Consider the following 245913-nt stretch of genomic DNA (forward strand, 5'->3'; position numbering starts at 1 on the left):
ACCTGATCGCAGCAAATCCACAACTGTACGTTATACAGAAGATATAAGAGAATGAACATTTTGGAATAGCCACAGCAACCTCCAGACCCCAACCCTACTAATATGTGAGGTGGGACCTTAGCCCAAGAACCTCACACCTCACAGGACAGAGGCAGCGCTGTAAGGACATGAACAGTTACTGTGTAATACTGTGTATAACATGAATGTCTGCGGGAAGGTGCCAGAGGAATAAAGAGCTCAGCGCTTGTCAGCAAATGTCCTCTTATAAACCTGTCATTTATGAGTGAGAGCAGATAACTTGTATATTACATTTTATGGCTCATTTACAGGATTTCTGTGTCACAAAATGTGAGACTCCGATCACACAATCTTTTCAAAGCTTCCAGAAACGTAATGTTTGGTCTTTGCCGTCAGTGTTGTTCTGGACAGATTACAAGCTTTGGTGCCGTTCTCCTGTCTCCCGGGATAGTGGCCAACCCTCCCCTATCCTGCCCACGTCCCCTATTCTGCCCATATCCCTATCCTGCCCACATCCGCTATGAAAGATAGCACAAATGAGAGAATGAATACGATTTATGGCGCCACACCCCTGCCCATCCTACCTGGACCTTCCCAGAATGCCTGGAGGCCAAGTGGAAATGTATGCACTCATCTCCTGATATACTCTGTGCTGCTGGGGACCCTGCTCCTCCCACTATATAACTGTCAGTCTGTGACTTCCTGCTGTCCCCATTCCCCTCCTCACATCATGTCACTGCCCCTGTCACATGCAGCCCTGTCCTCACTGACACATCACTCATCTCCTGATATACTCTGTGCTGCTGGGGACCCTGCTCCTCCCACTATATAACTCTCAGTCTGTGGCTTCCTGCTGCCTCCATTCCCCTCCTCACATCATGTCACTGCCCCTGCCACATGCAGCCCTGTCCTCACTGACACATCACTCATCTCCTGATATACTCTGTGCTGCTGGGGACCCTGCTCCTCCCACTATATAACTCTCAGTCTGTGGCTTCCTGCTGCCTCCATTCCCCTTCTCACTGTTACGCACACCAGTGCTAACAGGAGTATACCGGTGTATGAACAGAGAGGGAAGCGAAGCAAACGAACTCACAGACAGTATAACATAACATACACAGGAGGTGATGGAATAACTAATAAACACAAAGTGAACGGAGAAGCCCAAAGGCTCAGGAATTGGGTGTCTCCCTAGTGTCAGGAATGCTCAGATGGAATAGAGCGGACAATGAAGCGATGTGTAGTGATTTAACATGTGGAGCACCTGAAATGATGTTGCTAAGAGCAACAGAAAAAACCCCAAAGGGTTACCAACGGGTGTGGGAATAAACTCCTTGGTCAGAGATAGAAATATAGACACAAGGAGAGTATCCACAATCCTAACCCCCACTTGCAGGGCACAGGTTCAGCTTACTGCCACTAAACTGACACCTGGACGCCCTGCACAGTGAGGAAGGATTAAGCAAGCAGGTCTGAGAGTACAGCCGCAAACCTGCTGGGTTCACAGAATAGCAAAAGAACCCCAGCAGGTCAAACACTGACTCCAGTCTTACTGCTAGGTCCGGATTGGCAGAATGAAGTACCGAATCCCAAGGCCTATTCGCAGTAAGCAACAAGTAAATACAAAGTCACAGAGTACTAGCTAACTCTCTGGAACTGACTAACAAACAAAGATTCAGCAGCATTTGCCTAGCCTGAGAGGATGGTTTATATAGCAGGTGCTGTCCACGCCCCACTCAGACCTCACAGACTGTGAGCACAAAACCAGCGCCGGATTCCCTGCCGTGCACAGAGCCTGTAACCACTACACAGTAAAAACCCGGACCGGAGTATCAGCTGCGCTCAGGTTACTTCGCTAACACTTGCCTCCCGGTTGCCATGGCGACGTGGCAGCACAGAGCAGGAGATCCTAACAGTACCCCCCCTCTGACGAGGGGTCAAAGAACCCTACCTCCGGGTTTATCGGGGAACTGCGAGAAGAAAGAGCGTATCAGTCTGGGGGCATGAAGATCACAACTGCGCACCCACGACCGCTCCTCCGGGCCATACCCCTTCCAGTGCACCAAAAATGACAGCCGACCCGAACCATCTTGGAGTCAAGAACCCTTTCAACCACAAACTCCCTCTGACCCCGTATCAGAAGAGGAGAAGGTCTTCCACTGGTAGAAGGATTACTAACCGCCAGTTTTAAAAGGGAACAATGAAATGTTTTATTGATACCCAATGAACGGGGCAGATCTAACTGAAATGCCACCGGATTGATAACCCTGGTGATCTTATAAGGGCCGATGAACCGGGGGCCAAACTTATGAGATGGCTGTCTCAACTTTAAATTCTTGGTGGACAACCAGACGAAGTCTCCTAATTTGAAGCTGCAGGGTCTTCTCCGCTTATCAAAAACCCTTTTGGTCACTAATGACACAGGCACAAGGGCTTTCTTCACTTTCCTCCAAATACCCCTAAGGACCGAAACAACAGAGGAACCACCAGAGGTGGAATCCAGGGGGTCAAAAGAATTGGCCTTAGGATGATGCCCATACACACAAAGGAAGGGAGAGATCCCTGTAGCAGAGTGAGCCGCGTTGTTGTTATAGGCAAACTCCGCCATGGACAGATGAGCAACCCAGTCAGTATGACACTTGGAGACATAACAACTGAGGAACTGCTCCAAGGACTGGTTCACCCTCTCAGTCTGCACATTAGACTGTGGATGGTAGCCTGACGACAAGCTCACAGAAATCTGGAGATCAGAACAAAATGCCCTCCAGAATTTGGCCACAAACTGGGATCCACGGTCAGAGACCACATCAAGTGGCAACCCGTGGAGGCGCACAACATGCTGCATAAATAACTCAGACAGGCGTCTGGCCGATGGCAACCCAACCAGTGGAACGAAATGCGCCATCTTCGAAAACCTGTCAACGACAACCCAAATGGCTGTCATCCCCGAGGATTTGGGCAAGTCCACCACAAAATCCATGGAAATGTGGGTCCATGGCTTAGACGGAATAGAGAGTAGATGTAATGGGCCGACAGGAACCCCTCTAGGAGTTTTATTTCGGGCACAAACGTCACATGCCCGAACCCACTGATCCACATCCCTAGCCACCGAGGGCCACCACACCGCCCTAGACAGCAACTCCCGAGTTCTGGCAATACCCGGATGCCCTGCCGACCTCTTGGCATGGAATTCCATTAATTCGCTGTCTTAACCTAGGAGGCACAAACAAGAGACCTACCGGAAGGTCTGGAGGAGCCTGCTCCTGTGCTCTAAAGGACTAATGATAAGAGGTCCTGGGTAATGCCCACTTTAATACATGATGGGGACACAATGGGCAATGGCTCCTCGGTGGTCTCTTGAACTGGAACAAAACTCCGCGAGAGCGCATCAGCCTTGATGTTTTTTGACCCAGGGCGATATGTTATCAAAAAATTAAAGCGAGCATAAAACAAAGCCCATCGTGCCTGCCTGGCATTGACCTGCTTCGTTGACTCTCAGAGCCGGATTAAGGGGGGGTCCCGGGGATACGTACCCCGGGCCCCCCTTTCCAAAAGGGCCCCCTGCCACACCACAGATCAGATCTTTCTTCAATCCGATCTGCGGTGCAGCGCTCACGAGCCCCGGCTCCCCGCTGCCCTGTCCCTCCTCCTCCTTCAGTACAGCGTGCGGCGCACCAATGACGGAGCCGCATGCTTGCTGAGCCGGACAGCAATTGGACAACTGAGCCGTCGCTCAGCTGCGCTGACTACAGCTCTAAGAAGAGTGCTCTAACAGCTGTAGTCAGGGCAGCTGAGCGACGGCTCAGCTGTCCAATTGCTGTCCGGCTCAGCAAGCCTGCGGCTCAGTCATTGGCGCGCCGCACGCTGAACTGAAGGAGGAGGGATTCTTAGATAAATATATATATCCCATCTGGATACTTGCGTTATATGGTTCGAGACGCCTGGCTCAGCTTCGACGTTCCGCTACAGGTAGCAATTCCTGTGCTTGCATATGTTTTCCTGAATTATATGACTTGCATACACATTCACTTATAAGGGCAGATTCAATTAGCCACCATCTTGCATTGCACTTTTTTTTTTTTAATGAAATATGGTAGGCAGAGTGTTGGCTGATCTACAGGCTGCGTGCAGGATCTGCCTTTCGGAGTTAACATGCATAAACCACCAGGACCTCTTCTCCATTTAGGATTAGTAGTTTTGTCACAAAGGAACTTGCATAAATCGCAAGTTAAGATGCATATTTTAAGAAAAAGGTATATAAAATTGAAGCTTAAGCATAACGATGTCTGACGCCACAGTATTGGATACACTGTGCGCCACATGTTACAGGATTTTTGTAATATGCAAGTTCCCTCAAAAAATGTTGGGTTCTCTATTTGAAATATTCAAGGAAATAGTACTTTCAATTGTGCAAAATTCGCACAAATATTTGCATAAAAGAAGCATAACACTAGCAAAAAAGTAGCATAATATTAGTGGAAAAGTAGCAAAGAGCATGCAGACCAGGGCCGGATTAACACATACTATATATATATATATATATATATATATATATATATATATATATATATAAAAGAATCCCTCCTCCTTCAGTGGACTAAAAAACTAATAAAAAATAAATATATATATATATATATATATATATATATATATATATATTATTTATTTTTTTATATTTTTTTATTAGTTGTTTAGTCCATGGGGGCCCCCTGCACTTTAGTACCCCAGGCCTCCCGGGGCCTTAATCCGGCTCTGCTGACTCTAAATATGCCAGATTCTTATGGTCGTGAGAATTGAGACCACAAACTTAGCCCCCTCAAGCCAGTGTCTCCACTCCCCGAGTGCATCCTTTATAGCCAACAATTCCCGGTTACCCACATCATAATTCATCTCGGCAGACGAAAATTTACGGGAAAAGTAAGCACAGGGATGAAGGCGATTATCAGACACCCCCATCTGAGAGAGCACTGCCCCAATACCTATCTCAGAGGCATCCACTTCTACCACAAAAGGACGCTCTGGATCTGGGTGTCGCAGCACCTTTGCCGAGACAAATGCCCTTTTGAGACGGGCAAAGGCCGCTTTGGCCTCACAAGACCAGGGAGCAACATCCGCCCCTTTCTTAGTGAGTGCCACCAAGGGGGCCACTATAGACGAAAATCCAGCGATAAACCGTCTATAAAAATTCGCAAAGCCCAGAAAACGCTGAAGCGCCTTCAAACTAGTGGGCTGCACCCAATCCAGGACTGCCTGTACCTTAGAACCCTCCATTTGGAAACCTTCTGAGGAGATAATATACCCTAGAAATGCGATTTGCTGGACTTCAAACTCTCACTTCTCCAGCTTCGCCCCAAGCTGGTGGTCTCTGAGTTTCTGGGGGACTAAGCGTACATGCTTTCGATGTTCCTCCAGGGAATGAGAGAAGATTAGGATGTCATCTAGATAAACAACTAAGAATCTATCCAAATATTCCCTGAGCACATCGTTCATGACTTCCTGGAAGACTGCCGGGGCATTAGAGAGCCCAAAAGACATCACCAAATATTCATAATGCCCTGAGTGGGTATTAAAGGCAGTCTTCCATTCATCCCCCTCTCTTATTCGGATTAGATTGTAAGCACCGCGTAGGTCAATCTTAGAAAAAATGGTGGCAGTACGAAGCTGGTCAAACAAAACCGAAATGAGAGGCTGTGGGTACGAGTTTTTAATCGTGATACGGTTCAATTCCCTGAAGTCGATGCAGGGTCACAACGAACCGTCCTTTTTACCCACGAAAAAGAACCCCGACCCAACTGGGGACTGTGAGGGTCTGATAAATCCCTTAGCCAAGTTCTCCTGAATGTACTCTGCCATAGCCTGAGTCTCAGGACGTGACAGGGAGTACAACCTGCTCTTGGGAAGCTTAGCATCCGGCAACAAATCAATGGCACAGTCATAGGGGCGATGGGGAGGTAGTACCTCCGCAACTTTTTTGGAGAACACATCCGCAAAATCTGCATAACATCCTGGCAAACCTGGCAAACTTAGCTGCGAGAGCCTGACTGGAAGGCTCAAGCAACTCCTGAAACAATCACTACCCCAACTAAGAATCTCCCCAGAGACCCAGTCAAATTGAGGGTTATGGGCCCTTAACCAGGGTAACCCCAAAACCAATGGGGCAAAAGAACAGACAGTCACATAAAAAGACAATTTTTCAGAGTGTGTGGCTCCAATAAACAAAGGAATTTGGCTGGTGCAGGAGGTAATTTTACCCTGGGACAATGGTTCCCCGTTTAACCCACAGATCTCAATCTCTGATGCCAAAGGTACTGAGGGAACAGAGTGTTCCAGGGCGAATTGACGGTTCATGAAAACCCCATCGGCCCCACTGTCAACAAAGGCCTCAGTCTTGACAGTTTGACCGAGGATCTCCAAAGTCACCGGAATGAGAAAAGTATTTTTAGGAAATTCTGACTTCTGGCCTGACAGGATATTTCCCATCACCCTCAGGCCCTGAAGTTTTCCGTTTTTTTCTGGGCATGATACTACAACATGACCTTTATTCCCACAGTACAAACACAAACCCTGCTGTCTCCTCCGCGTCTTCTCACGCGAGGAGAGGCGGGTAGCCCCAATCTGCATAGGCTCCTCGGAATATTCCTCAGAGTCTGAGGTTCCCTTGGGAAAAAAGGAAACTGCGGTCTCCCTTTCAAGCCTACGCTCTCAGCCGTCTATCCACCCGGATGGATAACTGCATGAGCTGATCTAAGCTATCAGGCGAGGGATATTGTACCAGTTGGTCCTTTATCTGGTCAGAAAGGCCCCTTCGGTACTGGTTTCTCAGGGCTGGGTCATTCCACTGGGTATCATGAGCCAACCTCCAAAACTCCGTACTATAAACCTCAGCTGGCCGTCGCCCTAGCTTAAGAACCGTAATCTGAGCCTCGGCTGAAGCCATCTTGTCAGGGTCATCATACAAAATGCCCAGTGCCGTAAAAAAAGCATCAACACTTTTAAGCGACGGACAGTCAGGCTGTAACCCATATGCCCAGACCTGTGGGTCTCCTTGTAGCAAGGAAATCACCATGCCCACCCGCTGAATCTCCGACCCAGAAGACTGGGGCCTAAGCCTGAAATATAGCTTACAGCTCTCCTTGAAACAAAAGAACTGCGAGCGATCTCCAGAAAAACGATCCGTGAGATTTACTTTCGGCTCCTTAACCCCTGAACTTGCCGCTGCTGCTGCGGGAGCTCCGCTAGCGGCCTGCGGGGTGTTCATTTTAATGGACATCTCATTAAATTGTCGAGTCAGGACCTGCACCTGATCGACCACCTGTTGCAAAGTATTTTGAGGGGTATGCTCCATATTCCCACAAAATTTCAACAGGAGTAGCGCTGCTGAATATGTTACGCACACCAGTGCTAACAGGAGTATACCGGTGTATGAACAGAGAGGGAAGCTAAGCAAATGAACTCACAGACAGTATAACATAACATACACAGGAGGTGATGGAATAACTAATAAACACAAAGTGAACGGAGAAGCCCAAAGGCTCAGGAATTGGGTGTCTCCCTAGTGTCAGGAATGCTCAGATGGAATAGAGCGGACAATGAAGCGATGTGTAGTGATTTAACATGTGGAGCACCTGAAATTATGTTGCTAAGAGCAACAGAAAAAACCCCAAAGGGTTACCAACGGGTGTGGGAATAAACTCCTTGGTCAGAGATAGAAATATAGACACAAGGAGAGTATCCACAATCCTAACCCTCACTTGCAGGGCACAGGTTCAGCTTACTGCCACTAAACTGACACCTGGACGCCCTGCACAGTGAGGGAGGATTAAGCAAGCAGGTCTGAGAGTACAGCCGCAAACCTGCTGGGTTCACAGAATAGCAAAAGAACCCCAGCAGGTCAAACAACTGACTCCAGTCTTACTGCCAGGTCCGGATTGGCAGAATGAAGTACCGAATCCCAAGGCCTATTCGCAGTAAGCAACAAGTAAATACAAAGTCACACAGTACTAGCTAACTCTCTGGAACTGACTAACAAACAAAGATTCAGCAGCATTTGCCTAGCCTGAGAGGATGGTTTATATAGCAGGTGCTGTCCACGCGCCACTCAGACCTCACAGACTGTGAGCACAAAACCAGCGCCGGATTCCCTGCCGTGCACAGAGCCTGTAACCACTACACAGTAAAAACCTGGACCGGAGTATCAGCTGCGCTCAGGTTACTTCGCTAACACTTGCCTCCCGGTTGCCATGGCGACGTGGCAGCACAGAGCAGGAGATCCTAACACTCACATCATGTCACTGCCCCTGTCACATGCAGCCCTGTCCTCACTGACACATCACTCCTCTCCTGATATACTCTGTGCTGCTGGAGACCCTGCTCCTCCCACTATATAACTCTCAGGCTGTGACTTCCTGCTGCCTCCATTCCCCTCCTCACATCATGTCACTGCCCCTGTCACATGCAGCCCTGTCCTCACTGACACACAACTCACCTCCTGATATACTCTGTGCTGCTGGGGACACCGCTCCTTCCACTATATAACTCTGTCTGTGGCTCCCTGCTGCCTCCATTCCCCTCCTCACATCATGTCACTGCCCCTGTCACATGCAGCCCTGTCCTCACTGACACACAACTCACCTCCTGATATACTCTGTGCTGCTGGGGACCCTGCTCCTCCCACTATATAACTCTCAGTCTGTGGCTTCCTGCTGCCTCCATTCTCCTCCTCACATCGTGTCACATGCACCCTGTCCACACTAGTGGACAGATCCCTGCACTAAACAGAGAGAGATCCTAAACAAGCATTATGTAACGGTTAGTCAGATGTTATATCTTTGCACTATACCTGGGTGCTGATTGCATCATATTAGACGTGTCAGCACCATGTTCTGGGTAATGTGGGCACCTCACAATACCCAATTACTTACATACTGTAAGTATGCATCACTTACCTGCCGGGAGTCAGAGTGAGTGCGCAGGAAGAAGCCACACGCAGCGCTATAACAGGAGACATTGTAACACAGCCTCAGGCCTGGTACAGAACGTCACTGTCCCTCCTCCCTAATTAATAATTCATTGTATAATTGAACTTTACTTAACGCCTCTCAACTCTGCTGAAGCTAGTGCTCTAGTAGAGATCAATACTCTGCTGTTCCTTGAATTTAGCGCCGAGTATCAGACTTACCGCATGTGTCACATGACTGGAACACAGTAATAATCAGAGAAGGGGATAATAAATGACTTCACCTCTTTTCGCAAATCAGGTCACCTCCCAGTCTCCGCCCATTAATTGTAGACGCTGTGTCAACTAATAGAGATTTTGAACACAATTGAGCATGCCATCGCACGCTGTCATGCAGTAAGGATTTATTCGGGCGCAAGTTATCGCTAAGACAATTCTAAAATGGACATACGCTTGCGGGCAGGGCCCTCCTACCTCTATGACTGTTTGTTATTACCCAATTTTGTTATATCATTATCTCCAATTGTAAAGCGCAACGGAATTTGCTGCGCTGTATAAGAAACTGTTAATAAATAAATGATACAGTATCAAGTGTCTCTAGGAGGAACTTTCCGCATCACGGCCCTCATTCCGAGTTGTTCGCTCGCAAGCTGCTTTTAGCAGCATTGCACACGCTAAGCCGCCGCCTACTGGGAGTGAATCTTAGCATAGTAAAATTGCGAACGAAAGATTAGCAGAATTGCGAATAGAAATTTCTTAGCAGTTTCTGAGTAGCTCCAGACTTACTCCTACACTGCGATCAGTTCAGTCAGTTTCGTTCCTGGTTTGACGTCACAAACACACCCAGCGTTCGCCCAGACACTCCTCCGTTTCTCCAGCCACTCCCACGTTTTTCCCAGAAACGGCAGCGTTTTTTCACACACACCCATAAAACGGCCAGTTTCCGCCCAGAAACACCCACTTCCTGTCAATCACATTACGATCACCAAAACGAAGAAAAAACCTCGTAATGCCGTGAGTAAAATACCTAACTGCATAGCAAATTTACTTGGCGCAGTCGCAGTGCGAACATTGCGCATGCGCAATTAGCGGAAAATCGCTGCAATGCGAAGAAAATTACAGAGCGAACAACTCGGAATGACCACCCACATTGCTTATAGGGATTCCCAGGGAGATTTCCACGATTGATACATAACAGCAGAGACAATTATCTTCTCCCCAAATAACATGGGAGGGGAAACGGCTCTCTCCAAAGACTATATAACAATAGCATGTACTTCTAGGGGGCAGACAGCTTTCATTACAAGAATAATACATCAATCCTCCACAAAGCTACAGGGAAATCACACACTTAGGGGGTCATTCCGAGTTGTTCGCTCGTTATTTTTTTCTCGCAATGGAGCGATTAGTCGCTAATGCGCATGCGCAATGTCCGCAGTGCGACTGCGCCAAGTAAATTTGCTATGCAGTTAGGAATTTTACTCACGGCATTACGAGGTTTTTTCTTCGTTCTGGTGATCGTAGTGTGATTGACAGGAAGTGGGTGTTTCTGGGTGGAAACTGGCCGTTTTATGGGTGTGTGTGAAAAAACGCTACCGTTTCTGGGAAAAACGCGGGAGTGGCTGGAGAAACGGAGGAGTGTCTGGGCGAACGCTGGGTGTGTTTGTGACGTCAAACCAGGAACGACAAGCACTGAACTGATCGCACTGGAAGAGTAAGTCTCGAGCTACTCAGAAACTGCACAGAGATGTCTTTTCGCAATATTACTATGCTAAGATACACTCCCAGTAGGCGGCGGCTTAGCGCGTGCAAAGCTGCTAAAAGCAGCTTGCGAGCGAACAACTCGGAATGACCCCCTTAATTCGGGAGTGTAGATATTGAAAGTAATTCAACTACAATATATCTATGGGAAATCACTGAGTGTCCTATTACAATTGTGGGTCTGAACACAACACATCCTAATACATTACTAAATACAAATATAAAAAAACACCTAATTGCACACTGTCAAAGTCAGAAAAATATCTCTATGCACACTACCATATTTGCACCTCATACAGGTCCGTGCTGCGCATGCGTACACTCTCCCGTGCGTGCGCATACTCGCTGTCGCGGGCACCCGCAGGCGCACGATGTGCGCATTTACGGTAGAGTTTATGTGATCGTAGCGTGCGACTCAATCGTTACATATTTTCACTATATAATGTATTTTGTAGATTATGGTCCCTTTGATAGATTCTGAAAGTTTAGTTAATGTAGCATGTTCATGGACAGAGAGATCCCTCTTTGTATTGTACGAAGGGTCTAACAGGGGTCATACAGTGATGTTTAGTATCCATCGGAAGAGTATTTAATTAGCAATATTCCGGTGTTGGTTTGGAGCGGATTAATCGCTCGTGCGAATAGTTATGGACATAAGAAGTTTATGTCCATTTACTATTATTTGCACTTATCCATGCGGCGGGAAACCCAGTTTCCCACCCACCTGAGCAGTTGGAAATTGTCACAGCCCACCTGTATGAATCAACCTATGACCTTTTGTTATAATGCGAGGAGGAATTCCTGTGTCCAATGAACAATGAGATTGTAGGGACCATTGAATTGTATTGTGTGTGGGGCATAAATAGACAAGCCGATCACATCCAGCTCTCACTCTTCAACGGTTCTCAGCTTTTAAGTTAATAAGGTTATACTGTGCTGCATTTACACTCTATCACTACACTAAGGTCTTACTGCATAATACACTGTTTATGGTTTAGATATAAAGGTTTAACATTGTGAGCGTCAGCGCCGCTGGTGATCTCCTCGTGGTCCCGAGCGTCCGCTACGCTATAGCGAATCATTACGTTAGTCGGCAGCCAATAGCGTGCCTGCCTGTGATCTCTTGGCCGTGAGCGAACGTGACGCTTGAGCGTCTCGACTACGGCTAAGCGATTGTTACGCAACGTGCGTACCCTTACGGTACTCCATACGTAAATAGCGTACAGTGTTCTTAGACCTCATAAAGGGTTTTATATAAGATAAATATTTAGCTTTATCAATTGGCTGCTCGTCCAGTCCTTCACATATCTCTGCTAGGTAATTTCAGCAGACATTATCCATCAGCAAAGGGCGGGAGATCATATTCTTCGCAATGCTGACGGGATAAGCGTCTGCTTCGCTTAGTAAAGGGTGCTGAAGGAATCCGGGAACCGGAGGTAAGAACAACACGCTAGTGTCTTTTAAAACTGTTTATTTCTGTTTTGTATACACACGCATATATCTGCATTCCTTTTCGTGTATATTCATATCACTCTCCTGTTTGCCATTGTATAATTGATAAACGTGCTAAGAGAGATTTGTCGCTATTTAAATAGTTAAAGTGTAAAAGTTATACACTAAGGGGTAATTTGTAAAACACACGCACAGCTTCGCCTGAGATACAAGGAAAGACCTGTGTGGGGCTTGGTAGATGATTACAGTTAAAAGAATCATCTACATTAATAAACGTGCTAATTGTATTTTGTGGCCAGCGTACACGTGTCTCTAACAAAAGGCTGAGACTCGCGAACACAACCTAAAGGCCGACGCACGCAGCGTATATTACGCAACGGAGCGTCTGGGTACGCCCACCGAAACTCAAATCGCACAATAGCATTGTTTTAGTGGGGGCGGTATAGCATAGCCACGTGATAATAGCACAAATTGATTTCAGTTTTTCCAAAACTTAGTTTAAATACCTTACTTTACTGCAATGCCTCTGGGGACAGCTATCAGACTACGGGAAATGATTTTTCTGATCAGAAAACTATAAGAATGATAGTGGGTTGAAAACGGTATGAGTGTATTGAATCCCGCTTTGTGAACTGAGTGATCTGGGTGATCTTTGGTGGAACGTGATGAGCACGGTCTGAGTGAAAACGTGCAACAGAGTGTGATAAAGTTTTCGTTGTATTACGCTCTGGCTGTTTTGGAGCACAGTAGGGAGACTCCAATGATCCTACCATTTATGGGCAACAAGTGTTTATAAGTGGTACGATTGGACCGCACGGTTGTAGGTGTGACCAATAACGCAACGTGATACGAGGTAAATTGCCCTCATACGTGTTGTGGGAAGCACATGCAAGCGTGATTTGTGTAAAGAAAAAGGAAGGGAATTTTCACTGGTCACAGGAAAATCTCTAGAGATAGGGCCTGCAACGGTTACACGTGTCTGCTAGAAGGCGGACCGGAGATACCCGGAGCAGAAGAAGCTGGTGGAAGAGCTTGGAAAACTCCCACCGTAGACTGTGTTTGGTGCATTTTAGGAAGTTTTTCTGTGTAAGGTCCACAATGGAAGCCAAGTGCACAACACAGGGACGTTCAGCAGTCAGGGTTCAGACTGCAGAGGCTTGCAGACCCCGAGGGTCTGCTCGGTTAGTAATGTGGAGGAGGTATGGTCCCCACACTGAGACCTTTTGTGATGAATGGACACGAATGACTGCGGGGGATAAGGCACCATTTCCCGGGATAGGTAGTTTTGACTTAGAGGTATTGCATAATTTAAGGCAAAGGATCTGTCTCATAAAATCCTGGAAACAACGAGTTAAACATGATGATTGTTTGCAGATATGGCTACAGGAAAGTGACATGCAAAGAAATGTAACTTACATACCTAACTTTCATCTTGAGAGGAGAGACATGGCAATGGAGAGGATTATGGTTGCGGAGAAAGGCACGATGGGGTGCGATAAAAGTGCACTTAGTAACTATATTAAGAATGAATGTAACAAACGTAATAAGGTTTATAAAAATTAAAGTGTTAAATGTACAACTATTAACCCATGCAAGTCGCACAAGAAAGTGAGCCCAGCACAATGTCGGAGCCTTTTCCAGCAGCCATCACACAAGACATCCAGGTGGACGCGACCAAATCGGTAAAGACTGTAATCAAACCCCCTAACGGAGGGTCAGGTGAGGTCGTGTCCACAGGTACGTATGGTATTATACATCACGCACAAACAAATGTACCTCATATCGTGGAATCAATTCAGAATGATGTTACTGGACTTAATCCTGTCAGGGTAATTGCAGTACCAAATGGGAAAACTGACTCTTCAGGAGTCACTCCTGTCAGGAACATCGCCATGTACTGCCCCTTTTCCCGAACAGAATTAAGAACAATTCTGTCTGAATTTCCTGATCCCAGGAAAGACTTAGTTGCTTGTCAAAAATACATTAGAGTGCTAGGAAACACTGCAGAGCCAAATAACAAAGATTGGAGGACAGTTTTGAGGGCATGTTTACCCCCCGATGTTGATTCATTGAAATTTATCGCTGATTGTAAGCTAGATGAGGAAGTACCACTAACAGACAAGTATAACCAAGATAATGTAAAAAGAATCAATCTACAGTTGAAAGAATATTTTCCTGCAGTAGTAAAGTGGAATAAAATCTTTACAATAAAACAAAAAGAAGGTGAATCCGCATCAGAGTATTTTCACCGGGCTCTGCAGGATATGGCTAGGTACACTGGTATAGATGACATTGAAACTAACGTACACCACAGAGAGGTAGCTGTGTCTGTATTAATGGACAGCTTAAAAGACACACTAAAAATTAGGGTACAAACCTCTATACCTCATTGGAGAGGTATCTCGGTGGCTGCATTAAGAGAGTCCGCTATCGAGCATGACCAAAATATCCAAAGAACCAGGGAAGCACAGGGAGAGCGGTTGATGGTACTGAGCATCCAAGCACTAGAGGAGGCATCAAGTCGACCGGAACCCCAGGCCCCTAGCACATGGAGAAAGCCAAGGATTTGTTATCATTGTAGAAGAGAAGGGCATTATGCCAGCAACTGTAATAACCCACATAAAGTCAGACCCCCTAGACCAAGAAATGAGCAAAATTATAACACACACAATTATAATCAGGGATCTTATAGGAAGAATTTTGGGCCACACCCATGATATGTAGTCAGGAAAGGTGATCATTAGGACTGATGGTAAGCCTGAGGTAACGGTTAATAAATTGGGAGGTCATTCACTGAAGACACAGGAATGACAAGGTGAAACGTTGTAAATGTATTTGTGAAAAATGTTTTTTTTCTCTCTCTCTCCCCATCTCTGACGATTATTAGTAAGGACTCAAACATTGCATATCCACTTGGTCTTTGCAGAAGTCTACCAAACCCCAGCATGACCTATCCGCATCAATGTATCCTGGCCAGATACAGACAGTGGAGTAATGCAGGTGCTGGTGGGGAGGGACTGCGCAAGGAAACCATTGGACATGTAGATATGACAGCCTGATGATCTGACAATGTTTAAAAAAAATGTTCGAAAAATGTTTTTTTTCTCTTTTCCTATTGCTGGTTATTGTTGATTTATGTAATATGAATATGATTTATGTAATATGCATATGAATTGTTCTCTCTCTCTTTTGTTTTTTTATTTTCCTCTTCTCACTCATGTTTTCATGGTTTAAAGATGGTATGTCATACATCAGCTAGACAAATGGTAATGCAAGATTTTTGCTCCTTACAGAAAGATCGCTGGTTTGGAAGAAATATTGCATCACCGGAATGTTCGTTTGGAAGACTGAGAGACAGCACCTTTGAGATGACAGCAGAAAAAGAAGAACAACAAGACTAGAGAACTTAATTATCGTAACAAGTTTCTCTCCCCCCTCAAACTGTTTTTCTGTACCCCATTACAAATTTCTTCTTTTCTCCTCCTGTAAGGGACTGTGATATGGATTTTCCTGTTGACCTTGATGTTGACCAGAGCAGTCTGTTTCGGTGAGAGTACCAGTGAGGTCGAGAAAGAAGTTTTGACACCAGAAAGGTTCCAATGACTAAGACGGAGGTGTAAATTTCCTATAGCAACACAAGCACCGAACAAAGGCGAGTACCGGAAACAATCTAACAGCCATGTTATTTGTAAACATTTTTTTTTGGATTGTTAGCTGAAGAAAACTGTATCTGTAGGCTCTGTGACAACGTAGTTGAGGATGGGTGCATTAAGAAATGCCAATCCAGTTTTAATATCCACATGGACCGGCATCCATTGAGTGACTATCACTCCTTAGTGGGTAGTGTGTTAAATCAAACAGATTGTTGGGTATGCTCTCAAGTACCTCAAGGTCATAGCAAATCAGGACTAGTACCATTTCCTTTAACGATAGGGGAGGTACTTGAGCTAAAGGGTGGGAGACCGGTGGACAGGAGGTTTAATATCTCCAGTCCTCCTAGTTTGAAGCTCCACCAATATCATGTGGATAGATCCCTAATATGTTTTAACATTACCAATCCCCGAAAGCCGGGAAGTTGGGAAGTGTCATGGAGCAACCAAACCATGACCTTTTCATATAGAGCAGATAGAATGCCTACAGATACAGAGCTTATACGCCACATAGCCAGTAGAGGAAAATCTTTCCGGTATAGGTATACCCTAGGAAATAGGATTACGAGAGTTGGAGCGGTATCACCAGGATACTGTGCACATATCGTACAAACTGATAGGTGTACTAAACAGATGGGAGAATTAGGGTTAGGAGATTTCACATGGAAGATGTGTAATATGGTTATGTCCTACTCCGTCCCATATGTTCTCCCCGATGATGCATATTTCATATGCGGGAGGAAGGCGTATAAGTGGCTTGCCCCAAACTCTGAAGGATTGTGTTATATTGGAAAAGTACTGCCTGAGGTAATGACTGTATCACATGCCAAAATGAAAGATATACACCGTGTTGCCCAAGCTCCTTATACTCACACCCATTACGAGCACATAGTTAAACGGCACCTGATAGAAAGAACAGAGCATCCGGCCTCTGACCTGATCCATGAATCCACCGGGATTCAGTTTCTAATCGCGTTAGATTTCACTCGCACCGCCAGAGGAGTGTTGAATTATAAATACATATCCGCACTTGCAAATTTGTTAGATAATATCACTGAAATGTATGATGACACGTTTAGGTATACTGGAAGAGAACTTCAAGCTTATAAAACAGAACTGGTACAGCATAGAATGGTTCTTAATTACCTCACAGTAGTGACAGGCGGATATTGTGTCACACTGGCAACACAATACGGCGTGAAATGTTGCACATATATTACAAATAGCACCGAGGACCCGGTCGAGGTCATAGACCAAAAGATGGACGATATTCTCCAACTGAAGTGGGAATTTCGCAGGAGACACAATCTCACTCTTGCTGCTGTAGGTAATGAGCTGACTGGTTGGGTGTCATGGTTGAACCCGCGAAATTGGTTCTCTGGTTTAGGAGAATGGGCTCAAGGAGTCATAATGGATGTTGGGAAGTTTCTCCTATGTATCTTAGGTGTTGTTATATCGATTGGTTTGATATTTAGATGCGGTCAGGCTTTAATGAAGTGCAAAAGTAGTACAAGGGTAATGAGTCTGAGGAGTGAGGAAACTGTAATTCCAATGGATTTGATTTATGACCCGACGGTAGAAACAATGATGTAATGAAAATGCGATTATACGGTCCGTTTCTTTCACCTGTTTTTCCGTTTTCCTCCAAGGTAAAAAGACCCACTTGGACGAGGAATTTGATGAGCCGATATACAGACAACAGATGGATTAAAGAAGAAGTTTTGACAACCTTATACACAGATTTTTGATGAACTATGCCATAGATCCCCAGTTTCCCTAGAAATTTTAAAATTACGCTAGCCCAACACTTTTGTAAATCTATGGACATTGACAAAGTTTTTGCTCGCACCTTATGGGCAAAAGCACAAAGAAGACTGCAATCAACAGACACCGAACAAGACCTCAACCGACAAATGTACATTAACCTGACATAGAATACCACTGCATTTACCGTAATTATGTCTTTTCTTCATCTCTACAACCTTCAGGTAATTACACACATAGTCGATAGGGAATACAGGCACAGATATCAGCAATCACATATTCCCCCATTCATGTATCGTCAACTAAAATGTGCTCCCCATTTTGTTACAACCACAGCCGAAAAGAGCTCGGTAAAGTTTGACAGCCCATCCACAGACCCGTACCACGGGATAAGAAGGAATTCAAATGTATACTTCGCAATACCTCGAAGCTTGATGTACAACACGTACGGCACGATGATAAACGACCCCCCCAAACATGAATTCATACACACATGCTTCCGCTATCTCACTAGGTCATACCCTCTTCACACCTTCTCCTCTCTCCTCCCTTACCCAACCATGGAAATGTATTAACCCCTGACATATATTTTTCTCTTTTTGAAATGTTTTAGAAGGTGGCAGTTATTGTTGACTGCCAAAGGGTGGACTGTCAAAGTCAGAAAAATATCTCTATGCACACTACCATATTTGCACCTCATACAGGTCCGTGCTGCGCATGCGTACACTCTCCCGTGCGTGCGCATACTCGCTGTCGCGTGCACCCGCAGGCGCACGATGTGCGCATTTACGGTAGAGTTTATGTGATCGTAGCGTGCGACTCAATCGTTACATATTTTCACTATATAATGTATTTTGTAGATCATGGTCCCTTTGATAGATTCTGAAAGTTTAGTTAATGTAGCATGTTCCTGGACAGAGAGATCCCTCTTTGTATTGTACGAAGAGTCCAACAGGGGTCATACAGTGATGTTTAGTATCCATCGGAAGAGTATTTAATTAGCAATATTCCGGTGTTGGTTTGGAGCGGATTAATCGCTTGTGCGAATAGTTATGGACATAAGAAGTTTATGTCCATTTACTATTATTTGCACTTACTTATCCATGCGGCGGGAAACCTAGTTTCCCACCCACCTGAGCAGTTGGAAATTGTCACAGCCCACCTGTATGAATCAACCTATGACCTTTTGTTATAATGCGAGGAGGAATTCCTGTGTCCAATGAACAATGAGATTGTAGGGACCATTGAATTGTATTGTGTGTGGGGCATAAATAGACAAGCCGATCACATCCAGCTCACTCTTCAACGGTTCTCATTGCTGATAATCGGGAGCTGGATGTCCAGAGGCGCATGCGATCGTTCCCCTTTGTGCGTAAGTTTTCTCCGCAATCATATTGATCTTACTGTTATTGTGAGCCATTTCTCTCTCTCTTCTCCTTTTTCTCTCATTTTCCCTTAAAACGTAATTGTATTGTATTGTATTTTACTGTGTAGTTATCTGGTTAGTTAGTCTATGTTATATTGTAGTGTATGACTTGTATTGTATTAATTCTTTTGCAAGTATAACATTCATAATATATATATATAAGGCGTTGGACCCTAAGCACGGTATCTGTGTATTTCTTATAGTGTTAAGTATTCTCAGAGCGTCGGTGACGCTCGAACAGCTTTTAAGTTAATAAGGTTATACTGTGCTGCATTTACACTCTATCACTACACTAAGGTCTTACTGCATAATACACTGTTTATGGTTTAGATATAAAGGTTTAACATTGTGAGCGTCAGCGCCGCTGGTGATCTCCTCGTGGTCCCGAGCGTCCGCTACGCTATAGCGAATCATTACGTTAGTCGGCAGCCAATAGCGTGCCTGCCTGTGATCTCTTGGCCGTGAGCGAACGTGACGCTTGAGCGTCTCGACTACGGCTAAGCGATTGTTACGCAACGTGCGTACCCTTACGGTACTCCATACGCAAATAGCGTACAGTGTTCTTAGACCTCATAAAGGGTATTATATAAGATAAATATTTAGCTTTATCAACACAGACACCCTCACAGCGCACCATTTGCTTTCATCACTTTTGCACATACTATTTCTGTATTTGTAACCTCTATATTCTGCTATGTGTCAATGTATTGGTTAACATAGCATTTTACTAGATAATTATATATTAATTCTAGGAGGTTTTTTACTGTGAGACCTATTTTGACAGAAGGGCTGAATGTAAAAATATGGTTGATGTATCAAAATAAAGGTTTTACCGCGTAGATGTGCCAGTCGTAGAGACCAATGAGATTGGAGCAAAGGTTCGGGCGTTGCAGAGCGGCAAAGTTCCCATGTAAAGTCTATGGGAAAAGCATTTGTATAAATATCCACCTCTGTATCAGGCGTACAGTAACTACATCGCCTAGCCTCACGCCTCATGCCTCTGTATCAGGCACACAGTAACTACATCACCTAGCCTCACACCTCTGTATCAGGCACACAGTAACTACATCACCTAGCCTCACGCCTCTGTATCAGGCCCACAGTAACTACATCACCTAGCCTCACACCTCTGTATCAGGCACACAGTAACTACATCACCTAGCCTCACACCTCTGTATCAGGCATACAGTAACTACATCACCTAGCCTCACACCTCTGTATCAGGCACACAGTAACTACATCACCTAGCCTCCCGCCTCTGTATCAGGCACACAGTAACTACATCGCCTAGCCTCACACCTCTGTATCAGGCCCACAGTAACTACATCACCTAGCCTCACACCTCTGTATCAGGCACACAGTAACTACATCACCTAGCCTCACGCCTCTGTATGAGGCACACAGTAACTACATCACCTAGCCTCACGCCTCTGTATCAGGCCCACAGTAACTACATCACCTAGCCTCACACCTCTGTATCAGGCATACAGTAACTACATCACCTAGCCTCAGGCCTCTGTATCAGGCACACAGTAACTACATCACCTAGCCTCAGGCCTCTGTATCAGGCCCACAGTAACTACATCACCTAGCCTCACGCCTCTGTATCAGGCACACAGTAACTACATCACCTAGCCTCAGGCCTCTGTATCAGGCACACAGTAACTACATCACCTAGCCTCACGCCTCTGTATCAGGCACACAGTAACTACATCACCTAGCCTCACGCCTCTGTATCAGGCCCACAGTAACTACATCACCTAGCCTCACACCTCTGTATCAGGCCCACAGTAACTACATCACCTAGCCTCACACCTCTGTATCAGGCCCACAGTAACTACATCACCTAGCCTCAGGCCTCTGTATCAGGCACACAGTAACTACATCACCTAGCCTCAGGCCTCTGTATCAGGCACACAGTAACTACATCGCCTAGCCTCACGCCTCTGTATCAGGCACACAGTAACTACATCACCTAGCCTCACACCTCTGTATCAGGCATACAGTAACTACATCACCTAGCCTCACACCTCTGTATCAGGCATACAGTAACTACATCACCTAGCCTCACACCTCTGTATCAGGCATACAGTAACTACATCACCTAGCCTCACACCTCTGTATCAGGCACACAGTAACTACATCACCTAGCCTCACACCTCTGTATCAGGCACACAGTAACTATATCGCCTAGCCTCACGCCTCTGTATCAGGCACACAATAACTACATCACCTAGCCTCACACCTCTGTATCAGGCACACAGTAACTACAACACCTAGCCTCACACCTCTGTATCAGGCACACAATAACTACATCACCTAGCCTCACACCTCTGTATCAGGCACACAGTAACTACAACACCTAGCCTCACACCTCTGTATCAGGCACACAGTAACTACATCACCTAGCCTCACACCTCTGGATCAGGCGTACAGTAACTACATCACCTAGCCTCAGGCCTCTGTATCAGACCCACAATAACTACATCACCTAGCCTCACACCTCTGTATCAGGCACACAGTAACTACATCACCTAGCCTCACGCCTCTGTATCAGGCACACAGTAACTACATCACCTAGCCTCACACCTCTGTATCAGGCACACAGTAACTACATCACCTAGCCTCACGCCTCCGTATCAGGCACACAGTAACTACATCACCTAGCCTCACACCTCTGTATCACGCCCACAGTAACTACATCACCTAGCCTCACACCTCTGTATCAGGCACACAGTAACTACATCACCTAGCCTCACACCTCTGTATCAGGCACACAGTAACTACATCACCTAGCCTCACACCTCTGTATCAGGCACACAGTAACTACATCACCTAGCCTCCCGCCTCTGTATCAGGCACACAGTAACTACATCGCCTAGCCTCACACCTCTGTATCACGCCCACAGTAACTACATCACCTAGCCTCACACCTCTGTATCAGGCACACAGTAACTACATCACCTAGCCTCACGCCTCTGTATCAGGCACACAGTAACTACATCACCTAGCCTCACGCCTCTGTATCAGGCCCACAGTAACTACATCACCTAGCCTCACGCCTCTGTATCAGGCCCACAGTAACTACATCACCTAGCCTCACGCCTCTGTATCAGGCACACAGTAACTACATCACCTAGCCTCACGCCTCTGTATCAGGCACACAGTAACTACATCACCTAGCCTCAGGCCTCTGTATCAGGCCCACAGTAACTACATCACCTAGCCTCACGCCTCTGTATCAGGCCCACAGTAACTACATCACCTAGCCTCACACCTCTGTATCAGGCACACAGTAACTACATCACCTAGCCTCAGGCCTCTGTATCAGGCCCACAGTAACTACATCACCTAGCCTCACGCCTCTGTATCAGGCACACAGTAACTACATCACCTAGCCTCACACCTCTGTATCAGGCCCACAGTAACTACATCACCTAGCCTCACACCTCTGTATCAGGCACACAGTAACTACATCACCTAGCCTCACGCCTCTGTATCAGGCACACAGTAACTACATCACCTAGCCTCAGGCCTCTGTATCAGGCACACAGTAACTACATCACCTAGCCTCACGCCTCTGTATCAGGCACACAGTAACTACATCACCTAGCCTCACGCCTCTGTATCAGGCACACAGTAACTACATCACCTAGCCTCACGCCTCAGTATCAGGCCCACAGTAACTACATCACCTAGCCTCACACCTCTGTATCAGGCACACAGTAACTACATCACCTAGCCTCACGCCTCTGTATCAGGCACACAGTAACTACATCACCTAGCCTCACACCTCTGTATCAGGCACACAGTAACTACATCACCTAGCCTCACACCTCTGTATCAGGCACACAGTAACTACATCACCTAGCCTCACACCTCTGTATCAGGCGTACAGTAACTACATTGCCAAGCCTCACACCTCTGCAGCGGAGATTATACTGCACTGACCCAGCACACAAGGGCTGTCAGTATGCAGAGGGATTATAGCATGGGTCACGGCCAAATCCCAGCCACGCTGTAAGACAACCACGCCTCAGACTGGGGATTTCTCTTTGAGAATAAAAAATAAAACAAAACACGGTTTTTGCCGGAGTCATTTCTACATATTGTAGATATAGTTACATGGAAGTGATGACTGTGTGATTTGTGAGAATATGCCCCCTGGGTAGGTAAAACTTATGATAATGGCGGCACGGCCAGCTGGCCAAGTCCACATCCCCACCTTCAGAGTTCCCTGTGCACGTAAATCGTACGCGTTCTCCCTGCATTCCTGCACCGCAGCCAGAGTAAACGAGTGCGCATTATCCCGGATGGCTGAGCTGAGCAACGCGGCCAGGTTCCATACTCTCGGAATTCTGACGGTATAAGAACAGCGGAGGGTCAGGGCGTGGCCAGGCTTGGTCTGGGCTCAAGAGAGATGGCGAGTATAATAAGCACGTATCTTTTACACCCAATCCCTACACAAAATGCGTGGGTGCGCAGTGCGGAGGGAGAGTTCTGAAGGCGGTTTCTGCCCGCTGTCTAAGGTTCTGCAGGAAGGGATGAACTTGGAATGCAACCATCTTCGTGTTCTGGACACACTGCAGTATACTCCTTACTTCCATCCTCAGGACACCAGGATGTGGTGGAGCTGTCCTAAGCTTTTGGCAAGAAGGCTGCAGCCTCCTCACACCAGCACGGAGTCCGTGGAGAGGCTCATAATAAATCGTAAGGGCCCCGACTCATGTTTGTATGGAATTGTACAGCTGCGAGGAAGTAGCCGTGCAATTCCATCTCATTAAAAATAAGAATTTACTCACCGGTAAATCTATTTCTCGTAGTCCGTAGTGGATGCTGGGACTCCTTAAGGACCATGGGGAATAGCGGCTCCGCAGGAGACTGGGCACAACTAAAGAAAGCTTTAGGACTACCTGGTGTGCACTGGCTCCTCCCACTATGACCCTCCTCCAGACCTCAGTTAGGATACTGTGCCCGGAAGAGCTGACACAATAAGGAAGGATTTTGAATCCCGGGTAAGACTCATACCGGCCACACCAATCACACCGTATAACTCGTGATACTATACCCAGTTAACAGTATGAAATATAACTGAGCCTCTCAACAGATGGCTCAACAATAACCCTTTAGTTAGGCAATAACTATAAACAAGTATTGCAGACAATCCGCACTTGGGATGGGCGCCCAGCATCCACTACGGACTACGAGAAATAGAATTACCGGTGAGTAAATTCTTATTTTCTCTGACGTCCTAAGTGGATGCTGGGGACTCCGTAAGGACCATGGGGATTATACCAAAGCTCCCAAATGGGCGGGAGAGTGCGGATGACTCTGCAGCACCGAATGAGCAAACTCTAGGTCCTCCTCAGCCAGGGTATCAAACTTGTAGACTCTTGCAAAAGTGTTTGAACCCGACCAAGTAACAGCTCGGCAAATTTGTAAAGCCGAGACCCCTCGGGCAGCCGCCCAAGTAGAGCCCACTTTCCTCGTGGAATGGGCTTTTACAGATTTAGGGTGCGGCAGTCCAGCCGCAGAATGTGCAAGTTGAATCGTGCTACAGATCCAGCGAGCAATAGTCTGCTTAGAAGCAGGAGCACCCGGCTTGTTGGGTGCATGCAGGATAAATAGCGAGTCAGTTTTCCTGACTCCAGCCGTCCTGGAAACATATATTTTTCAGGGCCCTGACTACGTCCAGTAACTTGGAATCCTCCAAGTCCCAAGTAGCCGCAGGCACCACAATAGGTTGGTTCACATGAAAAACTGATACCACCTTAGGAAGGAATTGGGAACGAGTCCTCAATTCCGCCCTATCCATATAAAAAAATTAGATAAGGGCTTTTGCATGATAAAGCCGCTAATTCTGATACACGCCTGGCCGACGCCAAGGCCAACAGCATGACCACTTTCCACGTGAGGTATTTTAGCTCCACGGATTTAAGTGGCTCAACCCAATGCGACTTCAGGAAATCCAACACCACGTTGAGATCCCACGGTGCCACTGGAGGCACACACGGGGGCTGACTATGCAGCACTCCCTTAACAAAAGTCTGAACTTCAGGCAGTGAAGTCAGTTCTATTTTGGAAGAAAATCGATAGAGCCGAAATCTGGACCTTAATGGAACCCAATTTTAGGCCCATAGTCACCCCTGACTGTAGTAAGTGCAGAAATCGACCTAGCTGAAATTCCTCTGTTGGGGCCTTCCTGGCCTCACAGCACGCAACATATTTCCGCCATATGCGGTGATAATGGTTTGCGTTCACTTCTTTCCTAGCTTAAATTAGCGTAGGAATAACTTCCTCCGGAATGCCCTTTTCCTTCAGGATCCGGCGTTCAACCGCCATGCCGTCAAACGCAGCCGCGGTACGTCTTGGAACAGACAGGCCCCCTGCTGCAGCAGGTCCTGTCTGAGCGGCAGAGGCCATGGGTCCTCTGAGATCATTTCTTGGAGTTCTGGGTACCAAGCTCTTCTTGGCCAATCCGGAACAATGAGTATAGTTCTTACTCCTCTCCTTCTTATTATTCTCATTACCCTGGGTATGAGAGGCAGAGAAGGGAACACATACACCGACTGGTACACCCACGGTGTTACCAGAGCGTCCACAGCTATCGCCTGAGGGTCCCTTGACCTGGCGCAATATCTTTTTAGCTTTTTGTTGAGGCGGGACGCCATCATGTCCACCTGTGGCCTTTCCCAACGGTGTACAATCATTTGGAAGACTTCTGGATGAATTCCCCACTCTCCCGGGTGGAGGTCGTGTCTGCTGAGAAAGTCTGCTTCCCAGTTATCCACTCCGGGAATGAACACTGCTGACAGTGCTAACACATGATTTTCCGCCCATCGGAGAATCCTTGTGGCTTCTGCCATCGCCATCCTGCTTCTTGTGCCGCTGTCGGTTTACATGAGCGACCGCCGTGATGTTGTCTGACTGGATCAGCACCGGCTGTGTTGAAGCAGGGGTTCCAGAATATTTATGTGTAGGGAAGTCTCCTGACTTGTCCATAGTCCTTGGAAGTTTCTTCCCTGTGTGACTGCCCCCCAGCCTCGAAGGCTGGCATCCGTGGTCACCAGGACCCAGTCCTGTATGCCGAATCTGCGGCCCTCTAGAAGATGAGCACTCTGCAGCCACCACAACAGCAACACCCTGGCCCTTGGAGACAGGGTTATCCGCCGATGCATCTGAAGATGCGACCCGGACCACTTGTCCAACAGATCCCACTGGAAGATCCTTGCATGGGACCTGGCGAATGGAATTTCTTCGTAAGAAGCTACCATCTTTCCCAGGGCTCGCGTGCATTGATGCACCGACACCTGTATTTGTATTAGGAGGTCTCTGTCTAGAGACGACAACTCCTTGGACTTCTCCTCCGGGAGAAACCCTTTTTTCTTGTTCTGTGTCCAGAACCATACCCAGGAACAGTAGACGCGTCGTAGGAACCAGCTGCGACTTTGGAATATTCAGAATCCAGCCGCGCTGTTGTAGCACTTCCCGAGATAGTGCTACTCCGACTAACAACTGCTCCCTGGACCTCGCCTTTATAAGGAGATCGTCCAAGTACGGGATCATTATTTCGGCCATTACCTTGGTAAATACCCTCGGTGCCGGGGACAGACCAACGGCAACGGCTGGAATTGGTAATGACAATCCTGGTGAGGAGGGTAAATAGGGACATGCAGGTAAGCATCCTTGATGTCCAGTGATACCATGAAATTCTCCAGGCTTGCAATAATCGCCCTGAGCGATTCCATTTTGAACTTGAACCTTCGTATATAAGTGTTCAAGGATTTCAATTTTAGAATGGGTCTCACCGAACCGTCTGGTTTCGGTACCACAAACATTTTGGAATAGTAACCCCGGCCTTGTTGAAGGAGGGGTACCTTGATTTCACCTGCTGGAAGTACAGCTTGTGAATTGCCGCCAGTACTACCTCCCTTTCTCCGAGGGCAGCAGGCAAGGCTGATGTGAGGTAACGGCGAGGGGGAGTCGCCTCGAACACCAGCTTGTATCCCTGTGATACTACTTGCAGAACCTAGGGATCCACCTGTGGGCAAGCCCACTGGTCCCTGAAGTTCCCGAGACGCGCCCCCACCGCACCTGTCTCCACCTGTGGAGCCCCAGCGTCATGCGGTGGACTCAGAGGAAGCGGGGGAAGATTTTTGATCCTGGGAACTGGCTGTCTGGTGCAGCTTTTTCCTTCTTCCCTTGTCTCTGTGCAGAAAGGAAGCGCCTTTGACCCGCTTGCTTTTCTGAAGCCGAAAGGACTGTACCTGAAAATACGGTGCTTTCTTAGGCTGTGAGGAAACCTGAGGTAAAAAATTTTCTTCCCAGCTGTTGCTGTGGATACGAGGTCCCAGAGACCATCCCCAAACCATTCCTCACCCTTATAAGGCAGAATCTCCATGTGCCTTTTAAAGTCAGCATCACCTGTCCACTGCCGGGTCTCTAATACCCTCCTGGCAGAATGGACATTGCATTAATTCTGGATGCCAGCCGGCAAATATCCCTCTGTGCATCCCTCATATATAAGACGACGTCTTTAAAATGCTCTATGTTAGCAAAATATTATCCCTGTCTAGGGTATTAATATTATCTGACAGGGTATCAGACCACGCTGCAGCAGCACTATTCATGCTGAGGCAGTTGCAGGTCTCAGTATAGTACCTGAGTGTGTATATACAGACTTCAGGATAGCCTCCTGCTTTTTATCAGCAGGCTCCTTCAAAGTGGCCGTATCCTAAGACGGCAGTGCCACCTTTTTTGACAAACGTGTGAGCGCCTTATCCACCCTAGGGGATATCTCCCAACGTGACCTATCCTCTGGCGGGAAAGGGTACGCCAGCAGTAACTTTTTAGAAATTACCAGTTTCTTATCAGGGGAACCCCACGCTTCTTTACACACTTCATTCACTCATCTGATGGGGGAACAAAACACTGGCTGCTTTTTCTCCCCAAACATAAAACCCCTTTTATGTAGTACTTGGGTTAATGTCAGAAATGTGCAACACATTTTTCATTGCCGAGATCATGCAACGGATGTTCCTAGTGGATTGTGTATATGTCTCAACCTCGTCGACACTGGAGTCAGACTCCGTGTCGACATCTGTGTCTGCCATCTGAGGTAACGGGCGTTTTTTTTTTTTGAGCCCCTGATGGCCTTTGAGACGCCTGGGCAGGCGCGGGCTGAGAAGCCGGCTGTCCCACAGCTGTTACGTCATCCAGCCTTTTATGTAAGGAGTTGACATTGTCGGTTAATACCTTCCACCTATCCATCCACTCTGGTGTCGGCCCCACAGGGGGTGACATCCCATTTATCGGCCTCTGCTCCGCCTCCACGTAACCTTCCTCATCCAACATGTCGACACAGCCGTACCGACACACCGCACACACACAGGGAATGCTTTGACTGAGGACAGGACCCCACAAAGTCCTTTAGGGAGACAGAGAGAGAGTATGCCAGCACACACCAGAGCGCTATATAATGCAGGGATTAACACTATAACTGAGTGATTTTTCCCCCAATAGCTGCTTGTATACACATATTGCGCCTAAATTTGGTGCCCCCCCTCTCTTTTTAACCCTTTGAGCCTGAAAACTACAGGGGAGAGCCAGGGGAGCTGTCATCCAGCTGCACTGTGAAGAAAAAATGGCACCAGTGTGCTGAGGGAGATAGCCCCGCCCCTTTTTCGGCGGACTTTTCTCCCGCTTTTTTCATGGATTCTGGCAGGGGTAATTTATCACATATATAGCCCTGGGACTATATATTGTGATGATTTGCCAGCCAAGGTGTTTATATTGCCCTCAGGGCGCCCCCCCCCAGTGCCCTGCACCCATCAGTGACCGGGGTGTGAGGTGTGCATGAGGAGCAATGGCGCACAGCTGCAGTGCTGTGCGCTACCTTGTTGAAGACAGAAGTCTTCTGCCGCCGATTTTCCGGAACACTTCTTGCTTCTGGCTCTGTAAGGGGGTCGGCGGCGCGGCTCCGGGACCGAACATCGAGGTCGGGTCCTGTGGTCGATCCCTCTGGAGCTAATGGTGTCCAGTAGCCTAAGAAGCCCAAGCTACCACCAGTTAGGTAGGTTCGCTTCTTCTCCCCTTAGTCCCTCGCTGCAGTGAGTCTGTTGCCAGCAGATCTCACTGTAAAATAAAAAACCTAAAATATACTTTCTTTCTAGGAGCTCAGGAGAGCCCCTAGTGTGCATCCAGCTCAGCCGGGCACAAGATTCTAACTGAGGTCTGGAGGAGGGTCATAGTGGGAGGAGCCAGTGCACACCAGGTAGTCCTAAAGCTTTCTTTAGTTGTGCCGAGTCTCCTGCGGAGCCGCTATTCCCCATGGTCCTTACGGAGTCCCAGCATCCACTTAGGACGTCAGAGAAACTCCAATATAGCAGGAGATAGACGCCTCCTGTTTGCATTAGCGAGGGTCTGGGTGCCGCGTCTGAGGATCAGCCATTGGCGATGGTTACAGGCTTCGGCCAGTCTGCATAAGCTGAAGCTTACTCAGGCTGGCCGTCAGATCCAGACACTGGGGTCTAGGAAGTCTGAGTCCCTGAACTAGTGTTCTTTCTAGCACCCTGCACCTTTCAAAACCCATGCAGTTCCTCTTTCCTGCCTGGGGTGTCGCTCTCTAATGTGGTGCTTCTCAGCACACTCTGATCTGTTACTTAGTGCGGTGATACAGACCTGTGTGTGCTGAGAAGCACCAGAGTAGAGAGCGACAACCCAGGCAGGAAAGAGGAACTGCACAGGATTTGAAAGGTACAGGGTGCTAGAATGAACACTGCTGAACCAATCACGGGTGCTGCTCCCGCTCTGCCCCCAAATGTCTCAGCAAGCGTCATCGCAAGATCCGTTCTAAACCTGCACATAACCCCAACATTGTATTTGTACTCAACCGAGCAGCCAATCATTTGCATTTGTTATCATAGCATTAATAAAGTACTCCCACAAGGGTATTGTTACAAACATAGATTTTATTATTAAAATAAAGGAGTACCGGTACCAGAATGCACAATACAAACATAAGCTCAGTACCTAATTTCCAAAGTACAGGAGTAAAAAGTCACCCGGAAACAGAAAGAGGAGTTTCCTGTCCTGCGGCATTACCGGGCTCGCAGAGGCTTGGCATAGACAGGCTCCAGGGCGTAGTACACCAGGGCCAGGAACAGGCTCCCCAGGAAGATCAGACTCATAACGGATATCAGGACATAGCGGCCAATGAAGAACGTGTCCACGATCTGCAGCACACAAAGAACACAGCAGCGTTATTATACCATAGGGTAACAGTGTACTCTACACAGAACACAGCAGCGTTATTATACCATAGGGTAACAGTGTACGCTACGCAGAGCACAACAGCGTTATTATACCGTAGGGTAACAGTGTACTCTACACAGAACACAGCAGTGTTATTATACCATAGGGTAACAGTGTACTCTACACAGAACACAGCAGCGTTATTATACCATAGGGTAACAGTGTACTCTACACAGAGCACAGCAGCGTTATTATACCATAGGGTAACAGTGTACGCTACACAGAGCACAGCAGTGTTATTATACCATAGGGTAACAGTGTACTCTACACAGAACACGGCAGCATTATTATACCGTAGGGTAACAGTGTACTCTACACAGAACACAGCAGTCTTATTATACCATAGGGTAACAGTGTACTCTACACAGAACACAGCAGTGTTATTATACCGTAGGGTAACAGTGTACTTTACACAGAACACAGCAGTGTTATTATACCATAGGGTAACAGTGTACGCTACACAGAACACAGCAGTGTTATTATACCATAGGGTAACAGTGTACTCTACACAGAACACAGCAGTGTTATTATACCGTAGGGTAACAGTGTACTTTACACAGAGCACAGCAGTGTTATTATACCATAGGGTAACAGTGTACTCTACACAGAACACAGCAGTGTTATTATACCATAGGGTAACAGTGTACGCTACACAGAACACAGCAGTGTTATTATACCATAGGGTAACAGTGTACTCTACACAGAACACAGCAGTGTTATTATACCGTAGGGTAACAGTGTACTTTACACAGAACACAGCAGTGTTATTATACCATAGGGTAACAGTGTACTCTACACAGAACACAGCAGTGTTATTATACCGTAGGGTAACAGTGTACTTTACACAGAGCACAGCAGTGTTATTATACCATAGGGTAACAGTGTACTCTACACAGAACACAGCAGTGTTATTATACCATAGGGTAACAGTGTACGCTACACAGAACACAGCAGTGTTATTATACCATAGGGTAACAGTGTACTCTACACAGAACACAGCAGTGTTATTATACCGTAGGGTAACAGTGTACTTTACACAGAACACAGCAGTGTTATTATACCATAGGGTAACAGTGTACTCTACACAGAGCACAGCAGTGTTATTATACCATAGGGTAACAGTGTACTCTACACAGAACACGGCAGCATTATTATACCGTAGGGTAACAGTGTACTTTACACAGAACACAGCAGTGTTATTATACCATAGGGTAACAGTGTACTCTACACAGAACACAGCAGTCTTATTATACCATAGGGTAACAGTGTACTCTACACAGAACACAGCAGTGTTATTATACCGTAGGGTAACAGTGTACTTTACACAGAACACAGCAGTGTTATTATACCATAGGGTAACAGTGTACTCTACACAGAACACAGCAGTGTTATTATACCGTAGGGTAACAGTGTACTTTACACAGAACACAGCAGCGTTATTATACCATAGGGTAACAGTGTACGCTACACAGAGCACAGCAGTGTTATTATACCATAGGGTAACAGTGTACTCTACACAGAACACGGCAGCATTATTATACCGTAGGGTAACAGTGTACTTTACACAGAACACAGCAGTGTTATTATTATACCATAGGGTAACAGTGTACGCTACACAGAACACAGCAGTGTTATTATACCATAGGGTAACAGTGTACTCTACACAGAACACAGCAGTGTTATTATACCGTAGGGTAACAGTGTACTTTACACAGAACACAGCAGTGTTATTATACCATAGGGTAACAGTGTACTCTACACAGAGCACAGCAGTGTTATTATACCATAGGGTAACAGTGTACTCTACACAGAACACAGCAGTGTTATTATACCATAGGGTAACAGTGTACGCTACACAGAACACAGCAGTGTTATTATACCATAGGGTAACAGTGTACTCTACACAGAACACAGCAGTGTTATTATACCGTAGGGTAACAGTGTACTTTACACAGAACACAGCAGTGTTATTATACCATAGGGTAACAGTGTACTCTACACAGAGCACAGCAGTGTTATTATACCATAGGGTAACAGTGTACTCTACACAGAACACGGCAGCATTATTATACCGTAGGGTAACAGTGTACTTTACACAGAACACAGCAGTGTTATTATACCATAGGGTAACAGTGTACTCTACACAGAACACAGCAGCGTTATTATACCGTAGGGTAACAGTGTACTCTACACAGAACACAGCAGTGGTATTATACCGTAGGGTAACAGTGTACTTTACACAGAACACAGCAGTGTTATTATACCATAGGGTAACAGTGTACTTTACACAGAACACAGCAGCGTTATTATACCATAGGGTAACAGTGTACTCTACACAGAACACAGCAGCGTTATTATACCGTAGGGTAACAGTGTACTCTACACAGAACACAGCAGCGTTATTATACCATAGGGTAACAGTGTACTTTACACAGAACACGGCAGCGTTATTATACCGTAGGGTAAGTGTACTCTACACAGAGCACAGCAGCGTTATTATACTGTAGGGTAACAGTGTACTTTACACAGAACATAGCAGCGTTATTATACCGTAGGGTAACAGTGTACTCTACACAGAACACAGCAGCGTTATTATACCGTAGGGTAACAGTGTACTCTACACAGAGCACAGCAGCGTTATTATACTGTAGGGTAAGTGTACTCTACACAGAGCACAGCAGTGTTATTATACTGTAGGGTAACAGTGTACTTTACACAGAACATAGCACCATTATTATACTGCAGGGTAACAGTGTACGCTACACAGAACACGGCAGCGTTATTATACCGCAGGGTAACAGTGTACTCGACACAGAGCACAGCAGTGTTATTATACCGTAGGGTAACAGTGTACTTTACACAGAACACGGCAGCGTTATTATACCGTAGGGTAACAGTGTACTCTACACAGAACATAGCAGCGTTATTATACCGTAGGGTAACAGTGTACTCTACACAGAACACAGCAGCGTTATAATACCGCAGGGTAACAGTGTACTCTACACAGAACATAGCAGCGTTATTTATTATACCGTAGGGTAACATTATAATGTATACACATACAGTCCCGTCTACAGTCTACACACATCCATCATTATTACACTGTATATAGAGCAGAGGGAAGACACAAGCAATGCGTATATTATACAGTATTTACATATACTGCATATACCATGCTGCTAATAATAATAATAATATATGGTATGACAGTACACAGGACAGTATACACAGCACTGGTGTATTATACAGTATCTACATATATAGTATATACCATGCTGCTAATAATATATGGTATGAGAGCCAAGATACTGGCGTATATTATACAGTACCTAAATATACAGTATACACCATGCTGGTAATAATATATGGTATGACAGTACACAGGATAGTATACACAGCACTGGCGAATATTAAACAGTACATCATTATACAGTATATACCATGCTGGTAATAATATATGGTATGACAGTACAGAGGACAGTATACACAGCACTGGCGTATTATACAGTACATCATTATACAGTATACCCCATGCTGGTAATAATATATGGTATGACAGTACACAGGATAGTATACACAGCACTGGCGTATTATACAGTACATCATTATACAGTATACCCCATGCTGGTAATAATATATGGTATGACAGTACACAAGATAGTATACACAGCACTGGCGTATTATACAGTACATCATTATACACTATATACCATGCTGGTAATAATCTATGGTATGACAGTATACACAGCACTGGCGTATTATACAGTACATCAGTATACCCCATGCTGGTAATAATATATGGTATGACAGTACAGAGGACAGTATACACAGCACTGGCGATTATACAGTACATCATTATACAGTATACACCATGCTGGTAATAATATATGGTATGACAGTACACAGGACAGTATACAAAGCACTGGCGTATTATACAGTACATCATTATACACTATATACCATGCTGGTAATAATCTATGGTATGACAGTATACACAGCACTGGCGTATTATACAGTACATCATTATACAGTATACCCCATGCTGGTAATAATATATGGTATGACAGTACAGAGGATAGTATACACAGCAGTACAGTTGTAGGAGTACATAGCTTTAGTGTGAATGTTTTATGACAGTATACTCCTTCCTGAGCGTTACAGGTGAAAGAAGAACACACCGCCCATTGCAGACAACAGTCCTGTTTAATCTGCTAGACATGAAAGCATTGTGATCAGAGGCGATCAGAGCGGTCGTCCGCTGCGGGCCGCCTCTGGGGGACAGACCCACACGCTGCTATAACAAGGCAGGTCAGCCTGAGAAGTCCACAGTAAAGCCTGACCTTGGCTTGAGCACAGAACAAGCCCCTAGTGGCTGACCTGTTTATCCGGACAACACGCTCCGCTTCCTAATTAGCCAATTAGTGTCCCTTCAGTGCGCGAGGCTATGTATTATTGATAGGCGAGAGAGCGGCGTGTGGTAGGGGAGGCTAGCACAGATCTCCTAATGAGCGCTCAGACAAGGGCAGCCGGCGTGAGAGAACTCAGATGTGTTCTTAGCTATTTCTTACACCTCTCGGCCGCCTCCGACGCAGAGCGTTATCACAGCAATCTCACGCACCGGCCAAAGCGCGTCCCCTGTGTGCAGCAGATAGACACATATAGGACTGGCGCTAACACAGACATAAGTACAACCTCTATTATCAATGACTATCAGCTCACTATCATTTATCTGGTACATCGTATCAAATGACAGCTAGAATCCGACCGGTAGTCCACTTGTCCTGTTTATGTGGTTTGAGGAATCTCCCCTCAAATATCAAAGAAATTCCAACATCAAATAAATATTAATAGAAAACAAAACCACGTAATAACATGAAATACCTGAACCTCTGTTACTGTTGAGGGAGTCTGGCTGTCTCGTGGAAAATACACCAGAATAAGGGTGAGGATCACGGCCAGGAAGAGGAGCAAAATGCTGAAGAATCTGGAAGAAAAACAAAATATAGGATTCGTACCCTGACTGTGGACAAGTGGAATACCTGGGGGGAAATGGAGACTGGACCGCTGCGGCGGCAGCGATCACAGTCTGAAGCCCTTTGTGGAGTGCGCTTGTGAGGCCCAGGAGATGCTAACAGCATCTAGGGCTGCGATCGCGGGGTGGGAGCGGGCGTGCCAACGGCGGTAGAACGCTGTTGGTGGGGCGCGCTCCGGACAACGCAGGCATGTCCGGATCGTTGCGGGGGGCGGGCCGCGTTGGCTGCGTGACGTCACACGCAGCTGCTGCAGCACGGGTTCTGAATCGCCCCTTAGGTCCATTTCCACTATCACGTCGGTGATCTTGCAGGAATAGTTCTGCTAAGCTCCTATTTACCCTCACTGAGCCCAGTATACAGGGAGATGGCTATTAGAAACAGTGCCAGCTCTTAGCCGCATTGTCCATTGAATATGAGGATATCATGGCTCTTGCAGTTTCTGAGACTTTTGTAATGGAGACCCCCTGCAGTGTCCTTTTCTTGCCCCATCCTGACTCTCTCTCTCTCTCCCAGTACACTGGACTTTCGTCCTGACCTGATTAGCTGCTGGAGTGCTAGGTTGTTACGCCTGTGCCGGTGACCGTATCGGCACAGCTAGAAGTTGAACCCATGTCCTGATTCTCATTGTCAATTTGATTTCGTTTTGAATCTTGCGGTGCTTTCCACTCCTGAGCCGGTTTCAGGCTACATTTCTGATCTGCCGCCAGCCATGACCATAGAATGTTCCACTGTTCAAGCCTGATGGCTGCCAGCCCTGACCATGTATGCCTGCCAGCCCTGACCATAGAATGTTGAACTGTTCAGGCTTGATGGCTGCCAGCCCTGACCATGTATGCCTGCCTGCTGCCAGCCCTGACCATAGAATGTTCAACTATTCAAGCTTGGTGGCTGCCAGCCCTGACCATGTATGCCTGCCTGCTGCCAGCCCTGACCATAGAATGTTCAACTATTCAAGCGTGATGGTTGCCAGCTCTGACCATGTATGCCTGCCTGCTGCCAGCCCTGACCATAAAATGTTCAACTGTTCAAGCTTGATGGCTGCCAGCCCTGACCATGTATGCCTGCCTGCTGCCAGCCCTGACCATAGAATGTTCCACTGTTCAAGCTTGATGGCTGCCAGCCCTGACCATGAATAGTGTATTCGTTATAGCCTGCCTGCCGCCAGCCCTGATCTCAGACAGTTGCCCAGTCACTGGACAGTGTACATGTGCTGTCTGCCCACAATTCCAACACTCGAGTGCAGATATTATAGTATACCCATTCTGTTTCGGCTATACCGCTATCTGCATTGTTCCGGGAGTCAGATTTGTAAAACTTCTCTTACCGTGCTGCACCAGACGCTCGAGCAAGGATGATGCAGAGCAGCAGCGTTATCACCCAAATAACAGCTAGCACGAACACTCCGGTGCCCACTCCCAGCACTGTGGTAGCCATCCTACGGGGTAGAGATGAACAAGATTTATTTCCCATGCACTACATACATCCATCATTATGTACTATCTGGACGTCTTACCGTTCTCATTAGGGTGAATATTCATATCTACTGAGTTTTATATTTTGCAGCTGAAAATGTTTCACAGAATCACGGTGGGTAAGTGAGCGGGACCTCTTACAGACAGACCGTAAAGACAGACCGTATAAGCGCAGCTTTCAGACCAGCACCGCTCAACGCAAAAGCGTGTGATAAGTGTTTACCACGTAGGTTACAGTGTCAGTACACAAATCACATATACTTATCTCAGGGCTGACCGTTCCGTTAGCTGCTCCACTAGTATGAACAGCCACATATATTGTGTACAATGGGCGGTATTCAAATGTTTCCACCCGCTCCCGCTGGCAGCTATTCAATTATTTCTGCCGATGGGTGCAATATCATAATTGCAGCTCGCTACCCCCAGAGGTGGGGAGCTGAAATGCGTGAAAAAAAGCGACCCCTTTGGGCGCCCAAATGGGACTTTTCGCGATTGCTCCCGTTATTTTATTCGGGTTTAGCCACTTTATTCGGCTAAACCCAATTGCCATGGGCGCAAAAACGGGGGTCAATTGAATATCTCCCATCACTTCAATGGAATACCGCCCAATGTGTCTTTCACCAGGTCCTTTACTGAAAAATCTCAGCATTAATTAATCTGTGAGCACATTTCCTGAAGGACATTGAAACAATTACATATGTCACCATTAGACGGCATATGCAGTAGTAGAAAATACTAGTGGGTCATGTACGAGGGTCCGAGTTTTCAGAAATAACTCGTTTCCGGCAATCTCAGCTGCCGATTTAAAGGGGCAATACTTTTAATGGCAAAACCAGACCGGTTTTTACTTTTTAAATCATTGCAGCTTTAAAATCTGCATCCAAGATGGCCGGAACTGTTCTGCTGCTGAAAACAACCCTCGTTACATGTCGTGCAGACAGGGGTCTATGGGCCTAATTCAGACCTGATCGCTCGCCAGCATTTTTTGCAGCACTGCGATCAGGTCAGAACTGCGCATGCATATGCACCGCAATGCGCACACGCGTCGTACGGGTACAAAGCGGATCGTTGCTGTGCGATGGGTTTTATGAAGAATCCATTCGCACAGCCGATCGCAAGGAGAGTGACAGGAAGAGGGCGTTTGTGGGTGGCAACTGACCGTTTTCTGGGAGTGGTTGGAAAAACGCAGGCGTGTCCAAGCGTTTGCAGGGTGGGTGTCTGACGTCAATTCCGGTCCCGGACAGGCTGAAGTGATCGCAGCGGCTGAGTAAGTTCTGGGCAACTCAGAAACTGCACAAAGTTTTTTTGTTCCGCTCGGCTGCACATGCGATCGCACACTTGCACAGATAAAATACACTCCCCTATGGACGGCGACTATCTGATCACAGTGCTGCAAAAAATAGCTAGCAAGCGACCAACTCTGAATGAGGGCCTATAGGCCAGCATATATGGGTATCAAATTCCCTAGCAATAACTTACTCATGTAGCCACTTACTAAGAGCCCTCACTGACTCGCACCCGGCAAGTGCTAGTTGGGAACACACCTCAGCCTTCAGCGATGGATCTGAAACAAGCGGCATGCTGGCAAAGTGAGAGAGAAAACACCTACATCTATTAATAGTGCTTATCAATGAGACGCAGACAATGCAAGCAGACACCCGGCATACAAGGCCGGGTATGACGCGTGCCTGCCGTACTGTACATCTCTCTTGATAATACGGTCATTCCACATCAACCGAACCAGTTTTTAAAATACTTTTGCCCTTATTTATCAATGAGTGATAAATTCCACTGTGAGTGATAAATTGCACCAGCCAATCAGCTTCCTAACTTCCATGTCACAGGCTGTGTTTGAAAAATGACAGGAGCGGATTGGCTGGTGCAATTTATCACTCACAGTGCAATTTATCACTCATTGATAAATAAAGGCATTTTTACCTTACGTTTCCTGATCTTTATTGCACTCTAAATGGGGAATTGCAGCCGACTACAAATGGTGAATTTTACCCTTTATTTCATGTCGTTTTTGGGTCATAAGGGATTAATAATGTCAGAATTGTTGTGGGAATACAGTATAGCAGGTGTAGATATTTGGTGTGCCACATGGCTGGGTGTGAGGAAGTCAAGTTTCAAGTTGTCGTGTGGTACAGCAGGTCAGCCCGAGCTCTACCATGAACCTGGATGTTCGACAGCCCAGTCCGTACCATGCTAAGTTAGGGTAAAGAAATAAGTATAAATAGCCATGTACATTGCACTTGAGTGTTAGAGGTGTAGATCTCCTTTTATAGTTCATCTTATATCGCCTGCGGGCAACAGATGTAACACACCCCCATCCTCCCACTTTTTGGGCAATGTCCCACAGTCCCACCAAGGACCTCCAGATTCTGCAGAGGGGGAGAAAGGCTGCGGTGACCTGAGCTTGGGAGCAGCAACTCGGGGAGCAGTAGGTAGGCCCTCACAACCCTTTTTTGGCCACACGTTGGACTGTCCCTGCTCCAAGTTCACATATGTTGAGGGTTATGGGGTATATTCAATTGCAATCGAAAGCGGTCTTCTGTTGGAAAGACGTCAGTTTTTTACTTTTTTTTTTAGGTCGGAAGGGGTTCTGACCTATTCAGTACACCCCAAAATTATCCGACAAGTCGATCCGCTTGATTCTGTCAGAAACGGGGCCAAATCCGACAGAGCCGCTGCTCTCCCCCGTCTCCCCCTCTCAACTCCCTCGTCTGACTCTCAATCCGACTTTTTTTAAAGTCTGATTGAGATGGTCAGGAACTGCCAAATCTCATAGAATAACCCTTGTCAGATCCATTCCAACAAATGCATGTCGGAATAGATCCGACTTTATGGCTGCAATAGGTAAACTTGCACCTCTGGAGAATAAAACCATTTTTCTAGGTTACACACCCCACTGTTACTGACACAACACTGCCCCTCTTACCTCTTAGACCGACCATTGGATACACAGGTGCCTCAAAAATATGGTATCAATTCTGAAAGAAGAGGAAGAAGAATTAGAGCGATGATACACAGCTGCTCTAGTAACTGCAATACATAAGAGCTGATTTATCAATATAAAGGAGATAACCTGGAGGTAAAACATAACCCTGCTAATAAAGTAATGGAACACCTGGCTCTACGCAATCATTCAACCAATCAGATTCTACTTTATTCAGCACCTTCTAAATCTAGAAGATAACAGCTAGAATCTGACAGGTTGCTAAGGGAAACATCTCCATGTCTGTAAACCCGCACTTTAGTAAATACAGTATATTCCTTTGTCTGTCTGTTAATGCCCAATCTCATTTTATTACGATGTTCCCAATTGTAAAGCACAATGGAATATGCTGACACTATATGACTAAGGGGGCGAATCAATTCATTTGGACGTCACAATAATGGGCGCCTGTCCCTGTGAATCCCCCAATATACCTGGCCCCCATGTCTCCTCTCCCTGTGACTCCCCCATTCTGCCCAGCCCCCATGCCCCCTCTCACCGTGACTCCCACATTATACAGAACCTGTGCCGCTGCCTGTAGTCAGCAAGCAAAAGTGCATAAAATTGTACATCGCAGAGCGGCCTATAAACATGAATCTAACATTGCCGCCTCAACAGCTGCACCAATCACATTTCATGTCTCACCAGTCACTCGTGCATTTATTGGCAGATCCACGTCTCCTAGCAACACAACGGCTTGGCGTTACTTAGGAACAGGCCCCGGCCCAGAGAGCCATCACAAGCAACTGATGAATGAAAAACAAGCGCAGCACCAGCGTCCTCACTCCTGCTGTCTCTCCACACACTCGTCCTCACTCCTGCTGTCTCTCCACACACTCGTCCTCACTCCTGCTGTCTCTCCACACACTCGTCCTCACTCCTGCTGTCTCTCCACACACTCGTCCTCACTCCTGCTGTCTCTCCACACACTCGTCCTCACTCCTGCTGTCTCTCCACACACTTGTCCTCACTCCTGCTGGTCTGCTGTCTCTCCACACACTCGTCCTCACTCCTGCTGTCTCTCCACACACTCGTCCTCACTCCTGCTGTCTCTCCACACACTCGTCCTCACTCCTGCTGTCTCTCCACACACTCGTCCTCACTCCTGCTGTCTCTCCACACACTCGTCCTCACTCCTGCTGTTTCTCCACACACTCGTCCTCACTCCTGCTGTCTCTCCACACACTCGTCCTCACTCCTGCTGTCTCTCCACACACTTGTCCTCACTCCTGCTGGTCTGCTGTCTCTCCACACACTCGTCCTCACTCCTGCTGTCTCTCCACACACTCGTCCTCACTCCTGCTGTCTCTCCACACACTCGTCCTCACTCCTGCTGTCTCTCCACACACTCGTCCTCACTCCTGCTGTCTCTCCACACACTCGTCCTCACTCCTGCTGTTTCTCCACACACTCGTCCTCACTCCTGCTGCCTCTCCACACACTCGTCCTCACTCCTGCTGTTTCTCCACACACTCGTCCTCACTCCTGCTGTCTCTCCACACCGGCCTCGGCCTCGCTCCTGCTGTCTCTCCACACACTCGGCCTCACTCCTGCTGGTCTGCTGTCTCTCCACACACACAGGCTGGTTCCCCACCCCCCTCCTTTCACCTTCTGGCTCTACACTATCCAATCCATGTCCTCCACTATGAGTTTAGGCAGAGCCTCACCCTCCCTTCCCATTTGCAGTAACTCCTTCAGGCCCTGAAACCCATTCTAGTGCAGTTGTTACAGCTCCATAGTAACGCAGGACAATGCAATGTATTACAGGACTAGTAACGCAGGACAATGCAATGTATTACAGGACTAGTAACGCAGAACAATGCAATGTATTACAGGACTAGTAACGCAGGACAATGCAATGTATTACAGGACTAGTAACGCAGAACAATGCAATGTATTACAGGACTAGTAACGCAGGACAATGCAATGTATTACAGGACTAGTAACACAGGACAGTGCAACATATTACAGGAAGAGTAACGCAGGACAATGCAATGTATTACAGGACTAGTAACACAGTACAGTGCAACGTATTACAGGAAGAGTAACGCAGGACAATGCAATGTATTACAGGACTAGTACCGCAGGACAGTGCAATGTATTACAGGACTAGTAACGCAGGACAATGCAATGTATTACAGGAAGAGTAACGCAGGACAATGCAATGTATTACAGGACAATGCAGTGTATTACAGGACTAGTAACGCAGGACAGTGCAATGTATTACAGGACTAGTAACGCAGGACAATGCAATGTATTACAGGGAGAGTAACAGAGGACAATGCAATGTATTACAGGACTAGTAACGCAGGACAATGCAATGTATTACAGGAAGAGTAACGCAGGACAATGCAATGTATTACAGGACAGTGCAATGTATTACAGGACTAGTAACGCAGGACAGTGCAATGTATTACAGGACTAGTAACGCAGGACAGTGCAACGTATTACAGGACTAGTAACGCAGGACAGTGCAATGAATTACAGGATTAGTAACACAGGACAGTGCAACGTATAACAGGACTAGTAACGCAGGACAGTGCAACGTATTACAGGACTAGTAATGCAGGACAATGCAACTTATTACAGGACTAGTAACGCAGGACAGTGCAACGTATTACAGGACTAGTAACGCAGAACAATGCAATGTATTACAGGATTAGTAACGCAGGACAGTGCAACGTATTACAGGACTAGTAACGCAGGACAGTGCAACGTGTTACAGGACTAGTAACGCAGGACAGTGGAACGTATTACAGGACTAGTAACGCAGGACAGTGGAACGTATTACAGGACTAGTAACGCAGGACAATGCAATGTATTACAGGACTAGTAACGCAGGACAATGCAATGTATTACAGGAAGAGTAACGCAGGACAATGCAATGTATTACAGGACAATGCAGTGTATTACAGGACTAGTAACGCAGGACAGTGCAATGTATTACAGGACTAGTAACGCAGGACAATGCAATGTATTACAGGAAGAGTAATGCAGGACAATGCAATGTATTACAGGACAATGCAGTGTATTACAGGACTAGTAATGCAGGACAGTGCAATGTATTACAGGACTAGTAACGCAGGACAATGCAGTGTATTACAGGACTAGTAACGCAGGACAATGCAATGTATTACAGGACTAGTAACGCAGGACAATGCAATGTATTACAGGACTAGTAACGCAGGACAGTGCAACGTATTACAGGACTAGTAACGCAGAACAGTGCAACGTATTACAGGACTAGTAACGCAGGACAGTGCAATGTATTACAGGACTAGTAACGCAGGACAGTGCAACGTATTACAGGACTAGTAACGCAGAACAGTGCAACGTATTACAGGACTAGTAACGCAGGACAGTACAATGTATTACAGGACTAGTAACGCAGGACAGTGCAACGTATTACAGGACTAGTAACGCAGAACAGTGCAACGTATTACAGGACTAGTAATGCAGTACAATGCAACGTATTACAGGACTAGTAACGCAGGACAGTGCAACGTGTTACAGGACTAGTAAGGCAGAACAATGCAACGTATTACAGGATTAGTAACGCAGGACAGTGCAACGTATTACAGGACTAGTAACGCAGGACAGTGCAACGTATTACAGGACTAGTAACGCAGAACAATGCAACGTATTACAGGATTAGTAACGCAGGACAGTGCAACGTATTACAGGACTAGTAATGCAGGACAGTGCAACGTGTTACAGGACTAGTAACGCAGGACAGTACAACGTATTACAGGACTAGTAACGCAGGACAGTGGAACGTATTACAGGACTAGTAACGCAGGACAGTGGAACGTATTACAGGACTAGTAACGCAGGACAGTGGAACGTATTACAGGACTAGTAACGCAGGACAATGCAATGTATTACAGGACTAGTAACGCAGGACAGTGCAACGTGTTACAGGACTAGTAACGCAGGACAGTGCAATGTATTACAGGACTAGTAACGCAGGACAGTGCAATGTATTACAGGACTAGTAACGCAGGACAACGCAATGTATTACAGGGCTAGTAACGCAGGACAGTGCAACGTATTACAGGACTAGTAAAGCAGGACAATGCAATGTATTACAGGACTAGTAACGCAGGACAATGCAATGTATTACAGGACTAGTAACGCAGGACAATGCAATGTATTACAGGACTAGTAACGCAGGACAATGCAACTTATTACAGGACTAGTAACGCAGGACAGTGCAACGTATTACAGGATTAGTAACGCAGGACAATGCAATGTATTACAGGACTAGTAACGCAGGACAGTGCAATGTATTACAGGACTAGTAACGCAGGACAATGCAATGTATTACAGGAAGAGTAACGCAGGACAATGCAATGTATTACAGGACAATGCAGTGTATTACAGGACTAGTAACGCAGGACAGTGCAATGTATTACAGGACTAGTAACGCAGGACAATGCAATGTATTACAGGAAGAGTAATGCAGGACAATGCAATGTATTACAGGACAATGCAGTGTATTACAGGACTAGTAACGCAGGACAGTGCAATGTATTACAGGACTAGTAACGCAGGACAATGCAATGTATTACAGGAAGAGTAACAGAGGACAATGCAGTGTATTACAGGACTAGTAACGCAGGACAATGCAATGTATTACAGGAAGAGTAACAGAGGACAATGCAATGTATTACAGGACTAGTAACGCAGGACAGTGCAACGTATTACAGGACTAGTAATGCAGGACAATGCAACTTATTACAGGACTAGTAACGCAGGACAGTGCAACGTATTACAGGACTAGTAACGCAGAACAATGCAATGTATTACAGGATTAGTAACGCAGGACAGTGCAACGTATTACAGGACTAGTAACGCAGGACAGTGCAACGTGTTACAGGACTAGTAACGCAGGACAGTGGAACGTATTACAGGACTAGTAACGCAGGACAGTGGAACGTATTACAGGACTAGTAACGCAGGACAATGCAATGTATTACAGGACTAGTAACGCAGGACAATGCAATGTATTACAGGAAGAGTAACGCAGGACAATGCAATGTATTACAGGACAATGCAGTGTATTACAGGACTAGTAACGCAGGACAGTGCAATGTATTACAGGACTAGTAACGCAGGACAATGCAATGTATTACAGGAAGAGTAATGCAGGACAATGCAATGTATTACAGGACAATGCAGTGTATTACAGGACTAGTAATGCAGGACAGTGCAATGTATTACAGGACTAGTAACGCAGGACAATGCAGTGTATTACAGGACTAGTAACGCAGGACAATGCAATGTATTACAGGACTAGTAACGCAGGACAATGCAATGTATTACAGGACTAGTAACGCAGGACAGTGCAACGTATTACAGGACTAGTAACGCAGAACAGTGCAACGTATTACAGGACTAGTAACGCAGGACAGTGCAATGTATTACAGGACTAGTAACGCAGGACAGTGCAACGTATTACAGGACTAGTAACGCAGAACAGTGCAACGTATTACAGGACTAGTAACGCAGGACAGTACAATGTATTACAGGACTAGTAACGCAGGACAGTGCAACGTATTACAGGACTAGTAACGCAGAACAGTGCAACGTATTACAGGACTAGTAATGCAGTACAATGCAACGTATTACAGGACTAGTAACGCAGGACAGTGCAACGTGTTACAGGACTAGTAAGGCAGAACAATGCAACGTATTACAGGATTAGTAACGCAGGACAGTGCAACGTATTACAGGACTAGTAACGCAGGACAGTGCAACGTATTACAGGACTAGTAACGCAGAACAATGCAACGTATTACAGGATTAGTAACGCAGGACAGTGCAACGTATTACAGGACTAGTAATGCAGGACAGTGCAACGTGTTACAGGACTAGTAACGCAGGACAGTACAACGTATTACAGGACTAGTAACGCAGGACAGTGGAACGTATTACAGGACTAGTAACGCAGGACAGTGGAACGTATTACAGGACTAGTAACGCAGGACAGTGGAACGTATTACAGGACTAGTAACGCAGGACAATGCAATGTATTACAGGACTAGTAACGCAGGACAGTGCAACGTGTTACAGGACTAGTAACGCAGGACAGTGCAATGTATTACAGGACTAGTAACGCAGGACAGTGCAATGTATTACAGGACTAGTAACGCAGGACAACGCAATGTATTACAGGGCTAGTAACGCAGGACAGTGCAACGTATTACAGGACTAGTAAAGCAGGACAATGCAATGTATTACAGGACTAGTAACGCAGGACAATGCAATGTATTACAGGACTAGTAACGCAGGACAATGCAATGTATTACAGGACTAGTAACGCAGGACAATGCAACTTATTACAGGACTAGTAACGCAGGACAGTGCAACGTATTACAGGATTAGTAACGCAGGACAATGCAATGTATTACAGGACTAGTAACGCAGGACAGTGCAATGTATTACAGGACTAGTAACGCAGGACAATGCAATGTATTACAGGAAGAGTAACGCAGGACAATGCAATGTATTACAGGACAATGCAGTGTATTACAGGACTAGTAACGCAGGACAGTGCAATGTATTACAGGACTAGTAACGCAGGACAATGCAATGTATTACAGGAAGAGTAATGCAGGACAATGCAATGTATTACAGGACAATGCAGTGTATTACAGGACTAGTAACGCAGGACAGTGCAATGTATTACAGGACTAGTAACGCAGGACAATGCAATGTATTACAGGAAGAGTAACAGAGGACAATGCAGTGTATTACAGGACTAGTAACGCAGGACAATGCAATGTATTACAGGAAGAGTAACAGAGGACAATGCAATGTATTACAGGACTAGTAACGCAGGACAATGCAATGTATTACAGGACAGTGCAATGTATTACAGGACTAGTAACGCAGGACAATGCAATGTATTAAAGGAGTAGTAACGCAGGACAATGCAGCGTATTACAGGACTAGTAACGCAGGACAGTGCAATGTATTACAGGACTAGTAACGCAGGACAGTGCAACGTATTACAGGACTAGTAACGCAGAACAGTGCAACGTATTACAGGACTAGTAACGCAGGACAGTGCAATGTATTACAGGACTAGTAACGCAGGACAGTGGAACGTATTACAGGACTAGTAACGCAGGACAATGCAATGTATTACAGGACTAGTAACGCAGGACAGTGCAACGTATTACAGGACTAGTAACGCAGGACAGTGCAATGTATTACAGGACTAGTAACGCAGGACAGTGCAACGTATTACAGGACTAGTAACGCAGAACAGTGCAACGTATTACAGGACTAGTAACGCAGGACAGTGCAATGTATTACAGGACTAGTAACGCAGGACAGTGCAATGTATTACAGGACTAGTAACGCAGGACAGTGCAACGTATTACAGGACTAGTAACGCAGAACAGTGCAACGTATTACAGGACTAGTAACGCAGGACAGTGCAATGTATTACAGGACTAGTAACGCAGAACAGTGCAACGTATTACAGGACTAGTAATGCAGGACAATGCAATGTATTACAGGACTAGTAACGCAGGACAGTGCAACGTGTTACAGGACTAGTAAGGCAGAACAATGCAATGTATTACAGGATTAGTAACGCAGGACAGTGCAACATATTACAGGACTAGTAACGCAGGACAGTGCAACGTATTACAGGACTAGTAATGCAGGACAATGCAACTTATTACAGGACTAGTAACGCAGGACAGTGCAACGTATTACAGGACTAGTAACGCAGAACAATGCAATGTATTACAGGATTAGTAACGCAGGACAGTGCAACGTATTACAGGACTAGTAACGCAGGACAGTGCAACGTGTTACAGGACTAGTAACGCAGGACAGTGCAAAGTATTACAGGACTAGTAACGCAGGACAATGCAATGTATTACAGGACTAGTAACGCAGGACAGTGGAACGTATTACAGGACTAGTAACGCAGGACAATGCAATGTATTACAGGACTAGTAACGCAGGACAGTGCAACGTGTTACAGGACTAGTAACGCAGGACAGTGCAAAGTATTACAGGACTAGTAATGCAGGACAGTGGAACGTATTACAGGACTAGTAACGCAGGACAATGCAATGTATTACAGGACTAGTAACGCAGGACAGTGCAACGTATTACAGGACTAGTAACGCAGGACAATGCAATGTATTACAGGACTAGTAACGCAGGACAATGCAATGTATTACAGGACTAGTAATGCAGGACAGTGCAACGTGTTACAGGACTAGTAATGCAGGACAGTGCAACGTGTTACAGGGCTAGTAACGCAGGACAATGCAATGTATTACAGGACTAGTAACGCAGGACAATGCAATGTATTAAAGGACTAGTAACGCAGGACAATGCAATGTATTACAGGACTAGTAACGCAGGACAATGCAACTTATTACAGGACTAGTAACGCAGGACAGTGCAACGTATTACAGGACTAGTAACGCAGAACAATGCAATGTATTACAGGATTAGTAACGCAGGACAGTGCAACGTATTACAGGACTAGTAACGCAGGACAGTGCAACGTGTTACAGGACTAGTAACGCAGGATAGTGCAACGTATTACAGGACTAGTAACGCAGGACAGTGGAACGTATTACAGGACTAGTAACGCAGGACAATGCAATGTATTACAGGACTAGTAACGCAGGACAGTGCAACGTGTTACAGGACTAGTAACGCAGGACAGTGCAAAGTATTACAGGACTAGTAACGCAGGACAGTGCAATGTATTACAGGACTAGTAACGCAGGACAACGCAATGTATTACAGGGCTAGTAGCGCAGGACAGTGCAACGTATTACAGGACTAGTAACGCAGGACAATGCAATGTATTACAGGACTAGTAACGCAGGACAATGCAATGTATTACAGGACTAGTAACGCAGGACAATGCAATGTATTACAGGACTAGTAACGCAGGACAATGCAATGTATTACAGGACTAGTAACGCAGGACAAGACATTTTCTCTAAAACATAACATATACACACACACACACACACACACACACACACACACACAGGGACGGATCTAGACTTTTCTTTAGGGGGGGCGGTTTACTGTTTAATCTTGACTCCTCCCTCTACAGTCCCAACTCCTCCCATCTGCAATCCTAACTCCTCCTCTCTCAATTCTGACTGAACTTTTTGAGTGAGACCGAGATAGAGCTTTGTGATTGTTCTATGTACATATGACTGTGCTATGGGGTAATTGTATTTATTAGCCCTAGTACCCACACACCAGCAAGTGAGGGGCAAATGTTCTCTAACCCTTGCTCTCCTGGCTCCTCTGTGCTGCTGTGGCATAAGCTGCAGCACATCGTTCTGCCTCATGCTCTTCCTGGAGAGCTCTCTTCTGCTCAAAAGTGGGCGTGGCTATGACTGTGTTAGGGGGGCGGTCGCCCCCTTCGCCCCCCCTAGATCAGGCCTTACACACACACACACACACACACACACACACACACACACACACACACACACACGTATATATATATATATATATACTCTTCTCTTTCTCTGTTCTGAAAAGAGTACCCCATAGCTAACCATGCACATGCAATATCCCTTCAATTCACAATTGCTAAATTAAATTATAATCACCCTCCCTCTTATATTGATCCTCCCTTTCCTCTAGTTCACACTATTACACTGCCCCAACACATGCCCTCTCCTCCATTCACACCCCATACATGCTCTATTTACTCCCTGTTAACCCCACCCTCTCCAGTTCACACTTTATATACTTTACCTGTGCGGAATCCTCTTTCCTGCAGCGATGACTCCTCCCCCGCAACTGTAAAAAAAAGAAAAAAAGAAAAGCCCATAAACAAGCAAAAATAAACAGCAACTTGAAAAAAACCAAGCCCAATTCCACTTGTTTTAAGCAGACTTGGCAACACTGGATGTGAGCCCTGTGCTATAGCTGCACACCCTCCAACATTCTGCACAGAAAAATCGGTACGAATTAGAAAAGGGGGCGTGACAACAGCTAAAGTGGACGTGGCCACGCCCCTTTTCCTATACTTTCAATTGAAGTTTGGAGAGCCAAAATCGGTACAGACCATAAAAAAAGGTACTGTACCTGCCAAAAAGGTCCAGCTGGAGGGTATGTAGCTGTGTGATGTAACCAGTGTTGAACTATGTGCCAGATTTAGGGGGTCGCTCGCTAGCTATTTTTTGCAGCGCTGCGATCAGATAGTCGCTGCCTATGGGGGAGTGTATTTTTGCCGTAACTAGGCATTTTAGCGCTGTGTGCAAGAAACGGCATTGGCACCCCGCCCTCATGTAAAATAGGGGCAGTGCGCGCCATAGGCGTGCACAAAAAATAAGATTTTACTCACCGGTAAATCTATTTCTCGTAGTCCATAGTGGATGCTGTGACTCCGTAAGGACCATGGGGATTAGCGGCTCCGCAGGAGACTGGGCACAACTAAAGAAAGCTTTAGGACTACCTGGTGTGCACTGGCTCCTCCCACTAAGACCCTCCTCCAGACCTCAGTTAGGATACTGTGCCCGGAAGAGCTGACACAATAAGGAAGGATTTTGAATCCCGGGTAAGACTCATACCAGCCACACCAATCACACCGTATAACTCGTGATACTATACCCAGTTAACAGTATGAAATATAACTGAGCCTCTCAACAGATGGCTCAACAATAACCCTTTAGTTAGGCAATAACTATAAACAAGTATTGCAGACAATCCGCACTTGGGATGGGCGCCCAGCATCCACTACGGACTACGAGAAATAGATTTACCGGTGAGTAAAATCTTATTTTCTCTGACGTCCTAAGTGGATGCTGGGACTCCGTAAGGACCATGGGGATTATACCAAAGCTCCCAAACGGGCGGGAGAGTGCGGATGACTCTGCAGCACCGAATGAGCAACTCTAGGTCCTCCTCAGCCAGGATATCAAACTTGTAGACTCTTGCAAAAATGTTTTAACCCGACCAAGTAACAGCTCGGCAAAGTTGTAAAGCCGAGACCCCTCGGGCAGCCGCCCAAGAAGAGCCCACTTTCCTCGTGGAATGGGGTTTTACAGATTTAGGGTGCGGCAGTCCAGCCGCAGAATGTGCAAGTTGAATCGTGCTACAGATCCAGCGAGCAATCGTCTGCTTAGAAGCAGGAGCACCCAGCTTGTTGGGTGCATACAGGATAAATAGCGAGTCAGTCTTCCTGACTCCAGCTGTCCTGGAAACATATACTTTTCAGGACCCTGACTACGTCCAGTAACTTGGAATCCTCTAAGTCCCAAGTAGCCGCAGGCACCACAATAGGTTGGTTCACATGAAAAACTGATACCACCTTAGGAAGGAATTGGGAACGAGTCCTCAATTCCGCCTTTCCCATATAAAATACAGATAAGGGCTTTTGTATGACAAAATCGCCAATTCTGATACACGCCTGGCCGACGCCAAGGCCCACAGAATGACCACTTTCCACGTGAGGTATTATAGCTCCACGGACTTAAGTGGCTCAACCCAATGCGACTTCAGGAAATCCAACACCACATTGAGATCCCACGGTGCCACTGGAGGACTCCCATGCAGCATTCCCTTAACAAAAGTCTGAACTTCAGGCAGTGAAGCCAGTTCCATTTTGGAAGAAAATCGATAGAGCCGAAATCTGGACCTTAATGGAACCCAATTTTAGGCCCATAGTCACCTCTGACTGTAGGAAGTGCAGAAATCGACCTAGCTGAAATTTCTCCTTTGGGGCCTTCCTGGCCTCACAGTACGCAACATATTTCCGCCATATGCGGTGATAATGGTTAGCGTTCACTTCTTTCCTAGCTTTAAATAGCGTAGGGATAACTTCCTCCGGAATTCCCTTTTCCTTCAGGATCCGGCGTTCAACCGCCATGCCGTCCAACGCAGCCGTGGTACGTCTTGGAACAGACAGGCCCCCTGCTGCAGCAGGTCCTGTCTGAGCGGCAGAGGCCATGGGTCCTCTGAGATCATTTCTTGGAGTTCTGGTTACCAAGCTCTTCTTGGCCAACCCGGAACAATGAGTATAGTTCTTACTCCTCTCCTTCTTATTATTCTCATTACCCTGGGTAAGAGAGGCAGAGAAGGGAACACATACACCGACTGGTACACCCACGGTGTTACCAGAGCGTCCACAGCTATCGCCTGAGGGTCCTTGACCTGGCGCAATATCTTTGTAACTTTTAGTTGAGGCTGGACGCCATCATGTCCACCTGTGGCCTTTCCCAACGGTGTACAATCATTTGGAAGACTTCTGGATGAAGTCCCCACTCTCCCGGGTGGAGGTCGTGTCTTCTGAGAAAGTCTGCTTCTCAGTTGTCCACTCCGGGAATGAACACTGCTGACAGTGCTAACACATGATTTTCCGCCCATCTGAGAATCCTTGTGGCTTCTGCCATCGCCATCCATGTTCCCGTGCCGCCCTGTCGGTTTACATGAGCGACCGCCGTGATGTTGTCTGACTGGATCAGCACCGGCCGGTGTTGAAGCAGGGGTCTAGCCTGACTTAGGGCATTGTAAATGGCCCTTAGTTCCAGAATATTTATGTGTAAGGAAGTCTCCTGACTTTTCCATAGCCTTGGAAGTTTCTTCCCTGAGTGACTGCCCCCCAGCCTCGAAGGCTGGCATCCGTGGTCACCAGGACCCAGTCCTGTATGCCGAATCTGCGGCCCCCTAGAAGATGAGCACTCTGCAGCCACCACAACAGCGACACCCTGGCCCTTGGAGACAGGGTTATCCGCCGATGCATCTGAAGATGCGACCCGGACCACATGTCCAACAGATCCCACTGGAAAATCCTTGCATGGGACCTGGCGAATGGAATTTCTTCGTAAGAAGCTACCATCTTTCCCAGGGCTCGCGTGCATTGATGCACCGACACCTGTATACGTATTAGAAGGTCTCTGTCTAGAGACGACAACTCCTTGGACTTCTCCTCCGGGAGAAACCCTTTTTATCCTGTTCTGTGTCCAGAACCATACTCAGGAACAGTAGACGCGTCGTAGGAACCAGCTGCGACTTTGGAATATTCAGAATCCAGCCGTGCTGTTGTAGCACTTCCCGAGATAGTGCTACTCCGCCGAACAACTGCTCCCTGGACCTCGCCTTTATAAGGAGATCGTCCAAGTACGGGATAATTATTTCGGCCATTACCTTGGTAAATACCTCGTGCCGGGGACAGACCAACGGCAACGTCTGGAATTGGTAATGACAATCCTGTACCACAATTTTGAGGTACTCCTGGTGAAGAGGGTAAATAGGGACATGCAGGTAAGCATCCTTGATGTCCAGTGATACCATGAAATTCTCCAGGCTTGCAATAATCGCCCTGAGCGATTCCATTTTGAACTTGAACCTTCGTATATAAGTGTTCAAGGCTTTCAATTTTAGAATGGGTCTCACCGAACCGTCTGGTTTCGGTACCACAACATTTTGGAATAGTAACCCCGGCCTTGTTGAAGGAGGGGTACCTTGATTTCACCTGCTGGAAGTACAGCTTGTGAATTGCCGCCAGTACTACCTTTCTCCGAGGGCAGCAAGCAAGGCTGATGTGAGGTAACGGCGAGGGGGAGTCGCCTCGAACTCCAGCCTGTATCCCTGTGATACTATTTGCAGAACCTAGGGATCCACCTGTGGGCAAGCCCACTGGTCCCTGAAGTTCCCGAGACGCGCCCCTACCGCACCTGTCTCCACCTGTGGAGCCCCAACGTCATGCGGTGGACTCAGAGGAAGCGGGGGAAGATTTTTGATCCTGGGAACTGGCTGCTGGTGCAGCTTTTTCCTTCTTCCCTTGTCTCTGTGCAGAAAGGAAGCACCTTTGACCCGCTTGCTTTTCTGAAGCCGAAAGGACTGTACCTGAAAATACGGTTGTGCTTAGGCTGTGAGGAAACCTGAGGTAAAAAATTTTCTTCCCAGCTGTTGCTGTGGATACGAGGTCCCAGAGACCATCCCCAAACAATTCCTCACCCTTATAAGGCAGAATCTCCATGTGCCTTTTATAGGCAGCATCACCTGTCCACTGCCGGGTTTCTAATACCCTCCTGGCAGAATGGACATTGCATTAATTCTGGATGCCAGCCGGCAAATATCCCTCTGTGCATCTAATATTATCTGACAGGGTATCAGACCACGCTGCAGCAGCACTATTTATGCTAAGGCAATTGCAGGTCTCAGTATATAACCTGAGTGTGTATATACAGACTTCAGGATAGCCTCCTGCTTTTTATCAGCAGGCTCCTTCAAGGTGGCCGTATCTTAAGACGGCAGTGCCACCTTTTTTGACAAACGTGTGAGCGCCTTATCCACCCTAAGGGATATCTCCCAACGTGACCTATCCTCTGGCAGGAAAGGGTACGCCATCCGTAACTTTTTAGAAATTACCAGTTTCTTATCGGGGGAACCCACGCTACTTTACACACTTCATTCATTCATCTGACGGGGGAACAAAACACTGGCTGCTTTTTCTCCCCAAAAATAAAACCCCTTTTATGCGTAACACATTTTTCATTGCCGAGATCATGTAACGGATGTTCCTAGTGGATTGTGTATATGTCTCAACCTCGTCGACACTGGAGTCAGACTCCGTGTCAACATCTGTGTCTGCCATCTGAGGTAACGGGCGCTTTTTTGAGCCCCTGATGGCCTTTGAGACGCCTGGGCAGGCGCGGGCTGAGAAGCCGGCTGTCCCACAGCTGTTTTACGTCATCCAGCCTTCTATGTAAGGAGTTGACATTGTCGGTGAATACCTTCCACCTATCCATCCACTCTGGTGTCGGCCCCACAGGGGGCGACATCCCATTTATCGGCCTCTGCTCCACCTCCACGTAACCTTCCTCATCCCACATGTCGACACAGCCGTACCGACACACAGCACACACACAGGGAATGCTCTGACTGAGGACAGGACCCCACAAAGTCCTTCGGGGAGACAGAGAGAGAGTATGCCAGCACACACCAGAGCGCTATATAATGCAGGGATTAACACTATAACTGAGTGATTTTTCCCCCAATAGCTGCTTGTATAAACAATATTGCGCCTAAATTTAGTGCCCCCCCTCTCTTTTTAACCCTTTGAGCCTGAAAACTACAGGGGAGAGCCTGGGGAGCTGTCTTCCAGCTGCACTGTGAAGAGAAAATGGCGCCAGTGTGCTGAGGGAGATAGCTCCGCCCCTTTTTCGCGGACTTTTCTCCCGCTTTTTTATGGATTCTGGCAGGGGTATTTATCACATATATAGCCTCTGGGGCTATATATTGTGATGATTTTGCCAGGCAAGGTGTTTATATTGCTGCTCAGGGCGCCCCCCCCCAGCGCCCGGCACCCATCAGTGACCGGAGTGTGAGGTGTGCATGAGGAGCAATGGCGCACAGCTGCAGTGCTGTGCGCTACCTTGGTGAAGACTGAAGTCTTCTGCCGCCGATTTTCCGGAACACTTCTTGCTTCTGGCTCTGTAAGGGGGCCGGCGGCGCGGCTCCGGGACCGAACATCAATGGCCGGTTCCATGCGGTTGATCCCTCTGGAGCTAATGGTGTCCAGTAGCCTAAGAAGCCCAAGCTACCACCAGTTAGGTAGGTTCGCTTCTTCTCCCCTTAGTCCCTCGCTGCAGTGAGTCTGTTGCCAGCAGATCTCACTGTAAAATAAAAAACCTAAAATATACTTTCTTTCTAGGAGCTCAGGAGAGCCCCTAGTGTGCATCCAGCTCAGCCGGGCACAAGAATCTAACTGAGGTCTGGAGGAGGGTCTTAGTGGGAGGAGCCAGTGCACACCAGGTAGTCCTAAAGCTTTCTTTAGTTGTGCCCAGTCTCCTGCGGAGCCGCTAATCCCCATGGTCCTTACGGAGTCCCAGCATCCACTTAGGACGTCAGAGAAATATATAGGGGCGTGGCTTCACGGGGAAGGGGTGTGGCCACAAAATAATGCCAATTCATACTACAGTGCACAGTCGTCTCCATTATTCAAATTCCGCCGCACAGTAGATCCACTACACCAGGTAAAGCCCCTTTTACACATTACGGCAGACAGCGCCCCCTTTTTACACATTACGGCAGACAGCGTCCCCCTTTTACACATTACGGCAGACAGCGTCCCCATTTTTACACATTACGGCATACAGCGTCCCCATTTTTACACATTACGGCAGACAGCGTCCCCATTTTTACACATTACGGCATACAGCGTCCCCATTTTTACACATTACGGCAGACAGCATCCCCTTTTTACACATTACGGCAGACAGCATCCCCCTTTTTACACATTACGGCAGACAGCGTCCCCCTTTTTACACATTACGGCAGACAGCGTCCCCTTTTTACACATTACGGCAGACAGCGTGCCCCTTTTTACACATTACGGCAGACAGAATAGATAGATAGATAGATAGATACTTACCATCTCTCCCCGCTGGCTAAGGCTCCTCGGTGCATGCAGTCAGGCAGATCCCGGGCAGGGGAGAAGAAAGAGGAGGGAGGGGGACTCGGGAGCCACAGCAGCGCAGTGTACTTGGTGGTGGCACCGCTGCAGCAGTCCCTCTCCTTCCGCATTGGCTGGCCGCCGCCGCTGTGAATGCTGGGATGAGGGACTGCTGCAGCAGCGCCGCTACCAATTACATCGCGCTGCTGCGGCTCCAGTCCCCCTCCCTCCTCCGGGTCCTCCCCTGAAGCCGGAGCTGCTCCTCTCCTCTTCTCCTCCGTGCACACAGCACAGGTGGCTTGTAATGCGTTAATTTGACTCATTACAAGCCGCTGACATGGAATGCTGGCCGTTGCGCCCTCAGGGCGACTGCACTGTGTGCAAGGCACACCTAGCACACACGTAGTTACGGGTCTGCTTCAGCCTGTTTTTGTCCGGAATTGACGTCAGATACCCGCCCTGCAAACGCTAGGACACGCCTGCGTTTTTCCAAACACTCCCAGAAAACGGTCAGTTGCCGCCCACAAACGCCTTCTTCCTGTCAGTCGATCGCCCGTACGAATGGATTCTTCGTTAAATCCATCACTCAGCAACGCTCCGCTTTGTATCCATACGACGCACCTGCGCATTGTGGTGCATACGCATGCGCAGTAGTGACCTGATCGCAGCGCAGCGAAAAATCCTAGCGTGCGATCAGGTCGAAATGACCCCCTTAGACCCGATCGCTGCTGTGCTTTTTTGCACAGCAGACGATTATCGAATGACTGCACATTCGTATGCACCGCAATGCGCAGGCGCGTCGACAAACAACAACAGGCATCGCCGAACAGCAACAAGCTGGTGTGAAAATTTTTATCGCCCAGCCATCCGCAAGCTGATTGACAGGAAGAGGGCGTTTGTGGGTGGTAACTGACCGTTTTCTGGGAGTGTCAGGGAAAACGCAGGCGTGCTCAAGCGTTTTCAGGGAGGGTGTCTGACGTCAGCTCCGTCCCCGATCAGCCTGATGTGATTGCACTGGAGGAGTAAGTGGAAAAATCATTCGAAGGTGAATGTGATGGGAACGGATTTGCAGCTGTCCGCTGACTGAGGGACATTTTCACACGGCGTACGCATGCAATCGCACACTTGCACGGGTGAATTTGCACTCCCCTTGGGCGGCGACTATCTGAATGCAGGACAGTAAATTTAGCAGCCCAGTGATCAGGACTGAATTAGGCCCTTTGTGGGGCCTCGGTTCCAGGGGGCAGGACCTAGTGACCCCTGTTTTAGTCATTTTGGGAGCGTGGCCCGCGCTACCTGAGCAGCTGGGAAGCCCCCGGCTGCTCTCTCTGCACTGACAGAGGCCGTCGGCTGTGGACTTGCCGGATGGAGGAGATGGTGATGTTACTGATAGAAAGTGGAAAGGAGGGGAGTGAAGTGACGATATTCGGGAGGGTGGGAAGATGATCAGCTCAGTCTTAGGGTATCTGCTCTTTAGGGCGACAGTAGTTAGTTCAACAGTCATTAGGTTGACCACTATTGGTCGACATGGCAAAGGTCGACACATGAAAACGTTGACAAGAGTTTTTCACACTTTTCCCCCCCATTTTTTTAAGTTTTTCATACTTTACGATCCACGTGGACTATGATAGGGAATAGTAACCTGTGCCCGAAGATCGCTCACCATGCCAGGGGAAACGGTGCACTAATTGTGGTTCCCGGTCACTTTACAAAGAAAACTACACTGTTTAAAAAAAAATAAGATTTTACTCACCGGTAAATCTATTTCTCGTAGTCCGTAGTGGATGCTGGGAACTCCGTAAGGACCATGGGGAATAGACGGGCTCCGCAGGAGACTGGGCACTCTATAAGAAAGATTTGGTACTATCTGGTGTGCACTGGCTCCTCCCTCTATGCCCCTCCTCCAGACCTCAGTTATTATACTGTGCCCGGAAGAGCTGACACAATAAGGAAGGATTTTGAATCCCGGGTAAGACTCATACCAGCCACACCAATCACACCGTATAACTCGTGATACTATACCCAGTTAACAGTATGAAATATAACAGAGCCTCTCAACAGATGGCTCAACAATAACCCTTTAGTTAGGCAATAACTATATACAAGTATTGCAGACAATCCGCACTTGGGATGGGCGCCCAGCATCCACTACGGACTACGAGAAATAGATTTACCGGTGAGTAAAATCTTATTTTCTCTGACGTCCTAGTGGATGCTGGGAACTCCGTAAGGACCATGGGGATTATACCAAAGCTCCCAAACGGGCGGGAGAGTGCGGATGACTCTGCAGCACCGAATGAGAGAACTCAAGGTCCTCCTCAGCCAGGGTATCAAATTTGTAGAATTTAGCAAACGTGTTTGCCCCTGACCAAGTTGCCGCTCGGCAAAGTTGTAAAGCCGAGACCCCTCGGGCAGCTGCCCAAGATGAGCCCACCTTCCTCGTGGAATGGGCTTTCACTGATTTAGGATGCGGCAATCCAGCCGCAGAATGCTCCAGCTGAATTGTGCTACAAATTCAGCGAGCAATAGTCTGCTTAAAGCAGGAGCACCTATTTTGTTGGGTGCCTACAGGATAAGAAGCGAGTCAGTTTTCCTGACTCCAGCCGTCCTGGAAACATACATTTTTTAAGGCCCTGACTACGTCCAGTAACTTGGAATCTTCCAAGTCCCTAGTAGCCGCAGGCACTACAATAGGTTGGCTCAAGTGAAAAGCTGATACCACCTTAGGGAGAAACTGGGGACGAGTACTCAATTCTGCCCTATCCATATGGAAAATCAGATAAGGGCTTTTACATGACAAAGCCGCCAATTCAGACACACGCCTGGCCGAAGCCAAGGCCAATAACATGACCACTTTCCACGTGAGATATTTCAGATCCACAGTTTTAAGTGGCTCAAACCAATGTGATTTCAGGAAACTCAACACCACGTTGAGATCCCAAGGTGCCACAGGAGGCACAAAAGGGGGCTGAATATGTAGCACTCCCTTTACAAAACTCTGAACTTCAGGCAGTGAAGCCAGTTCTTTCTGGAAGAAAATCGACAGAGCCGAAATCTGGACCTTAATTGAACCCAATTTTAGGCCCATAGTCACTCCCGACTGTAGGAAGTGCAGAAAACGACCCAGCTGAAATTCCTCTGTTGGGGCCTTCCTGGCCTCACACCACGCAACATATTTTCGCCAAATACGGTGATAATGGTTTGCGGTTACTTCTTTCCTGGCTTTTATCAGCGTAGGAATGACTTCCTCCGGAATGCCCTTTTGCTTTAGGATCCGGAATTCAACCGCCATGCCGTCCAACGCAGCCGCGGTAAGTCTTGGAACAGACAGGGCCCCTGCTGTAGCAGATCCTGTCTGAGCGGTAGAGGCCATGGGTCCTCTGATATTATTTCTGTAAGTTCTGGGTACCAAGCTCTTCTTGGCCCATCCGGAACCACGAGTATCGTTCTTCCTCCTCGTTTTCTTATTATTCTCAGTACCCTTGGTATGAGAGGCAGAGGAGGGAATACATAAACCGACTGGTACACCCACGGTGTCACTAGAGCGTCCACAGCTATTGCCTGAGGGTCCCTTGACCTGGCGCAATATCTAGTTTTTTGTTTAGGCGGGACGCCATCATGTCCACCTGTGGCCTTTCCCAACGGTTTACCAACAGTTGGAAGACTTCTGGATGAAGTCCCCACTCTCCCGGGTGTCGGTCGTGTCTGCTGAGGAAGTCTGCTTCCCAGTTGTCCACTCCCGGAATGAACACTGCTGACAGTGCTAAGACGTGATTTTCCGCCCATCGGAGAATCCTTGTGGCTTCTGCCATCGCCATCCTGCTTCTTGTGCCGCCCTGTCTGTTTACATGGGCGACTGCCGTGATGTTGTCTGATTGGATCAGTACCGGTTGGTTTTGAAGCAGGGGTTTTGCCAGACTTAGGGCATTGTAAATGGCCCTCAGTTCCAGAATATTTATGTGTAGGGACGACTCCTGACTTGACCAAAGTCCTTGGAAGTTTCTTCCCTGTGTGACTGCCCCCCAGCCTCGAAGGCTGGCATCCGTGGTTACCAGGACCCAGTCCTGTATGCCGAATCTGCGGCCCTCTTGAAGATGAGCACTCTGCAGCCACCACAGTAGAGATACCCTGGTCCTTGGAGACAGGGTTATCAGCCGATGCATCTGAAGATGCGATCCCGACCACTTGTTCAAGAGGTCCCAGTAAAAGGTTCTTGTATGGAACCTGCCGAATGGAATTTTTCTTCGTAAGAAGCTACCATTTTTCCCAGGACTCGTGTGCAGTGATGCACCGATACCTGTTTTGGTTTCAGGAGGTCTCTGACTAGAGATGACAGCTCCTTGGCTTTCTCCTGCAGTAGAAATACTTTTTTCTGTTCTGTGTCCAGAACCATCCCCAGGAACAGTAGGCGTGTGGTAGGAACCAGCTGTGACTTTGGAATGTATAGAATCCATCCGTGCTGTTGTAGCACTTCCCGAGATAGTGCTACTCCGACCAACAACTGCTCCTTGGACCTCGCCTTTATAAGGAGATCGTCCAAGTACGGGATAATTAAAACTCCCTTTTTTCGAAGGAGTATCATCATTTCTGCCATTACCTTGGTAAAGACCCTCGGTGCCGTGGACAGTCCAAACGGCAGTGTTTGGAATTGGTAATGGCAATCCTGTACCACAAATCTGAGGTACTCCTGATGAGGATGGTAAATGGGGACATGTAGGTAAGCATCCTTGATGTCCAGGGATACCATGTAATCCCCCTCCTCCAGGCTTGCAATAACCGCCCTGAGCGATTCCATCTTGAACTTGAATTTTTTAATGTATGTGTTCAAGGATTTCAAATTTAAAATGGGTCTCACCGAACCGTCCGGTTTCGGTACCACAACCAGTGTGGAATAGTAACCCCGTCCTTGTTGAAGTAGGGGCACCTTGACTATCACCTGCTGGGAATACAGCTTGTGAATTGCCTCTAGCACAGCCTATCTGCCTGAGGGAGTTGTCGGCAAGGCAGATTTGAGGAAACGGCGGGGGGGGAGACGCCTCGAATTCCAGCTTGTACCCCTGAGATACTACTTGAAGGATCCAGGGATCCACCTGTGAGCGAGCCCACTGATCGCTGAAATTTTTGAGGCGGCCCCCCACCGTACCTGGCTACGCCTGTGGAGCCCCCGCGTCATGCGGTGGACTCAGAGGAAGCGGGGGAAGAATTTTGATTCTGGGAACTGGCTGACTGGTGCAGCTTTTTCCCTCTTCCCTCGTCTCTGTGCAGAAAGGAAGCGCCTTTGACCCGCTTGCTTTTCTGAAGCCGAAAGGACTGTACCTGATAATACAGTGCTTTTCTTAGGCTGTGAGGAAACCTGAGGTAAAAAAATTTTCATCCCAGCTGTTGCTGTGGATACGAGGTCCCAGAGACCATCCCCAAACAATTCCTCACGCTTATAAGGCTCTATGTGCCTTTTAAAGTCAGCATCACCTGTCCAGTGTCGGGTCTCTAATACCCTCCTGACAGAATGGACATTGCAATAATACTGGATGCCAGCCGGCAAAATATCCCTCTGTGCATCCCTCATATATAAGACGACGTCTTATGTTCGCAAAATAGTATCTCTGTTTGAAAGGGTTACAGACCACGCTGCAGCAGCACTATCTGCAGGTCTCAGTCTAGTACCTGAGTGTGTAAATACAGACTTCAGGATAGCCTCCTGCTATTTATCAGCAGGTACCTTCAAAGTGGCCGTATCCTAAGACGGCAGTGCCACCTTTTTTGACAAACGTGTGAGCGCCTTATCCACCCTAGGGGATATCTCCCAGCGTAACTTATCCTCTGGCGGGAAAGGGTACGCCATCAGTAACTTTTTAGAAATTACCAGTTTCTTATCGGGGGAACCCACGCTTTTTCACACTTCATTCACTCATTTGATGGGGGAACAAAACACTGCCTGCTTTTTCTCCCCACACATAAAACCCTTTTTTGTTTTTAGTGGTACTTGGGTTAATGTCAGAAATGTGTAACACATTTTTTATTGCCGGGATCATGTAACGGATGTTCCTAGTGGATTGTGTATATGTCTCAACCTCGTCGACACTGGAGTCAGACTCCGTGTCGACATCTGTGTCTGCCATCTGAGGGAGCGGGCGTTTTTAAGCCCCTGATGGCCTTTGAGACGCCTGGGCAGGCGCGGGCTGAGAAGCCGGCTGTCCCATAGCTGTTACGTCATCCAGCCTTTTATGTAAGGAGTTGACACTGTCGGTTAATACCTTCCACCTATCCATCCACTCTGGTGTCGGCCCACAGGGGGCGACATCTCATTTATCGGCATCTGCTCCGCCTCCACATAAGCCTCCTCATCAAACATGTCGACACAGCCGTACCGACACACCGCACATACACAGGGAATGCTCTGACTGAGGACATGATCCCACACAGCCCTTTGGGGAGACAGAGAGAGAGTATGCCAGCACACACCGGAGCGCTATATAATGTAGGGATAAACACTATCACTGAGTGATTTTCCCCAATAGCTGCTTGTATAAACAATATTGCGCCTAAATTTAGTGCCCCCCCTCTCTTTTTAACCCTTTGAGCCTGAAAACTACAGGGGAGAGCCTGGGGAGCTGTCTTCCAGCTACACTGTGAAGAGAAAATGGCGCCGGTGTGCTGAGGGAGATGGCTCCGCCCCTTTTTCGGCTGACTTTTCTCCCGCTTTTTTCTGTATTCTGGCAGGGGTAATTACCACATATATAGCCTCTGGGGCTATATATTGTGATATATTTGCCAGCCAAGGTGTTTTTATTGCTGCTCAGGGCGCCCCCCCCCCCAGCGCCCTGCACCCTCAGTGACCGGAGTGTGAAGTGTGTATGAGGAGCAATGGCGCACAGCTGCAGTGCTGTGCGCTACCTTGGTGAAGACTGATGTCTTCTGCCGCCGATTTTCCGGACCTCTTCTTGCTTCTGGCTCTGTAAGGGGGACGGCGGCGCGGCTCCGGGAACGAACACCAAGGACGGGACCTGCGGTCGATCCCTCTGGAGCTAATGGTGTCCAGTAGCCTAAGAAGCCCAAGCTAGCTGCAAGCAGGTAGGTTCGCTTCTTCTCCCCTTAGTCCCTCGTTGCAGTGAGTCTGTTGCCAGCAGATCTCACTGTAAAATAAAAAACCTAATTTAAACTTTCTTTCTAGAAGCTCAGGAGAGCCCCTAGTGTGCATCCAGCTCAGCCGGGCACAGAAATCTAACTGAGGTCTGGAGGAGGGGCATAGAGGGAGGAGCCAGTGCACACCAGATAGTACCAAATCTTTCTTATAGAGTGCCCAGTCTCCTGCGGAGCCCGTCTATTCCCCATGGTCCTTACGGAGTTCCCAGCATCCACTAGGACGTCAGAGAAATCAAAAATAAAAATGTCAACCTTTTCCATGTCGAACTAATGACCACGTCGACCTATTTCCTATGTCGACCTAGTCACTGTTGACCAACAGTGGTCGCCCTAATGACTGTCGACCCAACGAACCAGTCTTAGACATGTTAAGTTTAAGCAGGCACTTGGAAATCCACAAATAGATATTCCAAGTGGCGCTTAATAATACATAGAGAATATGTTTAAAAAAAAATTCTGTATTTGTTTTTAGTAAAAAATTATTATACAATGATATCACAAAACTCCCGGGAGTCAATAACCATGTAACAAACAATATGCACTTCAGTAAAAATGTATATATTAATAGAACTGGGCAACCTTAATATCCATACCACATCAATGAGCCTAATTAGGACTCAATGGGGGTCATTCCAACCCGTTCGCACGCAGCGTTTTATCGCTGCGGTGCGAATGGGTGCGGAATGCGCATGCGCGGTGGCCGCTGTGCGCGACGTTGCCCGGCGAGTTACATCGCGTCTGAAGAAGAAAGCGGTCTCAGGACGGACCGCAGGACAGTGCAACGTATTACAGGACTAGTAACGCAGGACAATGCAATGTATTACAGGACTAGTAACACAGGACAGTGCAACGTATTACAGGACTAGTAACGCAGGACAATGCAATGTATTACAGGACTAGTAACGCAGGACAGTGCAACGTATTACAGGACTAGTAACGCAGGACAATGCAATGTATTAAAGGACTAGTAACGCAGGACAATGCAATGTATTACAGGAAGAGTAACAGAGGACAATGCAATGTATTACAGGACTAGTAACGCAGAACAATGCAATGTATTACAGGACTAGTAACACAGGACAGTGCACCGTATTACAGGACTAGTAACGCAGGACAGTGCAACGTATTACAGGACTAGTAACGCAGGACAATGCAATGTATTAAAGGACTAGTAACGCAGGACAATGCAATGTATTACAGGAAGAGTAACGCAGGACAATGCAATGTATTACAGGACTAGTAACGCAGGACAGTGCAATGTATTACAGGACTAGTAACGCAGGACAATGCAATGTATTACAGGACTAGTAACACAGGACAGTGTAACATATTACAGGACTAGTAACGCAGGACAATGCAATGTATTACAGGACTAGTAATGCAGAACAATTCAATGTATTACAGGACTAGTAACACAGGACAGTGCAATGTATTACAGGACTAGTAACGCAGGACAATGCAATGTATTACAGGACTAGTAACGCAGGACAGTGCAATGTATTACAGGACTAGTAACGCAGGACAATGCAGTGTATTACAGGAAGAGTAACGCAGGACAATGCAATGTATTACAGGACTAGTAACGCAGGACAGTGCAATGTATTACAGGACTAGTAACGCAGGACAATGCAATGTATTACAGGAAGAGTAACAGAGGACAATGCAATGTATTACAGGACTAGTAACGCAGGACAATGCAATGTATTACAGGACAGTGCAGTGTATTACAGGACTAGTAACGCAGGACAATGCAATGTATTACAGGACTAGTAACGCAGGACAATGCAATGTATTACAGGAAGAGTAACAGAGGACAATGCAATGTATTACAGGACTAGTAACGCAGGACAATGCAATGTATTACAGGACAGTGCAATGTATTACAGGACTAGTAACGCAGGACAATGCAATGTATTAAAGGACTAGTAACGCAGGACAATGCAGTGTATTACAGGACTAGTAACGCAGAACAGTGCAACGTATTACAGGACTAGTAACGCAGGACAGTGCAACGTATTACAGGACTAGTAACGCAGGACAGTGCAACGTATTACAGGACTAGTAACGCAGAACAATGCAATGTATTACAGGAAGAGTAACAGAGGACAATGCAATGTATTACAGGACTAGTAACGCAGAACAATGCAATGTATTACAGTACAATGCAATGTATTACAGGACTAGTAACGCAGAACAATGCAATGTATTACAGGACTAGTAACACAGGACAGTGCAACGTATTACAGGACTAGTAACGCAGAACAATGCAATGTATTACAGGACTAGTAACACAGGACAGTGCAACGTATTACAGGACTAGTAACGCAGGACAATGCAATGTATTACAGGACTAGTAACGCAGGACAATGCAATGTATTACAGGAAGAGTAACAGAGGACAATGCAATGTATTACAGGACTAGTAACGCAGAACAATGCAATGTATTACAGTACAATGCAATGTATTACAGGACTAGTAACGCAGAACAATGCAATGTATTACAGGACTAGTAACACAGGACAGTGCAACGTATTACAGGACTAGTAACGCAGGACAATGCAATGTATTACAGGACTAGTAACGCAGGACAGTGCAACGTATTACAGGACTAGTAACGCAGGACAATGCAATGTATTAAAGGACTAGTAACGCAGGACAATGCAATGTATTACAGGAAGAGTAACAGAGGACAATGCAATGTATTACAGGACTAGTAACGCAGAACAATGCAATGTGTTACAGGACTAGTAACACAGGACAGTGCACCGTATTACAGGACTAGTAACGCAGGACAGTGCAACGTATTACAGGACTAGTAACGCAGGACAATGCAATGTATTAAAGGACTAGTAACGCAGGACAGTGCAATGTATTACAGGAAGAGTAACGCAGGACAATGCAATGTATTACAGGACTAGTAACGCAGAACAATTCAATGTATTACAGGACTAGTAACACAGGACAGTGCAATGTATTACAGGACTAGTAACGCAGGACAATGCAATGTATTACAGGACTAGTAACGCAGGACAGTGCAATGTATTACAGGACTAGTAACGCAGGACAATGCAGTGTATTACAGGAAGAGTAACGCAGGACAATGCAATGTATTACAGGACTAGTAACGCAGGACAGTGCAATGTATTACAGGACTAGTAACGCAGGACAATGCAATGTATTACAGGAAGAGTAACAGAGGACAATGCAATGTATTACAGGACTAGTAACGCAGGACAATGCAATGTATTACAGGACAGTGCAATGTATTACAGGACTAGTAACGCAGGACAATGCAATGTATTACAGGACTAGTAACGCAGGACAATGCAATGTATTACAGGAAGAGTAACAGAGGACAATGCAATGTATTACAGGACTAGTAACGCAGGACAATGCAATGTATTACAGGACAGTGCAATGTATTACAGGACTAGTAACGCAGGACAATGCAATGTATTAAAGGACTAGTAACGCAGGACAATGCAGTGTATTACAGGACTAGTAACGCAGAACAGTGCAACGTATTACAGGACTAGTAACGCAGGACAATGCAATGTATTACAGGACTAGTAACGCAGGACAAGGCATTTTCTCTAAAACATAACATGTACACACACACACACAGGGACGGATCTAGACTTTTCTTTAGGGGGGGCGGTTTACTGTTTAATCTTGACTCCTCCCATCTGCAATCCTAACTCCTCCTCTCTCAATTCTGACTGAACTTTTTGAGTGAGACTGAGATAGAGCTTTGTGATTGTTCTATGTACATATGACTGTGCTATGGGGTAATTGTATTTATTAGCCCTAGTACCCACACACCAGCAAGTGAGGGGCAAATGCTCTGTAACCCTTGCTCTCCTGGCTCCTCTGTGCTTCTGTGGTATAAGCTGCAGTACATCGTTCTGCCTCATGCTCTCCCCGGAGAGCTTTCTGCTGCTCAAATGTGGGCGTGGCTATGACTGTATTAGGGGGGCGGTCGCCCCCTTCGCCCCCCCTAGATCCGGCCTTGCACACACATGTATATGTGTGTATATATATATATATATATATATATATATATATGCACAGAAAGTCCCGGCACTCCTCTGTAAAGGTATAGAAGCTGCTGTGCCCTCCCAGAGGTATTACCTCATATGCATGTAGAAAGAATAGAGGCGGCACTCACGCAGACTTTTGCAGGTGTAGAAAGGTCAGTTTAATGTACATTTAAACTGACCTTTCTACACCTGCAAAAGTCTGCGTGAGTGCCGCCTCTATTCTTTCTACATATTTATATATATATATATATATATATATATATACTCTTCTCTTTCTCTGTTCTGAAAAGAGTACCCCATAGCTAACCATGCACATGCAATATCCCTTCAATTCACAATTGCTAAATTAAATTATAATCACCCTCCCTCTTATATTGATCCTCCCTTTCCTCTAGTTCACACTATTACACTGCCCCAACACATGCCCTCTCCTCCATTCACACCCCATACATGCTCTATTTACCCCATGTTAACCCCACCCTCTCCAGTTCACACTTTATATACTTTACCTGTGCGGAATCCTCTTTCCTGCAGCGATGACTCCTCCCCCGCAACTGTAAAAAATAAACAGCAACTTGAAAAAAACGAAGCCCAATTCCACTTGTTTTAAGCAGACTTGGCAACACTGGATGTGAGCCCTGTGCTATAGCTGCACACCCTCCAACATTTTGCACAGAAAAATCGCTACGAATTAGAAAAGGGGGCGTGACAACAGGTAAAGTGGATGTGGCCACGCCCCTTTTCCTATACTTTCAATTGAAGTTTGGAGAGCCAAAAATCGGTACAGACCATAAAAAAAGGTACTGTACCTGCCAAAAAGGTCCAGCTGGAGGGTATGTAGCTGTGTGATGTAACCAGTGTTGAACTATGGGCCAGATTTAGGGGGTCATTCCGAATCCGAGTTAATCGCTCGCTAGCTATTTTTTGCAGCGCTGCGATCAGATAGTCGCTGCCTATGGGGGAGTGTATTTTTGCCGTAACTAGGCATTTTAGCGCTGTGTGCAAGAAACGGCATTGGCACCCCGCCCTCATGTAAAATAGGGGCAGACCGCGCCATAGGCGTGCCCAAAAAATATAGGGGCGTGGCTTCATGGGGAAGCGGTGTGGCCACAAAATAATGCCAATTCATACTACAGTGCACAGTCGTCTCCATTATTCAAATTACGCCGCACAGTAGCGCCACTACACCAGGTAAAGCCCCTTTCTCTTACGTCCTAGAGGATGCTGGGGACTCCGTAAGGACCATGGGGTATAGACGGGCTCCGCAGGAGATAGGGCACCTAAAAAGAACTTTGACTATGGGTGTGCACTGGCTCCTCCCTCTATGCCCCTCCTCCAGACCTCAGTTAGATCTTGTGCCCAGAGGAGAATGGGTGCACTGCAGAGAGCTCTCCAGAGTTTTCTGTGGAAAAAGTATTTTGTTAGGTTTTTTATTTTCAGGGAGTCCTGTTGGCAACAGGCTCCCTGCATCGTGGGACCGAGGAGAGAGAAGCAGAGCTGGCTTGTCAAGTTGGGCACTGCTTCTAAGGCTACTGGACACCATTAGCTCCAGAGGGAGTCGGAACACAGATCTCACCTGGGGTTCGTCCCGGAGCCGCGCCGCCGTCCTCCTCACAGATGCCGAAGATAGAAGCCGGGTGAGTATTGAGGAAAAAGGTGGAGCAAATGAGTGGTGTGTCCCCGTCGGTTGTGCCGACTCCAGATTGGATGGACATGTGGCATATATTGAATGCAAGTGTGACATCTTTACACAAAAGGCTTGATAAGGCTGGTTTAGGGGGGACATCAGGCGGTCAATCCTCAGATTGGACCGACTCACAGGGCCCGTCGGGGTCTCAAAAGCGTCCCTTAACACAAGACACTACTACCGACACGGATTCTGATTCCAGTGTCGACTATGACGAAGTAAAATTGCACCCTAGGGTGACTAAAACTATTCAGTGTATGATTGTGGCAATAAGGGATGTGTTGCATATTGTGGATGAACCCTCGGTCCCCGACACAAGGGTACACATGTTTAAGGAAAAGAAACAGATTATTAATTTTCCCACATCTCATGAATTAAATGAGTTCTTTGGAAAAGCTTGGGAGACTCCGGAAAAGAGACCGCAGATCCCCAAAAGAATTTATATGGCATACCCTTTCCCTAAGCAGGACAGGGAGATTTGGGAATTACCCCCCACTGTGGACAAGGCCCTGACGCGCTTGTCCAAGAAAGTGGCGCTACCGTCTCCTGACACAGCGGCCCTTAAGTACCCTGCAGATCGCAGGCAAGAAACTACCTTAAAGGGTATTTATTCTCATACGGGTGCTGTGCTAAGACTGACGATTGCGTAGGCATGGGTGTGTAGCACAATTGCAGCTTGGACAGATGAGCTGACAGATCAATTTGATACTATGGATAAGGATACTATGGGGTATATGCAATTGCGGTCGAATTCGCGGCAATTATCGCCGTTTTTTAATTCGACCAAATTCGCCAGGTGAATCCCGGCAGGTGCCTGCCGGGATTCACCATATTCAATGAAAAACGGATTCGCCAGAATCGCGGGCGAAAATCGGCCGATTTGGCGGATTTTGCCGCGATTTTAAAAAACGGTAAAAAACGTGAAAAACCCGAAAAAAAAAATGGCGTGGGGTCCCCCCTCCAAAGCATAACCAGCCTCGGGCTCTTTGAGCTGGTCCTGGTTCTAAAAATGCAGGGGAAAAATTGGCCAGGGATCCCCCGTATTTTTAAAACCAGCACCGGGCTCTGCGCCTGATGCTGGTGCCAAAAATACGGGGGACAAAAAGAGTAGGGGTCCCCCGTATTTTTAACACCAGCATCGGGCTCCACTAGCTGGACAGATAATGCCACAGCCGGGGGTCACTTTTATGCCGTGCCCTGCGGCCGTGGCATCAAATATCCAACTAGTCACCCCTGGCCGGGGTACCCTGGGGGAGTGGGGACCCCTTCAATCAAGGGGTCCCCCCCCCCAGCCACCCAAGGGCCAGAGGTGAAGCCCGAGGCTGTCCCCCCCCATCCAATGGGCTGCGGATGGGGGGGCTGATAGCCTTTGTGATAATAAAAAGATATTGTTTTTTCCATTAGAACTACAAGTCCCAGCAAGCCTCCCCCGCAAGCTGGTACTTGGAGAACCACAAGTACCAGCATGCGGGAGAAAAACGGGCCCGCTGGTACCTGTAGTACTACTGGAAAAAAAATACCCAAATAAAAACAGGACACAGACACCGTGACTTGTACAACTTTATTACATACTGCCGACACACACATACTTACCTATGTTGACACGCCGACTGCCACGGTCGCCGACGATCCGAGGGTACCTGTGAAAAAATTATACTCACCTTCCAGCGTCCAGAGGTACATCCACGTCCAGAGGTAAATCCACGTTCTTGGCAAAAAAACAAACCGAACACCGATCCATACCGGACTAGAAAGGGGTCCAATGTTTTCACATAAGACCCCTTTCTCCCGAATGCCGGGACATCACGTGACTCCTGTCACTGACGTCCCTTCAGCCAATCAGGAAGCGCTACTTCCGTGGCGCTCACCTGATTGGCTGTCCGCTGTCTGTACTGTGACAGCGCATCGCAAAGCCGCTCCATTACTTTCAATGGTGGGAACTTTGCGGGTAGCGGTGGGGTCACCCGCCGGTCAGCCGCTGACCGGCGGGTGACCTCACCGCTAGCCGCTAAGTTCCCACCATTGAATATAATGGAGGGAGCTGTGCGATGCGCTGTCACAGTGCAGACAGCGCTCAGCCAATCAGGTGAGCGCAACGAAGTTGCGCTTCCTGATTGGCTTAGAGACCTGTCAGTGACAGCTGTCACTGACAGGTCTCATTCGTGGAAAGGTGTCCCATGTGTCAGCATGGGACCCCTTTCAGTCCGTTTTTGGTGCGGGTATTTGCGTTTTCTTATTTTGCCAAGTCCGTGGATTTATCTCTGGACCATGGTTGAGGTGAGTATTTTGAACTTTTCTTTACAGGTATCCGTGGATTCTACATGGAGAAGAGGACCGATGTCGGCGTGTGAACATAGGTAAGTATGTGTGTGTCGACGTATGAAATAAAGTTTTACTGTCGACGGTGTGTGTGTCCTGTTTTTATTTGGGTATTTTTTTCCCAGTAGTACTACAGGTACCAGCGGGCCCGTTTTTCTCCCGCATGCTGGTACTTGTGGTTCTCCAAGTACCAGCTTGCGGGGGAGGCTTGCTGGGACTTGTAGTACTATTGGAAAAAACAATATCTTTTTATTATCACAAAGGCTATCAGCCCCCCCATCCGCAGCCCATTGGATGGGGGGGGACAGCCTCGGGCTTCACCCCTGGCCCTTGGGTGGCTGGGGGGGGGGACCCCTTGATTGAAGGGGTCCCCACTCCCCCAGGGTACCCCGGCCAGGGGTGACTAGTTGGATATTTAATGCCACGGCCGCAGGGCACGGCATAAAAGTGACCCCCGGCTGTGGCATTATCTGTCCAGCTAGTGGAGCCCGATGCTGGTGTTAAAAATACGGGGGACCCCTACTCTTTTTGTCCCCCGTATTTTTGGCACCAGCACCAGGCGCAGAGCCCGGTGCTGGTTTTAAAAATACGGGGGATCCCCTGTCAATTTTTTCCCCGCATTTTTAGAACCAGGACCAGCTCAATGAGCCCGAGGCTGGTTATGCTTTGGAGGGGGGACCCCACGCCATTTTTTTTTATGATTTTACCCTTCCAGCATTAAAAAAAAAAAAAAAAAAAATAATAATATTTTAAAAAATATATAAATAATATTTGTGCCTCCCCAAAAAAAAAAAAAAGTACCTAATCCCTTCTAATATAAATAGATCTGCTATTCCCAAAAAAAAAAACACCAAAAAAAACATGTTTAAAATTTTTTTATTTGTTTTCACCCTCCAAAGTGTGGCGGATTGAAAATGACGAATTTGCTGTCTAAAAGCACTGCTGTCGAATTTCAAAACTTGAATTGAATATGCTTTGGTCGAATTGCAGCACTTGTATCATTGCAGAAAAGTCGAATTTGCAAAAATTCGAATTTCAAAAAGTCGAATTTTGAAAGTCCGTTTTTTGGTCGGAAAGCACTGGATTGCATAGGGGAATTTTTTTTTTGGGTCGAAAATGACCCGAAATTCGACAATTTCGGGAATTCGACCACAATTGCATATACCCCTATATTCCTAACTCTAGCCCATATAAAAGACGCAGTCTTGTTTATGAGGGATGCTCAAAGGGACATTGGATTGCTAGCTTCTAGGGCCAATGCCATGTCTATCTACGCGAGAAGATCCTTATGGACTCGCCAATGGACGGGTGATGCGGATTCCAAAAAACATATGGAAGTACTACACTATAAGGGTGAGGTATTGTTTGGGGATGGGCTGACGGACCTGGTTTCCACAGCTACAGCAGGTAAATCAAATTTTTTTACCATATATTCCCCAACAGCAAAAGAAAGCAACACCTTATCAGATGCAGTCCTTTCGGTCGCATAAGTCCAAAAGAGGTCGGGGATCCTCTTTCCTCGCCAGAGGTAAGGGCAGAGGCAAGAGAGCACCTACTTCGGCAGGTGCCCAGGAACAAAAGTCCTCCCCGGCTGCTCCAAATCCCACAGCATGACGCTGGGGCTCCCCTGAGGGAGTCCGCATCGGTGGGGGCACGTCTTCGACTTTTCAGTCAGGCCTGGGTCAGATCGGACCTGAATCCCTGGGTGTTGGAAATAGTTTCACAGGGTTACAAACTGGAATTCGAGGAGGTGCCCCCGCGCCGATTTTTCAAGTCGGCCCTACCAGTTTCCACATCGGAAAGGGATGTAGTGTTAGCTGCAATTCAAACGCTGTGTATACAGCAAGTGATAATCAAGGTTCCCCTGCACCAGCAGGGAAGAGGTTACTACTCAACCCTATTTGTGGTCCCGAAACCGGACGGTTCGGTCAGACCGATTTTGAATCTGAAATCCCTAAACCTGTACATAAAAAGATTCAAATTCAAAATGGAATCACTCAGAGCGATAATAGCCAACATGGAGGAGGGGGAGTTTATGGTGTCTCTGGACATAAAGGATGCGTACCTTCATGTCCCCATATATGCCCCCCATCAGGAATACCTGAGATTCGCTGTACAGGATTGTCATTACCAATTTCAGACGTTGCCGTTTGGACTTTCCACGGCCCCAAGGATTTTCAACAAGATAATGGCGGAAATGATGGTGGTCCTGCGCAAGCATGGAGTCACAATTATCCCATACTTGGACGATCTCCTGATAAAAGCGAGATAAAGAGAGAAATTACTGAGCAGTGTGGCGCTCTCTCTGAGAGTGCTCCAGCAACACGGTTGGATTCTAAATCTACCGAAGTCACAGTTGATTCCGACAACTCGTCTACCGTTCCTAGGTATGATACTGGATACGGAACAAATGAAGGTCTTCCTCCCAATAGAGAAAGCCCAAGACATCCAGAACATGGTCAGAGACCTGCTAAAACCGAAAAGGGTGTCAGTTCACCAATGCACTTGAGTTCTGGGGAAAATGGTGGCGGCCTACGAGGCCATTCCCTTCGGAAGGTTCCATGCAAGGACTTTTCAATGGGACCTTCTGGACAAGTGGTCTGGGTCCCATCTGCATTTACATCGGAAAATAACTCTGTCCCCAGGAACCAGAGTGTCCCTCCTGTGGTGGTTGCAGAGTGCTCACCTGCTGGAGGGTCGCCGGTTCGGGATTCAGGACTGGATCCTGGTTACCACGGACACGAGCCTCCGAGGATGGGGAGCGGTCACACAGGGAAAGACCTTTCAGGGTCTTTGGTCAGACCAGGAGTCCTGTCTACACATCAATGTGTTGGAACTCAGGGCCATTTACAACGGCCTTCGACAAGCGGAGAGTTTTCTTCGAAACCTTCCGGTTCTGATTCAATCAGACAATGTCACAGCAGTGGCTCATGTGGACCGCCAAGGCGGGACAAGAAGCAGAGTCGCAATGGCGGAAGCCACAAGGACCCTTCGCTGGGCGGAAAATTATGTAAGCGCTCTGTCGGCTGTCTTCATTCCGGGAGTGGACAACTGGGAAGCAGACTTCCTCAGCAGACACGATCTCCATCCAGGAGAGTGGGGACTTCATCAAGAAGTCTTTGCAGACGTAACACGTCTTTGGGGAACTCCTCAAATAGACATGATGGCGTCACGCCTCAACAAAAAACTTTGGAGGTATTGCGCCAGGTCTCGGGACCCTCAGGCAGTAGCAGTAGACGCACTGGTAACACCGTGGGTGTTCGACACGGTCTACGTGTTCCCTCCTCTTCCTCTCATCACGAAAGTGTTGAGGATCATAAGACGAAGAAGAGTACAGACGATACTCGTTGTCCCAGACTGGCCTCGAATGGCTTGGTACTCGGATCTACAAGAGATGCTCACAGGAGACCCCTGGCCTCTTCCTCTAAGGGAAGACCTGTTGTAGCAGGGGCCCTGTGTATTTCAAGACTTACCGCGGTTACGTTTGACGGCATGGCGGTTGAACGCCGAATCCTAGCAAAAAAGGGGATTCCGGAAGAGGTCATCCCTACTTTAATAAAGGCTAGGAAGGAGGTGACGATAAAACATTATCACCGTATTTGGCGAAAGTATGTGTCTTGGTGTGAGACCAAGAATGCACCTACGGAAGATTTTCATTTGGGTCGTCTTCTCCACTTCCTACAGACAGGAGTGGATATGGGCCTGAAATTAGGTTCGGTTAAGGTACAGATTTCGGCCCTCTCGATTTTCTTTCAGAAGGAATTGGCTTCTCTTCCAGAAGTCCAGACGTTTGTAAAGGGAGTGCTGCACATCCAGCCCCCTTTTGTGCCTCCAGTGGCACCATGGGACCTGAACGTGGTGTTGCAGATCCTAAAATCACACTGGTTTGAACCGCTTAACAAGGTTGAGTTGAAATTTCTTACCTGGAAGGTGGTCATGTTGTTGGCCTTAGCATCAGCAAGGCGAGTGTCAGAATTGGCGGCTCTCTCACACAAGAGCCCCTACTTGATTTTTCATGTGGATCGAGCTGAATTGAGGACACGTCCGCAATTTTTGCCTAAAGTGGTTTCGTCGTTCCATATGAATCAACCTATTGTGGTGCCTGTGGCTACTGGTGACCTGGAGGATTCCAGATCCCTGGACGTAGTCAGGGCCTTAAAAATGTATGTAGCCAGGACGGCTAGAATTAGGAAAACAGAGGCTCTGTTTGTCCTGTATGCGGCCAATAAGATTGGCGCTCCTGCTTCAAAGCAGACTATTGCTTGCTGGATCTGTAATACGATTCAGCAGGCTCACTCTACGGCTGGATTGCCGATACCAAATTCGGTTAAGGCCCATTCCACTAGGAAGGTGGGCTCTTCTTGGGCGGCTGCCCGAGGCGTCTCGGCTTTACAACTTTGCCGAGCGGCGACGTGGTCGGGGTCAAACACTTTTGCTAAATTTTACAAGTCTGATACCCTGGCTGATGAGGACCTAGCGTTTGCTCAGTCGGTGCTGCAGAGTCATCCGCACTCTCCCGCCCGATTGGATGCTTTGGTATAAACCCCATGGTACATTACACATTACGGCAGACAGCGTCCCCTTTTTACACATTACGGCAGACAGCGTCCCCCTTTTACACATTACGGAGACAGCGTCCCCATTTTTACACATTACGGCAGACAGCGTCCCCATTTTTACACATTACGGCAGACAGCGTCCCCATTTTTACACATTACGGCAGACAGCATCCCCCTTTTTACACATTACGGCAGACAGCATCCCTTTTTTACAAATTACAGCAGACAGCATCCCCCTTTTTACACGTTACGGCAGACAGCGTCTCCCTTTTTACACATTATGGCAGACAGCGTCCCCTTTTTACACATTACGTCAGACAGCGTCCCCTTTTTACACATTACGGCAGACAGCATCCCCCTTTTTACACATTACGGCAGGCAGTGTGCCCCTTTTTACACATTACGGCAGACAGAATAGATAGATAGACAGATAGATAGATACTTACCATCTCTCCCCGCTGGCTAAGGCTCCTCGGTGCATATAGTCAGGCAGATCCCGGGCAGGGGAGAAGAAAGAGGAGGGAGGGGACTCGGGAGCCACAGCAGCGCAGTGTACTTGGTGGTGGCGCTGCTGCAGCAGTCCCTCTCCTTCCGCATTGGCTGGCCACCGCCGCTGTGAATGCTGGGATGAGGGACTGCTGCAGCAGCGCCACTACCAATTACATAGCGCTGCTGCGGCTCCAGTCCCCCTCCCTCCTCCGGGTCCTCCCCTGAAGCCGGAGCTGCTCCTCTCCTCTTCTCCTCCGCGCACACAGCACAGGTGGCTTGTAATGCGTCAATTTGACTCATTACAAGCCGCTGACATGGAATGCTGGCCGTTGCGCCCTCAGGGCGACTGCACTGTGTGCAAGGCACACCTAGCACACACGTAGTTACGGGTCTGGGACTCAGGATCGACAGCAAAAAGGTCAACCTAATTGGTCGACACGCCTTAGGTCGATGTGGACAAAAGGTCGACAGGAACAAGGTCGACATGGAAAAAGGTTGACATGAGTTTTTTTGTTTGTTTTGTGTCGTTTTCTTCGTAGAGTGACCGAGAACCCTAATTAGTGCACCGCGTTCGCTCGCCATGCTTCGGGCATGGTGCCTTCGCTCCGCTACCGCTTCGCTCGGCACAGATTACCGTTCCAATCGTAGTCCACGTGGATCGTTAAGTATGAAAAGGTTCCAAAAAAGAAAAAAACTGTGAAAAACTCATGTCGACATTTTGTCCATGTCGACCTTGTTCCTGTCGACATTTTGTCCATGTCGACCTAAGGTTTGTCGACCAATTGGCGAAGACCTAAGGATTGTCGACCTTTTTGCTGTCGATCTGGAGTCCGGATACCGTAGTTACGGCTCTGCTTCAGCCTATTTTTGTCCGGAATTGATGTCAGACACCCGCCCTGCAAACGCTTGGACACGCCTGCGTTTTTCCAAACACTCCCAGAAAACGGTCAGTTGCCGCCCACAAACGCCTTCTTCCTGTCAGTCGATCACCCGTACGAATGGATTCTTCGTTAAATCCATCACTCAGCAACGCTCCACTTTGTACCCATACGACGCACCTGCGCATTGTGGTGCATACGCATCCGCAGTAGTGACCTGATCGCAGCGCAGCGAAAAATCCTAGCGTGCGATCAGGTCGAAATGACCCCCTTAGACCCGATCGCTGCTGTGCTTTTTTGCACAGCAGACGATTATCGAATGACTGCACATTCGTATGCACCGCAATGCGCAGGCGCGTCGACAAACAACAACAGGCATCGCCGAACAGCAACAAGCTGGTGTGAAAATTTTTATCGCACAGCCATCCGCAAGCTGATTGACAGGAAGAGGGCGTTTGTGGGTGGTAACTGACCGTTTTCTGGGAGTGTCAGGGAAAACGCAGGCGTGCTCAAGCGTTTTCAGGGAGGGTGTCTGACGTCAGCTCCGTCCCCGATCAGCCTGATGTGATTGCACTAGAGGAGTAAGTGGAAAAATCATTCGAAGGTGAATGTGATGGGAACGGATTTGCAGCTGTCCGCTGACTGAGGGACATTTTCACACGGCGTACGCATGCAATCGCACACTTGCACGGGTGAATTTGCACTCCCCTTGGGCGGCGACTATCTGAATGCAGGACAGTAAATTTAGCAGCCCAGTGATCAGGACTGAATTAGGCCCTTTGTGGGGCCTCGGTTCCAGGGGGCAGGACCTAGTGACCCCTGTTTTAGTCATTTTGGGAGCGTGGCCCGCGCTACCTGAGCAGCTGGGAAGCCCCCGGCTGCTCTCTCTGCACTGACAGAGGCCGTCGGCTGTGGACTTGCCGGATGGAGGAGATGGTGATGTTACTGATAGGAAGTGGAAAGGAGGGGAGTGAAGTGACGATATTCGGGAGGGTGGGAAGATGATCAGCTCAGTCTTAGGGTATCTGCTCTTTAGGGCGACAGTAGTTAGTTCAACAGTCATTAGGTTGACCACTATTGGTCGACATGGCAAAGGTCGACACATGAAAACGTTGACAAGAGTTTTTCACACTTTTTTCCCCATTTTTTAAAGTTTTTCATACTTTACGATCCACGTGGACTATGATAGGGATAGTAACCTGTGCCCGAAGATCGCTCACCATGCAAGGGGAAACGGTGCACTAATTGTGGTACCCGGTCACTTTACAAAGAAAACTACACTGTTTAAAAAAAAAAAAAAAAAAAACGTCAACCTTTTCCATGTCGAACTAATGACCACATCGACCTATTTCTGGTGTCGACCTAGTCACTGTTGACCAACAGTGGTCACCCTAATGACTGTCGACCCAACGAACCAGTCTTAGACATGTTAAGTTTAAGCAGGCACTTGGAAATCCACAAATAGATATTCCAAGTGGCGCTTAATAATACATAGAGAATATGTTTAAAAAAAAATTCTTTATTTGTTTTTAGTAAAAAATTATTATACAATGTTATCACAAAACTCCCGGGAGCCAATATCCATGTAACAAACAATATGCACTTCAGTAAAAATGTATATATTAATAGAACTGGGCAACCTTAATATCCATACCACATCAATGAGCCTAATTAGGACTCAATGGGGGTCATTCCAACCCGTTCGCACGCATCGATTTATCGCTGCGGTGCGAACGGGTGCGGAATGCGCATGCGCGGTGGCAGCTGTGCGCGTGCGCGACGTTGCCCGGCGAGTTACATTGCGTCTAAAGAAGAAAGCTGTCTCAGGACGGACCGCAAAGAATATTGACAGGACGGAGGCGTGCCAGGGCAGATCCGGACCGTTTGGAGACGTTTTCGGGGAGTGGTGAATATAAAGCAGGCGTGTCCAGCAGAACATAGGGCGGAGGCGTGACGTCAAAGCCGAGCCCATCATCGCAGAGATCGTCGCACAGGGTAAGTATGTCCAGGCCTAGTCTAGTTCTGCTTGAATTTTTTTTAGCTTAGCAGGGCTGCACAAGCGATCGCAGCCCTGCTAAGCTAAAATACACTCCCCCACAGGCGTGGACTATTGATTGCAGCAGCAGCTAAAAGTTGCTGGCTGCGATCAACTTGGAATGACCACCAATATATCATATACTGGCTGTGCTTTTGGTAAGTAGATGCAGTCGTGCACTGAGCACCGCAACTGATGTTTGATAAGTGGTGCAGTCATTCATCACGGGTTTAAAATGAAGCACAGAAATGAAAATGAAAATAGGAGGTTCTAAATGTTCAATTCACTCACATATATATGTGGGATCCTTGGTTCCCAGATGATGGTGCAGCACAGCGTATATAGCACCTGGGATGGATGGTAATAGGAGCCGGACACTGGTGTAGGGCTTGGTGTCTAGAGCCCAGTGTCTCACAGCCAGCGGGATCGGGATGTGCAGTGCTGGTACGTTGGTCACTACATGTGACTTGGTGTGGGCGCCCCAGTGGTGTACCTCCGGTGTGCCAGCGGAGGCAATGAGTGATCACGGCTGCTGGGCGCCCTCAGAGATGGTTAGCCCGTATGGTGTCTGTGGCGCTGCTGTGAGCGCTGATCCCCGTGTTGGGAGCGCTCAGTTGGAAAAGCCGGTTCCGTTGGTTGCAGCTCAAGCCGAGTCTTGAAGGTGAAAGCGGCTGGGTGTCCAAAAGCTGCCGTTCTCACTATGTGTTGCAGATGTTATCGGCTGTGCCAAATGAGCCCCCGGTGCTGCGCTGCTGGATGCAGTGAAACAGACGCTGGGTGTGGAAGAAGATTCTGCCGGGGAGAATTGCAAGTAGGTCCTGTGTCCTTAACGCGTTTCAACGCACAACAGAGCGTCTTTATCCAAAGGCAGGTATGGGAAATCCAAGAAGAAATAGCAAAGTGTCCAGCTGGAGATACGAGCGAGTACTGGTCTGCGGAGGAAAGGTCTGAGTGTCATCAGCCTAGAGATGATGGGGGTCATTCAGAGTTGATCGCAGAAGCAAATTTGTTAGCAGTTGGGCAAAACCATGTGCACTGCAGGGGGGGGGGGGGGGGGCGCAGATGTAACATGTGCAGAGAGAGTTAGATTTGGGTGGGGTGTGTTCAATCTGCACTCTAAATTGCAGTGTAAAAATAAAGCAGCCAGTATTTACCCTGCACAGAAACAAAATAACCCACCCAAATCTAACTCTCTCTGCGCATGTTACATCTGCCCCACCTGCAGTGCACATGCATACCTCCCAACTTTCCTATGGTCTAAGGAGGGACACACGCGCGGCTTTGCCGCGCACACTCCCGAAAAGGGGTGTGGTCTGTGAAAAGGGTGTGTGGCTTCACGGGAGGACCCACGATCGCTAGCCACGCCCACATTTTCATCACTGAGGGGGGCATGCCCAGCGCTCTGTGAGCTGCTGGCATGCCCCCTCTCCTCCTGTCTCCCCTGAATAGACGCTGTGCGCATGCGCACAGCGTCTATTCACCGCTGCTCTGCTAAGCAGGGCAGCAAGAGACAGAGACTCCCAACTGCCCCCCCCCCACCGCGGGACACTGTGGCCCGTGGGTGGGACAGCCCCAAAAAAACGGGACTGTCCCGCAAGAATCGGGACAGTTGGGAGGTATGCATATGGTTTTGCCCAACTGCTATCAAATTGCTGCTGCGATCAGGTCTGAATTACCCCCCGATATTGGAGGCCAGAGGAGCTGATGAGCTCACTCAGGAAGGAAGTATAACGGTAGAACAGAAAGAGGCCAAGAACAGAGCCTGGCACGTATAGCAGAGTATTAGGACTTGTCCCTGATACTTCCCAGTTGCAGTACAATTGCTGCATGAAGATAATGTGAATGGTGGAGGCAGATTGCTGCCAGTGTGACTTTTATATTTGGTGTCTAGAAATCTCCCATTATCCTGAACATACACTTTTCACTTCACTTGTAGTAGGAAGATTATTCTGCCATGTATATACACAAACTACCACTAGAGGGAGCTCAATGAGCACCACAGGCATTATACAGTAGTTCATTAGAAACCTTTTTTTTTATTATTTAAATCAATTAGCTACATCTTCTCAGGCTATTAGGACATTTGTGCCACCAACCTGGCACAATTATGCCACTCCTCCAAGTGAACCGAGGAAGCACGTTGCCTCCAATAGAGAACTGATATGACTGTGGATGAAGATAATAAAAACAAATGTGTGGGATTTTAGGACCGTCAGGTACATATTTAATTTTTAATCATTAAAATAGTATATGATGAGCAAGATAATTTATTTTTTCCCATTGTTTTCTCAAGTCAAACAGGGTTGTATTTTTTTAACTTCTTTTCTGTAGTGAATATAGTCAAGGAAAGGTAATTTCCCAGAATCCCTTGCTGGCAGAACCACTTGTCTGGCAATGTCATATGTAATCAGGGCCGGTGCTAGGGTGTTTGGCAGCCCCCTGCACAACTATAAATTTGTGCCCTCCCTCCCACACATTGTAAAGGGATGGCGCAGAGATGGGGAGTGGTCACACAAGGAAGGGGCCTGGCCACACAATAGTACCTGCACTTCAAATGACACAACACAGTAGCACAATCTTGTTCACATTACACCTCAAGTAGTACTCCTGATTCATAATACACCATATAGTAGTGACCCTTATTCACTTTACGACACATATTAGTGCACCTTACACATAATGCACACAGTAGTAGTGTCCCTTATACACATAATGCCCACAGTAGTATTGTCCCTTATACACATAATACACACAGTAGTAGTACCGCTTACACACACAATGCCCACAGTAGTAGTGCCACTTATAAACATAATGCCCACAGTAGTGCCCCTTATACGCATAATACCCACAGCATTAGTGACCCTTATACACATAATGCCCACAGATCAATGCTGCTTACACATAATTCCCACAGCAGTAGTGTCCCTTATACACATAATGCCCACAGATCAATGCTGCTTACACATAATTCCCACAGCAGTAGTGCTGCTTACACATAATTCCCACAGTAGTAGTGTCCCTGATGCACATAATGCCCCCAGTAGTAGTGCTGCTTACACATAATGCCCACAGTATGTTATGTTCTACGTACTCAGAACCCTGGAGATTGGGTGGCAACAGAAGAGTTCCGGGTACAAATGCGTGAAGCTGCAGCAGAAATGGGATACGCAGCTACACCTAACAAAATCCCTGACTCCGTTGTCCTCTCCAGTGGTCGATTAACGCCTAAGGTTCTTGTGCCCACGGCAGCCGCGTTTGAATGGGCGAATTGGGTCCGCCCAAACTCTGATGCCCCCCGGTCTTAATTGGTGACAAGGCGTTAACCGAGACAGAGAGAACAAGGGGAAAACTAACTAATACTGATATGATTACAAAAGAGAAGGATACAGAAAATAAACAACTAGTTTATGTACGGCGCGGCCGCCAGTAACCACAGGAAACCAAAATAACGCAGCCTAACTGCCAAATACGAACCCCTCGTAATAAGGCGAGGACAGCAATGCGGAAGCCTCCGCAGGAATAACACAACCAGAACCAGATAAAGAAAATGCGGCTTCTGCCATAAAGTGCGGCAGACACCGCGAGAGGAAATGACCAGAACCTTGAAGCTTCAGCTACCGGACCACTCCACTGGACGGCAAAGCAGGAGAAAAGCAGGGAATGATCCCTCAGACCGAACTCGGGGAACTGGCCACCAGATACCGGAGTTCACCAGCTGGAAGCAGGGACACACCAGAGGCAGGAAGACAGGCTCCACAGGAAGCTATCACCGGCGGGGATGCGCGGTCATGGCTCCAATAAAAAGGCTCTGCAGACCAATGAGAGGAGACCCAGCAGCCCAGCCCCCCGGACCCTGATTATTCCACCTGTCCCTGGGCGCACAGCGTCCCGGCTGCTTAGCAACAGCCGGGATCGCAGTGCAGGGCGGTCGCCTGGCGTCCCTGGTTGCCAGGGGGGGAAGTGACGCCCCGACCCCGCTGCCTAGCAACGGCCGGGAGCCGGCGCGTTGCGCTGCTGCCCCTGACACAGTAGTAGTGTCCCTTATGCACATGAGGCCTAATTCAGACAGGATCGCTGCAAATTTAGCACTTCTATGATCAGATCTGAATTACCCCCATAGTGCCCAAAGCAGTAGTGCTGCTTAGACCCACAGTAACAGTGGCCCTCATACACATAATGCCCACAGTAGCAGTGCTGCTTACACATAATGCACACCGTAATAGTGCTGCTTACACATAATTCCCACAGTAGTAGAGTCCCTTTTGCACATAATGCCCACAGCAGTAATGCTGCTTACACATAATTCCCACAGTAGCAATGACCCTCATACACATAATGCACACAGTAGCAGAGCTGCTTAAATATAATGCCCACAGTAACAGTGGCCCTCATACACATAATGCCCACAGCAGTAGAGCTGCTTACACATAATGCCCACAGCAGTAGTGCTGCTTACACATAATTCCCAGAGTAGTAGTGCCCCTTACACATAATGCCCACAGATAATAGTGGTGCCCCTTACACGCATAATGTCCACAATAAGAGAATCAAGGAAACAGGCATAGAAAAATGTGGCATGGAGCAGACAGTGGAGGAAGGAGAGGAAGAAATTGTGCACACAGGTATTGGAAGGGAGGCAGTGATGAGGTGATGAAGGGTTTCTGGAAAGAGCTGGAGAGGACAGAAAGGTGCAGAGATCGGAGAAGGGATATAAGATAAGCTTTTAATAAGGGATAGGATACTTTTCCTAACTTACCCTATCCAGGGGTAGCAGTTGAGGGTGTGGGGCCTGTAAGAGGGGTGGAGCCTTGGCTACTAGATGGCTGCTGTAGCAGGAGAAATCCTCTGTGGGCCGATGTGCATGTGGGACCTGTTTTGTTTGTTGACACGTGAGGGGTGGTGCTGCCGCCATTGCTACATGGTATACCTCTGGTGCTGCCCATGTGAGGCCAATTCTACACATTTTTCCAGGGCCACTTTAAGTTCCTAATCCGACCCTGCCTGACTTTGAAAGAAAGCGCAAGTGGTTAGAGTAAGCCAGAAAGGGGCAGGGAGATGCCGGGCGCCCACTGAGATTGTGTTACCAGCGGCCGCCCGGCTCTCTCGCCACAGCGGCAACCAGAGGCAGGAGCTCACTACTGAGCTCCGGTTTCCGGCTCTGTCAGTGCGCGCTATGGGAGAGACTTCATGACGTCTCATAGAGCTCAGGAGCGGACGGTGGAAGGACCACAGCGGTCGGACGCGGGAGCGGGGCTTGGTGAGTATGGTGGGTTTTTTTTAACATGTGTGTGTGTATTTACTGGGGGCAAGCTACTCGGGGGCTAACTACTGGGGTCAAAGTACAAGGGGGTAAACTACTGGGGGGCTAATTACAAGGTGTTAAGCTACTGGGGGCAAACTACAAGGGGGCTTACTACTGGGGGCATTACTACTGGGAGCATTACTACTGGGGGCATACTACAGGGCAGAGCCGTAACTAGGTGTGTGCGAGCGGTGCCTGGCGCACAGCGCATATTCACTATGGGTGCAGGACTGCTGGTAGAACCCTCAGGATCGCGCCGCAGTATTTTCTCCTTCCACCGCCGCTACAGCTCTGCCTGCGGGGAGGTGCGCCCGGCATAATACAGTTAGTATGTGCAGGCTCCAGCCTCTCCTGACTCCCCGGTCTTCATCAGCCCACCTCCTCTGGAAGGCAGCAGTGAGGCAACCCGGACCACCTTTATGACACCCCCTTCTTCGGTCGCAGCGCCTCCTCCTGTAGACAGGCAGCAAGGTAACCCCCCCCTCCCGCTTAGATGCAGCGGCCAGGCATCGGGTACGTTGTAGCCCGCAAGGGTTCCCCGGCGCTCCCGCAGGCTGGAGGTGGAGGCGAAGACGTGACAGGCTGCAGTCAACGGCAGGCGGGTTCGGCTGCTACCCGTGCATGTGAGGAAGCATAGATGGCGCTAGCTGTCCGGTGATGCTGCCCGCTATTGCAGGAAACAAGACTGGAATAAGACCCAGCCAGTCCCCCCACTGACCACCAATGCTGGTGTCTGAGTAAGCATATTGGGGAGCAGTGAACTAAGCAGCAGCCATTATTGGAGCCGAATCTCAGAGAGGAAGCATTGTCATCAAAGTGGTGAGATGATGATCTACATAGTGCACTGCACCACACTCACCGAATACTGTATACTCCCTGATCAGTATATTAGAGGAGGGAGTATATGTTAGACGGTTGCCATGTGAAAGTTCTGGGATAGGCACTACCATATTTCTCACAGCTTTACTAATGTTATCTGTGTGTTACCCATCAGAGCCGGCCATAGGCATAGGCAAACTAGGCAATTGCCTAGGGGCATCAGCAGCTTCTGCTGATTAAAATGATATGTGGCATGCCTATATTCTGTATGTAGCATTTCATATGCAGATACAGCCACAGTCTCACACAGTATATAGGCATGCTGCATATCAGTTTAATCAGCAGAAGCTGCTTGTGCATCCTAGCCACATAGCAATGAAAATAAGATGACTTTTCATTAAAAAAAAGGTGCCCAACGTTAGCATTGATGCAAGATTTGTGAGGACACATCTGTATCCAAGCAGAGGCAGAGGTCAGTGTTAGTGGAAGTATGAGTGCTGTGTGCATGTGAGTGGGTTGGTTGTGCAGTAGTGTTCAGAATATGTGTGGGCATTATTACTATTGTGTGACCACTAGAGATGTGCACTTGAAATTTTTCGGGTTTTGGTTTTGGGTTCGGTTCCGCGGCCGTGTTTTGGGTTCGACCGCGTTTTGGCAAAACCTCACCGAATTTTTTTTGTCGGATTCGGGTGTGTTTTGGATTCGGGTGTTTTTTTCAAAAAACCCTAAAAAAACAGCTTAAATCATAGAATTTGGGGGTCATTTTGATCCCAAAGTATTATTAACCTCAAAAACCATAATTTCCACTCATTTTCAGTCTATTCTGAACACCTCACACCTCACAATATTATTTTTAGTCCTAAAATTTGCACCGAGGTCGCTGGATGACTAAGCTAAGCGACCCTAGTGGCCGACACAAACACCTGGCCCATCTAGGAGTGGCACTGCAGTGTCACGCAGGATGGCCCTTCCAAAAAACACTCCCCAAACAGCACATGACGCAAAGAAAAAAAGAGGCGCAATGAGGTAGCTGTGTGAGTAAGCTAAGCGACCCTAGTGGCCGACACAAACACCTGGCCCATCTAGGAGTGGCACTGCAGTGTCACGCAGGATGGCCCTTCCAAAAAACACTCCCCAAACAGCACATGACGCAAAGAAAAAAAGAGGCGCAATGAGGTAGCTGTGTGAGTAAGCTAAGCGACCCTAGTGGCCGACACAAACACCTGGCCCATCTAGGAGTGGCACTGCAGTGTCACGCAGGATGGCCCTTCCAAAAAACACTCCCCAAACAGTACATGACGCAAAGAAAAAAAGAGAATTGCCAGTGACATGGCCTGCAGGACTATTGGCATTCCTGGGGAAGGAGGAAATTGACACTGAGGGAGTTGGTGGGGTGGTTTGCGTGAGCTTGGTTACAAGAGGAAGGGATTTACTGGTCAGTGGACTGCTTCCGCTGTCGCCCAAAGTTTTTGAACTTGTCACTGACTTATTATGAATGCGCTGCAGGTGACGTATAAGGGAGGATGTTCCGAGGTGGTTAACGTCCTTACCCCTACTTATTACAGCTTGACAAAGGGAACACACGGCTTGACACCTGTTGTCCGCATTTCTGGTGAAATACTTCCACACCGAAGAGCTGATTTTTTTGGTATTTTCACCAGGCATGTCAATGGCCATATTCCTCCCACGGACAACAGGTGTCTCCCCGGGTGCCTGACTTAAACAAACCACCTCACCATCAGAATCCTCCTTGTCAATTTCCTCCCCAGCACCAGCAACACCCATATCCTCCTCATCCTGGTGTACTTCAACACGGACATCTTCAATCTGACTATCAGGAACTGGACTGCGGGTGCTCCTTCCAGCACTTGCAGGGGGCGTGCAAATGGTGGAAGGCGCATGCTCTTCACGTCCAGTGTTGGGAAGGTCAGGCATCGCAACCGACACAATTGGACTCTCCTTGTGGATTTGGGATTTCGAAGAACGCACAGTTCTTTGCTGTGCTTTTGCCAGCTTGAGTCTTTTCATTTTTCTAGCGAGAGGCTGAGTGCTTCCATCCTCATGTGAAGCTGAACCACTAGCCATGAACATAGGCCAGGGCCTCAGCCGTTCCTTGCCACTCCGTGTGGTAAATGGCATATTGGCAAGTTTACGCTTCTCCGACGACAATTTTATTTTAGATTTTTGAGTCCTTTTTTTACTGATATTTGGTGTTTTGGATTTTACATGCTCTGTACTATGACATTGGGCATCGGCCTTGGCAGACGACGTTGATGGCATTTCATCGTCTCGGCCATGACTAGTGGCAGCAGCTTCAGCACGAGGTGGAAGTCGATCTTGATCTTTCCCTATTTTTGGAACCTCAACATTTTTGTTCTCCATATTTTAATAGGCACAACTAAAAGGCACCTCAGGTAAACAATGGAGATGGATGGATACTAGTATACTTATGGATGACGAGCGACTGCCGACACAGAGGTAGCTACAGCCGTGGACTACCGTACTGTGTCTGCTGCTAATATAGACTGGATGATAATGAGATAAAATTAAAATATATATTTATATCACACTAGTACTGCAGCCGGACAGGTATATATTATGTAATGACGGACCTGCTGGACACTGTCTGTCAGACTCAGCACTGCAGACTCCTAAAGTAAGCTACTAGTATCAAGAAGATAGAAAAAAAAAAAACCACGGGTAGGTGGTATACAATTATGGATGGACGAGCGACTGCCGACACAGAGGTAGCTACAGCCGTGGACTACCGTACTGTGTCTGCTGCTAATATAGACTGGATGATAATGAGATAAAATTAAAATATATATATATATCACACTAGTACTGCAGCCGGACAGGTATATATTATGTAATGACGGACCTGCTGGACACTGTCTGTCAGACTCAGCACTGCAGACTCCTAAAGTAAGCTACTAGTATCAAGAAGATAGAAAAGAAAAAAAAACCACGGGTAGGTGGTATACAATTATGGATGGACGAGCGACTGCCGACACAGAGGTAGCTACAGCCGTGGACTACCGTACTGTGTCTGCTGCTAATATAGACTGGATGATAATGAGATAAAATTAAAATATATATATATCACACTAGTACTGCAGCCGGACAGGTATATATTATGTAATGACGGACCTGCTGGACACTGTCTGCAGAATGCGTTTATAAAAACACCACACGACGAGTGTTTAACTTTTTCAGGCAGACAATCACAATATACTGGTGGTCAGCAGACAATCACAATACTGGTGGTCAGTGGTCACTGGTCAGTCACACTGGCAGTGGCACTCTGGCAGCAAAAGTGTGCACTGTACTTAAAATATGTACTCCTGCTATAACTGCTCCCCAGTCTCCCCCACAATTAAGCTGTGTGAGCAGTGAGCACTCAGCACAGTCAGATAATGATATACAGTATTACATATGATGCAGCACACTGGGCTGAGCACAGATATGGTATGTGACTGTGTCACACTGTGTATCGTTTTTTTTCAGGCAGACAACGGATTAATTAAACTGGTGGTGGGCACTGGTCACACTATCAGCAGCAAGTAGTACTCCTCCTAATAATATGCTCCCCAAAATTAGTGTCTCTCTCTAGTACTCTAGTCTAAACGGAGAGGACGCCAGCCACGTCCTCTCCCTATCAATCTCAATGCACGTGTGAAAATGGCGGCGACGCGCGGCTCCTTATATAGAATCCGAGTCCCGCGATAGAATCCGAGCCTCGCGAGAATCCGACAGCGGGATGATGACGTTCGGGCGCGCTCGGGTTAACCGAGCAAGGCGGGAAGATCCGAGTCGCTCGGCCCCGTGTAAAAAAACCTGAAGTTCGGGCGGGTTCGGATTCCGAGGAACCGAACCCGCTCATCACTAGTGACCACGCCCCTTTCTTTTTGAGACCACACCCCCTTTATTTACACCTTTATTGCATGGGTGCCGGGGGGATGGAGAGGTTGAGTTCCACCACCTCTCTAGGACCACTTTAAGCACTGGCTAGCGCTACATAAATGTTAATAAATGAATGTATAGATGCTACAGAAAAGGATTATAAAACCTCTTGGTGTCACTGGACCTAATAGATGTATTGATTTACCAATACCCGGAATGCAAAGCATTTCCGATATTGGCCCCCACAGCTACCGCCATCTTCAGATAGCAGTAGCCCATTGCAGCTACAAATCGGGGCTGTAGTTTCGGGTGGGTTCCCCGGGATTCCTCCGCCAAAAATGGCTGCTGTGCAGCATGACCGCACATGCGCAGCCGTCTCACAAGCTACCTCTCTGACAACTCCATCCTTGATCCACTACAATCTGGCTTTCGCCCACTCCACTCCACCAAGACTGCCCTGGTGAAAGTCACCAATGACCTGCTTTCGGCCAAATCCAAGGGCCACTTCTCTGCTCATCCTTCTGGACCTCTCTGCTGCCTTTGACACTGTGGATCATCCTCTCCTACTCCGCACACTCCAAAACGTTGGCCTCTCTAGCACCGTCCTTGACTGGTTTACCTCTTACCTCACTAACTGCTCCTTCTCTGTGTCTGCCTCCGGCACCACCCCGCACCCTTCCTGTTGGTGTACCTCAGGGTTCTGTCCTAGGCACCCTTCTATTCTCCCTGTACACCTCTTCCCTGGGTGCGCTCATTAACTCCTTTGGCCTTCAATACCACCTCTATGCTGATGACACACAACTCTACCTCTCATCTCCTGATCTGTCCACCTCTGTCCTCTCTCAGGTTTCCATCTGCCTCTCCGCCATCTCCTCCTGGATGTCTGAGCGCTCTCTGAAGCTCAACATGGACTAAACTGAACTCATTATCTTTCCCCCAGCCAGAGCAACACCCCCGACCAATATCTCGATCACTGTTGACAACACAATCATCTCCCCCGTTCCCCAACTCCGCTGCCTGGGCATCACTCTTGACTCCTCCCTCTCCTTTGCATCCCACATCCAAGCTCTGGCGCAATCCTGTCGGTTCCAGCTACGCATTGTCCCATTGCTCGCATCAGGCCATTTCTCTCCCAGAGTGCAACTAAACTTATCATCCACTCACTGGTCATCTCACGACTCGACTACTGCAATGTTCTCCTCACTGGCCTCACTTGCTCCTATCATGCTCCCCTCCAATCTGTCCTGAACTCCGCAGCTAGGCTCATCTTCCTCTCTCGCCGCTCCACATCTACCACTCCCCTTCCTCAATACCTGCACTGGCTCCCATTCCCCTACAGAATCCTCTTCAAACTCCTCACCCTCACATACAAGGCCCTCACTAATTCCACTGCTCCCTACATCTCCAGCCTCCTCTCCCTTCATACTCCATCCCGCCCCCCATGGTCGGCCAATGACCGTCACCTCTCCTCTGCCCTGGTCACTGCTTCCCATGCATGAGTTCAAGATTTTGCCCGTGCTGCCCCCTTCAGTGGAACGCACTTTGCTTACATACTGCCATCTGGCTTCCTCCCGCTTGCTTGCACCTCATGTCATCTGTCTGTCGCCCCTTCCCACTAGATTGTTAGCTCTTCAGAGCAGGGCCCTCTTTCCTCTTGCTGTCAAAGCACTCTTCTCGACACATTTCACTCGCAGCTCTCTCCTACTCAGCAACCATCTTTACCCGCGTGACAGGTAGAGGGTGATAGTGACATGGAGAGGCAGTGGATGATGGAGAGACATAGGAAGTAGGAAACAGGGTGAGGGTAACAGGTAGAGGCAGTGGGTGACAGGGAGAGAGTGACAGAAATAGGCATAGGGTTAGAGGTATTGACAATGGGAGACAGGGAGAGAGTGACAGATGTAGGCAGAGGGTGAGAGGTATAGACAATGGGAGACAGGGAGAGTTACAGATATAGGCAGAGGGTGACAGAGAGAGGCAGTGGGTGACAAGGAAAGAGTGAGTAACAGAGTGAGTCACAGACAGTGAGTTATTACAGTATATTGTATATACTTCAATTGGTTTACCTGGGCCCTGAACTTCAGACCAGCATTAATGGCGGCTTCTTTATTGCGGGGACTGCTAAGACACTGGCACTGATGGCTTGAACAACCAGCTCCTGCCAGTTGTCCTCTAAGGCGCCACTCTCGCTGGGGGGCGAAGGCAGCCTCAACTGCTTCCCGCTACTCTCAGGGGAACCGCTGCTCCGAAAACCTGGCAGTCGCTGGGCTCTCTGCAGCAGGTGGCCGCTCCACCTCTTCCCGGCTCTGCCGCTTTTTCCCCCAATGACCTTAGCGCCCACTCCACACCTAGGGATCCTTCCTCTCCCTCACTGGCAAGACTCAGATAGGAAGAGCCGGACTGGTCGGGAGGAGTGTGGAAGAGAGGGGATTGGGGCTCCTCCTCCTCCTCTGGCTGGACTGTGGACCGCATCGCTTACACTGCAGCAGGCATCAGCCAGCTCAATACTGGGACCGAGACGGACAGGCAGCTTATGGCTCAGCAACAACAGCATATAATGAGTCACTCTGACTCAATATAATGGTGCCGGCTTCGGGACCCTATGCACCGGCAGTAGTTCCGCCTCTGCCCACCCCGTCTTCTCATATGCCGCCCTCTGTTCCCAGCGTGCCTCACATTACCTGATTTCAGTTACAGAACACTAAGGGGGACATTTACTAAGCAGTGATAAGAGTGGAGAAGTGAGCCAGTGGACAAGTTGCCCCATCAACCAATCAGCAGCTCTGTATAATTTTATAGTATGCAAATTCTAGATGTTACTTCAGTGCTGATTGGTTGCCATGGGCAACTTCTCCACTGGCTTACTTCTCCGCTCTTATCACTGCTTAGTAAATGTCCCCCTATGTCCCATATGTAATAGGATGCTTTAAAACTAATTAGAAACTACAGAATGTAAGTTCTCACGAGCAGGGCCCTCTTCCCTCATGTGCCTTTCCTTCTCTTACTTAAACTATCTTTTATTCCGTACTCCATTTAACGGCACCAAATCCCTTGGTTTTCTGCCGCAGCAGTGTGCTTATACCCTGTACTTGTCCTATATTGTCTTGTACTGGAAGTCACTGTGTTCGTGTTTGTTTGTTTGTTTATGTACTCTGTAATTGGGCACTGCGTATCCCTTGTGGCACCATATAAATGAAGGTTAATAATAATAAATATTAATTGCTGTTATAAATCTAGATTCTAGTGGCTATCTGGCCAAAATCACCCCGAGATCAGCTAATTGCTGCCAATTACATATGGGTCTAAGAGGTCCATTTATCAATGATCACATTTGCAATACACAATGGCCCTCATTCCGAGTTGTTCGCTCGGTATTTTTCATCGCATCGCAGTGAAAATCCGCTTAGTACGCATGCGCAATGTTCGCACTGCGACTGCGCCAAGTAACTTTACTATGAAGATAGTATTTTTACTCACGGCTTTTTCTTCGCTCCGGCGATCGTAATGTGATTGACAGGAAATGGGTGTTACTGGGCGGAAACACGGCGTTTCAGGGGCGTGTGGCTGAAAACGCTACCGTTTCCGGAAAAAACGCAGGAGTGGCCGGGGAAACGGTGGGAGTGCCTGGGCGAACGCTGGGTGTGTTTGTGACGTCAACCAGGAACGACAAGCACTGAAATGATCGCACAGGCAGAGTAAGTCTGAAGCTACTCTGAAACTGCTAAGTAGTTAGTAATCGCAATATTGCGAATACATCGGTCGCAATTTTAAGAAGCTAAGATTCACTCCCAGTAGGCGGCGGCTTAGCGTGTGTAACTCTGCTAAATTCGCCTTGCGACCGATCAACTCGGAATGAGGGCCAATATTTGCTACTCAGGGTCTCACTGCAGAATGCGATCTCATCGGGTGAATGTATCACCTGGCAAAGGCAGGGTCAGAGGCTCTGAAAGGAGCTCATCCCTGCAATCTGCTGAGTGTGGTGGTCATCCTCTAGGGCAGTGCGGTGCGGGGGGCCACTATGCACAGCTGCCATTTCTGGGGGGGAAGGGTTTCTGGGGAACCCTGCCAGAACAACATCGCCGATCTGTAGACCATAGATTACAACGGGCTACCACCAGATGGCGGTAGCTGCGGAGGCCAATATCTGGAATACATTATATTTTGGATATTGGTCAATCTGGCAGCATCGAATCCTCCACAGAAATCTATGAGGGATGCGGCTGCGGGCGGGAATGGATCGATTCCAGCAGGTATCGGAGATATCTGCTGCAGTCCCTACTTCATACATTCGGTGACTACTTAATATTTGCGCTTATCCCCGAAAATGTATATTTTGGGGGGATGTAGTCACAAATATCATTTGATAAATGGGCCTCTAAGTCTCAGTCATGTTAGAGTGACTGAGCGCCAAATGTGAGAGGAGCATGTGTTGGGCTCCACCAATCAGGGCTCAGCACCAGGGCCGATTCAAGACCTTGTGGCGCCCAGGGCGAAAGTTTCCTGCGGCGCCCCCCCCCAGGTATAATACAGTTGGTGCACGCCGAGGGCGCGCGCCCCAAAACAGGGGAGTGGCTTCTTCATAGGGAAGGGGTGTGCCCAGTTTTCCCCCTGTACTTGTGTCCCCAGCAGCTGTGCCCCTAGTTAATTTCCCCCCTGTAGCTGTTCCCCCTGTAGCAGTGCCCCCTTTAGTAGTGCCCCCTGTAGTTGTGCCCCTTGTAACAGTGCCCCCAGTAGCAGTGCCCCCTATAATAGTGCCCCCAGTTGATTTGCACCCTGTAGCAGTGCCCCCAGTATGTGCCCTCAGTAGTTGTGCCCCCTGTACTTGTGCCCCCTGTAGCTGTAACCCCAGTAGTTGTGCCCCAGCGCTGTGCCCCCAGTTAATTTGCCCCCAGTAGCTGTGCCCCTTGTAGTAGTGCCCCCAGTAGCTGTGCCCCCTGCTGATTTGTCCCCAGTAGCTGTTCCCCCTGTAGTTGTGCCCCTTGTAGCTGTGCCCCCTGTAGTAGTGCCCCCAGTATGTGCCCCCTGTAGTAGCGCCGCTCCTGCTTCCGGACCTCTGCTGCCTTTGCTGCTGCTGTCTCCGGGCGCCGGCTCCACTTTATGGGAGAGACGTCATGACGTCTCTCCCATAGCGGCGCCACACTGACACTAGGGGTCAATTTTGACCTCTAGCGTCAGTCAGCGACGCCGGCTGCAGCGGGTGCACAGGGCGCTCGCTGCAGCCGGGGGGCCGGGGAGCGGGGGAGGATTAGTAGCGGCTCTTGCCACGGCGGCGGCGCCCTCAGGGTAGCGGCGCCCCGGGCAAAAATCCTGCTTGCCCATGGCAAGAGCCGCTACTGCTCAGTACACATGGTGCGCACTGATTGAGTCACTGCAGCAGGGAGGACTGACCCTCCCAAGACCATAACTAAGGGCGTGCAAGCGCTTCCACCACCCAGGATGCAGGGCCTAGGGGATTGCAGAGTTCTAGCCCAATGGCATCTGCAGAGCCACCTGAAGCATCCTTGCTACGCCCCGGGCACCCCTCCGTCCCTGGCCCAGGCAGCACTGTCCCCTTAATGTGTCATCATGATGCAGACTTGCCAACCCTCCCGCATTTAGCGGGAGGCTCCCGTATTTTGCCAGAGTCCCCCGCTACCCCGCACACTGACCTGCAGCTCCCGGATTCCCACTACAACAACCCCTTCCCCAGTCCGTGAGAGTATGCTGTGTATATGTAAGGGGAAGCAGGTAGGACTGTGGGTGGTAGTGAGTGTGGATGCCTCAATGCTGACATATAATCCCCCCTTCATGTCATTGCCCTGTGAGTGGTACGTTCCATGGCTGCGGTCAGTGAGAGACCCACTGACAGCTCACACTGGCCCGGGCAGCTCGCTCCTGCCACCTGCCGGCCGCGCGCACCACAAAGGTGGCGGAGGAGGAGCAGGGGAAGCGGCCGCTGTTGCACCTGTGTGCGGTCGGGAAGTAGCTGTATGCACCGCACAGGGCACATCTGTGGCACATGCACACTTCATGCCACCCACCATTCTGCTGTGTGCACCAGTCATGCACAATGAACAGCCATGTACATCTGTACTTTGGCATAGGACTGTATATGGGAGAGTCAGGGGGTTGTCATCTGTAAGACCTGGTGGCATCTGTAGCATTGTGTGTGAGCACGCATGTATTATACTGTATATATGTGTGTGTGTGTGGTTGTGTGTGTACACACACACAAATTCTGCGTTTGCCTCCAGGGTAGGCATGAGAGAACCTGTGTTACTGCCCCTTTTATAGCTGGTCCACTGTCAGTGAGTGGCTTGTTGCTTAGGCTTATTTTTTCCCCCTTACAGCTCCAAACTCCCCGTTTCTCCATCCGCAGTATCCCCCGACCCCTCTCCCCCCACATAGATTCCCCTCTCCTGCTCACTCTCTCGCTTCACATCCTTCTCCCCCATCCAAGGCACCCCCCCCCCCCCACACACACACACACACAAGCGCCAGCCTTTAAGACACTGCACCCATGTGCAGTGTGAACAGTACCGACACGGGAATATTCCGGGTCGGCACTGCAGTGGAAATGGGGTAAATTCTGTATCTGCCCCAGATTGAAACTGTGTTCCACATCCTGGGTTGGATCCAGGATTTGGGTGTAAAAGAGGTATTAGTGGGAAGTAATGAACAGCTGAATGGATTTAATTGAATAGAGCCAGTAACATATACCTATTTGGAGCAGACTTGCAGTGCGTGAGGGTCCCGTATTTTGCCTGTCTCCTGCTGCCCCGCAGATTTACTGCGGGACCTGTGGGGGAGATGTCATGATGTTTAAAGGCCGGCTACCGGCACGGGTGGTCTTCAGGTTGCCGACTGTCGGGATCCCGGCGCACAGTATACCGGCGCCAGAATCCCGACAGCCGGCATACCGACAGTTTTTCTCCCCCGTGGGGGTCCACGACCCCCCTGGAGGGAGAATAAATAGCGCGGCGCGTGTAGCGCGCCACCGTGCCCGCAGCGTGGCGAGCGCAGCGAGCCCACAAGGGACTCATTTGCGCTCGCCATGCTGTCGGTATGCCGGTGGTCGGGCTTCCAGCGCCGGTATGCTGGTCGCCGAGAGCCCGGCCGCCGGCATACCATACCACACCCACTGGCACTGCTGCGGGGTTGTAAGTAGTGGTGACCGCCTAGCATAGTAGCACTAGCTGGGTGAGACTGTGTAATGTAGCTGTATTGTCAGTGTGTACCATGTACTGCGTTCTGGGGGTCATTCCGACCCGATCGCTCACTGCAGTTTGTCGCAGTGCAGCGATCGGGTCGGAACTGCGCATGCGCCAGCACATGGCAGCCGTCGTTGCCTAGCGATCACCTCTGAGGCAGAGGCGGTCGCTGGGTGGGAGGGGGCTGGACGGTGGCGTTAAGCCGCCGTTTAGGGGGAGCGGTCCGGCCAACGCAGGTGCGGCCAGGCCATTGGGGGGGTGGGCCGCGGCAGCTGCGTGACGTCACATGCAGCCGCTGCGGGCCGCGGAGAGAAGAGTAGCTCCCGGCCAGCACGCTAAAGCTGCGCTGGTCGGGAGCTACTCTTGAAGTGCAAAGGCATCACCGTTGTGCGATGCCTTTGCACTTCTGCGGGGGGGGGGGGGGGGCTGTGCTGGGCGTCCCCCCCCCCGCATGTCAGTGTGAATGATCGTAGCTGTGCTAAATTTAGCACACCTACGATCAACTCGGAATGACCCCCTTTGTACTTTAGTTTTCACCTGCCACTGCAGGACACTCCCCTAACACATAGGTGGTGGAGAAAGACACACCCCTTGGGTGGAATGTGACACACACAGCCTCAATGGCACGGTGCACTACACGCATTATAGTGCAATCTATATTCTCCCTGAAACTACTTTTCAAAAGTAGGTAAGTATGTCATGATGTCATATGTTCCCGGGGGAGGCACAGAACAAATAACTGCCCGGCAACAGCACTGCTCCTTGTCCTGCCAGTTCAGCTGCGGCGCCATTTGTATTCCGGAGCGCCACCATGCCAGTCCCCCCCCCTGCACACACTCTCCAAAGGATAAATCTGGTCCTATAATAAGCTCCTGTTGTGCTGCTTGGTTTGGGGGTTTCCTGGAGGTTGTTAGCACCAACATGTCAGCGCCAGTTACATTATTTGTGCATAGGTCACGGAGCAAAATGTCCGCATGGACCGTTAGTACAACACTGAGGGCTCTTCCAGTACGCATAAAGCGGGTAATTCTGAGTTGATCGCTAGCTGCACTTGTGCGCAGCGCGGTGATCAGGCTAAAAAACGGCAGTTCTGCGGATGCGTATGTGGCGCAATGCGCACGCGCGACGTACAGGCACAACGAACGATGTAGTTTTGCACAGGCTCTAGCGATGCATTTTAGTCGCACTGCTGACCGCAGAGTGATTGACAGGAAGTGGGCGCTTCTAGGGGTCAACTGACCGTTTTCAGGGAGTGTTCGGAAAAACGCAGGTGTGCCAGGGAAAACGCAGGCGTGGCTGGGCGAACGCAGGGCGTGTTTGTGACGTCAAATCCAGAACTGAGCAGTCTGAAGTCATCGCAAGCGCTGAGTAGGTTCTGAACTACTCTGAAACTACACAAAAAACTTTGCCGCCGCTGTGCGATACAACCGTTCGCACTTCTGCTAAACTAAAATACACTCCCAGTGGGCGGCGACATAGCGTTTGCACGGCTGCTAAAAACTGCTAGCAAGCGAACAACTTGGAATGACCCCCAAGATGCACACAATAAATTACGTCTACTCGGCTGCCTAACATGTCCACCGACCTCCGAACTGCCCCCATAAAAGCAAAATGAACCTAATATTGTGGGCTTCCGAGTACCTGAATATGTCCATGGAGGAAACAGAGAGAGATCAGTTTTACACGATGGAGTCACATTATTATGACCGCCAGCTAATAGCCGGAGTAACCGCCGTGTGCAGCACGGACAGCAGCTAGATGGCTGATTTGTCATGTTAGACACGTCTGGTAGCCCGCAGGATCATTGTGACGGTGAGCTGCTCCACTGTAGCGCGTCGCCCGGTCCTCACGCACCTTCGTAGCAGACATTCACCTCACATCAATGGCACGCGGTGCTCCGCAGTTTCCACGTCGGTTATTGGCAATGGTGCCATTTGTCCAGTCACGATACACCTTCACCGCAGCAGCACGCGGACAGGTTACAAACTGCGCTGTGTCAGACATACCACCGCCCTTGGCCCGAAAGCCGATAATCATCCCTTTCTGCAACTCTGACAAATTGCCCCTTTTACCCATGACAGCAACGAGTGATATGTGTGCAGACGGCCTATCACACACCTTATATACCCACTAAGCCAGCAACGAGTGATATGTGTGCAGACGGCCTATCACACACCTTATATACCCACCAAGCCAGCAACGAGTGATATGTGTGCAGACGGCCTATCGCCCACCTTATATACCCACCAAGCCAGCAACGAGTGATATGTGTGCAGACGGCCTATCGCACACCTACTATACCCACCAAGCCAGCAACGAGTGATATGTGTGTGGATGGCTTATCGCACACATTATATACCCACCAAACCAGCAACGAGTGATATGTGTGCAGACAGCCTATCACACACCTTATATACCCACCAAGCCAGCAACGAGTGATATGTGTGCAGACGGCCTATCACACACCTTATACACCCACCAAGCCAGCAACGAGTGATATGTGTGCAGACGGCCTATCGCACACCTTATATACCCACCAAGCCAGCAACGAGTGATATGTGTGCAGACGGCCTATCACACACCTTATATACCCACCAAGCCAGCAACGAGTGATATGTATGCAGACGGCCTATCACACACCTTATATACCCACTAAGCCAGCAACGAGTGATATGTGTGCAGACAGCCTATCACACACCTTATATACCCATCAAGCCAGCAACAAGTGATATGTGTGCAGACAGCCTATCGCCCACCTTATATACCCACCAACGAGTGATATGTGTGCAGACGGCGTATCACACACCTTATATACCCACCAAGCCAGCAACGAGTGATATGTGTGCAGACGGCCTATCACACTCCTTATATACCCACCAAGCCAGCAACGAGTGATATGTGTGCAGACGGCCTATCACACTCCTTATATACCCACCAAGCCAGCAACGAGTGATATGTGTGCATACGGCCTATCACACACCTTATATACCCACCAAGCCAGCAACGAGTGATATGTGTGCATACGGCCTATCACCCACCTTATATACCCACCAAGCCAGCAACAAGTGATATGTGTGCAGATGGCCTATCGCACACCTTATATACCCACCAAGCCAGCAACGAGTGATATGTGTGCAGACGGCCTATCCCACACCTTATTTACCCACCAAGCCAGCAACGAGTGATATGTGTGCAGGCAGCCTATCACACACCTTATATACCCACCAAGCCAGCAACGAGTGATATGTGTGCAGACGGCCTATCGCACACCTTATATACCCACCAAGCCAGCAACGAGTGATATGTGTGCATACGGCCTATCACACACCTTATATACCCACCAAGCCAGCAACGAGTGATACTGTATGTGTGCAGACGGCCTATCACACACCTTATATACCCACCAAGCCAGCAACGAGTGACATGTATGCAGACTGCCTATCACACACCTTATATACCCACTAAGCCAGCAACGAGTGATATGTGTGCAGACGGCCTATCACACACCTTATATACCCACCAAGCCAGCAACGAGTGATATGTGTGCAGACGGCCTATCGCCCACCTTATATACCCACCAAGCCAGCAACGAGTGATATGTGTGCAGACGGCCTATCGCACACCTACTATACCCACCAAGCAGCAACGAGTGATATGTGTGTGGATGGCTTATCGCACACCTTATATACCCACCAAACCAGCAATGAGTGATATGTGTGCAGACAGCCTATCACACACCTTATATACCCACCAAGCCAGCAACGAGTGATATGTGTGCAGACGGCCTATCACACACCTTATACACCCACCAAGCCAGCAACGAGTGATATGTGTGCAGACGGCCTATCGCACACCTTATATACCCACCAAGCCAGCAACGAGTGATATGTGTGCAGACGGCCTATCACACACCTTATATACCCACCAAGCCAGCAACGAGTGATATGTATGCAGACGGCCTATCACACACCTTATATACCCACTAAGCCAGCAACGAGTGATATGTGTGCAGACAGCCTATCACACACCTTATATACCCATCAAGCCAGCAACAAGTGATATGTGTGCAGACAGCCTATCGCCCACCTTATATACCCACCAACGAGTGATATGTGTGCAGACGGCGTATCACACACCTTATATACCCACCAAGCCAGCAACGAGTGATATGTGTGCAGACGGCCTATCACACTCCTTATATACCCACCAAGCCAGCAACGAGTGATATGTGTGCAGACGGCCTATCACACTCCTTATATACCCACCAAGCCAGCAATGAGTGATATGTGTGCAGACGGCCTATCACCCACCTTATATACCCACCAAGCCAGCAACGAGTGATATGTATGCAGACGGCCTATCACACCCCTTATATACCCACCAAGCCAGCAACGAGTGATATGTGTGCAGACGGCCTATCACACACCTTATATACCCACCAAGCCAGCAACGAGTGATATGTGTGCAGATGGCCTATCGCACACCTTATATACCCACCAAGCCAGCAACGAGTGATATGTGTGCAGACGGCCTATCACACACCTTATACACCCACCAAGCCAGCAACGAGTGATATGTGTGCAGACGGCCTATCGCACACCTTATATACCCACCAAGCCAGCAACGAGTGATATGTGTGCAGACGGCCTATCACACACCTTATATACCCACCAAGCCAGCAACGAGTGATATGTATGCAGACGGCCTATCACACACCTTATATACCCACTAAGCCAGCAACGAGTGATATGTGTGCAGACAGCCTATCACACACCTTATATACCCATCAAGCCAGCAACAAGTGATATGTGTGCAGACAGCCTATCGCCCACCTTATATACCCACCAACGAGTGATATGTGTGCAGACGGCGTATCACACACCTTATATACCCACCAAGCCAGCAACGAGTGATATGTGTGCAGACGGCCTATCACACTCCTTATATACCCACCAAGCCAGCAATGAGTGATATGTGTGCAGACGGCCTATCACCCACCTTATATACCCACCAAGCCAGCAACGAGTGATATGTATGCAGACGGCCTATCACACCCCTTATATACCCACCAAGCCAGCAACGAGTGATATGTGTGTAGACGGCCTATCACACCCCTTATATACCCACCAAGCCAGCAACGAGTGATATGTGTGCAGACGGCCTATCACACACCTTATATACCCACCAAGCCAGCAACGAGTGATATGTGTGCAGACGGCCTATCGCACACCTTATATACCCACCAAGCCAGCAACGAGTGATATGTGTGCAGACGGCCTATCACACACCTTATATACCCACCAAGCCAGCAACGAGTGATATGTGTGCAGACGGCCTATCACACACCTTATATACCCACCAAGCCAGCAACGAGTGATATGTGTGCAGATGGCCTATCGCACACCTTATATACCCACCAAGCCAGCAACGAGTGATATGTGTGCAGACGGCCTATCACACACCTTATATACCCACCAAGCCAGCAACGAGTGATATGTGTGCAGACGGCCTGTCGCACACCTTATATACCCACCAAGCCAGCAACGAGTGATATGTGTGCAGACGGCCTATCGCACACCTTATATACCCACCAAGCCAGCAACGAGTGATATGTGTGCAGACGGCCTATCACACACCTTATATACCCACCAAGCCAGCAATGAGTGATATGTGTGTAGACGGCCTATCACACCTTATATACCCACCAAGCCAGCAACGAGTGATATGTGTGCAGACGGCCTATCACACACCTTATATACCCACCAAGCCAGCAACGAGTTATATGTGTGCAGACGGCCTATCACACCTTATATACCCACCAAGCCAGCGCAGGATGCGTGACGCACTTCAAGGGCTACGCGCTGCCGACGTCCATGTAGGAGGTGGTCATAATAACGTGACTCGACTGTGTACTGGGTTTGGGGATGGATGACATACCGACGCCGGGATCCCAGCCGCTAGAATGTCAGCAGGAGGGCGAGTGCAACAAAGACCCTTGCGGGCTTGCTGCATTCGCCACGCAGCGGGCTTGGTGGCTCACCACGGGTTCTATGTTAGATCTCAGCTCTCATGTCTCTTACATTGGGGGTCATTCCGAGTTGTTCGCTCGTTATTTTTTTGTCGCAACGGAGCGATTAGTCGCTAATGCGCATGCGCAATGTCCGCAGTGCGACTGCGCCAAGTAAATTTGCTATGCAGTTAGGTATTTTACTCACGGCATTACGAGGTTTTTTCTTCGTTCTGGTGATCGTAATGTGATTGACAGGAAGTGGGTGTTTCTGGGCGGAAACTGGCCGTTTTATGGGAGTATGTGAAAAAACGCTACAGTTTCTGGGAAAAACGCGGGAGTGGCTGGAGAAACGGAGGAGTGTCTGAGCGAACACTGGGGGTGTTTGTGACGTCAAACCAGGAACGACAAGCACTGAACTGATCGCACTGGCAGAGTAAGTCTCGAGCTACTCAGAAACGGCACAGAGAAGTCTTTTCGCAATATTGCGAATCTTTCGGTCGCAAATTTGATAAGCTAAGATTCACTCCCAGTAGGCAGCGGCTTAGCGTGTGCAAAGCTGCTAAAAGCAGCTTGCGAGCGAACAACTCGGAATGACCCCCCTTATGCGAGTTGTTATATCATTCCGTATTACGTTGCGCAGCATTACAGAGAACTCATAGCGTAATGTGCTGAGTCTCCTGACCGTCAGTCACTGCTGACACACAGTGCCACAGCGGGAGCGGACTACAAGTGCTGACCCCTCTCATACTGGAACCATTAGACCTTTATCTGCTGAGCTTTAATCTCATGAATTAGGCTGAGATGCCTTTATTGTTGTGTCCCCCTTTGTGACACTTGTGTTCCACACCCGTGGCCCTTGATTGTCACAAGATGCTTACAGCTCGACAAAAAAGCAGCTGACACGGAGCCAAAGAGAGCTGGCAATCTGCGGAGTGCGGCTTACGTAGTGAGAAAACATCTCCTCGCTCAATCCTCAGGCCTGCCATTACCTAGATACATTGTGTCGTGCCAGGCAAGACGCTGAGCAGTAAAGGAAGTCAGCATTTAAGCGTGGAAACTAAATGTTTAAATAACTGTAGTTGCAACTTCCAAGTCCGTCGTTCCCATTTGTCGCCAAGTTGTCCTTCAATCTGCGCGCAGATTCATTCTTCCGGTGTATTTTCATGGGATCTGGTCTGAAGGTCGACACTTTCTAGGTCGACAATGTTTAGGTCGACCGCTATTGGTCGACAGTCACTAGGTCGACACGGTTCCTATGTCGACATCGTTTCTAGGTCGACTTGTTCTAGGTCGATAGGTCAAAAGGTCGACATGACTTTTTCACTTTTTATTTATTTTTCCGGTCTGAAGGTCGACACTATCTAGGTTGACAATGTTTAGGTCGACCACTTTTGGTCGACAGTCACTAGGTCGACATGGTTCCTATGTCGACATGGTTTATAGGTCGACATGTTCTAGGTTGACAGGTCAAAAGGTCGACATTACTTTTTCACATTTTTTTTTCTTTTTTTGAACTTTTTCATAGTTAACGATCCACGCGGACTATGATTGGGAACGGTAACCTGTGACGAGCGCACTGTAGCGGAGTGAGGCATCTTGCCCGAAGCATGGCGAACGTAGAGAGCCATGCGAGGGGACACGGTGCACTAATTGGACTTCCCGGTCACTGTACGGAGAAAACGACACAAAAAAAACATGAAAAACTCCTGTCGACCTTTTGAACTGTCGTTCTAGACCATGTCGACCTAGAAGAACCCCTGTCAACTTTCCAACCCTGTCAACCTAGTACCTGTCGACCTATAGTGGTCTACTGAAACATTGTCGACCATTTTCATACCGTACATGAGAGAGCGGTCATTTTGTATGGGATCCAGTCAAGATGCCGTCAGCAAGAAAATCGCCGTCAGCATCCCAACACCTGTCACAATACCGGCGCCGGAATCCCCAAAATGGCAGGAAACCGACGCCGGAATCCTGACAGCTGGCATCACAAATAAGACGTATAGTGGGAGGGCTAGGGCCAGGGGTGGAGGGGGATTAGATTTAGACGCCACCCCGGGAGGTTAGGGTTAGGCTGCAGGAGGGGAGAGGTTAGGTTGCAGGGAGGGGGGTTAAGCCGGGTACACATTAGGCGATGCTGAAATGCCGGTGATGAACGACTACATCGTTGAACGATATAACGTTCAACGATATAGCGCGTACACACTGAACGTTATCGTTCAACAATAACGATCAGTGACGTCACCGCCGGGATTCCAGGACATGCAGCTCAGCCCGACATTGAGGGGTTGAGCTACATGTCAGCTCAATATTGGTGATCGCTGAATGGCGTGCGGGAGCGCGAATCGTTCATCAATATCACGCCAATACACACTGGACGATATAAGCCTAAAAATAAATTATAACAACATTTATGTCGATATCGTTTATTTTTTAGGATGAAATCGCCTTTAGGGTTAAGCACCGTCGGTGGGAGGTTATCTTTAGGCACTTAGGGGGGAGGGTTAAGTGTAGGCTGCGGGAAAAGGGGGGGGGTTAGGTTTCGGCTACAACGGGGGGAGGTTACAGTTAGGCACCAAAGTGGGAGGTTAGGGTTAGGCTGCGGGACGGGAGAGGTAGGGGACAGGGGAGAACATACCTAGCTCACCCCTGTCAGGATTTCAGTTATTGGGATGCCGGCATTGGTATACTGAACACAGTATCCTGACCGCCAGTAAATCATCCCCAACCCTTTTATATAGACCTATATTAGTGCTGTAACACCAGTCTGTGTTAGCTGGAGGCTGTAAGGTGAAACTGCTGTATTTGTACACCTAGCACCTATATGCCATACGCTACAAGAAAAAGCTTATGACCGTCGACATCACGTGTCCCTTGTGCACCCCGGAATGCCATGCGATCTGCATTCTGAACAGCAGCAAATACCAAACTGTAAAAGTGCTCGGAGGTCATGGTGTCTTTAGGTATACTGTAGCCAGCAGCACTATGATGCTCTGCAGAACATCGCAGCTGATTTCCCACTCAAAGGGACCTACCAGATCGGACTGGAAGCACAGAAGCAGCGCTTGCTGCAGAATATTCGTAGACTGGGACGACCAATATCACACGGCACTTAGGGCAGTAGAGCTTACACTTTATCTACAAGTAGTTTTAGTGGAAGATTTTTACCTGTGGAATGTTGAAGATGCACATCTTTAAGGGAAGAATAAAAGGTTACAGCGGTGATGGAAATATGCAACCTCGGTGGATTCGATAGGACGGAGAGAACTGTAAGACACAACTACAGGGTGGCGCTAGATAAACAATAGGCCAGCGGTTCTCAAACTTTTTCAGTCCATGGCACCCGTATTATCTCAGAATTATTTTGCGGCACCCCTAGACCAAGGGGTAGATTCAATCAGCACTGAGGTTCCGTTTCACATCTCACGCTAATATACTGTAGCACTAGCAAAAATAATCTCTTGCAAAAAAAGAGTCTTATGTGTCCAGCGCTTAATAGAATCTTCCTGTAAAAATGTCCTATTACTCATTGATTTAGTAACAGAACGAAATGATCATTTTATGCCCACATTACAGCCCCAGGCTACATGCCCCCACATAAATACTAGAGATGAGCGGGTTCGGTTCCTCGGAATCCGAACCCGCCCGAACTTCAGTTTTTTTTACACGGGGCCGAGCGACTCGGATCTTCCCGCCTTGCTCGGTTAACCCGAGCGCGCCCGAACGTCATCATCCCGCTGTCGGATTCTCGCGAGGCTCGGATTCTATCGCGAGACTCAGATTCTATATAAGGAGCCGCGCATCGCCGCCATTTTCACACGTGCATTGAGATTGATAGGGAGAGGACGTGGCTGGCGTCCTCTCCGTTTAGAGTGACTAGAGTACTAGAGAGAGAGAGAGACACAAATTTTGGGGAGCATATAGGAGGAGTACTACTTGCTGCTGATAGTGTGACCAGTGACCAGTGCCACCAGTTTAATTAATCCGTTCTCTGCCTGAAAAAAAACGATACACAGTGTGACACAGTCACACATACCATATCTGTGCTCAGCCCAGTGTGCCGCATCATATACTGTATATCATTATCTGACTGCACTTAAGTACAGTGCACACTTTTGCTGCCAGAGTGCCACTGCCAGTGTGACTGACCAGTGACCACTGACCACCAGTATTGTGATTGTCTGCTGACCACCAGTATATTGTGATTGTCTGCCTGAAAAAGTTAAACACTCGTCGTGTGGTGTTTTTATAAACGCATTCTGCAGACAGTGTCCAGCAGGTCCATCATTACTAATATATACCTGTCCGGCTGCAGTACTAGTGTGATATATATATATATTTTAATTTTATCTCATTATCATCCAGTCTATATTAGCAGCAGACACAGTACGGTAGTCCACGGCTGTAGCTACCTCTGTGTCGGCAGTCGCTAGTCCATCCATAATTGTATACCACCTACCCGTGGTTTTTTTTTTTCTATCTTCTTGATACTAGTAGCTTACTTTAGGAGTCTGCAGTGCTGAGTCTGACAGACAGTGTCCAGCAGGTCCGTCATTACATAATATATATACCTGTCCGGCTGCAGTACTAGTGTGATATATATATATTTTAATTTTATCTCATTATCATCCAGTCTATATTAGCAGCAGACACAGTACGGTAGTCCACGGCTGTAGCTACCTCTGTGTCGGCAGTCGCTCGTCCATCCATAATTGTATACCACCTACCCGTGTTTTTTTTTTTTTCTATCTTCTTGATACTAGTAGCTTACTTTAGGAGTCTGCAGTGCTGAGTCTGACAGACAGTGTCCAGCAGGTCCGTCATTACATAATATATATACCTGTCCGGCTGCAGTACTAGTGTGATATATATATATATATTTTAATTTTATCTCATTATCATCCAGTCTATATTAGCAGCAGACACAGTACGGTAGTCCACGGCTGTAGCTACCTCTGTGTCGGCAGTCGCTCGTCCATCCATAATTGTATACCACCTACCCGTGGTTTTTTTTCTTTTTCTATCTTCTTGATACTAGTAGCTTACTTTAGGAGTCTGCAGTGCTGAGTCTGACAGACAGTGTCCAGCAGGTCCGTCATTACATAATATATATACCTGTCCGGCTGCAGTACTAGTGTGATATATATATATATTTTAATTTTATCTCATTATCATCCAGTCTATATTAGCAGCAGACACAGTACGGTAGTCCACGGCTGTAGCTACCTCTGTGTCGGCAGTCGCTCGTCCATCCATAATTGTATACCACCTACCCGTGGTTTTTTTTTTTCTATCTTCTTGATACTAGTAGCTTACTTTAGGAGTCTGCAGTGCTGAGTCTGACAGACAGTGTCCAGCAGGTCCGTCATTACATAATATATATACCTGTCCGGCTGCAGTACTAGTGTGATATATATATATATTTTAATTTTATCTTATTATCATCCAGTCTATATTAGCAGCAGACACAGTACGGTAGTCCACGGCTGTAGCTACCTCTGTGTCGGCAGTCGCTCGTCCATCCATAATTGTATACCACCTACCCGTGGTTTTTTTTTTTTTTTTATCTTCTTGATACTAGTAGCTTACTTTAGGAGTCTGCAGTGCTGAGTCTGACAGACAGTGTCCAGCAGGTCCGTCATTACATAATATATATACCTGTCCGGCTGCAGTACTAGTGTGATATATATATATATTTTAATTTTATCTCATTATCATCCAGTCTATAATAGCAGCAGACACAGTACGGTAGTCCACGGCTGTAGCTACCTCTGTGTCGGCAGTCGCTCGTCCATCCATAATTGTATACCACCTACCCGTGGTTTTTTTTTTTTTCTATCTTCTTGATACTAGTAGCTTACTTTAGGAGTCTGCAGTGCTGAGTCTGACAGACAGTGTCCAGCAGGTCCGTCATTACATAATATATATACCTGTCCGGCTGCAGTACTAGTGTGATATATATATATATTTTAATTTTATCTCATTATCATCCAGTCTATATTAGCAGCAGACACAGTACGGTAGTCCACGGCTGTAGCTACCTCTGTGTCGGCAGTCGCTCGTCCATCCATAATTGTATACCACCTACCCGTGGTTTTTTTTTTTCTATCTTCTTGATACTAGTAGCTTACTTTAGGAGTCTGCAGTGCTGAGTCTGACAGACAGTGTCCAGCAGGTCCGTCATTACATAATATATATACCTGTCCGGCTGCAGTACTAGTGTGATATATATATATATTTTAATTTTATCTTATTATCATCCAGTCTATATTAGCAGCAGACACAGTACGGTAGTCCACGGCTGTAGCTACCTCTGTGTCGGCAGTCGCTCGTCCATCCATAATTGTATACCACCTACCCGTGGTTTTTTTTTTTTCTATCTTCTTGATACTAGTAGCTTACTTTAGGAGTCTGCAGTGCTGAGTCTGACAGACAGTGTCCAGCAGGTCCGTCATTACATAATATATATACCTGTCCGGCTGCAGTACTAGTGTGATATATATATATATTTTAATTTTATCTCATTATCATCCAGTCTATATTAGCAGCAGACACAGTACGGTAGTCCACGGCTGTAGCTACCTCTGTGTCGGCAGTCGCTCGTCCATCCATAAGTATACTAGTATCCATCCATCTCCATTGTTTACCTGAGGTGCCTTTTAGTTGTGCCTATTAAAATATGGAGAACAAAAATGTTGAGGTTCCAAAATTAGGGAAAGAGCAAGATCGACTTCCACCTCGTGCTGAAGTTGCTGCCACTAGTCATGGCCGAGACGATGAAATGCCAGCAACGTCGTCTGCCAAGGCCGATGCCCAATGTCATAGTACAGAGCATGTAAAATCCAAAACACCAAATATCAGTAAAAAAAGGACTCAAAAATCTAAAATAAAATTGTCGGAGGAGAAGCGTAAACTTGCCAATATGCCATTTACCACACGGAGTGGCAAGGAACGGCTGAGGCCCTGGCCTATGTTCATGGCTAGTGGTTCAGCTTCACATGAGGATGGAAGCACTCAGCCTCTCGCTAGAAAAATGAAAAGACTCAAGCTGGCAAAAGCACAGCAAAGAACTGTGCGTTCTTCGAAATCCCAAATCCACAAGGAGAGTCCAATTGTGTCGGTTGCGATGCCTGACCTTCCCAACACTGGACGTGAAGAGCATGCGCCTTCCACCATTTGCACGCCCCCTGCAAGTGCTGGAAGGAGCACCCGCAGTCCAGTTCCTGATAGTCAGATTGAAGATGTCAGTGTTGAAGTACACCAGGATGAGGAGGATATGGGTGTTGCTGGCGCTAGGGAGGAAATTGACAAGGAGGATTCTGATGGTGAGGTGGTTTGTTTAAGTCAGGCACCCGGGGAGACACCTGTTGTCCGTGGGAGGAATATGGCCATTGACATGCCTGGTGAAAATACCAAAAAAATCAGCTCTTCGGTGTGGAAGTATTTCAACAGAAATGCGGACAACATTTGTCAAGCCGTGTGTTGCCTTTGTCAAGCTGTAATAAGTAGGGGTAAGGACGTTAACCACCTCGGAACATCCTCCCTTATTACGTCACCTGCAGCGCATTCATAATAAGTCAGTGACAAGTTCAAAAACTTTGGGCGACAGCGGAAGCAGTCCACTGACCAGTAAATCCCTTCCTCTTGTAACCAAGCTCACGCAAACCACCCCACCAACTCTCTCAGTGTCAATTTCCTCCTTCCCCAGGAATGCCAATAGTCCTGCAGGCCATGTCACTGGCAATTCTGACGAGTCCTCTCCTGCCTGGGATTCCTCCGATGCATCCTTGCGTGTAACGCCTACTGCTGCTGGCGCTGCTGTTGTTGCTGCTGGGAGTCGATGGTCATCCCAGAGGGGAAGTCGTAAGCCCACTTTTACTACTTCCACCAAGCAATTGACTGTCCAACAGTCCTTTGCGAGGAAGATGAAATATCACAGCAGTCATCCTGTTGCAAAGCGGATAACTGAGGCCTTGACAACTATGTTGGTGTTAGACGTGCGTCCGGTATCCGCCGTTAGTTCACAGGGAACTAGACAATTTCTTGAGGTAGTGTGCCCCCGTTACCAAATACCATCTAGGTTCCACTTCTCTAGGCAGGCGATACCGAGAATGTACACGGACGTCAGAAAAAGACTCACCAGTGTCCTAAAAAATGCAGTTGTACCCAATGTCCACTTAACCACGGACATGTGGACAAGTGGAGCAGGGCAGGGTCAGGACTATATGACTGTGACAGCCCACTGGGTAGATGTATGGACTCCCGCCGCAAGAACAGCAGCGGCGGCACCAGTAGCAGCATCTCGCAAACGCCAACTCTTTCCTAGGCAGGCTACGCTTTGTATCACCGGTTTCCAGAATACGCACACAGCTGAAAACCTCTTACGGCAACTGAGGAAGATCATCGCGGAATGGCTTACCCCAATTGGACTCTCCTGTGGATTTGTGGCATCGGACAACGCCAGCAATATTGTGTGTGCATTAAATATGGGCAAATTCCAGCACGTCCCATGTTTTGCACATACCTTGAATTTGGTGGTGCAGAATTTTTTTAAAACCGACAGGGGCGTGCAAGAGATGCTGTCGGTGGCCAGAAGAATTGCGGGACACTTTCGGCGTACAGGCACCACGTACAGAAGACTGGAGCAACACCAAAAACGCCTGAACCTGCCCTGCCATCATCTGAAGCAAGAAGTGGTAACGAGGTGGAATTCAACCCTATATATGCTTCAGAGGTTGGAGGAGCAGCAAAAGGCCATTCAAGCCTATACAATTGAGCACGATATAGGAGGTGGAATGCACCTGTCTCAAGCGCAGTGGAGAATGATTTCAACGTTGTGCAAGGTTCTGCTGCCCTTTGAACTTGCCACACGTGAAGTCAGTTCAGACACTGCCAGCCTGAGTCAGGTCATTCCCCTCATCAGGCTTTTGCAGAAGAAGCTGGAGACATTGAAGGAGGAGCTAACACGGAGCGATTCCGCTAGGCATGTGGGACTTGTGGATGGAGCCCTTAATTCGCTTAACAAGGATTCACGGGTGGTCAATCTGTTGAAATCAGAGCACTACATTTTGGCCACCGTGCTCGATCCTAGATTTAAAACCTACCTTGGATCTCTCTTTCCGGCAGACACAAGTCTGCTGGGGTTCAAAGACCTGCTGGTGAGAAAATTGTCAAGTCAAGCGGAACGCGACCTGTCAACATCTCCTCCTTCACATTCTCCCGCAACTGGGGGTGCGAGGAAAAGGCTCAGAATTCCGAGCCCACCCGCTGGCGGTGATGCAGGGCAGTCTGGAGCGACTGCTGATGCTGACATCTGGTCCGGACTGAAGGACCTGACAACGATTACGGACATGTCGTCTACTGTCACTGCATATGATTCTCTCCCCATTGAAAGAATGGTGGAGGATTATATGAGTGACCGCATCCAAGTAGGCACGTCAGACAGTCCGTACTTATACTGGCAGGAAAAAGAGGCAATTTGGAGGCCCTTGCACAAACTGGCTTTATTCTACCTAAGTTGCCCTCCCACAAGTGTGTACTCCGGAAGAGTGTTTAGTGCCGCCGCTCACCTTGTCAGCAATCGGCGTACAAGGTTACTTCCAGAAAATGTGGAGAAGATGATGTTCATTAAAATGAATTATAATCAATTCCTCCGTGGAGACATTGACCAGCAGCAATTGCCTCCACAAAGTACACAGGGAGCTGAGATGGTGGATTCCAGTGGGGACGAATTGATAATCTGTGAGGAGGGGGATGTACAAGGTGATATATCGGAGGATGATGATGAGGTGGACATCTTGCCTCTGTAGAGCCAGTTTGTGCAAGGAGAGATTAATTGCTTCTTTTTTGGTGGGGGTCCAAACCAATCCGTCATTTCAGTCACAGTCGTGTGGCAGACCCTGTCACTGAAATGATGGGTTGGTTAAAGTGTGCATGTCCTGTTTATACAACATAAGGGTGGGTGGGAGGGCCCAAGGACAATTCCATCTTGCACCTCTTTTTTCTTTAATTTTTCTTTGCGTCATGTGCTGTTTAGAGAGTATTTTTTTGAAGGGCCATCCTGCGTGACACTGCAGTGCCACTCCTAGATGGGCCAGGTGTTTGTGTCGGCCACTAGGGTCGCTTAGTTTACTCACACAGCTACCTCATTGCGCCTCTTTTTTTCTTTGCGTCATGTGCTGTTTGGGGAGTGTTTTTTGGAAGGGCCATCCTGCGTGACACTGCAGTGCCACTCCTAGATGGGCCAGGTGTTTGTGTCGGCCACTAGGGTCGCTTATCTTACTCACACAGCTACCTCATTGCGCCTCTTTTTTTCTTTGCATCATGTGCTGTTTGGGGAGTGTTTTTTGGAAGGGCCATCCTGCGTGACACTGCAGTGCCACTCCTAGATGGGCCAGGTGTTTGTGTCGGCCACTAGGGTCGCTTAGCTTACTCACACAGCTACCTCATTGCGCCTCTTTTTTTCTTTGCGTCATGTGCTGTTTGGGGAGTGTTTTTTGGAAGGGCCATCCTGCGTGACACTGCAGTGCCACTCCTAGATGGGCCAGGTGTTTGTGTCGGCCACTAGGGTCGCTTAGCTTACTCACACAGCTACCTCATTGCGCCTCTTTTTTTCTTTGCATCATGTGCTGTTTGGGGAGTGTTTTTTGGAAGGGCCATCCTGCGTGACACTGCAGTGACACTCCTAGATGGGCCAGGTGTTTGTGTCGGCCACTAGGGTCGCTTAGCTTACTCACACAGCTACCTCATTGCGCCTCTTTTTTTCTTTGCGTCATGTGCTGTTTGGGGAGTGTTTTTTGGAAGGGCCATCCTGCGTGACACTGCAGTGCCACTCCTAGATGGGCCAGGTGTTTGTGTCGGCCACTAGGGTCGCTTAGCTTACTCACACAGCTACCTCATTGCGCCTCTTTTTTTCTTTGCGTCATGTGCTGTTTGGGGAGTGTTTTTTGGAAGGGCCATCCTGCGTGACACTGCAGTGCCACTCCTAGATGGGCCAGGTGTTTGTGTCGGCCACTAGGGTCGCTTATCTTACTCACACAGCTACCTCATTGCGCCTCTTTTTTTCTTTGCGGCATGTGCTGTTTGGGGAGTGTTTTTTGGAAGGGCCATCCTGCGTGACACTGCAGTGCCACTCCTAGATGGGCCAGGTGTTTGTGTCGGCCACTAGGGTCGCTTATCTTACTCACACAGCTACCTCATTGCGCCTCTTTTTTTCTTTGCGTCATGTGCTGTTTGGGGAGTGTTTTTTGGAAGGGCCATCCTGCGTGACACTGCAGTGCCACTCCTAGATGGGCCAGGTGTTTGTGTCGGCCACTAGGGTCGCTTAGCTTACTCACAAAGCTACCTCATTGCGCCTCTTTTTTTCTTTGCGTCATGTGCTGTTTGGGGAGTGTTTTTTGGAAGGGCCATCCTGCGTGACACTGCAGTGCCACTCCTAGATGGGCCAGGTGTTTGTATCGGCCACTAGGGTCGCTTATCTTACTCACACAGCTACCTCATTGCGCCTCTTTTTTTCTTTGCGTCATGTGCTGTTTGGGGAGTGTTTTTTGGAAGGGCCATCCTGCGTGACACTGCAGTGCCACTCCTAGATGGGCCAGGTGTTTGTGTTGGCCACTAGGGTCGCTTAGCTTACTCACACAGCTACCTCATTGCGCCTCTTTTTTTCTTTGCATCATGTGCTGTTTGGGGAGTGTTTTTTGGAAGGGCCATCCTGCGTGACACTGCAGTGCCACTCCTAGATGGGCCAGGTGTTTGTGTCGGCCACTAGGGTCGCTTAGCTTACTCACACAGCTACCTCATTGCGCCTCTTTTTTTCTTTGCGTCATGTGCTGTTTGGGGAGTGTTTTTTGGAAGGGCCATCCTGCGTGACACTGCAGTGCCACTCCTAGATGGGCCAGGTGTTTGTGTCGGCCACTAGGGTCGCTTATCTTACTCACACAGCTACCTCATTGCGCCTCTTTTTTTCTTTGCGTCATGTGCTGTTTGGGGAGTGTTTTTTGGAAGGGCCATCCTGCGTGACACTGCAGTGCCACTCCTAGATGGGCCAGGTGTTTGTGTCGGCCACTAGGGTCGCTTAGCTTACTCACACAGCTACCTCATTGCGCCTCTTTTTTTCTTTGCGTCATGTGCTGTTTGGGGAGTGTTTTTTGGAAGGGCCATCCTGCGTGACACTGCAGTGCCACTCCTAGATGGGCCAGGTGTTTGTATCGGCCACTAGGGTCGCTTATCTTACTCACACAGCTACCTCATTGCGCCTCTTTTTTTCTTTGCGTCATGTGCTGTTTGGGGAGTGTTTTTTGGAAGGGCCATCCTGCGTGACACTGCAGTGCCACTCCTAGATGGGCCAGGTGTTTGTGTTGGCCACTAGGGTCGCTTAGCTTACTCACACAGCTACCTCATTGCGCCTCTTTTTTTCTTTGCATCATGTGCTGTTTGGGGAGTGTTTTTTGGAAGGGCCATCCTGCGTGACACTGCAGTGCCACTCCTAGATGGGCCAGGTGTTTGTATCGGCCACTAGGGTCGCTTATCTTACTCACACAGCTACCTCATTGCGCCTCTTTTTTTCTTTGCGTCATGTGCTGTTTGGGGAGTGTTTTTTGGAAGGGCCATCCTGCGTGACACTGCAGTGCCACTCCTAGATGGGCCAGGTGTTTGTGTTGGCCACTAGGGTCGCTTAGCTTACTCACACAGCTACCTCATTGCGCCTCTTTTTTTCTTTGCATCATGTGCTGTTTGGGGAGTGTTTTTTGGAAGGGCCATCCTGCGTGACACTGCAGTGCCACTCCTAGATGGGCCAGGTGTTTGTGTCGGCCACTAGGGTCGCTTAGCTTACTCACACAGCTACCTCATTGCGCCTCTTTTTTTCTTTGCGTCATGTGCTGTTTGGGGAGTGTTTTTTGGAAGGGCCATCCTGCGTGACACTGCAGTGCCACTCCTAGATGGGCCAGGTGTTTGTGTCGGCCACTAGGGTCGCTTAGCTTACTCACACAGCTACCTCATTGCGCCTCTTTTTTTCTTTGCATCATGTGCTGTTTGGGGAGTGTTTTTTGGAAGGGCCATCCTGCGTGACACTGCAGTGCCGCTCCTAGATGGGCCAGGTGTTTGTGTCGGCCACTAGGGTCGCTTATCTTACTCACACAGCTACCTCATTGCGCCTCTTTTTTTCTTTGCGTCATGTGCTGTTTGGGGAGTGTTTTTTGGAAGGGCCATCCTGCGTGACACTGCAGTGCCACTCCTAGATGGGCCAGGTGTTTGTGTCGGCCACTAGGGTCGCTTAGCTTACTCACACAGCTACCTCATTGCGCCTCTTTTTTTCTTTGCGTCATGTGCTGTTTGGGGAGTGTTTTTTGGAAGGGCCATCCTGCGTGACACTGCAGTGCCACTCCTAGATGGGCCAGGTGTTTGTGTCGGCCACTAGGGTCGCTTAGCTTACTCACACAGCTACCTCATTGCGCCTCTTTTTTTCTTTGCATCATGTGCTGTTTGGGGAGTGTTTTTTGGAAGGGCCATCCTGCGTGACACTGCAGTGCCACTCCTAGATGGGCCAGGTGTTTGTGTCGGCCACTAGGGTCGCTTAGCTTACTCACACAGCTACCTCATTGCGCCTCTTTTTTTCTTTGCGTCATGTGCTGTTTGGGGAGTGTTTTTTGGAAGGGCCATCCTGCGTGACACTGCAGTGCCACTCCTAGATGGGCCAGGTGTTTGTGTCGGCCACTAGGGTCGCTTATCTTACTCACACAGCTACCTCATTGCGCCTCTTTTTTTCTTTGCGTCATGTGCTGTTTGGGGAGTGTTTTTTGGAAGGGCCATCCTGCGTGACACTGCAGTGCCACTCCTAGATGGGCCAGGTGTTTGTGTCGGCCACTAGGGTCGCTTAGCTTACTCACACAGCTACCTCATTGCGCCTCTTTTTTTCTTTGCGTCATGTGCTGTTTGGGGAGTGTTTTTTGGAAGGGCCATCCTGCGTGACACTGCAGTGCCACTCCTAGATGGGCCAGGTGTTTGTATCGGCCACTAGGGTCGCTTATCTTACTCACACAGCTACCTCATTGCGCCTCTTTTTTTCTTTGCGTCATGTGCTGTTTGGGGAGTGTTTTTTGGAAGGGCCATCCTGCGTGACACTGCAGTGCCACTCCTAGATGGGCCAGGTGTTTGTGTTGGCCACTAGGGTCGCTTAGCTTACTCACACAGCTACCTCATTGCGCCTCTTTTTTTCTTTGCATCATGTGCTGTTTGGGGAGTGTTTTTTGGAAGGGCCATCCTGCGTGACACTGCAGTGCCACTCCTAGATGGGCCAGGTGTTTGTGTCGGCCACTAGGGTCGCTTAGCTTACTCACACAGCTACCTCATTGCGCCTCTTTTTTTCTTTGCGTCATGTGCTGTTTGGGGAGTGTTTTTTGGAAGGGCCATCCTGCGTGACACTGCAGTGCCACTCCTAGATGGGCCAGGTGTTTGTGTCGGCCACTAGGGTCGCTTAGCTTACTCACACAGCTACCTCATTGCGCCTCTTTTTTTCTTTGCATCATGTGCTGTTTGGGGAGTGTTTTTTGGAAGGGCCATCCTGCGTGACACTGCAGTGCCGCTCCTAGATGGGCCAGGTGTTTGTGTCGGCCACTAGGGTCGCTTATCTTACTCACACAGCTACCTCATTGCGCCTCTTTTTTTCTTTGCGTCATGTGCTGTTTGGGGAGTGTTTTTTGGAAGGGCCATCCTGCGTGACACTGCAGTGCCACTCCTAGATGGGCCAGGTGTTTGTGTCGGCCACTAGGGTCGCTTAGCTTACTCACACAGCTACCTCATTGCGCCTCTTTTTTTCTTTGCGTCATGTGCTGTTTGGGGAGTGTTTTTTGGAAGGGCCATCCTGCGTGACACTGCAGTGCCACTCCTAGATGGGCCAGGTGTTTGTGTCGGCCACTAGGGTCGCTTAGCTTACTCACACAGCTACCTCATTGCGCCTCTTTTTTTCTTTGCATCATGTGCTGTTTGGGGAGTGTTTTTTGGAAGGGCCATCCTGCGTGACACTGCAGTGCCACTCCTAGATGGGCCAGGTGTTTGTGTCGGCCACTAGGGTCGCTTAGCTTACTCACACAGCTACCTCATTGCGCCTCTTTTTTTCTTTGCGTCATGTGCTGTTTGGGGAGTGTTTTTTGGAAGGGCCATCCTGCGTGACACTGCAGTGCCACTCCTAGATGGGCCAGGTGTTTGTGTCGGCCACTAGGGTCGCTTAGCTTACTCACACAGCTACCTCATTGCGCCTCTTTTTTTCTTTGCGTCATGTGCTGTTTGGGGAGTGTTTTTTGGAAGGGCCATCCTGCGTGACACTGCAGTGCCACTCCTAGATGGGCCAGGTGTTTGTGTCGGCCACTAGGGTCGCTTATCTTACTCACACAGCTACCTCATTGCGCCTCTTTTTTTCTTTGCGTCATGTGCTGTTTGGGGAGTGTTTTTTGGAAGGGCCATCCTGCGTGACACTGCAGTGCCACTCCTAGATGGGCCAGGTGTTTGTGTCGGCCACTAGGGTCGCTTAGCTTACTCACACAGCTACCTCATTGCGCCTCTTTTTTTCTTTGCGTCATGTGCTGTTTGGGGAGTGTTTTTTGGAAGGGCCATCCTGCGTGACACTGCAGTGCCACTCCTAGATGGGCCAGGTGTTTGTATCGGCCACTAGGGTCGCTTATCTTACTCACACAGCTACCTCATTGCGCCTCTTTTTTTCTTTGCGTCATGTGCTGTTTGGGGAGTGTTTTTTGGAAGGGCCATCCTGCGTGACACTGCAGTGCCACTCCTAGATGGGCCAGGTGTTTGTGTTGGCCACTAGGGTCGCTTAGCTTACTCACACAGCTACCTCATTGCGCCTCTTTTTTTCTTTGCATCATGTGCTGTTTGGGGAGTGTTTTTTGGAAGGGCCATCCTGCGTGACACTGCAGTGCCACTCCTAGATGGGCCAGGTGTTTGTGTCGGCCACTAGGGTCGCTTAGCTTACTCACACAGCTACCTCATTGCGCCTCTTTTTTTCTTTGCGTCATGTGCTGTTTGGGGAGTGTTTTTTGGAAGGGCCATCCTGCGTGACACTGCAGTGCCACTCCTAGATGGGCCAGGTGTTTGTGTCGGCCACTAGGGTCGCTTAGCTTACTCACACAGCTACCTCATTGCGCCTCTTTTTTTCTTTGCATCATGTGCTGTTTGGGGAGTGTTTTTTGGAAGGGTCATCCTGCGTGACACTGCAGTGCCGCTCCTAGATGGGCCAGGTGTTTGTGTCGGCCACTAGGGTCGCTTATCTTACTCACACAGCTACCTCATTGCGCCTCTTTTTTTCTTTGCGTCATGTGCTGTTTGGGGAGTGTTTTTTGGAAGGGCCATCCTGCGTGACACTGCAGTGCCACTCCTAGATGGGCCAGGTGTTTGTGTCGGCCACTAGGGTCGCTTAGCTTACTCACACAGCTACCTCATTGCGCCTCTTTTTTTCTTTGCGTCATGTGCTGTTTGGGGAGTGTTTTTTGGAAGGGCCATCCTGCGTGACACTGCAGTGCCACTCCTAGATGGGCCAGGTGTTTGTGTCGGCCACTAGGGTCGCTTAGCTTACTCACACAGCTACCTCATTGCGCCTCTTTTTTTCTTTGCATCATGTGCTGTTTGGGGAGTGTTTTTTGGAAGGGCCATCCTGCGTGACACTGCAGTGCCACTCCTAGATGGGCCAGGTGTTTGTGTCGGCCACTAGGGTCGCTTAGCTTACTCACACAGCTACCTCATTGCGCCTCTTTTTTTCTTTGCGTCATGTGCTGTTTGGGGAGTGTTTTTTGGAAGGGCCATCCTGCGTGACACTGCAGTGCCACTCCTAGATGGGCCAGGTGTTTGTGTCGGCCACTAGGGTCGCTTAGCTTACTCACACAGCTACCTCGTTGCGCCTCTTTTTTTCTTTGCGTCATGTGCTGTTTGGGGAGTGTTTTTTGGAAGGGCCATCCTGCGTGACACTGCAGTGCCACTCCTAGATGGGCCAGGTGTTTGTGTCGGCCACTAGGGTCGCTTAGCTTACTCACACAGCTACCTCATTGCGCCTCTTTTTTTCTTTGCGTCATGTGCTGTTTGGGGAGTGTTTTTTGGAAGGGCCATCCTGCGTGACACTGCAGTGCCACTCCTAGATGGGCCAGGTGTTTGTGTCGGCCACTAGGGTCGCTTAGCTTACTCACACAGCTACCTCATTGCGCCTCTTTTTTTCTTTGCATCATGTGCTGTTTGGGGAGTGTTTTTTGGAAGGGCCATCCTGCGTGACACTGCAGTGCCGCTCCTAGATGGGCCAGGTGTTTGTGTCGGCCACTAGGGTCGCTTATCTTACTCACACAGCTACCTCATTGCGCCTCTTTTTTTCTTTGCGTCATGTGCTGTTTGGGGAGTGTTTTTTGGAAGGGCCATCCTGCGTGACACTGCAGTGCCACTCCTAGATGGGCCAGGTGTTTGTGTCGGCCACTAGGGTCGCTTAGCTTACTCACACAGCTACCTCATTGCGCCTCTTTTTTTCTTTGCGTCATGTGCTGTTTGGGGAGTGTTTTTTGGAAGGGCCATCCTGCGTGACACTGCAGTGCCACTCCTAGATGGGCCAGGTGTTTGTGTCGGCCACTAGGGTCGCTTAGCTTACTCACACAGCTACCTCATTGCGCCTCTTTTTTTCTTTGCATCATGTGCTGTTTGGGGAGTGTTTTTTGGAAGGGCCATCCTGCGTGACACTGCAGTGCCACTCCTAGATGGGCCAGGTGTTTGTGTCGGCCACTAGGGTCGCTTAGCTTACTCACACAGCTACCTCATTGCGCCTCTTTTTTTCTTTGCGTCATGTGCTGTTTGGGGAGTGTTTTTTGGAAGGGCCATCCTGCGTGACACTGCAGTGCCACTCCTAGATGGGCCAGGTGTTTGTGTCGGCCACTAGGGTCGCTTAGCTTACTCACACAGCTACCTCATTGCGCCTCTTTTTTTCTTTGCGTCATGTGCTGTTTGGGGAGTGTTTTTTGGAAGGGCCATCCTGCGTGACACTGCAGTGCCACTCCTAGATGGGCCAGGTGTTTGTGTCGGCCACTAGGGTCGCTTAGCTTAGTCATCCAGCGACCTCGGTGCAAATTTTAGGACTAAAAATAATATTGTGAGGTGTGAGGTGTTCAGAATAGACTGAAAATGAGTGGAAATTATGGTTTTTGAGGTTAATAATACTTTGGGATCAAAATGACCCCCAAATTCTATGATTTAAGCTGTTTTTTAGTGTTTTTTGAAAAAAACACCCGAATCCAAAACACACCCGAATCCGACAAAAAAAATTTGGTGAGGTTTTGCCAAAACGCGGTCGAACCCAAAACACGGCCGCGGAACCGAACCCAAAACCAAAACACAAAACCCGAAAAATTTCAAGTGCACATCTCTAATAAATACCCAACATGAGCTCCATAATGTCATGCCACATGTATATGCCCACATAGTGACCCACAAAAATAACCTACAAGGCATAATAGTGCCCCTTGCCAGCTTCCTGCTGTAGAATGTGACGGTGAGTGGCTGCTGCCGACGGTGCTGTTGTGCCGTATTCAGACGCCAGGCAGCCCTGCTTACTGCTGACGGGGGTGGTATTTTCATGCAGGTGCACTGTGCACCTAGCCCCGACATAGAAGAGGAGGATATTAGAGCAGGCTACTACCACACTCTCCTGATTAAGGTGGAAGGAAGACACCACCTTAGGTAAATAACCTGGACGCGTTCTAAGAACCGCCTGGTCACGGTGAAAAATCAGATAGGGGGACTTACAGGATAAGGCACCCAAGTCCGAGACCCTTCTAGCTGAAGCGATAGCCAGCAAAAACAAAACCTTAAGGAAAAGCCACTTAAGGTCTGCAGACGCAAGAGGTACAAAGGAGACTCTTGCAAGGCCTCCAGGACCATAGACAGATCCCAAGGGGCCACAGGTGGCACATAAGGAGGCTGAATCCGTAACACGCCCTGAGTGAAGGTATGAACATCAGGAAGGGCAGCAATCTTTTTCTGAAACCAAACCGACAAGGCAGAAATGTGAACCTTGAGGGAGGCCAGACGGAGGCCTAAATACAGGCCCTGTTGTAGGAAGGTCAACAGTTTGGCCGTACTAAACTTGAAAACGTCATGATTGTGAGACGCGCACCAAGTAAAGTAAGCATTCCAGACCCTATGGTAAATCCGAGCAGAAGCCGGCTTATGGGCCTTCAACAAAGTTTGAACGACCGCCTCAGAAAAACCCTTGGCCCTCAGGACGGAAGCTTCAAGAGCCACACCGTCAAAGCCAAACGGGCCAAGTCCTGGTAAACACAAGGGCCCTGAACGAGGAGGTCTGGTCGTTGTGGAAGTAGAAGGGGACGATCTAGCGAGAGACCCAGTAGATCGGAGAACCAGTGCCATCTGGGCCACGCTGGAGCAATCAGAAGTAGGTTTCCTCCTTCTTGCTTGAACTTCCGTATTACTCTGGGCAGGAGTGACACCGGAGGGAACACGTACGGCAGCCGAAAGTTCCACGAACACTGCCTGAGGACCCCTTGTCCTTGCTCCGAAGACCGGAACCTTGTGATTGTGTCGAGATGCCATCAGGTCCACATCTGGAAAGCCCCACGTGTCCACGAGAAGTTGAAACACCTCTGGATGGAGGCTCCACTCTCCGGCGTGTACGTCCTGACGACTGTTCGCTTCCCAGTTTAGGACCCCCAGAATGAACACTGCGGATATGGCCGGCAGATGGCGTTCTGCCAATTGAAGAATCCGTGATACTTCCCTCATTGCCATGCGGCTCCGAGTGCCGCCTTGATGATTGATGTACGCCACCGTGGTGGCGTTGTCCAATTGTACATAAAAAGGTCTGTTCTGTATCAAATGCTGGGCCAGGTTTAGTGCATTGAACACTGCCCGCAGTTCCAGAATGTTTATCGGGAGTAGAGACTCCACCGACCCTGAAGGGAGTGTTGTTCCAACACCGCACCCCAACCTCTCAGCCTGGAATCCGTCGTCAGCAGGACCCAGTTGGATATCCAGAAGGGACGGCCCCTGCTCAATCGATGGTCCTGAAGCCACCAGCTCTGTGACAGGCGGACCACTGGAGACAAGGAGATCATGTGAGATCTGATCAGGTGAGGCAGGCCGTCCCACTTGGCCAGAATTAACTTCTGTAGACGGCGAGAATGGAATTGAGCATACTCCACCATGTCAAAAGCCGACACCATGAGAACTAGCACTTGCATTGCTGAATGTATCGACACTTGCGGATGAGATAGGATGCATCGAATCCTGTCCTGAAGCTTCAGGACTTTCCCTGAGACAAGAACAACCGCTGGTTGTGTGTGTCCAATAACGCTCCCAGGTGCACCATGCTCCGAGCAGGAACCAGGGAAGATTTCTTCCAGTTGATTAGCCACCCGTGGGCTTTCATGAACTGGACAGTCCGATCTAGAAGACACAGGAGAAGTTTTGGGGAATTCGCCAGGATAAACCAATCTTCCAAGTACGGTAGGATCCTGACCCCTTGACGGCAGAGTACAGTCGTCATTACCGCCATGACTTTGGTGAAAGCTTGCGGAGCCGTTGTCAAACCAAAAGGTAACGCCCGAAATTGGTAATGAAGGTTGCCAACCGCAAACCTCAGGTACTGCTGATGAGACACTGCAATAGGAATATGCAGGTAGGCATCCTGTATTTCCAGGGAGACCATATTGTTCCCAGGCTCCAAGGCCAGAAGAATAGAGCGCAGAGTTTCCATACGAAACTTGGAGACCCTCACATACTTGTTCAAGGACTTGTTTCGGGACTAGAAACAGAGGTGAATAGTACCCCTTGCCTCTCTGAGCCAGAGGCACCTGTACTACCACTCCTGTGGTCAGGAGGGAATGTACCACCGAATGAAGAGTGTTTGCCTTCACCGGGTCCAAAGGGACATCTGTCAGGTAAAATCGATGACGGGGACAGTTCTTGAAGGGTACGGCATAACTTTGAGTGACGACTTCCCTTACCCAGGCATCGGAAGTGTTTTTCAACCATTCCTGGGCAAAACCTAGAAGCCGCCCCCCACCCTGGGATCCCCCGGAGCGAGGCCCGGCCCGTCATGCAGTAGGCTAGTCAGTTTTGGAAGCAGGCTGACGGGCAGCCCAGGCCCGCTTCAGTCTGGGCTTGGCAGGTTTAGAAGCACGAGTTTGCTTTGGGTACGCCTGCCCTTTTGCTTTACCTGGAGGACGAAAGGGCAGAGGGAAAGTACTTTTAGTCTTCTGTGCGGAAGGAGCCGTACTAGGTAGGCAAGCTGTTTTAGCAGTAGCCAGATCAGCCACAATCTTATTTAGGTCTTCGCCAAAAAGAATGTCTCCCTTGAAAGGAAGCAACTCCAGGGTTTTCTTAGAATCCATTTCCACCGACCAGGATCTCAACCAAAGGATACGTCGAGCCAAGATGGACGTAGTGGCAGCCAGCACCCCGGCATCGGAAGCCGCCTCCTTAAGGTACAGATAAGCTGTGGCAATATATGAGAGACATTGTCGAGCATGCGGAGAAGTGTTGGAAGGCAGCTCCGCCTCCAGTTCCTGAGCCCATGCCTCAAAAGCTTCAGCAGCCCATGTTGCTGCAATGGTCGGTCTATGCACAGCCCCCGTTAGGGTGTAAATCGCTTTCAAACAATCCTCCACACGTCTATCCGTCGGTTCCTTCAGAGAGGTGACGGTAGTTACTGGCAGAGCTGAGGAAACTACCATGCGAGCCACATGAGAATCTACAGGCGGAGGAGTTTCCCAATTTTTACATAGCTCCGCAGAGAGAGGATAGCGAGCCAACAGTCTCTTATGCGTGTGAATTTTGCTCCCAAATTTTCCCATGATTCCTGACGTATGTCAGCCAAGTGTTGAGATTGAGGTAAAACTTATTTAACCACCCTCTTGCGTTTAAATCTGTCTGGATTTTTAGAGACAGCCGCAGGCTCAGGTTCATCAGAGACCTGAAGAATGAGCCTGATAACCTCAATCAAATCAGGTACATCCACCAGTGACTTCCCTTCCCCATCAGAAGCATCAGAGTCAGTGTCTGTGGGGTCAGTATATGCACCATCCTCCTCAGAGGATGTGTCCGGGACAGCGGTGGATTGTGAAGATGTAGCGGCCCGTTTAAAAGACGCCTTAGTCTTAGGTGGGCGAGAGTGAGACTTCTTTTTAGTCAGCGATCTGTTCAAGTGCTGTAACTGTGTTGAAATTTGATCCGCCCACGGCAGATTGACTGTAGGGACCATAAATTGCTGCACTGGCATAGGAGGTCCCACAGGGGGCGTAAGTTTAGTTACGTGGAGAAGGTAGCCCAAGGTGGGTCATTAGTTGCCCTGGTGCTACAGATCCACTGGGGGGTAAGGAACCCCCTGAACCTGCAGAAATTATACTAAACCATAAAACTGCACTGGACTAGCAATACAAAGTAATACTCAGATATATGTAAACAGTAGATATAACAAAACACAGTAGGTACTGGATGTATATCACAGGGTGTTTGTACCACACAGCCCTGACTGTATACACTCTTTCTTTACTAACACTGTCCACTGACAGGTAGAATACTTAAGTGTCCTGTAAAATGCACAGTGCAGGCGATCAGGCGGCTTACAGAGGAGGATTTGCTCCAGCAGTCCCAGGAACAGCGCAGCTCCGTGTAATGGCGGCTGACAGGGAGTGAGGGGGATATACATGCAGGGCTGGGGGAGGGGCTACAGGTCAGGCCTTATCCCAATGCTGGGCGTTGCGGGCTGTATAAAAATGGGTTTTTATAGAGAGAAAAAACCCCACCTGTGCCCTGATGGCTAGTGGAGCGGCTGCCTTTTACAGTGTCCACGCCAGCGTGCGTGGCCTGCCTCCCACGGCCGCACCGGATCGCGATAACAGCGGGCCAAAGAGACCCCTTACCTCCCCTTGTACCTGCGGCCACGCAATCCCAGAGGGCAGCGGCGAGTGTGTGTGACTGACCAAGAAAGACACCGGAGCCTTCGCTGTAGTTACCCGGCAACCAGGAGGCGGGAGTATACAGTGCTGCTGGGGGAGTGATGGAGCTGCAGCAGAGTATGTCTGACTGACATTCATGAAAGCTGCAGCCCTTGAAGTCTTCAGATTTCTTCTTTTCTTCTGAAATAAGATATAATATGGGCTGCAGAAGCAGCCCCCCTGTTGATTGCCTGCTTACTGCATGGTACCAACTCACAAACTGAGCTCCTGTGCACGGAGGCGGGGTTCTAGAGGAGGCGGCGCTGTGCATCTTGGGAACAGTCAAAGCTTTGAGCCTGTTGGTGCCTCTGATCAAGACCCTACTCTACACCCCGATGTTAATCCTTGTGGAGCCCAGTGTACCCCGCAGCAGAAAGAAAAGATAAAGCAGTGATAAGTGGAAGGTGATAACGCATCAGCCAATCCGCTCCTGTCATTTCTCAAATCCGTAATGATTGGCTGGTGTGTTATCACCTTCCACTTATCACTGCTTTATCTTTTCTTCATCCCTTCTCCAGGTTAATACATCTGCCCCAGTGTCTCTTTGGCAGAGCTGGCCCTAACCAATATGATGCCCCAGGCAAGATTTTAGCTGGTGCCCCCTAGCACCGCCGCTAGTTCTGCAGGAGATGCCTGGCATGAGTCAGCTGGCAGCTCTGCTAACGTCGGGCGCCTTTTGTTTATGAAAATGCATAATATTTGCATTACTATGTGGCTAGGATGCACAAGCAGCTTCTGCTGATTAAAATGATATGCAGCATGCCTATATTCTGTGTGCGACTGCGGCTGTATCTGCATACGTTACAGTGATTTCCAGGAATACACTGTAACGTAGCATTTCGTATGCAGATACAGCCGCAGTCACACACAGAATATAGGCATGCCGCATATCATTTTTATCAGCAGAAGCTGCTGGTGCCCCTAAGCATACCAAATGCCCTAGGCATTTGCCTAGTTTGCCTATGCCTAAGGCCGGCTCTGCTCTTTGGTCTCCGGCAGCAGGAGGATAATGGAGGGTGTGGAGCCAGAGCTTGCAGCCCTCTCTCTGTGTGAATGGACTTATGTTGTAGCTACAGTATGGCTATTGCAGTTTGCTGGGCATTATATTAACTTGGCTCAAATGATTTAATTTGGGACCGGACCAGACCATAAGGCTGAGGCATCCCTGTAAGTGAGCTGCGGCACCCTAGGGTGCTGCGGCACACAGTTTGAGGACCGCTGCAATTGCCATATAATCTTTGTAAAAAGATGGACTTGGCACTACAACAGGCATAATGTGAACTGGGGTCACTATTGTGGGGTATAGGTGCGTCGCCCCAGTTTGGAAGGTGTGACGGGTCCAGGGTCTGCACTGTCGAACGCCAACTTCCTAGACCCAGGTGTCTGGATCCTACGGCCAGCCTGAGTAAGCCTCAGGGCACTGTTTTGAGCCTTGCAGGTGCTGTGCCAGCGGAGTAGGGAGCTACAGTCACAAGTGACATTCTTATGGTGAGTCCCTCTCAGTTCAGTTATGTTCACTCCCTGCCTAGCCCAGTCACCTGCGCGCCCTGTCACCTGTGCGAGTAAGGTGCACATGGGGGAACTATTTCCTGCGCCGGACACCTGCAGTCTCCTGCCGTTGAGAACCCAGTGGAAAGGCTTTACTGCCTTACCCCAGCTCCCTGTGCTGAACACTCCCACGCATGGAGTCCACAAGTTTTTATTTTTGCAGGTGAATGGTCCTGTTCTGCATTGGGAGAATTGCTGTAGAGGGTCTTTTCATTGCAGATTTGCCATGAATCATTTAGGCCCCCTTACACAAGACCTATTGGGGATGTGACTGGATTGGTCAGGGAGGATTGGCCATTGAGTTGAACGGGACTTGTCCTGCTGGGTGGTTGACATCACGGTTCTGCTAGTGAAATTTTTTATTCTTTTTATTTCCATACAATTTTGAAATAATAAGAATTTACTCACCGGTAATTATATTTCTCGTAGTCCGTAGTGCATGCTGGGACTCCGTAAGGACCATGGGGAATAGCGGCTCCGCAGGAAACTGGGCACAACTAAAAGAAAGCTTTAGGTCTAACTGGTGTGCACTGGCTCCTCCCACTATGACCCTCCTCCAGACTTCAGTTAGGATACTGTGCCCGGAAGAGCTGACACAATAAGGAAGGATTTTGAATCCCGGGTAAGACTCATACCAGCCACACCAATCACAGCGTATAACTCGTGATACAATACTCAGTTAACAGTATGACAACAACTGAGCCTCTCAACAGATGGCTCAACAATAACCCTTTAGTTAATAACTATGTACAAGTATTGCAGACAATCCGCACTTGGGATGGGCGCCCAGCATCCACTACGGACTACGAGAAATAGAATTACCGGTGAGTAAATTCTTATTTTCTCTGACGTCCTAAGTGGATGCTGGGACTCCGTAAGGACCATATGGATTATACCAAAGCTCCCAAACGGGCGGGAGAGTGCGGATGACTCTGCAGCACCGAATGGGCAAACTCTAGGTCCTCCTCAGCCAGGGTGTCAAACTTGTAGAATTTAGCAAATGTGTTTGACCCCGACCAAGTAGCTGCTCAGCAAAGTTGTAGAGCCGAGACCCCTCGGGCAGCCGCCCAAGAAGAGCCCACCTTCCTCGTGGAATGGGCTTTCACTGATTTAGGATGCGGCAGTCCAGCCGCAGAATGTGCAAGCTAAATCGTACTACAGATCCAGCGAGCAATAGTCTGCTTTGAAGCAGGTGCACCCAACTTGTTGGGCGCATACAGGATAAATAGCGAGTCAGTCTTTCTGACTCCAGCTGTCCTGGAAACATAGATTTTCAGGGCCCTGACTACGTCCAACAACTTGGAAGCCTCCAAGTCTTTAGTAGCCGCAGGCACCACGATAGGTTGGTTCAGATGAAAAGCTGATACCACCTTAGGGAGAAACTGGGGACGAGTCCTCAATTCAGCCCTATCCATATGGAAAATCAGATAAGGGCTTTTACATGACAAAGCCGCCAATTCTGTTACACGCCTGGCCGAAGCCAAGGCCAACAACATGACCACTTTCCACGTGAGATATTTCAATTCCACGGTTTTAAGTGGCTCAAACCAATGTGACTTTAGGAAATCCAACACCACGTTGAGATCCCAAGGTGCCACTGGAGGCACAAAAGGGGGCTGAATATGCAGCACTCCCTTAACAAAAGTCTGAACTTCAGGTAGTGAAGCCAGTTCTCTCTGGAAGAAAATCGATAGAGTCGAAATCTGGACCTTAATGGAACCCAATTTTAGGCCCATAGTCACCCCTGACTGTAGGAAGTGCAGAAAACGGCCCAGCTGAAATTCCTCCGTTGGGGCCTTCCTGGCCTCATACCACGCAACATATTTTCGCCAAATGCTGTGATAATGGTTTGCGGTCACTTCTTTCCTAGCTTCAATCAGCGTAGGAATGACTTCCTCCGGAATGCCCTTTTCCTTCAGGATCCGGTGTTCAACCGCCATGCCGTCAAACGCAGCCGCGGTAAGTCTTGGAACAGACAGGGCCCCTGCTGCAGCAGGTCCTGTCTGAGCGGCAGAGGCCATGGGTCCTCTGAGATCATTTCTTGAAGTTCCGGGTACCAAGCTCTTCTTGGCCAATCCGGAACAATGAGTATAGTTCTTACTCCTCTTCTCCTTATTATACTCAGTACCTTTGGTATGAGAGGAAGAGGAGGGAACACATAAACCGACCGGTACACCCACGGTGTCACTAGGGCGTCCACAGCTATCGCCTGAGGGTCTCTCGACCTGGCGCAATATCTTTCTAGCTTTTTGTTTAGGCGGGACGCCATCATGTCCACCTGTGGCTTTTCCCAACGGTTTACAATCAGTTGGAAGACTTCCGGATGAAGTCCCCACTCTCCCGGGTGGAGGTCGTGTCTGCTGAGGAAGTCTGCTTCCCAGTTGTCCACTCCCGGAATGAACACTGCTGACAGTGCTAACACGTGATTTTCCGCCCATCGGAGAATCCTTGTGGCTTCTGCCATCGCCGTCCTGCTTCTTGTGCCGCCCTGTCGGTTTACATGGGCGACTGCCGTGATGTTGTCTGACTGGATCAGTACCGGCTGGTTTTGAAGCAGGGGTTTTGCCTGACTTAGGGCATTGTAAATGGCCCTCAGCTCCAGAATATTTATGTGCAGGGAAGTCTCCTGACTTGACCATAGTCCTTGGAAGTTTCTTCCCTGTGTGACTGCCCCCCAGCCTCGAAGGCTGGCATCCGTTGTCACCAGGACCCAGTCCTGTATGCCGAATCTGCGGCCCTCTTGAAGATGAGCACTCTGCAGCCACCACAGCAGAGACACCCTGGTCCTTGGAGACAGGGTTATCAGCCGATGCATCTGAAGATGCGATCCGGACCACTTGTCCAACAGGTCCCACTGAAAGGTTCTTGCATGGAACCTGCCGAATGGAATTGCTTCGTAGGAAGCTACCATCTTTCCCAGGATCCGCGTGCAGTGATGCACCGACACCTGTTTTGGTTTTAGGAGGCCCCTGACTAGAGATGACAGCTCCTTGGCCTTCTCCTCCGGGAGAAACACTTTTTTCTGTTCTGTGTCCAGAACCATCCCCAGGAACAGTAGACGTGTCATAGGGACCAGCTGTGACTTTGGAATATTTAGAATCCAGCCGTGCTGTTGTAGCACCTCCCGAGAAAGTGCTACCCCGACCAACAACTGCTCCCTGGACCTCGCCTTTATCAGGAGATCGTCCAAGTACGGGATAATTAAACTCCCTTCTTTCGAAGGAGTATCATCATTTCGGCCATTACCTTGGTAAAGACCCTCAGAGCAGTGGATAGACCGAACGGCAACGTCTGGAATTGGTAATGACAATCCTGTACCACAAATCTGAGGTACTCCTGGTGAGGATGGTAAATGGGGACATGCAGGTAAGCATCCTTGATGTCCAGTGATACCATGTAATCCCCCTCGTCCAGGCTTGCAATAACCGCCCTGAGCGATTCCATCTTGAACTTGAATTTTTTTATATACGTGTTCAAGGATTTCAAATTTAAAATGGGTCTCACCGAACCGTCCGGTTTCGGTACCACAAACATTGTGGAATAGTAACCCCGTCCTTGTTGAAGTAGGGGCACCTTTACTATCACCTGCTGGGAATACAGCTTGTGAATTGCCTCTAACACTGCCTCCCTGCCTGAGGGAGTTGTTGGCAAGGCAGATTTGAGGAAACGGCGGGGGGGAGACGTCTCGAATTCCAGCTTGTACCCCTGAGATACTACTTGAAAGATCCAGGGATCCACCCGTGAGCGAGCCCACTGATCGCTGAAATTTTTGAGACGGGCCCCCACCGTACCTGGCTCCGCCTGTGGAGCCCCAGCGTCATGCTGTGGACTTAGAGGAAGCGGGGGAGGACTTTTGCTCCTGGGAACTGGCTGTATGCTGCAGCTTTTTCCCTCTACCTCTGCCTCTGGGCAGAAAGGACGCGCCTTTAACCCGCTTGCCCTTATTGGGCCGAAAGGACTGTACCTGATAATACGGTGCTTTCTTTGGCTGTGAGGGAACATGGGGTAAAAATGTAGACTTCCCAGCTGTTGCTGTGGAAATGAGGTCCGAGAGACCATCCCCGAACAACTCCTCACCCTTATAAGGCAAAACTTCCATGTGCCATTTAGAATCTGCATCTCCTGTCCACTGCCGAGTCCATAACCCTCTCCTGGCAAAAATGGACATTGCACTTATTTTAGATGCCAGACGGCAATTATCCCTCTGTGCATCCCTCATGTATAAGAGTGCGTCTTTAATATGCTCTACTGTTAGCAATATAGTGTCCCTGTCTAGGGTATCAATATTTTCCGACAGGGAATCTGACCACGCAGCTGCAGCACTGCACATCCATGCTGAAGCAATAGCTGGTCTCTCAGTATAACACCTGTGTGTATATATATATAGACTTCAGGATCGCCTCCTGCTTTCTATCAGCAGATTCCTTCAGGGCGGCCGTATCCGGAGACGGTAGTGCCACCTTCTTTGACAAGCGTGTGAGCGCTTTATCCACCCTAGGGGATGTTTCCCAGCGTGACCTATCCTCTGGAGGGAAAGGGTACGCCATTAGTAACCTCTTAGAAATTACCAGTTTCTTATCGGGGGAAGCCCACGCTTCTTCACACACTTCATTTAATTCCTCAGATGGAGGAAAAACAACTGGTAGTTTTTTCTCTCCAAACATAATACCCTTTTTAGTGGTACCCGGGGTAACATCAGAAATATGCAACACATTTTTCATTGCCTCAATCATATAACGTGTGGCCCTATTGGAAGATACATTAGTCTCATCGTCGTCGACACTGGAGTCAGTATCCGTGTCGACATCTGTGTCTGCCATCTGAGGTAGCGGGCGTTTTAGAGCCCCTGATGGCTTTTGAGACGCCTGGGCAGGCACAGGCTGAGAAGCCGGCTGTCCCATATTTGGTATGTCGTCAAACCTTTTATGCAAGGAGTCGACACTGTCGCGTAATTCCTTCCACAGAACCATCCACTCAGGTGTCGACCCCGCAGGGGGTGACATCACATTTATCGGCATCTGCTCCGCCTCCACATAAGCCTCCTCATCAAACATGTCGACACAGCCGTACCGACACACCGCATACACACAGGGAATGCTCTGACAGAGGACAGGACCCCACAAAGCCCTTTGGGGAGACAGAGAGAGATTATGCCAGCACACACCAGAACGCTATATAACACAGGGATCCCACTATAAATGAGTGTTTTTTCCCTTATAGCTGCTTATATTATATATATATATATATATACTGCGCCTAAATTTAGTGCCCCCCCCCCTCTCTTTTTTACCCTTATGTATGCTTGACACTGCAGGGGAGAGCCAGGGAGCGTCCTTCCAGCGGAGCTGTGAGGGAAAAATGGCGCCAGTGTGCTGAGGGAGATGGCCCCGCCCCTTTTCCGGCGGACTTCTCCCGCTTTTTCTGGAATTCTGGCAGGGGTATTTTTACACCTATATAGCCTTCCTGACTATATATGGTGTAGATTTGCCAGCCAAGGTGTATAATATTGCCCTCAGGGCGCCCCCCCCCAGCGCCCTGCACCCATCAGTGACCGGAGTGTGAGGTGTGCATGAGGAGCAATGGCGCACAGCTGCAGTGCTGTGCGCTACCTTGTTGAAGACAGAAGTCTTCTGCCGCCGATTTTCCGGAACACTTCTTGCTTCTGGCTCTGTAAGGGGGCCGGCGGCGCGGCTCCGGGACCGAACGATCGAGGTCGGGTCCTGTGTTCGATCCCTCTGGAGCTAATGGTGTCCAGTAGCCTAAGAAGCCCAAGCTACTACCAGTTAGGTAGGTTCGCTTCTTCTCCCCTTAGTCCCTCGCTGCAGTGAGTCTGTTGCCAGCAGATCTCACTGTAAAATAAAAAACCTAAAATATACTTTCTTTCTAGGAGCTCAGGAGAGCCCCTAGTGTGCATCCAGCTCAGCCGGGCACAAGATTCTAACTGAAGTCTGGAGGAGGGTCATAGTGGGAGGAGCCAGTGCACACCAGTTAGACCTAAAGCTTTCTTTTAGTTGTGCCCAGTCTCCTGCGGAGCCGCTATTCCCCATGGTCCTTACGGAGTCCCAGCATCCACTTAGGACGTCAGAGAAAAATAAAAGAGGTTACCTTGATATAACAGTAAATATGAATGACCTAAGATATTTTGAGAACATATGATGAAGGTGCTTTGAGGCTTTTTACGTTTTGTATTACTAAATTTTTTGCTATTAATCAACATAAATTCTCACACAAGCTCCAATAAAATAAATAACTCTTGAAGGACAATAAGGTGACACCGTTGGGGGCCAAACAAGTCCAGATATATTGATGATACTGAAATACTGATAGTGTACCTGCAAATGACGGAGGCAGAGATCTCAGGTCACCCATTCGCTGGGAGACATTGTGTAGTAACACAAGAACCCTTCTGCTCCCAAAGTGTTCCGACATGAACACAGTATGAACCACACTGTTGGTAATTCCGTTTGCTTTGAGAAAATGAGAAGAGTTTAGCACGAGTTTGTGCTTTTCAGTAACTTTGGAAATTGTTTTGGAAATATCCCAAGTTGGATGCCATTCCAAGCGGAGCCCGGCAGACGCTGCTGGCGCAACTTAATGTCTAGAACACAACAGCTGTGGAAGACGAGGGCACTCAGTGTTACCATCCTATCGCTGCCACTCCTACTGTGTGACCATATAGGAGTCGCTTATTGCTGGTGCCCCCCCACCCTTTATTTCCACATTCCCTCTTAATGTTTCTCTTTTCCCCCCTCTGTGTGACAGATAATAAGTCATTGTTACTGCGTGTTCATTGATTGCGTTGGGCCCTTCTCAGACGCAGCAGATGGCTGGGTCATCTGGGAAAAATCAAACCATCTATAGATTTCCACCAAGCAGTAAGTCTTCATATTTTCATTTATTGGGAATTAAAAATTCCTGAGCTTTTCGGTTCTACTTAGTAAGGGAAATTCTCTGCCGTACAAAGGGCGCCCGTCTGTTACCCAGGATCCTCTCTCTCTCTCTCTCTCTCTCTCTCTCTCTGTTCAAACTGCTTTGAAACTTGATAACAAGTGTTCTATGCCATAGGCTGATTCTTATGGAAGATTAGGAAACACATTACTTAAATAAATATTAATTATAATTTGTAAATGCTAACCGATAAAAACAAGAATATAAAATAATAGGATTTTAATAACTACCGGTAAATCCTTTTCTCTTAGTCCGTAGAGGATGCTGGGGATGCTTCAAGAACCATGGGGTATAGACAGGAGCCGCAGGAGACATGGGCACTTTAAGACTTTAAAAGGGGTGTGAACTGGCTCCTCCCTCTATGCCCCTCCTCCAGACTCCAGTTATAGGAACTGTGCCCAGGGAGACGGACATTTCGAGGAAAAGGATTTATTTAATTTTTAAAACTAAGGTGAGATACATACCAGCTCACACCTCAAACACGCCGTACAACATGGCATTCAACAACAACGCATGCAACGGCATGACTAACATCAGCCACAGACTGACTGAACTCAACACAACATGTGTGTAACCATAACCAATAACTGCAGATACAGCCCGCACTGGGACGGGCGCCCAGCATCCTCTATGGACTAAGAGAAAAGGATTTACCGGTAGGTATTAAAATCCTATTTTCTCATACGTCCTAGAGGATGCTGGGGATGCTTCAAGAACCATGGGGTTTATACCAAAGCTCTAGAACGGGCGGGAGAGTGCGGATGACTCTCAGCACCGACTGACCAAACAAGAGGTCCTCCTCAGCCAGGGTATCAAACTTGTAAAACTTTGCAAAGGTGTTTGATCCCGACCAAGTAGCAGCTCGGCAAAGCTGTAATGCCGAGACCCCTCAGGCAGCCGCCCAGGATGAGCCCACCTTTCTGGTAGAATGGGCCTTCACCGATTTCGGTGACGGCAATCCCGCCGTAGAAAGAGCCTGCTGAATCGTATAACAGATCCAGCGTGCAATAGTCTGCTTGGAAGCAGGAGCCCCAATCTTGTCGGGAGCCCACAGGACAAACAGAGCCTCTGTTTTCCTAATCTGAGCCGTTCTGGTGACATAGATTTTCAAAGCTCTGGCCTTATCGAGAGGCTTCGATTCCACCAAGGCATCAGTAGCCACTGGCACCACAATAGGCTGGTTTACGTGAAACGATGAAACCACTTTTGGCAGAAATTGCTGACGAGTTGTCAACTCCGCTCTATCTGCATGGAAGATTAAATAGGGGCTTTTGTGAGACAAAGCCGCCAATTCAGATACCCGCCTTGCGGATGCCAAGGCCAACAGCATGACTACTTTCCAACTAAGGAATTTCAACTCAATCTTACGTAAAGTTTCAAACCAATGAGATTGCAGGAACTGCAACACCACATTAAGATCCCATGGTACCACTGGGGGCACAAAGGGAGGTTCGATGTGCAGCATGCCTTTCACGAAGGTTTGAACTTCTGGAAGGGAGGCCAATTCTTTCTGAAAGAAAATTGATAAGGCCGAAATTTGTACTTTAATGGAGCCTAACTTTAGGCCCGCATCCACACCTGCTTGCAAAAAATGGAGCAAACGCCCCAGCTGAAATTCTTCCGTAGGAGCCTTCTTGGATTCACACCAAGACACATATTTTCTCCAAATACGGTGGTAATGCTTCGCCGTTACTGCTTTTCTAGCCTGAAGTAGTGTGAGAATGACTTCACTGGGAATACCCTTTCGGGCTAGGATTTGGCGCTCAACCGCCATTCCGTCAAACGCAGCCGCGGTAAGTCTTGATACACGCACGTTCCTTGCTGTAACAGGTCCTCTCGTAAAGGAAGAGGCCATGGATCTTCTATGAGTAATTCTTGAAGATCTGGATACCAGGCCCTCCTTGGCCAGTCTGGAACAATGAGTATCGCCTGAACCCTTTTTCTTCTTATGATCTTTATCACCTTTGGAATGAGTGGAAGTGGAGGGAACATATAGACCGACTGAAACACCCACGGTGTCACCAGGGCGTCCACTGCTATTGCTTGAGGGTCCCTCGACCTTGAACAATATCTCTGAAGTTTCTTGTTGAGGCGAGACGCCATCATGTCTATTTGAGGAATTCCCCAACGACTTGTCACTTCTGCAAAGACCTCTTGATGAAGACCCCACTCTCCTGGATGGAGATCGTGTCTGCTAAGGAAGTCTGCTTCCCAGTTGTCCACCCCTGGAATGAAGACTGCTGACAGAGCGCTTGCATGTTTCTCCGCCCAGCGAAGAACTTTTGTGGCCTCCGCCATCGCCGCTCTTTGTTCAGCCCTGGCGGTTTATGTACGCCACTGCTGTAATGTTGTCTGACTGAATCAAGACGGGCAGACCGCGAAGAAGATGTTCCGCTTGCAGAAGGCCGTTGTAAATGTCCCTTAATTCCAGAATGTTTATGTGCAGACAAGCTTCCTGGCTTGACCATTTTCCCTTGAAATTTTTCCCTGTGTGACTGCTCCCCAGCCTCGGAAACTTGCATCTGTGGTCACCAGGATCCAATCCTGAATCCCGAACCTGCGTCCCTCTAGGAGGTGAGAACTGTGCAGCCACCACAGGAGAGAGAGTCTGGACCTGGAAGATAGGATTATTTTCCGGTGCATGTACAGGTGAGACCCGGACCACTTGTCCAACAGATCCCACTGAAATACTCTGGCATGGTACCCGCCAAACTGAATGGCCTCGTAGGCTGCCACCATCTTCCCCAGCAACCGAGTGCATTGAAGAATCGACACTCTTGCCGGTTTCAGAATCTGTTTTACCATGTTCTGTATTTCCAGAGCCTTTTCCACTGGAAGAAAAACTCTCTGTAATTCTGTATCCAGACTCATACCCAAGAATGACAGCCACGTTGTCGGAACCAACTGTGATTTTGGCAAGTTTAGGAGCCAACCATGTTGTTGCAGAATTGTCAGGGAGAGCGTAACGTTTTTCAGTAATTGCTCCTTGGATCTCGCCTTTATCAGGAGATCGTCCAAGTACGGGATAATTGTGACACCCTGCTGGCACAGGAGAACCATCATTTCTGCCATAACCTTGGTGAAAATCCTTGGAGCCGTGGACAGACCAAACGGCAACGTCTGAAATTGGTAATGACAATCCTGAACAGCAAACATCAGATAAGCCTGATGTGGAGGATATATGGGGACGTGTAAGTAGGCATCCTTTATGTCGACCGACACCATAAAATCCCCCTCCTTCAGACTGGAGATCACTGCGCGGAGAGATTCCATCTTGAATTTGAATTTTTTTAGATAGACATTGGGGGATTTTAGGTTCAGAATCGGTCTGACTAAGCCATCTGGCTTTGGGACCACGAACAGGCTCGAATAAAAGCCATCCCCCTGTTGTGACGGTGGTACCATGACAATGACTTGATTTTGACACAGCTTTAGTATTGCAGCACATACTACCTCCCTTTCTGGAAGAGAAGCTGGCAAGGCCGATTTGAAAAATCGGTGAGGGGGCACGTCTTGAAACTCCAATTTGTACCCTTGGGCTACTATTTCTAATACCCAAGGATCAAGGGCCGAGCGAACCCAGACCTGACTGAAGAGTTGGAGACGTGCCCCCACCGGTGCGGACTCCCGCAGAGGAGCCCCAGCGTCATGCACTGGATTTGGTAGAAGCCGGGGAGGACTTCTGCTCTTGGGAACTTGCCACAGCCTGTGACCTTTTTTCCCTTCCTCTCATAGCAAGGAAGGAAGACCCTCGTCCTTTTTTGTATTTATTGGGCCGAAAGGACTGCATCTGATAGTGGGGCGTTTTCTTTTGTTGTGCAGGGACATAAGGTAGAAACGATGACTTACCCACGGTAGCCGTAGATACCAAATCAGCGAGGCCGTCACCAAACAAGACACCACCTTTATACGGCAGAGACTCCATAGCCTTCTTAGAGTCAGCATCAGCATTCCATTGATGAATCCACAATGCCCTCCTAGCCGAGACTGCCATGGCATTGGCCCTTGATCCCAAAAGGCCAATATTCCTCGCAGCTTCCTTTAGATAGGCTGCAGCGTCCCTGATATGACCCAGTGTCAAAAGAACGCTATCCCTGTCCAGGGAATCTATATCAGATGACAAGTTATCTGCCCACTTTTCAATAGCGCTACTCACCCATGCCGATGCAACGGCAGGCCTGAGCAGCGCACATGTAGCGACATAAATGGATTTTAGTGTATTTTCCTGCTTACGATCTGCAGGATCCTTTAGGGCTGCCGTGACAGGAGACGGAAGCGCCACCTTTTTGGACAGACGTGATAAAGCTTTGTCCACCGTGGGGGCTGATTCCCACTTTTCCCTGTCCCCAGAGGAGAACGGATATGCCAATGGAATTCTCTTGGGAACCTGTAACTTCTTGTCAGGATTTTCCCAAGCTTTTTCAAAAAGAGCATTCAGTTCATGAGAGGGAGGAAACGTCACTGTGACCGGAGAGACTAACCAGCCACACGTGTAATGGCGGCCGCGGCACTGAAGGGGTTAATCCTCAGCTGCCCGGCACCATTTGGACAAAAGGCGCTCGGCGTCACTGTTAAACGTACTTACGGCGCTGGGTGTGGACTGTTTAAAAGTATGTTTAATGATGTGTTTTAACATGTCATATGTAGTGCTCTGTGCACAATTGTAGGATTACATGTTTAACTGTATTTATATTCAAGATATGGTCACCTGTATTTTAAAGGGAAAAATGCACTTACTATAGCTTTCTAAATAAGCATCTCTTATCCTCTGGGAGGAAGTGGCATGCTAATGGCCCTGTCCTAGCAGAGAGGTGTGAATGACAAAACCTTTTGATGTGTAAGTTCCTTAGAGAAAGATGTTACTCAACGGAGGATCTCCTTATCCCATATGTAAAGTAGTTCTAGGCTTGGAACCTGTTTCATGTAGGTGATTTAATTGATATATGAATCCTGGATGGCAGATGCAGGAAGGAAGACTGATTGTTGTGTTGCAGCCTTTCCTGTTGTAATCCCAAACACTGGGATTGCATGGAGATGTGAATGAGACAGAAACATTTGTATTTTGAAGCTATGTGATAAATTTATCAATAGTGAATGTTAATCTGATACCAAACGTTGTCTGGGTGACAGGAAGGAGGATATTGTTTTATTGCACTTATCTCCTTTTGAAATGTAATTTATTTATTTGTATTTTCTAAGATATCTTGATTGGATAGAAAGGGCTCAGGGAGGACATGACCCCCTGTTGTACTGTGTGGAAAATTGACATAAAAAGGAGGCCTGCGTGCCTCCAGAGTGTATTGTACCATCTTCATTCTGCTGGAACATCTTGCTGTATGCTGTTGCCCCTAGCAATAGGGAAGAGTCTTTTTTAAGACTATTATTGAGCAAATAAACATCATCTGCCTCAAGAAGATTGCTTCATCTTGTGACCTACAGGGTAATGCCAAACATAGCCCCGTCCTCCGGCTGTCCAGGGAAGCACCTAACGTCTCCAAGTTCCGCCTTCCGCCAGCTACCGGTAGCGGCCTAGTCAGGTGACTAGTGGGGATTCGTCAACACCACACAGGTGTGGTAAGGCAGTGTGTCGGCACATACAGAGCAGAACCGTGGTTCCAAACGCCACGGCAGGTTAGGAGTTTGATGGTGGCAGCATAAACCCGCCCACAGCGTAGTGGGTGGAGTCAGTAACAGGCGGTTACTGACAGTAAGCGGGAATCCCCTATGTGGACAGGTCCCGTGTGACCTAACCTTCCATTCTGTGCACTGGGGACGGAACATGAACGAAAGGCGTCCGGTCACAGAAATTGTTGGCATAGCGGTGGGATCATCCCAGGCGGCTTTTCGGTCACCAGATTGGAGAAGCCGAGTTACTCAGGAGAGGAGTAACTGCAGCGCAGGAGAACGCACAAGATGACAGACTTCAGTGGAACGTCTAAGGGCGATCTGGAGATCGTGTGCCAGGAGAAGGATGTGGATATCCCTTTCAACGCGTCCAGAAGCGTCATGAAGGCGGCGCTCATGAGCTTGGAGGAGTCCCATCGGGCGGAGGTGGAAAGCACTGACGGAGTCAGCATCGCAGAGGACGGCCCACCAGAGGACCTTCGTATGTAACCGGTGAGACCCACAAGCCCCGCCCCTTCTAGCAGCAGCCATGTTTTCCAGCAATCCCTAGCAGGGCCAGGATTCCAACGTCCCAGGGGGGGGGGCGGCCCGGATACCCTAGCAGATTGGCTAGCGGAATAGGGGGAAAGGGCAACGGAGCAAGAACGCATGCTTGTCATTCGGATGTGGCATGCGGAGCGGGCATCACAAGCCGTGGTACCCCGGTAGCCGTTGTCAGCTGTTGTACACAGATCAGGACATATTCAGTTTACCAAGTTTGCAGACAGTGATGGGGACATTGATGGACATTTACAAGTGTTTGAAAGGACTTGTAAACTACACAATTTACCCAAGTCGGAGTGGGTGAGACACCTTGTGCCCACTCTGCATGGAGAGGCCTTGGAGGCCTATCGAGGAGTGGCCACGGAGGACTGTGGGGACTACGACGAAGTCTCACGGGCCCTCCTCCAGCGATTCTTCATCACTCCAGAGTCTTACAGGAAGAAGTTCAGAGACTTGCCCAAGAATCCTAGCAGCACCCATGAGCAGTTCGCCACCCAGCTGCGGCAGTACGTGAAGTGGGTGAATGATTCTGAAGCCACTACATGGGACGCACTGATCGACCTGATCTGCAGGGAGCAGTTCTATTGCAGGTGCGCCCCAGAAGTGAAGGAGTGGGTGCTAGACCGGGAGCCACCCAGCTTAAAAATGGCTGCCCAGTTAGCCGACAAGTATGTGGCAATTCGGCCACGGGGGCAGAAGCGCCCAGCCAGCTCCAAAAGACTGTACCACCAGGGGGACACCTCTCTTCAGCTCATCACCCCCAAAGACAAGCATCTTCCAACCCGGGTGCTCTTGGCCAGCAACCGCACCGCAGCGTCCCTGCAACTGATCAGAGATCATCGGTGCCACAACTGGAGAAGAAGTGCTACGGCTGTGGGAAAATCGGACATCTGAGGATGAACTGTCCTGCATCCCAAGCACCCCAGACCCGTGCCCCAAATCCGAGTGCTGGAGCCCGGCTTGCTTGTTTGACGAGTGGAGATGAGCCTACAGAGACTGTTCCCCCTTCAGTCAGTCCGATGGAGTGTGGCGAGAGACAGGTGCACTCTGCGGAGAGAGTCACCTGCATGGCCAAACAGCCCCTACATAATATGTGGAGGCACCTGCAGCCGGTCCACGTGGGATCCCTGCAGGGGGAAGGCCTAAGAGACTCTGGGGCCTCAATCACTGTGGTGAGCCCCCACCTTATAGATCCTGCTGCAGTATTGCAGGGTCGCACTGCCAAGGTCACCCTGGCAGATGAAATGGAGAAAGCGGTTCCCATGGCAAGAGTCTACCTGGACTGGGGAGCTGGACCAGTTTTGCGAGAAGTTGCCGTCATGGATGGTCTCCCAACTGATGTGGTCCTAGGGAATGACCTGGGTGGTGGGATCGTCACCACGTTTGCTGGCGCCATTCCCCGGAGTCAAGTTCCACAACCACCATTGACATCAGCTACTCCAGCACAGCCCAGCCCAGAGGAAAAGACTACAGCTGCTAGACAACTGCCAGCACAGCCAACCACAGCATCAACCAGCCCAGAGGAAAAGATTACAGCGGCTAGATCAGCACATCGACCCCGCATGCCTTTTGCCTCTGGTATGCCTACGTCCACTAGCAACGCAGATGACTTTGGGTTTGGCTCGTTTGATCCTGTGGGGTGCCCAATGATGCTCCTGACCCAAGTGGTTTGCCAACTCCGGCGGTGAGTATGAGAAACCACACTGACTTTTCCATGACTGACCCCTACCAGACTGACCCTAGTAGTCCCCACCTAGATCCCCCTGTAGTGTGTCCCCATTTAGGAGAGATTGAGGACCGCAGGCAGGAGTTTAGGGAGGCTCAACTCTGTGACCCATCCCTGAAAGGCATTAGGCGTCACTCTGGCAGCGGCCTTGACTGGGTTGTGGCAGGAAGTTTGACATGGTGGGAAGGGTTAAGGTACAGTGTAGACAGGAAAGTGGGAGGGGATAGACCAGATAGGGAACGTGTCCGACTGGTCCCCCCAGGGAACTTTCCTGCGCAACCGGTGACGGTTGCCAGCGAAACCCTTTGGACAGTAACACGGAGACAGACCGTACCCTGAAGTGCCTGTCACAGAGCTTACCCTGGTCTGGAATGTCGGATGACGCCCAGACCAACTGTAAGGCTGGTGCCAGGCGATTGGCAGCTCGGGCACTCCAGCGGTTGTGTTGTCTCTGGGCCTCTGCCCATAGGAGAACCTTTACAGCGAGTTGCTGTGGATATAGCAGGTCTCCTGCCTGTGCGCAGTAGATCGGGGAAGACACGCAGCCTCCCTGTAGTGGATGCCACACAGGATCAAGGAGGAAAGAGTAGGCCTAGGTGACAGGGTAGGTTTCCCGAGTCATAGGTCGACAGGGGAGGATTGGAGGGCAGGTCTGACAGTTAGGGCAGACAGTTGCCAGATGGAAATGACAGAGGTGCAGTGCCAGGGGCACCATGTGGGAGGAGACAGGGGTAGGCCCAAACCAGAGGGGGTAGAGGCAATCAAAGGCTGTCCCCGACCCATATCACCCAGACTGGTACAGACCTTAGAACCTGTAAGGCCCTACGGACATGTTGTCATTGACTTTAGTCCTGTAGTGAACCCCTATACAGAGATGGCTAGGAAGGGCATTCCCAAGTCAGTGGACTTTGCACCCGCTTGCGAGTTGGCATTCCAATCATCGAAGGAGGCTCTGGTACCCGCTTCAGTGCTGATGGCGCACATTCTTGACCAGGACTGTGTTTTACGAACTACTGCGCCACTGCATGGACTGGGAGGAGTACCGAGCCAGGAGGAGCCATATGGGCAGGAGCACCCTGTGGCCTGTTTGAGTAGAATACTGCTATGGTGGGAAGTGGGGGATGCCACCATTGGGACACCTTGGGTGGCACTTGTGTGTAACTGGCCCCCCACCGTGGTGACTTACCACCCACCTGTTAGGTGGCTGCAACCTACCTTGGGGAAATTGGACAGACTTTTGTGGTGGAGCCTTGAACTTGGACTTCAGGTGGACTACTTGAACATTGTGCACCCACGAAGAGAGGCCCACTGCACTATGGATGAACTGTCTAGGCCGGAGCCTACACCCCCCAGGTAGCGTCCCCTTCAACCAAACAGACTGCGGGACCAGGAGTCAAATCGTTGGGACATGGCTCCCTGGTTTCCCGCTTGAATTGGGGGGGGGGGGGGGGAGAATTTTTGTGACCGGACGCCTTTTTCGTTCACGTTCCGTCCCCAGTGCACAGAATGGAAGGTTAGGTCACACGGGACCTGAGCACATAGGGGATTCCCGCTTACCGTCAGTAACCGCCTGTAACTGACTCCACCCACTGCGCTGTGGGCGGGTTTATGCTGCCACCACCAAACTCCTAACCTGCCGTGGCGTTTGGAACCACGGTTCTGCTCTGTATGTGCCGACACACTGCCTTACCACACCTGTGTGGTGTTGACAAATCCCCACTAGTCACCTGACTAGGCCGCTACCGGTAGCTGGCAGAAGGCGGAACTTGGAGACGTTAGGTGCTTCCCTGGACAGCCAGAGGACGGGGCTATGTTTGGCATAACCCTGTAGGTCACAAGATGAAGCAATCTTCTTGACGCAGATGATGTTTATTTGCTCAATAATAGTCTTAAAAAAGACTCTTCCCTATTGCTAGGGGCAACAGCATACAGCAAGATGTTCCAGCAGAATGAAGATGGTACAATACACTCTGGAGGCACGCAGGCCTCCTTTTTATGTCAATTTTCCACACAGTACAACAGGGGGTCATGTCCTCCCTGAGCCCTTTCTATCCAATCAAGATATCTTAGAAAATACAAATAAATAAATTACATTTCAAATGGAGATAAGTGCAATAAAACAATATCCTCCTTCCTGTCACCCAGACAACGTTTGGTATCAGATTAATATTCACTATTGATAAATTTATCACATAGCTTCAAAATACAAATGTTTCTGTCTCATTCACATCTCCATGCAATCCCAGTGTTTGGGATTACAACAGCAAAGGCTGCAACACAACAATCAGTCTTCCTTCCTGCATCTGCCATCCAGGATTCATATATCAATTAAATCACCTACATGAAACAGGTTCCAAGCCCAGAACAACTTTACATATGGGATAAGGAGATCCCCCGTGAGTAACATCTTTCTCTAAGGAACTTACACATCAAAAGGTTTTGTCATTCACACCTCTCTGCTAGGACAGGGCCATTAGCATGCCACTTCCTATTTCCAGAGGATAAGAGATGCGTATTCAGACAGCTATAGTAAGTGCATTTTTCCCTTTAAAATACAGGTGACCATATCTTGAATATAAATACAGTTAAACATGTAATCCTACAATTGTGCACAGAGCACTACATATGACATGTTAAAACACATTATTAAACATACTTTTAAACAGTCCGCACCCAGCGCCGTAAGTACGTTTAACAGTGACGCCAAGCGCCTTTTGTCCAAATGGTGCCCGGCAGCTGAGGATTAATCCCTTCAGTGCCGCGGCAGCCATTACACGTGTGGCTGGTTAGTCTCTCCGGTCACAGTCACCTCAGGTTTCTTTCCCTTAAACATACAGACCCTAGTATCAGGCACAGCAGGGTCTTCCGTGATATGTAATACGTCTTTTATCACCACAATCATGTACTGAATGCTCTTAGCCAGTTTAGGATTCAATCTGGCATCACTATAGTCGACACTGGAATCAGAGTCCGTGTCGGTATCTGTATCCGCTATCTGGGTAAATGAACGCTTCTGTGACCCCCGAGGGGGTCTGAACTTGGGACAATGCATCCCCCATGAATTTCCTCCATGTCTGGTTCTGAGACTCAGATTTATCTAATCTCTTATTCAATCGAGCCACATTTGCATTCAAAACACTCAAAACATTTACCCAATCAGCCGTCGGCGGTGCCGACACGATCACTCCCACAGTCTTTTCTGTCCCCACTCCAGCCTCCTCCTGGGAAGAGCACTCAGCCTCCGACATGTCGACACACGCGTACCGACACCCACAACCACACTGGGCTATAGGGGACAGACCCACAGCAAAGCCTGTTAGAGAAACACAGAGGGAGTTCTGCCAGCTCACAACCTAGCGCCTATCCCGGTACTGAAACGATTAAAATAATGCCTCAGACCTGTTAGCGCTTTTATACTAATAAAACAGCACCAAATTACTGTAAGACCCCCCCCCCCCCCCCCCCCCCGTTTTGCACCCTGTTACTTGTACAGCAATGTAGGAGGTCAGGACCAGCGTCTCTGCAGCTCTGTGAAGAGAAAATGGCGGTGATTAGAGCTGTGAGGGCTAAGCCACGCCCCTTTAATGGCGCGCTTCAGCCCCGCTATTTTTCAAATCTTTATACTGGCGGGGGTCTGGTTTTAGTACCCAGGCAATGTAAGCCTCTTTTGCCAGTTTATTTATTGAGGTTTCATGCTGCCCAGGGCGCCCCCCTCTGCACCCTGCACCCTGTAGTGCCGCTGTGTGTGTGGGAGCATGGCGCGCAGCGCGGCCGCTGCGCGGTACCTCAAAGCCGTCACTGAAGTCTTCTGTTCTTCTACTCACCCGTCTTCTGACTTCTGGATCTGCAAGGGGGGGGTGACGGTGGGGCTCCGGGAACGAGCATCTAGGCGTACCTAGCGATCAGACCCTCAGGAGCTAATGGTGTCCAGTAGCCTAAGAAGCAGAGACTTGAAACTCACAGAAGTAGGTCTGCTTCTCTCCCCTCAGTCCCACGATGCAGGGAGCCTGTAGCCAGCAGGTCTCCCTGAAAATAATAAACCTAACATAAAGTCTTTTTTTTTGAGAAACTCTGGAGAGCTCCTCAGTGTGCATCCAGTCTCACTGGGCACAGAATCTAACTGGAGTCTGGAGGAGGGGCATAGAGGGAGGAGCCAGTTCACACCCCTTTTAAAGTCTTAAAGTGCCCATGTCTCCTGCGGATCCCGTTTATACCCCATGGTTCTTGAAGCATCCCCAGCATCCTCTAGGACGTATGAGAAATATAATTATACAGGTTACCTGCATATTTTAATTAAATTTTTTATGACACTAATCTCCATTGTAACCTATTTTCCATGAGCATCATATGACATTTATAGATTGTAAGCTTGCGAGCAGGGCCCTCCTACCTCTGTCTGTCTTTGTCCAGTTTTGTTCTATTACTGTTGTTCTAATTGTAAAGCGCAACGGAATATGCTGCGCTATATAAGAAACTGCTAATAAATAATAAATAATATGACTGGACATTCGTGGCTCACGGGGTCATCGCATGCTGATAAAATCGCAGCTGAAGATGACATAATTGGGATCTGCAGGATGCCAGGATTTTGGCCCAAAAGCGATGGGATTTGAATACTGGTATTGGTGCCTCCAGTCCCGGGATATCTGGGATTACAGCGCACATGTGCAATGTGCAGTTTCATTTTCAGCCGGGCAGCGCTGAGCAGTCGGCTCAGATGCTGCCTCGTTCCGGGTCGGCTGTGTGGCTGCGCACGAGGTTATAGTTCAGCCACGACAGCCCACCCCTTCAAGAGCCATGCTCGCCCGCTTAAGCAGAGGTCTGCCCGCAGAGTGAGAGCCACGGCCACGTGATGACAGCGAGCATAGGTGGTGATTCCGTGGGTGCTCCCGAGCCCGAGCACCCACGGACAATGAGGAGCACCCACGGAACCGCTGCCCTGTACAGGTACTGCTAGCTGCCGCAGCCCCTGCAGTGGATTAAACTTCAGTAGCGCTGGGGGCTGCAGAAGCGCTTCCGTACATTGCAATGTAAAAAACCACACATGTCCGCCGCCAAGGAGGAGACAGACGCTAGAGGTCACATTTGACCTCTAGCGTCTGTCTCTCTGGCGGCGGGCTTTTTAAGGGTTTTTTGTACACTGCAATGTACGGAAGCGCTTCCGCAGCCCCCAGTGCGTCTCAATCCACTGTGTGGGGCTGTAGGGGCAGCGGTGGCCAGGGCCGGATTATGGTCTATGGGGGCCCTGGGACGACACACGTGAGGGGGCCCAATCAATACAAATTTCAAAGTCATTATAAAAATGTTACAGTAATTAGAAGTCTTACTGTGTGGCGTCATTTGTAAGGGGCATTATTGTGTGTGGGGCATAAAATGGTGTCAGGGCCACAACTATGTGTGGCATAATATGTAACTGACGTTATAGAGTGGCATAACGCATAATGGGCATTACGGTGTGTTGTGTAATGTATAATGGGCATTACGATGTGTTGCATAATGTATAATGGGCATTACGGTGTGTTGTATAATGTATAATGGGCATTACGGTGTGTTGTGTAATGTATAATGGGCATTACGGTGTGTTGTGTAATGTATAATGGGCATTACGGTATGTTGTGTAATGTATAATGGGCATTACGGTGTGTTGTATAATGTATAATGGGCATTACGGTGTGTTGTATAATGTATAATGGGCATTACGGTGTGTTGTATAATGTATAATGGGCATTACGGTGTGTTGTGTAATGTATAATGGGCATTACGGTGTGTTGCAAAATGTATAATGGGCATTACGGTGTGTTGTATAATGTATAACGGGCATTACGGTGTGTTGTGTAATGTATAATGGGCATTATGGTATGTTGTGTAATGTATAATGGGCATTACGGTGTGTTGTGTAATGTATAATGGGCATTACGGTGTGTTGCAAAATGTATAATGGGCATTACGGTGTGTTGTGTAATGTATAATGGGCATTACGGTGTGTTGCAAAATGTATAATGGGCATTACGGTGTGTTGTATAATGTATAACGGCATTACAGTGTGTTGTGTAATGTATAATGGGCATTATGGTATGTTGTGTAATGTATAATGGGCATTACGGTGTGTTGTGTAATGTATAATGGGCATTACGGTGTGTTGCAAAATGTATAATGGGCATTACGGTGTGTTGTATAATGTATAATGGGCATTACGGTATGTTGTATAATGTATAATGAGCATTACGGTGTGTTGTATAATGTATAATGGGCATTACGGTGTGTTGTGTAATGTATAATGGGCATTACGGTGTGTTGTATAATGTATAATGGGCATTACGGTGTGTTGTGTAATGTATAATGGGCATTACGGTATGTTGTATAATGTATAATGGGCATTACGGTGTGTTGTATAATGTATAGTGGGCATTACGGTGTGTTGTGTAATGTATAATGGGCATTACGGTGTGTTGTATAATGTATAATGGGCATTACGGTATGTTGTATAATATATAATGGGCATTACGGTGTGTTGTGTAATGTATAATGGGCATTACGGTGTGTTGTGTAATGTATAATGGGCATTACGGTGTGTTGTATAATGTATAATGGGCATTACGGTGTGTTGTATAATGTATAATGGGCATTACGGTATGTTGTATAATGTATAATAGGCATTACGGTATGTTGTATAATGTATAATGGGCATTACGGTGTGTTGTATAATGTATAATGGGCATTACGGTGTGTTGCATAATGTATAATGGGCATTACGGTGTGTTGTATAATGTATAATGGGCATTATGGTGTGTTGTGTAATGTATAATGGACATTACGGTGTGTTGTGTAATGTATAATGGGCATTACGGTGTGTTATATAATGTATAATGGGCATTACAGTATGTTGCAAAATGTATAATGGGCATTACGGTGTGTTGCATAATGTATAATGGGCATTACAGTGTGTTGTGTAATGTATAATGGGCATTACGGTGTGTTGTATAATGTATAATGGGCATTACGGTGTGTTGTGTAATGTATAATGGGCATGACGGTATGTTGTATAATGTATAATGGGCATTACGGTGTGCTGCATAACGCATAATGGGCATTACGGTGTGTTGTGTAATGTGTAATGGGCATTACGGTGTGCTGCATAATGTATAATGGGCATTACGGTGTGTTGTGTAATGTATAATGGGCATTACGGTGTGTTGTAGAATGTATAATGGGCATTATGGTGTGTTATATAATGTATAATGGGCATTACGGTATGTTGTATAATGTATAATGGGCATTACGGTGTGTTGCATAATGTATAATGGGCATTACAGTGTGTTGTGTAATGTATAATGGGCATTACGGTGTGTTGTGTAATGTATAATGGGCATTACGGTGTGTTGTGTAATGTATAATGGGCATTACGGTATGTTGTATAATGTATAATGGGCATTACGGTATGTTGTGTAATGTATAATGGGCATTACAGTGTGTTGTGTAATGTATAATGGGCATTACGGTATGTTGTGTAATGTATAATGGACATTACGGTGTGTTGCATAATGTATAATGGACATTACAGTGTGTTGTGTAATGTATAATGGGCATTACGGTGTGTTGTGTAATGTATAATGGGCATTACGGTGTGTTGTGTAATGTATAATGGGCATTACGGTGTGTTGCAAAATGTATAATGGGCATTACGGTATGTTGTATAATGTATAATGGGCATTACGGTGTGTTGTATAATGTATAATGGGCATTACGGTGTGTTGTATAATGTATAATGGGCATTACGCTGTGTTGTATAATGTATAATGGGCATTACGGTGTGTTGTGTAATGTATAATGGGCATTACGGTGTGTTGTGTAATGTATAATGGGCATTACGGTGTGTTATATAATGTATAATGGGCATTACGGTGTGTTGTGTAATGTATAATGGGCATGACGGTATGTTGTATAATGTATAATGGCCATTACGGTGTGCTGCATAACGCATAATGGGCATTACGGTGTGTTGTGTAATGTGTAATGGGCATTACGGTGTGCTGCATTACGCATAATGGGCATTACGGTGTGTTGTGTAATGTGTAATGGGCATTACGGTGTGTTGCATAATGTATAATGGGCATTACGGTGTGTTGTGTAATGTATAATGGGCATTACGGTGTGTTGTAGAATGTATAATGGGCATTATGGTGTGTTATATAATGTATAATGGGCATTACGATATGTTGTATAATGTATAATGGGCATTACGGTGTGTTTCATAATGTATAATGGGCATAACAGTGTGTTGTGTAATGTATAATGGGCATTACGGTGTGTTGTGTAATGTATAATGGGCATTACGGTATGTTGTATAATGTATAATGGGCATTACGGTATGTTGTGTAATGTATAATGGGCATTACAGTGTGTTGTGTAATGTATAATGGGCATTACGGTGTGTTGTGTAATGTATAATGGGCATTACGGTGTGTTGCATAATGTATAATGGGCATTACAGTGTGTTGTGTAATGTATAATGGGCATTACGGTGTGTTGTGTAATGTATAACGGGCATTACGGTATGTTGCATAATGTATAATGGGCATTACGGTATGTTGTATAATGTATAATGGGCATTACTGTGTGTTGTGTAATGTATAATGGGCATTACGGTATGTTGTATAATGGGCATTACGGTATGTTGTATAATGTATAATGGGCATTACAGTGTGTTGTGTAATGTATAATGGGCATTACGGTGTGTTGCGTAATGTATAATGGGCATTACGGTGTGTTGCATAATGTATAATGGGCATTACAGTGTGTTGTGTAATGTATAATGGGCATTACGGTGTGTTGTGTAATGTATAATGGGCATTACGGTATGTTGCATAATGTATAATGGGCATTATGGTGTGTTGTGTAATGTATAATGGGCATTACGGTGTGTTGTGTAATGTATAATGGGCATTACGGTGTGTTGTGTAATGTATAATGGGCATTACGGTATGTTGCATAATGTATAATGGGCATTATGGTGTGTTGTGTAATGTATAAATAAGAATTTACTTACCGATAATTCTATTTCTCATAGTCCGTAGTGGATGCTGGGGACTCCGTAAGGACCATGGGGAATAGCGGCTCCGCAGGAGACTGGGCACAAAAGTAAAGCTTTAGAACTACCTGGTGTGCACTGGCTCCTCCCCCTATGACCCTCCTCCAAGCCTCAGTTAGGATACTGTGCCCGGACGAGCGTACACAATAAGGAAGGATTTTGAATCCCGGGTAAGACTCATACCAGCCACACCAATCACACCATATAACTTGTGATCTGAACCCAGTTAACAGCATGATAACAGAGGAGCCTCTAGAAAAGATGGCTCACTACAGCAATAACCCGATTTTTTTGGTAACAATAACTATGTACCAGTATTGCAGACAATCCGCACTTGGGATGGGCGCCCAGCATCCACTACGGACTATGAGAAATAGAATTATCGGTAAGTAAATTCTTATTTTCTCTGACGTCCTAGTGGATGCTGGGGACTCCGTAAGGACCATGGGGATTATACCAAAGCTCCCAAACGGGCGGGAGAGTGCGGATGACTCTGCAGCACCAAATGAGAGAACTCCAGGTCCTCCTCAGCCAGGGTATCAAATTTGTAGAATTTTACAAACGTATTTGCTCCTGACCAAGTAGCTGCTCGGCAAAGTTGTAAAGCCGAGACCCCTCGGGCAGCCGCCCAAGATGAGCCCACCTTCCTTGTGGAATGGGCTTTTACAGATTTTGTCTGTGGCAGGCCTGCCACAGAATGTGCAAGCTGAATTGTACTACAAATCCAACGAGCAATAGTCTGCTTAGAAGCAGGAGCACCCAGCTTGTTGGGTGCATACAGAATAAACAACGAGTCAGATTTTCTGACTCCAGCCGTCCTGGAAACCTATATTTCCAGGTCCCTGACAACGTCTAGCAACTTGGAGTCCTCCAAGTCCCTAGTAGCCGCAGGCACCACAATAGGTTGATTCAGGTGAAACGCTGAAAACCACCTTAGGGAGAAACTGAGGACAAGTCCTCAATTCCGCCCTGTCCGAATGGAAAATCAGATGAGGGCTTTTACAGGATAAAGCCGCCAATTCTGACACGCACCTGGCCCAGGCCAGGGCCAACAGCATGACCACTTTCCATGTGAGATATTTTAACTCCACATATTTAAGTGGTTCAAACCAATGTGACTTTTGGAACCCAAAAACTACATTTAGATCCCAAGGTGCCACTGGAGGCACAAAAGGAGGCTGTATATACAGTACCCCTTTCACAAACGTCTGAACTTCAGGGACTGAAGCTAGTTCTTTTTGGAAGAAAATTGACAGGGCCGAAATTTGAACCTTAATGGACCCCCATTTCAGGCCCATAGACACTCCTGTTTGCAGGAAATGTAGGAATCGACCTAGTTGAAAATTCCTCCGTCGGGGCCTTACTGGCCTCGCACCACGCAACATATTTTCGCCAAATGCGGTGATAATGTTTTGCGGTTATATCTTTCCTGGCTTTGATCAGGATAGGAATGACTTCATCCGGAATGCCTTTCTCCTTCAGGATCCGGCGTTCAACCGCCATGCCGTCAAACGCAGTCGCGGTAAGTCTTGGAACAGACAGGGTCCTTGCTGGAGCAGGTCCCTTCTTAGAGGTAGAGGCCACGGATTCTCCGTGAGCATCTCTTGAAGTTCCGGTTACCAAGTCCTTTTGGCCAATCCGGAGCCCGAATATAGTGCTTACTCCTCTCCATCTTATAATTCTCAGTACCTTGGGTATGAGAGGCAGAGGAGGGAACACATACACTGACTGGTACACCCACTGTGTTACCAGAGCGTCTACAGCTATTGCCGGAGGGTCCCTTGACCCGGCGCAATACTTGTCGAGTTTTATAAACATGTGGAAGACTTCTGGGTGAAGTCCCCACTTGCTGACAGTGCTATCACATGATTTTCTGCCCAGCGAAGAATCCTTGCAGCTTCTGCCATTGCCCTCCTGCTTCTTGTGTCACCCTGTCTGTTTACGTGGGTGACTGCCGTGATGTTGTCCGAATGGATCAACTCCGGGTGACCTTGAAGCAGAGGTCTTGCTGAGCTTAGAGCATTGTAAATGGCCCTTAGCTTCAGGATATTTATGTGAAGTGATGTCTCCAGGCTTGACCATAAGCTCTGGAAATTCCTTCCCTGTGTGACTGCTCCCCAGCCTCGCAGGCTGGCATCCGTGGTCACTAGGACCCAGTCCTGAATGTCGAATCTGCGGCCCTCTAGAAGATGAGCACTCTGCAACCACCACAGGAGAGACACCCTTGTGCTTGGTGACAGGGTTATCCGCTGATGCATCTGAAGATACGACCCGGACCATTTGTCCAGCAGGTCCCACTGGAAAGTTCTTGCGTGGAATCTGCCGAATGGGATTGCTTCGTAGGAAGCCACCATTTTTCCCAGAACCCTTTCATTGATGTACTGAGACTTGGCTCGGTTATAGGAGGTTCCCGACTAGCTCGGATAACTCCCTGAACTTTCTCCTCCGGGAGAAACACCTTTTTCTGGACTGTGTCCAGGATCATCCCTAGGAACAGACGACGAGTCGTCGGAATCAGCTGCGATTTTGGAATATTGAGAATCCAATCGTGCTGCCGCAACACTACCTGAGATAGTGCTACACCGACCTCCAACTGTTCCCTGGATCTTACCCTTATCAGGGAATCGTCCAAGTAAGGGATAACTAAAATTCCCTTCCTTCGAAGGAGTATCATCATTTCGGCCATTACCTTGGTAAAGACCCGGGATGCCGTGGACCATCCATACGGCAGCGTCTGAAACTGATAGTGACAGTTCTGTACCATAAACCTGAGGTACCCTTGGTGAGAAAGGTAAATTGGGACATGAAGGTAAGCATCCTTGATGTCCCGAGACATCATGTAGTCCCCTTCTTCCAGGTTCGCAATCACTGCTCTGAGTGACTCAATCTTGAATTTGAACCTCCGTATGTAAGTGTTCAAGATTTTAGATTTAGAATCGGTCTCACCGAGCCGTCCGGCTTCGGTACCACAACAGTGTGGAATAATACCCCGTTCCCTGTTGCAGGAGGGGTACCTTGATTATCACCTGCTGGGAATACAGCTTGTGAATGGCTTCCAAAACTGCCTCCCTGTCAGAAGGAGACATCGGTAAAGCCGACTTTAGGAAACGGCGAGGGGGAGACGTCTCGAATTCCAATTTGTACCCCTGAGATATCACCTGAAGGATCCAGGGGTCTACTTGCGAGTGAGCCCACTGCGCGCTGAAATTCATTGAGACGGGCCCCCACCGTGCCTGATTCTGCTTGTAAAGCCCCAGCGTCATACTGAGGGCTTGGCAGAGGCGGGAGAGGGCTTCTGTTCCTGGGAACTGGCTGATTTCTGCAGCCTTTTTCCTCTCCCTCTGTCACGGGGCAGAAATGAGGAACCTTTTGCCCGCTTGCTCACGAAAAGACTGCGCCTGATAATACGGCGTCTTCTTATGTTGAGAGGCGACCTGGGGTACAAACGTGGATTTCCCAGCTGTTGCCGTGGCCACCAGGTCTGAAAGACCGACCCCAAATAACTCCTCCCCTTAATAAGGCAATACTTCCAAATGCCGTTTGGAATCCGCATCACCTGACCACTGTCGTGTCCATAACCCTCTACTGGCAGAAATGGACAACGCACTTAGACTTGATGCCAGTCGGCAAATATTCCGCTGTGCATCACGCATATATAGAAATGCATCTTTTAAATGCTCTATAGGCAATAATATACTGTCCCTATCTAGGGTATCAATATTTTCAGTCAGGGAATCCGACCACGCCAACCCAGCACTGCACATCCAGGCTGAGGCGATTGCTGGTCGCAGTATAACACCAGTATGTGTGTAAATACATTTTAGGATACCCTCCTGCTTTCTATCAGCAGGATCCTTAAGGGCGGCCATCTCAGGAGAGGGTAGAGCCCTTGTTCTTACAAGCGTGTGAGCGCTTTATCCACCCTAGGGGGTGTTTCCCAACGCACCCTAACCTCTGGCGGGAAAGGATATAATGCCAATAACATTTTAGAAATTATCAGTTGTTATCGGGGGAAACCCACGCATCATCACACACCTCATTTAATTTCTCAGATTCAGGAAAACTACAGGTAGTTTTTCCTCACCGAACATAATACCCCTTTTTGGTGGTACTCGTATTATCAGAAATGTGTAAAACATTTTTCATTGCCTCAATCATGTAACGTGTGGCCCTACTGGAAGTCACATTTGTCTCTTCACCGTCGACACTGGAGTCAGTATCCGTGTCGGCGTCTATATCTGCCATCTGAGGTAACGGGCGCTTTAGAGCCCCTGACGGCCTATGAGACGTCTGGACAGGCACAAGCTGAGTAGCCGGCTGTCTCATGTCAACCACTGTCTTTTATACAGAGCTGACACTGTCACGTAATTCCTTCCAACAGTTCATCCACTCAGGTGTCGACCCCCTAGGGGGTGACATCACTATTACAGGCAATCTGCTCCGTCTCCACATCATTTTTCTCCTCATACATGTCGACACAAACGTACCGACACACAGCACACACACAGGGAATGCTCTGATAGAGGACAGGACCCCACTAGCCCTTTGGGGGGACAGAGGGAGAGTTTGCCAGCACACACCAGAGCGCTATATATATATACAGGGATAACCTTATATAAGTGTTTTTCCCCTTATAGCTGCTGTATTTTTAATACTGCGCGTAATTAGTGCCCCCCTCTCTTTTTTAACCCTTTCTGTAGTGTAGTGACTGCAGGGGAGAGCCAGGGAGCTTCCCTCCAACGGAGCTGTGAGGGAAAATGGCGCCAGTGTGCTGAGGAGATAGGCTCCGCCCCCTTCTCAGCGGCCTTATCTCCCGTTTTTCTGTGTATTCTGGCAGGGGTTAAATTCATCCATATAGCACAGGAGCTATATGTGATGCATTTTTTGCCATCCAAGGTGTTTTTATTGCGTCTCAGGGCGCCCCCCCCCAGCGCCCTGCACCCTCAGTGACCGGAGTGTGAAGTGTGCTGAGAGCAATGGCGCACAGCTGCAGTGCTGTGCGCTACCTTGTTGAAGACAGGACGTCTTCTGCCGCCGATTTTCCGGACCTCTTCTGTCTTCTGGCTCTGTAAGGGGGCCGGCGGCGCGGCTCTGGGACCTATCCATGGCTGGGCCTGTGATCGGTCCCTCTGGAGCTAATGTCCAGTAGCCTAAGAAGCCCAATCCACTCTGCACGCAGGTGAGTTCGCTTCTTCTCCCCTTAGTCCCTCGATGCAGTGAGCCTGTTGCCAGCAGGTCTCACTGAACATAAAAAACCTAAAACTTTTCACTAAGCAGCTCAGGAGAGCCACCTAGATTGCACCCTTCTCGTTCGGGCACAAAAATCTAACTGAGGCTTGGAGGAGGGTCATAGGGGGAGGAGCCAGTGCACACCAGGTAGTTCTAAAGCTTTACTTTTGTGCCCAGTCTCCTGCGGAGCCGCTATTCCCCATGGTCCTTACGGAGTCCCCAGCATCCACTAGGACGTCAGAGAAATGGGCATTACGGTATGTTGCATAATGTATAATGGGCATTACGGTGCGTTGTATAATGTATAATGGGCATTACGGTGTGTTGTATAATGTATAATGGGCATTACGGTGTGTTGCATAATGTATAATGGGCATTACGGTGTGTTGTATAATGTATAATGGGCATTACAGTGTGTGGCATAATGGGCATTACGGTGTGTTGCATAATGTATAATGGGCATTACGGTGTGTTAGCCAGTGAAAAGGTCAATAGGGTCAAAAGGTCGACATGAAAATGGTCGACATAAAAAAAGGTAGACACTTTTTTTTCCCTTTCCATTTTTGGGGTTTGTGTGGATAGTTTGGTCATCTGGGACCCCCAATTGTAGACAGGCATCCCCTCACGGGGCTCCCTCCACTCACCACACTTTGGGCTCAGTGGCTCGCCACAAGGTTTATAACCAACTCTATGCCGACATGGAATGAGAAGGTATGAAAAAGTCCAAAAACATGTAATATAAAAAAAAAAAAACACGGGAAGAGAGCCCTGCTCTTGAGAGCTTACACTCTAAAGGGGAAGGGCAGACAGACAGGGGTGACACAGAGGAGACACAGTGAGTGAGGAGTATAGAGCGGTGGGTTAGGGTGAGAGATTACACTCTATAGGGGAGGGACAGACAGGGGTGACACAGAGGAGAGACAGTGAGTGAGGAGCATAGAGCGGTGGATTAGGAGGAGAGCTTACACTCTATAGGGGAGGGGCAGACAGACAGGGCTGACACACAGAGGAGAGACAGTGAGTGAGGAGCATGAGCGGTGGGTTACGATGAGAGCTTACACTCTATAGGGGAGGGGCAGACAGACAGGGGTGACACAGAGGAGAGACAGTGAGTGAGGAGCATAGAGCGGTGGGTTAGGATGAGAGCTTACACTCTATAGGGGAGGGGCAGACAGACAGGGGTGACACAGAGGAGAGACAGTGAGTGAGGAGCAGAGAGCGGTGGGTTAGGATGAGAGCTTACACTCTATAGGGGAGGGGCAGACAGACAGGGGTGACACAGAGGAGAGACAGTGAGTGAAGAGCATAGAGCGGTGGGTTAGGATGAGAGCTTACACTCTACTGGGCGAGGGACAGACAGAAAGGGGTGACATAGATAGGAGAGACAGTGAGTGAGGAGCATAGGGCGGTGGGTTAGGATGAGAGCTTACACTCTATAGGGGAGGGAGGGACAGACAGGGGTGACACAGAGGAGAGACAGTGAGTGAGGAGCATAGAGCGGTGGGTTAGGATGAGAGCTTACACTCTATTGGGCGAGGGACAGACAGAAAGGGGTGACATAGATAGGAGAGACAGTGAGTGAGGAGCATAGGGCGGTGGGTTAGGATTAGAGCTTACACTCTATAGGAGAGGGGCAGACAGACAGGGGTGACACAGAGGAGAGACAGTGGGTGAGGAGCATAGAGCGGTGGGTTAGGAGGAGAGCTTACACTCTATAGGGGAGGGGTTGTTAGACAGGGGTGACACAGAGGAGAGACAGTGAGTGAGGAGCATAGAGCAGTGGGTTAGGATAAGAGCTTACACTCTATAGGGGAGGGAGGGACAGACAGGGGTGACACAGAGGAGAGACAGTGAGTGAGGAGCATAGAGCGGTGGGTTAGGATGAGAGCTTACACTCTATTGGGCGAGGTACAGACAGAAAGGGGTGACATAGATAGGAGAGACAGCGAGTGAGGAGCATAGGGCGGTGGGTTAGGATGAGAGCTTACATTCTATAGGGGAGGGGCAGACAGACAGGGGCGACACAGAGGAGAGACAGTGGGTGAGGAGCATAGAGCTGTGGGTTAGGATGAGAGCTTACACTCTATTGGGCGAGGTACAGACAGAAAGGGGTGACATAGATAGGAGAGACAGCGAGTGAGGAGCATAGGGCGGTGGGTTAGGATGAGAGCTTACATTCTATAGGAGAGGGGCAGACAGACAGGGGTGACACAGAGGAGAGACAGTGGGTGAGGAGCATAGAGCGGTGGGTTAGGATGAGAGCTTACACTCTATAGGGGAGGGGTTGTTAGACAGGGGTGACACAGAGGAGAGACAGTGAGTGAGGAGCATAGAGCGGTGGGTTAGGATGAGAGCTTACACTCTATAGGGGAGGGGCAGACAGACAGGGGTGACACAGAGGAGAGACAGTGAGTGAGGAGCATAGAGCGGTGGGTTAGGATGAGAGCTTACACTCTATAGGGGAGGGACAGACAGACAGGGGTGACACAGAGGAGAGACAGTGAGTGAAGAGCATAGAGCGGTGGGTTAGGATGAGAGCTTACACTCTATAGGGGAGGGGCAGACAGACAGGGGTGACACAGAGGAGAGACAGTGAGTGAGGAGCATAGAGCGGTGGGATAGGATGAGAGTTTACACTCTATAGGGGAGGGGCAGACAGACAGGGGTGACACAGAGGAGAGACAGTGAGTGAGGAGCATAGTGCGGTGGGATAGGATGACAGCTTACACTCTATAGGGGAGAGGCAGATAGACAGGGGTGACACAGAGGAGAGACAGTGAGTGAGGAGCATAGAGCGGTGGGATAGGATGAGAGCTTACACTCTATAGGGGAGGGACAGACAGACAGGGGTGACACAGAGGAGAGACAGTGAGTGAGGAGCATAGAGCGTTGGGATAGGATGAGAGCTTACACTCTATAGGGGAGGGGCAGACAGACAGGGGTGACACAGAGGAGAGACAGTGAGTGAGGAGCATAGAGCGGTGGGATAGGATGACAGCTTACACTCTATAGGGGAGAGGCAGACAGACAGGGGTGACACAGAGGAGAGACAGTGAGTGAGGAGCATAGAGTGGTGGCATAGGATGACAGCTTACACTCTATAGGGGAGAGGCAGACAGACAGGGGTGACACAGAGGAGAGACAGTGAGTGAGGAGCATAGAGCGGTGGGATAGGATGAGAGCTTACACTCTATAGGGGAGGGACAGACAGACAGGGGTGACACAGAGGAGAGACAGTGAGTGAGGAGCATAGAGCGTTGGGTTAGGATGAGAGCTTACACTCTATATGGAAGGGACGGACAGACAGACAGGGGTGACACAGAGGAGAGACAATGAGTGAGGAGCATAGAGTGGTAAGTTAGGATGAGAGTTTACACTCTATAGGAGGTAGACAGACAGGGGTGACACAGAGGAGAGATAGTGAGTGAGAAGCATAGAGCGCTGGGTTAGGATGAGAGCTTACACTCTATAGGGGAGGGGCAGACAGGGGTGACACAGAGGAGAGACAGTGAGTGAGGAGCATAGAGCGGTGGGTTAGGATGAGAGCTTACACTCTATAGGGGAGGGGCAGACAGACAGGGGTGACACAGAGGAGAGACAGTGAGTGAGGAGCATAGAGTGGTGGGATAGGATGAGAGCTTACACTCTATAGGGGAGGGACAGACAGACAGGGGTGACACAGAGGAGAGACAGTGAGTGAGGAGCATAGAGCGGTGGGTTAGGATGAGAGCTTACACTCTATAGGAGGCAGACAGACAGGGGTGACACAGAGGAGAGATAGTGAGTGAGAAGCATAGAGCGCTGGGTTAGGATGAGAGCTTACACTCTATAGGGGAGGGGCAGACAGGGGTGACACAACGGAGAGACAGTGAGTGAGGAGCATAGAGTGGTGGGTAAGGATGAGAGCTTACACTCTATAGGGGAGGGGCAGACAGACAGGGGTGACACAGAGGAGAGACAGTGAGTGAGGAGCATAGAGCGGTGGGTTAGGATGAGAGCTTACACTCTATAGGGGAGGGGCAGACAGACAGGGGTGACACAGAGGAGAGACAGTGAGTGAAGAGCATAGAGCGGTGGGTTAGGATGAGAGCTTACACTCTATAGGGGAGGGATTGTTAGACAGGGGTGACACAAAGGAGAGACAGTGAGTGAGGAGCATGGAGCGGTGGGTTAGGATGAGAGCTTACACTCTATAGGGGAGGGACAGACAGACAGGGGTGACACAGAGGAGAGACAGTGAGTGAGGAGTATAGAGCGGTGGGTTAGGATGAGAGCTTACACTCTATAGGGGAGGGACAGACAGACGGGTGACACAGAGGAGAGACAGTGAGTGAGGAGCATGGAGCGGTGGGTTAGGATGAGAGCTGGTAGGCTTTGTAGAGAGGTGGAGTCAGATAGGGAGAGAATTCCAGGGGTAGGGAGCCACAATGGGCATCTTGGAGGCAGGAGTGGGATTAAGTAATCAGTTGGCAGGAGAGGTAGCACTCATTTATTGAGGGCCAGAAAGCGCCCTACAACTTGCTGCATAGTGCATACTATTACATTTACACAGACATGTTTGCATTCAGACAAATAAAATGCTGCCAGGTAACAATCTCACCATCTACACTACATTTACTTATGAAAACTATTTAAAAAAGGATTTTTCAACCTACAAGTTTGCATGACATTTCATTAGGAGACGTAGTATCTGTAGCCGACTTATTCTGTACAGAGGATGGGGTGTTTATTACTCTGTCTGTAGTGCTGCACCATTACACACACAGAAAGTTTATGTATTGCATCAGTATATATGTTTTATTCAGCTGTCAGCCGGCGCTGCCTGCAAACCAGAGAAGTCATAGACACTGATTTGAAAACTAAACTAATAAAGGACTGAGATGGCGGAAAGTTTTCAATACAGGCGACTAAACTGCAGAATTAAAATAAAGCAGCACTGATGCGAGGAATAAATATCCTGCCACTAATTTGGGTGAGGTATAAGTAAATAGTTTTATTAGAAGCACATTTGAGGCAAGAAGTAATTTCATGGGTTGCAGAGATAAAGGTTTGTTGGGAATGGCGTTAAATTACTGTCTCACAAACAGCCGCACAATCTGCAGGAGACCACTAGATGGCGGTGAGGAGGGATGTCAGGAGTGATAATATCCAGCTGGCTCCAATACAGAATATCAATAGTGATTGTTGACTAGAACAGGAACATTATTAATAACAGTAAAACATTCTGGGATATGCATCCTTAGCAGAAAAAGTTACTTTCTCGTATGTACTACTTAGGGGGTCATTCCGAGTTATTCGCTCGTTGCCGATTTTCGCAACGGAGCGATTAAGGCAAAAATGCGCATGCGCATGGTACGCAGTGCGCATGCGCTAAGTATTTTAGCACAAAATGTAGTAGATTTACTCACGTCCGAACGAAGAATTTCCATCGTTGAAGTGATCGGAGTGTGATTGACAGGAAGTGGGTGTTTCTGGGCGGAAACTGACCGTTTCCTGGGCGTGTGCGGAAAAACGCATGCGTGCCAGGATAAAACGCGGGAGTGTCTGGAGAAACGGGGGAGTGGCTGGCCGAACGCAGGGCGTGTTTGTGACGTCAAACCAGTAACGAAACGGGCTGAGCTGATCGCAGTGTAGGAGTAAGTCTCGAGCTACTCAGAAACTGCTAAGAATTTTCTATTCGCAATTCTGCTAATCTTTAATTCGCAATTCTGCTAAGCCAAGATACACTCCCAGAGGGCGGCGGCCTAGCGTGTGCAATGCTGCTAAAATCTGCTAGCGAGCGAACAACTCGGAATGACCCCCAAAATGTAGCTTAGGGCCCTTAGTCAGGTCCAATACAGTCTCAAAGACAAAGGCTTCGTAGAACCTTCTCGGTTTTTACATTTAACTAATCATAATAAATATCTTCAGGACAAGAGAAAATCTAAAACATTGACAATGATGAGAGTTTTATTTGTAGAATACTCCTTTGTTTACTGCTATTAAGTAATCAAAGTGCATTAAAGAAAACATTTACAAAATGTTCAATATATGAAAGAAACAAAGGGCAAGTTCCTTATCTCTATATTGGTACATTGTTACTCTGACAATTATAAATATATAATCACTTTCTATTCTGCATCACAAGTTTCAGTATTAAGTGCATGGTAAGGCAACAGGAGTGACCAGTGCACATTCATAGGACACATTTTGTAGGGACAATGGAGGTGATTCAGATCTGATCTGATCGCTAAGCTGCTAATTTTGCTGTCCTGCGTTCAGATAGTCGCCGCCTACAGTGCGATGTGAAGAGGCTGATCAGGGCCGGAGCGGACGTCAGATGCCCTCCCTGAGAACGCTTGGGCACGCCTGCGTTTTTCTGAACACTCCCAGTAAACGATCAGTTACCACCCACAAACGACTTCCTCCTGTCAATTATCTTGCAAACGCCCGTGCGAATGTCATTTTCGCACTATCCCATCGCTGACCAATGATGCCCGTTGTTGTCCGACGCGCATGAACATCTCTGGAGAGATCTGAAAATGGCTGTGCACCGACGCTTCCCATCCAACCTGATGGAGCTTGAGAGGTCCTGCAAAGAGGAATGGGCGAAACTGCCCAAAGATAGGTGTGCCAACCTTGTGGCATCATATTCAAAAAGACTTGAGGCTGTAATTGCTGCCAAAGGTGCATCAACAAAGTATTGAGCACAGGCTGTGAATACTTATGTACATGTGATTTCTTAGTTTTTTTATTTTTAAGAAATTTGCAAAAATCTCAAAAAAATACTTTTTTCACATCGTCATTATGGGGTATTGTGTCTAGAATTTTGAGGGAAAAAATTAATTTATTCCATTTTGGAGTAAGGCTGTAACATAACAAAATGTGGAAAAAGTGAAGCGCTGTGAATACTTTCCAGATGCACTGTATTGTTAACTGGGGTTAATTCAATGTGGCATTATATGAACTTGTGGCACTGTGTGGTATAATATGAACTAATGTACTTCTATGGGGCATAAAATGTACTAGGGCGCTACCATGGTGCATGAAAGGAACTAGGGCACTATTACTGTATGGTGCATAAAAAGAACTAGGACACTATTACTGTATGGTGCGTGAAAAGAACAAGAGCACTATTACTGTATGGTGCATGAAAGGAACTAGGGCACTATTACTGTATGGTACATACAATGAACTAGAGCACTATTACTGTATGGTGCATACAATGAACTAGGGCACTATTACTGTATGGGTGCATACAATGAACTAGGGCACTATTACTGTAGGGTGCATACAATGAACTAGGGCACTATTACTGTAGGGTGCATACAATGAACTAGGGCACTATTACTGTATGGTGCATACAATGAACTAGGGCACTATTACTGAAGGGTGCATACAATGAACTAGGGCACTATTACTGTATGGTGCATACAATGAACTAGGGCACTATTACTGTAGGGTGTATACAATGAACTAGGGCACTATTACTATATGGTGCATACAATGAACTAGGGCACTATTTCTGTAGGGTGCATACAATGAACTAGGGCACTATTACTGTAGGGTGCATACAATGAACTAGAGCACTATTACTGTAGGGTGCATACAATGAACTAGGGCACTATTACTGTAGGGTGCATACAATAAACTAGGGCACTATTACTGTAGGGTGCATACAATGAACTAGGCCACTATTACTGTAGGGTGCATACAATGAACCAGGGCACTATTACTGTAGGGTGTATACAATGAACTAGGGCACTATTACTGTAGGGTGCATACAATGAACTAGGGCACTATTACTGTAGGGTGCATACAATGAACTAGGGCACTATTACTGTAGGGTGCATACAATGAACTAGGGCACTATTATTGTAGGGTGCATACAATGAACTAGGGCACTATTACTGTAGGGTGCTTACAATGAACTAGGGCACTATTACTGTAGGGTGCATACAATGAACTAGGGCACTATTACTGTAGGGTGCATACAATGAACTAGGGCACTATTACTGTAGGGTGCATACAATGAACTAGGGCACTATTACTGTAGGGTGCATACAATGAACTAGGGCACTATTACTGTATGGTGCATACAATAAACTAGGGCACTATTACTGTAGGGTGCATACAATGAACTAGGGCACTATTACTGTAGGGTGCATACAATGAACTAGGGCACTATTACTGTAGGGTGCATACAATGAACTAGGGCACTATTACTGTAGGGTGCATACAATGAACTAGGGCACTATTACTGTAGGGTGCATACAATGAACTAGGGCACTATTACTGTAGGGTGCATACAATGAACTAGGGCACTAGTACTATATGGTGCATACAATGAACTAGGGCACTATTACTGTAGGGTGCATACAATGAACTAGGGCAGTATTACTGTATGGTGCATACAATGAACTAGGGCACTATTATTGTAGGGTGCATACAATGAAATAGGGCACTATTACTGTAGGGTGCTTACAATGAACTAGGGCACTATTACTGTAGGGTGCATACAATGAACTAGGGCACTATTACTGTAGGGTGCATACAATGAACTAGGGCACTATTACTGTATGGTGCATACAATGAAGTAGGGCACTATTACTGTAGGGTGCATACAATGAACTAGGGCACTATTACTGTAGGGTGCATACAATGAACTAGGGCACTATTACTGTATGGTGCATACAATGAACTAGGGCATTATTACTGTATGGTGCATACAATGAACTAGGGCACTATTACTGTATGGTGCATACAATGAACTAGGGCACTATTACTGTATGGTGCATACAATGAACTAGGGCACTATTACTGTAGGGTGCATACAATGAACTAGGGCACTATTACTGTAGGGTGCATACAATAAACTAGGGCACTATTACTGTAGGGTGCATACAATGAACTAGGGCATTATTACTGTAGGGTGCATACAATGAACTAGGGCATTATTACTGTATGGTTCATACAATGAACTAGGGCACTATTACTGTAGGGCGCATACAATGAACTAGGGCACTATTACTGTAGGGCGCATACAATGAACTAGGGCACTATTACTGTATGGTGCATACAATGAACTAGGGCATTATTACTGTAGGGTGCATACAATGAACTAGGGCACTATTACTGTATGGTGCATACAATGAACTAGGGCACTATTACTGTATGGTGCATACAATGAACTAGGGCATTATTACTGTAGGGTGCATACAATGAACTAGGGCACTATTACTGTAGAGTGCATACAATGAACTAGGGCACTATTACTGTATGGTGCATACAATGAACTAGGGCACTATTACTGTATGGTGCATACAATGAACTAGGGCATTATTACTGTAGAGTGCATACAATGAACTAGGGCATTATTACTGTAGAGTGCATACAATGAACTAGGGCACTATTACTGTATGGTGCATACAATGAACTAGGGCACTATTACTGTATGGTGCATACAATGAACTAGGGCATTATTACTGTATGGTGCATACAATGAACTAGGGCACTATTACTGTATGGTGCATACAATGAACTAGGGCACTATTACTGTATGGTGCATACAATGAACTAGGGCACTATTACTGTAGGGTGCATACAATGAACTAGGGCACTATTACTGTATGGTGCATACAATGAACTAGGGCATTATTACTGTATGGTGCATACAATGAACTAGGGCACTATTACTGTATGGTGCATACAATGAACTAGGGCACTATTACTGTAGGGTGCATACAATGAACTAGGGCAATATTACAAAGCATAAAATGTACAACCCCTGCGGAGAGAGGTGTCTCTCTAGGCCAGTGATTCCCAAACTCGGTTCTCAAGGACCGCCAACAGTTCATGTTTTCCAGGTCACCCAGTTGGTACACAGGTGTATCCATTACTCATTGACACATTTTAAAAGATCCACAGGTAGAGCTAATTATTTCACTTGTGATTCTGAGGGAAGAACTGGAAAACATGAACTGTTGGGGGAATCCGTGAGGACCGAGTTTGTGAATGACTGTTCTTGAGTCATTGGGGAGGGGCCCCCTTCAAAATATTGCTATGGGGCCCACAAACTTCTGGTTATGCCCCTGGCTCCATACATTTAGTAGTAAAACCATACAAATTATACTGTATATTGAATGTGTTAAATGAGTTGCTAACACTAAATGTATAAAACGTTTTGTTGTGTGATAATTTGATGTTCATTTAGTCACATTTTAGCGCATTGTTTGTGAATAAAGGTTATTAACTGAGCAAGCTGGACAGGGATTCATTTCTCAATGTATCACACAATTTACCAATCACGTGTAGTTGTTTTTTTATAAATGGTTTTATTCCTCATTAACTATTTTAGTGTGTTACCTCCGGTGCTACAAGCCCAGGGCGCTGTAACTCTGATATGAATAGAAGTAGTTACCATAGCCTCACATAACCTTATTGATCGCACTTAGCCTTTCCTGCGTGTACTTAAGCATCGATCGGTGTTAAGCTAATTGCACACATTAGACTGGTATAATTATGTCAATGAAATCTACCTCATTATTGCCTTATGATATAATATTCATTTTACATTGGTAGTACACTATAGGCCAATGAATGTATGAGATATTGCATTAATCCCAATAGATTTAGTACATTCTGTCTATGAAAAAGGAGTCTGTTTATTAAGCTGTTCTATTCTGAAGACCAATGGCCACACTGCTGTTTATGCAGAATTTTTGGAAGTGTTAGGAACGGCGCTAATTATTAACCACTTGCCTGGCAAAGTTGCATCAGATGTGACCAAACCAAGCTTGGCTTTCTCCGACATGGGCCCTCATTCCGAGTTGATCGCACCAAGCAACTTTTTGCTGCTGCTGCGATCAACTAATCTCCGCCTATGGGGAAGTGTATTTTAGCATAGCAGGGCTACAATCGCTTGTGCAGCCCTGCTATGCTAAAAAAGTTTCACTCAAAACAAGACCAGCCCTGGACAAACTTACCCTGTGCAACGTGTCCAGCGATGAGGTACACGGCTTTGACGTCAGACATCCGCCCTCCGTTCGCCTGGACACTCCTGCGTTTTTCTTACCACTCCCCGAAAACGGCTCCAAACGGTGAGTTGCCGCCCAGGAACGCCTTCCTGCAGTCAATCTTCTTGCGGTCGCCGCTGCGACCACTTTCTTTGTAGTCAGCGTTGTTGCAATGCACGTGCGCAATGTGCACGCCGCGCATGCGCATTCCAGACCCGATCGTACTGCTGAGAGGAAGTGCAGCGTGCGATCTGGTCGGAATCAGCCCCATGGTCGCATCTAAATAATATAATATTTATTTTTTGGGAATTACTTTAGCTATTCATAGTAAATAACATACACTGCACAATAACAGCTAATTGGCAAAATAAATCAATACACCTTACAAAATAAAGTCTTTCTTAGAACATACAGCAATTACAAATGCCAAACATATTAAAACAATAAAAAATGTGATTCCACACTGGGTCCTACCCCTCTTTTACTGAGTGAAATGTGTATATATGTCCTAACATACGCTGGACAGTGTTGAAGATGTGCATTGATTTTCTCTTTCGTATCTTTTTGATACTCTATCCTGCCCCTCTCACCCCTCTCCTTCTATTCCCCCCTTTTCTACCCCCCCCCCTCCCTTCTTAATCTCTGTTAATGTTTTACTGGGATATAATACTTCTTTTGCAGCTGCAGATTTTCCTTATAACGGATGTCATACGATACCCTGGATATCTCCTGTTTTCTTACTGTGTTTATTCATTGTTCGTAATAATGATGTCTAATGGTTCTGATGACACATCTGATCCTGTAATGTTATTGCTGTCATTTTTCTCTGAAAAAACCCAATAAATACATTTATTTAAAAAAACAACAATAAAAAATAAAGCATGAAATATCACTTCTATGCATAAAATGAAAGAACATGTACTCTTTGTCAGGGTGTTGAAGAAGGGTGTGGTATGTTAGATAGACTAGACTTAGGTCGACAGTGTCTTGGTTGACCACTATTGGTCGACAGTAAGTAGGTCGACAGGGTTTCTAGGTCAAAGAGAAATGCAGAAGACTCTTGTGTGGGTGCACTCTTGTTTTATAGATTAGTTAATATAATGATATTAAAACATAACTTTTATTTACTAATTACTCTAAGAAAAAATCCACCAAAATTGATTCTAAAAGATATATATTGCTAATTATGAGTATAATTCAGCTCACCTGCATCTCTGAGAGATGTCATGTTTATTGAGGTAGCTGGTTCGACCTAACTGGTTGGGGTATATGTATACTACACCAAGGTTAAAATTTGTTAAAAAATTAGAAGTGTTCTGGTTAGTCTATATTGGTAGACTTCAGGAGTGATGTAGACACTCTTGCTCTACACCCTATTCCTATCCAACCAGCACAAGCTCTGCTTGTATTAATGGGACCTCTGGGGGTCATTGAAACCCAATTATTAAGAGGAGTATAGATCCTGATTAGTATTGGACCAATTCCGATCTATGACATAACAGGACAGACGGTACTTAGGAAAAAGGATATAATGCAGAAAAAGAAATGATTAAAGAAAAAGTGGTGATCCTGCTGTTGGCTTAGAGTCGAGCAGGTCACGAATTACAACACCGGGTATTCTCTGGGGGTCACCCTCACAGATACTGACCCAGCCCACCACCGTTTTGCTTCCAAGATCGGACGAGATCGGGCTCAGTCGGTGGGGTATGGTAGTAATTCCTGTGTCTGCTATGGCCGACTCACCAATGAGAGTGCACCTATATAGGATGGGGGAAGAAAGACATGTGTAGGGGGGAGATAGAAAACGAGGCGGATCTGCTGTCTATGTTAGGCACAGGATGAACCTGTGGATCATGGATGAGAGTCCGCAGAAAAAGAAAAGAAATGAAGAATGGGGAATGGGGGGAAAAAAGGAAGGAAAGAGGGGGAAGCTGTGAAGGGATAGTGACAGATATCCACTTGGTATACACTACAGGATGCTATCAATGGAGTAAGAAACTAGGTAATGGCCAAATTGGCTGACAATGTTGGATATAGTCCCTGGTCATCAGATCTAGAATGAGTATATAGGTATCAAAAGCCAGAGTGATGAGTAATTACGCATAGGCCAAATTGACTATAGCTGATGGGTATATCGCGTGATTACTCAATTTTGATAAATATGTGTGTGGTCACATTGAGGGAGCAGATATGTTATAAAGAAAAAGACAGAAGATTTGCTGCTTATAACTTGTAGCACAACTGGAAATTGAATTAAAGAAGAAGAATAATGTGGTATTCTGTCTATGTCCCGAGATCGACCTGATTAGGTCTGAGTATTTGTGCAAAGCTGCAGACATATATTGGTAGGCAAAAGCATGGTATTTTTGGAGAATAATCCTGTTAGTAGTAAGAAGTAAGTGGGTGGACAAACACCTGCAGATACTGCTTGATGGGTATAATTACCAAATTCAAAATTCAAAATTCAAAAACCAGCATACAGATAACAATTGTAATATAACATTTTTAGTGCTGGGAAAAGATGGGCTGTTTAAGAAAAAAAGAAGAAGAGGATGGGGGATATCTGACAGAGAGAGGAGGGTAGGATAATGTGAATCTCTTCCAAATATTAATTAAAGTATCACAGTCATGATCCAGAGCCCTGGATTGCCCTAGTTGGGGCCAAGGGGAAATATATCTAGTATATACTTAATTGCTGTGTTGATATAGAGAATCTCTTAGAGGTAGACAGAACAGTGTACCGGTCCCTGCCCAGGTCCCTGGGTCAGTAGGTAGAAAATAGGATGCAAGATGTGATCCTCAGGTCCTTAATACATGTTGAGATGTTACATGCTTGAGTGCTGAAATAGGTCCTGCTGGAGCTGGAAAACACGTTTCACCCGTCCTGCGGGCTTGTTCACTTCCAATGCTGAGGGTTTCTAGGTCGACAGGGACTCTAGGTCGACATGAAAAAAGGTCGACATGAGTTTTTAAAAAAAAAATGTGGGTGTCATTTTTTTCGTAGAGTGACCGGGAACCTCAATGAGCGCACCGTGTCCCATCGCAGCTCCGGGCAAGGTTGCTGCTCCCAATTGTAGTCCACGTGGATCGTAAAGTAAGAAAAAGTTCAAAAAATGAAAGAAAATATTGAAAAACTCATGTCGACCTTTTGTCAGGTCAACCTAGTACATATCGACCTAGAGTCCCTGTTGATCTAGAAACTCTGTCGACCTACTTACTGTTGACCAATAGTGGTTGACCTAAGTCTTGCCGACCTAGAGAACAGATCCTGTTGAAGAACGCAGGTGTTTTAATTAACAAGTGGCAAGAGAAAATAAACTTTATTAACTTAAGTAAAGGATGCTGTCTGGCCACTCTGATTGGGTGTAACTCACAATCAGAGCTGCCCCACGGCATCCTCTACCAGCCTTACTAGAGGCTCTGGAGGCACCAGCCGGGAGGTAGGTGCGCTCAGGCCAAGCCCACCCCTGCTCAATCATGAGACCCTGAGCATCTGCCTAGTGTGCCAATTCCCATGTCTCTGATTACAGGTGTTCCCTAGCAGGGTGAAGAATGTGCAGGCCTACAGGAAGCTATTGATCATCTCAGTTACCTGCACCCACTTCCCTCTTTTATAATCCTACGTGGATTAGACTAGCCTGCCAAGTCCCCAGGCAAAGCAAGACTGGGTACCTGCCACCTTCTTATACTCTTAACGTCCCTAGACAAGACCCCTGTCCATAGTACAAAAATAAATAAATACTTGGACACTATCCAAAGATATGGAAGAGGCATCAGTTATGGAGTCAGGAGTTGTTATGGAGTCAGGAGTTGTTGCTTCTAACACAGTTGCAGCAGAATGTATTTCACCTTCATTATCCGCATCTGAAAATGACAATTTTGGGACTTAGTGGTCCTTTAAATAATGTGATTAAAGCTGAAGTTAAGACTTGAACTAGAAAAGGTTCAGAGACGGGCGACCAAATTTATTAAGGGAATGGAGACGCTAGATTGCGAGGAAAGGCTTGCTAGGCTAGGCATGTTTACACTGGAAAAAAGAAGATTAAGAGGGGACATGATTAACATCTACAAATATATAAGGGATCAATACACAGAGCTAGCGGGGGATTTGTTTTTGGTAAGATGACCACAAAGGACACAGGGATACCCGCTTAGGTTAGAGGAGAAGAGATAAGAGATTTCTCACACAGAGATGAAAAGGTTTCTTCACAGTAATGACAATACGTATTTGGAATTCCCTGCTTGAGACAGTAGTAATGGCGGACTCAATCATTACTTTTAAGAATGGGCTAGATAAATTCCTAACGGATAAGGATATACAGGGATATGGTGGGTAAATCATGCACTACAGTAATAAAATAAAATAATAATAAAAAAGAGGAATCGACATAACAGTTAAACATTCACCAAAGCTAAAATTAGTGATCTCCTACTGTAATATTTTTAAGACTAACAGGTTGAATTCGATGGACAATTTATCTTTTTTAAACATCAAAAAACGATGTTACTTCCTATCACTGCAAAAAGCATTAAAGTATCAGATATTTCTGACCGGTACATGGCGTTACACAACCCGCCCAGAATCATTTGCAAAGACCAGATGTCTCGGCTGATGACAGACAGGAACCACCTTCAATTCCCTGCTGTATCTCATTGACTCCTCTCAGGTGTGTTATTATCCAGGTGAATCCATTATAAGCGCCATCCCTCGACTTACTGTCCGTGGAATGAAGGATTCAAGTGCTATAATTCCTCATGGCGAGAACGGATGATAATTGCACTTGAATACCTTCCAGCAGATGCATTGAGGCACAGAAAATATATTGATGAGCCTTTAAAAATATGGCCATCCGTGAATAATTCTATTTGACATTTATTGTAATCTGATTAAAACCCTTGTCCTTCTCAGGGCTTTAATGTGCATATAATGTTTTAATCCATATTAATTCAGTTGCTCCTCAGTATGAGATAATACAGCCTCACACTGACATCGGCGCAAACACAGCGTCTTCATATAATTCTGTATCTCCTATAATCACTTTCATAGGATGTTATAAGACTTTCAAGTATCACAATATATAGACGTTTTCAGTTTACGCAATACTGAGAATGCGTGGTCATGTGTCCGTACTGAGTGTTTCTGTAATATTATAATGTAAAGGTGATAATATATTATTAAATAAAGGCCTAATTGCTGAGCATTCCGCAGTGTTGCCTGGCAGCCAATTACACACTCAGATGGTGTAAGACATTTTGCCCTGTAGACTACACTCTGTAAAAGTACAGAGGGAGGGATCTATACGATCCCTCACTACATGCTTGATCTGATGTCTAAGCACTCACAGTAGTGCAGCTGGGTCTGGAAACTGAAAGCTATCGCTTTATGTTTTCACATATGTGGTTGGCAACCCGAGGCTCTCTGTGCCGGCGGCCAAAAGAGCAGCGCCGGAATCCCAAAATCGCTCTGTATGCAGGGGAGGGTTAGGGTTTGGGGGGAAGGGGGGGTTAGGGTTCGGCAGTAGAGGGAGGGTTGGGCTGCAGGAGGGGAGAGATAGAATGCTTACCTAAATGTGTCATGATTGTAACCGTCGGGAGGCCGCTGTCGGTATTCATACCACTGGCATCGTTAGTATTGGGAACCCTTTCACATCACAGGAATGCTTGCATGTATATTGTAATACATTCCAGCAGTACTTATTACAGCTTTAAAAAACTAGGAATTTAGGGGTACTGTATATTCAATTAAAGTCGGATTTAGATGGGATTGAATAGGGGTTGTCGGCTCCATTCCGACAAATACATGTCGGAATGGAGCCGACAATCCCTATTCAATCCCATCTAAATTCGACTTTTTCAAGTCGAATTTAGATGGGACGCAGAGGAGGAGAAGGGAGGCGAGCCGCGGGGGGACAGCCGGCGGGCATACAGGAAGATCAGCGCTACCGTAGCGCTGCAGCAGGATGTCACTCAGCCGTCCGACCTCACGGCAGCTTCCACCCGGCTGCAGCAGCGTGCCGTGAGGTCGGGCGGCTGAGTGACATCCAGCTGCAGCGCTACTGTAGTGCTGATCTCCCTGTAAGCCCGCCGGCTGTCCCCCCATCTGACTGCGGCAACCCCTCCCTCGCCTCCTCCTGGTCCGCATCTCAGTCCGACATCATTTTGATGTCGGACCAAGATGGTCGAAAAGGGGGCCAAAACCTGTCGGATTTGGCCCCCGTTTTTAACAAAAACACGTGGATCGGCAGGTATTCCTCTGATCCACGTGCTTTTCGACAAGTCGAATTTATCGACTTGTCAAAAAATTTTGCAAAATATTGAATATGTCGAATCAGGATTCGACCATAAAAAGTCGAAAACTGCCGTTTTTTCGACAGACGGCAGTTTTTGACTTCAATTGAATATACCCCTTAATATCTACCCATAATTCCTTTTCTCCTAGTCCGTAGTGGATACTGGGGTCTTGTACTTTAGTACCATAGGGGTACAGATTGTGTACACTGGAGCCTGGCACTTTAAAACTTTTAGTGTGTGTGTGTGTGCTGGCTCCTCCCCTCCATGCCCCTCCCACCAGACCCAGTCTAGGAAACTGTGCCCGAGGAGACGGACATAACACGAGAGAAGAACAATACAACAGCGGTGAGGCAACAAGCCAACACATAACCAGAAATGAAAGGAGGGCGCTAATCAGAACAGAGGATTGCAACACCGACCTAAACCGGATAGCACGGATATCCCAATAACATAACGGGACCGCAACGCCGATCCAACCAAATAATTACACAGGTAAGCAGGAACGAAGCACTAGACGGGCGCCCAGTATCCACTACGGACTAGGAGAAAAGAATTACCGGTAGGTATTAAATTCCTAGTTTCTCTTACGTCCTAGTGGATACTGAGGTCTTGTACTTTAATGGGTGGGAGAGTGCTAAGACCCCTGTAAAACCGCCTGACCAAACTGAAGGTCATCCTTGGCCAAAGTATCTAACCTACAGAAATTCACAAAAGTGTTTGAACCAGACCAAGTAGCAGCTTGGTACAATTGTAGGGCCGACACACCCCGGGCAGCCGCCCAGGAGGACCCTACCGACCTTGTCGAGTGGGCCTGAATAGACGTCGGCAAGGGCATAGCCGCCGACGTATAGGCTTGTTGAACTGTAAACCTGAGCCAACGAGCAATAGATTGCTTAGAAGCAGGCCAACCAATCTTAGAGGCATCATAAAGGACAAACAGTGAGTCAGATTTCTGATGACGGGCCGTCCTTTTGACATAAATCTTCAGAGCCCTGACCACATCCAAGGTCTCAGGGCCAACGGAAGCGTCAGACAACACCGGAACCACAATAGGCTGATTCACAAGAAAAGCTGACACCACTTTAGGCAAAAACTGAGGACGGCTCCTCAGTTCCGCCCTGTCTTCATGAAAAATCAAATAAGGGCTCTAACAGGATAAGGCCCCTAATTCCGAGACACGCCTGGCAGACGCCAAAGCCAATAACAATACCGTCTTCCAGGTGAGAAATTTCAACTCCACCCTATGTAAGAGTTCAAACAGTCTGATCGGAGAAAGGACAGAACCACATTGAGGTCCCACGGAGCCGTGGGAGGTACAGAGGATGGTTGTATATGAAGAACTCCCTTTAAGAAATTCTGTACTTCTGGCAACAGGGCAAGTTGTTTTTGGAAGAAAATAGAGAGCGACGAAATCTGGACTTTGATGGAGCCTACATGTAGGCCATATCCACCCCCACTTGCAGGAAAAGTAGAAAATGACCAATTCTAAATTCCACGGGAGAAACCTTTCTACTTTCACACCAGGAAACATACTTTTTCCAGATACGATGATAATGCTTTGATGTCACCATCTTCATGGCCTGGACCATGGTGGAAATAATCCTGGAGGGAAGACACTCTCTTGCTAGAATCTCCCTCTCAACTTCCAAGCCGTCAAACAGAGCCGCTGCAAGTCTGGATAGACGAATGGGCCTTGCTGAAGAAGATCATCTTGGAGCAGCAGAGGCCAGGGATCCTCCAGAGACATGGTCATGAGGTCCGAGTACCACGCCCGTCGAGGCCAATCCGGGGCAATTAGAACTGCCTGAACGCTTTCCCTTCGTAGCCTATTTAGCACCCTTGGGATCAGCGGCAGAGGAGGGAACAGGTACACAAACTGGTACATCCACGGAGTCGTCAGCGTGTCCACTGCTACAGCCTGCGGATCCCTCTTTCTGGAACAATAACGGCATAGCTTCTTTTTGAGACGAGAAGCCATCAGATCTATCTGTGGACAGCCCCAGCGGTGAATTATCTGTTGAAACACCTGGGGAAGTAGGCTCCATTCCCCCGGATGGAGGTTGTGTCTGCTGAGAAAGTCCGCTTCCCAGTTGTCCATGCCTGGAATGAATATGGCAGAAATGGCCCTTGCATTGGCCTCCGCCCAGAGGAGGATTTTAGACACGTCTTGCATCGCTGCTCTGCTTCTTGTTCCCCCTTGTTGGTTTATGTACACCACTACCGTGGCGTTGTCCGACTAAACCAGGATCGCCCGATCCTTCAGGAGATGAAAAGCCTGCAGAAGGGCATTGTAAATTGCCCTGAGTTCCAGGATGTTTATCGGCAGAGCCGATTCCTGTCTCGACTATATCCCCTGGAACTGGACCCCTTGGGTCACAGCCCCCCAACCCCAGAGGCTGGCATCCATCGTCAGTACAATCCACGAGTGTATATTAAAACTCCTACCCTCTACCAGGTGAGGCACTTGTAGCCACCATAATAGAGAAATCTGGGCTTTCGGAGATAAGGTCACTTCCTGATGCATGTGAAGGTGAGAACACAACCATTTGTCCAGTAAATCCAGTTGAAATGGCCGTGCATGGAATCTGCCATATTGGATTGCCTCGTAAGCAGCCACCATCTTGCCTAGTAAGTGGATGCAAAGATGTATGGACACCTTGCGAAGACCGAGGACTGAGCAAACCTGGATAGCCAAGGCCTTGTCCATCGGAAGAAACACCTTTTGAGACATGTATCCAGTACCATACCCAGGAACTGAAGACGTTGGGTCGGTTCCAGGTGAGATTTCTGAAAATTTAGGATCCACCCATGATCCGTAAGTAGGCGAGATGTCAGATCGATGCAGTGCAGCAGACGCTCCCTGGACACAGTCTTTATGAGATTGTCCAAGTAGGGGACTATGTTGACTCCCATCATGCGCAGTTGCAGCATCATCTCCGCCATGACCTTGGTGAAGACCCTCAGAGCTGTGGATAATCCAAAGGGTAAGGCCTGAAACTGGAAATGGTCGTCCAATATGGCGAACCTGAGGTAAGCCTGATGAGGAGGCCACATGGGAATGTGTAGGTAAGCATCCTTGACATCCAGGGACACCAGGAACTCCACCTCCTCCAGAGTGGACACCCCCTCCCCCCAGAGATTCCATCTTAAACTTGAACACCCACAGATACCGGTTTAGAGACTTCAGGTTCAAGATGGGTCGAACCAGACCGTCCGGTTTGGGAACAACAAATAAACTGGAGTAAAAACCCCTGTTTCATAACAGAGGAGGTACAGGAACCACCACCCCTGTCTGCAAAAGTTTTTTAATAGCCTCTTGCAAGGAAACTTTTGCTGCAGGTAAAGCTGGTAAGCCAAACTTGAAAAATTTGTGAGGAGGGAGTGTTTGAAATTCCAGCCGGTATCCTTGGGAAATGAGGTCCCTCACCTAAGGATCCTGGCAGGATGCCGCCCACACGTGGGCCAATTGTTGAAGGTTAGCACCTACCTGAAATTTGCCTTGCTGCTGGGGCCAACCGTCACGCGGAAGGCTTAGCGGCAGGGGATCCGGTGGTCTGGTGCAGGGAGGCAGCAGCTGCAGATTTACGGGACTTACTACAAGATCCTCTGGGAGTGGTGGAGACCCCTTGGTCCCTGCCTCTGAACCTTGCCACACGAAAGGACTGCAAGGAGGGTCCGGTGTAAGAACGTCCAGCAGGTGGCGCAGCCGACGGCAGATAGGTAGACTTACCGCCGTTGCTTGGGAGATCCATTTATTTAATTCGTCTCCAAACAAGGCATCACCTGTAAAGGGAAGATTTTCTACACCCTTTTTGGAATCCGCATCAGCCGACCATTGACGTAACCACAGAGCTCTGCGCGCCAAAACAGCCATAGCAGTAGTGCGGCCATTTATCTTACACAACTCTTTAATAGCCTCACTCATAAAATTTGCAGCATCCTGTATATGTTTCAGCAGAGTAACGACCTCATCCCGGGACAAAGAGTCCAAACCGTCAATAACATTAACTGACCACTTGACTACCGCCCTGGAACAATTGTGGGGCGCTGTGCTGTGCCTGCTGCCGTATAAATTGCCTTGAGTGTGGTCTCAATCTTACAGTCAGCTGGCTTTTTTAGGGATATAGCCCCTGGTACCAGCAGTACCAGTTTTTTTTTACAGTCTGGATACAGACGTATCGACTGACGGGGATTTTCCCATACCGTCCTGTCCTCAGCAGGGAGGGGAGAAATAGATAAAAACCTCTGAGGAATTTTAAATTTTTTATCAGGGTTTAACCAAGCCTCCCTGGCCAGGGAGTTTCATTCCTTAGACACCGGAAAAGTTGATGAGCTCTTGGGTCTAACATTAAAGTATAACTCCTCATCTGGTTCCGCCTCCTGATCCGGTATGTGGAGAACCTCTCTTACAGCAAAAATGAGAGCCTCCACCCCAGGGGACAGAGAGCTGTCCTCATCCATATCATCATCATCCACATCAGGCTGATCAGAATCAGAATTAGACTGGAGCGCCTGTGGCAGTGAGCGTTTATGTGAAACCACTAGAGGGGGCTGAGAAGCCTACTTGGTATCTGCTGCTTTATCCACACAATCAATAGACTGTTTAAACACCTGTCTCTCTCTTTTAGCTGCAGCTAATTCCGAATTTACATTTTGAATCATGCTTTTAAAGCTATCTAGCCAGTCAGGTGCCTGTGAGCTGGGTCCCTGTGGTGATAAGGAACATTGCTCACACATGAGTGACCCCGCTGAAGAGGGGGTAGAATTGCAAGCAGCACACATAACTATGTCCACAGACATCATACACAGAAGTAATACACCAATAGCCCACTGACCAAAACCCCACACAGACCCTAGAAAGCCCCTGGAGTGACACTGAGGAGCGGACACCATCACACAGAACACAGCAGCACAATGTGTTGAATTATGTGTATGACGTGATAATAGTGCAGCGGTGCTACCGCTGGCGCACTCCCCCCTTGCTATGACCCCCTGGTAGCAGTTTACAATCCGTAGCAGCGTGGATCCTGAAGGAGCAGCGTGCATGCAGCCTTAAGATCCGCAACAGCAGGAAATGGCGCCTTCTCGCCGCTGGTCCCACTCCGGGAAGCCCCGCCCCTTGCAATGGCGCGCAGTCCTTAATACAGATTATACTGGCCACATACAAAACAGTAAAGCATGCGCTGTTACAGTACACACAAAGCCTTTCGAGACAGTGAGCACTGCGTGGCAACAGCCCTGAGCTAGTTTGTCCGTTGCGGGCACCGCAACTCCGGGCCCATGATCGCCGCATGACTTGCTGCCAAAACTGCACTGGGGACCCGCTACTGGGACCCCGGTGTAACACTCACCGAACCTTGTAACGTTGGCATCTGTTAGAGGGTGGCGGCTAGCTGCTGCCGTGGGCACACATACTAACGATGTGTGATCAGCGCCTCAGGAGCTCTGTGTCCTGTCAGCTGGGATTACGACCATTAACGCTCAGGAGGTTGGTTCGGTCCCCCCTCGAAGTCCCACGACGCAGGTAGTCTGGTTGCCAACCATAGCTACCTGAAAATAATAAACTAAAATAACAATAAAGAAAAAAATCTCTGGAGCTCCCGAGAAGTGCACCCGCCTCCTTGGGCACATTTTTCTAAATTGGGTCTTGTGGGAGGGGCATGGAGGGGAGGAGCCAGCGCACACATACACACTCTAAAAGTTTTAAAGTGCCAGGCTCCAGTGGACCCGATCTATACCCCATGGTACTAAAGTACAAGACCCCAGTATCCACTAGGACGTTAAGAGAAATTATAATTATCGTGACTAAAATCCAATCATTTATAAATGGACCCATCTAAAGTGTGTATTCAATTGGTGTCGGATCCACTCCGACGGAGAGGATTCGTCACTGCACTATTCAATTTGCGGGCGTTTTCGACAGGTTTAGCTCGTTTTTGACAATGCTGATCCGTCTTTTGTTAAAGTCGTATCGCCATTGTCGAAAATGGGCCAAAAACCTGTTGAAAATGCCCGCAAATCCGACAAAATATATGGATCTGCGGCTAATCCGCCAATCCAAGTGTTTTCCAAGAAGTCGGAATTCCCGACTTGTCGGAAAAACGGCACTTGACTTGAATAGGTCGAATCTAGATTCAACCTAACAAAAGTCCAAAACTGCAGTTTTTCCGACAAGTCAGGAAATCCGACACCAATTGAATACACTACTACAGTCTACTTCTATTTATGGTGCTGCTCACTCCCTGCAGGAGGAAACATACTGTATCTAACTCTCTCTGCACATGTTACATCTGCCCCACCTGCAGTGCACATGGTTTTGCCCACTAGAGGAAGATTTTGCTTTTGCGATCAACCTTGAATTAGGCCCTGTGTGTCACTGTGTGCTTCTTCCTGCAGTTGTTAAAAAGAGGAGCATGATGACAGACAACAGAACTATCAGAGATGTAGGACAGAGAAGTAATCTTCCTCCTTTGAATCCTCTCTTACTGTATTCTGTGTCACTGTGCGCTTCCACCTGAAGTTACTGTATGAGGAGGTCGCAGGGACTGCAGCAGGACAGAGATACTGGGGCAGGAAGGCAATGTGAGGATCTGGATTCCCCAGTTGTGCTATCCGCGATAAGGGTCTGGCGTTACCTCGTTGCAGGATTGGGTCTTGTGATAATTGAGCCCATGTGATCATTTGGCGTATTATATTTTGGCTAGCTCCGGTGGAGGTGATGCAGAATAACTGTGTGGAGTTTGTATATTCTCCCCGTACTTGTATGGTTTTACTCCGGGTACTCCGGTTTCCTCCCACAATCCAAAAATATACTGGTAGGTTAATTGGCTACCAACAAAAATTAACCCTAGATTGTAAGTGTGTGTGTGTGTGTGTGTGTGTGTGTGTGTGTGTGTACAAGGGCGGACTACATGGGCCAAGCGGTTCTTATCTGCCATCAAATTCTATGTTTAATAACCAGCCCTGAGTGACACGCTATGTATACAGAATGTGACATGTAGTACAGCGTGACGGTTTTGTTGTGTATGTTTATTTTGATGACAAAAGAGACGGATGTACTTTTCCACTTACGATTGCTAACAATAGCGAACCCCAAAGAGATAGAGAATTAAAATAGACACATTGTGGACTTACATTTCCTCGATATCGACACATATAATGATACCTATACACACACGTCCGGCCTTGAGATTCTATTTAAGCTCAGAAGAACCTTTGTTGTGGGGCCAACACATTTCCTGTTTAAGAAAAAGAAATAACTTATGAACTTCCCCAGTTAATGTAACGCCTGACACAATGCACAGAAATTCCCAATTTAGGGCCGGAGCTACATCTTTTTCCCCTGAGGCTCTCTGAGTGGCACGCTATACTTCCGCCCTAGTCCATAGCTCTCCGTGGCCCCGATCACAATATCTTATATCTGTGGGAGATACATATAATTGCACCCTACATTGTAACATTGCCGTGCTGTGCAGTTAGTGTAAAGCCGGATACACACTGAGCCTACGGGCCAACATATCGGATCCTGGGTACACATTACAACCATGTGTGTACCCGGTTCAGTGGGGAGAGAAAGGAGCTGGGTTTCATATAGAAATAACCTGTGCTACCTTTATTAGAATAGTAACACCTAAGCAGCCATAGATGAATGTGAATCAGTCCGAAAGGGAAAGGGAAAGAAAAGGATTAAGGGGGGCAGAGGTAAGGCTACGGTACACAAAAGATAATTAAAAGTGAGGACGTACAAACAGAGCCGGCCTTAGGCACAGGCAAGCTAGGCAAATGCCTAGGGCATTTGGTATGCTTAGGGGCACCAGCAGCTTCTCCCCTATATTCTGTGTGTAACTGCAGCTGTATCTGTATACGAAATGCTACGTTTCAATGTATTCCTGGAAATCACTGTAATGTAGCATTTCATATGCAGATACAGCCGCAGTCGCACACAGAATATACAGTGGGGATCGAAAGTTTGGGCACCCCAGGCAAAAATTCATTTTAATGTGCAAAAAGAAGCCAAGGAAAGATGGAAAAATCTCCAAAAGGCATCAAATTACAGATTAGACATTCTTATAACATGTCAAAAGAAGTTTGATTTTATTTCCATCATTTACACTTTCAAAAGAACAGAAAACAAAAAATGGTGTCTGCAAAAGTTTGGGCACCCTGCAGAGTTAATACCTTGTACTGCCCCCTTTGGCAAGTATCACAGCTTGTAAACGCTTTTTGTAGCCAGCCAAGAGTCTTTCAATTCTTGTTTGAGGTATCCAGAGCTGGCCCTAACCAATATGATGCCCTAGGCAAGATTTTGGCTGGTGCCCCCTAGCACCACCGCTGGTTCCGCCTCTGACCTTGCACCTCTTTCCCAGCACCATCACCCCTCACCTATAGGAGTCCTTATTTTGGTGTTTGTACCCCTATATTTTAAATAGGAAACGTTCGCACATTTGGTGCTCAGCCCAAAAAGGGGTGTGTTTTTGCTGGCAAGGGGCATGGCCACACAATAGTAACCCTGATTCCAATTACGCCACACAGTACTGCAACTGTATTCACATTTGATCATGCGATAGTGTCCATAATTCATATTACATCCCACAGTAGTATCACTTTTACCTTATAAACGTTACTCCTCACAGTAGAGCCCCTTATTCACATTACATCACACTGAATTGCTCCTTATTCACATTACACCACACCCTATTGCTCTTTATTCACATTAGATGACACAGTAGTGCCCTTTCTATACGCAACGCCACACAGTAGAGCACCTTATACACATAATGCCACAGAGTAATGCCCCTTACACATATGAGACACATTATTAATGTCCTTATAAACATAATGCGCCTTACACATTATGACAACCTTTATTAATGCCCTTTTACATATAATGTCCCTTACACATATGCCGCACATTATTAATGCCCTTATACACATAATGACACACATAGTGCCCCCTACACATTTGCTGCACATTATTAGTGCCCCTATACACATAATGACACACATACAGTAGTACCCTGTTACACATATGCCGCACATAATTAATGCCCTTATACACATAATGACACACATAGTGCCCCTTACACATATGTTGCACATTATTAATGCATTTTTACATGACACACATAATGCTCCTTACACATATTCTGAACACTACTGCACAACCAACCCACTCATATGCACACAGCACTCACACTGCCACTAACACTGTGACCTCTGCTTCTGCTTGGATACAGATGTGTCCTCATAAATCTTGCCTCAATGCTAATGTTGTGCACCTTTTTTTTCTGAAAATGCAGCTTATTTGCATTGCTATGTGGCTAGGATGCACAAGCAGCTTCTGCTGATTAAAATGATATGTAGCATGCCTATATACTGTGTGAGACTGTGGCTGTATCTGCATCTGAAATGCTACACACAGAATATAGGCATGCCGCATATCAGTTTAATTAGCAGAAGCTGCTGATGCCCCTAGGCATATCAAATGCCCTAGGCAATTGCCTAGTTTGCCTATGCCTATGGCTGGCTCTGGAGGTATCTTCGCCCATTCTTCCTTACAAAAGTCTTCCAGTTCTTTGAGATTCCTGGGCTGTCTGTGACGCATTGCTCTTTTAAGGTCTATCCATAGATTTTCAATTATGTTGAGGTCAGGAGATTGTGAAGGCCATGGCAAAACCTTCAGTTTACACCTCTTGATGTAATCCACCGTGGATTTTGAGGTGTGTTTAGGATCATTATCCATTTGTAGAAGCCAGCCTCTCTTTAACTTCAGCTTTTTCACAGATGGTATCAAGTTAGCGTCCAAAATTTGCTGGAATCTTATGGAATCCATTTTTCCTTCTACTCGTGAAATGTTCCCTGTGCCACTGGCTGCAATACAACCCCAAAGCATGATTGATCCACCCCCATGCTTAACAGCTGGACAGAGGTTCTTTTCATTAAATTCTGTGCCCCTCCTTCTCCAAACGTACCTTTGCTCATTCCGGCCAAAAAGTTCTATTTTAACCTCATCGGTCCACAGAACTTTATTCCAAAATGCATCAGGCTTGTCTATATGTTCATTTGCAAACTTCAAACGCTGATTTTTGTGGTGAGGACGTAGAAGAGGTTTTCTTCTGATGACTCTTCCATGAAGACCATATTTGTACAAGTATCTCTTTATAGTGGAATAGTGTACCACAACTCCTGTGTCTGCCAGATCTTCCTGGAGGGATCGTGCAGTCAAATGTGGATTTTGACTTGCTTTTCTCACAATCCTGCAAGCTGTTCTGTCTGATATTTTTCTTGGTCTTCCAGATCTTGCTTTAACTTCCACTGTTCCTGATGACTGCCATTTCTTAATTACATTCCGAACAGAGGATATGGGCATCTGATAACGCTTTGCTATCTTCTTATAGCCTTCTCCTGCTTTGTGAGCGTCAACTATTCTCAGTTTCAGTGTTCTACACAACTGCTTAGAGGAACCCATGGTGCCGATTGTTGGAGCAAGGTCAGATGAGTCTGGGCTTTTAAAACCTTTGAGATTGACATCACCTGGTCTTTCCAGACGATGATTGAGAACAATCCATGACACTGCCAGGTCTCAGCTGACCAAAGGGGGCAGTACAAGGTATTAACTCTGCAGGGTGCCCAAACTTTTGCAGACGCCATTTTTTGTTTTCTGTTCTTTTGATAGTGTAAATGATGAAAATAAAATCAAACTTTTTTTGACATGTTAAACCGCCGCCCTCTTGGAGTGTATCTTAGCTTAGCAGAATTGCGAACAAAAGATTAGCAGAATTGCGAATAGAAATTTCTTAGCAGTTTCTGAGTAGCTCGAGACTTACTCCTAAACTGCGATCAGTTCAGTCCTTTTCGTTCCTGGTTTGACGTCACAAACACACCCAGCGTTCACCCAGCCACTCCCCCGTTTCTCCAGACACTCCCGCGTTTATCCCTGACACGCCTGCGTTTTTTCACACACTCCCAGAAAACGGTCAGTTTCTGCCCAGAAACACCCACTTCCTGTCAATCACACTCCGATCAGCAGAACGATGAAAAAACCATGTTAGGCCGTGAGTAAAATACCAAACTTTTGTGCAAAATTACTTGGCGCAGGAGCACTGCGAACATTGCGCATGCGCAGTTTGCGACTAATCGCTCCGTAGCGGAAAAAAATAACGAGCAAACAACTCGGAATGAGGGCCATGATGCATTGTCATAAACAAAAGGCGCCCGACGTTAGCAGAGCTGCCAGCTGACTCATGCCAGGCATTTCCTGCAGAACTAGCCGCGGTGCTAGGGGGCACCAGCCAAAATCTTGCCTAGGGCATCATATTGGTTAGGGCCGGCTCTGCGTACAAAGGGAGGTGGTTTATTACAGGGAAACACCAATGTTGCACTCAAAGGAATGTTATTAGCCTGGTAGCTAATTTACATTGCATATGTGTGTACATAGGGCCTAATTCAGACCTGATTGCTGCAACGGCAGCGATCGCAGGCTGAAGCCCTATGTCTTGTGCGCACATGCAGCAGCCGCACTGCGCATACGCACACAGTGAGATGCGAAAGCATCTCACTGGGGGATCGCCTCTGCCTGACTGACAGGCAGAAGCCGTCACTAGACGGGAGGGAGCGTGCCAGTGGCGTTCAGACGGCGTTGGGGGGTGACGCGGTCCGGACAACACAGGCACATCCAGACCGTTGCTGGGGCGGTTCGCGGTGGCTGCGTGGTCGCAGCTTTCGCACCTCTGTGGGGGGAGGGGGATAGGACCTGGCATGCAGGACGGACTAGCCCTGTGCTGGGCGTCCCCCCGCATGTCAGAGATTTTGATGCGTTTTTTTGCACATATACGATCAGCTCTGAATTAGGCCCATAGATTTATAGAACTCTAGCCATAAGCACAAAAGTGAGCAATATTCATTTACTTGCTGCAGATAACAGGTCATCCACTGACGCACCACAGAATTCCAATCTTGCAAAGGGAGAGGGCGATCTCTTACACCCCTTTCACACCAATAACCCGTGACCAATCTGGGTTGTTGAACAAGGTTTCAAACCGTGTCTCAGCTGCTTGAAACTGCGCTCACACCGCAGGCTGGATCCGGGTTATTCCTGGGTCATCCTTTTTCCGGAGCTTCGAGATGAGATCATCTGCAAGCGCTGGTGATCCGGCCCTCTGCATACTTTTAGCATGATCCAGGTCGGATAACCAGGTCACGCTTTTATAATGCAGACTACCCACGTCGGTCCTGAGTTCAACCCTGGTCAGGAATCAGGTCAGATTCCCAAAGCAGCAATATCCTGGATCAGGGGGTCGCAGTGAAAGGTATATAATGGGGATGCAATTAAGTTGCTGCCAGCCGGAATACCGGCTAACAGGGGCTATTCCCAATTGTGGGTGTCCATGAAACCCTTAGAGCGGGAATAGAACTTATGGCGAGCCCGCAGCATGGCGAGCGCAGCCAGCCCGCAAGGGGACTCATTGCGCTCACTTTTATTGATAGATCTACTGAAAGAGTAATTTACTTTGCAGAATTTGGGGTTTGGAGATCTTTAATAACTAATAGTTACAGTCAGTTTGTGCAGTTATTCACAATTTAGGACAATTCCACCAAATACTAGGTGGGCTTCCAACAGCCATATTACACCCGGTCAGCAATCCCAGGAGGCTTCCAAGTACAATTTTGCTGGTAAGTTAGGACTCCAGTAGCATCTGGAAAGGACATTATTAATGGTATCTATGACCAAAACATTAACTGCTATACTATGAATTACTGGAAAAATGCTTCGTTACCTTCTCTGCATGTGGTCCCCAAATCCTGTTCCGTGTTCAGTATACTTTCATAAAGCGAGGAGATGATGTTCTACGAGCAATCTATAAATATGTGACAATATGTGTGTAGGCTAGCCAGAGACCACACTGGTTTGTTTGCATGGTGTCAGCTCCCATCCCTTCCTGCTAAGCGCTTTATACAATTATATTTTGTTGTTTTCATCTGGAACAGTCCCGCTAACGAAACAGTTTTTCTGATCTTGTTTATTTATTCACAAATGAAGAACCATTAAAGTGAGATATTATGCAATTAAGGTTGCAGATACCTGGCCATTAAGCCTCATTTCTGACTTTCTGCATTTCCACAATCACATTTTGCTCATCCCACGTGTGCTGTAAATCTTGGGAAGCACTGACCAGGCTGTATCTGAGCAGCAGAACCTCACCCCAGCATTTGTGCATTGTCTGCACTTGGTGTGCTCTGCTGGGGGGGAGATTACACGGGATTGTCCTCATCCATCTCTGCAGAACATTTCGTAATTCCAGTTGTCTTGGAAATACACACAATGCCCTTATATAACAATGTTCTACTGATTTTTAAAATGTGCAAATACTTTACATCAACCCGTGCACGGGGATATTCTCTTGTTTTATGCTGTAACGCCCATGATTGTTAACCTGTAACAGTTATTAGGTGTTCTATTAACGGGATGCAGATAGCAACCCGGCAGTCAGGTGACCGCAACTCAGAATTCTAATGCCAGCCCCCCAACCGACGATATCCTAAACGTACGTATTGGGGTGAAGGTTAGGGTTAGGACCCGGACAGTGGTAGGGTTAGGGTTACGCACCAGTGGGGGGGATAACCATAACCCCCTGTGTCCTTTGCCCTAGCCGCCATCTCCTGGGTATAGCCGTAGCCGCCACCTCAGGCGGACTAGGGATAGGCTACGGTAGGGGTAAATAAATTACACCACCCTGTTGGGGTCTAAAATTCGGATGCCGTGGTCGGTCTTGTGACTGACGACAACCCGACTGCTGGCAACCCATATCATACCCCTATTAATGCATTAGCTCTAAGGCCAAAGGAGATAAAGTTACATTTTAGTTCTTCGTTCTTTGCAGGTGTGAAACAAAATCAGTGTGAATCGTGTCATTGGCTAGCCGGACCTCCCACTTCACTCTGTGGTTAGCCTTCGGGAGACTTGTCCATTCTTCCAGATGTCCAAGAGCACCGTCCAAATTTTGGGAGATTAGGGAAGTATGACATATAGTCTCCCCTCTCCTGTAGTGTAGGTACTGTACAACTATATTCTCACCTCTCATGTAGTGTAGGTACTGTACAACTATATTCTCACCTCTCATGTAGTTTAGGTACTTTACAGTTATATTCTCCACTCTCATGTAGTGTAGGTACTGTACAACTATACTCTCACCTCTCCTGTAGTGTAGGTACTGTACCGTTATATTCTCCCCTCTCATGTAGTGTAGGTACTGTACAACTATACTCTCACCTCTCCTGTAGTGTAGGTACTGTACAACTATACTCTCACCTCTCCTGTAGTGTAGGTACTGTACCGTTATATTCTCCCCTCTCATGTAGTGTAGGTACTGTACAGTTATATTCTCTCCTCTCCTGTAGTGTAGGTACTGTACAGTTATATTCTCCCCTCTCCTGTAGTGTAGGTGGTACTGTACCGTTATATTCTCTCCTCTCCTGTAGTGTAGGTACTGTACAGTTATATTCTCTCCTCTCCTGTAGTGTAGGTACTGTACAGTTATATTCTCTCCTCTCCTGTAGTGTAGGTACTGTACAATTATATTCTCTCCTCTCCTGTAGTGTAGGTACTGTATAACTATATTCTCTCCTCTCCTGTAGTGTAGGTACTGTACAACTATATTCTCACCTCGCATGTAGTGTAGGTACTTTACAGTTATATTCTCCCCTCTCATGTAGTGTAGGTACTGTACAACTATATTCTCACCTCTCATGTAGTGTAGGTACTTTACACTATATTCTCACCTCTCATGTAGTGTAGGTACTTTACAGTTATATTCTCTCCTCTCCTGTAGTGTAGGTACTGTACAGTTATATTCTCTCCTCTCCTGTAGTGTAGGTACTGTACAGTTATATTCTCTCCTCTCCTGTAGTGTAGGTACTGTACAGTTATATTCTCTCCTCTCCTGTAGTGTAGGTACTGTACAGTTATATTCTCTCCTCTCCTGTAGTGTAGGTACTGTACAGTTATATTCTCTCCTCTCATGTAGTGTAGGTACTGTACAGTTATATTCTCACCTCTCATGTAGTGTAGGTACTGTACAGTTATATTCTCCCCTCTCATGTAGTGTAGGTACTGTACAGTTATATTCTCTCCTCTCCTGTAGTGTAGGTACTGTACAGTTATATTCTCTCCTCTCCTGTAGTGTAGGTACTGTACAGTTATATTCTATCCTCTCCTGTAGTGTAGGTACTGTACGACTATATTCTCACCTCTCATGTAGTATAGGTACTTTACAGTTATATTCTCCCCTCTCATGTAGTGTAGGTACTTTACAGTTATATTCTCCCCTCTCATGTAGTGTAGGTACTGTACAGTTATATTCTCTCCTCTCCTGTAGTGTAGGTACTGTACAACTATATTCTCACCTCTCATGTAGTGTAGGTACTTTACAGTTATATTCTCCCCTCTCATGTAGTGTAGGTACTTTACAGTTATATTCTCCCCTCTCATGTAGTGTAGGTACTGTACAGTTATATTCTCTCCTCTCCTGTAGTGTAGGTACTGTACAGTTATATTCTCTCCTCTCCTGTAGTGTAGGTACTGTACAGTTATATTCTCCCCTCTCCTGTAGTGTAGGTACTGTACAATTATATTATCTCCTCTCCTGTAGTGCAGGTACTGTACAATTATATTCTCTCCTCTCCTGTAGTGTAGGTACTGTACAGTTATATTCTCTCCTCTCCTGTAGTGTAGGTACTGTACGGTTATATTCTCCCCTCTCATGTAGTGTAGGTACTGTACAGTTATATTCTCTCCTCTCCTGTAGTGTAGGTACTGTACAGTTATATTCTCCCCTCTCCTGTAGTGTAGGTACTGTACAATTATATTATCTCCTCTCCTGTAGTGCAGGTACTGTACAATTATATTCTCTCCTCTCCTGTAGTGTAGGTACTGTACAGTTATATTCTCTCCTCTCCTGTAGTGTAGGTACTGTACGGTTATATTCTCCCCTCTCATGTAGTGTAGGTACTGTACAGTTATATTCTCTCCTCTCCTGTAGTGTAGGTACTGTACAGTTATATTCTCCCCTCTCATGTAGTGTAGGTACTGTACAGTTATATTCTCTCCTCTCATGTAGTGTAGGTACTGTACAATTATATTCTCTCCTCTCCTGTAGTGTAGGTACTGTACAGTTATATTCTCTCCTCTCCTGTAGTGTAGGTACTGTACAGTTATATTCTCCCCTCTCCTGTAGTGTAGGTACTGTATAACTATAGTCTCTCCTCTCATGTAGTGTAGGTACTGTACAACTATATTCTCTCCTCTCCTGTAGTGTAGGTACTGTATAACTATATTCTCTCCTCTCCTGTAGTGTAAGGACTGTACAACTATATTATCTCCTCTCCTGTAGTGTAGGTACTGTACAACCATATTCTCTCTCCTCTCCTGTAGTGTAGGTACTGTATAACTATATTCTCTCCTCTTCTGTAGTGTAGGTACTGTATAACTATAGTCTCTCCTCTCATGAAGTGTAGGTACTGTTCAACTATATTTTCTCCTCTCCTGTAGTGTAGGTAGTGTATAACTATATTCTCTCCTCTCCTGTAGTTTAAGGACTGTACAACTATAGTCTCTCCTCTCATGTAGTGTAGGTACTGTTCAACTATATTCTCTCCTCTCATGAAGTGTAGGTACTGTTCAACTGTATTCTCTCCTCTCCTGTAGTGTAGGTACTGTATAACTATAGTCTCTCCTCTCCTGTAGTGTAGGTACTGTACAACTATATTCTCTCCTCTCCTGTAGTGTAGAAACTGTACAACTATATTCTCTCCTCTCCTGTAGTGTAGGTAATGTACAACTATAGTCTCTCCTTTCATGTAGTGTAGGTACTGTATAACTATAGTCTCTCCTCTCATGTAGTGTAGGTACTGTACAACTATATTCTCTCCTCTCCTGTAGTGTAGAAACTGTACAACTATATTCTCTCCTCTCCTGTAGTGTAGGTACTGTACAACTATATTCTCTCCTCTCCTGTAGTGTAAGGACTGTACAACTATATTTTCTCCTCTCCTGTAGTGTAAGGACTGTACAACTATATTCTCTCCTCTCCTGTAGTGTAGAAACTGTACAACTATATTCTCTCCTCTCCTGTAGTGTAGAAACTGTACAACTATATTCTCTCCTCTCCTGTAGTGTAGGTACTGTACAACTATATTCTCTCCTCTCCTGTAGTGTAGAAACTGTACAACTATATTCTCTCCTCTCCTGTAGTGTAGGTACTGTACAACTATATTCTCTCCTCTCCTGTAGTGTAGGTACTGTACAACTATATTCTCTCCTCTCCTGTAGTGTAGGTACTGTAGAACTATACTCTTTCCTTTCCTGTAGTGTGGAAACTGTACTACTATATTCTCTCCTCTCCTGTAGTGTAGGTACTGTAGAACTATACTCTTTCCTTTCCTGTAGTGTGGAAACTGTACAACTATATTCTCTCCTCTCCTGTAGGTACTGTACAAATCTTTCTCTACAGGTGTGGGAACACTCAGCGATATCTCTCACCTCTGCAAAACCTTCTGAGCTTTCCAACTATATTCTCCCATTTACTCTCTGCCCTATACAATAAGTTCATCTCATCTCCTGCAGTGTAGGTACTGTACAACTATACTTTCCCCTCTGCTGTCTGTCAACAACCAAATAACCACCTTCCTGTCCTTTCACTCCATTACACAATTCAATTTGGCTTTTGCTCACTCCAGAGATACTTCCCTTACCAAGGGCACCAATTCTCACGGCCAACTCTATGGATCTCCCGGATATCAGTGAACCACCCATTCCTCACTTCATTGGTCTCGGTCCTCTCTTTGTTGTTCAAAAGGACACTCTTCTACTCTTCTCCCCTTCTCTTCCACTACCTGTTGGTGTCCTCCAAAGATCTGCTCTTGAGCCTTCTCTTATCCCACATCGTTGTTGTTATGCCTACAGTAGCTGTATGTTATAGTGTCAGTTCTGTATTTAATTCACAGTTTTGCTATATGCTCCATGCACAGCGCTTCAGATCCTTTGTGGTGTCATAAAAATATGCCCCCCCCCCCCACCGGCAAAATAGTTAGTGCGCGTTGGAGGCGCTCATCAAAGAATAGGGGCGTGGCTTCATAGAGGAGGGGCGTGGCCACAGTTATGCCCCCAGATTTGCCCCAAGTAGTTGTGCCCCCCCCAGTAGATTTGCCCCCTGTAGCTGTGCCCCCTGTAGCTATGCCCCAGTAGTTGTGCCCTGTAGCTGTGCCCCCTGTTGCTTTGCCCCCAGTAGTTGTGCCCTCTGTTGCTGTGCCTCCTGTTGCTTTGCCCCAGTAGATTTTCCCCAGTAGTTGTGCCCCCTGTTGCTTTGCCCCCAGTAGTTGTGCCCTCTGTTGCTGTGCCTCCTGTTGCTTTGCCCCAGTAGATTTGCCCCAGTAGTTGTGCCCCCTGTTGCTTTGCCCCCAGTAGTTGTGCCCTCTGTTGCTGTGCCTCCTGTTGCTTTGCCCCAGTAGATTTGCCCCAGTAGATGTGCCCCCTGTCGTTGTGTCCCCAGTAGTTGTGTCCTCTGCTGCTATGCCCCCAGTAGTTGTGCCCTCTGCTGCTGTGCCCCGTCTCTCCCATAGCAGCACCGCACAGACACTAGAGGTCAATAATGACCTCTAGTGTCTGTCACTGGAGCCGGCTGCAGCGGACGGCCACACAGCCCACGGCGTCTGCTGCAGCCGGGGAGCGGGGTGCAGCGGTGCCTGCGGGGTGACTGCGGCCGCGCCCCCAGGCCGCAGTGCCCCGGGCTCAGGCACTGCTTGCCCGCACCAAGAACCGCTCCTGCCTAGAACCCTTAATGAACAAGTTAAGACAGGGACACATCTGAGCACAGTCCACAGCAGATAAAGAGGTTGCGCTGCCTGTAGCAATTGACCAACATTGTGTCTGCACTGTGTCGTGCTGTAGACCCGTCTTCTATGAATTGTTGCAGTTGACAGCGTAAAATCTGCTCTTTCACACTAAATGGCTGTAATACGCTGTAAGTAAAAACTCTGTCACCACTGACTCCGCGGGGCTCCTCTGAGAAACCGTTCCAGGGATGAAACCAGGACAAGTGTTCCAGGCAGACTCCCCACAAGTCAGACACTCACAGTGGGGTTTTCAGTGTAAATTGAAGTAATAAAACTTTTCTGTCCTATTGTGCTGGATGCGAAATGTGGGAAAGAATTATGCGACTATTGTACACAATATAATTGTCTACAGAGGGGATTTTAAAACAAAAGTGACATTTTAATGACTCAAAGTCAGAACGTCGTGTTTAATTCACTCAACAGATTTGAACCCTGGGAAAAAAATAATTTGCAAACATGTTTTGTGAACAAAATTCTCCTGGGCAGTCAGTGTCTGGAAGTGCACCATGAAAAACAGGACAAGTGGTGGTATTATATGACACGTTTACTTGTATAATATATAAGGACAGTATATTAAGGTTTGGAGTTTAGTTCCACTATAGTGAATGGTTAAAATGAAACGTTCAGACGTTCCATTACGATTACAGTATCCAGGAGCAGCAAAATAAGATGACTGGCATCAAATGAAGCAGTAACATGAAGACATGGATCTATTCATCTATTTGGTGTAAAATTCAGACTATTTATCACCATCACAAGAGGAAACTTCAGCCGATCTAGAGCAAAGAAAACTCAATTCCAAAGTAATGTGATTGCATCTAATGTAATAATGCAATTAATTGGTGATCCTTATTTGCTAAATATGACGTGTTCCTAACTAGCCTTGACACATCACACGGGTTTACAATCAATTGCGCTATTTATACAGTAAATTTAACATATGATCAATATTATTGATCACACAGCTAGATATTTTGCTTCATTGGCAGACTTTCCCAGTGTTTATCTTGCTTGAAATTGAACAATTCTGTTCACACATGAAATAAGCATTTGTAATAAAGTAATTCTACACTAGTGGCCAAAATTGTGGAAATCTTTTTGAAAATGTGCATTTTTAAAGTTTAACACCTTATAGCACTACGATATTTTAGAATTATACCAAAAAGCACACATCATTACGAAGTCAATTTAATTTAGAACATAGGCACTCATTCCGAGTTGTTCGCTCGCTAGCTGCTTTTAGCAGCTTTGCACACGCTAAGCCGCCGCCTACTGGGAGTGAATCTTAGCTTTGCAGAATTGCGAACGAAAGAATCGCAGAATTGCGAAAAGAAATTTCTTTGCAGTTTCTGAGTAGCTCGAGACTTACTCGGCCACTGCGATCAGTTCAGTCAGTTTCGTTCCTGGTTTGACGTCACAAACACACCCAGCGTTCGCCCAGACACTCCCCCGTTTCTCCAGCCACTCCCGCGTTTTTCCAAGAAACGGCAGCGTTTTTTCGCACACACCCATAAAACGGGCAGTTTCCGCCCAGAAACACCCACTTCCTGTCAATCTCACTCCGATCACCAGAACGAAGAAATTTCTTCGTTAAGCCGTGAGTAAAATACCAAACTTTTTTGCAAATTTACTTAGCGCAGACGCACTGCGAACATTGCGCATGCGCAGTTTGCGACTAATCGCTCCGTTGCGAAAAAAAACTAACGAGCGAACAACTCGGAATGAGGGCCATAATACAACATAATACAATGAACTTTATAACACAAGTTTACATTTTGAAAACAGTTATACATACTGAACTGTGGGAAAGTACATTTCTTAGTTTTGCACAATGGTGGTCATTCCGAGTTGTTCGCTCGCTAGCTGTTTTTAGCAAAGTTTTTTTGTGCAGTTTTAGAGTAGCTCAAAACCTACTCAGCGCTTGCGATGACTTCAGACTGTTCAGTTCCGGATTTGACATCACAAACACGCCCTGCGTTCGCCCAGCCACGCCTGCGTTTTCCCTGGCACGCTTGCGTTTTTTCAAACACTCCCTGAAAACGGTCAGTTGACACCCAGAAACGCCCACTTCATGTCAATCACTCTGCAGCCAGCAGTGCGACTGAAAAGCTTTGCTAGACCTTGTGTGAAACTACAACGTTCGTTGTAATAGAACATCGCGCGTGCGCATTGCGCCGCATACGCAAAAGTGCCTTTTTTTGCCTCAGCGCTGCACAGCGAACGATTACAGCTAGCGATCAACTCGGAATGACCACCAATATTCATTCGTACTTTGGGCCTAATTCAGATCTGATCGTAGATGTGTGAAAAAACGCACATCTACGATCAAAATCTTAGGCATGCAGGGGGACGCCCAGCACAGGGCAAGTTCGCCCCGCATGCCGGGACCCCCCCCCCCCCATCCCCGCAGACGTGCGAAAGCATCACACGGTGGCAATGCTTACGCACCTGCCGAGCAGCCTACGCAGCCTAGCTGCAAAGGCAGTCGGCTACCCGCCATGTTTTTGTGTGACAGCACTCAGCCGCCCTGACCTGCCCCGCAAACGATCCGGGCACGCCTGCATTGTCCAGACCGTGCCTCCCCCAACGCCGATCCAACATCACGACCGCCTCTGCCTTTCAATCAAGCAGAGGCGATCGCACAAGTGAGATGCCGTTACATCGCACAGCGCAGCTGCTGTGGGTGCGCACACGGCACAGGGCTTCAGCCTGCGATCACTGCCGCGACCAGGTCTGAATTAGGCCCTTTGTTGGGAAGCCTTTTGCTGCAATTACATACCTCCCAACATTGGTGGCCAGTGCGTCGGGACCTTTGGCGTGCTAAAAGCGCGCCTAAGTCAGAAAAGGGGTGGAGCCTAGGGAGAATGGGACAGAGCTTCATGTCACTCCCGTGTCCGGCACTGTGGGGGCATACCCAGCACTCTCAGAGATGCTAGGCTGACCCCAGGCTCTCTCTGCAATGGGTATAGGGGGTCATTCCGAGTTGTTCGCTCGGTAAATTTCTTCGCATCGCAGCGATTTTCCGCTTAGTGCGCATGCGCAATGTTCGCACTGCGACTGCGCCAAGTAAATTTGCTATGCAGTTAGGAATTTTACTCACGGCTTTTTCTTCGTTCTGGTGATCGTAATGTGATTGACAGGAAGTGGGTGTTTCTGGGTGGAAACAGGCCGTTTTATGGGCGTGTGGGAAAAAACGCTGCCGTTTCTGGGAAAAACGCGGGAGTGGCTGGAGAAACGGAGGAGTGTCTGGGCGAACGCTGGGTGTGTTTGTGACGTCAAACCAGGAACGACAAGCACTGAACTGATCGCACTGGCAGAGTAAGTCTCGAGCTACTCAGAAACTGCACAGAGATGTCTTATCGCAATATTGCGAATCTTTCGTTCGCAATTTTGATAAGCTAAGATTCACTCCCAGTAGGCGGCGGCTTAGCGTGTGCAAAGCTGCTAAAAGCAACTTGCGAGCGAACAACTCGGAATGACCCCCATAGATGCTGTGCATATATTGTCGATTCACCCGCTGCTTACCCACTGCTCTGCACAATTTGTGCTCCCACAACTGCCCCGCCCTCCCCACTTCAGGACACTGATGTATTTGCTGCTATTTAAAGCGCCATTGATCACACAAATTCGTCGCACACCTTTTGCTGTCATACATCCCCACGGCGTAACACTAACTGGAGGCTTCACAGTAGGTGCTGTGCACTCAGGTAGCGAATCTTCTCTACTTCTTCTGCGGACATATTCCACCGCTACCAAATATATTCTGGTTTCGTCACTCCAGATGACACTGTTCCATTGTTCTATTGATTAATATGCTTTTTAGCCCATTCTAATCTTTTCTGTCTTTGAGATAAAAGCGACTTTTCCCTTGGAATTCTGGCGTTTAAAATAAAATATTGAAGTCTGCGTCGAACAGTCCTGGCACCGATGTTTACACCACATTCACGTAAATCATTTTGATTTACCTCAGACGATTTTCTTCTATCAATCGAGCACAGTTTTTTCATTCTTCTATCACAGCGCGGTGTTGTGTATCTTCTCCTACTTTTACCAGTATGGTTTTGAATGGACTGAGGGGGTCATTCAGACCTGATCACACGCTAGTTTTTTTTGCAGCGCTGCGATCAGGTCAGAACTGCGCATGCGTATGCACCGCAATGCTCAGGTGCGTCGTACGGGAACACAGCGGATCGTTGCTGAGCGATGGTTTTTATGAAGAATCCATTCACACAGTGGATCGCAAGGAGAGTGACAGGAAGAGGGCATTTGTGGGTGGCAACTGACCGTTTTCTGGGAGTGGTTGGAAAAACGCAGGCGTGTCCAAGCGTTTGCAGGGCGGGTGTCTGACGTCAATTCCGGGCAAGAACAGGCTGAAATGATTGCAGCGGCTGAGTAAGTCCTGGGCTACTCAGAAACTGCACAAAACTTTTTTGTACCGCTCGGCTGCACATGCATCGCACACTTTCAAAGCGAAAATACACTCCCCTATCAGTGGCAAACGCAGGATTTGCATGGGGGGGTTTCCAGAACTGGGCGGAGCCAATCACGGGGGTGGGGACTGAGGTGACCCAGTATATGCTGGGTCCGTAAAACTAGTGTGTTTGTGTGTGTGTGTGTATATATATCTACACATATATATATATACATATATCTACACACACATATATATATATATATATATATATATATATATATATATACACATACACACACACATACATATACACGGGTGGTCTTCAGTATGCCGGCGGTCGGGCTCCCGGCGACCAGCATACCGGCGCCGGGAGCCTGACCGCCGGCATACCGACACTTATTCTCCCTCGTGGGGGTCCACGACCCCCCTGGAGGGAGAATAGAATAGTGTGGCGCGCGTAGCGTGGTGAGCGCAGCGAGCCCACAAGGGGCTCAATTGCGCTCGCCACACTGTTGGTAAGCCGGCGGCCGGCCTCCCGGCGCCGGTATGCTGGTCGCCGGGAGGCCAGCCGCCGGGAGATCGTAGTGAACCCATATACACATATACATAGCATATTAAACATGCATACATATATATATATATATATATACACACACACACATACAGTACACATATATACACATGTATATATATATATATCATATGTGTGTGTGTGTGTGTGTGTGTGTGTGTGTGTGTGTGTGTGTGTTTATATGTATGTATGTATGTATATACATGTGTATATATGTAGGCACATGGATATATATGTACTATAATTAAAATAAAGTAAACTTTTATTGCACTTGCAAGTGCCACCAGGAAGACAGCAGGCTGCAGAGGATGCTAGACAGTCATTAATAATACTCATGCAGCTTAAAAAAAAAAAATTTTTTTTTTTTTTTTTTTTAGTGGAGGGGGGTTTCTGGGTACTCGGAAACCCCCCCTGGGTGCGCCACTGCCTATAGGCGGCGACTATCTGATCGCAACTATCTGATCGGAATGACCCCCTGAGTCTGTTGATACTTATTCCACAGTTTCGAAGATCCTCGTTTAGTTATGTTGACACCTACTTTACTTATAATTTTGTTGAGTTACCTTCTTCACGTCAAGTAATTATTTTGTATCTCTTTCTAGGTGACCAGTCAGCTCTCATTACTTTGCTTGTCATCCTAAATAAGTTACACAGCTTACTGCAGGAAATTAAAGTTAAAAAAACTCATAAAAAACAGCGACCAACTTAGTGATAATCAAACAACTAAATAAGTTGTTTTACTGTAAATTCTGGTAGCAATGAATGTGAGCTTACTCATGTTAACACCTTATTGGATCCATTTTATGGCATCGCAACACCTGATTGGCTCTCAGAACAAACAGTTCTATTGGTCAGTTATGAGTTGAAGAAATCCACTCACTTTACATAACAAAGGGGGTCATTCGGAGTTGTTCGCTCGCTAGCTGCTTTTAGCAGCATTGCACACGCTAGGCCGCCGCCCTCTGGGAGTGTATCTTCGCTTAGCAGAATTTGCGAACGAAAGATTAGCAGAATTGCGAATAGAAAATTCTTAGCAGTTTCTGAGTAGCTCGAGACTTACTCCTACACTGCGATCAGCTCAGGCCGTTTCGTTCCTGGTTTGACGTCACAAACACGCCCTGCGTTCGGACAGCCACTCCCCCGTTTCTCCAAACACTCCCGCGTTTTATCCTGGCACGCCTGCGTTTTTCCGCATACTCCCTGAAAACGTCCAGTTTCCGCCCAGAAACACCCACTTCCTGTCAATCACACTCCGAACACTACAACGATGAAAATTCTTTGTTCTGCCGTGAGTAAATCTACTAAGTTTTGAGCTAAAATACTTAGTGCATGCGCACTGCGTACCATGCGCATGCGCATTTTCGCATTAATCGCTCCGTTGCGAAAATCGTCAACGAGTGAACAACTCGGAATGACCTCCAAAGTCTCCCTGTCTTTATTTGGCTATACATTTTTAAGTAATAAAGATAATTCATTACGGTGAACTGCATTATAACGTGTATACTAGAGATGAGCGCCTGAAATTTTTCGGGTTTTGTGTTTTGGTTTTGGGTTCGGTTCCGCGGCCGTGTTTTGGGTTCGACCGCGTTTTGGCAAAACCTCACCGAATTTTTTTTGTCGGATTCGGGTGTGTTTTGGATTCGGGTGTTTTTTTAAAAAAACACTAAAAAACAGCTTAAATCATAGAATTTGGGGGTCATTTTGATCCCATATTATTATTAACCTCAAAAACCATAATTTCCACTCATTTTCAGTCTATTCTGAATACCTCACACCTCACAATATTATTTTTAGTCCTAAAATTTGCACCAAGGTCGCTGGATGACTAAGCTAAGCGACACTAGTGGCCGACACAAACACCTGGCCCATCTAGGAGTGGCACTGCAGTGTCACGCAGGATGTCCCTTCAAAAAAACCCTCCCCAATCAGCACATGACGCAAAGAAAAAAAGAGGCGCAATGAGGTAGCTGACTGTGTGAGTAAGATAAGCGACCCTAGTGGCCGACACAAACACCGGGCCCATTTAGGAGTGGCACTGCAGTGTCACGCAGGATGTCCCTTCCAAAAAACCCTCCCCAATCAGCACATGACGCAAAGAAAAAAAGAGGCGCAATGAGGTAGCTGACTGTGTGAGTAAGATTAGCGACCCTAGTGGCCGACACAAACACCGGGCCCATTTAGGAGTGGCACTGCAGTGTCACGCAGGATGTCCCTTCCAAAAAACCCTCCCCAATCAGCACATGACGCAAAGAAAAATAGAGGCGCAATGAGGTAGCTGACTGTGTGAGTAAGATTAGCGACCCTAGTGGCCGACACAAACACCGGGCCCATTTAGGAGTGGCACTGCAGTGTCACGCAGGATGTCCCTTCCAAAAAACCCTCCCCAATCAGCACATGACGCAAAGAAAAAAAGAGGCGCAATGAGGTAGCTGACTGTGTGAGTAAGATTAGCGACCCTAGTGGCCGACACAAACACCGGGCCCATTTAGGAGTGGCACTGCAGTGTCACGCAGGATGTCCCTTCCAAAAAACCCTCCCCAATCAGCACATGACGCAAAGAAAAAAAGAGGCGCAATGAGGTAGCTGACTGTGTGAGTAAGATTAGCGACCCTAGTGGCCGACACAAACACCGGGCCCATTTAGGAGTGGCACTGCAGTGTCACGCAGGATGTCCCTTCCAAAAAACCCTCCCCAAACAGCACATGACGCAAAGAAAAATAAAAGAAAAAAGAGGTGCAAGATGGAATTGTCCTTGGGCCCTCCCACCCACCCTTATGTTGTATAAACAAAACAGGACATGCACACTTTAACCAACCCATCATTTAAGTGACAGGGTCTGCCACACGACTGTGACTGATATGACGGGTTGGTTTGGACCCCCCCCAAAAAAGAAGCAATTAATCTCTCCTTGCACAAACTGGCTCTACAGAGGCAAGATGTCCACCTCATCATCACCCTCCGATATATCACCGTGTACATCCCCCTCCTCACAGATTATCAATTCGTCCCCACTGGAATCCACCATCTCAGCTCCCTGTGTACTTTGTGGAGGCAATTGCTGCTGGTCAATGTCTCCGCGGAGGAATTGATTATAATTCATTTTAATGAACATCATCTTCTCCACATTTTCTGGATGTAACCTCGTACGCCGATTGCTGACAAGGTGAGCGGCGGCACTAAACACTCTTTCGGAGTACACACTTGTGGGAGGGCAACTTAGGTAGAATAAAGCCAGTTTGTGCAATGGCCTCCAAATTGCCTCTTTTTCCTGCCAGTATAAGTATGGACTGTGTGACGTGCCTACTTGGATGCGGTCACTCATATAATCCTCCACCATTCTTTCAATGGTGAGAGAATCATATGCAGTGACAGTAGACGACATGTCCGTAATCGTTGTCAGGTCCTTCAGTCCGGACCAGATGTCAGCATCAGCAGTCGCTCCAGACTGCCCTGCATCACCGCCAGCGGGTGGGCTCGGAATTCTGAGCCTTTTCCTCACACCCCCAGTTGCGGGAGAATGTGAAGGAGGAGATGTTGACAGGTCGCGTTCCGCTTGACTTGACAATTTTCTCACCAGCAGGTCTTTCAACCCCAGCAGACTTGTGTCTGCCGGAAAGAGAGATCCAAGGTAGGCTTTAAATCTAGGATCGAGCACGGTGGCCAAAATGTAGTGCTCTGATTTCAACAGATTGACCACCCGTGAATCCTTGTTAAGCGAATTAAGGGCTCCATCCACAAGTCCCACATGCCTAGCGGAATCGCTCCGTGTTAGCTCCTCCTTCAATGTCTCCAGCTTCTTCTGCAAAAGCCTGATGAGGGGAATGACCTGACTCAGGCTGGCAGTGTCTGAACTGACTTCACGTGTGGCAAGTTCAAAGGGCATCAGAACCTTGCACAACGTTGAAATCATTCTCCACTGCGCTTGAGACAGGTGCATTCCACCTCCTATATCGTGCTCAATTGTATAGGCTTGAATGGCCTTTTGCTGCTCCTCCAACCTCTGAAGCATATAGAGGGTTGAATTCCACCTCGTTACCACTTCTTGCTTCAGATGATGGCAGGGCAGGTTCAGTAGTTTTTGGTGGTGCTCCAGTCTTCTGTACGTGGTGCCTGTACGCCGAAAGTGTCCCGCAATTTTTCTGGCCACCGACAGCATCTCTTGCACGCCCCTGTCGTTTTTTAAATAATTCTGCACCACCAAATTCAAGGTATGTGCAAAACATGGGACGTGCTGGAATTTGCCCATATTTAATGCACACACAATATTGCTGGCGTTGTCCGATGCCACAAATCCACAGGAGAGTCCAATTGGGGTAAGCCATTCCGCGATGATCTTCCTCAGTTGCCGTAAGAGGTTTTCAGCTGTGTGCGTATTCTGGAAACCGGTGATACAAAGCGTAGCCTGCCTAGGAAAGAGTTGGCGTTTGCGAGATGCTGCTACTGGTGCCGCCGCTGCTGTTCTTGCGGCGGGAGTCCATACATCTACCCAGTGGGCTGTCACAGTCATATAGTCCTGACCCTGCCCTGCTCTACTTGTCCACATGTCCGTGGTTAAGTGGACATTGGGTACAGCTGCATTTTTTAGGACACTGGTGACTCTTTTTCTGAGGTCTGTGTAAATTTTCGGTATCGCCTGCCTAGAGAAATGGAACCTAGATGGTATTTGGTACCGGGGACACAGTACCTCCAACAAGTCTCTAGTTGGCTCTGCAGTAATGATGGATACCGGAACCACGGTTCTCACCACCCAGGATGCCAAGGCCTCAGTTATCCGCTTTGCAGTAGGATGACTGCTGTGATATTTCATCTTCCTCGCAAAGGACTGTTGGACAGTCAATTGCTTGGTGGAAGTAGTAAAAGTGGTCTTACGACTTCCCCTCTGGGATGACCATCGACTCCCAGCAGCAACAACAGCAGCGCCAGCAGCAGTAGGCGTTACACGCAAGGATGCATCGGAGGAATCCCAGGCAGGAGAGGACTCGTCAGAATTGCCAGTGACATTGCCTGCAGGACTATTGGCATTCCTGGGGAAGGAGGAAATTGACACTGAGGGAGTTGGTGGGGTGGTTTGCGTGAGCTTGGTTACAAGAGGAAGGGATTTACTGGTCAGTGGACTGCTTCCGCTGTCACCCAAAGTTTTTGAACTTGTCACTGACTTATTTTGAATGCGCTGCAGGTGACGTATAAGGGAGGATGTTCCGAGGTGGTTAACGTCCTTACCCCTACTTATTACAGCTTGACAAAGGGAACACACGGCTTGACACCTGTTGTCCGCATTTCTGGTGAAATACTTCCACACCGAAGAGCTGATTTTTTTGGTATTTTCACCAGGCATGTCAACGGCCATATTCCTCCCACGGACAACAGGTGTCTCCCCGGGTGCCTGACTTAAACAAACCACCTCACCATCAGAATCCTCCTGGTCAATTTCCTCCCCAGCGCCAGCAACACCCATATCCTCCTCATCCTGGTGTACTTCAACACTGACATCTTCAATCTGACTATCAGGAACTGGACTGCGGGTGCTCCTTCCAGCACTTGCAGGGGGCGTGCAAATGGTGGAAGGCGCATGCTCTTCACGTCCAGTGTTGGGAAGGTCAGGCATCGCAACCGACACAATTGGACTCTCCTTGTGGATTTGGGATTTCGAAGAACGCACAGTTCTTTGCGGTGCTACTGCTTTTGCCAGCTTGAGTCTTTTCATTTTTCTAGCGAGAGGCTGAGTGCCTCCATCCTCATGTGAAGCTGAACCACTAGCCATGAACATAGGCCAGGGCCTCAGCCGTTCCTTGCCACTCCGTGTGGTAAATGGCATATTGGCAAGTTTACGCTTCTCCGACGACAATTTTATTTTAGGTTTTGGAGTCCTTTTTTTACTGATATTTGGTGTTTTGGATTTGACATGCTCTGTACTATGAAATTGGGCATCGGCCTTGGCAGACGACGTTGCTGGCATTTCATCGTCTCGGCCATGACTAGTGGCAGCAGCTTCAGCACGAGGTGGAAGTGGATCTTGATCTTTCCCTAATTTTGGAACCTCAACATTTTTGTTCTCCATATTTTAATAGGCACAACTAAAAGGCACCTCAGGTAAACAATGGAGATGGATGGATACTAGTATACAATTATGGACGGACTGCCGAGTGCCGACACAGAGGTAGCTACAGCCGTGAACTACCGTACTGTGTCTGCTGCTAATATAGACTGGTTGATAAAGAGATGTCGTAGTATGTATGTATGAAGAAGAAAGAAAAAAAAACCACGGTTAGGTGGTATACAATTATGGACGGACTGCCGAGTGCCGACACAGAGGTAGCCACAGCCGTGAACTACCGTACTGTACTGTGTCTGCTGCTAATATAGACTGGTTGATAAAGAGATGTCGTAGTATGTATGTATGAAGAAGAAAGAAAAAAAAACCACGGGTAGGTGGTATACAATTATGGACGGACTGCCGAGTGCCGACACAGAGGTAGCCACAGCCGTGAACTACCGTACTGTACTGTGTCTGCTGCTAATATAGACTGGTTGATAAAGAGATGTAGTAGTATGTATGTATAAAGAAGAAAGAAAAAAAAACCACGGGTAGGTGGTATACAATTATGGATGGACTGCCGAGTGCCGACACAGAGGTAGCTACAGCCGTGAACTACCGTACTGTGTCTGCTGCGACTGGATGATAAATAATGATATAAAAAATATATATATATCACTACTGCAGCCGGACAGGTATATATATTATATAATGACGGACCTGCTGGACACTGTCTGTCAGCAGAATGAGTTTTTTATAGAATAAAAAAAAAAACACCACACAAGTGAAGTCACACGACGAGTGTTTAACTTTTTCAGGCAATCACAATATAGTATACTACTAACTATACTGGTGGTCAGTGTGGTCAGGTCACTGGTCAGTCACACTGGCAGTGGCACTCCTGCAGCAAAAGTGTGCACTGTTTAATTTTAATATAATATGTACTCCTGGCTCCTGCTATAACCTATAACTGGCACTGCAGTGCTCCCCAGTCTCCCCCACAATTATAAGATGTGTGAGCTGAGCACAGTCAGATATATACATAGATGATGCAGCACACTGGGCTGAGCAGTGCACACAGATATGGTATGTGACTGTCTTGTACTCCTGGCTCCTGCTATAACCTATAACTGGCACTGCAGTGCTCCCCAGTCTCCCCCACAATTATAAGCTGTGTGAGCTGAGCACAGTCAGATATATACATAGATGATGCAGCACACTGGGCTGAGCAGTGCACACAGATATGGTATGTGACTGAGTCACTGTGTGTACCGTTTTATTCAGGCAGAGAACGGATATATTAAATAAAACAACTGCACTGTTGGTGGTCACTGTGGTCAGTCACTAAACTCTGCACTCTCTTCTACAGTATCAGCCTCAGGTCAATCTCTCTCTCTCTCTCTCCTAATCTAAATGGAGAGGACGCCAGCCACGTCCTCTCCCTATCAATCTCAATGCACGTGTGAAAATGGCGGCGACGCGCGGCTCCTTATATAGAATCCGAGTCTCGCGAGAATCCGACAGCGTCATGATGACGTTCGGGCGCACTCGGGTTAACCGAGCAAGGCGGGAAGATCCGAGTCGCTCGGACCCGTGAAAAAAAACATGAAGTTCGTGCGGGTTCGGATTCAGAGAAACCGAACCCGCTCATCTCTAGTGTATACCTTTATATATATATATATATATATATATATATATATATCTCCTATATATTTGCCTTGTGAGTCTGTGCCTGGCCCTCTAACGCTGGGTGAAGTCACAGGGCTGTCTGCAGTTAGCAGCTCCTGCCCTGTACCAGCACCACTAACAGAACGGGAGCAGCAGCCACATAATCCATCCCCAGCCACAAGCCACCAGGGGACGGACCCACCACAGTGCCAGGTAAACATGCACCTCTCCCTTGGCACCTACACCCCAATGCCACCAGCACCACACACACCCCAAACCCAGACCCGCCGCCTCCTCCGCACACCGAACACAACGCTGCCTCCCACCATCCCCAGAGACCCCAGACTGCACACCCAGGGACTGGGCTCCCGGCTGCACAGGCCAGAGACGGGGGACAGCACGCCTGGTACTGGGGACGCTGCACCAACTTCACAGGTGAGAGAGAGTGCACAGGCAGCACCGCGTCTCCTCTCTGCCACCCCCCGCGTCTGCGTCCCCTCCCTGCCACCCCCGAGTCTCTGCGTCCCTTTCCTGCCGCCCCCGAGTCTCTGCGTCCCCTCCCTGCCACACCCGTCTCTGCGTCCCCTCCCTGCCGCCCCGCCTCTCTGCGTCCCCTCCCTGCCTCTCTGTGTCCCCTCCCTGCCGCCCCGCCTCTCTGCGTCCCCTCCCTACTGCCCCCTCTCTGCATCCCCTCCCTGCCGCCCCGCCTCTCTGCGTCCCCACCCTGCCGCCCCGCCTCTCTGCGTCCCCTCCCTGCCGCACCACCTCTCTGCGTCCCCTCCCTGCCACCCGCGTCTCTGCGTCCCCGCCCTGCCGCACCGCGTCTCTGCTTCCCCTCCATGCCGCCCCGCGTCTCTGCGTTACCTTGCAGCCGCAGACACACAGTAACGGCAACATGCCGCACGCACCACAGCCGCACAGACCGCTGCCGCCCGCCCCACAACCTCTCTCATACACCCGGCCCACACTGTACCGCCAGATGCCGTCAACACAACGGCGCAACCCCCTCCACTTCCACGTCCCCATCACCCGCACCTGTCTATGTGCCGACCCCCAGCCTCACGCTACTCCTGCCCCCAGCTCCACATAAAGTCGCTCCCCTCCCAGCAGCTCTCCAGGCGCCATGCTGCCTGGGGGACTGCTCAGTGTCAGGGCCGGCGCCAGCATTAGGCAGCTGCCTATGGGCGCCTGCCACGCTCCCACTTTACTAACTTTTTACTGGACTGGGATCGGAGGAGGCTCCGGCAGCGGACCAGAGCACGCTGCAGCTGTGTGGGGAAGGGACGGCCTCGGGGGATGCCGGTCCACTGTCCACCTGACGGAGGCGCCAGGGAGCGGAAGAGGCTGCGGCTACCGACCCAAATGTGCTGCTGCTGCTGTGTGAGGAGGTGACTCTCTCAGGGCCTTCTGTGGATAACGACACCGAGGAGCGGAGGAGGAGGTGCCGGCGGTGTCCAGCATACTGCAGCTGTGTGGGGAAGTAACAGGCCATGGGAATGCCGGGGCCCAGCCACAAGTGGTGAGTGCGGACAGGAGTGCAGTCGCTGTGTCTGTATATGTCCATGCTGTACAGACCAGTATCATGCTGTGTGTATAGGACCCCGTCCCCCACCCGCGGCTACCCCCACAACTGCGCCACCACCACCCGCCGCACTTCCAGACCCCCTCCCTCATCTGCCAAACTACCCCACCTGCCTCTCTTCCACCCGCACCACCCATGCTTCTCCCCCCCCCCCCCAAAAACGGCACCTCCCAAACCCTACCGCACCAGCAGCACCCCCCCCCCTCCCCCACCCGTGTCATCCACGCACCCCCACACCTGCCCCTCCACCACCCGCGGCACCTCCGGACCCCCTCTGCCATCCACCACACCCCCGTAATCAGACCCTTCTCCACCCTCAGCACCTTCGGAACCCTTCCCCCATCCCCAACAGCCCTGCACCTGCCCCCACCACACCCCCTCTCCTCCACTATTCACACCATCTCCGAACCTACTCCCCCATTCGCAGCCCCCCCCTCCCCAGCACCTCCCAACCCCCTCACCGATCTGCGCCCCCCCATCAACCCCCTTCCACCCGTAGCATCTACAGACACTCTCCCCCACACAACAGCAAACCCCTCACCCCTCCCTTGCCCACCCGCGACCTCGGAACCCACACAACCTCCCCTCCCCTACCGCCCTCAGACCCCGTCCTCCACCCGCTGCAACATCCGCAACACCCCCTCCACCACTCCTGACCCTATCCGCCACACAATCGCACCTGCCTCTCTCCCACCCGCAGCACCCATTCTCCTCCCCTACACACGGTACCTCCTGACCCCCTACCCCACCCATGCCACCCCCCCACCCACACCCGTGGCATCCACCCCCCCCTCCACCACCCACAGCACCTCTGGGCCCCCTCAAACATCCACCCAACCCCCACAACCAGGCCCTTCCCTACCCGCAGCTCCTTCAGAACCCCTCCCCCCATCCCCAACAGCCCTGCTCCTGCCCCCCCCCCCCCTGCACCACCTCCGGACCCCATCCCCCATCCACTGCCCCCACCTCCCAACCCCCCTCACCCATCTGCGCCCCCCCATCCACCCCCTCCACCCGTAGCATCTACAGACACCCTCCCCCATCCGCAGCAACCCCCGCAACTCCCCCATCCGCACGCCTCCCCATCTGCCCGCCCTTAACCCGCAGCATCTACACACACCCTCCCTTCATCCGGAGGCCCCCCGCACCCGCCCCTCTCCCACCCGTGGCACCCCCACACCCGCAGCGCCTCAGAAAACCACACCTGCCCTTCCCCCACCCGCGACACCCCCGCCCTTCCCCCACCCATAGCACCTCCGGCCCCCACTCCCCCGCCCATCCCCACCCGCAGCACCTCCCTTCCCCATCCGCCCCTCCACCTGCAGCATCTACAGACACTCTCCCCCATCCACGGTCCCCCCCCCCCACACACACACACCCGCTACATTCTCTACATCGTGCCTTGCAGGCGCTGTTCACGCCGTAGCAAGAGGCGACGCCCCCTTCACCATCCGCTGGCCTTACATTGCGTAATATTTTACCACTAACAACAGTAGGAATGCAGGTAATACTCCATATAATCATATATTCAACCACACAAAGACGTGCAGGGGTGAAGGGGCGTAGCCCCCTACGACGGTGTGAAGAGCGCCCGTAGGGCGCGATGAAGCACCTAGTATATATATATATACCTTTATACCACACGTGTGGTTAGCAAAGCCTGGTCACGCTTGTGCGTATACATGTAGGACTGAATGCACTGTCATGGATTGACTCCTCCTTCTCCTTCAAACCACACACTCGGCACCTCTCACAAACCTGCTGTTTCCATCTCAAAAAAAGGGCCCGTTTATCATCCCATATATGTGGCTACTTCATCCGAAAACACCTGTTTCCGGGGGCTAGCTGCAAATATTAGGTTCATTCCCGATATTGGCCCCCACAGCTAGCGTCATCTGAAGATGACGGGAGCCCACTGTAGCCTATGGGCTGCATATCGCAATTGTAGCCGGCGGTGGGTTTCCCTGCAACCCTCTCTGGAAGTGGCTGCTGTGTGCATGCGCAGACCACCCGACAGCCCTCCCAGCACATCACAGGGATGGGCTGCTTTCTGAGCACCTGTCCCTGCCCGATACATCAGCACGATTTCATTGCATATTGCAGTGCGATCTTGGGCGATAAGATCCCACCCAGATTACATTGAATATGTGGTCTATGATAAATGGGCCCCTATGACCCTTATTCACTCACTGATTATTTCCAGACCGGAGTACTGTAATCTCCTCCTATCTGGCCTCTCTGACATACGCCTCTCTCCACTCCAATCTATCCTCAATGCTGCAGTCCGGCTCATCTTCCTCACCAAACGTACTACGTCCACCTCTCCTCTCTTCACTGGCTCCCCTTCCCATACAGAATCCAATTCAAGCTTCTCACACTCACTTACAAAGACATCATCCATTCCTCTCCCATCTATATCTCACTTTACACATCTGCCCATCCTCTTCGTTTGCTGCCTACTGCTCACTTCCTCCTACCTCCAATATTTCTCACGTGCTGCACCCTATCTCTGGAATTCCCTACCAATCCCTATCAGACTCTCCAGCTCTCTACAAAACATCAAACAGACTCTCAAGACCTCTTCACCATACCCAGAAAACTCTCATCCTAGCCGACCGCTCCATTCTCCTTGATCACTGCCTCTCCCCTCAGTGACACCCCTGTCTGTCTGCCCCTCCCCAATAGAGTGAAAGCTCTCACTAGCAGGGCCCTTTTCCCTCATGTGCTTATCCTTCTCGTAAGGTGTTCATACATTAGTGCGATTTGGGCCCTTTTCCTATTTCGACGCATCTGGACAAGAAATCGTATGAAAAATGTCAAATCGCATGTGTTTTACCTCCGATTCTGCAAAGGATCGCGCATCGGATCAGAGCCGGAGATTACAAGGGCTGCACTATAGATTTAGCAGATCCGGCAGCCTTGGCTGGAATCGCATATGATACATCGTATGCAAAGGGACTGCATACGATGTATCGTATGCGCTCCTGCTGCCCGGGAAGCTGGCGGGCAGTTCAGTGGAGATCGTATGCGACTTCTCCCCTCGTAGAAGTCACAGAAATGTATGGGGACCTTTACTTAAACCATCTTCAAGGGCACGAAATCTCTCGGTTTTCTGCCACCCTGATGCTTATCTCATTGTCGTCTGCTGATGCAGAAATGGTTATATACCCTGTACTTGTCCTATATTGCCTGTTTTCTTGTTTTGCTTGCTTGTTTATGTACTCTGCAATTGGGCGCTGTGGATCCCTTGTGACGCCTGAAAGAATAATACAAATAATCATATATATGAAACCCCTGAATGGCATATATTTTCAACACTGGTTCTCAGTCCCTAATTCTCAGGGTATGGGGGTTCCATATTTTTTTCAGGGCATTGCTATGTTATTTCAAGATTCTATTTGAATGGCCACCAGGCTAGGGACTGCAGGTAGAGGAGAAGCACGGTTTACCCCGCACTGGCTAGCATGGGTGGCAGGGGATAAGATGAGGGTAGGGGGCTAGTACAAATCTCTGTGCCATGCTGGATGCAGTAGTGGGCACATCCTTGGTGGGCAGATTGATGGCAAAGCTTTGTATTTCTGTTTGACCACCCTGCTCTGGATTCTTACGCTTGTACTTCCATGAATGACTGTATTATTGCCACTGATTGGTGCCGTCATACGGAAGAATACACGTTTATTTCCCAGGCACATAACCTAGAGAACAAAATAATATTTCCTCTCCAGTGTGCAGACAGCGGGGCCCACGCCTGAGACTTCTGTAATATGAGTTTATGCGTCCACAACGTGCGTCTCTCCTGTGGAATATTAATGGCGGTGTTAGGCCAGTGATTTACAAGTCGCACACAACGCAGTCGTTGTAACTCACCGGATAAATGACAAGAAATAGCTGTAAATTGTCACTCCTCCAAATCTCCGCAGAATTGGTGACAGAGAGGGGAAAGAAAGGCTTCTCTCAGTCACTCCTTAAATGATCATTTTCATGCTGACATGAGACTCTTGCAGCCTGAGGAACATGGTCCATCCACCCCTTTGATTTATAGCTTATGTCCTGGGTGCACTAGAGGCGCAGGCCTGTCAGACTGGCAAATTTGCAGCCTTGAATCAGGTTATCTGCTGATTGCTCTGCCATGGGAAGGGGGGGGGGATTTAACCCCTTGCAGAGCCAAGGCTGAAATCAAAACAGGAAAGAAAAAGCCCAGAGTAGGTGATTATCTCAATGCTCTGCTGTCTATTTATGTATAATTCACCACACATCTCACACAGAGGTGATATATTCCAGTATGTCAAAGGCTTTATCAAGGCTTGGAAAGAGAAAAAGTGGAGTACCAACCAATTAGCTCCTATAATTTTATAGGCTGTGGGGTCGATGAACGAAGTCTTGGATAGAGATAAAATGGACGGAGATAAAGGTGGTCATTCCGAGTTGATCGCTCGCTAGCAGTTTTTAGCAGCCGTGCACACGCTATGCCGCCTCCCACTGGGAGTGTATTTTAGCTTAGCAGAAGTGCGAACGAAAGGATCGCAGAGCGGCTACAAAGTTTTTTTGTGCAGTTTTAGAGTAGCTCAAAACCTACTCAGCGCTTGCGATCACTTCAGACTGTTCAGTTCCTGTTTTGACGTCACAAACACGCCCTGTGTTCGTCCAGCCACGCCTGCGTTTTTCCTGGCACGCCTGCATTTTTTTTTCCACACTCCCAGAAAATGGTCAGTTAACACCCAGAAACGCCCACTTCATGTCAATCTCTCTGCGGCCAGCAGTGCGACTGAAAAGCTTCGCTAGACCCTGTGTGAAACGACATCGTTCGTTGTAATAGTACGTCGCGCGTGCGCATTGCGCCGCATACGCATGCGCAGAAGTGACAATTTTTTGCCTCATCGCAGCATAGCGAACGAATGCAGCTAGCGATCAACTCGGAATGACCACCAAAGTACTAGCCAACCAGCTGCCATGTTACAGTCTGGGTTTAAAAAATGACAGAAGCTGGTTGGCTGGTACGTTATCTCCGTCCACTTTATCTCTACCCAAGGGTTAGTACATAGGCCCGTGTTTGAAAAACTGTTGGTTAGGAGCTGATTAGCTGGTACTTTTTCTCTTTCCAAGCTTTGGTAAATACCCACCTTAAAGCGCTGGCAAAGTAGAGAAATCAACAGGACCTTTATGACAAACTCTTCTCCTTGGGCAGTACGGTAGGTGTAATGGTAAGCATCACAGCACTGAGATCATGAGTTCGATTCCCGCCACGGACCTAACTGTGTGGAGTTTGTATATCCTCCCCTGTGCTTGTGTGAGTTTACCTCCGGATACTCCAGTTTCCTCCCACAATCCAAAAATATAACGGTAGGATAATTGGCTCCCAACAAAGATTAACCTTAGTGTGTACGTACAGGGGCAGACTAGATGGGCCAAGTGGATCTTATCTGCCGTCACATTTTACGTTCACACTGTAACATGCACTATGAGGATTCTCTAATGTCAAAGCTTATTGTATGGAACAGTGAGAATGAAAAGGGTCTGCCTTATGTAACAGTAACAGGATAGGGTTGAAAAATGACAGCTAGCAGCTGATTGGCTGGTGCGTTATCACATTCCACTTTATCACTTCTCCAGGCTTAATACATGTGCCCCAATTTTCCCAGTGATTTTTATTTTTATTTTCCATGAGTACAGAATGATCACAATTAATGTATGAAGGTCAGACGCACATTAACCTTGCACAGTAGTTAGTATTGCTACAGTAACTCAGAGCACTAGGGCCCTATTGGTTTGGAGTTTGTATGTTCCCTCTGCGCTTCTGTGGGTGCACCGGCTTCCTACCACTCTCCAGAGACAGACTGATCGGTTACATGGTTTGTGACAAAATTCTGCATAGTGTTTGTCGATGTGATAGGGAATATACAGTACATTGTAAGGACTCATGTAAATGATTATATATTCTCTTTAAAATGCTTTATAATCAGTGAGCACTATAGAAATACCTGACGATATATATGTTTTATATAATGTTATATAACAGTAGACGATTATTATTGGAATAAGTGGCCATAGGCAAAGACACTATGGAAATCTGTTCAAAATTATGACAAAGTAATGTTTCACTATCAGTGATTACTGAGGTAGATTAAGTGAAGTAAGGAAGACATCTAAAGTAGATTACTCAAATTATTTCTCCAAAATTACCCAAACTAGGGGGAGTCACTGAGACGGATTAAGAAAACTAGGGCATATTATAGAGGTACAGTGGGAAATATAAGATTATGGAGGCGTAGGTTTGGTAAACTAATGGAGAATATGATGGTAAACTGGGTGACCTATCGAGATTACAAAAGGTACAGTATACTGGGAAAAATACAGAGATTACTGAGATACATTGAGTAAAACTAAAGACATTAGTAAGGTAAATTGGCTAAACTAGGGAGACAACTGAGGTAGGATGGATAATCTAGGGAGACTACTAAAATTAGTCTGGATAAACTGGGGAGACTACTGAGGTAGGCTGGATAAACTGGGGAGACTACTGAGGTAGGATGGATAAACTAGGGAGTCTACTGAGGTAGGATGGATAAACTAGGGAGACTACTGAGGTAGGATGGATAAACTAGGGAGACTACTGAGGTAGGATGGATAAACTAGGGAGACTACTGAGGTAGGATGGATAAACTAGGGAGACTACTGAGGTAGGATGGATAAACTGGGGAGACTACTGAGGTAGGATGGATAAACTGGGGAGACTACTGAGGTAGGCTGGATAAACTGGGGAGACTACTGAGGTAGGATGGATAAACTAGGGAGACTACTGAGGTAGGATGGATAAACTAGGGAGTCTACTGAGGTAGGATGGATAAACTAGGGAGACTACTGAGGTAGGATGGATAAACTAGGGAGACTACTGAGGTAGGATGGATAAACTAGGGAGACTACTGAGGTAGGATGGATAAACTAGGGAGACTACTGAGGTAGGATGGATAAACTGGGGAGACAACTGAGGTAGGATGGATAAACTGGGGAGACTACTGAGGTAGGATGGATAAACTAGGGAGACTACTGAGGTAGGATGGATAAACTAGGGAGACTACTGAGGTAGGATGGATAAACTAGGGAGACTACTGAGGTAGGATGGATAAACTAGGGAGACTACTGAGGTAGGATGGATAAACTAGGGAGACTACTGAGGTAGGATGGATAAACTAGGGAGACTACTGAGGTAGGATGGATAAACTAGGGAGACTACTGAGGTAGGATGGATAAACTAGGGAGACTACTGAGGTAGGATGGATAAACTAGGGAGACTACTGAGGTAGGATGGATAAACTAGGGAGACTACTGAGGTAGGATGGATAAACTAGGGAGACTACTGAGGTAGGATGGATAAACTAGGGAGACTACTGAGGTAGGATGGATAAAATAAGAATTTACTTACCGATAATTCTATTTCTCGGAGTCCGTAGTGGATGCTGGGGTTCCTGAAAGGACCATGGGGAATAGCGGCTCCGCAGGAGACAGGGCACAAAAAAGTAAAGCTTTTACCAGATCAGGTGGTGTGCACTGGCTCCTCCCCCTATGACCCTCCTCCAGACTCCAGTTAGGTACTGTGCCCGGACGAGCGTACACAATAAGGGAGGCAATTTGAATCCCGGGTAAGACTCATACCAGCCACACCAATCACACCGTACAACTTGTGATCTAAACCCAGTTAACAGTATGATAACAGAAAGAGCCTCTTAAAGATGGCTCCTTAACAATATAACCCGAATTTGTTAACAATAACTATGTACAGTATTGCAGATAATCCGCACTTGGGATGGGCGCCCAGCATCCACTACGGACTCCGAGAAATAGAATTATCGGTAAGTAAATTCTTATTTTCTCTATCGTCCTAAGTGGATGCTGGGGTTCCTGAAAGGACCATGGGGATTATACCAAAGCTCCCAAACGGGCGGGAGAGTGCGGATGACTCTGCAGCACCGAATGAGAGAATTCCAAGTCCTCTTTTGCCAGGGTATCAAATTTGTAGAATTTTACAAACGTGTTTTCCCCCGACCACGTAGCTGCTCGGCAGAATTGTAATGCCGAGACCCCTCGGGCAGCCGCCCAAGATGAGCCCACCTTCCTTGTGGAATGGGCCTTAACAGATTTAGGCTGTGGCAGGCCTGCCACAGAATGAGCAAGTTGAATTGTGTTACAAATCCAACGAGCAATCGTCTGCTTAGAAGCAGGGGCACCCAACTTGTTGGGTGCATATAGTATCAACAGCGAGTCAGATTTTCTGACTTCAGCCGTCCTTGAAATGTATATTTTTAAGGCTCTGACAACGTCCAACAACTTGGAGTCCTCCAAGTCGCCAGTGGCCGCAGGCACCACAATAGGTTGGTTCAGGTGAAACGCTGATACCACCTTAGGGAGAAAATGCGGACGAGTCCTCAGTTCTGCCCTATCCGAATGGAAGATTAGATAAGGGCTTTTATAAGATAAAGCCGCCAATTCAGATACTCTCCTGGCGGAAGCCAGGGCCAGTAACATAGTCACTTTCCATGTGAGATATTTAAAATCCACCTTTTTCAATGGTTCAAACCAATGGGATTTGAGGAAATCTAAAACTACATTTAGATCCCACGGTGCCACCGGAGGCACCACAGGAGGCTGTATATGCAGTACCCCTTTAACAAAAGTCTGTACCTCAGGAACTGAGGCCAATTCTTTTTGGAAGAATATTGACAGGGCCGAAATTTGAACCTTAATAGATCTCAATTTGAGACCCCTAGACAATCCTGATTGTAGGAAATGTAGGAAACGACCCAGTTGAAATTCCTCCGTCGGAACACTCCGATCCTCGCACCACGCGACATATTTTCGCCAAATGCGGTGATAATGTTTCGCGGTGACTTCCTTCCTTGCCTTAATCAAGGTAGGAATGACTTCTTCTGGAATGCCTTTCCCTTTTAGGATCTGGCGTTCAACCGCCATGCCGTCAAACGCAGCCGCGGTAAGTCTTGAAAGAGACAGGGACCCTGTTGTAGCAGGTCCCTTCTCAGAAGTAGAGGGCACGGGTCGTCCGTGACCAACTCTTGAAGTTCCGGGTACCAAGTCCTTCTTGGCCAATCCGGAGCCACTAGTATTTCTTACTCCTCCTCACCGTATAATCTTCAATACCTTTGGTATGAGAGGCAGAGGAGGAAACACATATACTGATTTGTACACCCAAGGTGTTACCAGTGCGTCCACAGCTATTGCCTGTGGATCTCTTGACCTGGCGCAATACTTGTCCAGTTTCTTGTTGAGGCGAGACGCCATCATGTCTACCATTGGTCTTTCCCAACAGTTTATTAGCATGTGGAAGACTTCTGGATGAAGACCCCCCTCTCCCGGGTGTATATCGTGTCTGCTGAGGAAGTCTGCTTCCCAGTTGTCCACGCCCGGGAAGAACACTGCTGACAGTGCTATTACGTGATTCTCCGCCCAGCGAAGAATCTTGGCAGCTTCTGCCATTGCACTCCTGCTTCTTGTGCCGCCCTGTCTGTTTACATGGGCGACCGCCGTGATGTTGTCCGACTGAATCAACACCGGTTTTCCTTGCAGGAGTGGTTCCGCCTGGCTTAGAGCATTTTAGATTGCTCTTAGTACCAGAATGTTTATGTGAATAGACTTTTCCAGGTTCGTCCATACCCCCTGGAAGTTTCTTCCTTGTGTGACTGCTCCCCAACCTCTCAGGCTGGCGTCCGTGGTCACCAGGATCAAATCCTGTATGCCGAATCTGCGGCCCTCCAATAGATGAGCCTTTTGCAACCACCACAGAAGATATACCCTTGTCCTTGGCGACAGGGTTATTCGCAGGTGCATCTGAGGATGCGACCCTGACCATTTGTCCAACAGATCCCTTTGGAAAATTCTTGCATGGAATCTGCCGAATGGAATTGCTTCGTAAAAAGCCACCATTTTTCCCAGGACTCTTGTGCATTGATGTACAGACACCTTTCCTGGTTTTAGGAGGTTCCTGACAGGTCGGATAACTCCTTGGCTTTTTCCTCGGGAAGAAAAACCTTTTTCTGAACCGTGTCCAGAATCATCCCTAGGAACAGCAGACGTATCGTCGGAAAACAGCTGCGATTCTTGGAATATTTAGAATCCAGTCGTGCCGTCGAAGAACTACTTTAGATAGTGCTCTTCCGACCTCCAACTGTTCTCTGGAACTTGCCCTTTTTAGGTCGTGCAAGTAAGGGATAATTTAGATGCCTTTTTTCTTTGAAGAAACATCTTTTCGGCCATTACCTTGGTAAAAAGGCCCGGGGTGCCGTGGATAATTCAAACGGCATCGTCTGAAACTGATATTGACAGTTCTGTACCACGAACCAGAGGTACCCTTGATGAGAAGGACAAATTTTGGACATGGAGGTAATCCTTGATGTCCAGGGACACCATATAGTCCCCTTTTTTCCGGTTCGCTATCACTGCTCTGAGTGACTTTATCTCGATTTGAACCTTTTATGTAAGTGTTCAAAACATTTTAGATTTAGACTATGTGTCACCAAGCCGTCTGGCTTCAGTACCACAATATAGTGTGGAAAAATAATACCCTTTTCCTTGTCGTAGGAGGGGTACTTTGATTATCACCTGCTGGATATACAGCTTGTGAATTGTTTCCAATGCTGCCTCCCTGTCGGAGGGAGCCGTTGGTAAAGCAGACTTCAGGAAGCTGCGAGGAGAAGATGTCTCGACTCTCCAATCTTTACCCCTGGGATAATACTTGTACGATCTAGGGGTCAACTTGCGAGTGATCCCACTGCGCCCTGAGACTCTTGAGACTACCCCCCCACCTTGAGTCCGCTTGCACGGCCCCAGCGTCATGCTGAGGACTTGGCAGACGCGGTGGAGGGCTTCTTTTCCTGGGAAAGGGCTGCCTGCTGCAGTCTACTTCCCTTACCTCTATGTCTGGGCAGATATGACTGGCCTTTTGCCTGCATGCCCTCATGGGAAAGGAAAGATTGAGGCTGAAAAGACGGTGTCTTTTTTAGCTGAGATGTAACTTGGGGTAAAAAAGGTTGGATTTCCCAGCTGTTGCTGTGGTCCCCAGGTCCGATGGACCGACCCCCAAATAACTCCTTCCCTTTATACAGCAATACTTCCATCTGCCGTATGGGATCTGTATCACCTGACCACTGTCGTGTCCCTGACATCTTCTGGGAGATATGGACAACGCACTTATCTTGATGCCAGAGAGCAAATATCCCTCTGTGCATCTCACATACATATATATAGAATGCATCCTATTAAATGCTCTACATGAATAAAATATTTTCAGTCAGGGAATCCGACCAAGCCAACCCAGCACTGCATCTCCAGGCTGATGGCGATCGCTGGTCGCAGTATAACCACCGTATGTGTGTATATACTTTTTAGGATATTTTTCCAGCTTCCTATCAGCTGGCTCCTTGAGGGCGGCCGTATCTGGAGACGGTAACGCCACTTGATAAGCGTGTGAGCGCCTTATCACCCTAAGGGGTGTTTCCCAACGTACCCTAATTTCTGGCGGGAAAGGGTATAACGCCAATATTTGCTATCGGGGTAACCCTACGCATCATCACACACTTCATTTTATTTTATCTGATTCAGGAAAAACTACAGGTAGTTTTTTCACTCCCACATAATACCCTTTCTTGTGGTACTTGTAGTATCAGAAACACGTAACACCTCCTTCATTGCCCTTAACGTGTGGCCCTAATGAGAAATACGTTTGTTTATTCACCGTCGACACTGTATTCAGTGTCCGTGTCTGTGTCTGTGTCGACCGACTGAGGTAAATGGGCGTTTTTTAAAACCCCTGACGGTGTTTCTGAGACGCCTGGACCGGTCCTAATAGATTGTCGGCCGTCTCATGTCGTCAACCGACCTTGCAGCGTGTTGACATTCTCACGTAATTCTCTAAATAAGCCATCCATTCCGGTGTCGACTCCCTAGAGAGTGACATCACCATTACAGGCAATTTCTCCGCCTCCTCACCAACATCGTCCTCATACATGTCGACACACACGTACCGACACACAGCACACACACCGGGAATGCTCTGACAGAGGACAGGACCCACTAGCCCTTTGGGGAGACAGAGGGAGAGTCTGCCAGCACACACCAAAAACGCTATAATTATATAGGGACAACCTTATATAAGTGTTTCTCCCTTATAGCATCTTTTATATATATACAATATCGCCAAAATCAGTGCCCCCCCTCTCTGTTTTAACCCTGTTTCTGTAGTGCAGTGCAGGGGAGAGCCTGGGAGCCTTCTCTCCAGCTTTTCTGTGAGAGAAAATGGCGCTGTGTGCTGAGGAGATAGGCCCCGCCCCTTTTTCGGCGGCCTCGTCTCCCGCTATTTTTGAAGTTAGGCAGGGGTTAAATATCTCCATATAGCCTCTGTGGGCTATATGTGAGGTATTTTTTTGCCTCTAATAAGGTTTTTATTTGCCTCTCAGAGCGCCCCCCCCAGCGCTCTGCACCCTCAGTGACTGTTGTGTGAAGTGTGCTGAGAGGAAAATGGCGCACAGCTGCAGTGCTGTGCGCTACCTTTATGAAGACTCAGGAGTCTTCAGCCGCCGATTTTGGACCTCTTCTCTCTTCAGCGTCTGCAAGGGGGCCGGCGGCGCGGCTCCGGTGACCATCCAGGCTGTACCTGTGATCGTCCCTCTGGAGCTAGTGTCCAGTAGCCAAGCAGCAAATCCACTCTGCACGCAGGTGAGTTCACTACTTCTCCCCTAAGTCCCTCGTTGCAGTGATCCTGTTGCCAGCAGGACTCACTGTAAAGTAAAAAACCTAAGCTAAACTTTCTCTAAGCAGCTCTTTAGGAGAGCCACCTAGATTGCACCCTTCTCGTTCGGGCACAAAATCTAACTGGAGTCTGGAGGAGGGTCATAGGGGGAGGAGCCAGTGCACACCACCTGATCTGGTAAAAGCTTTACTTTTTTGTGCCCTGTCTCCTGCGGAGCCGCTATTCCCCATGGTCCTTTCAGGAACCCCAGCATCCACTTAGGACGATAGAGAAACTAGGGAGACTACTGAGGTAGGATGGATAAACTAGGGAGACTACTGAGGTAGGATGGATAAACTAGGGAGACTACTGAGGTAGGATGGATAAACTAGGGAGACTACTGAGGTAGGATGGATAAACTAGGGAGACTACTGAGGTAGGATGGATAAACTAGGGAGACTACTGAGGTAGGATGGATAAACTAGGGAGACTACTGAGGTAGGCTGGATAAACTAGGGAGTCTACTGAGGTAGGATGGATAAACTAGGGAGACAACTGAGGTAGGCTGGATAAACTAGGGAGACTACTGAGGTAGGCTGGATAAACTAGGGAGACTACTGAGGTAGGATGGATAAACTGGGGAGACTACTGAGGTAGGATGGATAAACTGGGGAGACTACTGAGGTAGGATGGATAAACTAGGGAGACTACTGAGGTAGGATGGATAAACTAGGGAGAATACTGAGGTAGGCTGGATAAACTAGGGAGTCTACTGAGGTAGGCTGGAGTAACTAGGGAGACTACTAAAGTTAGTCTGATAATCTAGGGAGACTACTAAAGTTAGGCTGGATAAACGAATACTTTGAAAAAAGTTACTGTTCACTATATTTGTAAACACAATACTTTTTGAGCATCCGGAAACTTATTGCACAACCCTTGTACGTTTACAAGGGTTGTGCAATAAGTTTCCGGATGCTCAAAAAGTATTGTATTTACAAATATAGTGAACATTAACTTTTTTTAAAGTATTCACCAGAGGAGTCTGCACATACGCTCAAAAGCAAATTGGTGAAGCAGCTGGACCGATACGAAGCAGGTATGTCGTGTAAATGCTGGATGAAGGTCTCCACTGCAGCTTCCAGGGACTCAAAACGAATCCTACACGTCTTGTGCTTGATTTGTGGGAACGTGAAGAAGTCGCAGGGGGCCAGTTGTTTACTGTATGGCATGGGACAGAAAATCCACCACTTTCCTGCAGGTGTATTGTCGTTATGGAGAAGGGCATCACGAGCGAGAGTTCTTGGACAGCGTCTTCAAATAGCTAACAGCACTTGCGTCAGGCATTGGTTGGCTGCTGCACAAGTGGTACGGTAACTACGTGACCAGTCTTGGAGCCAAAAACAGCCACCATCTGCTTGACCACGCTGCGCTCAACAGAACTTCTATGGCGACGCATCTCCAACTGGGGGTCAGTGGGCCAACTGTTGTTTGGTCTCGGGATCGAAACTGTGGGATTCATCGCCACTGATGATCTGCCAGAGTTTGAGCGACCGCCATCAAACCTAGCCAGCAACAGTCAATGAACGACCACTACATACAGTAAGTGAACAAAATCAAATGAAGACATTTATTATTACGATACACCCATTTGCCCGGCTTGCCAACACGCTTCATAGAATAGAAGGCTATCCATACTGTAATGATGAATTCATTGTGCTGCGCAGATCCACATTATCAGAATATGTTAGCACGGATTCATGATACCCCTTTCACACTGCCAATGCCAGATCCCACCCGGGAATTGGAAACGGGTCCTTCCTAGGTGAGATCCGGCATTGGATCCTAACAGGAGGCTTACCCATCCGGCAATATGCTGAGTTGGTTGCCATAGCGGCGGGGGGCGGAGCCGGCAGTGGGGGTGGAGGCGGAGCTGGGAGATGAGCTCATCTCTGCGGCGCCTCTCCCTATTGTAATGAACGGGTCCCGGGCTGCCACTGACCCGGTAGTCAATCTGGGACTAACACTGCTTTATTCCTAGGTGGAATTACCAGGTCAGGCGACCCGGGATTTCAACCATGGCGCTTTCACACCGCACACCGACCCGTGTCGAACCGGCAATATGCCGGGTTGATACCGGGTTATTTGTGCGGTGTGAAAAGGATATTAGTTGCAGCATCCTTAATTAATTTTAACTGCACCCTGTGTGATTCGATGTGAATGCAGAGCTCCTGGACACTATTAACTCCAGTTTGTAAGGATGTCACACTGTTCCACTAGATGGCACTCCAGCACGCTGACCCGACTGTTACATAGTCACACAACACTTCCACAAACTAGTCTTCACTGACACAACCCGTACCGGGCTGTGATCTCCGCTGAACCTCCCGTACCCCAGGCGTCCTCTACATTCTCCTATTTTCAGTTTAGACATATCGCCTTTTCTTGTTGTAACGCCCAACAGAACTCGTTGGACCTTTACCAGCAGAATATAAGTTATACACTGAGCCAGCAAATATATTGGGGATAGTTCTTAAAAAGAACTCGCAGGAAAACACAACGCCACAACCGATAGCATTTGTTGTAATATTAAATGCATACATTTACAAACTTAACAATTTTGTGTAATCTATTGATGGTAATGTAACTAGACACTGCTACATAATGGCATATCTCTGTCCTACGAATCGCTGTGTCTGCGCACAGAACCGCCCTGACTTGTGGAAGAGGCATAGATGTTTATCTATATATCTGATAATTCCTTAAAGGAATTAATTAAATCTCCAGCCATAAATTCAAAACTAAAGCAGGATGCAACACTGCAGTGACGATGGTAGCTAGATGGGTCATCTGCGGGCAGCAAGACGTTAACTGCGATCGGCGGAACATCCTTCCAGTTCGGATTCTTTTTTTTTTTTCTTCCAAGTAAATTGTCTCTAGAGCAAACATCATTTATTTGCCAGCGACACCGCGGGGTACGGGCTCAATGACCTGAGGTGTATCAGTGGGTGGTTAATGGACCATTATCCAGCTCAGCATAATTGGTGCTTTAATCCTACTATACTTAAATATAGTGAAATGATTGATTTACTTGTATGGTAGAACGTATTTTTCTACATGAACAGAGAGATCATTGAACGAAGAACTAATAATCGTCACTTGTGTCAAGGTGGGGTTCCTGTGACAGTCCTGCATAGGATACTGTCTGGAAAATATAGATGATTTTATCTAATCCTAGTCTGACAAACGGCTAAGCCTCGGGCTGTGTGTATAAATGCTGAGTGACTGGCAATCCGTAACGTACAATGCCATCATGTAACATTCTATAAAGCTAATTTACTGTATATACGGCAATGTGCAAGAAATAAACAACCAAATGGATATAAAAAAGTAACAACTGAACACAAAGTATCTCATAGACATAGTTGGGTAGCTAATACCAGTAAGTAGTTGGAGCAGCGTTGGATATCGCTACATACAATATCGATGGACATTGGATTTCTAAACGAATGCCCAAACCATTCTTCCATCCTATGGAGGATGAATATACTACATATATAAGTTATGCAACCACCGTCGGACAATGGTGACAGACTGTCCAATGCCTACCACTTCTTGTAATAAAGTGAGTTTGCACGTACTCTCCTGCAAGCTCGAGTACTAGTATGTTACACACTAAGGGGCTATTCAATTAGCTTTTGGAGCTATTGAATTCACCCCCCTGCGTATTCAATTGCGGCTCATATTTGCCCATTTTAAAGGCATTTTCACCGCTTTTTCTTTTTTTTTGAGAAAAGGCATTGGCGAAAAATGCCTCAAAATTAGTGAAAACGGGCTGCATTTTTCGTCGGACAGGTACGAAAATATGTGGAGTTGCCGATCCACATGTTTTTCGATCCTGACGAGTTTGTCGCCTAGGCAAAAAAACGGCCCTGCTATTGAATAGGGCGAACCCCATTCGCCCTAAAAAATAGCGAAAAGTGCCGCCCTAATTGAATACCCCCCCAAAGATTGCACTTTTGTCATGCCCTGTAAGAGCAGCCTAAAGATACGACTATGCAAAGAATGTTGATGAGATATACATGAAAGATGTTTGTTGACCACAAATACATTATTTTAGGATTCCTGGAAAACCGTGCACAGATTCACTACATAGTTATGGACCAATGTTACATGTCTTCATGTTCAATTAATATTTTTATAAAACGCCGACCCAGAATCCAGCTTACAAGCACCATGCCTGGCGGTTAGGGTTCCTTCTGCGTAGCTTAGTAGCGGAGACTGAGCTGCATCTCGGAACGGAATTTGCTGCGATATATAAGAAACTGTTAATAAATAAAATAAATAAATCTGGGCCTCTGCGGGCAGCTGACCGCCAACAACACCAGGGTATCAGTTTTCAAATCTGCTATATATACGCGGTGCAGAGTGCCGCCAGTGTGTTAGGCCTTCTGCCCCTAGTGTTCTTGGTGATTCTTCAGCTCCTTGTGCTTAATTATTGTGTTTCTATTAAGCTTGATCTGGTTCTACGCCCTGTGTCTCCTGGTTTCTGACCCCGACTCACCCTGATTCTTCTCTCGGCTTCTATCACGGAACCACCCAGCAGCTACCGGTTTCCCAGACCTGGGCAGTCAGACTTCCTGCTTTATATAACAGTGACAATTGTGATTGGCAGAAGTGTGCCCCTGATTAATCTGTTGTTTTGTCAATGATGGCGCAACATATCGATCCCTGATTTCAATATATGAAGGTGCAGCATACTACAAAAAAAAACGCTTAGGCAAAAAATAAGAATTTACTTACCGATAATTCTATTTCTCGGAGTCCGTAGTGGATGCTGGGGTTCCTGAAAGGACCATGGGGAATAGCGGCTCCGCAGGAGACAGGGCACAAAAAAGTAAAGCTTTTACCAGATCAGGTGGTGTGCACTGGCTCCTCCCCCTATGACCCTCCTCCAGACTCCAGTTAGGTACTGTGCCCGGACGAGCGTACACAATAAGGGAGGCAATTTGAATCCCGGGTAAGACTCATACCAGCCACACCAATCACACCGTACAACTTGTGATCTAAACCCAGTTAACAGTATGATAACAGAAAGAGCCTCTTAAAGATGGCTCCTTAACAATATAACCCGAATTTGTTAACAATAACTATGTACAGTATTGCAGATAATCCGCACTTGGGATGGGCGCCCAGCATCCACTACGGACTCCGAGAAATAGAATTATCGGTAAGTAAATTCTTATTTTCTCTATCGTCCTAAGTGGATGCTGGGGTTCCTGAAAGGACCATGGGGATTATACCAAAGCTCCCAAACGGGCGGGAGAGTGCGGATGACTCTGCAGCACCGAATGAGAGAATTCCAAGTCCTCTTTTGCCAGGGTATCAAATTTGTAGAATTTTACAAACGTGTTTTCCCCCGACCACGTAGCTGCTCGGCAGAATTGTAATGCCGAGACCCCTCGGGCAGCCGCCCAAGATGAGCCCACCTTCCTTGTGGAATGGGCCTTAACAGATTTAGGCTGTGGCAGGCCTGCCACAGAATGAGCAAGTTGAATTGTGTTACAAATCCAACGAGCAATCGTCTGCTTAGAAGCAGGGGCACCCAACTTGTTGGGTGCATATAGTATCAACAGCGAGTCAGATTTTCTGACTTCAGCCGTCCTTGAAATGTATATTTTTAAGGCTCTGACAACGTCCAACAACTTGGAGTCCTCCAAGTCGCCAGTGGCCGCAGGCACCACAATAGGTTGGTTCAGGTGAAACGCTGATACCACCTTAGGGAGAAAATGCGGACGAGTCCTCAGTTCTGCCCTATCCGAATGGAAGATTAGATAAGGGCTTTTATAAGATAAAGCCGCCAATTCCGATACTCTCCTGGCGGAAGCCAGGGCCAGTAACATAGTCACTTTCCATGTGAGATATTTAAAATCCACCTTTTTCAATGGTTCAAACCAATGGGATTTGAGGAAATCTAAAACTACATTTAGATCCCACGGTGCCACCGGAGGCACCACAGGAGGCTGTATATGCAGTACTCCTTTAACAAAAGTCTGTACCTCAGGAACTGAGGCCAATTCTTTTTGGAAGAATATTGACAGGGCCGAAATTTGAACCTTAATAGATCTCAATTTGAGACCCATAGACAATCCTGATTGTAGGAAATGTAGGAAACGACCCAGTTGAAATTCCTCCGTCGGAACACTCCGATCCTCGCACCACGCGACATATTTTCGCCAAATGCGGTGATAATGTTTCGCGGTGACTTCCTTCCTTGCCTTAATCAAGGTAGGAATGACTTCTTCTGGAATGCCTTTCCCTTTTAGGATCTGGCGTTCAACCGCCATGCCGTCAAACGCAGCCGCGGTAAGTCTTGAAAGAGACAGGGACCCTGTTGTAGCAGGTCCCTTCTCAGAAGTAGAGGGCACGGGTCGTCCGTGACCAACTCTTGAAGTTCCGGGTACCAAGTCCTTCTTGGCCAATCCGGAGCCACTAGTATTGTTCTTACTCCTCCTCACCGTATAATCTTCAATACCTTTGGTATGAGAGGCAGAGGAGGAAACACATATACTGATTTGTACACCCAAGGTGTTACCAGTGCGTCCACAGCTATTGCCTGTGGATCTCTTGACCTGGCGCAATACTTGTCCAGTTTCTTGTTGAGGCGAGACGCCATCATGTCTACCATTGGTCTTTCCCAACAGTTTATTAGCATGTGGAAGACTTCTGGATGAAGACCCCCCTCTCCCGGGTGAATATCGTGTCTGCTGAGGAAGTCTGCTTCCCAGTTGTCCACGCCCGGGAAGAACACTGCTGACAGTGCTATTACGTGATTCTCCGCCCAGCGAAGAATGTTGGCAGCTTCTGCCATTGCACTCCTGCTTCTTGTGCCGCCCTGTCTGTTTACATGGGCGACCGCCGTGATGTTGTCCGACTGAATCAACACCGGTTTTCCTTGCAGGAGTGGTTCCGCCTGGCTTAGAGCATTTTAGATTGCTCTTAGTACCAGAATGTTTATGTGAAGAGACTTTTCCAGGTTCGTCCATACCCCCTGGAAGTTTCTTCCTTGTGTGACTGCTCCCCAACCTCTCAGGCTGGCGTCCGTGGTCACCAGGATCAAATCCTGTATGCCGAATCTGCGGCCCTCCAATAGATGAGCCTTTTGCAACCACCACAGAAGATATACCCTTGTCCTTGGCGACAGGGTTATTCGCAGGTGCATCTGAGGATGCGACCCTGACCATTTGTCCAACAGATCCCTTTGGAAAATTCTTGCATGGAATCTGCCGAATGGAATTGCTTCGTAAAAAGCCACCATTTTTCCCAGGACTCTTGTGCATTGATGTACAGACACCTTTCCTGGTTTTAGGAGGTTCCTGACAGGTCGGATAACTCCTTGGCTTTTTCCTCGGGAAGAAAAACCTTTTTCTGAACCGTGTCCAGAATCATCCCTAGGAACAGCAGACGTATCGTCGGAAAACAGCTGCGATTCTTGGAATATTTAGAATCCAGTCGTGCCGTCGAAGAACTACTTTAGATAGTGCTCTTCCGACCTCCAACTGTTCTCTGGAACTTGCCCTTTTTAGGTCGTGCAAGTAAGGGATAATTTAGATGCCTTTTTTCTTTGAAGAAACATCTTTTCGGCCATTACCTTGGTAAAAAGGCCTGGGGTGCCGTGGATAATTCAAACGGCATCGTCTGAAACTGATATTGACAGTTCTGTACCACGAACCAGAGGTACCCTTGATGAGAAGGACAAAATTTGGACATGGAGGTAATCCTTGATGTCCAGGGACACCATATAGTCCCCTTTTTTCCGGTTCGCTATCACTGCTCTGAGTGACTTTATCTCGATTTGAACCTTTTATGTAAGTGTTCAAAACATTTTAGATTTAGACTATGTGTCACCAAGCCGTCTGGCTTCAGTACCACAATATAGTGTGGAAAAATAATACCCTTTTCCTTGTCGTAGGAGGGGTACTTTGATTATCACCTGCTGGATATACAGCTTGTGAATTGTTTCCAATGCTGCCTCCCTGTCGGAGGGAGCCGTTGGTAAAGCAGACTTCAGGAACCTGCGAGGAGAAGATGTCTCGACTCTCCAATCTTTACCCCTGGGATAATACTCGTACGATCTAGGGGTCAACTTGCGAGTGATCCCACTGCGCCCTGAGACTCTTGAGACTACCCCCCCACCTTGAGTCCGCTTGCACGGCCCCCGCGTCATGCTGAGGACTTGGCAGACGCGGTGGAGGGCTTCTTTTCCTGGGAAAGGGCTGCCTGCTGCAGTCTACTTCCCTTACCTCTATGTCTGGGCAGATATGACTGGCCTTTTGCCTGCATGCCCTCATGGGAAAGGAAAGATTGAGGCTGAAAAGACGGTGTCTTTTTTAGCTGAGATGTAACTTGGGGTAAAAAAGGTTGGATTTCCCAGCTGTTGCTGTGGTCCCCAGGTCCGATGGACCGACCCCCAAATAACTCCTTCCCTTTATACAGCAATACTTCCATCTGCCGTATGGGATCTGTATCACCTGACCACTGTCGTGTCCCTGACATCTTCTGGGAGATATGGACAACGCACTTATCTTGATGCCAGAGAGCAAATATCCCTCTGTGCATCTCACATACATATATATAGAATGCATCCTATTAAATGCTCTACATGAATAAAATATTTTCAGTCAGGGAATCCGACCAAGCCAACCCAGCACTGCATCTCCAGGCTGATGGCGATCGCTGGTCGCAGTATAACCACCGTATGTGTGTATATACTTTTTAGGATATTTTTCCAGCTTCCTATCAGCTGGCTCCTTGAGGGCGGCCGTATCTGGAGACGGTAACGCCACTTGATAAGCGTGTGAGCGCCTTATCACCCTAAGGGGTGTTTCCCAACGTACCCTAATTTCTGGCGGGAAAGGGTATAACGCCAATATTTGCTATCGGGGTAACCCTACGCATCATCACACACTTCATTTTATTTTATCTGATTCAGGAAAAACTACAGGTAGTTTTTTCACTCCCACATAATACCCTTTCTTGTGGTACTTGTAGTATCAGAAACACGTAACACCTCCTTCATTGCCCTTAACGTGTGGCCCTAATGAGAAATACGTTTGTTTATTCACCGTCGACACTGTATTCAGTGTCCGTGTCTGTGTCTGTGTCGACCGACTGAGGTAAATGGGCGTTTTTAAAACCCCTGACGGTGTTTCTGAGACGCCTGGACCGGTCCTAATAGATTGTCGGCCGTCTCATGTCGTCAACCGACCTTGCAGCGTGTTGACATTCTCACGTAATTCTCTAAATAAGCCATCCATTCCGGTGTCGACTCCCTAGAGAGTGACATCACCATTACAGGCAATTTCTCCGCCTCCTCACCAACATCGTCCTCATACATGTCGACACACGCGTACCGACACACAGCACACACACCGGGAATGCTCTGACAGAGGACAGGACCCACTAGCCCTTTGGGGAGACAGAGGGAGAGTCTGCCAGCACACACCAAAAACGCTATAATTATATAGGGACAACCTTATATAAGTGTTTCTCCCTTATAGCATCTTTTATATATATACAATATCGCCAAAATCAGTGCCCCCCCTCTCTGTTTTAACCCTGTTTCTGTAGTGCAGTGCAGGGGAGAGCCTGGGAGCCTTCTCTCCAGCTTTTCTGTGAGAGAAAATGGCGCTGTGTGCTGAGGAGATAGGCCCCGCCCCTTTTTCGGCGGGCTCGTCTCCCGCTATTTTTGAAGTTAGGCAGGGGTTAAATATCTCCATATAGCCTCTGTGGGCTATATGTGAGGTATTTTTTGCCTCTAATAAGGTTTTTATTTGCCTCTCAGAGCGCCCCCCCCAGCGCTCTGCACCCTCAGTGACTGTTGTGTGAAGTGTGCTGAGAGGAAAATGGCGCACAGCTGCAGTGCTGTGCGCTACCTTTATGAAGACTCAGGAGTCTTCAGCCGCCGATTTTGGACCTCTTCTCTCTTCAGCGTCTGCAAGGGGGCCGGCGGCGCGGCTCCGGTGACCATCCAGGCTGTACCTGTGATCGTCCCTCTGGAGCTAGTGTCCAGTAGCCAAGCAGCAAATCCACTCTGCACGCAGGTGAGTTCACTACTTCTCCCCTAAGTCCCTCGTTGCAGTGATCCTGTTGCCAGCAGGACTCACTGTAAAGTAAAAAACCTAAGCTAAACTTTCTCTAAGCAGCTCTTTAGGAGAGCCACCTAGATTGCACCCTTCTCGTTCGGGCACAAAATCTAACTGGAGTCTGGAGGAGGGTCATAGGGGGAGGAGCCAGTGCACACCACCTGATCTGGTAAAAGCTTTACTTTTTTGTGCCCTGTCTCCTGCGGAGCCGCTATTCCCCATGGTCCTTTCAGGAACCCCAGCATCCACTTAGGACGATAGAGAAATACTGCCCACAATAATGTTTAACTGCTGAAAATGTGAAACAAAAACCTATTTCATCAGGGTAAAAAAAAAAAAAAACTATCCTGAGACTTTGTTTATACATAAAGTATGCGCAGATGAAATATAAGAATTATATCTGTATTATATACTACATGCAATCAGCAGAAAACACGTAGATTTGCGAAAATGCTCCGGAAACAGTCTACGTAACTTTCCATAGCACAAAGCATTCTGTATAAATAACATTACATGTAAGCTAATGAAAAAAAAAAAAACATCTGACAGTGAGATATATCTGTAATCTCTCCGCAATCCCTCTTCCCATTGAAACAGACGATATGATTGGCTGGCCGGGGAACGTCACTCATCCTTGTGACAAGTGGAACAGCAGGGGGTCGAGCAATCATCATTCATAGACAATGTATTATTAAAAGCGCACATTCCCTAAGGCTTTATTTCCATAATCAGTGATGCAATTAATTGCAAAAGCAAATAATACATTATGCCGTATACATCTTACATATTATTCTTTACCCTTGCACATACTCAGGACGCTATGGTACATTTTTGTATATTTTTAACGTTGATCTCTTTGGAACAACATATATTATTTCACATCTAATGTGTAATAAAACCTCCAATCATTTAAGTAAAATGTCCACAATAAGAACAGAGTTTGCAGTTAATCAGAACACTATAAATCTTCCCATGCAGTTTTGCACCAGATTTTAACGAAAGACAATAGAATAAACATTCCTGTTGGTGCTACACAACATGGGGGGTCATTCCGAGTTGATCGCTCGCTGGCTAGTTTTAGCAGCCATGCAAACGCCATGCCGCCGCCCACTGGGGAGTGTATTTTAGCTTAGCAGAAGTGCGAACGCATGTGCAGCCGAGCTCTGCAAAAACAGTTTGTGCAGTCTCTGAGTAGCTCTGAACTTACTCAGCGCTTGCGATCACTTCAGCCTATTCTTGTCCGGATTTGACGTCACACACCCGCCCAGCAAACGCCCAGCCACGCCTGCGTTTTTTCAGACACGCCTGCGTTTTTGCAAGCACTCCCTGAAAACGGTCAGTTGACACACAGAAACGCCCCCTTCCTGTCAATCTTCTTGCGGCCGCCAGTGCAAAGGAAAACTTTGCTAGAACCTGAGCACAACCACAAAGGACTTTGTACCCGTACGTCGCGCGTGCGCATTGCGGGGCATAAGCACGCACAGAAATGCCATTTTTTCACCTGATCGCTGCGCTGCAAAAATCGGCAGCGAGCGATCAACTCGGAAAGAGACCCCCATGGTGTTAGAGTACTTCCGGTGGTTCCATGATTTGAAACTGGATGGTGCGTCAGCACACGTTCCCGGTAATACAGTACGCAGAGAAAGGAGAATTCAGCGATGATCGTGTGAGCTCTGAATAGATGAGACAGAAAACAGAATCTTCTCAAACACTGGGGGTAATTCCAAGTTGATCGCAGCAGGAATTTTTTTAGCAGTTGGGCAAAACCATGTGCACTGCAGGGGAGGCAGATATAACATGTGCAGAGAGAGTTAGATTTGGGTTGGTTATTTTATTTCTGTGCAGGGTAAATACTGGCTGCTTTATTGTTACACTGCAAATTAGATTGCAGATTGAACACACCACACCCAAATCTAACTCTCTCTGCAAATGTTATATCTGCCTCCAACTGCAGTGCACATGGTTTTGCCCAGTTGCTAAAAAATATCCTGCTGCGATCAACTTGGAATTACCCCCACTGTCAATTCATTTAGGTGCAAAGTGCATTCCGGAACACGAGCCCGCATCATACCTACATTGCAGATGTTCAGTTCTGCTCCCATTAAGGTGCACATAGAAATCTGCAACTTTGCTGCAATGCCAGAGGTACTGTACTGTAATAGGCAAATATATATTTCATGCCATTGTGCCTTAAATGTTATCAAACCTTATATTTCTATGTAAACTTTGGCCCAGGTTAGTCTTAATAATTGTGTTTTACATTTCTACAGTCACAACTGTCCCCATTTACCTAGATTGTTAGCTCTTCAAGGCACACTCTTCCTGGGCCATCCATTAGTAAAACTCCCTCAGTCTAACCCTGAGACAAAAGCATATTGCCTAAGGGTATAATTTATTTTGCATGTGCCACTTGGTAGTGACTGTGGGGGTGATTCAGACCGGATCGCTGCAGTGCGTTTTCAGAGGGCGATCAGGTAGTCACTGCGCATGTGTATGCACAGCAATGCGCAGCACGCGCATCCAAAATCCAATCGCACGGTCGTTCACAAGGTGATTGATATGAGGAAGTCGTTTGGGGGTGGTAACTGATCGTTTGCTGGAGGTGTCCGGAAAAACGCAGGCGCGTCCAAGTGTTTTCAGGGAGTGTGTCTGACGTCAGCTCCGGCCCTCGATCAGCCTGTTCTCATCGCACTGGAGGAGTAAGTCCTGGGCTGCGCAGAAACTGCACAGTGGATTTTTGCAGGTCGGCGTACACATGCGATCACACACTTGCACGGCGAATTTACACTCCCCCTGGAGGTGGTGAGTATCCGAACGCAGGACAGCAAAAATCGCAGCCCAGTGATCACATCTGAATCACCCCCCCTCCCCCCGTGCTACTGGGACGTGCAAGTATGAACATAGAAGATTTTGAATGTACAGAGTTTTTGTTGTGCAAATTATAGATTTAGTGGAATCATAATAATATTTGTAAAAAAAATCTAATTTTATACACTATAATAAAAGTCTTAGGGGGATAACAATTAGTCACAGTACATTTTTTCCACAATAAAGAAAAAACAATTACGATTTTTTTTTTTTTGTCCGAGATATCTTTCGGCAATTCAGTTAATGCCCTTTTTCTGAGAAGCAATTTACCCCTTTCCATGCGAAAAACACGTGGATTTGGGATAAATTCCCGGGTCCATGTGTTTTCGCAATCGCAAAAAAGCGGAACTGATTGGGGATTTTGTTTCTCCTACCTCCGGCCTGGTGAAAAAAAATCCCTGATAGTGCCGGCTATCAGGGATAATTGAATTACTGCCCCCTTGGGGTTAATTAATTGAATTCCCCTATTACAATGAAATGGTTCCAAAACTCTAGATAAAATGAGGAATTTGGTTGCAAATCCGAGATTTCAGAAAATGTCACAGAATTTAAATTGCAGCGTGGTAAAAATATCTGTCCCCTTCCGCATCCATTGGAAAGATATTACCTCCCCACCTGCACAAGCAGACATCCAATCAGCACTCTAGCTAGGCTTACCATACTATCCCTTTAAAATGGGACACACATGAATTACACAGGTTCCGTGGCCTGCATGTCACCTGGTTGTAATCAGCCACAGAACCTGTGTAATCCATGAACGTCTCAGTTTAAAGGGATAGAACGTGATGGAACATAATTGTATAGCAAATTTACTGTACCCCTCGGCACAAGTGATCAAAAGAAAGTGAATCTAATTATTTGGCAGGCATAGGGGTGAGAGATATTGAATACATGAGAAATACAGGGACGACTACAGCACAATTAGCGTGTTGTATTGTGGGGAGCTGTGAATGCATTAATCGAATTCTGGTTGCAAAGCTTACTAGTTGTCCATAGGTTAATGCATAGTTGCCTTCCCTCCTGGATCCTGTGGGAGAGTCCCATTTGAAGCTCTTATCTCCCGCTACCCTGCATTATAAATCAAATCTCCCGATTCTTTGGATTCTTCACTGCAGCAAAGGTTCCACCAAGGAATTTCTGGGCAAGGACAGTAATTTGCTGCAGTCATTAGCATGACTTCTATTCGGGCTCATCAGCCTCTGCTGTCGACTCTCAGCAAATCCTTAAAGGAACCCCGGCAGTAGAGAATACAGCTTGCCTGACCCCATGTGATCTGTGTCTTCTAATCTCATCATCTGCTGGTGCTAATGTGTGTGAGCTGTGGAATGTTTTGTTAGTAATCTTTTGTTAAACACAGTAAAAGGACAATACAAAAAAAAAAAAACAGTTTAAAATCCTTTTTTTTTTTTTGCCAAGAGATGAAACAAGGTCAAAATGCATTTGGAATTTATTTCTCGTATATATTGTGCTGAGTGAGAAGAAATTAAATATCACTGCAAAATAGATGCAAACAAAAACTCCAGTATTGCAGGCAGCAAGGTTACTACCAATAATTGCTAAATTTCCCAATGTAAGTCCTGGGCAACTCATAAACTGCACAAAGTTTTTTTGTACCGCCCGGCTGCACATGCGTTCGCACACTTGCAAAGCTAAAATACACTCCCCTATGGGCGGTGACTATCTGATCGCAGCAGGGCAAAAAATAGCTAGCGAGTGATCAGGTCTGAATTAGGCCCAATGTCCCAGGACATTCTGTGATAACAGAGCGTGAATTTCTCCCCATAACATCCGGATATAAGGATGGTGAATAGGATCCATCCAGCTCAATATGATTCTCCAGCAAACTCCAGTTCTCTGTCAGACTTGCTGACAGAAAATCCCTTTTATGCCACGGTCTTTCAGATGCAATTTTCTGTCATAAAATCCTTATTAGCTTACACAAAAGAACATGACTCGGGGAATGCCATATTTTCAGACAACATCTGTGCTTTATGTTAGAATACTTATTTTATTAATATGTCATTTCTTAGCCAGCTTTTAGGATATTACTCCCAGAGACCAATGCCCAGATCAACAGAAGGGATTTTCATGATTCCCCTTTAAATGCGTCAGCTAGAACAAATCTGAATTAGGCCATTAAACTAAATGATATGTCTTGTAAAATGTCACTTGTCAGTAAATATATGTGTCTGAGGTTATGAGAATGGCCCTATAATCTATTTCCATAAACTGGATTACATGAGAGCAAATGGAGGGGCTACAGACGCAGACGTGGAACCACGTCTCAGATATTGCAAGACGAAACGTACATGTTACACTCAAGAATATAGTCCTTTGCCGGACTCATTTGTTAACATGCCCACCCCTGACTCCTCACACAGTCACTACATAGTATGAGTGCGGGAATCCCAGGCAGTAATACCCCTTTAACACTGCTACAATAACCCAGATTTTTGCTGGGGCTTGGTGGAAAAGGATCCTTAAAAAATAACCCAGTCCAGTTACCTGGGAATCCGACCCAGGTAGCTACAAGGGTTGGAGGTGGGTAGCCTACGGTGTTCGGATCACCAGTGCAGTCAGAAAAGGGGCCTGCCCCTCAATATACTGGTTCCAGACTGTGGTGTGAACGGGGCCTGACCTGGGTTTGGCCCATATTCGAAAACCCGGGTCGGACCTGGCATTTTGGTGGAAAGGGATATAAGCTACACTCACAGTTAGCAGGCAAGGAGAGTTTGCCTGGGGACGGATCTCTCATATACAGAATGATGTGGTCTATTAATTTGCACCGGTCGCCCGTAGCATCAGGCATCTCTCTAAACCCATGCTGGACCTGCTAGCAAATAGGTATAGACGTTGACACAAGTATAGAGAGATATACTGTAATATCACGGTGAGAAGCTAGATTCTTCTAAATAGGGGTCTTTCTCATACTTAAATAATGCTGCTTGTAACATTCTACTGCGGGTGTAGTACGGCTGACCGGCGGTCAGGAGACCGCCTGCCAGCTTACCGACGCTGGGATCCCGGCAGCATACCGACGCGGGCTCGCTATGCTCGCCACGCTGCGGGCTCGGTGGCGACCTGCGGTCGCCACGGGTTCTATTCCCACTCTGTGTGTGTCGTGGACACCCACGAGTGGAAATAGTCCCTGTTGGTCGGCATGCCGACCATCGGGATAGCGAGCCGTCGGGATGGTGGAGGAGGTCATGTGACTGTCGGTCAGCTGACCGGCGGTCACATGAATACCACCCTTCTACGGGTGTAGTACGGCTGACCGGCGTGAGCGTCTGCAGGCTGGTGCCAGATCTAGGGGCGCCTGCACTAATGGTGAACATACCAGGCCCAGTTTGTTGGCCGCTGTGCAAATGCAAAGGAATGTGCTGGGAGTATTGTAATCTTAGATTCCTTTTGGCGCCCGTTTCGTCTGGTGACACAAATATTGTAATCCGGCCGTTGGATGTGAAAGCCGAATGCCGAAAACAGCTGCATAGGCACATTGCACTGGTCTGGTGACGGCACAGGCCCCTGCACTAGTGGATGCATATAGGGCATCATATACACCCTGAGGTTTGTAAATGTATAACCTGTTGCTCTGTGATATCTGTTCCTGAAATCATTTACAAGCCGACAAACCAATGACTGGTCAAACTGAATGACCAAAAAAAAATCACACTTTTGCGCTCACTCCAACAAGAGAGAAAACATACGGAAAACAAGGAAGCCTATTTATTGTTGTCATTATTGGTGATTAGCTTTTAATTAGCGTCCTAGAGGTTGCTTTCTTGTAGGCTTGTTTTTGGGAACGCCAACAGTTTATAATTCTTTGACATCTGCTCTGTATAGTTTGGGCGACTTTGGAACCTACTGTATAAGCCCCAGCATTACTTTATCACAATGAACTGTTTTGCCCTTAATCTGGGATAGGCTCCCCGTGTAACAGGGAAGACCAACATCATAGCACTCAAAGGGGGATATTCAATTAACAGCGATAACTGACTTTTCCCTCAAAACGCAATTACAGCCTATTCAATTTCCCGGGAACATTTATCGGTGATAATTTTTTCACAAATTTCACTTCACCTACTCTGAAGCAGGTGAAAAGTTGGGAAAAGTCACTATTTTAAGGTAAAAATGTTTGGATATGGTACAAGAACCCCTGGGACACCCCCCTTAATGACTAATTAGGCACGTTGACGCTTTTAATTATTTTTAATTGGCCAATAATGACATGTCATTTTTGGGGTGAAAAAGTACAAAGTGATGGAAATTGGGGTTCAAGGTATGGGACAGGTATATTGGGGTGCTTTATGAGTGGGACAGGTGTTTTAGGCTTTGCAGGTGGGAGTAATCGGTCTGTTTCCACTTTTTTTTTTAAAGTACCCTAAAATGACCCAAATATACACTTATACCCATTTTCATGTACCCCAAATTTAATGAGAGCATTTATTTTGCACAAAATAATTGCTTTCTATAATTTTTTTGCATTTTTAAAAAAATGCATATAACAGCCATTTCACACAATTTAAGTCCCCAAAAACTCTCTAATGTGATCTCTAATACACTTCTGTTTTCCTATGTTAGTTTAGCATTTTCTGGGGTACAGGCTGATTTCCCCATTTTCACCTGCACTTTTCACTGCAACAATTTTCACGTGAAACCCGTTTGGAATTAAATAGGTCAAAAAACGGGAGCGCACATACCCGCGAAAAGCCGTTTTCGCTGCAATTTTTGGGCTAAAAATTGCTGCGAATTTGCAGATAATTGAATACCCCACTAAGGGTGACATTTACTAAACAGTGATAAGAGCAGAGAAGTGAGCCAGTGGAGAAGTTGCCCACGGCAACCAATCAGCACTGAAGTAACATCTATCATTTGCATACTATAAAATGATACAGAGCTGCTGATTGGTTGATGGGGCCACTTCTTCACTGGCTCACTTCTCCGCTCTTATCACTGCTTAGTAAATGTCCCCCTAAAATCCCAATACTATATAAGGGCTCCCACTCACAATCCAGTAGCAATTCACACTAGGGTTAATGTTTTGTTGTTGAGACAATTAACAAACCAGTATATTTTGGAGTGTTGGAAGATATCGGAACACCAGGAGGAAACTAGGGATGAGCGGGTTCGGTTCCTCGGAATCCGAACCCGCCCGAACTTCAGTTTTTTTTACACGGGGCCGAGCGACTCGGATCTTCCCGCCTTGCTCGGTTAACCCGAGCGCGCCCGAACGTCATCATCCCGCTGTCGGATTCTCGCGAGGCTCGGATTCTATCGCGAGACTCGGATTCTATATAAGGAGCCGCGCGTCGCCGCCATTTTCACACGTGCATTGAGATTCATAGGGAGAGGACGTGGCTGGCGTCCTCTCCGTTTATAGAGAAGAGAGTGAGACAGTAGAGAGAGACACAGTAGTAATTTTGGGGAGCATTAGGAGGAGTACTAGTAGTTACTTGCTGAAGTGATAGATAGTGTGACTGTATTATCTGACTTGTGGGGGAGACACTGACAGTGGGGAGCAGTTAGAGTCTGAGAGCAGGACTCAGGAGTACATATAACGTACAGTGCACACTTTTGCTGCCAGAGTGCCACACTGCCATTGTGACCACACTGACCACCAGTATAATATATATTGTGATTGTCTGCTTAGGAGTACTACTTGCAAGTTGCTGATAGTGTGACCAGTGACCTGACCACCAGTTTAATAATCACCACCAGTGAGTTTAATATATATATATATATATATATATATATATATATATATATATATATATATATATATATATATAAAATTGTATATAATATATATATAATATTGTATACCACCTACCCGTGGTTTTTTTTTTCTTTCTTCTTTATACATACTACTATAGTAGCTTACTGTAGCAGTCTGCGGTGCTGCTGAGCTGACAGTGTCCATCAGGTCCGTCATCAGTCATTACATAATAAATATATATACCTGTCCGGCTGCAGTACTAGTGATATTATATATATATATATTGATTTCATCTCATTATCATCCAGTCTATATTAGCAGCAGACACAGTACGGTAGTCCACGGCTGTAGCTATCTCTGTGTCGGCAGTCGATCGTCCATCCATAATTGTATACCACCTACCCGTGTTTTTTTTTTTTCTTTCTTCTTTATACATACTACTATAGTAGCTTACTGTAGCAGTCTGCGGTGCTGCTGAGCTGACAGTGTCCAGCAGGTCCGTCATCAGTCATTACATAATAAATATATATACCTGTCCGGCTGCAGTACTAGTGATAATATATATATATATTGATTTCATCTCATTATCATCCAGTCTATATTAGCAGCAGACACAGTACGGTAGTCCACGGCTGTAGCTACCTCTGTGTCGGCAGTCGCTCGTCCATCCATAATTGTATACCACCTACCCGTGGTTTTTTTTTTTCTTTCTTCTTTATACATACTACTATAGTAGCTTACTGTAGCAGTCTGCGGTGCTGCTGAGCTGACAGTGTCCAGCAGGTCCGTCATCAGTCATTACATAATAAATATATCTACCTGTCCGGCTGCAGTACTAGTGTGATATAATATATATTGATTTCATCTCATTATCATCCAGTCTATATTAGCAGCAGACACAGTACGGTAGTCCACGGCTGTAGCTACCTCTGTGTCTTTTAGTTGTGCCTATTAAAATATGGAGAACAAAAATGTTGAGGTTCCAAAATTAGGGAAAGATCAAGATCCACTTCCACCTCGTGCTGAAGCTGCTGCCACTAGTCATGGCCGAGACGATGAAATGCCAGCAATGTCGTCTGCCAAGGCCGATGCCCAATGTCATAGTACAGAGCATGTAAAATCCAAAACACCAAATATCAGTAAAAAAAGGACTCCAAAATCTAAAATAAAATTGTCGGAGGAGAAGCGTAAACTTGCCAATATGCCATTTACCACACGGAGTGGCAAGGAACGGCTGAGGCCCTGGCCTATGTTCATGGCTAGTGGTTCAGCTTCACATGAGGATGGAAGCACTCAGCCTCTCGCTAGAAAACTGAAAAGACTCAAGCTGGCAAAAGCACCGCAAAGAACTGTGCGTTCTTCGAAATCCCAAATCCACAAGGAGAGTCCAATTGTGTCGTTGCGATGCCTGACCTTCCCAACACTGGACGTGAAGAGCATGCGCCTTCCACCATTTGCACGCCCCCTGCAAGTGCTGGAAGGAGCACCCGCAGTCCAGTTCCTGATAGTCAGATTGAAGATGTCAGTGTTGAAGTACACCAGGATGAGGAGGATATGGGTGTTGCTGGCGCTGGGGAGGAAATTGACAAGGAGGATTCTGATGGTGAGGTGGTTTGTTTAAGTCAGGCACCCGGGGAGACACCTGTTGTCCGTGGGAGGAATAGGGCCGTTGACATGCCTGGTGAAAATACCAAAAAAATCAGCTCTTCGGTGTGGAAGTATTTCACCAGAAATGCGGACAACATTTGTCAAGCCGTGTGTTGCCTTTGTCAAGCTGTAATAAGTAGGGGTAAGGACGTTAACTACCTCGGAACATCCTCCCTTATACGTCACCTGCAGCGCATTCATAATAAGTCAGTGACAAGTTCAAAAACTTTGGGCGACAGCGGAAGCAGTCCACTGACCAGTAAATCCCTTCCTCTTGTAACCAAGCTCACGCAAACCACCCCACCAACTCCCTCAGTGTCAATTTCCTCCTTCCCCAGGAATGCCAATAGTCCTGCAGGCCATGTCACTGGCAATTCTGACGAGTCCTCTCCTGCCTGGGATTCCTCCGATGCATCCTTGCGTGTAACGCCTACTGCTGCTGGCGCTGCTGTTGTTGCTGCTGGGAGTCGATGGTCATCCCAGAGGGGAAGTCGTAAGCCCACTTTTACTACTTCCACCAAGCAATTGACTGTCCAACATCCTTTGCGAGGAAGATGAAATATCACAGCAGTCATCCTGTTGCAAAGCGGATAACTGAGGCCTTGACAACTATGTTGGTGTTAGACGTGCGTCCGGTATCCGCCGTTAGTTCACAGGGAACTAGACAATTTCTTGAGGTAGTGTGCCCCCGTTACCAAATACCATCTAGGTTCCACTTCTCTAGGCAGGCGATACCGAGAATGTACACGGACGTCAGAAAAAGACTCACCAGTGTCCTAAAAAATGCAGTTGTACCCAATGTCCACTTAACCACGGACATGTGGACAAGTAGAGCAGGGCAGGGTCAGGACTATATGACTGTGACAGCCCACTGGGTAGATGTATGGACTCCCGCCGCAAGAACAGCAGCGGCGGCACCAGTAGCAGCATCTCGCAAACGCCAACTCTTTCCTAGGCAGGCTACGCTTTGTATCACCGGTTTCCAGAATACGCACACAGCTGAAAACCTCTTACGGCAACTGAGGAAGATCATCGCGGAATGGCTTACCCCAATTGGACTCTCCTGTGGATTTGTGGCATCGGACAACGCCAGCAATATTGTGTGTGCATTAAATCTGGGCAAATTCCAGCACGTCCCATGTTTTGCACATACCTTGAATTTGGTAGTGCAGAATTTTTAAAAAAATGACAGGGGCGTGCAAGAGATGCTGTCGGTGGCCAGAAGAATTGCGGGACACTTTCGGCGTACAGGCACCACGTACAGAAGACTGGAGCACCACCAAAAACGCCTGAACCTGCCCTGCCATCATCTGAAGCAAGAAGTGGTAACGAGGTGGAATTCAACCCTCTATATGCTTCAGAGGTTGGAGGAGCAGCAAAAGGCCATTCAAGCCTATACAATTGAGCACGATATAGGAGGTGGAATGTACCTGTCTCAAGCGCAGTGGAGAATGATTTCAACGTTGTGCAAGATTCTGCAACCTTTTGAACTTGCCACACGTGAAGTCAGTTCAGACACTGCCAGCCTGAGTCAGATCATTCCCCTCATCAGGCTTTTGCAGAAGAAGCTGGAGGCATTGAAGGAGGAGCTAAAAGGGAGCGATTCCACTAGGCATGTGGGACTTGTGGATGGAGCCCTTAATTCGCTTAACAAGGATTCACGGGTGGTCAATCTGTTGAAATCAGAGCACTACATTTTGGCCACCGTGCTCGATCCTAGATTTAAAACCTACCTTGGATCTCTCTTTCCGGCAGACACAAGTCTGCTGGGGTTCAAAGACCTGCTGGTGACAAAATTGTCAAGTCAAGCGGAACGCGACCTGTCAACATCTCCTCCTTCACATTCTCCCGCAACTGGGGGTGCGAGGAAAAGGCTCAGAATTCCGAGCCCACCCGCTGGCGGTGATGCAGGGCAGTCTGGAGCGACTGCTGATGCTGACATCTGGTCCGGACTGAAGGACCTGACAACGATTACGGACATGTCGTCTACTGTCACTGCATATGATTCTCTCACCATTGAAAGAATGGTGGAGGATTATATGAGTGACCGCATCCAAGTAGGCACGTCAGACAGTCCGTACTTATACTGGCAGGAAAAAGAGGCAATTTGGAGGCCCTTGCACAAACTGGCTTTATTCTACCTAAGTTGCCCTCCCACAAGTGTGTACTCCGAAAGTGTTTAGTGCCGCCGCTCACCTTGTCAGCAATCTGCGTACGAGGTTACTTCCAGAAAATGTGGAGAAGATGATGTTCATTAAAATGAATTATAATCAATTCCTCCGTGGAGACATTGACCAGCAGCAATTGCCTTCACAAAGTACACAGAGAGCTGAGATGGTGGATTCCAGTGGGGACGAATTGATAATCTGTGAGGAGCGGGATGTACACGGTGATATATCGGAGGATGATGATGAGGTGGACATCTTGCCTCTGTAGAGCCAGTTTGTGCAAGGAGAGATTAATTGCTTCTTTTTCAGTGGGGGTCCAAACCAACCCGTCATTTCAGTCACAGTCGTGTGGCAGACCCTGTCACTGAAATGATGGGTTGGTTAAAGTGTGCATGTCCTGTTTATACAACATAAGGGTGGGTGGGAGGGCCCAAGGACAATTCCATCTTGCACCTCTTTTTTCTTTCATTTTTCTTTGCGTCATGTGCTGTTTGGGGAGTGTTTTTTGGAAGGGCCATCCTGAGTGACACTGCAGTGCCACTCCTAGATGGGCCAGGTGTTTGTGTCGGCCACTAGGGTCGCTTATCTTACTCACACAGCTACCTCATTGCGCCTCTTTTTTTCTTCTTTGCGTCATGTGCTGTTTGGGGAGTGTTTTTTGGAAGGGACATCCTGCGTGACACTGCAGTGCCACTCCTAGATGGGCCAGGTGTTTGTGTCGGCCACTAGGGTCGCTTAGCTTACTCACACAGCTACCTCATTGCGCCTCTTTTTTTCTTCTTTGCGTCATGTGCTGTTTGGGGAGTGTTTTTTGGAAGGGCCATCCTGCGTGACACTGCAGTGCCACTCCTAGATGGGCCAGGTGTTTGTGTCGGCCACTAGGGTCGCTTAGCTTAGTCATCCAGCGACCTCGGTGCAAATTTTAGGACTAAAAATAATATTGTGAGGTGTGAGGTATTCAGAATAGACTGAAAATGAGTGGAAATTATGGTTTTTGAGGTTAATAATACTTTGGGATCAATATGACCCCCAAATTCTATGATTTAAGCTGTTTTTTAGGGTTTTTTGAAAAAAACACCCGAATCCAAAACACACCCGAATCCGACAAAAAAAATTCGGTGAGGTTTTGCCAAAACGCGGTCGAACCCAAAACACGGCCGCGGAACCAAACCCAAAACCAAAACACAAAACCCGAAAAATTTCAAGTGCACATCCCTAGAGGAAACCCTCGCCAGCATGGGGGGGAACAAACGCCGTTTTCTGAATAATATCCAGCAATAAAAATAACAGTAGTGAATATATTGGTGCATAGCAATGATGTACATTAGATGAGTAATGACCTACACTGGAACCTGGTCTAACTCTCTGGACAGAAGTGGTGATCTCAGTGGAGGGAACGTACCGAGATTAAATCATCCCTTTATAGGACTCAAAGCCGCTCCATTTACAAGCTGCCTGGCACATTTAGTGGGAAATATAACTTAATTTTCTGTTATGGATGCGGAATCAGAACAGGCCATCAGCCATTTAGCAGGCCTGGCCCAATCCCAGGAGTGCGGTATCCATGGAGATTGAGGTTTAGCAGGGCATTTTAATAAGTCCCAATGGGAAGACCTCATCCCTGCCTCCTGAAAGGACTAGCCGGCTTCTAACTTTTCCACAACTGTGCGTCCGCCATACTACTCCGTTCACTTACAAACTCCTGTAGTAGGTGTGTTTGTATCAGATAGTTGGCTGTGTGGTGCCGAATCCAAAACATTGAATACTGGTCGTATAAGTGATTACCGGGTCCATTGCCAATGCACATAACTGAAAAACGTTACGTACATCCGTCGCTGAGATGATTATTACCCGGCCTCCCGAAGAGGACATCATACAATAGTATTTTCTGTATTGTACCACTCTACAACAATTATTTTCTACAGATGGAGCTTTGCTCATCTAGGCTTCTCTGCTGCACCTAGGTGCACCAAGGCTTATTAGCATAAACCTTTCATCTATTGTTCTCAGATGCAATACAATATAGAGAGAACAATACATCAGGGGATTAAGTCATTACAGCAGGGGATTAAGGTGGTTATTTCGAGTTGATTGCTCGCTAGCAGTTTTTAGCAGCCGTGCAAACGCTATGCCGCCGCCCACTGGGAGTGTGTTTTAGCTTAGCAGAAGTGCAAACGTTTTTATCGCAGAGCGCCTGCAAACATTTTTTGTATCGTTTCAGAGTAGCTCAAAACCTACTCAGAACTTGCGATCACTTCAGACTATTCAGTTCCGGATTTGACGTCACACACCCGCCCAGCCACGCCTGCGTTTTCCCTGGCACGCCTGCTTTTTTCCGAACACTCCCTGAAAACGGACAGTTACCACCCAGAAACGCCCACTTCATGTCAATCACTCTGCGGTCAGCAGTACAACTGAAATGCATCGCTAGACCCTGTGTAAAACTACATCGTTCGTTGTGCCCGTACGTCGCGTGTGGGCATTGTGCCGCATGCGCAGAACTGCCGTTTTTTAGCCTGATCGCTGCGCTGCGAACAAATTTAGCTAGCAATCAACTCGGTATGACCACCCAGATGTATTAGTCGTTATTGGGGGGGGGGAGCACTAGGCTGATGTCCTGCGGCCTGCGACAGGGATCGCCGGAGGGGGGAGTATTGTTTGGTCATTAACGATATATCGGGTATATATGTAATTACGGCGTACACACTAGACAACTTGCTGAAAATAGTTGATTTCATCAGATTGACTTGCATCTACAGCAGATGGGAAGATGCGAAACGACGCACGCGATAGTGCGTACACACTCGCCGATTTATTGTTCCGATTTGGGTCAAAACGATAAATCATTCAGAAAATCGTCTAATGTGTATCCAGCTTTAGTACATTGGTGGTCATTCCGAGTTGTTCGCTAGCTGCAATCGTTCGCTGTGCAGCGATCAGGCAAAAAAACGGCACTACTGTGCATGCGTATGCAGCACAAAGCGCACGTGCAAAGTAATATTACAACGATCGATGTAGTTTCACACAAGGTTTAGCGAAGCTTTTCAGTCGTACTGCTGGCCGCGGAGTGATTGACAGGAAGAGGGCGTTTCTGGGTGTCAACTGACCGTTTTCAGGGAGTGTGTGAAAAAACGCAGGCGTGCCTGGTAAAACGCAGGCGTGGCTAGCTGAACGCAGGGCGTGTTTGTGAAGTCAAAACAGGAACTGAACCGTCTGAAGTGATCGCAAGCGCTGAGTAGGTCTGAAGCTACTCTGAAACTGCACAAAATAATTTTGTAGCCGCTCTGCGATCCTTTCGTTCGCACTTCTGCTAAGCTAAAATACACTCCCAGTGGGCGGCGGCATAGCGTTTGCACGGCTGCTAAAAACAGCTAGCGAGCGATCAACTCGGAATGACCCCCATAGACCCCTTGGTCTGCAACCTGAATCTGTACAGAGTATTAGCCTCACGTAAAGAGAAAATCTATGGATTCAGCTGAACACACATTATTAAACCCAAAATAGATAGTAAAGTGCTTTGGGCTAAATTTACTAAATGGCGGCTTTGGCGTCATTTAGAAACGCAGTTTCTTTATATAATTGCTAGCATTTACTATGCAGCGGTTCTGGTGTCTTTGAATTGAATCCACTGTAAATCACCTGCGGTTTCTAAATGATAATCTGTCATTTGCGTATATTCTATTTGGCCGCTGTTTGTATTGAAACCACTGCAGATTAGAAGCTATTCATATTCGTTTAATAGTGCTTTTACAGAAACGGCACACACCTGACATCACAGAGACGGACCTCTGCGTACTGACACTTTGTGAGGATTGTAGGTGGAAGTGGAGAGACTTGCAAATCCTGTGTCATTTATTTTTTTGTGCGAGTG

At 47.7% G+C, this 245913-nt stretch overlaps 1 protein-coding gene and 1 pseudogene across 9 annotated transcripts; both read right to left on the reverse strand.

Annotated features, from left to right (window-relative positions):
* Nucleotides 1-29979: 29979 nt before the first annotated feature.
* Nucleotides 29980-180849, reverse strand: TMEM218 (transmembrane protein 218). 9 transcript variants are annotated; one of them, XM_063943761.1, is made up of 9 exons: nucleotides 180746-180849; nucleotides 171063-171184; nucleotides 168062-168146; nucleotides 67947-67991; nucleotides 49609-49653; nucleotides 39787-39838; nucleotides 36698-36808; nucleotides 35222-35324; nucleotides 29980-30261 (listed from the first exon to the last, which is right to left on the reverse strand). In XM_063943761.1, exons 7-9 carry the CDS (start codon nucleotides 36805-36807, stop codon nucleotides 30127-30129), a joined length of 348 nt encoding a protein of 115 aa, XP_063799831.1. In that variant the 5' UTR covers nucleotide 36808; nucleotides 39787-39838; nucleotides 49609-49653; nucleotides 67947-67991; nucleotides 168062-168146; nucleotides 171063-171184; nucleotides 180746-180849; the 3' UTR covers nucleotides 29980-30126. The 9 variants fall into 9 exon arrangements, with proteins under 9 accessions (XP_063799831.1, XP_063799830.1, XP_063799832.1 ...); XM_063943760.1 differs by lacking the exon at nucleotides 171063-171184; XM_063943762.1 differs by lacking the exon at nucleotides 171063-171184 and having other exon boundaries at nucleotides 168038-168146.
* LOC134967078 (5S ribosomal RNA) lies at nucleotides 168920-169038 on the reverse strand (annotated as a pseudogene).
* Nucleotides 180850-245913: the final 65064 nt, after the last annotated feature.

This window comes from Pseudophryne corroboree, chromosome 10 (genome assembly GCF_028390025.1).
Source record: "Pseudophryne corroboree isolate aPseCor3 chromosome 10, aPseCor3.hap2, whole genome shotgun sequence".
Lineage (NCBI taxonomy): Eukaryota > Metazoa > Chordata > Amphibia > Anura > Myobatrachidae > Pseudophryne > Pseudophryne corroboree.

Bases quoted from the DNA above. Each gene is read 5' to 3' on its own strand.
- TMEM218 (XM_063943763.1), bottom strand. From the start codon at position 36,807: ATGGCTACCACAGTGCTGGGAGTGGGCACCGGAGTGTTCGTGCTAGCT. The intron at 35,325-36,697 runs GTAAGAGAAGTT...TTTTTCTTCCAG, and splicing joins CGAGCGTCTGGTGCAGCACG to ATTCTTCAGCATTTTGCTCC. The intron at 30,262-35,221 runs GTATTTCATGTT...TGTGTGCTGCAG, and splicing joins CAACAGTAACAGAGGTTCAG to ATCGTGGACACGTTCTTCAT.